General features: G+C 38.3%; 5 protein-coding genes across 13 annotated transcripts; 1 reads left to right on the forward strand and 4 right to left on the reverse strand.

Annotated features, from left to right (window-relative positions):
* Positions 1 to 22,416: 22,416 nt before the first annotated feature.
* Positions 22,417 to 154,655, forward strand: MIDEAS (mitotic deacetylase associated SANT domain protein). Of its 5 annotated transcripts, XM_074290062.1 has the most exons (15): positions 22,417 to 23,035; positions 85,183 to 85,284; positions 124,910 to 126,594; positions 128,999 to 129,307; positions 132,217 to 132,562; positions 135,643 to 135,709; positions 136,207 to 136,269; positions 136,490 to 136,632; positions 136,790 to 136,893; positions 137,873 to 137,948; positions 138,624 to 138,712; positions 144,243 to 144,392; positions 146,184 to 146,378; positions 147,582 to 147,775; positions 150,506 to 154,655. In XM_074290062.1, the coding sequence occupies exons 3-15, from the start codon at positions 125,182 to 125,184 to the stop codon at positions 150,738 to 150,740; spliced, it is 3,384 nt and encodes a 1,127-aa protein (XP_074146163.1). In that variant the 5' UTR covers positions 22,417 to 23,035; positions 85,183 to 85,284; positions 124,910 to 125,181; the 3' UTR covers positions 150,741 to 154,655. The 5 variants fall into 5 exon arrangements, with proteins under 5 accessions (XP_074146163.1, XP_074146160.1, XP_074146164.1 ...); XM_074290059.1 differs by lacking the exon at positions 85,183 to 85,284; XM_074290060.1 differs by lacking the exons at positions 22,417 to 23,035; positions 85,183 to 85,284 and adding an exon at positions 85,440 to 85,706.
* A 675-nt stretch (positions 154,656 to 155,330) lies between these two features.
* Positions 155,331 to 207,956, reverse strand: DNAL1 (dynein axonemal light chain 1). Of its 3 annotated transcripts, XM_074290069.1 has the most exons (10): positions 207,828 to 207,939; positions 206,279 to 206,469; positions 202,852 to 202,890; positions 188,041 to 188,150; positions 176,188 to 176,243; positions 172,047 to 172,102; positions 162,706 to 162,832; positions 161,610 to 161,750; positions 160,487 to 160,565; positions 155,331 to 156,168 (listed from the first exon to the last, which is right to left on the reverse strand). In XM_074290069.1, the coding sequence occupies exons 4-9, from the start codon at positions 188,073 to 188,075 to the stop codon at positions 160,525 to 160,527; spliced, it is 456 nt and encodes a 151-aa protein (XP_074146170.1). In that variant the 5' UTR covers positions 188,076 to 188,150; positions 202,852 to 202,890; positions 206,279 to 206,469; positions 207,828 to 207,939; the 3' UTR covers positions 155,331 to 156,168; positions 160,487 to 160,524. The 3 variants fall into 3 exon arrangements, with proteins under 3 accessions (XP_074146170.1, XP_074146169.1, XP_074146171.1); XM_074290068.1 differs by lacking the exon at positions 206,279 to 206,469 and having other exon boundaries at positions 207,828 to 207,956; XM_074290070.1 differs by lacking the exons at positions 206,279 to 206,469; positions 207,828 to 207,939 and adding an exon at positions 206,652 to 206,937.
* Positions 207,957 to 211,130: 3,174 nt separating this feature from the next.
* On the reverse strand, positions 211,131 to 224,640 carry LOC141556247 (acyl-coenzyme A thioesterase 1-like). Its single transcript, XM_074290065.1, has 3 exons — positions 223,880 to 224,640; positions 213,886 to 214,088; positions 211,131 to 213,698 (listed from the first exon to the last, which is right to left on the reverse strand). Exons 1-3 carry the CDS (start codon positions 224,445 to 224,447, stop codon positions 213,123 to 213,125), a joined length of 1,347 nt encoding a protein of 448 aa, XP_074146166.1. The 5' UTR covers positions 224,448 to 224,640; the 3' UTR covers positions 211,131 to 213,122.
* A 10,415-nt stretch (positions 224,641 to 235,055) lies between these two features.
* On the reverse strand, positions 235,056 to 256,229 carry LOC141556248 (acyl-coenzyme A thioesterase 6-like). Of its 2 annotated transcripts, none has more exons than XM_074290066.1 (3): positions 255,028 to 255,907; positions 252,310 to 252,512; positions 235,056 to 236,491 (listed from the first exon to the last, which is right to left on the reverse strand). In XM_074290066.1, exons 1-3 carry the CDS (start codon positions 255,482 to 255,484, stop codon positions 235,886 to 235,888), a joined length of 1,266 nt encoding a protein of 421 aa, XP_074146167.1. In that variant the 5' UTR covers positions 255,485 to 255,907; the 3' UTR covers positions 235,056 to 235,885. The 2 variants fall into 2 exon arrangements, with proteins under 2 accessions (XP_074146167.1, XP_074146168.1); XM_074290067.1 differs by lacking the exon at positions 235,056 to 236,491 and adding an exon at positions 243,826 to 243,932 and having other exon boundaries at positions 255,028 to 256,229.
* A 15,000-nt stretch (positions 256,230 to 271,229) lies between these two features.
* On the reverse strand, positions 271,230 to 284,707 carry LOC141556250 (acyl-coenzyme A thioesterase 1-like). Of its 2 annotated transcripts, none has more exons than XM_074290072.1 (4): positions 284,560 to 284,707; positions 283,790 to 284,447; positions 274,037 to 274,239; positions 271,230 to 272,846 (listed from the first exon to the last, which is right to left on the reverse strand). In XM_074290072.1, the coding sequence occupies exons 2-4, from the start codon at positions 284,421 to 284,423 to the stop codon at positions 272,241 to 272,243; spliced, it is 1,443 nt and encodes a 480-aa protein (XP_074146173.1). In that variant the 5' UTR covers positions 284,424 to 284,447; positions 284,560 to 284,707; the 3' UTR covers positions 271,230 to 272,240. The 2 variants fall into 2 exon arrangements, with proteins under 2 accessions (XP_074146173.1, XP_074146172.1); XM_074290071.1 differs by having other exon boundaries at positions 283,790 to 284,476.
* Between the last annotated feature and the right edge of the window lie 3,651 nt (positions 284,708 to 288,358).

A 288,358-nucleotide genomic window follows, 5' to 3' on the forward strand; every position in this document is an offset into this window, starting at 1 on the left:
TGTGTGTGTGTGTGTGTGTGTGTGTGTGTGTGTGTGTGTGAATTATCATGGTATTACAGTATTCCTTCCACCTACAAATCTAAGTGGAAGACAAACCTTCCACATTGAACCAACATCTAAAAGTAGCAAGAAGAATGTGAAAGAACCCTTCCACTACTGTGTAGTTAATTCTGCTCTCAGGGAATTTAACTTCAACAAATTTTTGTGTGAATCAATAGAAATTAGCAATTTGTGTAGCATAATTGAAGATTCTTCAGACTCCCCTAATATTTACAAATCTGGCAGTGAAGAAAGTTGAGTCAAGAGAAAATAGGCTAGATAGATATTACTTACCATAATTAGGTGTGACTGATTTATTCCTGACTTTTAATTATTTTTAAAAGCACAAAATGGTATCATATTTTATGAAAAGCTATTGCTGTAGTTGTATGATTTTTAAAAAGCTATTCTTGTTATTTATATAATCTATTTTCTTTTTAATTTTCCTAATACTAAATCCCACATTTCATTCCTAGTATAAATCCAACCTTGTTACAGTGTATAATTTTTTCAATATTTTGCTATAGCTTTTTTGATAATATTCATTCGTTTTGCAGAGATATTCATTAGAGATATTGGTCTAAGCAGGGCATTTAAACATTTTCCACTCACATCACCTTTTGGTCTGGGAATTTTTTTGTGTGTATAAGTATATAAAATAGGTACATAGATCAAACTTTGCTGAAAATAAATTATAATTTTGTGGTCCCCACATTCAGTTACAAGATCTCCTATGAAGTTATGCATTATAGTTTAAGAAACTGAGGTTTATATGATGAGGTTAAGGTCGGGCATCAAATAATGAGATTGGATACCAAATGATGGCCTCTGGAAGCAATTCCCTGTTCAAATATGAGATGCAAGGCACATGTGAAGAATTCACAATGGCATTTCTTTTTGCCAAAAGGTATTTATGAGAAAAGGTTGCAGACAAATACAAAGGTAAAATAGATACCAAGAGTGTCAAATATGAAAAACTATTGGGAAAGCATATCATTTCCAATTTCCAATTCCATTTAATGATTAGCAATAGAATAGACAAGTTCTCTAGTGGAACTCACAATTAACCAGGAAAAAGGGATATACCATGAAGGAGGAATATGCCATTGACCAGTAGGCTAAATCCATAAAGCAGTTTAGCACCCTGAAAGAGTTTGTTAGGTATAACAAGGAGAAAGAAATCTTGAGGCATGGTGGGAAAGAGGGAATAGGAAGGAATATACAATGAGGAAGAATATTGTGGCAGGTTAACCCAAAAGGGATTTAGCAAAGATGGCATAGGCCATGAGATAGATTTACAGGGGAAATTTAACTTCAAGGATTTGACATCATAATTTGGCTTATTGAGTATAATAAAGTGGGGTTTCCCAAGACCTCCATGATAGTGGGACTGTAAGGCTGAGGTGATGCCCATCAGTGACTTTTCCTGCTTGCCTTAGGGAGTATTAAAATTGGTATTTCAGGCTTTCTCTGCCAACCCCACTTAGTTACCTAGAACCTCATCATATAAATTTCTTTAACTTCTGATTTAGGTATTAGGACCATATTTTTCTCAGAGAACTTCTCTTTCATTTTCTATTTTTTCCAAATAATTTATGCCATATTGGAATTAATTATTTTCTGAAAGTTTGTTAGAATTCACTTATAAATCCATCTGGTTCTGTTTTGTTTTGTTTTTCCTTAGAAAATGTATTTGTGACTTATTCAAATTATTTTTTCTGGGACTGTGCTATTTAAATTCTTTATTTTTTGTTCTGTTAATCTGGGTATTATGTAATTTTGTAAATATTCATCCATTTCATTTTGGTCATCAGGCTTATTTACATGTGCTTAGGCAAAAAAAAATTCTAAAAAGTTTTTTTTTTTAATTCCTTCTAGCTAGTATTGGATAGAAAATGCTGCTTCAAGTCAGAAAGATTTGATTTAAAATCTGCTGGCTCTGTGATGTTGGGCAAGTCACTTAACCTTTTTCTACCTTAGTTTTCTCAACTATAAAGTGGAGATAATAATAATACTTGCCTTATAGTGTTGTTTTGAATATTAAATGAGGTAACATTTGTAAATTGCTTGGTCTGATTCTTGATATATAGTAGGTACTTAAGAAATGCTTGTTCCCTCTCCTACCTCCATCTTTATTGTGTATCCTCCTTTTTATTTCTAATATCATCAGTTTGTTTTTTATACTTTTATTTTATAAGTTAGTAGTAATTTCTTTTTCAAAAAACTAGATGCTACTTTTAACATAAATTCATTTTTTTCAGTTTTATACATTTATTTATTTTCAGAATTTCTATTTTTTATGTTTAGATGACATTTTTTGCTTTTAATTTTTAGGATTTTTTCTGTTGTCGTATGCCCAATTCATTAATCAGTTCTTCTTTTCTGCTGTTGAAAATTTTAGAATTATAAAATTTACCCTAATTTTAAGTGCATCTCAAAAGTTCTGGTATATTTTCTCAGGGTTGTTATTTTCTTTGTGAAATTATCTATTGTTTCTATGATTTATTCTTTGATAAACCAATTCTTTAGGATAAAATTGTGTGGTACCTCTTTAAGTTTGAATACTTTTTTCAGATAATTTTTATGAACTAAAATGAAAGGCTAGAACAAATTATGCTACAGTTGAACTCAAAAAATCAGGGGTAGCAATTATGGTCTCAGATAACACTACAGTAGCTATGGAAAAGATAAAAAGAGATAAGCAGAAAAATTACATTGTGCTAAAAAGGACCAGAGATAATAAATTAATATCAACATTAATACATGCATTTAATAATATAGGATCTTAAGGATTAATTTAAGGAAAAATTAATCATATTGGAGAGGAAATAAATAGTAAAATGATAACAATGAAGGACTTTAATAGACTCTTTTCAGACCTTGACAAATCTAACTAAAAGATAAACTAAAAAGAAGATAAGGAACTAAAAGAATTTTAGAAAAATTAGAGATGACAGATTTCTGATGGTTTTCAAATAGGCACAAAAAGAAATTTACACCCTACAAAGCTGAACATGGTACCTTAATAAAAATTGATCATGTATTGAAGCATAAAAACTTCATGCAATAATATAGAAAGATAGAAATGCTAAACAAATCATTTGTGTATGTTAATTGAAATAAAAGTTATATCAACAAATGTCTTTAAAGAACTTAAAAGTAATTAAAGATTAAATAACATAATTATAAAGATTTGGTTGATCAAAGAACAAAATGTAGAAACAATTGAAAATGTAATCAAAGAAAAAACAAAAGTATCGCTTTTGTAGATAACATGATAGTATACTTAGAGAACCCAAGAAAGCCAATTAAAAATTTAACTGAATAATTAATAACTTCAGCAAAATTGGTAGGCTATAAGGTAAATCCATATAAATCATTAGCATTCCTATATGTAACCAACAAAGCTTAGTAAAAGGAGTTAGAAAGAACAATTCTATTTAAAATATCTACAAAAGCTATAAAATTTTATAAAGCATAACTTCAAAGATTCAGACAGATATCTGAATGTAAGTATAATAGACTCTTTGCAGAAATAAAGACCAATCTAAATAATTGGAGAAACATTAATTACGCATGCAACATTCAAGCCAATATAATAAAAATAGCAATACTACTTAAAGTAATTATTCAAGACTGTTTCAAACTCCCAATGGAATATTTTATACAGAGAAAAAACAAATAAAAACAAGATTCCTATAGAGAAACAAAAAAGTGGGAAGGATGAAAGTGTATTAATGCCAACACTCAATACTACAAAGCAGTAATCATTGCAATGATTTGATACTGCTTAAAAAGAAAAGACTGATTAATAGAATAGATCAGACACATAGCAAATAGAAGCAAAGGAACACAGTAGCACAGTATTTAACAAACTCAAAGATCTCTGTTGTTGGGGAAACAATTCACTATTTGAGGAAAAACTTCTGGAAAAACTAGATGGTAGTTTGGCAAAAATTAGGTTTAAACTAACATCTCACACCATATGCCAAAATAAGTTTCAAATGTATACATGACTTAGATATAAGAAATCACATCATAAACAAAGAAATAGAACAAGGAGGAATTATTTTTCAGCTCTATGAATGTGAAAAATGTTCATGATAAATGATAGAGAGGATTATATAAAATAAAGTGGACAATTTCAATTATATAAAATTAAAAGTTTTGTATCAATAAATATAATGTAGTAAAAATGAGAAGGGAAATAGGTAAGTGAAGAAAGATCTTTGAAAGAAGGTTCTCTAATAAAAGTCTCATTTTTGAAATATATGAGAATTTGGTTCAAATTTATAAGGACAAGAGCAATTCTCTTATAGAAATGGCCAAAGAATATGAACAGATAGTTTTCAAAGGAAGAAATTCAAGCCAAGAACAAACATGTGAAAAAATGCACTAAATTATTCATTATTGGATAAATCTAACTTAAAGTAAAATTTTGAATTTCCACTTCATACATATGAGACTGACAAAAATGATGAAAGAGGAAAAATGGTAAAAACTGCAGAAGCTTTGGGGAAACTGGAAGACAGTGTGCTTTTGTGGAGTTGTGGATGAGTTTAGCCATTCTGGAAAGCAATTTGGGTTTATGTCCAGAAAATCAATAAATTGTCAATGCCTTTTTGACTAATGGGCCTATAAACCCTCAATGAAGAGGGAAAATAAGTCTATGTGTAAAAATATTTAGAGTCATTAGCTAATTAACAAAATGCTACCTTTTGATAGTTTTAAGGAGAGAAGCTCATGAGCCTATTCTACAAGTATCACGTATGCCATACTACCATTTCATGCTATAGTTCCACACTTGTTTTAGTTCCTAAAGCTATTAGTTTTGCATAATTACTCATTAGATCTTCTTTCCCAAATTACCTATCTCACTGATAGCCCCTATTCCTCATGGTATCACAAACCCAGGAATCCTTTTTTTCCCCCTCTGTCTCTCTTACAAACATCATGTCTATTACATTTTAAGAAAAAGGTCACAAACCCAAAGACCCCAACTTTTGTGATAATAACTCACTATTTGATAAAAACTTCTGGGAAAATTGGAAACTAATATGGAAGAAATTAAGGCTCGATCCACACTTAATTCTACATACAGAGATAAGATCTAAATGGGTTCATGATTTAGACATAAAGAGTGATATTATAAGCAAATTAGAGGAATATAAGATAGTTTACCTCTAAGATCTGTGGAGAAGGAAGGAATTTGTGTCCAAAGAAGAACTGGAACTGATAATTGAACACCAGATAGATAATTTTTATTACATTAAATTAAAAAGGTTTTGTAGAAACAAAACTAATGCAGACAAGATCAGAAGGGAAGCAATAAATTGGGAAATCATTTTTACATTTAAGAGTTCTGATAAAGGCCTCATTTCTAAAATATATAGAAAATTGACTTAAATTTATAAGAATTCAAGACATTCTACAATTGATAAATTTTCAGATTAAGAAATTTAAACTATTTCTAATCATATGAGAAGGTGCTCTAAATCACTATTGATCAGAGAAATGCAAATTAAGACAACTCTGAGATACCACTACATACCTGTCAGATTGGCGAGGATGACAGGAAAAGACAAGGATGAATGTTGCGGAGGATGTGGGAAAACTGGGACACTGAGGCATTGTTGGTGGAACTGTAAATGGATCCCAACCATTATGGAGAGCAATTTGGAACTAAGTTCAAAAAGTTATCAAACTGTGCATATTCTTTGACCCAGCAGTATTTCTATTGGGCTTATATCCCAAAAAGATCTTAAAGGAGGGAAAGGGATCCACATGTGCAAAAATGTTATGGCAGCCCTCTTTGTAGTGGCAAGAAACTAGGAAACTTATTTCCCATCAGTTGGAGAATGACTGAATAAGTTATGGTATATGAATGCTATGGAATATTATTGTTCTGTAAGAAAAAACCAGGAAGATGATTTCAGAGAGGCCTGGAGAGACTTAGATAAACTGATGCTGAGTGAAATGAGCAGAACCAGGAGATCATTGTATACAGCAACAAGATTATACAATGATCAATTCAGATGCACGTGGCTCTTTTTCCAATGATGAGATGATTGATGCCAGTTTCAATGATCTTGTGATGAAGAGAGCCATCTATACCCAGAGAGAGGACTATGGGAACTGAATGTGGATCACAACATGGCATTCTCACTCTTTTTGTTGTTGTTTGCTTGAATTTTGTTTTCTTACTCATTTACTTTCTTTTTTTAAAATCTGATTTCTCTTGTGCAACAAGATAATTGTATGAATATGTTTATACATATTGGATTTAACATATATTTTAACATGTTTAACATATATTGAATTGTTTGCCATCTAGGGGAGGAGTTGGGGAGGAGAAGAAAAATCTGAAACACAAGACTATGCAAGGGTCAATGTTGTCAAATTATCCTTGCATGTATTTTGAAAATAAAAAGCTTTATTAAAAAAAAAAAAGATCACTTAACTTCTTTTGGAGTTGCTTGGATCCCTTCCACTTTGGGCCCATGGAATCATAAGAATTACTTGATTTCTTTCAGAGCAACTCACTATATTAATTTTCTCCTATACTGACCAGCTCACTTAGCCAGTCATTAAATTAATAGAGATTTATTAAGTGCCTATGTGCCAGTCACTGTACTAGGTGTGCTAGGATATGATCAGAGGCAAAAGACAATCCCTGCCCTCAAACAGATTACAGCCTAATAGAAAAGACAACATATAAACAAATATATACAATATTTTTACATATATGCATAAATATGTATATATACACATATATAAATACTATAGAAACTCTCCAGTCTATCCTAATAATTACTATAACATTATTATCTCATAGATTAATCCCTCCAATTGTGCAGATTTCAGCTTCTTTACACCTTATGAGAGACACTTTATCCATTCTGTATGTGAATTAAAATTCATCAGCTGGTATCATGTTCTGGTGATGAGTCCATCTGAGCATAAGCTAGTTCTTAAAAAGCAAACATATAGTTGGTCAAATGGGTCTTTACTCAAAACTTTCACAGCCTAGTAACATCTCCTATTAACATAGTCTTTAAGAAATCTCACTACCTTCCATCCCCCAAAAGAGATTTATAGTGGATAAATAACATTGGTAACAGAATAAAAGATAAGTCATTTGGATATGTAAACCCAGTTCTCAGAAAAGGTCTTAGTTACAAAGATATTTGACTCAATTTAGGTCTAAAAGTGAATGACCTAACGAGGAATGTATGTACCAAGCAGCCTAGTTATTGTTAAAATTATAGATACTTGTACTAGCACATCCAAAAGCCCCTCAAGTCATGGCAACAAAGATGACGGCATGGCAACAACAGCTGTTGCTGTGCACATGGAAAAATAGAGCAGAAAAAGGCAATTATTGCTGGAGGAGTTCAGGTCATGAGCTACTGAGGAGAAGGGGGGCAGAAAAACAAGCAAGGTAAGAGCCTCAAAGAGAAGATTGCAGAGAAGGCTTAAAACTATTAGAATTAGTAGAGTATTCTTCCTCCTTTTATCACTAAACTGTTGCATATTTTTTAAATTAATATTTTGATATCATTAGGAGAAGGAAAAATTTGGAGAGTAGATGCTAGCATTATCTCATCATTCTCTATACCTGGGAAGCAGCAAAAAAAAAAAAAAAATGGTGCTTATTGAAGAAGTTAGATGGCCTACTAGGTAGAATGCTACACTTGGAATTAGGAAGACCCACATTCAAATTCAGCCTCAGATATTTATCAGCTGTGTGACTCTGGGCAAATCATTTAACCTCTCTCAGTCTCAGTTACCTCATCAGTAAGATTAGAATAATAATAATACCTATCTCCCAGAGTTGTTGTGAGGATTAAAAGAAATAATATATGTAAAGTGCTACAAATTTTAAAGTACTATATTATCAAGAGCTTTTATTATCAAAAGAAGCTATAGGGAACAAATTGATTTTTAAAGTCAACTATTTGTATTTGGACAAATAAAATACTATTAAAAATAAGAAAAAAAATAAACTATTCACAAAATGAAAAACTTGATGCAGATTGGACATGTGATTTCATTAGGGTAGTGTGTTCACTCACGGACAATCAATAACTTCCATTAATGGAGGTCTGTTACTCATGGATAACTTGTGATCATAGAATCTTAGATTTAGAGTTGGGTCATCTAGCTCAACGGTATCATTTACCTTTTTAAAAAATCCTTCCAGTTTTTCCTTCCTTTTTCCATCAGATTAGGAGCCCAGTGTTAAAAGTTATTCTGCCAGGTATTTGTTCTGCTCCATCAACCTCTGATATGAAGTGGAGCCTCAGTGATGTGGTTAAGCAAGTGCCAGGAACATAAGCACCTCAGGAGAATAAATATGTGTGGATAATAGCAGACATTTATGGCTCTCTTGTGATTATCCTAATCGATTCAGTTGTTTTCAGTCATGTCCATGTTTCAACCCCATTTGGGTTTTCTTGGCACAGACATTGGACTGGCTTGCCATTTTCTTTTCCAATTCATTTTTCAGATGAGGAAATTGAAGTAAATAAGTGACTGGTCCAGGACCACACAGGTAGGAAGTGAATAGCTGAATTTGAACATTCCTTCTGCTGTCCCATAATAATAGCTAACATTAGCCATTATTAAAACATTTTAAGGTTAACAAAGTTTTTGACATATCTTATTTGATCATCACAAGCATCTTGGAATACAGATTCTATTATTGTACATGATTTTCAATTGGGAAAAGAGAAATTGATTTGTTCAGGATCACAGAGCTAGTAAGTGTCTAAGGCATCAATCAAACAAAGGTGTTTGTGACTCCCAAGCCCATATACTACACTTTCCACCATACCAAGTTGCTTCTTCTGGTAAGCTGCTATCAATGAATGGTCTCTACTGGGTGATACTTGGTGCCAAGTATTCTCCAAGAAGCTCCATGATTGTCCACTCTCTCCAGCTACTGAGATGACAACTACATATAGAAGATGATAATCATCAACATTTATAAGATACTTTAAAATTAGCAAAGCATTTTAAATGCAATGGGACCATAGAGATAGAACTGAAAGGCACTTTCAACCTTGTTTTACAGAAAATGAAAATGAAGACAAAGGTTATGTGACTTGTACAAATTGCAGACACATAATTTCAAACTGTCTTTGGTTGTTAAAACTCAGGATTCTTTTTACTACACAAAATTGGCAGAAGCTTCTATTTTTTAGAAGAGATGAGGGGTACGCAAGCTATATCTTTTTTTAATAGTTTTTATTTCTAGATATATGCATGTGTAATTTCACAACATTGACAATTGCCAAACCTTTTGTTCTCATTTTTCTCCTCCTCTCCCCCCACCCCGAGATGGCAGGTTGACCAATACATATGCAAGCCATATCTTACTGATTTAACAAGGGATTTGGGCAGGTCAGATGTCCAGTCTTATATTTGGTGCAATGATCACTCAGACACTGAGGGTTCAAATGAACAGTATCCTTTTTAAAAAAACATTCCAGTTCCCTAACGTAAAAGTGATTGCTAAGACATTAAAAGTAGCTCAGGAAGATACAAATAAAAGGAGGTTCTCTGGAGAGTTTAGAAATCCTCTGCCAAAATCCTAAAAACTTCTTTAAAATCTTTCTTACCCAAAGAATCCACAGTTGGGATCTAGATCTATCCAAGGTGAAGTCAAGCCTACTATCCAAGTCTATTGCTTCTTTGTTAGCAATTACCTTGTCTGGGAGATTGTAGGAGTGTGAGGGGTTAACTCAGGCCTCTTAGCTTCCACCAGCAGCCTGGACCACAGTAACAGGACTCAGCATGATCCTAGAAATCTGTTTTACATTCCATTTCCCTGGTAAAGTCCTGGGTGGGGTGTGTTTTGAGTATGTGACTAGCTCATTGGTCTTCACAATCAGGACATCATTGTTTCCTAGTTTATTGCTATATAGAAGGTTGAGAAAACTTGAATTTGAATTCCAGGTCACTTCATCAAATGCCACATTATGTATAAAGAAGGCAACATGTACAGACAAGTAGAATTTTAAAAAGTGACTTTTTTTCTGTCTTTAACATTCTATTGCTACTTTTGGGCATGTTGATGATTCTTTCATAAAGTATTGAAACATTCTGATTTTATCTCCAAAAACAATGGGCTACCACATAACATTTGGGAGATTAATTCTTCCTAATGACACCATTGGTTGACTAAACAGAATAGCTTTTATATTGTAGAGTTTTTAAAAATCTATTTGAAAATACTAATGGGGACAGTCTAGCTCCTCCCAACTATGCAAATATATGAAAAGTTTGGGGAAACAAAATTATCGAAAGTCAATATTCATCTACATGGCACACTTTATATGTAATAGTGTCTTATTAAATCAGAAGAAATTGTAACTATTGCAATAGTACAATATGAATGGTTAAATGTGGTAAGAAAAAAACAGAAGAAAAAAGAAAAGGAAAATAAGCAAATAATCATGCAGAAATTTGCCATAACCTTCAAAGTCATATTATCCCAACAGCATATATGAAAAAATAGAAGGAAAACAAATAAATACAAAAAGGAACAAATTCTCCAGCATCTCTAAAAAAATACTATTCTCATTTTGTATAATAATTAAACTACTAATTTTGGACTCTATTACCACTAAAATCTCTCTTGCTATTGACTGAACTTTTTTTTCCTAGTGCTACATTTTTTATGACATCCTTTACAATTTTTGGCATGTGAAGTTCCTTAATTTAAATGTATTGCAACCTTTTCATGGGCAGATAGGTGCTTATTATGATAAAACATCTGGTTTAGAGTCAGAAAGATCTTAGTTCAAATCCTGTCTGAGACATTAACTAGCTAAGTCTAGAGCAATTTACATTTATCTTTGTCTACCTCCATTTCTTAAACTGTAAAATGGGATAATAGTACTTGACACATTTCTTGTGACAATCAAATGATATATTTGTAAAGTGCTTAGCATAGTTCCTGACACACAATAAGCACCTAATAAATGTTTGATCTTTTCTTTTTCCATTTGTAATGTGTCTAAGATACATGTATTGATAGTTGAATTCTTTGGGTTATTTATTCACTTTCATATCCAAACTTGAACAAAAGACATTCTTTATTCATTTGGCTTTTCCTGTGTAGATGATTAGGCCAAATTGTTTTGAGTGATAATTGATCTCATTTAGGAAATGTCAAGGGTTTGGTGCAATAAGTACAATATTATCCACAAACAGGAAGATCTGGAAGACATCATTGTCTATAAGGAATTCCACTTCCATATAACATCCTTTAATGATAATGTCAAACACTTTGGCTAAATGTTTATTGCCTTGTTTTATGCCACACTGAATAATAATCAGAGAGTAATTAAAGTTATTTCTATTGTTACTTTTTTCAAGGAATTTTGTGTAATTTTGACATATACATGTCAAAATCTTGTTGGATGAGCATACAAAATAGTATTTTGTTCTACTGAAACAAATGATTTTTTAATAATCAACATCAGCACAGAGGGATCTTGGGGTCTCTACACTTTTTAATCAATTGTATGATCCCTAAGATGTATTCTGCTATAGAATATAATTTGCAAGATCTTTACCTGTTCCCTTATTATGCTTTTATCAAAGACATTCTCAATGTATGTGTAGATTAATTGTATCAAATTTTCACAGAGCTAGGAAAGTAGGTAGAGCAATCATTCACCAACTGAGGAGGGATAATAATGGAGTCCAAAAGATTTTGCCCATATCTTTAGCATTCTCCCCTTTTTAGATACTTTGATAATTTTAGAGTGATAAAAATTATGTCTATATGCTTTGTCTACCCTAACTGATCTTCTGATCTTTATTTTCTTTAGTACTTTTTCTACATGCCTCTTCTCTTCCCAGTTTCCCTGTTTCTATTGAGAGCATCTTCCAGTCCTCCAAGTTCACATTCTCAAAGCTATCCTCAACTCTTTCCCTTCTCTTGCCTTTTACATTCAATCATTTTCCAAGTTATATCAATTCGATGTATCTGATATAGCTAATATTTGCCCTCTTCTCATTCTTTATATGGTCAGTATTCCAGTTGAGGCCTTCATCTTTTTTTCAATAGTGTTTTAGACCTTGGTTCCTCTTTCTGCCAAAGAGAAATGTATGCTGGACAATACCATTATTAGGTCCACATTCCAAAGAGATCATAAAAAGGGGGTAAGTCCCTATATGTGTAAAAATATTTATAGCAGCCCTTTTCATAGTGGCAAAATATGAAAAATTGAGAGGATACCCACCAACTGGGAAATGCCTGAAACAAGCTAAGGTACATGAATATAAAGGAATAGTATTATGCTATAAGAAATGAGGAGCAGACAGATTTCAGAAAAACCTGGACTTATATGAACTGATGCAAAGTCAAATGAGCAGAATCAGGGAAACAATGAACACAATATCAGTAACATTATGTAATGATCAACTATGGAAGACTCAGCTCTTCTCAGTAATACAGTGATCCAGGACAAGTACAAAGGGACTCATGAAAGAAATTGCTATTCACATCCAGATAAAGAACTGATGGATTCGGAATGCAGATTGAAGTATTTTTTAACCTACCTTATTCGCTCATATATTCCCCCTTTTGATCTGTTTTTTTTTCTTTCACAACTGTGACAAATATGGAAATATGTTTTACATAACACATGTATAACCTATATCAAACTTTTGACTATCTTCAAAAGATGGGAAGGAAGGGAAAACATTTTGGAACTTAAAAATCTTTGAAAATGAATGTTAAAGATTTTCTTGACATGTAATTGGGGAGGGGAAAATAAAATATTATTCCAAAGCAAAAGAAAAGAAATACATGCATACTGGGAAGATACAATTCTGTTAGCCAGAAAATAATTCTTTGATTTGATATGATTTATGGATAGAAGAGGAACCGTAGTTCTTAAAGAGATAGGATGTTTCTCCTTGGTTAGAAGTATAAAAATATCTTAGACTATGAAAAGTAAGCAAACACATGAAGATTTGGACTAGGTGCCTCTGTGACAATATTGGAATTCAGTTTTGTTTTTTTTTTTTTTTTGTTTGTTTGTTTGTTTGTTTTTGTTTTTTGTTTTTGTTTTTGTTTTATGAAAGAGAACAATGGAAGGAGAGGGAGAATCGCTGATACATTAGCTGCTACTATTAAAAGGACTAGGGGCATCAAACCATAGGGATACAACTTGGGGCTGAGATGAGAGAGCCTGCTGAGAAGGATATAGTTTTCCTTCCTCCTGTCCCTACATCTTCTTTTCTCTCCCCCTCATCCTCCCCCTTTTCTCTCCCTTTCCCCTTATCTTTCTTTCTTTTCCGTCTGTCTCTCTCCTTCCAGTGAAATTGAGTCTGCATTCTAAACTATAAATTATATATTATCTCTTTATATTTCTACTTTCTCTTTAATTAGTTGAATGTCAGTTATATAAAATTCGATCAGTTCTAGCTGCTTCTGATCTGGATATCTGAATGTTTCATTATTTGTTGGTAGGAGGCTGTAAAAAGAGACAGCAAGACTCATAATAAAAAAATGGATCAAGTGACAGAGAACAAATGCTCTACCTGAATCACCAGAAGTTTGTCTTAAGTAGTGAGCTAGTAAAGAGAAAATGTTATTGATTTTTAAAAATATTTTCTATATATGTGTGAAAGCAGGGTACAAACTGAAAATAAGATTAACTTTAGGTGAACATGAGTTAATTGTGATTTCCGCCTTCGAGAGAAAAGCTGTTGATTTGAATCATGGTGTTTTCCTCTTTATTTTCCCCCTCCAGTGTTAACCAAAGGAACATTTCTGAAAAGATGAAGTGAAAAGCAGTGAGTAAAGAATAGGACATAGGCAGAAGGAGAAAATGAAAAGTGGCTGGAGAGGATTGGCAATGCTTACATTCCAAAAGTAGAAGCTAGAGAAGAGGGACAGAATATTTCCCTGGCCTTCTGCCACCTGGTAGGTGAGTTTTTCCACCTTATACTAATAACCCTCACAGACAGGGGTTACAATTCATGATTGGTCTTCTTTTTTGTCTTCCCTTAGCTGTTAAGAAGATATTCTTAGAGCATGAGTCCTATTATGTCACTCTCCTGCTTAAGACACTCCACTCCCATAGTTCCCTTCAGCTTCTAGGATAAAATACAAACTCCTCTTCTCGGCTTTTCAAAGTTTGATGGTCTGACTCCAGATTTCACATTATTCTCCTTCACTTACCCTATCCTCCAGCTAACATGATGTATTTGAATTACAAAATTTCAACTCTTCTCTCCAAGTCCATATCTGGAATGCATTTCTTTATCTCTCTGCTTTTCAGAATCTCTAAGTTTAACTCAAATGTCACTTTTTATAAATGGATTTATTATTATAGCTTTTTTATTTACAAAATATATGCATGGATAATTTTTCAACATTGACCCTTGCAAACACTTTTGTTCCAAATTTTCCCCTGCTTTCCCCCATCTCCTCTCCTAGATGACAGGTCATCTAATACATGTTAAATATGTTAAATATATGTTCAATATATTTGTATATGCATACATATTTATACAATTATCTTGCTGCACAAGAAAAATCGGATCTAGAAAAAAGAAAAAACCTGAGAAGGAAAACAAAAAATGCAAACAATAACAGAAAGAGTGAGAATGCTATGTTGTGGTCCATACTCATTTCCCATAGACCTCTCTCTGGGACTGATTCTCTTCATTACTGAAAAATAGGAACTGGTTTGGTTCATCTCATTGTTGAAGAGAGTCACGTCCATCAGAATTGATCATCATATAATTTTGTTATTGCTGTGTATAATGATCTCCTGGTTCTGCTCATTTCACTCATCATCAGTTCATGTAAATCTTTCCAGGTCTTTCTAAAATCATCCTGTTGGTCATTTCTTACAGAACAATAATATTCATAACATTCATATACCACAGTTTATTCAGCCATTCTCTAATTGATGGACATCCATACAATTTTCAGTTTCTAGCCACTACAAAAAAGGGCTGCCACAAATATCAACTGTCACTTCTTACAGGAAGCCCATCTTGATTCCTGGTTGTTAATGTCTTCTCTCTGGAAATTTCTTTCTATACATGTTCTTTATTCCCAATAAGATTGTAAGCTCCTAAAGAGCAAGGACTATAGAAGGAGTCATGTATGAAAAAATATTTGTGGCAGCCCTTTTTGTAGTGGCTAGAAACTGGAAACTGAATGGACGCCCATCAGATTGGAATGGCTGAATAAATTATGGTACATGAATGTTATGGAATATTATTGTCAGCAGGATGATTTCAGAGACGCTTGGAGAGACCTACATGAACTGATGCTGAGTGAAATAAGCAGAACCAGGAGATCATTATACATATTTTCACTCTTTTTATTGTTGATTTGCTTGTTTTTTGTTTTCTTATTTTTTTTTCTTTTTGGATCTGATTTTTCCTGTTCAGCAAGATATTTGTGTATGTATAGAGGAATTGCACATGTTTAACATATATTGGATCACTTGCAGACTGTGAGAGGGGGAAAAAGGGAGGGGGAAAAATTAGAACACAGGGTTTTGTAGGGGTGAATGTCAAAAATTATCCTTGTATTTATTTTGAAAATAAAAAGCTATAAATTTTTTCAAAAAACACAAGGACTATTTTGGCTTTTTGTCTTTGTATACTCAGTATTTAGCACAAAATAAAAACTTAATCCATGCTTCTTAAATGGACATAACACATTTGGAAAGGTGAGAAAGTCAAAATACACCCACTATACTTTCATTGACATAAAAAAAAAAGAATTTTTGATAGAAATATTTATAGATTTTTTTTTCCATTTGTAATGTTTTCTTTGTTCCAGTTTCATCCTTAAATGCTTGCAAGCAGACTTTGGCTAATTGGAAATCTTTCGAAGCTGTCTTTAAACTTGCTTTGTCTTCATCCTATTCCTCTTTTTCCTTCTCCTCTTCTTCTGTCAATAAGGCAACAGTTTTTAACTTTCTATCCTCCTCACTGTAATATTTAATAACTTTATATTCTAAATTGTTGTTGCTGCCATATATTTCTCCTTGGCAACGAGATCAAGTTTTGATGGCTGTAACAGTTTCTATTGCCTTTTGATTTCCTCATTATGGCAATTCATTTATATTGGTTAAATTATAATTTGTGTTAATTTTTCTTCCCCCATTTCTCATTTTTTGACATCCACAGTTCTCTGGGTAGATCAGGATGGAGGAGGTGTCTTAATTAAACTCTAAACATTTCTCTTACTTTTATTCTTTCTTCTAGATTGTATTAATTATGATCTTTGTTCTAACACAGCAGTAGTTTGTAAAAAGTGCCACATTGGGAAATTACTCCTACATTGGTATTAAATCATTGATTAACTACAAGACATAATCAACTTCATTTTTTGTTTTTACATAGTGCTTGTCATGTCAAGTACCTCAACTCTTTTCTTGAAGAAATGAATCTATGATTTGTAGGTGGTAAGCTTTAGTACACTCTTAAGTTTTTCTTTCTTTCAGACTCTTAAATCATTTTGTACCAGTTCCCTGTCCCCTATTCTCACCTTTGCATTGAAGTCACTGAGCTAAAGTTAAATTTTCATTTGTTGATTTCATTTGGAGATTTATATTAAGTTTTTTGAAGAATTTTTCTACTTTCTAATCCTCTGCAGCAGATGTTGGCACATAAGCTGTGATTATCTTCCAGATAACCTTTTTTTAAATACTTAGCAGCATTGCAACAGATGACAATATGTCCTTTGAAACTATATTTCTTTTTTCTGTAAGCAGAATAAAACCAACACTTTCTTTGCCTCTGAAGATAACCTGTGAGCCATCCTTCCCTTTATCTGCAACTACCTTTTGTTTTCTATGTTACAGGTCTAACAATAGAATCAATTCATTGACCAAAGGGATCAAGAGCTGTGCCTTCTTCTCTACTAAAGAGGCTCTAGCTTTGGATCCATTCACATGTGAACAGAACATGTTCCAACTTTGGGAAACTTGAAATCCAAAGTGAGAGTCTCATTAGAAGGGGACAGATGTTGGGTTTATTGTAGCAAACTTTACCAACTGATTGAATATGAAAGGTTAGGGGACATGTGGAGACAAGGATTTATAGGACACAGACATAGTTAACTGGAAGGCCCCAGATAAATAGAAATTTAGGAAGAGGAATGAGTGTGAGGGAGGGAGAAGATGCTGAATTCTATCTATTGATTTTGTGATTTTTTTAGAGGACATCCATTTTGAAATGTACAATATATAATATGCATTGCAGGATAAGAGCTCAGCAGAGAGATTAGTGATAAGTATGTAGCCCCTGGGCAGTCATGCATATAGATGGAAATTCAACTGTGATGGTTTGCCATCACCAAAGAATTTGTCACCAAATGGTCAGTCTATTATTGATAAGCCTCTCTTGTACTTAGCCTAGAATTCAGAAAAAGACATGGGCCTGTTCTTGAAGCCTTTCCAATAAAGTATAACTTAGTAGAGTTGTTCTCCATTACCATAGACTGGTAAAAGTTGGAGGTCACCTCCAAAGTGTTTTGAGGCACTGCAGTAGGATTTTCAGCAGGTTATTAGGATTACTAACCATCAATAAATGCTAATAGCCAAATATATGTATATGTACATATATATACCTTTGTTGTTCAGTCATTTTTACCCGTGTCTGACTCTTCAAGTCCAACTTATCTGATGTTTTCTTGGCAAAGACACTGGAATGGTTTGCTATTTCCTTCTCCAGATCAATTTTACAAATGAGGAAATTGAGACAAACAGGGTTAAGCTACTTGGCCCAAATCAAACAGTTAGTAAATTTCTGAGGTCAAATTTGAATTCAAAAAGATGAATTTCCTGATTCCAGACTAAGTGCTCTATTCACAATACCATCTAATGGCCCATATTATTATTGATGACCATCAATAAATACATCTACTGGTCTCCATCTGTATCACTTTACATTACACCTTCCATATTTTCCTGTGTTCCTCATGTTTATTGCTTTTATGACACTGTAATATTTAATTATATCAGTGCATACTAATTTAACCGTTCTCTAATGGCTGGACATAAATGTCACTTTTAGTTAGTTGCTATTATAAATAAAATAGCTATGAATATTTTTAAAATAGGTCCTTTTATTCTTCTACATTTTTCTAAGGATAAAGTTTAAGGATAAAAACCTAGCAATGAAATCACTAAGCCAAAGAACATCATTCATGACTCCTAGATGTTGCCAAGATGCCCTTGAAAATGCGATTTAACTTCTAGGTAGCATTTCCAACTTGAACTCATTGACAGAACCTAGCAGGGGGATTTTTATGCTCATTGAGGAGGTAGGGGTCTGGGGGGGGGGGGGGGTAAGTGAGTAATACATGCCCCTCAACACAAGAGGGAGCTATGGGGAAGTCCCAAACTTTCTGTGGTTCTCAGAGAGCAATTTAACTTCAAATTCACTGAATTCTGTACGTTGGAGAGCACACATACACATACACAGAGTATTACTACATAATCAAGGGTTGTCACCAAACTACACACCATGTAGTCATTTATAAACATTTTTTGATCTCATAATCAGGAATAAATTTCTTGAGCACCAAATTCCTTACATGTATGTAGAGGGGAAGGAACTATCCCCATGGCTACCTTAGCAATTATTGCTGGAGGTGTCCAGTTGAGGTTAGTTTATAACGGACTTGAAGGGCCAACTGCTAAAACAGAAATGGAAAGGATATGGGAATGTTGGGGGAAATAATGGATAAAAGGTGGCGTGGCTATATTGGAAACAAATCTCATGATTGGCTACTGTAGAGAGGGTGGGGTTAACCCATTTTCCCAACCTCCTATTGGCTGATCACATATTTCTTAGGGTTATGCTCCATTTTGGTCTCTGCTAGTCTAATCTAGACTATGAGAAGCAGTTAAATGAGTGCTCTTGAGTCAATGAGAACATATATTTTACTTTATGTGTTTTTAAAACATATTTTAGACAGGCACTTTGGATGGACCATGTCTGGGGACACAGTTGAAAAGAAGGAAGAAATAGTCTGGGTCACATTGTAAATTGAGCAATGTTTTCAATGAATCCAGACTATTCTCACATCATGCCATCTCTGACTTTTCAGGAGGGGAGATGAAAGCACTAAAAAGGCCATAATCCCCTTTACACATGTGTATGTGTTTTATATGTACACACACATACACATATTTTACATATTTGTTCTTGAGGTCTTCTGTTTTTACATTAGAGTTGTTTCTGGATATACTCCCCTATTTTCTCCTTCATTACTGAAACCTCCCTTCAAAGAAAAACAAAAAATAACTAATGCAGTGACATGCACTGAATTTATAGTAAATGGAGAGCTAGACTTTTAGTCAGGAAGACCTGGGTTCAATTGAGCTTTGCCTTTGACAGCTATATCTGACTGTTGATACTTTTGTATAAGTTATTTAACTTAATATCTTTGGACTTGTCAGATAATTTACTTTGAGTATGAATTGTAAAAACACTGAAGAATTTGCATTGGTAGAGGGAGGTTGCTTTTTTTGTTTGTTTATTTTTTGATGAGGTAATTGGGTTAAGTGACTTGCCCAGGGTCACACAGATAGGAAGTGTTTGAACTCAGGTCCTCCTGACTTAAGGACTGGTGCTCTGTCCACTATGCCACCTAGCTGCCCAGAGTGAGTTTTCTCAATAGAAACTTCCTATAGCAATATAATCATGGCAATGATCAAATGCAAGCCACCACCCATAGTCACCTAACTCTCTTCCAAGAGGAAGCCTTCAGGACCAAATTTGGTCATCATGGTTACTCAGAGTTTGTTCTTCTTTTAATATTCTTTCATTTTCATTACTGTAGTCATAATGTATCTCTTTTCATATGCTTCTGTTTTAATCCAAATTCTGTCAGAAAATCAATATTTTTCAATGCCAATTTTTTTTTGAAGGATGCCACATTTCTGAATCATTGAGTACCTCAGAAGAATAAAAATTGCAGGTGATCCTAGACATATGGTGGGTGACTAATAGGTTGCTGTGAATTGCCAGTGATGATGTGAATATGAAAAGTTATGTGAAATTCATATATCAAAGTCATCTATGAGTTTGGAAAAGGCCAGTAATGAGACAAAAAATGGCAGAGTATTGCATCAGCAACCACAAAATACAGGGTATCCTTAAAATCTTAGTGTAGATTTAAGTGACTAAATTTCACTAGCTTGAAATTACACTAAGATTTTTGGAATACACTGGATGAAAAGAAACAGAAAGATTTCCAGTGTATGAATTACAAAGAAGGACATGGAATAGAATCAAATAGAATGACATAAGGAAACTTGCACTGGTGAAGGATTTCACTAGATTACAAATCTAGAGTTTAATCTAGTGTTTCACTAGATTACAAATCCATGAGGGATCTGTTTATTCTTTTTCTCTCTTTTATTTTTTTCCTGCCTTTGTATCCTTAGGACCCAGAATAGTACCTTGTTCATAGTAATGCTTAATAAATTCTTGTTGAAATTATAATTTAAAAAACCAAAATGTATGTGACATTTCAAAGTTTACAAAGAGAACAAAATCTCATCGAATTCTCATAATCATATGAGATCTGTGTTATTATCCTTATTTTACAGAGGAGAAAACTAAGTTTAGAAATGTGAAGTGATTTGTTTATGGAAGTGTAAGAAGACAATTCAAATTCTTTCCTGACTCTAGTATTTATACTAAATGGAAAGAGCCTGGGCTTGGAGTCAAATCCAACCCCAGATACATATTAGCTTTTTTGGTCCTAGGCAAATCACTTAACCTCTGCCTTAGTTTCCTCAGATGAAAATGGAGACAATAATATCACCCATCTTTCAGAGTTGCTGTGAGGATAAAATATTTTTAAAAGCCATAAGCATAGAGCCAAGCACGAAATAGGTATTTAAAAATATTTGTAACTTCTCTCTTCTTTCCCTCCCCCAACTACTTCTCATGAATGCATTGTGATATGGAACTATGAAATCATATTTTATTAGCCAATTTTTGAGGCAATTGAATATCAATAACCTGAGTTCAAATAGTCCTGCCTCAGATTTTTAACTAGCCTGTATGATCCCAAGCAGTCACTTAACTTCAGTATCAGTTTCCTTATCCATAAAATGGGCCATCTACCAACCTGGGTGGTAAGAAGATAAAATGAAATATTTATAAAGTTCTTCTCTAACCACAATGGAAGTGCTATTATTATGTCAATTATGCATTTGTTTTCATATGGAAAGGGAAGAGCCACAGACTTATATGGTAACAGCTTAATTAAAGAGATTTTAGCTCAGGAATAGGGGATTCATTGGCTGGGGTTATTTTTTATTTTTTTATTTTTTCCCTGAGGCTGGGGATAAGTGACTTGCCCAGGGTCACACAGCTAGGAAGTGTCAAGTGTATGAGACCAAATTTGAACTCAGGTCCTCCTGAATTCAGGGCTGGTGCTCTGTCCACTGCGCCACCTAGTTGCCTCTACTGGGGTTATTTTAACAGACCATTGTTTTGTAGAAAAAAATAAATATTGCAAAAAAAAAAAAAAAAAAAATCTGATATGGAACCATCTTTTAAAATTGCCCCTTCTTTCCAGAGCAAATTACAAGAAAGCCAGTGTTTCAGTCCTTCCAAGATTTTTCTAACGTATGCAACTTTCCTACAAAACTCAAAGTAAACTTCTTTCTCCCTAACCTATTAAATAAGAACTTTTTTTTGCCACAAAAGTCTATGATTTCAGTATTTTGTAGTTATTTATGGGACTAAAATATTCGGAAGGACAGTAAGAAAAGTTATTTGGCTTCACTTGTCCAATTTCAGACTTATGATAAAAACAAAAATCTTCTTAAAGACCCTGTTCCCTTTCCCTATTCTCACTAGCCAGTTACCTTTGATCCATCCCCAGAAATGGAAAATTTCAGGCCCAAAGAAAGATTTTTCTGTAAATTCCAGGCTTTATGGAAAAACAGAGAGGGAAAGAATTTTGCAACAGAAATAATTTTGCAGCTTTAACGTTTGCACTAAAATACAAAAATAACCCAGTGGATGGGTTTGGTAACAAAGTCATAATTTACAAGCCTATTTGAGGGGATTTGAGGATAATCGAGAAGGACTCTGAGAAGCGAAGAGAAAGTTATTTTAAAATAAATGAAGCTAAGATATATTTAGTTTAAAAAAAAAAAAAACACTCAGAACACCACTGACTGACTTTACTGAGCCGGGTTAGGGATCTGGCAAAGACTAAAGTTTTGGGTTTGGATTTTTTTTTTTTTTTTTTTATGTCTCTTCTCTCTCCACCATTGCTTTATCACTGTGTGCATGAGTGACGTTTCGGTGTTACCAGGGACTTCATTTCTTCTAGGTCACTTCAGAATAAATTGATAGTTGCAGAAACCCCGAGAAGCACCTCCCCAAACTTAGAATCGAGCTCCACATGCAAAGCAACGGAGAATGGAGCTGTAGCAGCACGGAAGCTGTAGCAACTCTTTGAAGGCTTGAAAATATCCCCAGAACAAGCCTTTCCCAGGGAGGCCGTGTCGTTGCAAAGCTGTACCAGGAGGCTCTCACTTCCTCCTTCCAGCCCGCAGAACTGCGCCGAGCACGTAAGGTCCACAGAGATGCTATTTGGACAAAGGGACAGCGGAGGGCTCTGGAGAGAAAGCACGGATCTGCAGCTGCCCGGGTGTCCCCGGCCCTGAAACTCCAGGGGCTCGGGCGGGGGACGAGCTGCTCGCTCACATCTGCAGCTTGGCCCGGAACGGGAGCTGGAGCCGCAGCAGCAGCTGCGGGGGGCGGCGGCGGCGGCAGGACGAGAAGCAGCAGGAGTTGTCGGGTTAAAGGGATCCAGACTGAGAGTCTCCCCTTGCACCACTAGGAAGTGACGACTTAGCCCGAGTCCCAGGGAAAAGAAACAAAGTTTGTGTTTGTGAATTGTTTCCCTTCTCGCCGCTCTTCCACAACCTTGGGATAGCCTACACGCAGATTTTCACCCACCAAGGTGAGTAGTCCGCAGGGGAAGGGCCCCCCACTCACTCCAGCCCCCCGGAGCTTCCGTCCTCCCTCCTTCCCCTCCTCCCCCCGTGGAAAAGACTCTTCCCTTAAAAAATGGATTTATGCAACCGGTTTCTCGGCTACCTTCGGGAGGGGCGTGCGTTTTGAGGCGGTTTGTGGCGCTTGCCTAGCCGGACTAGACTTGTTGTAGGGCTGGGTGTTGGGGAAGAAGAAAAACAATCGGCGGCTGCACTTTTGGGGGGTGCTCGCTGCCCTCGGAGGGCTCCCCTTCCCCCAGCCTTCTGCCCGCAGCCACCGCTCCCCAAGTGACAGGCACAGCTGACTGCTCTGGCCCAGGGCTCCCGGCCGGGCGGGCTGAGGCTCCAGCCTTGGGAGAGACCCGGCTCCGGCTCGCGCTCCCCCTCCACCAGCTATGCCAGGGATCCCTCCGAAAGGGGCCCCTCGGCCAGCGTCTGCGCCCCGGCCGATCGGTCTATGGGAGGGAACAGCCTGCGCGGAGTTCCGCAGGTTTATTTCCCCCTTCACCGAAGAGAGAGAAAGAAAAGTTCGGTGTTTTCCAGAGAGCCAGACTGTTTTGTTTACCCCTTAACTCCGAGCTCTCCCCACCCCCACTCCTCTGTTTTTCTTGCAAGGACGTCTTCCTCTTCTTCGCTACTTAAATAATCTTTGGAAGAAAGTTAAAAGGAACTCCTTTTCATTCTCCACCCCTTTTAATCTACTTGGCTCTTAAATGACTAAGATCAATCAAACTTTTCAGTTTGGATAAACACACACAATCTGGCCTCCCATCACAGCAAAACTTGAAAACGTTTGAATAAATTCATTATCACTTCTCTCTGACCCCCACCCCACCCTCCCCTCCCCCGCCACCCCATTCGGAGAGTTCTCTAGCAGACTACTAGCTAAGGACTGTTGCTTTTGCAGTTTATCCGTAAAACTGCCAGCACGCCCACATGCATATGTGAGTGTTTTATATATAAAACTCACAATTTCTTCCTTCTGATGGGTTCTGGCATAACATCGTTTTTATGAAGTTCTTGGGGCTATAGAAGTACTCTGGGAGATTTTTTTTTGAGGGGGGGAGGCGATCCTTGTATAAAGTAGCCTTTTAAAAATAACAGCTGAGAGATTTCTGACCCTGGCAAAGCAACCCGAGGGTAGTCCAGCTCTGGCCGGTGGTGCAGAGGTTCCCTTGCACATAGAGTCCGCCGGGGACTGGGAGACTGGGGGGCGTGCATGAATGCGTCCCTTCTAGAAGGAAGGTCACTAAATGCAGAGATGTGGGGATCAGTTGTCTCAAGGGCGAAATGTTGCAGCAGTTTCATGATGGCGGCGTGTAATTACTGTGGGATGGCAGACTGGCTTTGTTGGAATGGATGTTGATACTCTGGAACCAGGCTTTGGCTGTGGGGCTGGAGTGGGGGGCTGGTGGGGGTGGGCCGGAGCCAAAACGCGGATTTGCATTGCAAATAAAAGGATGAATTCGACCTGGATTGTGTTGCCATGTTCCAGTCTGCCCCTTAACTTCCAGCAGGTGATTTATTTCCTTTCTGGCCCCCAATTCTCTCTCCTTAGACTACGTGCCAAACATCTAAGTAGGCAAGTCAGGAGGAGAGATTGAAGCATTCTAGTGCCTTGTTTACCTGCTTAGGACTGGGACTTCTTGTTAAGAAAAAAAAAAAAAAAAAAAGTTTTGGAAAATAGACCCTCCCTTTGAAAAAGTCTCGAAGGGAGGTCCCAAAGGAATTCCCAAGCCAAGGCCAGGCCTACCTTCTGTAGGAGGCCTTTCTCTGTCTCTCCCACCTCCAAAAGCTACTGCCTCTCCATTTACATTACTTTCTGTCTACTTATATGTATTTAGTTATTTCTTATTTCTCACATTATCTTTTATAAATCTAATTCTATGATGTTTCCCCTGTTAGAATCCAGGCTTTTTGAAGTCAAAGATTATTTTTGTTTTGTTTTTAGTTTTTATTTGTATTCCTAGCATGTTAGCACGGTGCTTAGCATATAGTAAGTACATAATAATTGCTTGTTGACTGGCTGACCGAACCTTGCCTGACAGGGGACACAGGGTGTGGCTGTATTTCTGAGAACTGTGTTATAAATCAATGACAGCCTTTTAGACTTTGAGCTCTGGCCTTCGTGGCCAGCTACAAAAACTGATGGGGCCTAATTTCTTTATTGTGTTTTGAGCAAAAAGGGGGAGGGGGGGACAAGACACACTATATGTGTCCAGGAGAAGGAAGAATGTGCCATGAATATAGCACCTTTTACCCAGAGGCCCTCTTCTGAAGTATTAACTACCCCCTGCCAGAAAAGACTTGGACCTCAGCCTGGTTCATTTCTTTGATAAACCTGAGAATCCCACAAGACTGGAAGTGAGATCCATAGCTGGAAGTTTTCTTCAATTAAATCTAATAAGCAGTATGTGTGCATAAATCTGTATATACATATGCATTTTTATATATATGCACATTACAGATATACAGTATAACTACAGTCAAGTATTTTAAAACAAAAAAAAAAAATGAAGAGGCATTAAAGGCAGGAACAATCATTCTTGTGTGATTGTGAAGCTCAAGCTCTGGGTACTGGAAGACTGATGTTAATGGACACTCTTTTGAATGTTGCTTTACAAGTGTTCTTAAGTCTGCTTCCCTCAGTTGTGAGGACTGTGACTTCTGGCTCTCTGGAATCCTCCCCACCCATTCTGGCAACCAGTCCAGCCTTCTGGAGGTGGTAACAACTGTTAACTGACATGAATGAGCTTCCTCTGTTGTGATCATGCTGGGCATTCTTCTGATCTCACCTGGGAGGTCTTGGAAAACCAGGCTACATTTCCACATAAATTGCAGATAGCTTTGGACAGAGAAAAATCTATGTATAACCACAAACACTCATCTCCAGTGATTACAAGAAGAATCAGTATTTTGTGTAAAATATCAGAAGTCATTTTTAGTTGAAAGAGAAGACTGGATCTGGAGTTAGGAAGATTGGTTCAAAATCTGTCTTTGATCCTTAACTGATTATATGACCATGGACAAATGACTTAATCTCTCAGCCTGCTGTTTTATCTCTAAAATGAGAATAGTACCCTTGGCATTCACCTTACAGAATTGTCCAGAATTGAATATTTTAAAGTCTTGTGTAAATAACAGTTGTTATTTTTATTATCAGTAACAATCTAGATCATAGTTTTTGCCTTTTCCCACAGGATGGCCCTTTCTGGATGTTCTTTCCTCTTCAAAATCAACCCACTTTATTATATCTTGCCTAAGTTTCAAGGTGTTTGGTTCAGTAGACAAACACTATATTTACTGTGCCTGAGCATTGTGCTTAATAATAGGTATGAAATAACATGCTGACCTCAAAGGTCATGTTTTGTGCATTTTAAGAGTCTAACCTAGGTGGATCAGATTTTTTTTTTTTTTTTTTTTTTTGGCCTCTAACTGGTATTTCATTAAGTGTAGCAAACCCCCTGGCGTAGTAGAAAGTGGAGGCAGAGGATCTGGCTTCATTGCCTGCCTCTGGTGCTTACCACCTGTGGGATCTATGAACACTTTTTTCCCCCATAGAGCTGGTTGTAAAGATTATCAGCATGCTACTGGCCTGGGCTATTATTGCATTTTCTGGAGCTGCTAAAAGCAGCTTTTAATATTCTGCATTTTAGGGAAGCTTTCAGGAAAAGATAGAAGCCCAAATAACTATGCTGGAGTTTAGAGCCAGGAATGTCAGGGAAAGGGCTGATTGCCAAGGGCTAGAGGGAGAGAAGGGGATCAGCTGGTAAGTCTAATTGGGAACCACCCAGCAGCTGGTAAGCAAACTTGAATGGTTGCAGGACTGTGAGCCTAACTCTGGTTGGTAGTTCTTCATAATTCATGCTCTCCACTTTGCTCCCTTCCCTCCACCCCACCCTTTCTGCTGCTCCATGATACCAGAATCTGCACAGTAGTTGTACTCAGCTTTGCTTAAGACCGGAAACTTAATCCTTACTTCCTCTCCCACCTTATATAAAATGCTGATTTATTAGCCGGGCTTGCTGCTGAGTTCATGGGACCTAGCACTACTTTATAGCATTTGCCTATTGGGAGCCTGTAAAAACTGTGAATAAAAACTGAATATAGATTTTTTTTTTTTTTTAAGCCATTTACCTGTACTGTGGGATGTGGGAACATGCTGCACATAGGAGTTCCTGGAAGTTGATTATGGAGCTTAATATTGCTTAGAGATTACTTTAAAATGCTGCCCTCTGTGCCAGATGGAGCAGCTTCTCTCCCCCCCCCCCCCTTTCCTGGGATGTAATGAGGAAGCTCCATTATGCTCTCTCTGCCCCACATCTGCATTTCCATTCATCTGGTGGCCTCCTGACATACTCTCTCCTAAAACTATAATCCTCTGTTTTGACATCACTGTTAGTTTCCTGAAAGAGAGGCTGAAACACCCCCCATTGATCTGAATTCCTCCATATAACAACCCTTTGCAAATTTCCTGATACTGTGTGTACTGATGCTTGGTCCTTCAACCTCTCTTCCTCCATGAAAAGAACTTTTCTTCCTCCATTTCATTTCTCTTTCTCACTGAAAAAGCCTTCTGTGAAGATAATTAGCAACAACAAAAGCAGAAAAATAAATAGATTAATAGATAAAGTGCCTAATATGTATTAGGGTTAGGAAGAGTATAAAGGAATTAGAAAAGAAGCTGATATTGACTGACTGTGTGACTCTGGACCAGTCACTTAACTTTTCAGTGCCCCTAGACAACTCTGGCTATAATTTATAACACTAATTGCCTATCTGCATGAGTGGGTGTAGTTTCCTTACTAGGACTTTCCATATCTTTGAAGTCACAGATCAACAACTGTGATAGACTTGGCTCTTTTCAACAATGAGGTGATTCAAGGCACTTCCAATAGACTTGTAATGGAAAGTGCCATCAGCATCCAGAAAGAGAACTATAGAGACAGAATATGGATCAAAGCGTAGTATTTTTACTTTGTTGTTGTTTGCTTGCTTGATGTTTTCTTTCTTGTGTTTTTTTTTTTCTCTTTTGATCTGGTTTTTTTTTTTTTTTTTTGTGCAGCATGATGAATATGGAAATATGTTTAAAAGAATGATTGTTTGCTGTCTAGGGGAGGGAAGGGACAGAAAGTGAGAAAAATTGAGAACTTAAGGTTTACAAAGGTGAATGGTGAAAAACATATTTGCATGAATTTGGAAAAATAAAATAAATATTAAAAAAAAAAAAAAAAAAGAAATCACATATCAAGACCCAAAAAACTTAACAGGTGCACAGTGTAATGCATTGAGAAATATACCAAGAAGAAATGATACAGCTCCTCCTCCCAAGAAAGTCATAGTCTGATAAGAAAGATATCACAGTGACACAAGGTTCCTTTTAGGAGAATGTGATGTTGATAGGGTGAAGGAGAGGTCCAGACTATGTATTCCAAGAAAATTTAAGAAGTCACTGATCACTTCCAGCTGTGCATGATGTGGGGCTTGGGCACTTCTGGAGCAGAGGCAGCATCTGAGATAAGTCTGGAAAGAAAATAAAGGATCATAATTTAGAGTTTTAGCAACACCCTAGAGACCATCAAATCCATCTCCCTTCTTTCATAGATGAGCAAACTAAGACCCAAAGAGTTTAATTGTTTTGCCTAAGGTCCCACTTGATAATAGGTGACAGCATCAAGATTTGAACCCAATTTCTCTTCCTCTATAGCTGATATTCTTTCTACTGTACTATAATGAACTAGAAGTTCAACAAGTAGACGTGAGGTTGTGATCTACAGGAATGAATGGAGGCAGAAAAGCATATGGAACAGTTTGTAGCTCAATTTGTAGCTCAATTGTAGCTCAACTGACAGTGTCAGTGGGAAGTTAAAGGGCAGCTAAATGGCTCAGTGGATAGGGCCTGGAGTCTGAAAGACCTGAGTTCAAATACAGTCAGGCATTTATTATCCGTGTGATTCTCAGCAAGTCACTTAATCTCAAATTTGCCCTAATCCACTGTTGAAGGAAATCACAAACCACTTCTGGATCATTTGCTAAGAAAACCCATAGACAGGGCTGTAAAGAGTGAGACATGAACAACGATGTGAAATAAAACTAGCAAAGTAAATTAGAAGTACAATGGAGAATATAGCAATGACAAACTGAGGAATGTGTACTGTATCCTGGAAACAATAGGGAGCCATAGAAAGCTTTTGACCAGGAGAGAAGTGTGATCACTAATATGATTACTGGCAATATGCAGATCCCTCAATGAGAATTTATTCAGCTTCTCTATGCCAGGTAGCATGCAAGGTAATGGGAAGACAAAGACAAAATTTGAACAATTCTGACTTCATTAAAATTACAGGAGGTTTCATGTATGCATCTAGCTATGCACATGAACTGTAGTTATCCCTTCCACATTCTGGGTTTAAGGATGCAATACACCAAAACCCGGAATATTCTTATAAAAATTTTTGGCCCTGCCTTCATACCAGAAAAGAAGTCTGAATTATTATGGTACTAAAAGATAAAATATATTAATATTTTATAATACTACACATACATTTTCTGCATTTCTGAGTTTCTAGACTTTCTGGTCATCTGTTGGCCTTCAAATTGGTCTGTGGCTTCCACAAAACTCCCAAAAAATTCCCCTTTAATTTTTTATGCCAACTTGTAATTATATTGAAACTGTGTTGGGGAAAGTCATGATGTGGAAGGGATAACTATATATGTGAAAAGAATATAAGACAACTTTTGTGGGGAGGGGAAAGCATGAGTAGTTTGGGAGAGATAGGTAAGACTTCATCTAAGAAGTACTCCTAGATTTTTAACTTTGAAGGAAACTAGGGAGTGAAGTCCAGCCTCAAAAATCAGATTGTGCAAAAGGTGTGGAAATTAGAGATGGAATAATAATAGTTAAAATTTATCTCACTCTTTAGGGTTTGCAAAGTGCTTTATAAATGTCATCTCATTTTCATTCTCATAAGAATCCTGAGATATAGTGTTGTTATTATTCCCATTATACAGATAAAAAAACTGAAGTCACTTAACCCAAATTACCTCAGCAAAAAAAGAAAAGAAAAGGGGGAAAAAAAAAAAAAAACCAACTGAGACAGGTAGGTTGCAGAGAGTTAGTGATGTGAATGTAGGTTTTTCTGACTCCAGATCTAACTCTCTGTCCACTGGATCATTTAGCTGTCTGATATATGGGAGAAAGTGCAACAAAGCCAGTTTGACTTGGACCATAGAGTTTCAGGGGAACGGTTTTAACAAACTTGGAAGGATAGATTGAGTCTGTATTTGATTCTCAAAGTTATAGGGAACAACTTGACTTTATTTTACCTAGATTAGACCCATTCTTTAGCAGCTATATCAAGGGTGATATTACTACTATAGACTTGGGTCTAAGGTGAAAGGAAATAATGGGTTTCATTCAGGCTGATAGCCCCATGAATGGAGAGAAGGGGCTAATTTCAAGAAATGTTATGGAGACAGAATCGATGAGACTTAGCAAACTTGATCAGACTTAAACCTTTATAGCCAAAGGAACACAAGGAAAATACCCTCCAACATCTTATTTTCCTGAAGTGGTTCTGGAAGTTCATGGAAACCTTTTAATGCAGAGCAATCAATATAAGGGTAAGGGACTATAGGATTGATCTGATTAGGTAGGAATGGTTTGATTAGAAGAATATTGAGTATAGCAATAAGAATGGTGCCTTGAATTTTTTTTTCAACTACATCTATTGCAATATTTCTCTGGTGGCACCTTTTTAATGTATCACTTTTTTCTTCAAAAACTCTGTAGGCTATAAAGACATTTGAGAAAGTGAATCTAAGGTATTCCACAAAGTAGCCCTCTACTTACCTTTCCATGTGTGTTTCCCACTATTCCCCAGCCATTGGATGGGGACTTTGTATTTCAGTCAAAATATTTTCTCCATTGTTCTGCTAAAAGTTCATGTACATTCTTCCTGTCCACCTCAGTGCTTTATGCTCCTAGGCTTCCCCATGCCTGGACTTCTTCCCCACTTATTTACTAGTCCATCAAGATTTAGCTCAAATCTCTTCCATAAAGTTTTCCCCAATTACCCTAAGCCATTAAGCCCACTCCTCTGAACTCCAGTAGCCAGGAGTTTGCTGGTAAAAGTTGTAACAACTACCTCTCAGGGTGGAGGGAATGTGCATGCAATGTACTTTTAAATTTAATCAGCATTTAAAATTTATTCTTTGATACTTTATTAAGTCTAGACAAGAAGAAAACAATAAATCCTGTTTTGTGGCATTTGCAGATTTCTGAAATGTAAATGCTCACATTGAAAATATAACAAATAGCTATTAGGAGTCATTATAGTTGATTCCAGCATACTCCTGCTTATAGTACAGAACAGAAGAGGAGGCCTAAAAGGAATCTTTGAGGTCATCTAGTCCTATTCCTCCTTTTAACAATGAGGAAAGAGATTTTATTAATAGTTTGAACTAAAATATAGATGGCAGGTTTTAAAATTTTACAGATGACTGTAAACTGGGAGGAATAGCAGCTAACATACTAGATGACAAAGTCAGGATCCAAAAAGATCTTAATAAAAAAGAGCATTGCACTGAAATAAGATTCATTTCAATGAAGATAAATGTAAAGTCTTAATATAATTATCCTTTATACAATGAGGGGAGGGGATTAGGGGCACACGCTTTTCTCTTCCCCTCCTCCCCCATGATCTAAAAAGTCCATGTAAAAATATTTGGCCCTCCTTTCTTGCCGGGGAACAAGTTTATTTTTTTTTCTTTTTCTTTTATGGGGTGTTTACAGTACCATATTGTGAAATTTGGGTTAAGTATTTGGTCATAGGATCTGTGTCATCTGCTAGCCTTTAAATGTTATCTGTAGTTCCCACAAAATTCTCCCAAGATTACCATTTAATTTCTTATGCCAACCAGTAATATATCAAAACAGTGATGGAGAAAAATCAAGATGTAGAAGGAATAATTGTATTTGGCTTAAAAAATTAACTTCATGAGATAGAGGAATCATGGTTAGATAACCTTTTGCCTTAAAAAATTCTGGATCTTTGGATAGATTGCAAACTCAATATGAATGTATAGTTTAAAAACAAAAACTATACATTCATATTGAGTTTGCATTGAAATGTGTTACTTACAGAAATAAAATGTCTTATTAGACCACATCTAGAATATTCGTCTTTGGGCACTATAGTTTAGGAAGGACATCTTAGTGTGCTAAAGAATGTGTAGAAAAAGGTAATTATGATTGTGAAGGGTCTTGGGTTCATGTTACATGATGAAAGTAGATTCAAAGATAGAAATTGAGAAGAGAAGACTGGGGGGATGATATTTAGGTTCAAGTGTTGGGAGAGGTAATTTAGGGTTGAGTGATTTTGTCCAGGATCACAGGGTCAATATATATCTGAAACTGGATTTGAACTCAAGTCCTCCTGACTCCAGGGCTGGTCCTCTATCCACTGCACCATGTGACTACCTCTATGTTCCAGTGTTTCAAAAGCTGTCATGTGAAGGAAGGATTGGATTGTTTTGGTTTGTTCCCAGAGAGCAGAGCCAGGAATGATGGGTAGAAGTTGCAAAGAATGCAGATTTAGGCTTGCTATCTGGAAAATATTTCTTAATAATTAGAATTGTCCAAGTGTATCATTGTTGAATGGGCTGTCCCAGAGGTAAAAGTTTCCCTCTCATTGGAGGTTTTCAAGCAAAGTTGGTCCAGTATGTTATAGTGGGCAAGGGCTAATGTAGGTGACTGCTAATCTCCCCTGAAATGATACAATTTTATAATATTAAGCCAGAATTTATCTGGCTCATTATCTAATTTGAACTTCACAATTCTATGTGGTAGGTACCACAACTATTCATATTCTCATTTTACAGATGAAAAAATAGATTCAGAGGAATTGTGACATGGTCCAGCCTAGAACCCAGATCGTTTATTGTACTTATTTCTCAAGTGGCATTTATCATATACTGCCTTAAGTTACCATCAGTTACCTTTTTATATATCTTCTTTCTCCTCAGTTAAACTATAGACCCCTTCATTGAGAGTGACCTTTTTGCTTCCTTTTGAGAGTCAGCTTGGCATAGCAGATAGAGTGCTATACCTCGAATCTGATGCAAAGGGCAGTGTGCTGAATCTGGAGTCAGGAAGATCTGAGTTCAGTTCTGACATCAAACACTGGGCAAATCACTTAACCTCTGTCTGCCTCAAGCAGCTCAATTGTAAAATGGGCATAATAATAGCACCTATCTTGAAGTTTTGTTGTATCAGTCAAATGGGATGATAGTTGCAAAAAAAGTTTAACACCATGTTTAAGATAATAGGCTATAATATAAATGTGTATTTTCTTCCCTCCTCCATAAAATTCTACAGATAATAGTGGAGAAGATGTCTGTAAACATCATTTATGTCATGTGTCAGGCAAAGGGGGGAGTTCTGGTGAGAAAAGATAAATTCTCCTGCTATTCTCCTTCAAAACTCCTACACCCCACCCTCAACCAGAAGCCTTAGTTTGTTATATAATTACTGTATCTTTGAAAATAAAAGGCATCAGGTCAGATTTGAGGAGATCTTCTCCAAGATAAACCCTATCATCAGATTTGCTCCCAGGAATTCAGAGGCCATCACCTGGTACAAATGGTGTCAATTACAGCTTCCTCTTGCAAGATAGATTCCTTTTTGAATGCAAGATATCCTTGCGTGTACATAAACAGATCTGGAGTTAACTTGGTGATTTCTTCCTGAAGTTATGAGTAAATTGAATTTTTGCAATTCAGAGCACATCTACTTTCACTAAGAGAGCTTGTCACTTCTCATCTAGTACTTTTTTCCTTTCATGCTGACTTAATTATAACTGATATGGACTTAATTATAACTAATGAGAATAAAACTATTTTTGTCTCTTTTGTAAACATTGATTTTCATATACCTGGTTACATCAAATGGGACAAACTTTTTTTTTTCCCCCTGAGGCTGGGGTTAAGTGACTTGCCCAGGGTCACATAGCCAGGAAGTGTTACGTGTCTTCGCGTCTTCCAGAATTCAGGGCTGGTGCTCTATCCACTGCACCACCTAGCAGCCCTGGCAAACTTACTCTTTAAAAACTTAAAACCCCAGAGCTTCTCCCCACAATAGTTTGGGTTATATAATAGGTTAAAGTGCTGGCATTTGATTGCATAATTAATTACTTTAGTGTTGTTGGTTTCTAAGACTTCTGTTCAATGCCAGATATCTAAAAATATTTATTGAGCATTTACTACCTTCAGAACACTGTACTGGGCAACATGCCAAGGAGACCAAGACAGAGATCCTGGCCTAAAAATTCTTGCACTCTGATCAGGAAGCCAGGATAAACATGTGTGAAAAGAATATGTGAACAATTACAAAATAATATTTGAACTACCAGTTCTTAGAAAACTTCCGAGCTCAGCTCTTATCAAATATTAATTCATTCTCTTATTTCAGTGAATTCAATTCAGTTCACCTAGCTTTTTACATTTAAAAAAAAAAAACTTATTGATATTTTTTGATTCTTTTGTTGTCATGTCTGATTCTTCATGACCCCATTTGGGGTTTTCTTGGCAAAGATACTGGAGCAATTTGCCATTTCCTTTTCGAGCTTCTTTTACAGATGAGAAAACTGAGGCAAACAGTTAAGTGACTTCCTCAGAGTCACACAATTCTCTGAGGACAGACTTGAACTCTTACTAGTTGCCTCTTACTGATTCCAAGTCTGGTGATCTAGCCATTGCACCACCAAGCTGCCCCCTTTGTTTTGATTAATTTCTAGATATTTTCTTCCCAACTCTCCTGCCTACCCAGATATTTTGCCTAACCAACACTTTATCTGAATCTGACAGTATAGATAATGCTCCATACTCACAGCCCTTCACCTCTACAAAGAAGGGAAGGAGGTGCTTTTGCTTGTCTTTTCTACCCTAGGACCAAGCTTCCCTGGGACTGTATTTGTACAATCTTCAATCTTGTTACAGATTCTTTCCTTTTATAGTTCTTTCCATTTGTACTTACTCAACAATCAAAAGTGCTTACTATGTTTCAGACACTGGACTATGTGTGAAGTATCCAAAAACAAGTACCAGTAACAGTATAAGTAACCAGTACTTATATTTGACACAGTACTTTTGTTGCATTGTTTTGGATGCTTGAAGGGATACTGAGATCTGTGATGTGATTTTTCTGTGAAAGCAGCACTCAGATCTCTTTACAAAGGCAAGACATGCCTGGAAAGTTATATATAACAATACAGATAAGAGAGAGTATGGTGAATGGAAGAGTAAAGGATTTGCAGTCAGAGGTTCTGGCTTCAAATCCCATTTCTGTCATTTACTACTTGTATAATCATGGGAAAACTACAGTTCTGGGTAGGTTTCCCCATTCATCAAAAGAGAGGTTTGGACTTGATGGCATATAAAATCCTTTTTAACTTTAAATTTATAATACAATGTTGCAATAATGTATGCTATTCATTGGCATATGAATAGCCCCTGAGTGCTGAATTTCACAGTAACAGAAGATTTGTAAGTTTGTCAAACGTTAAACATTTTTAAAGTGCTTACTGTATTATTGCTGTTCATCCTTTTTTTTTTTTTTTTTTTTTTTTTTTTTCTTGATTCAGTTGGGTTAAGTGACTTGCCCAGGATCACGCAGCTAGGAAGTGTGAAGTGTTAAGTGTCTGAGGTTAAATTCGAACTCAGGTCCTTCTGACTTCAGGGCTGGTGCTCTATCCACTGCTCTATCCACTGCAATGACATCATGGAAGAAGTCTTGTCTTGACTTGCTTTTGTATTGGATATAAAAGAAGCAGAATTGTGCAAAGTTGCCAGTTTTATTCTCTCTTCAAAGAAGTTCAATGGCAAGCCAAAAGTCAGGAAAACTGCTTTTGGTCTGGGATGCAGTAGATGACCTTGGCATCTTTGATGTCTGGCCAAGCTTTTAGTACTCCACGGCACCTGCTTCAGTCACTTTCATGCTATTTTTCTCATCTGCCCATTCCCACTGAAGAAATATCTGCTTAGTGTACTTTATGTCAGATATAGCTTCAGGCACAAGGGAAGCAAATATAATAAATCAAACAATATCTGCCTGAAAGTACTTTATTTTCTAACAGGAAGACAAGGATATTTGCAAGTATATGAAAGTATTAAGAAAATTAATGGAAAAAAATACAAAGTTGTTAAATACAATGCAGTTTGAGATAGAGTAGATTCATAGGTTAAGGAAGTCATGAGAAGGTGGTGCTTAATCTGCATCTTGAATGAAGAGAAGGACTTTGAGAACTAGAGATGAACGAGGGCATTTCAGTTATAGGAAATGACCACTGCAAAGGCTAGGAGGTAGGAAATGAGTCATGGGTGCAGAACAAAAAAGGTGGTCTGTTTGTTTGGATCACAGAATTTGAGAGAGAGAGCAGTGAGTAATAAAGCTAGAAACATAGCTTGGGGCCAAGTTATGAAAGGGTGTTCAAGGAACATAAAAAGTGTTTATATTTGAAATTTGAGATAGAAAGAGCCTTTGACATCCAGATAGAACCATGAAGACTGAATGTGGATCAAAGCATAGTATTTTCACTGTTTTTTGTTGTTATTGTTAACTTTTTTTTTCCTTTCGATCCGATTTTCCTCATGCAGAATAACAAATATGGAAATATGTTTAGAAGAATTGCATGTTTAACCTTTTAAAAAAGTTTATATTTGATTAGGGAAGCCACTACAGTTTGTTGAGAAGGAGAATAACATTGTCAAATGTTCACTTAACTAATAGTAGCCATTTTTACAAGGTAAAAAAAAAAAAATTACATCATTTTATTGTAAAAGAATAACAATTTGTACATAATAGATTTGAAGTATTGTGTGTGATTTTAAAAAAAAATTATGACATTGAAATGCTTGTTTTATTCCATAAATTAAAAATAAAAATTTTAAAAAGAAAATCACTTTGCTAGTGGTATGGAGAATGGACTAAAGTGAGGTTTGGGTTAATCCATTAACACTTCCTGGAAGAGGTGAACTTTAAAAGAGAAGAAATCTTGTTTCAGGATTGCATACAAGATCACTATGCTCATGGTGGTTGGCATGGTGGTAGAAAGCACAGGAGGTAGATGGGAGAATCAGTGGATGATATCCTTCCTTTAAGAAGAAGTGTTGATTTTGGAATCAGAAAACTTGCCTTCAGTTTGTGGCTCTAATATTGCCTATAGATTTATGACTCTCTATATTTATACTACTTCCATATCAGGGTTATTGGGAAGAAAGCATTTGCATTTGTGAATTTTAACATGCCAACAAATATGAGTTATTAATTATTCCTTTTCTAGTGTCTTGAATCATCTCTGGGAAAGATGGCACTTCTCCCTCACCCTAAATACTAAGAAATTCAATCAGGTATTCGAGGATTTGGCTTTTTATATGTGAAGCAAAAAAAAAAAAAAAAAAAAAAAAAATACCAGTTAAGTGGGAAAATAAAAATAGTTTAAAAGAACAATGGCTTTGATTTCAGATTATTCTTTCCCCACCCTGGATTACCTTCTTCTCTTCTTCCTTCCCAACTCCACATTAGAAAAAGTCAACATTCAATATAGATATATATGTGGAACCTTACAATACATACTTATAATGTATTTGGAGTTGGACAGCATCATCCTTCATAAGTTTTTTCATAGCTAATTCGAGTAATCAAAATAGCTTAGTCATGCATAATTATTCTTTGAACAATATTGCTACTGCTCTATACAATGTTCTCTTGGTTTTGCTCATTTCTCTTTGCATTATTTCCTGCAAGTCTTTCCATGTTTTACAAAATGAATTTGTTCATCATCTTATAGCATGATAGTATTCCATGTTTCAATTTATTCTATAATATTTTAGACCTTATTATAAACTACATTGGTGTGTGTATATATGTAAACAAAATTTTATTGATGTTTTGTTTTTATATGACCTTCATTTCCATACATATCTACTTTTTCTACCTAGCAAACCAACCCTTCTAACAAAAAAAAAATTTTTTTAAACAAGAGGGAAAGCAGGAAAACCAACCAACATAACAACCGTACTTAAGATTCAGTGTTCCATACCCATAGTCTGAACCCCTGAAAAGGAAGATGGGAATAAGTTTCCTTTTCCAGCTTTCTCTGAGATCAACCTTTCCATTATAGATTTTAGAGGCAGAAGAGACCATAAAAGATATTTAGTCTAATCTTCTTGTTATATGCTAAGGATACTTGAGGCCTGAAGTTTAAGTCAGTTTAAGCAGTGTTTAATACCCAAGATTACACAGGTAGACCATAGCAGAGAAGGGATTTGATTCTAGGTTCCCTGAAATCATATCCAGCTTATTTTCATATGGCTAGAAATAGTTTGTTTCTTCATCTGAAAATTGTCTGTTCATGTCTTTTGACTATTTATCAATTGGAGAATGGCTTGATTTCTTATAAATTAAGAGTCAATTCTCTATATGTTTTGGAAATGAGGCCTTTATCAGAACCTTTGACTGTAAAAATGTTTTCCTAGTTTATTGCTTCCCTTCTAATCTTGTCTGCATTAGTTTTGTTTGTATAAAAGCTTTTTAATTTGATATAATCAAAATTTTTAATTTTGTGATCAAAAATGATCTCTAGTTCTTCTTTGGACATAAATTCATTCCTCTTCTACAGGTCTGAGAGGTAAACTATCCTATGTTCTTCTAATTTATTTAGAATCTCATTCTTTATGCCTATGTCATGAACCCATTTTGACATTATCTTGGTGTACGGTGTTAGGTGTGGGTCAATACCTAGTTTCTGCCATACTAATTTCCAATTTTCCCAGCAGTTTTTGTCAAACAATAAATTCTTATCCCAAAAGTTGGAGTCTTTGGGTTTGTCAAACACTAGATTATTATAGTTATTGACTATTTTGTGAATCTAACCTATTCCACTGATCAACTAGTCTATTTCTTAGCCAATACCAAATGGTTTTGGTAACTGCTGCTTTATAATATAATTGTAGATCTGGTACAGCTATCATCCAGCTTATTTTCCACTGCATCATACTACATCTAAATTTTACTTTGGACATTTACTAGTTGTGTAGCCATGAACAAATTCACTTATTTAGCTTCTCTGAGCTTCAGGGTCCGTATCTATAAAATAGATAATAATACCCTATATTAACTATCTCACAGAGTTATTTGAGGACCAAATGAGATATACTGTATTAAACCTATTTTAAGCCATAGGGTGCTATGTGAATGTCACCTCTTATGTTTTTATTTCTCTTTGGGGGAGAATTTGGGACATATATTATAGAGGCTGGTTTGGGATGATAGATTCACAATTTGTTTTCTGGGGAAACACAATCCTCTTATCTTTCCTTTAGCCCCATAAAAGTTCTTTTCACATCTGTAATGTGTGTGGTGATATGAGTGGACATCTCTGAAGCTTTCCAGGATGTCAGGCCTAGAGCCCTCAAGGTTTACAGTGTTTCAGTTGGGATATCCTGTCTGACATCTTTTCTGATAGCTGAGGGCATGACTTATCTGTGGTTTGTGCAAAAGCCATAACGCCTTGAGTCAAAAAGTTGTCTTAGCTTAATTTTAGACCTTTGAAGTTCCAAAGATGACATCCTGAACCCCACCCTATCCCCCAAAAAAGTAGATTCACCTTCAATACACTTTATTTTATTTTTTAAAATCAGTTTTATTTTATTTTCAATTCTAAGTCATGTCCCATCTTCTTTCCCTTTAGGTGAGAAAAATAAAATCCATTACAAATAGGTGTTGTCATGCAAAACCTTTTTTTTTTTTTAAATCTTTTCATCTCTTCCCTTTTGGGGGAGGGAATGGGCCTGGACATGTGCTTGCATTATTGTAAGAAACTCCTTTTGTGAAAGCCCTTTCCAATGATGCTAGTTGGTCCCTGGTCAGTAAGGCACCAAGAGATTAAGTGACATCACATGACCACAAAGCTAGCATCCTCTGCTAGGATTTTTATCCTAAAAAATGTTTAAAAGGCCAGACTCAAAAGGCAGGCTGTATTATGGTGAAGAATAGGGTATTCCAAAATTGGCTTCCTCTTCACTATGACACAATACTTCTTGCCTTTCACTTGTTGCTGTTGAGTCCTGTCTGACTCTTCATAACCCCATTTGGGTTTTTTCTGGCAGAGATACTGAATGGTTTGCCATTTTCTTTTCCAGCTCATTTGACAGAAGAGGAAACTGAGGCAAACAGGGTTAAGTGATTTGCCCAGGATCACATAGCTAAACTATGCCCTATACCACCAGCTGCCTTTATATAATAGCAATTAAAAATAGTTGAATCAAATTGAACCCAACATAGTTTACAGATGAGGAGACTGAGACCCCAGAAAGTGATGTGCTTGATGTTCACACAGTTCATTAATAGCAGAGACAAATTAGAATGAAGTTGTTTTGGCTGTAACCACATCAGGTTCTTCTTTGTTCTTTAACCACAATGAAGGTTGCATGTTCCTTGATGCTTTTTGTTAAGCATAAGTTACAGTGGAAGCTAGAGATGGGTTTCTACTGGGTCAGATTTATATCTCATTTTTATTCTTTTTATATGAGACCTCTTTGAGGCTTTAGGGTGGGTGTTTTCCAACTCACTGAGGTCACATCCAGCTCTTTTTTCCATTGCATCATACTATATCGGAATCCTACTTTGAACATTTACTAGTTATGTGACCATGGCTAAAGAGTAGTTACTTGGTGCCTGGTTCTCAAATCTGATATGTAGCAAATCATGTTATGCTTACCTACTCCCTTCTCCCCAACTCTGAGAGATGGACAGTACAAGCAGTATAAGCAAGTCAATTTTACTTACCCAGAGTCACATAGCTAGGGCTTGAATTTTTGTTGTTGTTCAATTGATTCAGTTGATTTTCTTGGTTTGTCATTTCCTTTTTCAAAGGATCCAGTGGGTCCACTTTGTCAGGTTATCAGAGCTTAGGATCACAGACTTAGGAAGTATCTGAGTCTGGATTTGTACTTGGGTCTTCCTGACTCCAGGTTCAGCACTCTATTCATTGAGCCCCTAGCTACCTCCATTTTGTGGGGTTTATTGGCAATGATACTGGAGTGGTTTGCAATTTTTTTTCTCCCACTCATTTAAGAAATGAGGAACTGAGGTAAACAAAGTTGCGCAGATTCATCTAACTGTAAATCTCTGAGGCTGGATTTGAATTTAGAAGATGAGTCTTCCTGGTTTCAAACTCAGTGCTCTATCTTGTGGGTAAATAAACCAGGACTAAAACCCAAGTTCAATCTCTACAAACCTCTATGCTTATAATGCATGGCCTTTGCAGGCATTTCTACCCATATTTTCACAAATTATATGTTGACTATGATAAAAAGTATAATAATGGTTTGATAGATATAAATAGTATAATGTGGCACAAACTATAATGATATTGTAAGATAGGTGATCATTTATTTAGGCATGAAGAACATTACATGTTTAAGGTAAAAGATGTATTCATACCTGTGTATTCATAGATCTATTTAAGTAGAAACAGAATTAATATTAATAAGCTTGAATCTAAAATGATTCTACTATTCAGAATGTCTTTGGGTCAAGAATGAGATTCTTTCTAACCCAGGTATACTCAAGAGAAGCATTCCTGAAATGTTAAGTCATAAATTATCCTTCCCCACCTGGACCCTGAGTATTAAGGAAGCAAACCAAGCAAATGTAATTGGAATAGAAAGAACAAATCATTTATTCTTTCTGTGTTTCAGTTTCTTCAGCTGTTAGATGAAAGGGTTAGCACTATAATGTTAGAGCAAGGAAATGATAAAATTCAACATTAAAGGAGCTGAAGGGAAATAGGCACACTGTCATTGTTGGTGGAATTGCAGACTGGTACAAGCATTTTACACAATTACCTGGTAACATAATAAACATCACAAAACTAATCATGCCTTTTAAAAAAATTTTTTAAATAATAGCTTTTTAATATTTAAAATATATGCAGATAGTTTTCAACATTCACCCTTGCAAAAGCTTGTGTTCCAAATTTTTCTTCCTCCTTTTTTCCTACCCACTCCCCTAGACAACAAGTAATCCAATATATGTTAAACATGTGCAATTCTTCTATACATATTTCCACATTTATCATGCTGCACAAGAAAAATCAGATCAAAAAGGAAAAAAATGAGAAAAAAAAAAAAGGTGAAAATACTATGTCACGCTCCATATTCAGTCCCCATAGTCCTCTTTTTGGATGCAGAGGGCTCTCTCCATCACAAATCTATTAGAATTGGCCTGACTCATCTTATTGATGAAAAAGAGCCATGGCCATCAGAATTGATCATCACATAATCTTGTTGTTGCTGTGTACATTGTTCTCTTGGTTCTACTCACTTCACTTAGCATTAATTCATAAAAATTTCTCCAGGCCTTCCTGAAATCATCTGATCATGCCTTTTAATTTAGCTAATCCTTTGCTAAATTTTTTTTAAATATTCGAAAAATGAAAACAAAAGAAGGAATTTTACCAAAAAAAATCATAAGTAACTTACTTGGCAATAACAACAACAAAAAAGGAAATAACATATTTCAATGATAGGAGATTAGCTGGATATATTATAATATAGTAATGGAATAGAATATGGTAGTGCAATAAAAATGTGATGTAGTCAAGGAATGATAAAAAGTGAATCAATTAATCCACAAACTTCTTAAGCATCTACTATGTGTTAGGGATATAATGAAAAAGTGAAACAGTCCCTGCCCTCAGGAACTTTCATTCCATTGGGTAGGGAGAAAGAAACTACATGTTTAGGAATAAGATTATATAAAATAAATAACAAGGTAATTTGTGAAGGATGGTGTGCATCCCAGGAATGGCAAATAGATGTGTAAAGGTATGGAAATGAGAGAAGAAATGCTATCTGAAGTGATATATGTCAAGCTCAAAGTAGTGCCAGAGCTAGTCAATGTTTTTACCAGGTAAATTAAGAGGCGCGAATGTCTTACTGTCTCATTTCTTACCTAGCCTTGATTACTGATTGGGCATGGCCTTAGTCAACCTGAGACCTGTTAAAGATTCTTAGCTTAAATTAGGCAATGTCTCCCACTGCTTCCAAGATAGTCCTGATCTATATCTTGCCCCTGGATCCTGATAACTCCAGAGGAGAAAGTGAGGCAGGTGACTTTGCAGAGCCCTGTCTCACTTCAATCCAATTCACCTGCATGTCACAGCATGACCTCCCTGATGTCTTGGTCCTCTTTAAGAATGAAGGATAAACAACCCACACTGAATTATTTTCTATTTTGTTCTAAAACACCTGGAGTATACCCCAGGGCTAGTCTGAGCTTGTCTGAAAACTAGAGACAAAAGTACTGCTGATTTATCTCTCTCTTTTCTTCAGAATAAGAATCAGGAAAGTTTTCTTCTCCAGCTCAACAGCTGGTTTGGTTGAGTGGCTGACTGATGGAATTTCTGAGCTGGACTAGTTATGCCTAAATTTCAACTACTTAAGACTAGCCAGTCCTGTCTTAAAGGGCCACGGTGTTATCTGTGCTGAACTGTTTGATCAGAGTAGTAGTCAGAGCTCTACTTAACAGGGGGGTGAAAAAGTTTTGTTCTAGGGGGCCAGCACTGGAGTACATTTTCTTCTTGGTAAACATTCTTTTTAAAAAAAAATTATTTTAATTAATACAAATCTATTTCCTTTCCTTTCCATTTCCCCCTCATTGTTGGGGAAAAGAAAAAGAAAATTCTTGTATGCATGGTCAAACAAAACTAATTCCCACATTGCTATTTCTTGTTGTTCAGTCTTTTGTTTTTCTATTGTGTCTAACTTTTTGCCTCTTTACAACTCTATTTGAAGTTTTACTAGAGTGATTTGCCATTTCCTTCTCCAGCTCATTTAATAGATGAGGAAAACTAGGCAAACAATTAAATAGCTTGTCCAGGATCATACAACTAAGCTAATAAGTATCTGAAGCCAGATTTGAACTAATGAGATTTTCTGACTTTAGGCCCAGCAGTCTATTTGTTGATCCACCTAGTTGCCATAATTCCTGGCTTATCTGTGTCCAAAAACCATATCTCAATCTATACCCTTTCTATCACCTCTCTATCAGGAAATGGGTAGCACATTTTACCTTGAGTTTTCTGGAAGAGTGATTGGTCATTATATTGATCAGAATTTCTCAAATCTTTTAAAGTTGTTTGCCTTTACAGTATTGGTATTTTATAAATTGTTTTCCTGAATTTGCTGAATTCATTTTACATAAGTTCATACAAGTGTCCCCAGATTTCCCTGAAATTGTTCCCTTTGCCATTTCTTACAGCAAAATAGTATTCCATTACATTCATGTAACATTTGTCTATTCATAACCTAATTGATGAATACTTCCTTAGTTTCTATTTCTTTGACACAAAAAAAGTATTAATAAATATATAAATATATATATATATATATATATATATATATATATATATATATATATATATATATATATATATATATATATATATATTTACATATGGGTCCTTTTCTTCTTCTTTTGATATGCTTAGGGATATAGACCTTGTGGTATCCCTGTATCAAAGGAGATGTCCAGTTAGTAAATTTTAAACACTATTCCAAATTGCTTTCTTCAGCCTTTGTCCTGCCTTGCCAACAAAGGTATTCACTGTCCTGTTTTCTCAAAGCCCTTCCAAGGCCCTTCCAATAAGTCACTTTTTCCTTTTTTGTCAACTTTGTCAATCTAATGAAGTCAGGTAAAGTGTCAGAGTTACTCTAATTTACATTTTCTAATCATTAATTATCTGGAGTATTTTATGCTGTTATTGATAATTTATATTTCTTAGATTTCTTCCCCTGAAAACTGTTCAAATCCTTTAATACCCTGGGAGGAATTGTCAACACCCAGTCTTTGGGTACCCTAAGGGTGCTGTCTCTATGTCATCTTTCTAGAGTTTATCTTCTTCCAACCCTCTCCCTGGGAAGGGCATGGGAATAGACCATGCCCTAACTATATATCTATAGTTAGATTGTCCTCCCTTAACTTTAGTTGTTGTTGTTGTTGTTTTTTTATTCTGATGAAAATATCCATTGTTGTAACTTGGAGGGTAATCACCTCATTGCCAAAGAGATAAATCATAAAGGCAAGGAGTCAGAAAAAAGGCAGAAAAAGAAAAAGGAATGCTATTAGAAAATAATCAGATGTGGTCTTTCTCTTTGTAGAGATGGTTGCTGGAAGCTCCAGATTGTTCCTTATGCATTCAACAAGTATCTTTTATGATCTAGGTTAATCCTGGTAGAAATTACTTCCTTCTAGGAACTTCACAGCCCATTGATGGCTCTGTATATCTGTGTTCATTTGAGAAGCTTCTTTGGAAAGATGCTTGACTTACAAACTTTTGTATCAAGTTGAAAAGATGAGCAATTAAGAAAATATGGACTCATGGCATGTGGGTATTGCATAGCTTTATTTTAAATTTTTCTTTTTTTATAATGACCAAAAAAATTAAACTTGAATATTTCCTTATCTAAAGAAAAGAAAAAGGAGACAATGTATGATATCATGAGTCTCTATTATGTATAATTTTATTTAAAGTACAAACATGAGATAACCTGTAACCACAACAGTGATCTAATTATCTCTTTACTCTTTGTTTTCTTCTATGTATTTTTAAAAAAATTTTGATGAAATGAGGGTGGAGTCTGAGTTGCTTTAATTTACATTTTCTAATTATTAATTGCCTGGAGTATTTTTATGTGGTTTTTGATAACTTAGATTTCTTTTTCTGAAAACTGTTCAAATTCCTTAATCCCCTGGGAGGAATTGTCAATACGCAGTTTTTGGATGCCCTGAAGATTCTATCCTTCTTTTGGAGTTTAGATTTCTCTAACTCACACAGGCTAGAAGTACAGCAGTCATTCGTGGGCCCATTCCCACTGCTGATTGTCATGGAAGCTTTCAATTCTTCTGTTTTCAACCTGGGCCTGTTCACTGTTTTTTTGACAGTATAAAGATCTTGGTCCCTGATCCTGGAAATTGGATCCTTGGATCTCGGCCAGATTGGTGTCAAATTTAGTGCAGATACTCTTTTAATTTTTTAAAATAAATTTTCTTTTTCTTGGAGGCAATAGGAGTTATGTGATTTGCTCAGGTTCAAGCCAGATTTGAACGGTGGTCTTTTTGACTCCAGGGTCAGTATTCTGTTCACTTTGCCACCTTAGCTGCCCATTTAACTTTATTTTTCATTTTCAAATTCACTTCTGTCCCTACCTCATTCATTGAGAAGGCAAAAAATATATATCCATTATACATATGAAGTCATGCAAAACATATTGTTTTTTAATTAATTAATATTCAATTGGCTCTAACGGTACCATCACTCAAAACTCTAGAACTTGTTGTCCATCAAGCTTAGCCTTTTTGGGAGCAAAGATTATAAGGTTTATAACACCATATCTTGTTTTTCTGTGTATTTTAAAAGTTTCCTTGACAGATCTTTTCTTTTTTTTTTTTTTGTTTTTAGTATTACCATCACTCTGCCTATAACAACTATAGTCCTATCAAAACTTGCATTAAAGCCTTCCCTTTAAACATATAAATATAGTCAAGCAAAACAAATATGCTCACTGACCATGTCCAAAAATGTTTATCTCATTTTGTACCTTTTGTCTGTGACCTGCATGTCTAGATATGGAAAGAATGAATCATCATAAGTCATCTGGAACTGTGGGTGTTTGCCCTGACCAGAATTCTTAAGCTTTTTAAAGTTATCTTTCTTTAGAGTATTATAATATTATATTGTATTGAAAATAAATTATCATTGATTTTACTGGTTCTGATTATTTCATTCTGCATTCATTCAATCTTCAGAGTCAGAGATACTTGGGAAGACTGACATTGGTTAATACTGTCTTCCCAAGTATCTCTGAATCTATCTCTTTCATCATTTTTTACAGTCCAATAATATTTTATTACATTCATAGACCATCATTTATCCAGCATTTCCCATTTCCCATTTGGTGGGTATCCATTTTGTTTCCAGTTATGTATTACAAAAAGTTCTGCTATAAATAACTTTGTATGTATGATTTATTTTCTGTTGATTTCTTTAGGGTACATGCTTATGTTATGGCTGAACTAAAAGATCTTCACAGCTTATGAATTTGGGGAATATAGTTTTCCAATTCTCCCAACTTCAGTCTAAATGTTATTTCCTTTCTTGGACTTCCTACCACTTCCCCATAGCCTTTTGTGCTTCTTATGCACACTTAACTTGTTATCTTTGTTATTATAGATACTTGTATATATCTCATATACACATAAAAACATATCCCTAATAACTTTGTAAGTTAAAAGAGGACTGGGACATCATACTAATAGTAATAGTTTAAACAATACATATTGTTTCATTTATGTGAGTATTCTTTTTTTTTTTAATTCATTTTATTTATTAATTTATTTTTATTTTAAAAGTTTAAATCCCAAGTTCTTTTTTCCACCACCCCCATCCAATCCACTGAGAAGGCAAGAAAAGCCTTCTCATATGAAGTCATGCAAATATATTTCTGGAATTGGATAGCATTTTACATGATGAATAAGTAGTTTATAGCTGTATGTAGAAGTTATACCTTTTTTAGTTGATGGATCACTATGTTAATCAGTTGCCAACTCTTTTACAGCGGATTATTGTTGCACTAGTGCTGTTACTATGTAGATTGTTCTCCTGGTTCTACTTACTTCACTTTGCATCAGTTTATTTAAGCTTTATCAGGTTTTCCGAATCATCCCCTTCATGATTTCTTGCAGCCCAATAGTATTCCATTACAATAATATGCTGTAATTTATTCAGCTGTTTCCTAGTTAATGGGCATCCCTTCAGTTTCCAACTTTTTGTCACCTCAGAAAGAGCTGCTATAAATATTTTTGTACATGTGGGTCATTTCCCTTTTTAAAAAATCTCCTTGGGATATAAATCTGATAGAAATATTTCTGGCTCAAAGGGTATGTACAGTTTTATAGCCTTTTAGGCAGTTCAAATTGTTCTTCAGAATAATTAGACTATTCTGCAGCCTCACCAATGCTGCATTATAGCCAAACAAATAAGTCTTTGGGAGCTGTTGTGACTAAAAATTTCATTATTTTGTTTGTGACAACTTGGTGTTGTACTTTTCAAAGTTAGTATTTATATCCCCTCAACTTCTCAAAAATTGAATATTTCTATTTCTTCAAATAAATTGAGTAACTGGAAATCTCTTCAGTTTAATCTCTACTAACTATATTGACCTCTACTTCACTGTAGCTACACACAGAGATGATCATACCTTGGTTTTGCCATCACCCACAAGTGCTTCACTTTCATGTTTATGAAGTTTGAAATTCCTTTATCTGATCGTAATTTGATATTTCAACTTTCCATTCACCTTAAGACCTCCAAACATATTCTTCATCTTCCCTATGATTTTTAATTCTTTCCCAACTTATCATCTCTGCATTGACTACATTCTCTTCCCTTCCCTATCTCAACCTCTTGATGAACAAGTTTAAATCTACACTGTTATCTACACTTGAGGACCTTTCCCTTTTATTTTATTGTAAGTTCCAACTTTTGATTATTCCTATCAGCTGCTTTCACTTATCATTTACTGGGTAAAACAATCTTTTTACCCCTCCCCCCCAGAATTCACGATTTCACTCATCACAGTGAATTTTTTATCCTTCCTCTAATCTCTCATGGTACCTCTTCTCCTCTGAGAACTTTGCCACTTATTTCAACAAAAAATTGAGGTAATTCACAGAGAGCTCTTTAATTCTTGGGAAGAAGTGGCCCTTCTTTCTAAGACTAATCCTTCTACATATACTCTTGTGCATCCCCTTTTCTCCATCAGATTGCTTCCTTTCAATCATTTACACTGCTTCTAATTGTTAACCTCTTCCTATCTACTGACTCCTGCTCTACTTCCTATAACCATGCCCATTTCTCCCTTGAACTTAAGGAAAAGCCAGGAGATAGAGGCAACATGGCAGGGAAAAGGCAGTGACCAGCCTCACCTCTCCCCAAAACCTCTCTGAATAGATGAGATTTCCTTTTCTTTAAGTGGCAATTGGAGAAAGCCTCTTTGAATACCTTTAAATGTCATAAAACAATTCCTGGAGCTGCAGAACCCACAAAAGGATGGTGTGAATAATTTTCTGGGCAAACGCAATTTAGGTCAACAGGAAAGACTTTTTGCATCTGATTGATAGTAGATCACAATTCAACATGCCAGCACCCACCCAGCTTTAGCAAACCAGGAGCAGACCTTTGGACCACTGAATCAACAGCAGTAGCAGTTGCTTTCAGAGCTTTCAGCCCACAGATAGTAAAGAGGTAGAACAACTGATCAGGAGATTACAGGGCTATCACTGAGGAAGGATTCTGTTGCTTCATGCATACTCAGATCTGAGTTGAAGTCTTGGATAGCAGTCCCATGATAAGAAGAAGCCCACCAGAGCTTGTGGTTACAGTGGAGCAGAGATCCTTCTCACAATTCAGGGCAGAAAAGAGTGCTTATAGTCACTCACAGACCAAAGCACAGGCCAAGGAGAGTAGTAAACACACCTCTCCTTAGATCATACCATCCTGGAAAAGCTGAAAATTTATAGGTTCCCAGAAGTATCTTTGAAAACAGCTGAACAAAACTCTTGAAGCTTTGGACAATGTGCCCTCTACCCTGGAAGCAGAACCCTTCTTTAACAGAATTAAAAGTCAAGAAATAGGCTGAGAAAATGAGCAAAGAACAGAAAAAAAATTCTGACCATAGAAAGTTACTATGTAATAAGGATGATTAAAAAAACACTCTCAGAAGAAGATAACAAAATCAAAGTTTCTATATTCAAAGCTACAAAGAAAAATTTGAATTGATTTTAGGCCATGGAAGGGCTCAAACAGGATTTTGAAAATCAATCAAGTAAGAGAGGTAAAGGGAAAATTGGGAAGAGAAATGCAAGAAAAGTCAATAGCTTGATAAAGGAGACACAAAAAAAACTCCTTAAAAAGTTGAGTTGGTCAAATGAAGGAAGGTATAAAAACTCACTGAAGAAAATAATTCCTTAAAAAATTGAGCAAATGGAAGCCAATGACTTTATGAGAAATCAAGAAACAATAAAATAAAAGCAAAAGAATGAAAAAATAGAAGACAATGTGAGATATCTCCTTGGAAAAACAACAAACCTGAAAAACAGATCCAGAAGACATAACTTTAAAAATATTGAACTTCCTGAAAGTCATAATTTAAAAAAAAAAAAGTGCCTACACATCACCTTTTGAGAAATTATCAAGGAATACTAACATGATAGTCTAGAACTAGAGGATAAAATAGAAATTGAAAAAATCTTTCCATCACCTCCTGAAAGAAAACTCAAAATTAACTTCCAGGAATGTTATAGTCAAATTCTAGAATTCCCACGTTATGGAGAAAACAGCCAGAGAGAAACAATTCAAGTATCTTGGAGCCACAGTCATAATGACAAGAGTTAGCAGCTTCTATATTAAAGGATTTTAGGTTTTGGAATATGATGTTCTCTGGGACAAAGGAGCCAGAACTAAAACCAAGAATCATCTAACCAACAAAACTGAATCGAAAACTTCAGGGGGGGGGGGAAAGGATATTGAATGAAATAGAGGACTTTTAAGTATTCTTGATGAAAAGATCAGAACTGAATAAAAAATTTGACTTTCAAGTATAAGATACAAGAGAAGCATAAAAAGGGAAACAGGAAAGGGAAACCATAAAGGTTTTAATAAGGTTGAATTGTTGACATTTACATTATGGGAAGATGATACTTGTATCTCACAAGAAGTTTCTCATTATTGGGGCAATTAGAAGGAGTATATATTGACAGAGGGCACAAGTGTGAGTTGAATCTGAACACATGATATCTAGAAAAGTGAAACTAAGGCATAAGAGAAGAATGTACTGGGAGAAAGAGAGAGAGCATGGAGTAAATTGTCTCACATAAAAGAGACAAGAAAAAGCTTTTACAGTAGAGGAGTAGATGGGTGGAAGTGGAGGGAGGGAGTGAATTTTACTTCCATCAGAATTGACTGAAAGAGGAAATAACATCATACACTCAATTGGGTAGAAAAATCTATCTTATTCTACAAGAAAGTATGAGGAGGAAAGGGTAAATGATAGAAAGGAGAGCAGAGTAGGGGAAAGGATAGTCAGAAGCTTTTGAGGAGGGACAGAATGAAAGAAGAGAAAATTTAATGAACAGGGAAATAAGTAATGGAGGAAAATATATGGGGAAATAGGGAAATAGGGGAGGAAAATAGAAACTATGAGCAATAGTAATTGTGAAAAAAAAAATTGAAGTTTCTCTGATAATGGCCTCCTTTCCCAAACATATATAGAACTCAGTCAAATATATAAAAATGAGAGCCATTCCCAAATTTATAAATAATTTTAAAATATGACCAGTTTTTGGGTGAAATAACCAAATCTATCTGTAGCCATATAATGTCCTAAATTACTACTAATTGGAGAAATGCAAATTGAAATAAATCTGAGGTACTACTTCATTCGTATTAGATTGGCTAATAGGACAGAAAAGGAAAATGGCAAATGCTGGAGGGAATGTGGGGAAAATGAGGCATTAGCACACTCCTAGTGGAGCTTTGAGCTGATTCAACCATTTTGAAGAACAATTTGGAACTTATGCTCTAAGGACTATAAGGACTCTAAAAATCATGCATATTATTTGACCTAGCAATACCATTACTAGATCTGTATCCTAAAGATAAAAAACAAAAAGGAAAAAAAACCTACATGTACAAAAACATTTGTAGCAGCTCTTTTCTGGTGGCAAAAAAAATTGGAAATTGGCAAATGGCTGAATAAATTATAGTATATGATTATGATGGAATACTATTGTTGCAGGAGAATCTCAAACCTGGAAAAACTTTCATGAACTGATGCAAAATGAAATGTACTGTGCATAAAGTAACAGCAATATTACATATAAAATGATTGGTTGTGAATTACTTAAGTTATTCTCAGCAGTACAATGACATTAGACAACTTAGAAAAACTTATGATTAAAAATGCTATTCATCTCCAGAGAAGGAATTGATGGTGTGAATACAGATTAAAGTATAATTTTTGAACTTTATTTTTCTTGAGGTTTTTTTATGGGGGAGATGGGGACGGGCTCTGTTTTCTTTTACAACATAATTAATATAGAAATGTTTTGCCTGACTGAATTTATATAATCTATATCTAAATGCTTGCTTTCTAAATGGGGGAGGGGTGGTAAGGGAAAAAAGGAAAGAATTTGGAACACAAAGATTTAAAAATGAATGTTTAAAATTGTTTTCATGTATAAGTGAGGAAAAATAAAATACCAAACAAAATTTAAATAAAGAAAATAAAATAAAAACCTAGCCCCTAAGTGACTTGTTCAGGGTCAGACAGCTAATAAGTGTCTGAAGCTGGTTTTGAACTCAGGTTCTTCAAATTGCTCTATGTACTGCACTATTAACTGCAAAATCTCAGCATTTTTTTTCAATCTTCATCTTTCTTTCTAAGTGTTTGTCACACTACCCTATCCTGGTTCTCCTCGTGTCTTCATTTCCTTTGAAGGATCTTTATCTAGGTCCTACTTAATAAAAATAAGTGTTCCCCTTGGCTCTGTCCTAGACCCTCTGCTTTTCTCCATCTATACCATTTTTCTTGTTGATTTCATCAGATCCCGCAGTTTCATTGATCAGTCTCTATGCAGATAATTCTCAAGGCTATTTAACCAGCCCTCTCTTTCTGATTTCCAGTATTATTGTTCTAAATACTATTAGATGTTTCAAAATATATATTCCAAAAAAAATGTATATTCCATAGACATCTTAAGCTCAGATTTAAATGTCTAAAATTGAACTCTTTTTCTAAATTCTCTTCTGAGTTTCCCTTTTACAATTTGCTAGACTCTCAATCTAAGAGTCATTTGACTCTTCATTCTCTCACCTCTCCATATATCCAATATGTTGTCAAGTTGGGTCAATTATTCTTTTAGAATATATCTCCTTCTCCCCCCTTCTCCTTTGTTATTGCCAACATCTTGGTGCAGAGACCCTTCACTTTACTTCTAGGCTATTGTAATAGTCTGCTAGCCTCTCTCTACCTTGTATCTTTCCACTCCAATTCATCCTCCATTTAGTTGTCAATTTTTTTCTTAAAGTACAAGTCTGATCATGTCAATCCCTACTCCCTTACTCAATAAACTTTACTGACTCTCCACTACCTCCAGGATTAAATATAAAATCCCCTGTCTCATTTTTAAAGCTTTTCATAGCCTGGGCTCTTCCTTTCTAAGCTTCTTATACTTGATTCTGTTCTATATACACTGGCCTCCTTATTGTTCCTCAAATACTACATTGTAACCCTAGGCATTTTCTTTCCTTTTTCTTTTTAAATAGTATTTTATCACACACATGCCCAATTATATGTAAGATAATTTTTAACATTCATTTTTACAAAATTTTGACTTCCAATTATTCTCTCTCCCCCCCTTTTCCTTTCCTAAAATGGTAAGCAATTTGATATGTCATATATGTATAGTCATGTGGAACATATTTTCATATTAGTCACGTTTGTGAAGGAAGAAAGAGACCAAGCAGAAAAAAAAAAAAACCTATGAAAAAAAGTGAAAATAATATGTTTTGATTTAGACACTATCACTCTGGATGTGGATAGCATTTTTTATCTTGAGTCCTTTGTAATTGTCTTGGATCATTGTATTGTTGAGAACAGCTAAGTCACTCAGAATTGATCATCACATAGTATATTGCTGCTACTGTGTACAACATTTTTCGGGTTCTGCCTATTTCATTTTGAATCAGTTTGTATGTCTTTCCATATTTTTCTAAAATACTTCTCATCATTTCTTATTGCACCATAGTATTTTATTATATTCATATATCACAGCTTGTTTGGACATTGCCCAATAGATGCTGCATCCCCTCAATTTTCAGTTCTTTGTTACCACAAAAAGCTGTTATTAATAAGTGTACATACATGTAGGTTATTTTCCATTTTTAATGATATCTTTGGGATACAGAGCTAAGTAGTAGTATTGTTTGATCAAAGGTAATCTATAGTTCAGTTGCCATTTAGCCATAGTTCTAAATTTCTCTCCAGAATGTTTGGATCAAGTCATACCATCAACAATACATTAGTGTTCTAATTTTCTCATATGCTCTCCAACATTTATTATTTTCCTTTTTTGTCGTATTAGCTAATGAGGTGGTATCTCAGAGTTATTTTAATTTGTTGAATTTGTTAATTTATTTTTAATTTGCATTTCTCTAATCAAAAGTAATTTAAAGCCTGTCTTCATATGATTACAGATAGCATTGCTCTCTTCATCTTAAAACTCCCTGTTCATATTTTTTACTATCAATTTGGGAATAACTTGTATTCTTATAAATTTGATGCAGTTCTCTAAATATGTGAGAAATGTAACTCTAGACATTTTCAATGGCTGTTCTTCGTGCTTGGAATTCTCTTTCTCCTCATCTCTGCCTCTAGGCTTCCCTGGCTTTACTTTTATCTCTGCCCAAATCTTATCTTCTATAAGAAGTCTTTCCCAGTTCTCTTCACTGTGATGTCTTCCTTCTGAGATTGCTTCTAATTTATCCTATATATGTCTTGTATGTGTAGTCATTCCTCAATATAACCTTGCCTATGTGCAATAGAGAAATAAAATGAGAGGCATAATGCATGCAAGTTTGTGAAGTGATTGGTATCCTAACAGGCACTTCATTAGTTGTGTTCATCCTATTGTTATAAAATATTCTTCTTGTATTGGTTGCATATTTTTATTGTTTGCCTCTAAAACTCAAATTTTGTGTTTCAATTCTAGCTCCAAAGTGTAATGCAAGTCTTTTGGGCAGTAAATTCAAGTGGGTAAAGTCATGTGGCTTAGTGAGAAAATAAAAAAAACTATCAGACAAACTTTATGTCTAAATGTTTGCAACCACTCATTTTTGCATGAGTTTGGTGTTAGCAAATCATTTGCTATAGTCATAAAAAGAACATAGTTGTAAGTATTTGAGAATTTTCCACAATTGTATTTTCAGCAATCTCTAGTAAAAGATTATCATTTTTGATGATCTAGGGAACCTAAACTATTTCCCATAAGTTGAATATATTGACATTATTTTTTTTTTACTTTCTTATCATTTTTGTGAAAGTTGAAGACTACATATAATTATGTTGACTCTTTCATGGCAGATTCCTTTTTAATTTTTTTAGTCTTTTTTGTATCCCCAAAGCTTAGCACAGAGCCTGACACATAGTAGGCATTTAATAAATTGCTATTAGTGACTCAACTTGTTTTTTGTTAATTCCATGATAGTCTTTGTGTGTATTGTTCTTTACTCTGTATCAGTTTATTCAGATCTCATGTTCCTTCGAATTCTGCATATTTGTCTGGTCTTATGTTCTTATCCTTTTTTCTGCCATGCTCCCACCATCATTTTGGAAGTGGAAATATTTGGACCATCCTTTGGGCTATTCTATGTTTTTGTCCATTATATGTGTCACTGTGTCCAAAAAAAAAAAAAAAATTCCACTGCAATGGCCAACCCCTGGTGTTTGGTCTTTCCAAACTCAGGCATCCTGGGTTTCAGTCATGCTATTACTCAAAGTTTTCCCAAATAAATAGAACCTACAAGAGTTGTCAGGCTCCTGACATAGGTTTTTTTGTTTTGTTTTGTTTTGTTTTGTTTTGTTTTGTTTTGTTTTGTTTTTAACTAAAGTTCAATTCTACACCATGATAATCAATATAAAAATTTTAATAGGAGTCATAGCATATAGTAGATTCTTAATAAATGGTTGCTCAATTAAATTGAAGGTTTGTGGAATGGAAGAAGGCAGTATCATCTTAGGTTCTCTTTCATAGGCAGTGAGAGAAAAGAAAAGGAAACTAAAGAACCTATTATGTCCTTTTGTGTTTTCACCCTTTATAATGTTCCTTGTCTCAGTCAGACCCTTTATGGCTAACAGATGCCACTTGGAGCTTTAAGATCAGAAAAAGATTTCTTGAGCTTTAAGGAGTGGTGGGATTTTTGTAGTTGATATTTTCCTGAAATCATAGGGATTGAATTTTTTCTTTTAAACAACAATGGTTTAAGAAGATCACTATATTAAAGCTAAGAATAGGCTTGGAAATGTTAGCTGTCAGGGCTAGCAAGGATAATTTTTCTCTTCTCCTTGAACAGATTTTTGGTTTTTTGTTGTTTTTTTTCTTTTTTTTTTTTTCCAGCCAGTGCTGATGGGATAGCACAGTATTTCAGTTGTCTTCTTTAGGAAATTAAAGAGCAACCAAGGGAAAGTTTATCCAGCAGTTGGATTAATTGGAGGAACATAAGCTGTGGCTCTCCCAGTGCTTCCCCAGGTACCTGACTTTTCTTCTCCTATCTTTTTTCTTTATCATAAAATCCTAGAGTTTTGTATTCTGGGTTCTTCTCTTTCTCCCTTTTTGTTGTTCAGCCATTTTCAATATTGCTTTCCATGACCCCATTTGGCAAACATACTAGAGTGGTTGGCCATTTTCCTCTCCAGCTCATTTTAGAGATGAGAATATTGAAGCAAATAAGGGTTAAGTGACTTGCCCAGGGTCACACAGCTAGGTAAGATTTGAAATCAGGAAGATGAGTCCTTTTGATTCTAGATCTGGTACTCTACCCAATTTGTACCACGGAGTTATCCAGTATTATCAATAGGAAGGAAGGATTGTGGGAATTAGGGGGAAAAAAGGAAGAGAGGGAGGAAGGAAAAGAGAAAGGAAGAATGGAGAGAAGGAGAAAGGAAAGAGGAAAAGGAAGGAAGGAAGGAAAAAGTTAGTGAAATCCAAGAAAAAGGGATGCACTGCAAAGCATTTTTTCCTGCTTTTTTTGTTAATTTGTTTAATTCTAACTTGTGAAATGATCAGAGTCTAACATTCAAAGAAACTGGACTATCCAGGGAGCTTATGTGACTTGCCCAAAGTCAAACAGATATGACATCAAGAAGCAGAATCCTCTGACTTCAAAGCCAATACTCTTTCCACTGAAGCATACCGAGTTTACAAGGTCAATGACACAATGAAATTATACTTTTCCCTTTAAAAAGTGTAATACAGGGGCAACTAGGTGGCCCAGTGGATAGAGCACCAACCTTGAACTCAGGAGGACCCGAGTTCAAATCTGGTCTCAGACACTTAATACTTCCTAGCTGTGTGACCCTGGGCCAGTCACTTAACCCCAGCCTCAGAAATAAATAAATAAATAAAATAAAAAATAAAAAGTGTAATACATAGTATAGTCAAAGCCTAGGACAAAATGGCCTCACCAGTTGTAACTGAGTAGGGCTCCATGAAGGATAATCTTGTCCTCAAGTTGCAGTGTATTGCAGTCCCTGTTTCTGAGCAGGTACTTGGCTTCAGGAACAATGGATTTCTTCTTACTGTAATTGAGATGTGTTATATGATGGGCACAACAGAATGGCAACCTCCAAACTAATCTTAGCAGTCACATGTCATCACATCATCTTTCTAGAGAGCCAAATGTGTACCTTCTTACAAGACTGTGATGTCAGTTGAGGGGGACCAGTTTCAGGAACAAGCATAAGGCAGATAAAACCCCGGGGGGTTAAAGGGGAAGATAGATTAGTTGTGTTCAACTCTAAATGACCCCTTTGGGGGTTTTCTTGACAAAGATAATGGAATGATTTCCATTTTTCTCATCAGCTCATTTTACAGATGAGGAAACTGAGGCAAAAGGGTTAAGTGACTTGCCCAGGGTCAGTGTCTGAGGCCAGATTTGAACCCAAGAGATGTCTTCCTGACTCTAAGCCTGTCACACTATTTGCTGTGCCACCTAGTTGCCTACCCAAAAGATATATATCTTTCTACAAATGTAGTTAAACCTCTTGTTTACAGGAAGATCAAGCTAACCAGTCTAAATTCTCCAGTCCCTAGAAAGAGGGTTCCCAACTTTCAGTATACACATCCTCAAGGAGTACAAGGAATTTGGCAAAGATATTTGGGGAATATTTGATAAATTGCTACTTTATTCTATCGAAATTCATTCATCTCTTTCATTTACTTCTTACATGAATGTACATGATAAATACTAAATTCATATTTCGGTTTGCATTGACTGGGAAGTATCAGAAAATTTACTAAAAGCAAAAGGGTATGGGGACTGAAGAGGGATGGGGAACCCCTGCCCTCCAGTGTTGGTGGTAGATAAGCCTCTACCAGGTCTGCTCTGTAATATCAGGCCCTGAATGGCTGGGTGCCTTTAATATTTCACCTTGGGTGGAGTGAGAGCCTCAATGAACTAGCCTGGTTTTCTTCCAACTCATGTTGAAAGGCTTTGTTATAGTAAAGCTTATTTTGAAAGCTGTTTTCCTTCAAGACTCAGGTCAGATCCTACTTTCTACAAGAGGTTTTGTTTTCTTTCCTTTCTCCCTCTGCCTTTGTCCTCCCCTCTATTAGTATCTTCCTTATGACATAACTTCCAATTTATACTATATAATAATACATATTTTTGTATCTTGTAGTTATTTGCATATGTTTGCATACTGCATAGATATTTGCATATTTACTCCCTCATTTCCAGTGTGACCTCTTTAAGGTGAGGACTATAAATAAAAATTTCTGCCTTTCTTTATGTCCCAAAGGATACGGGGATAAGATAATCGGTGGCATTAGTGGGTAGAATAGTAGCCCTCAAGTCAAACCTAAGTTTAAATCCAGTCTCATAAACTATTTGCTGTGTGAGTCTTAATCACTTAACTTCTGTTTCCCCCAGCTTTCTCATTTATAAATGGGCATAATAAGAATACCTTTCTCCTATGATTATGAGAATCAAATGAAATAATATATGTTAAGCACTTAGCAAAGGGCATGGTACATAGTAGGTACTATATAAATGTTAGCTTTGGATTCAAAGTACCTTGCACATAGTAGGTGATTTAAAAATGCTTTGCTGATTAGACTGACTGTTCTTTGCCATTATCAGAGATAAGAACCACAATGAATACTATATGCAACAAATTTAAGTTGGAGTCTGAATGTACAACAGACAGAGCCTACATAAAAAATGAGAGTTGAGTTAGCTAACTTCTAACTTGAGCTTGAACCAAAGCAGAATTTAACTTCCCTGAATCATTCCTACTTTTAAATCCATCCATGAATATAATATATATAATATGTAATATATATGCATATATAAATATAATTTAATAACCATAATAATTTAATATCCACTATTTTGCAATAATATTTCATCCATTATGACCAAACAAAATAATACTAAAAAGCAGACACATTCTTAATAACTATAATTGACCATGCTCACTTTCACTGAAAAGATAATTAATTTCCTATTTCTCTTAGGAGAAAGGGAATTCTGAGGGCAGAATGTGGAATATACAGTATTAAATACCACATCAACTGATTTTATGTAACTTCCAGGTTTTTTTTGAAGGGAAGATTCAGTGGGAGTTGAATGACCATATTGTGAAATGATAATAGAATGGAAATAAGTAAAATTTTAAAATAAAAAAGGGAAAATACATTAAAGCAAATTTCATTGTAGCATCATGATATTCCATTAATCATTTTTACTAATAATGGTCAACAAAAACACAATAGCTAGATAAGCATTAAAAATAAGATGTAAAATCTTAATAAGATCCTTAGCATTTAACAAGTTTAAAATCAAATGAATTAATAAGCAAGCAAAAAAGCAAATGAAGTAATAAACAACAAATAAGAAAAAAAATGCTCCCTTATGGAAACATTTTCCAGGTCTTATCTAAAAATTCTCTTTCTTCCCTCATTTTCTCCCTCCCTCTTCTTCTCCTTCCCTCCCCTCCCTCTCTTTTTTCTTCCTATTCTTTCTTCCCCTCCCTCCCTTCCTTTCTTCCCTCCCTCCCTCCCTCCCTCCCTTCCCTCCCTCCCTCCCTCCCTTCCCTTCCTTCCTTCCTTCCTTCCTTCCTTCCTTCCTTCCCTCCCTCCCTCCCTCCCTCCCTCCTTCCTTCCTTCCTTCCTTCCTTCCTTCCTTCCTTCCTTCCTTCCTTCCTTCCTTCCTTCTTTCTCTCCCTCCCTTCTTTCCTTCCCTCCCTTCCTTCCTTCCCTCCCTCCCTCCCTCCCTTCCTTCCTTCCTTCCTTCCTTCCTTCCTTCCTTCCTTCCTTCCTTCCTTCCTTCCTTCCTTCCTTCCTTCCTTCCTTCCTTCCTTCCTTCCTTCCTTCCTTCCTTCCTTCTTTCTCTCCCTCCCTTCTTTCCTTCCCTCCCTTCCTTCCTTCCCTCCCTCCCTTCCTTCCTTCCTTCCTTCCTTCTTTCCTTCCTTCCTTCCTTCCTTCCTTCCTTCCTTCCTTCCTTCCTTCCTTCCTTCCTTCCTTCCTTCCTTCCTTCCTTCCTTCCTTCCTTCCTTCCTTCCTTCCTTCCTTCCTTCCTTCCTTCCTTCTTTCCTTCTTAGCAAGCATTGTCCTTGGTCACTTTTCTTCATCTTGTCTTTGATCTTGTCACAGATTCAGGACTACAAATTCGATGCTTCAATTTTTGATCTACGGTTTCTTCTCTTCTAACTACCTTCAAGAATTCTATTGGGCTGTTTAGGGATCCTTCTAGAAGAGGGAGACCCAATACTATGCTTCATTATGGCTGCCCCAGCCAGAAAGAGGCTGTCACAGTGCATGATGTTGAGACAAGCATAAAGACTTTCTATTTAAGGATTTATTTCTGATATGGTCTGTCTGATGGAATAACAATCACTCATTTGGACAGAATGGTAGGTTTAATGTGGGAGGTGAAGGTGGAGAAAATGGAAATGGAAATAGTGATTTCATCTGGAATGATAGCACAGGACTTAGAGAGCCCCTGGGATTTTCCTTGGAATGTACAGGTTAAATCCTGTTATAACAAATACCATTACAGCAACCTCTGTAAAAATCTAAGGCCAAGTCAATGATCTCCTTATTTAAAACAACATTCAGTAGTACAAGCAGATTTCAGCACAAAGAAAGAATGTAAATTTTGCTATAATTTAATTTAATAATTATGTGTTGATAATGCCTCCTTTTCCTCTTAAGGACACTGGACTCACACAAACCCATTTTTGACCCTGAGAGGTTTTTTTTTTCAGTGGGTGGTCATTTTCTCACTTTGGCTCCTGCCCCTAGCTCAGAGTTCTATTCTGGGAAAACTTCCTGAGTAAACCTTAGATATGGCTCATATCTAGGTTTTCCCCAAAGTTATTAAAAGGATCCCCAGCTTCTGCAAGGCATTCAGAGTATAGTATGTATATCCAGTATATGATAGATAGCTTTTCCCCCTCTTTCCCTTCTCGAAAATGCACAAGATAATATGGATTCACAGGAATCCATGAACAAATATAGAAACAGAAAGCACTCACTAGCTCATTAGACTACCCTCTAGAAGGTAAAGATACTTTGAGAAAACAAATATTTTCCATTCTCCCTAGAGCTCTACCATCTGAGCAATTATGGCAATAGCAAGGTTTACAACGTCCAGATGTCTTGCCATGGCATTACAGGTCAATTCTCTGTTGAGAATTCTTCTCTTCCTGTTGAGTATATCTTCAGTGAGGCCTCGTGTCTGCCTTTTGAGGTCAGAAACTCTTGCTCTATTTGAAAGTCTACATGGAAAGTTCTTTCTTAACACTGCTCCCTAACTTGTGCTTAGAAAAAGAAAGAGAGGCAGAAGGCATTCAGGAACAGACAGGAACAGAACAGGCTCATGGATATCCTTCTCAAGCCCTCTGAGAAAACACAAACAATTTACCATGTGTTTCTCCTCTTGGTATGGCAAGGGAAGCTGTCATCCCTCTCACTTGCATTCTAGTTTAGAAGTCCAAGAAAAAGAAAGCTCTTTTAAAAATAATCTATATTCTCCCAACTCTTCTTTGTCCATCAGTTTGGGAGGAGGTCCAGTTACTGGGAACCAGTCAAGAGTTCCTATGGTTTTTCAACAAGATACAAGTATGTATTAAACTTTCATGATAGGTGCTCTCCTAACAAAAGTTCTTGCCCTGTAATCACATGAAATTGATTGGCAGACTGGTCAAATTGATCAGAGGCTCCCATTTCCATTTTACTTGTAAATGTCTGATACAGAATTGAAATTCAGATCTTCCTGACTTAAATCCAGCAATTTCTATACCTTATCTCCTATCCACCTTTGTTCATCTTACCCATTAGCTTTGTAGTTTGTGCTCTAGGACAAAGGCCTTGCTTGAGACATCGAGCTCATAGAGTCAGAAGAAACTCCAGAGAAGAGCAATGGGAGAAATATTCTATTAGGAGTTGATGGGAATTTTTCTAATGGGAGAATATTTCTATTGCCTTTTTAAAAAATAAAGCATGGCAAACCAATATGCCATAACAATTTTGCCAACCTCCTATTTCTCCTTTTAACCAAATTCCTTGAAAAGGCTATCCCATCCCGCCCCCCTCCCTTTTTTTTTTTAACTTTTCATAGTCTTCCAAGCCCTCTGAAACCTGGTTTCCAACCTCATTACTCGGAAGCTATTCTCGCCAAATTATAAATGATTACTTTATTGTCAAATCTAATGACCTCATCTCACATCCCTTTTTACTTATTTGCAGAATTTGTAATTGTTGTCCATCAAGAGTATTTCTTCCAGTTACTTTCTCCCTTTTGATTTTATGAGATTGTCTGATTGGTTCTTCTCAATGTCTTTTGCTTGACCATCATCCCTCATGCTGTATCCTAGGCCTTCTTTTTTCTCTATGTATTCTGTCTTTCGGTGACTCCATTAACTCCCATGAATTCAATTATCATTTCTGTGCAGATGATTGCCTGTATCTATATCCTTATCTTCATATTTCCCTATCTCTGCATCCAGCCCTAGTCTTTACCCTTTGATCTACTCTTTCATCATGAACTGCCCATTGGACGTTTCAAACTGGATGTCCTATAGGGATAGCAAAGCCAACATATCCAAAACAAAACTTGCCTTTTAAAAAAAAAGTGTTTAAAGATTTTTTCACTTTGAATTAAACAAACAGTCCCATAAACATAGTAGAACAGAATGTATATATGTATACAAAACTACAAATTTCAGCTTTGTGCAGCTCACTTTTAAATATGCATACATATATAAATTCAACATGTAACTTCCAAGGCTGCCCTGCTTGCCTGTACTTTCTGGCCTTCTGATTATTGTTAGTGAATTAAAAAAAAAAATGCTTCAGTGACCCAGTCATTCTCCTACTTCTTTCTCCCAAAAAATGAGAGAATCTATTATAACATTCACAGAATCAAAAAAAATAAATTCCTACATTTACTATGTTCAAAAATGCGTATTTTATTTTGCATTTTGAGTTTATCATCTCTCAGGACGTAAGTAGTATGATTCATTATCAATTTTTTGGAATTGTAGTTAACTCATTATCTACCCCCTCCACTTCCCCAAAAAATATCTCTTCTAAATTTCTTCTAAATTATTATTGCTGAGGGCATCATTCTTCTTCTTGATTCTTAGTTCACAATTTTTTTTGGTAATCTTTCATTCATAAATCTCGCTCATTCCAAATTTAGTCAGTTGCCAACTTTTATCTCCACAACAGGCAGGCCTTCGTCATTTCTCTCCTAAACTATTATAACTGCCTTCTTTTTGACATCCCTGCCTCCAGGCTCTTACTACTTCTTTCCATCTTCCACACACCCAAACTGATTTTCCTAGAACATGTGTGACTTCATCATGCCTTTCTCCCATATACAACTGATCCCACTTTCCACTCCATTCCCCAAACTTCAGTAGTTCCTAATTACCTCTAGGGTAAAATATAATCTCCTCTTTCAGGCCTTTGAAGCTCTTCCTTACCTGGTCCTTTCTTATCAGTCTAGTGTTCTCTAAGCACTTTTCCTCTTAACTATACTTATCTCCCTTCTTTTCTTCACTCAAGATGCTCCAACTCTGTGCCTCTGCATAGACTGTCTGCCATGTTAGAATGCATCTCAGCTTTTTGGAATTCTTGGTTTTCTTCAGAACTCAGCCCTACCTTTCCATATTCCCTCCACTGCCAGCTTCTTGTGCCTGTCTGTCAGCCTTCCTTCCTTCCCTCTCCCTCTCTGCTTTTCCCTCTCTCTGTTTCATTCTCTCTCTACATATACATACATATATGTGTATAGTATTGATTTTATATAGATTCTTCCCCCCCACCCCCACCTCCCGTGGCTGGGGTTAAGTGACTTGTCCAGGGTCACACAGCTAGGACGTGTTAAGTGTCTGAGACAGATTTGAACTCGGGTCCTCCTGAATTCAGGGCTGCTGCTCTATCCATTGCGCCACCTAGCTGCCCCCTTATATAGATTCTTTATGTCCCTAACATATGTATCTATAGTGGGACTCCCCAGTTTATAGATAAGCTTCTTGAGAACAAGGACTATTTCACAATCTTTAGATATCCATTGGTAGTAATAATAAGTAATAATAAATGCTTGTGGATGATTGGCAAAATTGTGAGCATCTGCCATCCTCTCCTCATGACCCCAAACTGTCATGGCAAAAAGTCATTTTGCTCTATAGATATTCTGATTCTTCCTTGACTGATGTCAGTGGCAGTTACTCTGGGTAGCATTGTCGCTATTTCCTTTCTTCCCTCAAAATCCCAACAAATTCATCCAGACTGTGTTATTCAAAGCAACAGCAGTAACTGGGTATCTGGGCAGAAGCTTCTAGTATTTGTCTGTTTAAAAAAAAAAATCCCCGGATTCTGGTGAAAGTATGATGGGAGTAGGGGAGAAGACAGAAATCAGCACTTGGAAGAGCTTAGGAGGACTCAGAATGTGTCAGAGTATGTGGCCAAAAGCCCTTGATCAAAGCCTGGGAATGTCTATGAGGGTGTCTCTCTGTATGTGTGATAAGGACAGTGAGAGTAATACTAACTCTGTAGTGAAGGGAAGATACGTGCCACTATGAACGGAATGTTAGGCCTGGAGTCAGGAGGAAGTAAATTCAAATTCGACCTAGCTGTGTGACCCTAGGCAGTCACTTAACCCTGCTTGCCTCAGTGTCCTCATATGTAAAATTAACTGGAGAAAGAGAACTATGGGCACTGAATATGGATCTCAACATCGGATTTTCACCTTTTTTATTGTTGTTCACTTTTTCTTGCTTTCTCGTTTTTTTTTTTTTCCTTTTTGATCTGATTTTTCTTTTGCAGCATGATAAATGTAGAAATATATTTTGAAGAATTGCACATGTTTAACCTATGTTGGATTACTTGTTATCTAGGGCTTCCCCTAGGTGGGGAGAAGGGAAGGAGAAAAATTTGGAACACAAGAATTTGCAAGGGTGAATGTTGAAAATGTGCATTTTGAAAATAAAAAGCTATTATTAAAATATATAAATAAAATAAAATGAACTGCAGGAGGAAATGCAAATTACTTTAATATCTTTGCCAAGAAAACCCCAAATGGGGTCACAAGAGTCCCCCTCCACTGAACAACAATAGTGAAGTTCTACTCAGGGCTTCTATGATTTTGGGGCTTTTGAATATAATCAAATTCAATATATTTCACATGATTCCAGTTCTAGACTATTCAGTTTCATTTTTTTTTCTATGATCTCTAAAGTTATTCAAACTCTTGAACCTTGTATCTTTTAAAATAAAATAATGTAACTTTAGTTTATTTCTGGTTGTCTACATTTGACCAAAAAAAAAAATTAATTTTTTTTTAACTGGTAAGAAAATTGCAAGTGAAAACCATCCCTAGATACATGAAGAGAATCGGTATATCATAGTGGAAAGAGTGTAGCCTGTGAGTCAGGAAGCCCTGGGTTCAAATATAGACTCTGATACTAGCTAGTAGATGATCAAAGTTGGCTTAACCTCCCAGTGGCCCCAGGCAACTCTCTAAGACTGTTTCAGAGAAGTTGCAGATTTGCATGGGTGGAGGAGATTTTTCTTACATGCATAAAAACCACAGCAGGCCTAGACCAAAACAAAACTTGTGGGGAAGAAACTTGCTGACACGGTGAGTTGAAAGCCAAATGCATTTGAGACCTTTGGATAATAATACTTAGCATTTTTTTTTAGATTTGGTGTTCAGGATAACATAACCTCCCATTTATACAAATGAATAAGGCAAGAGTTGATGTGAATGAGAATCACCTAATCCATATAAAAGTCTGTTTATATTAACTACCCTTCCCATAATTTCTCATCCAATTAAATATTCTCTCTTTAACATTACGGAATTCCATGTAGGATTTTGGTTAAGATAACTTTCTAAATGTCCAGGTCTAAGCTGTTTGAATAGGTTGTCAAGCTTGAAAATTAATATTCCATAGCATTTTTGCATCTAGTTTTTGCACATAGCAACAACAAACAACTGGAAGCGTAAATAGATCTCTGAGCCACAGATATTTTAAAAAACAAACAAAAGATCACTATAAATTCCATATTTAAGTGCCTTTTGTGATGAAGAGCTCATTCTAGAACATTTAATTTGCTAGATATATAATGAGCACATATTACAGATTGAGGTTATACCCTACCCACAAGTATTAGAAAGAGGAAAAGACAAGTTCATAAATTTAAAGGAAAGGGAATAAAAGTGTAGAGATTAAAGTTCTAAGAGAAATGTAAAGAATAAAAGATCACTTCTAGAGACAGAACAGTTAGAGAAAGCTTCTAGGAGGAAGTGATTATTAATGTAATAGATTAGTAAACTATACTTAAATCAAAGCTTCTTAAACTGTGGAGACCTCATATGGGCAGTGGCTGAAGGTGGGAGTTGCAAAATTATGATTTGTTATCTATAAATGTTGTATTTTTATACTTGTTTTATATGTAGCCAGGCTTGTGTAAAACTCAGGCGAAAAGGGGTCATAAGTGGAAAAAATTTAAGAAGCCCTGACCTAGATCACTGAATGCAGAAATATAGTGTATCATAAAAACAGAGACACTGACTAGTGAAATAGAGACTGCTATTTGATAAAATTTGCTGGGAAAACTAGAGACTAAAGTGGTAGAAATCAAATTTAGATGGACCTTATGCCATATACCACATTAAATTCCAAATGTATGCAAGATATCAGAGCTTAAAATGATGGCAAGACAAAGGAAGGAAATATCTTTCAAGTCTATGTCAAGAGGGTGGAATTTTTACTTAAGGAAGAAGACAATTTTTTTTTTTAAAGAACAATTTTTAATTATATAAAATTGAAACACTTCTGTAGAAGAAACTTATATGTAGTTTAATTTTAAGAAAAACAACTTGAAGAAAAAAAAGATCACCCTTTATGTTATATTTAGATAAAGGTCCATTATCCAAGTTACATTAAAAAAAAAATTGATATAAATATATATATGAGCTGTTCCCCCATTAAATAAGTGGTCATAGTTTATGAAGAGGTAATTTTCATTTAAAAAAAAAATGCCACAAGTCACTAATAATAAGAGAAATACTGATCAAAACAACCCAGATTTTACCCATCAGATTGGCAAAGATAATAACAGAGGAAGATAGCAATTGTTGGAGTATTTATGGGGAGGGGACAGACACACTAATCCAACTATTGCTAGAGTTTTGAATTGATTCAATCATCCTGGAAATCAGTGTGGAACTATATATTCCAAAGGTCATTAAATTGTACATTCCTTTGACCCAGTGATACTATTATTAGGCATGCACTCCAACAAGTTCAGGAACATTGAGAAAGAACTTCTATGCATGCAAATACTTATTAGAGAAGTTTTTGTTGTGATAAAGAATTGCAGATAGAATTAGTGTCCAGCATTTGGGGAATGGCTAAATGAATTCTAGTTTATGAATATAAAGGAATTCTATCGTGCAATAAGACAAGATTTGGAGAAATAAGGAAAGAAATGTGAACTGATTCAGAGTGAAGTGAGAAAAAAAAAAGGATCAATGACCTTGGAGAGAACTAAATAGAAAAATGGTAGAAGCAGAAGCCAGATTATAAATTGGTATTGAGTGGGTAATGAAGAAGTTCCAGGAATTTAGTAATTATACAGTGAATAGAGTTAGATAGAATGGCCTACTCAAAGAAAAAACTGGGAGAGAAATAAAAGGTTGGCTGACCTGGAATCATTCTTCAAAATGAAAGTTCTGGGAAAAACTCTTTAATAGGAGAAAGGTGCCCCAGTTATAGGGGCATAAACTGAGGCATCATGCTGCTAAAGTGTGGAGGATCCATCCGAAGCAGAGCTAGGAGAGGAATGAATGGATGTAGTTGGCTCATCATTGAGATGCTGAAGATGACCAAGTGATCATTTTTTTTAAAACCACAGTGATTCATGATAGCCTAGTAGACTGGAGGTAGGGAGGAGAGGGGTGGTAGAATAGGAGGGTCAGTCTGCATCAGTAGGAGTAAATATACTGTGCTGAAATTGTAATTCTTTTGAAATATCAAAGTAATAATAATGTTCTTATGCTTGTAAAGTGATTTATGGTTTATAGATCATTTTTATGTATCTTATATCATAGTTTGAAGGAAAAAGGGTTTAGGACCTGAGTTCAGATCTTGACTTAATATTTGTATGATCTTGGACAAGACATTTGCCCATGGAACAACTTTTCTTATTTGTAAAATAAGAGGGTAAGACCAGATGACCATAAATTTCTTTCTAGTTCTAAATCTGTGATCCTATGCTCTCCATGTAAATGTTCCAAAAATTTCACAGAATATAGGTCTGGAAGGGATTTTGGAGCTCATCTAGTCTAATCCCCTCATTTTATTGAAAAGGGAACTGAGGCTAAGGAAAATAATTAGTCCAAGGTCTCAGAGCTAGCTACTAATAGAGCCAGGAAGGGACCTTAAATATTTTAAATGTTGTAAGAACAAATTGCAGGGACTTCCCAGAACAAGATCAGGATGTCGTTACTCACTAATGTGTATTTGAACTACCTGTCTTCCTATTTAAAAAATATGACATCATAATGGGTAGGTCTGAGTTATTAAGTGATCTAGTAATTTTGACTGGAAGAAAAGTTATGAAAGAACTGGAATTCTAGAATGGACAAGTGGACTTAAGATGGCAAGGAAACTGATAAGCAGAATTGGGGGAAGGAAACCCAGAATGTGCTGATGCAGATGGAAACCTACATAATGACTAAAATTTTTTTTCTGGAGGGAGATTCCATTTGACCCTCTAGTCGAATTGGTGGTCCGATGGGTGTCAGGAACACAGACTTGTTTGTTCTCCAATCTGATGCCTCCTTGTGGCATAGATGTGACCATAAGTTCTCAGATTTGATCCTACTAATGTGGAAGTTGTTTGATGAGGACCTGATGAAGGCCTATACATCTATCATCTGACTACCAAACTAGCAAAATTCAGAGAGGATCATTACTGGGTTACATGTTGGGGTTTTTGAACACAGCAACTCTCAAAGACAATAGTGACTGCTACGGATCATTAAATGACTATCACTGTGCAGTGATTACAAAACAAACAAAAAAACCCAAAGCGGTCCCTGGTCTCTTGGAGCTTACATTCTATTATAATATATACAAAATCTGCTAAATATTAGAGAATTTGTCTCTATTGTTTGTTTGGAGGGAATTTTCCATTAATGGAATCAGAGATTCTTAAAATGATGAAAAATGCTAATTTTGCAACTGGGGGTGGTGAGGAAGAAAAGGAAAATAGGAAAAGATTTTAGTCTTTTTTTTTTATGTTCAACTCTTTGTAACCCATTTGGGGTATTCTTGACAAATATACTAGAGTGATTTGCCATTTCCATCTCTAGCTCATTTGACAGATTAGGAAACTGAGGCAAACAGGGTTAAATGACTTGCTCAGAATCACAGAGTCAGTGAATGTCTGGACCTGGATGTGAACTCTTAGTCTTTCTGATTCAAAGCTCAGTGTTCTATCCACTGCCCCTCCCTGCCTCTTTCCCCCACCTACCCCTAAAAAAATTTTTTTTACTCAAAAAAGACTTATGAGAGACCAAGCTCAGCTTTGAGATAGATTGGCCCAAAACAAATTCAAATTTTGGTTTTAGTAGAATAGCAATTCTTTTACTGCAAAGAATGATAGCAATGACTATATTAAGGGGCTGCTTGATCCTTTAAATTGTTACCTGACTAGTTGACCAACATGGAACTGCATTTGTATACAGTTAGCTTTCTCTCAGCTGTACATAGCTTATGCTCTACAACTCTCTACACTGTAGGTTGGTTGTATACTACTGTGTAGAGTAAATTGTATATTAATGTATCTAGTAAGGCTAATAAATTCTGATTGTGTTGTGTTATGGTGGGAACAATGCTGGATCTAGAGAAGGTCTAGGTTTGGGCTCACCACTTTGAACCTCCTTCTTTATAAACCAAAGGAGTTGAACTTGAGGAGTCTAAGGTTCCTTCAACTCTTAAGTCCTATAAACTCTATATCTATAAACATACACATATGTAGATATAAATACATGCACATATAGACACAAACATACAAGTATATACAGAAACAGAGGTTACCTAGAGAAGGGTATGTTATTCTGGTCAAGGTCATAGTACTAGCCTTTTAAAGCTTTCTTTTCTGCAGCTTGAGTTATCTATACAAGCATTGAATGCCTTTTCACTGACTGCTCACGCCTGGAATTCTCTCCCTGCTTACTTTAGTGTCTGCCTTCCCTGGTTTCCTTAGCTAAAAATCTTTCCCTTTTCAAGAAATCTTTTATGGTCTCCCTTCATGCTAGTGGCTTCCCTCTGAGATTATGCCCAACATCCTTTACATATGCTATTTGTAAGCAGTTGTTTGCTTGTAGGGTTCACTATTAAAATGTAAACTCCTTGTGGGCAGGGGTTGTTTTTGCCCTTTTGGGATTTTGTTTAGTTTGATAGAGTTTAGTTTTGCTTGTTGTGATCAGATTTGACTATTAGAGCTGTTGAAATGAAATGCCCATTCCAGAAACAAACTTTCATTTTAGGCTTCAGTAACTCTCTAATGTCAATCTGCCCTAAATTTTATTTCTGGGACCTTTCCCAAGTTAAAAGATAAAGTTGGAAAAGAAAGCTTCCTTTTAATTTCTTGATCCCTTCTATTTATTCCATTGAGTCTGTTGAACTAAATAAATCCAATGGGGATCCTAGTGGAACTGACCAATTGGGCAACCTAACTTCTGTGTGTGTCTCTATTTCTATCTCTTTCTTCTCTCTTCTTTTCTCTTGCCTCCCCTGTTCACATAGAATATCATACCCTTACCTGAGAGCCCTCTGCTTAAACATCACTAGATATCTTGGGGTTTACCAGCTAAATTTTTTTTTCTTAAGGACCTTGCCTTGAATCCAAATCACTCTAGCTCTCTAAGATTGGACAACAATAGGTCCCAGGTCAAGCCAAACTAGGTCTTTGTTTGGGCTCTGATTGCTCAGAGTGAATGTAAATAGTAGTTCTTTCTGTTTTGGTCAGAAACCCTGAGGGCCTTCCCCTCCCAGACTGAATGTTTTTTTAAACTAGGTAAAAAAGAACTTTTTCTTCCTCATTTCTATCCTACTTTTAATCACTGAATGTGTGTTGCTTCTGTCAAATTAAGACTTGTCAAAGACCTTAGTTTAAAAAGACCCTTTTCTCATTGCATCCAGGGCTATCTTTAATTGTCTTGTTCTATAACTCTTGTACTCAGCCCTCCCTTACTTCAGTTTATTTGCATGTCATGGCATTACCTTCCTGATGTCATGGTTCTCTTTAAGAACAAAAGACAAACTAGATCTTAGGAGTCAGCAGAAGTTCAAGGCCTGGTTCTATATAAGACCTTGGCCAAGTATTTTCACCACTTTGAATTGCAGATTCCTTATCTATAAAATGAAAGCTTGAAGAAAATATTGATAAGTTGCTTTCCCATCCTTGACATTCTACAGTAACTTATATTTCATCTAATTCATAGAACCAGGAATCTAAGTTCATCATAATCCTGCCCACCTAGATTTTTTTCTGAAAGTACCAGAATTTTACTGAATATCTCTAGAAGGACCCTCTGTTTCTATACAAGTTTCTATTTCAGCCCAACAAAATAGTAAATATAGGACAGGGTATTTTTTATTTTTTTTAAGCCAACAGAAAACATAGAAGATTCACATCTTAGCCTTTCAGTCATTAAGGTAACTTTCTCCTTTGGTCAGTCAGCCTCAGCTTCAGACTTTTAGAGATTTCTACTGTTAACAGATAGTACCACCTGGGGTTGAGGTCATCTTTGCAGGAAGAATTCAGGATTGCTAGGAAGTCAGGAAACTCTCCACTTGGTGAGCTCTGCCTTCCTTAGGGACCTACACAAACAGTCATTTTAGATTTATTGTGCTATACTAAGAGCCCTTCTAAAAAGTTCAATTTTCCCTTGTGGACTTTGTAGATCTTAATTCACAGGAATGATTAGGAGAGAAATCCAAGTAGTGCCTTCAGGCATGCTTTGGCTCCCTATTGTTGTTAATTCCTTTTGTTCCTTTGGAGAGCTATTCACACAGTAAATTGCTGTCTTGAGCTTTTCCTGCAGGTTTGAATTAAGGTTGGGCGGCTTCTCTAACACTTCTCTTACTACTTCTCTGTGAATGTGCTGCTTTTCTGTAGGCTCCTATGTGCATTTCTGTGTCCCCCATTGATTTTTTTTTTTTAATCTTAATTGGTTGGTAATTCCATTACATGTAGTTTCTTGAAGAACTATGGGGATGTGCAGACCTGCCTATAAGGAACCAAGTCTGTAGGGGTAAGTACAACTCTAACTTATCTAAGATTGTACTCAGGCACATGAACTAGACTAGAAATTCTAGGAAAAGGGACCACTTCTCCTAGAGTTTGTGATAGAAGACTAGAAAATTGCATAGTTTTACATATACCCTAGACTTGGGGAAAGCAGATTTCAAAAGGTTTATAGGAAGGATAGGTGTAATCCTATGAGATCTTCAAAGGAAATAAACCCAGGAGGGATATGGAATCCCAAAGGATGAAATTCTGAAACTTCAAAGGGAATGGCTGAAGAAATCAGGATGTGTGGATGTCCCCACATTTTCCCCAACATTTATTACTTTACTTTTTTTGTCATGTTGGCCAGCCTGACAGAGGTGACTCAGAGTTGTTTTAATTTGCTTTTCTTTGATCAAAAGTGATTTAGAGCACTACTTCATGTCTATAGATAACTTTGATTTCGTCATATGAAAACTGCCTGTTCATATCTTTTGATCATTTATCAACTAGGGATGTAACTACACTTTAAATTTTGGTGAAGAGGAGTAGACCCTGTCAAGACAAAAGCTACTCCAGGATGCTGAAAATTAAAAGAATATATCAGTATTTACACAATATCAGTAGGTAGAAAGAAACAACTGAGCTTTGCATTTAGCAAGAATAATTAGTTAAAATAGGTCGTAAATTGATGGCAACCTATCCAGATTAATTATTACCTTTGGCTTGCCCCCCCCCCCCCATGGCATTCCCAGGAATGGCTTCTGGGCATTTAAAGTTTGTAGGTTCTGAGCTTTGAATTCTCTTAAGGGCTCTTCCCTCATCACTCTCACCATCTGTGGCCAATTTATTGTCTGAAGTTGAGTTTAAGGAATACAATAAGCATTTAATAAATGCCTTTTGAATAGGCTTGACTTGCCAAGCCTAAAGCTAAGCCAATCTCCCAGATGCTTATATTCTAAAGGAGATCATCTCAAGCAAAGTGAGGCTGCAATTTAGTTTGGTAAAAGCTGCATCCCTACTTGTGAAACCGTAGATCCTGCCCTGAAGGAGCTCACATTTAAATGGATGCCATTTAAAGTAGAGATTCTAATTTTAGATAAAGTCCTAGATCCTGGATGTATTGAAATACTCAATCTTCAAATGGAAGTATAATCTTTTTTGTTGGGATGGGTGCAACTCTTGACTCTTTCTAAAAGTGCATCAAAGGAAAATCTACATAGTCTTTCAGGCCTTTCACACTTTCTGAATAAATACTCTGGAGAAATGGAATGCTTTACTTTTTGTCTTTATATTCCCAGCACTTAGCCTAGAGCTCTGCACAAAGTAGGTAAAATTGGGACACGACTGCATTATTGGTAGAATTGTGAATTACTCCAACCATTTTGGAGGACAATTTGGAATTATCCAAATGGCAACCAAATCGTTCATATCCTTTCCCCCAGCAATACTAGGTCTGTTTCCCAAAGAGATCTATAAAAAAAGGAAAAGGACCTACATGTACAAAAATATTTGTAACAACCCTTTCCGTGATGGCAAAATATTGAAAACTGAGGGGATGCCTATCAATTGGGAAATGATGAAACAAATGATGGCATTTGAATGAAATGCAATACTGTTATGCAATAAGAAATAATGAACAGGCAGATTTCAAAAAAAAAAAAAAAAAAAAAAAAAAAACTTGGAAGATTTGTATGATGAACTCATGCAAAGTGAAATGAGCAGAACCAGGAAAACATTCTATGCAGTATCAGTAATGCTGTGTGATGATCAGCTCTGAAGGACCAGCTCTTCTCAGTAACACAGTGATCTAAAACAAGTATAAAAGACTCATGAAGGAAAATGCTATCCACGTTCAGATAAAGAACTGTTGGACTGTGAATGCAAATTGAAACTTTTTTTTTCACTTGCTTTATTTGTTCTTTTTTTTTTTTTTTTTGATCTGTTTCTTCTTTCACAACTATGATAGCACATGTATAAACAATATCAAACTGCATCCCATCTTTAGAAGAGGAGAGGAGAGAAAAGAGAAGGGAAGAATATTTGGAATCCAAAAATCTTATTAACAAAAGAATGACAAAAATTTTCTTGACATTTAAGGAAGAGAAATAAAACACTATGTAATTAGGGGGAAAAAAGAAGAAAAAATATATACCAAATAAGTTTTTTGTTTGTTTGTTTTGTTGAAGCAATTGAACTTAAGTGACTTGCCCAGGGTCACACAGCTAGGAAATATTAAGTGTCTGAGATCATATTTGAACTCAAGTCCTTCCTGATTTCAGGGCTGGTACTCTGTCTATTGAGCCATCTAGCTGCCCCTAATAAGCTTTTAAGATTAATCTGTATTGTCTTTTCTCCATCACTTTCTTATGTCTAAAAATGAACAAAAGAATAAATCAAGCCCCAATTTGTAAAAATAAAATAAAGTACAAAAAAAGTTATGTGGATGTTATAGAATACAGTTTTCCTATAAGAAATGAAGTAATAGTTTCATTTATCTAGGAAGACTTATATGAACTGATGCAGTGAAGTGAGTAGAATCAGACAAATAATTTATACTTTTAACATCAATAGTATAAAAATAAATGATTCTGATGAATTCTGATCAGTGCAAGGAAGAATGATGGTAAAGAACTGACAACAAAAACATGGAAAAGTGGCTTAAGTCTTGTTTGCTTTTTGTTATCTGCCAAGAAGAATGATTTTTTCTGGGAATGAGAAAGGAAAATGACTGTCAGAAAGTAGATACTCTGGACAGATAAATAGATAGTAAGATAGCACCTACTTGCCTTTGATGAATTCAAGTCACCTGACCCAGATGAATGACATTCTGGGATGCAGAAAGAAGTTGATTGCTGAGCCACTGTTAGTAATGTTAGAAACTTTCATCAACACTAAGTCCTACCCACATGTGCAAAAATGTTTGTGGCAGCCTTTTCTGTAGTGGCAAGATAGCTGTATAACTATGTATACATATATTGGATTTAACATATGTTTTTACATGTCTAACATGTATTGGACTACCTGTCATCTAATGTAAGGGGTGGGGAGAAGGAGGGGAAATTTTGGAACAGAAGGTTTTGCAAGGGTCAATTGAAAAATTACCCAGCATATATTTTGTAAATAAATAGCTTTTAAAAAGAGAGAGAGAGAGACAGAGAGACAGAGAGATGAAAGAGTAGTTGCTTTAGTTTGTTGTTAGAGGCTAGACAGCACGCTGGATAGAAAACTGACAGTAGAGTCTGGAAGACCTTTTAGATACTTTCCAGGTATGTAACCCTAGCAAGTGACTTAGCTTATATCTTTCTTCATCTGTAAAAATGGGGATAATAATAACATCTATCTCTCAGAGTTGTTGGAGGATGGAATGAGATAAAATTTGTAAAGCACTGGGCATATAGTAAGTGCTTAAAACATGCTTATATCTTTTCTTAGTAGATCACTGGGCAACAGCTATCTCTTTTTAAAAAATCACAACTTTTATGTTAATGTGGAAAGAACTCTTCTATGTAGTATTCCAGAGATTTGTGCTTATTATCCCTATGAGGTTTAATGTCTTTAACAAAAGGCATAAAATGTATATTCAGCATATTTGAAAGGCACAAAAAATTTGAAGGAATAGCTTCACCCATTGGGATAATAGAATTAAGATCCAAAAAGATCATGAGAAGCTTGCCTAAATCTAACAAGATGAATTTTAGTAGGGATACGTGCAGACTTTTACATTAGGGTTCAAAAATTAGCTTCACAAAGACAAGATGCCAGCAGTAGCAGTTTAGTCCCCCAAAATGATAGACGTTTAGTGGCCAAAAGACTGCATATGGAATCAACAGTTTGAGGTGGCAACTAAAAAAGTTAAAGTCGACCTTGGGCTGCATTGGGAGATTCAAGGCTTCTAGCCATATCTTGAGTATTCAGTTTTGTGTACCACCACTGTTTAAGAAATTGGTTAACCAGAGAGTGTCTATAAGACACTCTAGTATAGGTTCAGATTCAGGAACTTGAGCTCATAACTAAGGTAAATTGAAGGAACTGGAGATACTTAGCCAAGACAAGAAGGCATTCAGGAGGAACAAGATAGCTGTGTTGAATGGAAATAGGATTAGACTTATTTTGCTTGGCCCAGAAGAACAGCACTGGGAACAATGTGTGGAAATTACAAAGAGGCAAATTTAGGATGGCTTGAGAGTCAGAAAAAAATAATAATTCTTTTCTCAACAATTAGAGATGTCTAAAAGTGGAACAGTCTGCCTTGAAATATTGTGGGTTCCTCCTTCCTGCAGGTTTCTACACAGAGATTGGGTGATCACTTGCCAGATTTGTTATAGTGGAACTTTCTTTCACATATGGGTAGGACTGTATGGTTGCTAAGCTCCCTTCCAACTCTTTAAATTCTGTGACTGTAATAACTTGAGTTCATGCCCAGAACAAAGGCATCATTACTGGAAAAATGAAGAATTTATACCTAGTCTGGGAACTAACAACAGGAGGCGGGGCTTACTAAATCTTCCTAGAATATGCCTGAGTACTCTGACTACATATGAATTCCATGAATTCCTCCTATTGAAATGCTATTCTTCCTTTAGAACCAGAGCATATGGTTCCATACCTATTGCATGGAATATCTTCTGATGACCTATCAGGTGTTTGATTTCCATTATCTGAACTCCTGTAGTACTTTGCATTTGTGATGTTCTAATTTGTGATGATTGCTACCATTGTATTTGTATTATAGTTTTAATTTTAATTCCCCCCCAATTTATTTTGGGGAAAGGTAGTCAGGTGTGGTGATTTCCTCCCAGATCACACAACTAGTAAGTATTTGACTCCAGAACTTGCCAACTATGTGAGCTTGGATAGGTCACTTACCCCCGCTGGCTTCCGTTTCCTCATCTGTAGAATGAGCTGAAGGAAATGGAAAACCATTCACTCCAGTATCTCTGTCAAGAAAACCCCAAACGATGTATTCTGATGGAAGTGGAAATCTTCAACATAAAGAAGAGCCAACTCACTTCCAGTTGATCAATGATGGACAGAAATAACTACACCCAGAGAAGTAACACTGGGAAGTGAATGTAAACTGTTAGCACTAATATCTGTCTGCCCAGGTTACATGTACCTTTGGAATCTAAAGTTTATTGTGCAACAAGAAAATGGTATTTACACACATGTATTGTATCTAGACTATATTGTAACACATGTAAAATGTATGGGACTGCCTGTCATGGGGGGAGGGAGTAGAGGGAGGGGAGGGGATAATTTGGAAAAATGAATACAAGGGATAATATTATAAAAAAAATAATAATAATAAAAAAAAGAAAACCCCAAACGGGGTCACAAAGAGTTGGACATGACTAAAAAATGACATAGCTGTGATCATTGGCAAGTCACTTAATCTATGTGGTCCTCAGTAAAATGAGATTGAATTTGATGAATTCTAAGATCCCATAATTCAACCACTTCTCTGTGGAAAGGAGAATTTATATTTGTTTTCTCTGTATGAAGAGCATTGTCACATAATAGGAGTGTCTAATAATAACTTGTTGATTGATTCCATTCTTGGGAACAGATATTGTTGCAACTGATCTGAGTTTAATTTCCTTTTAGTGCTGTTTTTTTTATCATTATGTGTTTTTATATATGTTGCACATGTTATGTCATACACACAAGTGTGCTATATATGAATGTACATGTGTCTACATATATGGTGCACATATTCTCTTTGTTTTACTTGTTGTAAAACCATTGTCCATTAACTGCTTGTTAAATGATTGAATTCCTTCAAGAAATGTTTTCTCTCCTTATAGAGGGACGTTGGCATAGGAGGTAGATAACTGGCCTGGAAGCCAGGAAGAGCTGGATTCAAATCCTTCAACTTAGGCAGTGCTCTAAAACTAACCTGCAGAGTTATTGGTGCAAGTAATTTCCTCACCAGGGAATTCCCTGCACCATTGAAACCACACATCCGGTCCCTATTTAGAGAAGTGTTCTCTTTTCCTACCAGCCAGTTTATTTCATTTCTGAACCTCTTGGATTTAATCTCATTTTACCACACCCACCCCACCCAAGTCCTTAATATGAATGCCTGGAATGGGAGGCTTTTGAATTGATTATAACTATATTACCTGCTAGATTGAGGTATCTCTGAGGGTCTTTGAATTCTCACTGCCATATTCACTTTGCCATTTTATATCCTCCCTTTGTATGTGCCCATTGATCTAAGCTTAGTGGTCCAGAATGGAAGAAATGGGAGGAAGGGAAGAAGAGCGAGAAATGATCCCTGAAGTAGCTTGTCAATCTTGTTCTTTGCAGTAGAAACACTTCCACAATATATTTCTGGAGCAGACTTTTCTAACTAGAAAAGTTGAGAATATATCATTTGAATTAGTTAGCACTGAATACCCAGGGTCATCAACCAGCATTAAGTCTAGGCTCCTTAGGAACTTGGCCTGTGAAGGAAAATTATGATGCAGCTGTTGTTTTGTTTTGCTTGGTAAATACAAGTCCTGACAATTTTATATTTTAATCCACAGTCAAGGAAAACAGCCTAAAATGAAAAATTGTCACTGATTTGTATATGCAATCTTACTTTTTAATCATTTTCCATTTGTTAAAAGAACGGAAAAAGTGTGTGCTTTATTTAACTATTAAGTAAGTACCACTGTTGTCAGCTGTATTTGATCTGAATTTTGTTGCTGTTTAAAATTGTCTTCATTTATAGAATTGGAGTCTTTATATGTCTATATTATTCTTTGGGTTTTGCTTTGTTCATTCTGTATCACTTCATCCAAGTCTTGCCATATCTCTGTGAATTCTTCATATTTGTCATCTTGTATGTACAGTATTTTCCATGATATTCGTGTAATTACACAATTTGAGAATTGTAAGGGTCTTCATCTACCATCTAGTCCAGGTCAGTTCTCCAAAGGAACCCCAAGAATGGTATACCTCAGAAACTGTCATCTTCTCTTTGGAAACCTCCACAAAGAGCACCTTCTAAGACAGCCCATTCATTTCACTTTTGGCCCAATCTAATCATTAGCAAGTTTCCTCCCCCCCCCCACCCCATATTCTCCCTCCCTTATCCCGCCCTCCCTTTTCTTCCTTCCTTTCTTCCTTCCTCAAGCCCATATTTGCCTCTTTACATCTCCCACAGATTGCTCTTGGTTGTACCCTCTGGGGTCAAAATCTAGTCTCCCCTCTGTAGAATAGTCCTTCAAATACTTGAAGAGAGCTCTCATATCATTTTCAAGTCTTCTCCCAGCTAGACATTTCCAGTGCCTCCAACACATTCATGCTCTTCAATTTAGTCATTCCCTAGCAGTTGTGCATCATTTATTTCCAATGTTTTGCTCTTATAGATAGTGCTGTAAGATGGCACATACCTATAATCTCTGCTATTAAGGAACCTGAGGGTGATAGAGCATTTGAGCCTGCCTATCTGTCTTCTGTCTGTCTATCTATCTATCTATAGTAAGCTCTTTGGAGGGAAGGGAACAAGACTGTTAAAGAAGGACAAATTGGTGCAAGAAATGGAACAGATCAAAGTTTCTCTGTTGTTCAGTAGTGGAATTGGGCCTGTGATCAGCCCCTGCATTCCCAGCCTGGATGAAATAGGAAGACCCAGTCTTAAAAAAAAAAAAAAAAAAAGCTGGATACCCTTAAGAATATTTTTGTCCTGAATTCTTGCTGCAAAAAAACTTTGGAAAATTAACCCTATAGGGATATTGTTGTTCAAAAGGTATGAAAAATTCTGTAACTTTTGTTGTAATTGGTTTTTTTTGGAAGAGGAAAAAATAACAGCTGTGTACTGTTAACCACTTGGTTTCATTTAATCTAATTCACTTTGAAGAATTAGATTAGACAAAAGAAGCAAAACTAACGGTGAAAAACTTAACTGCTTTATACTGAGCCATAACCAGGCAGGCCAATGGTAATCATAAGTCACATTTATATAGTTAATATCTTAAAATATAGAGAGCATTTTACATACACCATCATCTCATTTGGACCTTCTAGCAATCTAAAGAGGTAGATGCTAAAGTAGTAGTTAATGTTCTTGTCAGGATGCTTCAGTAGCGACAGACTTTCTAAGGTTCCATTTGGAGTTTGCTTGACAAAGATACTGGAATGTCTTGCCATTTCCATCTCTAGTTCATTTTACAGATGAGGAAACTGCAGTAAATAGGGTTAAATGACTTGCTCTGTGTCACCCAGTAGGGAAGTGTCTGAAGACAAATTTGATCTCAGGACAAGAAGACTCCAGGATTGGTACTCTATCTGGTGTACAGCTACCCCAGAAAAGAAAACTGAAATGACTTCTCCAATGTTTTGCTAGTAAAGGTGAGAAATAGGATTTTATCACAGATTTTTCTAATTTCAAGTCTATCATTCAGGTCAAAGAGAATATCTCTTTAATGATGAATGTTGGAGGGGATGTGGGAAAATAGACACTAATGCATTGTTGGTAGAGCTATAAAAATGATCTAACCATTCTGGAAAGCAATTTGGAATTATGCCCAAAGGGCTATAAAACTGTACTTTGATCTGGCAGTGTCTCTACTGAGTCTGTATTCCAAGGAGATCATAAAAGAGGGAAAAAGGACCAACATGTGCAAAAATGTTTGTTGGCAGCCCTTTTTGTAGTGGCAAGGGAATGGTTGAATAAGTTACGGTATATGAAGGTAATGGAATATTATGGTTCTCTAAGAATAATGGACAAGCTGATTTCAAAAAAGCTTGGAAAGACTTATTTGAACTGATGCCGAGTGAAGTAAGCAGAACCTGGAAGGCATTGTACACAGTAACAACAAGATTATGTTATGATCAACTGTGATAGACTTGGCTTTTTTCAACAATGAAGTGGTTCAAGTGGTTCAAGAATGAAGTCAATAGACTTATGATGGAAAGTGCCATCTGTATCCAGAGAGACAATTATGGAGACAAAATGTGGATCAAAGATAGCGTTTTCATCTTTTGCTGTTGTTTGCTTGCTTTTTTCCCCTCCTTTCCTAGGTTTTTTCCTTTTTATCTGACTTCTTGTGCAGCATGATGAACATGGAAATATATTTAGAAGAATTGCACATGTTAACCTATAATAGATTGCTTCCTGTTTGGGGAAGCGAGAAAGGGGAAAGAGAGGGAGAAAGATTTGGAACACAGATTTTGCAAAGGTGTATGTTGAAAACTATCTGCATGTTTTGGAAAAATAAAATACTATTTTAAAAATGGGAGGGGGGTGAGTAAAAGAAAGAGTGAACATCTCTTTATAGTCAAGATTCATTCATTTATTTTCCAAACAATATATGTGACTGAATTCTTTGGCAGCTATATTTAGATCCCCAGCATGAAAATTCAGTGTTGAAGAGTTGACCTATATCTTTTTTGCTATATTTTTTTCTTCCTTGTTTCCCTGATCCTTAGGAAGAAAAGAAAGAAATGATAGGCCTGAGATCCATAGGTTAGCTTTCTACATCTATTTTTATAATAACAAGTTGTTTATAGTCATGTCTGACTCTGTTTCCCCATTTGGAGTTTTCTTGGCAAAGATACAGGAGTGGTCTGTCATTTCTTTCTGTAGCTTATTATCCACATGTGAACACTGAGTCACAAGATTAAGTGACTTGCACAGATTCACACAGCTAGTAAGTATCTGAGGCCAGAATGAACTCAGGGAGATGAGTCTTCTAGACTTTAGGCTGGGCACTCCATTCACTGTACACCTTGCTACCCATCATAAAAACAATAACTAGCATTTATATAGTGCTTGGAAGTTTGCAAGGTACTTGAAAAGTATGATCTCATTAGATTCTCATAACAAATCTGCAACATGGTGCTGCTATTTTACATTTCAAAGATGAGGAAACTAAAGCTAAATTACTTGCCCATGGTCACAGGATAAGCATCTGAGGCAGGATTTGAACCCAGTTGTTCCTGACTTGAGGCCCTGTGTCATAGTTTTCATCTATAAGACTGGTTTAATTGTTCTACTCACTAACATTGATTGGCTTAGAGATGGAAGAGACCATCAAAATCATGGAGTTCAATTCCTTCAATAGGGTTAGAACGGAGGCTGAGAGAAACTAAGCAATCTGTGCAAGGTCTTACCAAGTAGTGCCAACACTTGAATCTCTGCCAACAAATCTGGTTTTCTGCATTTGATCATAATCCCTACCAGAGCTTCCTGATTCACAGAGACATTTCATAGAATCATAAAACTTTCAAATCAGGAGGTACTAATGAAGTATACCAGGAGTTTACAGATGAGGCCAGTCTGACTGTGATGAGTTTTAAGTCATGGGGGAGTTATTTTGAGGATCAAATGAGATAAGAGACATAAATGTAATATGGGAAAGTGCTGTGTAAATTGTAAGTCACTTCAAATGTAATATATTGTTCAGCCATTTTTTATTTTTATTTTTATTTATTTATTTATTTTGGAGGCTGGGGTTAAGTGACTTGCCCAGGGTCACACAGCTAGGAAGTGTTAAGTGTCTGAGACCAAATTTGAACTCAGGTCCTCCTGAATTCAAGGCTGGTGCTCTGTCCACTGCGCCACCTAGCTGCCCCCATTTTTTATTTTTTTTAATACTGTCTAACTCCTCATGGGTCTACACATGGGTCAGATATAGGGTTTTCTTGGCAAAGATGCTAGAGTTGTTTGCCATTTCCTTCAACTCACTTTACAGATGAGGAAACTGAGGCAAGCAGGGTGAAATGACTTGCTCAGGATCACAAAACTAGTAATTGAGGACAAATTTGAATGAGGATTTTCCTGATTCCAAGCCCAGTGCATTATTCATTGTGCCGCATCTAGCTGCCTCAGTAGATATGCAATAAATACTTATTGATTTCCTCTTCCAGAAAGCATTTAAAGTCCAGATTGCACACTTCAAAGTTGCCACCTAGCAGAAATAATAACTACCTTTGATCTAAAGCAGGTGCTGCAAAGACTTGGAACCTGACTTCCCAGCTAAAGTATTTCCAGGGAAGAGGTTTCAGGTGGAGGTAATCTCTCCACACCTGCTTTACCTCCTCAAAGAGGTCAGGTTTATATAATCCTAGAATGTTAGAGCTGGAAAGAAACCTGGAGATGGAGAGATAAATTTAGAGCTGATAAAACAGGTCTGTGGAATATATTTACCCAAAGTGACAGAATTGATATTTCTGACTTCAAGTCTACTATGCCATAAAGAAAAGCAACTAGCTTTGGCCGGTTCATCCTCTGCCCGTGTTGCTTCCCCAGGACTACACTTCTGAAGTTGCTTTTTCCTTCTTGTGAATGCTGCAGGATACTGGGTGAAGATCAGAGGATAGATATTTCTTTTGCTTGGGTTGTAAAAAAGGAAGGAAAAACAGGTGAGGGACGACTGGCCTAGTTTATTTTATCAAGTGTCATTCTCTACCTCCTCCACCCCTAGAAAATCTTTTACCCCCAAATCCTCTTTGTTGCAAATAGTCTGCATTAGCCAAAGGAAAGGAAGAAAACAAGCATCTATTAATTTTAACTTTAAAAAATTTACAAAATATTTTCTCATTTGATCCTCCCAAGAATCTTGGGATTATTATTATCCCGTTTTATAGTTGAGGAAACTGAGGTAAAAGTCATGCAGCTAGTAACTGAGACAGGATTCAAACTCATGTCTTTCACACTCCAGGCCCTGTGCAGCTGCCCTTGCAAATGCTGTCACTTTGGCTCTCCCAAAAACCCCACAGGCGTGGGACATCCCTTCCTTTTCTTCCCGCTTCCGTCCCACATCCAGCTTGCTGCAAAGGTAGTGCTTAGGAGTAACGAGCTTACCGGACCTTTACGGGTGGTTCAGTACGGCCCCCTCCTCCCTTCTCTATATTAGCATAGCGGGGAGGGCGGGGAGGACAGGAAAGGGCACATTGCCTCCCTGGGCATGCACGCAGAGGGATTGGAGACGGGGACCAGTGGGTAGATTGTGGGTATGGAGGGAGCCCGGTCTACTTCCTTCAAATCCAACCAGACCTCTTTAGAAAGGAAAACACAGAAACTTTTACTTTTTTTTTTTTTTTCTCCCCCAAAGGCCTTGGTCCTTCCAGGAGGGTTCTAGGAAGTTTTGCAGTAGTAAAAACACACAAACTTACGCCTCCCTTCCCTCCCTTTCCAGGCACTTAGTCCCTTTTTCTATCAAGTGGAGGATACGGTGCTGTGCTAAGGCCGTGCGGGGCTGGGGACGGAGGAGAACTTTGCCTTTTCGTGGCATCCAAACAGATCGGGGATCCTCACGGGAGAGATCCTCGCTCCCTCCTCTCGCCGCGTTTGTTTCTGCCGCCCAGCTCTCCCCACCCCCACTTCCCAGGCCGGGACACTTTCCTGGCAGGCCGACGGGTTTCCAAACATTTCGTCAGCATCTCCTCCTGACCTTGGGTTTGCAGGGAAAGCAATGCACAGGCCAGCTGGATGCTGGCGGACCCAGCGATGGCCGAGCAGGAGGAGATTTGAAAGGAGAGCAGATGGAAGTCCTGCGCGGAGCTGAGGTACGCTGGAAATCCCCACCTCGCTGGGGAGGCTGTGGTTTTTAAAAACGCCTTTCGCAGCCTTATTTGGTCACAGGAAGTGGGCGGGGAGCGGCCTGCTCCGGGGAGGGCGAGATCATAAGACAGTAGTGCTGATGAAGTGGAAGAGCTGGTTTCAGTTCGCCGTAGTGCATGTGTGTGCGGCTGAAGGGTGTCCCTGGGCTGTGCCGTGGAAGGCTTGGGTTGTGCAATCCTCTCCGAGCGCCGGAGCAGAAGTCCTCCTCTGCTGTTGCATGCTCCCCCCGCCTTTTTTTTTTTTTTTTTTTCAAGCTGTGAGCTCAACCGATGAGTCAGAGCCATGCAATCCTGACACTGCATCGCAGGGCTGGGGGTGACACGGAGGGAGAGAGCGAGGGAGAAAACACGGGCTCTGTGCGAACCAGGTACTCGGAGCAGGACTTAGCCCCTGCAGGGCGGACCTGGGGCGACGGGACGCCGGGGATTTGCAAGCGAACTTCTCCCTCGCTCCGGGACCCGGGCACCGAGGGCCCTCCGTCCAGGAAGGAGGGGGTGGGTGGGCTAGCCAGCGTCGGTTTGTTTTTAAATTTGGGGAGGTGCGTGCAAGCTGCTGGAGGTTCCCCGGGAGATCGAAACCAGCTCACTGCAGCTGGAAGGGACGCCGATGCCGGAGTCCTGGGGCAGGCACTTGGTAAGTGTGACACCGCCGGGCCCCTGCAGGATCCCGGAGGCCTGGCTGCCGCCACCGCCGCGCGCTGCCGGCTTCCACCCCAGGCGGCTCGGGATCGGCTGCATGCAAGCAGTGGCTGCCGCGGGGATGGGGCCGGCCCGGAACGATCCGGCTGCAGACGTGCGGCCGGGCCTGGGGCCGGTGGGCGCGCAGCCTCGGAGCGGTGATGGTTCTGGGAGATTTCGGTGCCCGATAACTTTTGTGGATCGTAGTGCGTGTGAGTGTGTGCGCGCGCGTGTTTCCCCTCGCCCCCTCCCCCTCCCCCTCCCCCTGCTCTGTGTGCGTGCAAGCGGACTATTTGTGCAGCTACGCAGCTCGGTCCCTCCTGTCTCCGCCAGCCGGGGCGCGGTCACCGGCGGAAAATCCTTCCGACCCGGGCATTGGGCGCCCGCCGCTTTTAGCCTCGGTGGAACGTGGTGGCCTGGGCGGCGCTCCGGCCTTGGAGGGGAGGGAGCGTCGGCGGCCGAGGGCAGGAGCCGCACTTACTAGTTGCGGGGGCTTGGCCCTGGCTGGCTGGGACGGGACGGCTGTCCTGGAGTTGGGAAGGGAGGGGAATGCTGCGAGAAAGCCATTTCCGTGCCGGCATTTCACTGCCCGGGTCTTCTGGGAGCGAGGCAGAGACCGCGAGGGCTCGGGCAGGCGGCTCCGTGCCGCCCCCGTGCACCGACTCTGCTGGCGCATCGCAGACCTGTCAGCCGGGCGCCCCCAGGACCAAAGGCCGGGCCGGTCCCACGGCGAGGCGTCTGCTCCACAGCCCGGAGGCCCGCGGGGAGCTGAGCTCGGGGTTGTTTCTCTCTCTCCTGTAACACGGGACGAGGAGGCCAGGCCGGTCCTTGCACGCTGCCCCGATTGCCTTCTGCACCTTCTGGGAGCAGCGCGCCTGGGCCCCCCCCCCCCCCCCCCCGTGCAGCTGCAGCGGCCGTGTGGTCTCTGCCCCTCCCGGTAACCCCAAGTTCCGCCGGCACCGGCCCGGCTTTCCGAGCGTTCTTCCTCTCCTCGCCCCGCTTGGGGAACGGGATACTGCAGCGGGGGGGATAAGGTGTGGACCTGTTGCAGCTTTGGGGGTGCTTCCAACAAGCAGTCTGCGGGAGGCGCCTCAAGATCCCACTGGTGCAAACAGTCATGCTTGAGAGTCTACTTCTAACATTGCCTTGTAAAAGCGAAAAGTGTTTCCCCTTAAAACTTGGTGCGCTCTGGGCTCGCTGATTCCTAGTCGGCCTTGTCTGCGGACCTTAACTGAAGAAGGTGGGGTGCGGTAGGGGAGCAGAGGCCCAGGTCTGGCAGTGTCTGTCATAGAAGCGGCTGTGCAGGGAGGGCGAGGGCAGGAGGCAGACGTGGGAGCAGAAGGGCCGGCCCAGGGAAAGGGCGCCACAAAAATGCCTTCTCCTTGAGGGGAAGAGGAGGCTTTTGCACAGGGCTCTTGGGCCTTACGAGCCTTGGCTGGAAGACTAGAGCGGAACCTGCATTACATCTGCTTGGCTACTTTGGGCGCTCTCCTATGAGGAAGGTGGGCTCATTAGAGTAGTACAAGGATGTGGTGCAGCTGCGGAGCTCTCTTTCTAGGCTTAGGTAGGTAAGGGCGGACGGTACCGCAGCCCACACAAGTGTGAGTGCTAGCCAGCCACCCCAGGCCTCCAGAGCTTGCTAAAAGGTGGCCCTACAGAAGTGATAGTCCAGATGTAGGTCACAATAAGAGCTAGTATTTACATAACATTTCAAAGTTAGCAATGCACTTTGCAAATATCGGCCTCCCAATGACCCCAGGAGATAGAGATTTACTGATTTTACAGATGAAACTGAAGTAGATGAGATTAAGTGACGCTCTACTCTCCATGCCAGTTAATTAATGAATTGCCTGCATCTCACTTGTGGTCCTTATTTTTATGTGGTCAGTTTTATTTTAGTGTTCAATGAGCAGAAAGGAAGGGTTAGATTTCCCCTTCTGAAAAATGACTGAACAATTTCAGGTTCCTTTTCTGCCCCCTTTTTCCATGATCGGTGAAGAAAACATAAGTAAAAATTAAATGGCAACAATAAATTGTTAACCCAACTTGCTGTTAACATCTCAGGCTATGCTACGTTCCATTGTATGGTTGGGCTATAAATAATAAAATTGGTTTTAGGAGCCCAAGCCTTCTCTTTCTTGGTATCAGAGGTTTTCCCCCAAATCCCAGGAGGAGTTGACCACTTGACATCCTTTAAGCTCCACAAGTGTCATGTTGAGCATGCTGCCCCCTCCAACTTGCATACCATGCCCCCTTTACTTCTGGAGCAAGGGGAGAAGGGGCTTTCTGAGTTGGCTTACTGGAACACAGTAGGAGGCAGTTTAACTTTTAAGCATAGGATATAAAAATAACTCAGCATTTGGTGCTGTGGGCTGCTTCTTTTAATAAGTGGAGGGGAAAAGACAACATGCTTCCCACAGACTAAGGAGAAGCCTCTCAGAGCCTCTGGACTGGAGCATGGTTTGCTGAGTCCTGACTAGGCAAGTCTGCTGTGAGAACCTTTGCATGCAAGGCACAGAGAAGCTCCTTTGGTTAAGGACTTTCTATTTGAATTTCCCAGCTACTTCTGGCTACCCCCAGCTTATTTAGCAGTTGAATAGGCAGAATTTCTGGCCATAGGAGCCCTTCTAGGCTTTAGGGAAAAAAGATAAGCCCTGAGCCAAGTAAGTCCCAATAGAGTGTTTAGGTCTGGTAGGGTAGGGCTAATCAAGACAAGGGCTTTTCCTTCCCCTTGCTCATGTTAACTTGTAAGAGACTCTAGAGGTAATCTAGTCTAATCCTCTCATTTTTCAGATGAGGAAACTAAGGCCCACAAAAGTTTCCAAATGATAGTCAATGCAGAGGTGGTAAAAGGGACTTCCGTTCTATCCTAAATTTTTCACTCCTAGGAAGTGACTTCCCCTCTGGATTAATTGTGATGTTGCTCTGAGGTAAATGAAGGTATACCTGTATCCTAGAAGGATCTTGTTCTGTTGGGCTTTTGTCAAGCTGGATGACCCTGTTTCTGGAATTTGTCCTTTCCCTTCAGTCCTGGAAAAACACCCGTTCACTCCCAGCTTTCCATCCTTTAAGACTTAAAAAGTACAGTTCCTTACAATTGAACCCTTTCCTAGTCTCTCAGCTAGAAGTAGTTGATCTCAAATAATGTTTCCTTCCTAGGTTCTGTCAAAGCATTTTTGTTTGTATTTTTTCTATATATTTATCACTTTTGACTTTGCATTGGACTTATTGGCATTTTCTTATCTCCTGTGTGATGTTGTAAGCTGCTTGCCTAGATAAGGAATGTGCAGTGACAGAATTAAGAGGACAAATCCCACCTAAGATGCTCTGTGAGACCTTAATCAAGTCACTTATAAAATCTGTGTAATGAGATGATTGGTGTATGTATTGGTGTATATTCTTTCCAGTTCTCTGATTGTATTATTATGAACTCCTTTGAGGATAGGGTAAGAGTCATTTGTGTTCTGGGCACCTAGCAACTAGTTACATTGACCTTTTACACAGCAGGTGCTTAATAAGTGTTCAGATTGTGATTGTACCTTAGGGAAATGAGGATAAAATCAGTTGAGCTTTCAGAGACAAACCAACCTGTCAAACTGAGTGGATGGATATTGGATTACATTACCGATCTAACCAAACATTTGCCAGCTTCTTGGAAACAATATGAAAAACATAGAGAGAGAGGGTTAAAATATGGCCAACATTTATATAGTGCTTTAAAATTTGTAAAATGGTATACAATCTTAAAGGGAGTGGGGGAGAAGAGTGTGGAAAACACATTATTAACATCCCATTTTACAGCTGAGGAAAATGAGACTGAGGATAAATGAATTAAGTGACTTACAAGATTTATTGCGTCTAAGCCAGGATTTGAACTTGGCTCTTCTGACTCCAGAGTCTAAAACTCAGTCATCTGTAGAGTTTAGCTGCTTGTGAATGCAACTATAAATGATAAATGGAAGAATGTACCATTTATGTGAGTAAAAGATCAAAATTCGGGGCAGTGAATTATGAGAAGGTTGCTGTGAATACAGTAATTGGTAGGAGCTGAAAATTGAAAAGAACTTATAGGAAACCAGATCCAAATCCACATGTTATAACTTGAGCTCCTAAGGCTCAGGAAAGAGGTGAGGGAGAGGAAAGTTTTTGGGAGGAAGAATTGGAAGGGAAGTTCAGGAATTGAAATATAGGAATATATTCTACTGAAATTTGTAGACTAGATCTTGTGAGCAAGTCATTGATTGTAGAATTTCAGATTTAGAGAGAACCTCAACTATTATCTAGATCTATGCATTCCTTTTTTGTTTGTTTGTTTGTTTTTCCTTTTATACCTGTACATTCTTTAAAAAAAACAACAACAACACTTTCCCTATGAATCATGCTGGGAGAGAAAAATCAGAACAAAAGGGGAAAAGGTTTAATAAGAGGAAAAGAAAAAAAAAAAGAAGAAGAAGGGGAAAAAAAGTGATCATAGCATGTGCTGATTTACATTCAATCTCCATAGTCCTCTCTCTGGATGCAGGTGGCATTTTCCATCCAAAGTTTATTGAAATTGCCTTGGATCACTGAGAAGAGCCAAATCTTTCATAATTGATCATCACACTTTCTGTTACTATATATGACGTATTCTTGGTTCTGCTTGTTTCACTCAGCATAAGTTCATGTAAAATTTTCCAGGCTTTTCTAAAGTCAGCTTGCTCATTTTATAGAACAATAATATTCCATTACCTTCCTATACCACAGCTTGTTCAGCCATTCTCCAGTTGATGGGATCCACTCCTTTTCCAATTCTTTGCCACCACAAAAAGAGCTGCTACAAACATTTTTGCACATGTGGATCCTTTTGTCCTCTATGATTTCCTTGAGATACAGGCCCAGTAGAGACACTGCTGGATCAAAGGGTATGCACAGTTTTGTAGCCCTTTGGGCATAGTTCCAAATTGCTCTCCAGAATTAAACCTTTGCATTCTTGAAAGAAACCTACCTGACATATGGCAATCTACCCTTTGCTTGGGAGACTGGAGGAACTTATCACCCTCTGAGTAAGGCAATTCTACTCTTGGATAGTTCTAATCTATTCTCTCTAGCCTAAAATTGCATTCTTTCCTCTCATCCATCATTCTTCATCCAAATCAAATTCTTGTTCTACCTGACAAGCCTTTGAATATAGTTGACTCCCAACCTTTACCTTTTTAAGGTTGCACATCTCTAGTTCCTTCAACCAAAACTCCTAATACTTGGATTTAAGGCTGTGATCATCATGTAAATATTTCCTGAATATCACTGTTGTGCATAAGTGGTCCAGTTTCCAGGGAACAATAATAATAGCAAACGTTTATATAGCTTTACTATGTGCCAACCCCTTATCTCATTTGATCCTCCCATCAATCTTCAGAAGTAGAGGCCATTATCCCCATTTTACAGATGAGGAAATCACGGTAAACAGGGGTGAAATGACTTGCAAGGTCCTAGTGTTTGAAGTTGAATTTGAGGGTCTTCTTGACTTTAGCCCCAACACTATCCATTGTACCTTGGCTGTCTAGGGAAGACAAAGGTCTTCTGAATGTACCTACTTCAGAGTTGGATTTGACCTGGCTTTTGAAGAGGGTTGACTCTTGATCATAGGTTTAGAATTGGAAGGGATCTTTAGAGGCCATTGGGTCTATCATCTTTATTTTACAGATGATGAAACTGAGACCCAAAGAAGTGACTTGACCAAAACTCTCAGTCCTTAAATACAAAGCTGATTCGATCTAAAACTAATGATATTTCCACTGTGCCTTCCAGTTCCTGCCTTGAGGAACTTTGTATCCTTGTGGGAGCTGTCTGAAACAAGAGAGCAGAGAGCCATTGTCATAGATGTTCCTTTTGGTGATGTAGCCAGTGGTATATAGGGACAGACTCAAGTTCTTGGTGGTATTGGGGCTTCTTAGGGGAGGGTCTCTGAAGACTTGTCCAGGACCCTTTGTTTGAGAAACATTAGGACTTTGGCCTCCTGTGAATTCAACGGATTGTTGTGCATTAAACTCTAGCCAGTGGGAGTGGGATGAGGCAATGAACATCTTGGAATCATAATCTTTATTAAAATCATTTGCATCGGAAGTGACATGCAGCTGGAGAAGGTGAACTTTTTTGTGGACAGAACTTTATGTACAAATGAGCTTTAACATTTAAATCAGTACTCAACAAAGACATATCATGTGCTAAGTTAAGGGAGACAGCCAAAAATCAGAATTTCTGCCCTTCAGAAGCTTCTATTCTGAATGGGCAGAGAAATCTCCTTTATGGTTTTTAGAGCCAGTGACAGGAAGTCAAATTTTCTTACATAACTGCCCCTCTCTGCTTTGATACCTTAATATAGTAAAGGACTTACAGCAGAGTTTTACTGGACTCTCCCTCTTGCAAAACCTTTGCTATGCAGGGACAGCTGCATTTTGCTTAGGAGGGTTAATGTTAGAGGTTACAGACCTGGTTTTCAGATCTCACCTTTGACATTTCCTAGTTGCTTTTTTCCTTAGATAGCAAGTCTCTGAGCCTCAGTTTGCTTATTTGTAAAATGGGGATAATAATAATCTGTACCGAGAGAAAACTTCTTAGTGGACAGAAAACTGGCCTCAGAATTGGGAAAACCTAACTCATGGTTCAGGTTCCATCTCTGGACACATCTGGAGTGAGTAACCTCTGGCAAGTCCCAACTTCTCATTACTTCTCTAAGATTACAAATGGCAGAAAAGGTGCTAGTCTTGTTTTGTTAGCTTCTCGGTGAAAGCTCCCTACACTGAAATCATAGGTTAAATCAAAAAAAATAAACTCAGCAGTCACAGAAAGTATCTACCTCATGGGAAGTCATGAGCCCGAAATAAGATAATATTTGGAAAGTGTCATTTGGGTGCCCTTTGTCACTGTAATACTCTGTTAATGTATGGTAGGACCTATGTCCTCAAATGCTGCATGTGGCTTCTGGAAGCAATCCCCTGTGATGAAAGGAATATTTTTTCTTCTCTCTGTTAATTGTCCCCTATTTATGCTGTATGTGTCCATACGGAAGTGTACAATTCTGTGACCCCATTTGGGGTTTTCTTGGCAGAGATACTGGAGTAGTTTACCATTTCCTTCTCATTTTATGGATGAGCAAACCGAAGCAGATGAGGTTAAATGACTTGTCCAGGATCCCGGCGGCTGAGGTAGAATCTGCATCCAGCATTCCTGACTCCAGGCCGGGCACTCCATGCACTGCCACCTAACTGTCCCTGTGTTTAGCTTTTTTGTATATATTTGTTTTCTCTTTTCCCCTCCCCATCCCTGGTTGATTATAAACTCCTTGAGGGTAAGGGACTTTTTGCCCTTTTTTGAGGTATTCCCGGCTGTTAGCATTTTGCCTGGCACATTTAATGTTAATGATTGCTAGAATGTATTTTGTACTTTTGTCTTCCTCTGGCTTTGTAATATTTCCGGAACCTAATAGGTGTATCTGTGAACCTGAAATGACCTTTCTACCAACTTCCAGCTCATCTAGCACTTGACTGTGCTTGCTTCCAGCATGGAAGGGAAATTCTGCCTCTCCGAGGCTTTTCTGCAGGAGCCATTGGGGCTGTCAGGGTGATTATTCCTGGGTGATTAAAACTAAATGGGCCCATTCAACCTCCTTGGATTCTGTGCCAGGAAAACCTTTTGCCTGAAAAATATGTAGGATTTTTAGGTAAAAGTGGGGGTAGACCTAGAACTTCCCCTTACCTAATCACTAGGGAATGTAAACTGTAAGCTGCATGAGGGTAAGAACTGTTTGGTTTTGGCTCTGTATTCCCAGCACCATTTCAGAGGTACAACAAATACTGGTCAAATAATTCATTTTCTGGAGAAAGGATCGCTTTGGTATCTCAGACATACAATTTTTAGCTGCGGTTGGGAGAGCAGGGCAAGGGGTCTCGGGAATTCTCTGTCCCGGTACCATTGGGCGAGTGTAGGAAAAATAGGGTAGCCTTTCAGTGACATCAGGTTGTTCTAGCTGGCCCAGATCTTAGAACACACCCAAGACCTTGCATTCAACTAGTGAAGTGTCATCTGGGAGGGTCAATCCGGATGTTTAGATTGATAAAACTCCCTCAAATTCCCCCTTCTTTTGGCTCCGCCTACATAGTCATTGAACTCTGGAGGAACAGTTCTGAGCAGGTTTGAGTGCAGCTGAAGCTTTAGAACTTGAAGCTTTCCCTTTGACAAACAGAAAGAGGGAAGCTTCATTACATAAGAAAGTTACCACAGTTTGGAAGCCAGCTGTTTTTTCTTTTTCTGGGCTTCTTGGGGCCCAGTGGTATGTGACTGGGTTGTGGGGAGAACCGGGAGCATGGAAGATTTTTGCACTTTCCCAGGGACTGGTTAAAAACTTCTCCCCAGATAGGTCTTTTTGTCAGCTGGCTGCCTTCCTGGGCCCGACGAAGGTGCTCTCTGTCCTGTTCTCCTTTCCCCTTTGGCCTCAGGGACTTTGGTGATCACATTTTTTCCAGGCTGTTTCTCTGTTCCCTTTTGCTTTGGCTGGAGTTTGGGGCCAGAATTGAGGTCGGGGAGGGGCGTGGCATCTATCCAGACCTTGGCTCGGAGGGGAAGCACAGGCCCATATTAAGCCAAAATGGGGTTTTCCCTGGATGCTGCTCTTTTCCCTCCCAATCTATGGTGGAAAATGAGATCTCTGGAGAGGAAAATAAACAATTAAAATTGGCTTTCCTTCAAGTAAACAAGCATTTATTTAATACTTAAAATGCACCAGGCACCGTGGACTCACATTCTTATGAGGGGGACAGTATGCAAGCGGCTGTAAACTAGATAAACTGGAGGTAATCCACTGAGAGAAGGCATTAGCGTTAAGGAAGGGGAAGTGGGAAAGCTTTTTGTAGTGGAGGGCTTTAGCTGGGACTTGAAGGAAGCCAGTGAAGCACCTGTGTGCCAGAGCTGATAGATAATTTGTGTGATCATCTGATGCCTGGAAAAAGACAAATACCATACATTAGGCCTTGATTTATTGTTCTCTTGGTTGTTTTGACCTGAGAAAGCTTTAGAGAAGTGTTAATAAAATTTGAATACCTTTTCCCCCCAGAGAGCCAGCTCTCTGATGCTCATGAAAGCTTGAGAGAATTCCATAACCTCTCTGAGCGAAAATACCATCTAATTTGAGAAACTTTTAGTTTTAATTGTCAATTTTAATTGTTGAACCATTTAGCTTTAATTGTCAATGAATGATTTGTCCCATTATCTTCGGTTTGCTTATAGGTTTCAAAGTTGTATACCCTTCACCATTCCCCCATAGTCTTTTTTTTTTTTTTAATTAATTTTTTTACAAAAAATTTATGCATAAGTAATTTTTCAGCATCGACAATTGCAAAACCTTTTGTTCAGCTTTTCTCCTCCTTCTCCCCACCCCCCCCATAGTCTTTTAAGTTTTTCTAGGAACATTGAGGACATTCACTTTGTAAGTACTTATTTCTGATCTGTGAGTTCATTTGTATGAGGGAAATTCCAGTGTGAAAACTTCTTCCACTGATGCACCCAAGACTTGCACATAGTAGGTACTTGAGACAATCTTGTTGAATCTAATTGAATTTCAATCTTCTGCTGTGTCCAACTTTGTTCCAAAAACCTGACCCTGTCTTCAGCTGCCCCTATTGAGAGAGAGTTCAGCTGCTCCAATCTGGGCTTAGAGTGTTTTCAACCTTTTGCAATAAAACTTTGCAATCCTACTTTTGAGTCCACACCCATACCTCACCCCTTAAAGAATCAGTCTCCTTGTGGCTTTTGCCAACTTTTTGGAAGTCCTAACTCTGTGCTGGATCAAGACTTGCACTTGGGCTCATACTCCCCCAGGCTCTTAGATCATGTTATATAATGTTATAGTGTCAGAGCTGGCAGGGTTTAAAAAAAAAAATAAAAAAAAATTCTGTGGTCCAGCCTCCTCCTTTTACAAATGAAGAAGTCTAGACTCAGAAGCCACTTACCCCTAGCTCCTCTGGTGATAAGTGGCAGAGCTTGGGGCCCTTTGGGAATGGAAGATTGTGTAACAACTGCCTTTCAGTCCAGCTCCTAAAGGGGTAACCCTCAGTGCTCTGGTGCACTATTTCCTGTTTAAACAGGGGACCAGAGGGAATCTGTTTGCCTGGAAGCCCTGGTTTCCGAGTGTATGGTCATATCATAACTTGGCTTTTTAATTTTTCCACATTTATATGTGTTTGTTAATAGTGAGAAAGGAGGCAGCACAACTCCGTGAAAGCAGAAGTGCTGGTGCTTCATCTTATACTAGAACAGTAGCTTTGCAGTGCAGAGCCTAGGAGGGAGAGGAAGAGGAGAAGGGCCTTTTACTCTGCTTGAGGCTTCTCCTGTCCCAGTGGTAGTTCCTCACAGAGTTGAAAATAAACGTCCCACTCTGTTGCTAGCAACTGCCTTTCCCTGTTGGCTGCCGACAGAAGAGGCGCCAAAAATAACCAGCTGTGCTCTTATAATTAGCAGAACATTAAGCACTAACCCCACCACTCTTGGGGAGAATGGAGCTCCTGGGGTCTGGGGTCTCCCAAGTGGAAACAGAGGTTCCCAACAGACCTCTCAGAGGCCTCTGGGGCCTGGTCTCAAAGCTCCACTTCTTTATGTCCAGTGCTTTTCCATCTTCTGGCAACGATTTCTTTCATTGAAAAAAAAATTTTTTTTTTTTTTTTTTCCTTCTCACTCCTCCCTGAATGCTACTTTAGTTATATGGGCTCTCATCCCTGTCCCACTCATCTGGATTCTGGGTAGCTGAGGAAAGTGGAGAATCACTTTTCCTCTCTTCCTGTTCTTTCCTTCTGCAGTTTCCATGGTCTTACTTCTGAAATATTTCCCAGGCTATGAAATCTACCTTGGCAAACTCTGAAGTTCCATCATTCCTTTATTCATTCAACAAACACTTGAGAGTTCCTCTCCCTTCCCAAGTCCTACTATAAAGAGGAATAATAGAATCTCTGAGCCATTTAGAAGTGGGGGCAATCTCAGTTATACAGGATAAAACAAACAAATCTCATATATATACAAAAAGAACAGTCTGTTTCAGTGAAAAGGATGTTGTTTTGGGAGTCCCAAGGATCTGAATTTAATTCCTATTTCTATCTCTTGGATTACCTCACTAGATGCAGTCACTGGATGATTTTGTAATATCATATAATTCTGAAAATCTATGTTCTGACACAAAAGTTTACTAGGACATGCAAAATGTTATTGGAGATATGGAGGAGAGAGTTCATTTAGATTGGGGGAAATCAAGGACCCCATCCTGGAGAAGGGATTTGAGCTGGGCTTTGAAGAATGGGTAGGATTTTAAAAGGCATAGTAGTAGGGAGAGGAGCAGTTTGAACAAAGGCAGTTTTCTGGAGGCACCCTCTCATGTTTACATTTCTGGACTTCTTTCTCATTGCTTCCCCATGTCCTCATACTGCCCTCAAGTTCCCATTCCAGACTGTGTTTTGTTTTAGATTGATTCTCCCCTCTCCTCCTCCTCTTTCACTCTCCTTTTCCCTTCCTCTTTCCTTCTCTCCCCCTTTCCTGTGCCCCTCCCCTCTCCCTTTTTCTTCCCATTCTCCCTTCCTTTTCTGCCTTTCCCCTCTCCTCTTTTTTTCCCTTTCTTTTTCCCTTCTCCTTCCCTCCTTCCAACCTCTTTCCCTTGCACCTTCCCCCAAGTTAAAAAGGTTATCAGGAATAATGTGTCAGTGATGGATAACAAGATTCACGTGTTATCATCTTTCCTAGGGGCCTTTGAATTTAGTAGGGATAATACTTTACCTCAGGAATTATTACAATTTGGGGCAGGTGTAAAGGCAGTCTCTTTTTAAATCCCTTTATTTAAACAATTGCATTAATATGGAACCTAAGGCAAGTTTATCAAAGAGCTAGAATTATTCTGGTTTCTTGGACCAAGTTGCAGTTAATTGCTCAGAGCCATAGGGTACTAGTGAGGTACTAGCCTGAGCAGGGCTGCAAATAGTAATTGCTAAAATATTGAATGCAACTATAGATTTGTGGGGGCTTTGGGGGAAAAAAGCATTTTAAAGCACTGACTCAATGTGCAGCCTCTGTGCTAAGCCCTTTACATATATTCTTCTATTTGATTCTTACAAACAACTCTGAGGAAAATAAGGTTGGATCTGGTTAGATCTCGTTCCTCCCCAAACATTCTTCCAGCCTCTGCTAAGAGTTTGGAGCATGGCAGAGCATGTAACCTCTGGTTCTAAAATTTCCTTCTCCTTCACCTTGGTAGAAGCTTTAGGGCCCTGGGGCCCAATTGTCTGACTTGGCCCCTGCTGGGACAGCTTTATTAACATGTATTCCAGGTTTGGATTATTTGTGAAGACCCATTGCCAAAGGTCTCTGGGTGTATTTCAGGAACGTTAAAAAATAAATCAACTCAGGAGTAAGGAGCCCTGCAGCTGCTGTCTCAGAAATAAAAGCAATTCAAAGAATTTCTATTCTTTTGGCTTAGGCTATGTTTCCCATCTCCTTATCTGGTAGCTATGGATGAACCCTCAAAAGGAGCAATTTTCAGTAGCCACTTGATAGCCTGATCACCTAGAAGGGTTTCCTTGGAAACCAGGGCAAATAAAGCTCTACATACTTGGCCAGCCAGGCCAGTTCTTTGGTCTTTACTTCCTTAGGGAAGTAGGTTACTGCTGTTCCAGCCCCTCACCTAAAAACAGGTCATCCTTTAGACAACAGGGCAAAGGGTAATGAGTTGAAAGTCCTGCCACCTTCCTTCCCGTGTTTTCTGTTCCTCCCCCAGGAATTTTTCTCCAAGTGTGTCAGTCTGCTATTTTATTATTTTTTTTTAATCTAAGGCTGATGGGTAAAGTAGTTAGATGAATTAAACCCATAGTTTGGTTTCCAAATCCATTAGTTGTTTGGTATTTAACATTGGTAACTCGGTTTCCTCAGCTGCACAAATAGGCTCAAACCAGAATTCTTTGAAAGAAAGGTGGTCTGGAGAACCTGAATATAGTTGTTTTGATCAATCAGCTAGCATTTGTTAAGCACTTACAATGTGCCAGACTTTGTCTTAAGATCTGGAGATAGAAAGAAAGATAAAACCAGTCCCTGCCCTAAAGGAGTTTACATTCTAGTGAAAAATTCCATGAACAGATTATTGGGGGAAGGGGACGTAGAGGAGGGCGGTCTGTGAACTTTGATGAGAAAAAAAATCACCTTTCCTTTGTAATCCTTTATTTTGTGCATTCAAAAGCATTCTGAGAAGGGATGCATGCGTTTCACCAGACTGTCAAAAGGGGTCCCTGACACAAAAAAGTTGATTCCTGTTCATTCCAATGGAAGAGAAAATATGTAAACAATTACGCATATCCAAAATACATATTGGGTAGATGCAAAGTAACTTTGGAGAGGAATGAATTGGTAGCTTTTGAGTTGGAGAAAGTTTTTTTAAAAGTAGAATCTGAGCTGAATTTTGGAGGAAGCTAGGGAAACTTGAGAGACTGAGGTGAAGAAGGAGAATATTCTGGGTATGTAGAACAGCCCTGTAGCTGGGAAATTAAATGGCCACTGCAGTAAATGTGGAATCCTAGACAGGATTCAAATATTAGAGAATGTCCTAATGGATTCCAGGTTTGCAGGGAGGAAAAATGGAATTGAGTGGCAGGGATTAGAGCAAGGTATGATCAAATTGACTTTGCATGTATCACCTGTTCTCCAACCTCAGTTTTCTCTTTGTACAATTAGTTTAGTTGTGGCTGAGTGTTTGACCCCATTTGAGGTTTTCTTGGCAAAGATACTGGAGCAATTTGCCATTTCCTTTTCCTTTTATTTTACAAATGAGGAAACTGAAGCAAACAAGGTTAAGTGACTTACTCAGTGTCACACAGTTAGTGAGACCAGATTGGAACACAGAGAAATCGACCTTCCTGACACAGGGCCATGAACTCTATTTTCTGTATGTACCACCTAGCTCTATAATCAAATGAATGGACTGTTATCATGAAGATCCTTTTCAGTTTCAAGATCCTGTTATCCTAAGCATCATCAAGATTGGGGGTTTTTTTGTTTGTTTTTTTTGTTTTTTTAATTTTTTCTTCCTACTAAGGGAAAAGTCAGATACTTGCTCTAAAACTGTGCCATAAACCTTTTTGCCAGTCTATGGACTCTTTCTCAGAAAAAGGATTTTAATTAAACAAAATACTCAACCACCCACAGAGAATTACAATGGAAGCCCATTAAATTGAAATATTTATTGAATTTTTTTCTTTTTAGTTCAAGAATCCCAAGGTAAGAACCTTGGTTCTTTGCAAAGCATCTGGCTTTCTTTTCATGTTCCATCCTCACTCTGCAGTTGAGATAGAAAGAAAAACAAAGTCCTTATTAAAACGTGTAAAAACATGTAGTCAAACAAATCAATTTCCCCTAGTGTCCACATCCAAAAAAAAAGTCTGACTATTACTCTGAATTCATGTTTTCTCTCCTAGGAAGTAGGAAGCATATTTCTGCATGAGTCCTCTGAACCTGTGGTTGTCCAGTGATCAAAGTTCCCAAGCCTTCCTAAATTTGTCTTTATGAAACCTGTCACTGTATAAACCTTTCTTCATTTTCTGATCACCTTCTCCGTTTCTCTGAAACGACACCCTTCATCATTTCTTACAGTATAGCACTTATTCCATCCTATTTATATACCACGACTTTTTCAACCATTCAATTCAGCTGATGGACATTCTCCCTTACTTTCCAGTCCTCCAGTATTACAAAAAACCAACCAAGCTGCTTTAAATATTTTTGTACATTTTTAGAAGTGCTTTTGTTTTGGAATACTCTCCCTTAACCAGTCGTTTTGACTTTGTTTTAATCTTTCTGTGGTCAGAATCACACAGCTGCTGCTTATTCCGTGGAATTTGCTCCTTACTTGGTACATAATCTAGGACCAAGTCTCTTTCTTATTACTGTTACTACATCTTTTATTTTGCCCTCTTTCTGTAAAAGATTGGGCCTCTCTCTGCTGGATTTGAAACCTCTTTTTGCTTTGGGGCACAGCTTCTCCTTGCATACACCTTTGTTCCCCATCATCCATAGACTTCTCTCTGTCTCCCTGTGCTGACCAGGGCTGAAAATGATTCACTCTGACTTTTCTTCTTGGATGTCCTGAGCAGAACTCTGTCTGGGGCATTTTTTAGATCTGTTTAGATGTGTTAGAGGTGTGTGGGTGTGGGTGAGTTCCACTGTACTTCCTGTTCCTCTGCCATCTTGGCTCTGCCTTAAGAACCTCCCTTCTAAAAGAAAGCTATTGGTAAAAGAATGAAAGAGATGGGAGTGGCTGTGGGGTTTGGAGGAAAAGGGAGGGAAGGAGTAAAAAGTAAGCTCTTTGAGGACAGGGACTGTTTCCACTTTGTTTTTGTCCCTTCATGTATGCCAGTAGGCATTCAAGAAATGTTTGCTGAATTACGTCGTTTGCTTGTTCAGAAGAAATTGTGGGAGACATGCATCTTGAAGAACCAGGTTAATTAAATGACCCATAACTACTCATAGCCCTTTGACTTCAAAGCTGTGTCTGTATGTGGCCATCCACCTTCTCTTCCCAGCTCACCACAATACAGTGAGGTAGACAGTAGAGTTACACCCATTTCCCAGGAGGAGGCTGGGCAGGGCTCCGGAGCAGGGAATCCTGAGCAAGCAAGGGATGCCCACAGTCATGGAGTGAGTGGGTGGCAGGGCTACTGGGACTCTAGTGCTGAGGATTCTCAGGTCCCCATCCCAACCTTCTGACTCTCTTCAGTAGTGTACAGGAATAAAGTCTTAATTGGATCCGCTTTTAAGAAAGGACAACCTGGGATTAAGGGGAATGAATGACATTTGGAGAGAGGGAGATGTTCAGACCTGTTTCATGTGTTACCTAAGTCCATATAGTGAGCGGCTGTTGAGTCTAGGTAAGCCTAGTACACTGCAGGTAGGGTGTGAGGGAGCCTGCACATGTGTACTGGTGGGAGCATTTCCACCTCAGAAATCAGTAGATGTTACAAATCTGGGCTTGATTTCTGTTGATTGTCTAGACTTAAGTGAGAGAAAATGTTAATGCAGATTAAATTTAAAAGTATATGTTTGTAGCTAGTTGGTGTGGCAGGTAGAGCACCAGCCCTGAAGTCAGGAGGACCTAAGCTTAAATCTGGCCTTAGACAACTTAACACTTCCTAGCTGTGTGACCCTGGGCAAGCCTCAGGGGGGAAAAAAGTGGGTACTTTGGGTACATCTTTTTCTATATTTTTACTAGCACAAAGCAAGACACCTGGGTTAATCATATCAGCTTAGAAATTCGTTACTGGAGACCACTTTATCTGTCTGGGCCTCTGTTTCCTCATCTGTAAAGCAAGGAGGTTTAATGAGATGACCTCTAATGTTTTAAGGACAAAATTTGTCTTCTATTTCTATGATTCAATGACCCAGGAAGTCTGGGCTTCCTCTCAGTTCCACTTTTGATTTGCTCTATGCTTTTGCAAGGTACATTTTCTCTCTGTGGTTGAATTTCCCCATCTTTAAAGAGAGCCAGTTAGTATCTGTTCCTTTACTTACCCAACAAGGATGTCATGAGATTAAAAATTTCTGAACTATACTTTGAGATTCTTGGAGAATCTCTTACCTACTCTTAGCCTTAGTTTCCTTATCTATAAAATGAAGATAGTAATGTAACCTAGCTTCCAGAGTTGTTGTGAAGATCAAATGAGATAACATGCTAAAGGTGCTTTGCAAACATTAGAGTCCTATATAAATGTTTATTATTATGCTAGCTATTATTGGGGAAAATATCTCATAAAACAGTAAAAATCCTATGATTTAGAGCCAAGAAGGATGCTAGAGATCATTTAGTCCAACCTCCTAATTTTATCGATGAAAAAACTGAAGCTAAAAAAGGTTTTGCTCAAGATTACACTGTCAGTAAATGGAAGAGATTAGATTTTAACACAATCCTTTGATCCCAAAGTCCAGGCTTTTCCCCATTATACTATGCTATTCATTCTCTAGCTTGACTTTGAATGATGTTTTATCCTTTTGAAAACATTTTCACTTGTATCATCTTATTTGAATAGATGTTCTGCTCTTTATTACTTTCCTTGAAAAGGTTTAAGAATATAGGTAGATGGTTGAGGATCTTTTTTGTTGTTGTTGTTGTTGTTGTTGTTGCTGAGGCAATTGGGGTTAAGTGACTTGCCCTGGGTCACACAGCTAGAAAGTGTTAAGTGTCTGAGACCAGATTTGAACTGGGGTCCTCCTGACTTCAGGGCTGGTGCTCTATCCACTGCGCCACCTAGCTGCCCCAGATGCTATGTTGTTTTAAGGAGGGAGCTTGACTGAATGAATGCTAAAGTTCTTTCTGATCCCAAAGAAAATCTGAGTTCAAATCCAGCCTCAGACACTTATTAGCTACATGACCCTATAAGTTACTTAATTTCTAACTTCCTTTTTTTCTCATCTATAAAATGGGGATAATAATAGTACCTACTTCCTTCACATGGTTGTTCTTTGTTTTGGGGGTTTTTTTAATAAAGCTTTTTATTTTTAAAACATATGCATGGATAATTTGACAACACTGACCCTTGCATAGCCTTGTGTTTCAGATTTTCTCCTCCCCTAGATGGCAAACAACTCAATATATGTTAAACATATTAAAATATACAACATAATATTTGTAAAGTATTTAACACAGTGGCTGGCAATTAGGCACTTAACATCATCTTTTCCTTCCTCTTTCCCTTTTCCTCTCTCCCTTCTTCCTTCTTTCTTTCCTTTTTTCCTTCCCTCCTTACTTCTTTTCTCTTTCCCTCCTTCCCTCTCTGACCCACAGAGTCATACATGTTGAGCAGTAAGTGATTAAGGCCTAGCTACCATCCTATTAGCATTGGAAGTGGATCCTGAGGCAGGATGATGTCCCTTCTCAATTTTTGAGACAACTTCAGGAATGGTACTTACTCTTTAATACAACTATCTCTGACAGACTTTTGTACTAGAAAGTACCGGACCAAATAGTCTGCGATCCGAATGTCTATGTCATGTCTTGTATTCTTGTATCCTGAGAGAGATGGGAATATTCTCTGCTTGCCTGCTGGGAGGTAAAGAATTGATTCCCTGTCGAGGTAGAAAGGGAGACACATGAAGACTACCTAGGACAGATAGGTAAATGTACTGGATAGAATTGGCTTCTTTGGAATCTCGCTTTATGGGTGCCCCAAGACTGTATGGCAAGCCCTTCCTGTTGGCAAGGATGGCTTCGGGATTAAAAGAGTCGCTTCTGTGGTGCCCATTCCTGTTGGATTTGCCTTCTCGATTCCAGTGCTTCCTTCTTCCTTCCTTTTCTCTGCCTCTCATGTAAATTTACCATAAATGGTTCCTCATGGCCTGGAATTAAATGCTTTCTCACCGCCACCTCTTAAAATCCCTACCTTCCTTCAAAGCATAATGAAGTGTAACAGGAGAGTTTCCTGATCCTCTCCCCATACACACAAAGTACTTATTAACACTCTCTTCCTCTTGAAATTACTGTGTCTATACATGCTTTGTATCTACTTGTTTGGCCATTTTTTTCAGTCATATCTGACTCTTCATGACGCTGTTGGAGGTTTTCTTGGCAGAGGTATTTGGAGTGGTTTGCCGGTTCCTTCTCCATTGTTTTAATTTAGGTGTACATATTGTTTCAAGCAGAATGAAAGCTCCTTGAGGAAAAGGATTATTTTAACTTCTTTATCCCAAGGGTCTGGCATATTTGTACATGGTAGGAATTTAATAAATATTTGTCGAATTGAAGGATAATAATAATAGCTAGTTCTATAACACTTTAAAGTTTGCAAAATGTTTAACATATATTGCCTCCATTGATCCTCACAAAAATGCGATGAATTAGAGGCCAGCTATTATTATCCCTAGTTTTCAGATTAGGGAACTGAGTCAGGAAGAGGCTAAATAACTTGCCCAGATCCACTCAGCTGATGTTCTAAGGCAAGATTTGTGTTGTGGTCTGCTGTTTCTCAGCGCTACCTCAGTGTCTGGCCATACTTTCCCTACCCCCATCCAACCTTCAACTTTATTTGTTTGTAAGGATAGTGGAAAAGTCTCTGGATTTGGAGATTAAGAGACTTAAATATTCTAGCTCTGGATTTGCCACTAACAAAGCTAGATGTGTGACCCTGGACAGGTCTTTCCCCTGCAACATGAGGATTTAATCTCCCTTGCAGCTCTAATACTGCATAGTGTTCATGATATTTCTTTACTCTAACGTCAAACTTCAACCTGTCTCTTTACAGACACTGATAGAAGAAGATGAGGTCCTGGTTCTCTCCACTTTCTCTGTTTCCTGAGTGAAATACTGTTTACTGTTTCTGCAGTCCTGGTTTCAGTAACAGGAATAGCAAGCTTTTCCTAGGTTGCTACAGTTGCAGTGTTTTCTCTCTCTCTCTCTCTCTGTCATACACACATCTCAGCCTCTCTACCAACACCCACCACAAGCTTTGTTGCCTTCCTGGGGCCTTCCTTCACAACTTCCCTTCGTCTGGCAGGAAAACTTGTGCCTCTGCCAGGCAGGGGGGTTGGCTTATTTCTCCTGGGGTTTAGCTAACACCCACAGGAGAAAGCAGAAGCACAGCCCCCCACGATAGTTAGCTTACTAGAGAAGGTGGGGAAAGACTGACTGGGGAGGAACAGAGGGAAAGAATGTGTTTGTGTTCTCTTTAGCCAGGAAGGGAGCATCTGCTCTGAACTGTGGAGCAAACATGGATTTTTACAATTTTTATTTTATTTTATTTTATTTTAACTTGGCGTGTCTGTCTTGCCTTTGAAACAGGGACCGTGATTGCTTTCTGTTTCTCCTAGCTGTGCTGGACACATAGTAGGTGCTTGATAAATGCTAAATGAATGCATGAATGGCCTCCCCCCCCCCCCCATTGGACTTGATGGTGGTCATTCATTTTCAAAGTAATTTTCACCAGTAAGTGAGGTCTGAAATGAGATACGACAGCAGCAGGGTGATGGCTTCACTTACATGTGATTTAGATTTAAGTGAGGCAGAGCTGTGCAAAGTTACTCCACTCTCTCCTCTGTCCGGGTCCAGCTGTGAGACAGCTCAGGACTGCTGTCCATGGCCCTGAATGCTTGACCTTTGTAAGCTAAGGTTTTTCCCAGGTCTCAGTTTGTCTGAGACAACACCCACTCAGTGACCAAGATGGCCTGGTTTTCCTTCTCAGGTGAGGCAGACTGGGCCCTCACTTACCCCATGAAGTCTGGACCGAGTCAGAGAAGGCCCTCGTGGGCCAAAGCCAGGAAGTGAGGGTACGGAGAACGTGCCGTTGTTTCAGATAATTCTGCCATCGGCTGCCGTCACTGGGATCATGAATATGCAGGTGGGGGGTATTTAACAGAGACTTTGGCACTGGCAGAGGGGTGGGTAGGGGGGGAAGTGTTCCCGATTTAAGAGAGTATTGAATGGAGGAGGGAATATCTGTGCCCCACCAAGGCAGAGCCTCCTGAGACCTAAGCAGTTCAAACCCCCAGTAATCCTCCATGACTTGGTTGCTTTCTACTAGATAATTTGGGACTACACTTTGTGACTGAGTTTACCTGGGACTTGCCGTGGCCTTTTTCCCTCACTATTACAGCTTCTGGATTTGGAGCAAACCACTTAACTTCGGATCCTCTATTTTCCTTATCAATAAAATGGGAGTAACAATAGCATCTGCATCCCAGAATTGTTGTGATGACCAAATGAGATAATACCAGGAAGTGGCTTCTCAAACCTATATAAACGTTAAAACTATTATTAGAACATTCCATCAGTCTCCCAGCACCAGACCCTATCGCTAGTGGAGCTGTATTTAGAATTGTAGGCTGATTAAAGACTTCATCCTGAAAATGATCTTCTGTCATTGTAGTCCAACATTCCCAATGTGTGTATTGGTTTACTGAGGCTCGTGAAGCTGGAGCCTAGTTGGGATGTGAACAGAAGTCTAACTTGTGTGTATAGTTTCCATTAATAAAACCGTAGAGGGGCAGTTAGCTGGCACAGTGGTTAGAGCCCTGGAGTCAGGAGGACCTGAGTTCAAATCTGGTGTCAGACACTTAACACTTCCTGCTGGGTGACCCTGGGCAATCACTTAACCCCAATGGTCTCGGACCAAAAAAAAAAATCAATTTCTAATGTTGGCCCATTCAATGGGACTAAAGACTGGTTGGGAGAACTGAGGGGGTGGGGACTTTAGTATCTGCAGAGGTAATTACATCATAGTTGCTTCCCTGGAGGACAACCCTGTGAAACAAGTGCTATTATTATCCCCATTCTGTAATTACACACACACTACCGTTGAGAAGACTGAGCATCAGGCTGTGACATGGGTCATCCAATCATAAGTTACTGAAATGAGACGTGGCCCCACGCTCCTAAATGGCCTTTTTTCCGTAGGGCTCTCTCGGCGGAGATACTGGAGTGCTTTCGGGCCTCTATTGTACAGCCCAGGAACTGACTCAAATAGGGATTAGGTCTGAGTCACAGCTAGTGTTTGAAGCCAGATTTGAACTAGGATCTTCCTGACTCCAGGCTTAGTGCTCTAACCCTGTACCCTGCAGCTGCCTGCTGTGCTTTAGATTAGGCAGCTTCTTCTCCCTTAGGAAAAGAACCCCACCTACTCCTTCCATCAGCCAACAAGACTTTATTTCTCATCTGCTTCTATGTGCCCAGGACTGTGCTGGCCATTTTGGAAGATAAATAAATTATTCACTTATGTTGTCTTCCAGCTGCTGGCAACAAAAAGACAAGCCCTCAAGCAGTTTGTTCTCTAGATCTGGGGTTCTTAACTTTTTGGGGACCGTGAACCCCTTTGTCAGCTTGGGGAAAGCTATGTTTGCCGTGCTTTCCCCCCCTAGTCACAAAGGAAGTCCTGGAAGTTTTTAAATCTTGGATGGGGGGAGGATGGCGTGACCTAGAGGGACCCATTAGTTGCCTAATACTTGATACCTGAGTAAGGCATTGATTGCATGACAGGGGTAAGGGCATGGGAGGTTGGGGACGGAGCCATGCCTTCAAATCCCTGATCAGGGAGATCACTTGTCTTGACTCTGTAATATTTTTAAATGCATAAAACAAAGTACATGGCATTCCAAAAACAAGCACAAGTATATTGTCATATACTTACTAAAATACAAAAGAGAAGTTCCCGGACAGGTGTAAGAACTCCCGCTTGGAGAGCAGTATGACATGTAATCCCTGGGTGCTGACTCTAGCCGTGGAGATGCCGTGGTAGAGAACAAGTCCCTGCTGTACTGAGCGTGGCCCTGATGGCACAGCCCTGAAGGGAGGGGCGTTTTAGGCCAGGGAAGCAACGTGAGCACTGGCACGCGGGGACAGTGAGTAACTCGCTTGACTGGAGTAGAGGTTGCATGTTGGGGAGTAGTGGAAGATAAGGTTGACTAGGCAGGGAGAGGCTAGGTGATGGGAGGGCCTTGAAAGCCTCGGACGTTGCTATTTCCCCACTGTGGGCAAGTGTTATCGGCCGAGTTTGCTCTTCAAATTCCACAGACAAGTCTCCAGAGGGCTTCCGCCAGTACATTATAAACGCTCCCACCGATTTCCAGAAGGGAAGGGAGAAATACAATCAGGCAGCTCGGAAACACGGATTTGCCTGTCTCCTGTGACATCATACAGGAAGTCTCCCATCCCTAGGAACCTCTTTCTCTAGAAGCTCAGAAAATCAAAGCACGGATATTTTCCTGGTCAGCTCGGTCTCACCTTGGCCACGGACACTTTGTTTCCTATCCACGTTAGACAATTGATTCTTTGATGTTTTATTGATTTTTTTTTTTTTTTAATCAATCATTTCCCAAAATCTACCCTACGTAGCTTTTTATAGATATAAATATTCTGCATCTCCATACAGTTTGCTTCCCTTCTCTGGCCTCGGTTACTTACTAGCTGTGTGATCCCAGTGCAAGTCACTTAACCCCTATGTGATTCATCTCCTCAGTGAAGGGACTGCAATTTTTTTTAATATAGATCTTTGAATTATGTATCTGTGTATATTTATATCCCCCTCCTTGAGGACAGAGACTGACTCACTTTTTGCATCTAGCACAGTGCCTGGAATTAAATATCTGTAGTAGGCAATTAATAATATTTACTTTATACACATGGATGTACAAATGGAGAGGTAGGTAGTATATTGGCTAGAACACTGGGCTTGGAATCAAGAAGACTCATCTTCTTGTGTTCAACTGTTTGCTTCAGTTCCTCATCTAAAAATGAGTTGGAGAAGGAAATGGCAAAACACTCCAGTATTCTTCTCAAGAAAACCCTAAATGGGGTCATGAAAATTCAGACATGACCGAAAATGACTAACACAATCAAAACAAAAAATACTGTATACCAGGTTTGTTGATTGAATGACTGATATGAAATTCAGTGCTCTGCACCAGAAATGGGCTGGTAAACAGTTAATAATGTATGTTTATAACCTTTTAAATTTAATATTAACATTCTCTATCTTAAATTTGGATAAAAAGATAAATCCTGATTTGCAGCATTTGCTGTATTTTGAGATGCAAATGCATAAACTGAAGATTTAATTGACCCTCCTGAGGCTCTTCTGGGTCCATGGCACAGTCATGGGGTTTTCCTGGAATGACCCAAGAGCCTTAGAATTTGTAAAAGCTTGGTTCTAAATTCATATATGTTTGCAGCTCCCTGATGCTTGGTTAGTGCTTAGGAGATAGTATCTAATATGTACTGCCTGAGAAGGACCAGTCCAGGTTGGGGAGAAGCTAAGCTAGAAAAACTTTATTAGGGCAGAACATATTTCCAGTATTTCAGGAGGTAACTTAACTGCCAGTGGCAATCTTGGAAGCCTAGAAATGTGAGGTCTTTTTTTTTTTTTTTTTTTTTTTCTTGACTCATTATTGTTTTTTTCTCTATGCTTCAGTTTTTCCATCTATAAAGTGGGAATAAATATCCTCATTTCCCATCTACTTCTGGTGTGTTGCTCTGAGGGAAAAAGTAGAAGTTTGAATAGAAAAATTTGATTTCCGTTTTAACAGAGATTTATAATTGGAGAAGATATCCTCTTACTTCTCCTCCTTCCCATCCTGTCCCAACTTCCAGGATAAATAATTTGATAGCCAAAGTACGAACCATATCCAGGTCTGACCCCTGACCCTGGCTGTGACAGAATTTGCTGATGTAAAAAGTTCACCAGATTCCTGACCAAGTTTTCAGTTTAGTCAGTTGGTCTAATATCAGAGTTGTTCACTTAAGCAAAGGCTCAGTAAGTCTTCTTAAAGCAAGTTAGGGAAATGCTGTGGAGATTTGGGAGTTAGACCTTGTTATTTGTCCTTTGTTCTCCAAGAGGACCCCGACATCAGGAGCTGGTGCTATGACATGCAAGTGAATTGGATTGAAGTGGGGGGGGGGCAAGGTCACTGCCTCAGTTTCCCCTCCAGAGCCATCTGGGACCAGTGGCCAGGTATAGGTCAGGATGACTGAGGATGGCCCTGGAGGCAGTGGGAGACCTTGTGAGCATTGGAATCCCTCCTCTATCCCTGGGGAAGTGGGGCTTGTGGAGGTTATGACCGTTTCTCCTTACATTGCCATGTTCTTTTCCCCTTGTTAGATTGGAAACTGCTTGAAGACGACAAGGAGAGTGTTTCTAATTTATCTTGAAGAAATTACCTCCCCGGGTCTTTTGTGGGAAACTCTTCAATGTCAATGATGGAACAGGGAGTGGAGAGAGTTGAGCTGGTTACAGCTAGTCATTATCCACAATGGAAACTTATTTAGGCACTTGGACAATCCTGCTTGCCCATTCTGAGGATTTTAGACAGTGTACAGTCTGGCTACTGTTTGGTCTATAATGGTGTCACATGAGATTCTTGCCCTTTTCTTATTTCCCTGCCCCAAGAGGGGATGCTAAATGTTTGGGCTTGGATGTGTCACCAGTTCAGAAGCTGTCTGACTTCTTCAAGACCTCTGCTTGTGTCCAGTGTCAGACCCTCTATCTAGTAGAGTATTGGGCAGACGTTCTGTTCAGTTACGTTTCTGGTTAATTGTTTTTTTCCTCCCAGTTATGCTTTATTTTTAAAATTCTAAATTTGACAAGCACTAAATAAAATTAGCATTTCCATATACAGAGTTGGAAAGAAAAAGAGGTTATATATGAAACCCTGCATCTCAACTACATATAGTTTAATTTCCTTTCAAGCATATATAATAAATTCAGCAAGAAGCTTCCAAACCTGTCCAACTTGTCTGTTTATCCTTCTAGCCTTCCTTGTGTATTTTACTATTCATTTTTTTTAAATTCCTTTAATTATTTTCTTTGCTTTGCTTTTATTTATTTTTTTAATTCTACCCTATTGGATCTCCAACCCATTCCCATGGCGGGGGTGGGAGTGGGGGGGAGAAATCTTTGTAATAAGAATACATAATAAAGCACAACAAATTCTTACATCGACCATTGGCTGTGACTGAAGATGCATGTCTTATTCTGGAGCTTTAGTCCACCATCTTTCTATTAGGAAGTAAGTATCTATGCTTTCTCAAAGGTCCTCTGACATCATTGTTGATCATTGCAAAGAATACAATTCTTAGTCTTTCAGAAATTCTTTGTGGTATTGTTAGGCAAGCAAGGTGGAAAGGTGGATAGCTCTAGAGTTAGGAAGACGTTAATTCAAATCCATCTTCAGTAAGGCATCTAACCTGTTTACCTGTTTCCTCAACTGTAAAATGAGAATGATAATACTTCTGTTCTCACCCCCTCCCCCCAGTTGTTGGGAAGATTGAGTTAATATTTGAAAATTTACAAATACTAAAGTACTTAGCATAGTGTCTGTCATATAAATGCTAGCTGTTGTTATCATTATTGTAGTTCTTGTATAAATTGTTCTCTGAATTCTCTTTATTTTACTCTGCATCAGTTCATAAAAGTCTAAGCAAATTTCTCTAAAACCTTCCTTCTATCATTTCCTATGATGCAATACTATTGTTGTGTAAAAATATTCCATTGCATTAATAAACCACTTTTTTAGCCCTTCCCAATTTATAGGCACTTCTTAGTTTCTGATTCTTTGTTATAATGCAAAGTGCCTTATAAATATTCTTGTTCATGTTGTTCTTTGATCTCCTTAGAATATAGTGATGCACCTGGGTCAAAGGATGTACACAATTTATAATTTGCCAACAATATTTCAAATTGCATCTACCAACAATCTATAAGTTTGCCTTTTCCCTGCCTCCCTTCCAACAATTGTCATTTCATTTTTTCCATAATGTCTGTTTGTTGAAATGTGAGATGGAACCTTAAAAGATGTTTTCTTTTGTATTTCTCTAATAAGTGAATTACTAGTCAAGCATTTTTTTTTTTATAAGACTATTGGTACTTTTTATTTCTCATAGCACTAGACTATTTATCATTGATTTTGTTTTTGCAAAACCATTTTGATACATTTAATTTAAGTTGTGCATTTTATCTTCTGAGAGATATTTTTCTTCCTCGCTCCCTGATTTGGTCTATAAGGTGATCTTTTCCATGTAAGTCGCGTATACTTTGAGAGCTTGTCTTGCTCTGTGGTATGAGATGTTTTTCTCCCGTGTTATTTTCCAGTTTTCCCTGCAGTTTTGGTTGAATAGTAAATCCCAATGTCTTTGGGTTTATCAAATGGTAGGTAGGCCACTATGTTTAATGCTTCATTATGTTGTTTACCTAGTCTGTTCCACTTAATGACTTTTATCTTTTTAAACCAGTGTTAAATAGATTTGATAATGACTACTTTATAGTATAGCTCAACCATTAATGTTGGTTGTTTCTTCTGTGGATCTAGCATGGAAGAGCCAGAGAGACAGTGGAGAAAGAAAAGATGGAACATCTCATTCTTCTCTCCCCCTCCCTCCTTCCTGTAGGAAAATACTAAGGTGTTGGGGATACACACGACAGAGTTCCTATACTTTAGATTGCGCTTAGGATGATGTAGTATGTTCACAGATTAGTGAAATGCAAAATGTAAACAAGATAATTTCGAGGGGGAGAATTGCTAGGTATCAAGGAAAGTCTGTGTGTGCAGCAAATACTGAAACCGCTTTCCCACTCCCACTTAACACTTTCAGGATAACTTTTGTTTCTGCTTATCAGCTCAGTGCTATAAGTTATCCCTGAAGTTAGATTAAAGGCCAGCTTTCTAATGGCAGATCACATGAACCCCTGGTGTGCTTCCTCCCATCATTATTATTAAAGACAGATTGAATTAGATTTTTAAGGGGGGCATTTATTGAAGTGACATAATTTTTAAAAGAAGCACCTGTTGGTATAAAATACTCTCTCCAGAGCCTGACACACTCAAGTAGAGAGCTAGGGAAGGTGGATTCAAGCTTAGACCACAGCAAAGGGGTGACTCATACCTCCTAGACATTCTTTTGTTTCACTGGTTCCCTTTTTGTTGTTTGAATGTGACTCTTCTGTCCTTGGCTCCAGAAGCTAATGGTGCCATTAGCTTTTCTTTTTTCCAGTTCTAAATTCAAATTTTTCCAAATTTTTGAAGCTCACAAGGTCTTCCTCCAACCAAGGAATCACTTCCAGACCTGATGGTAATTTCTTTCTTTCTTTTTTTTTTTTTTTTTCTTTTTTTTTTTTAATTAATTTTTTTCAACATTCATTTTTTATTATTATAGGTTTTTATTGACAAACCATATGCATGAATAATTTTTTTTTATTATATATATATTTTATAATATTATCCCTTGTATTCATTTTTCCAAATTACCCCCCCTCCCTCTATTCCCTCCCCCCGACGACAGGCAATCCCATACATTTTACATGTGTTACAATATAGTCTAGGTACAATACATGTGTGTGATTAAATTCATTTTTCCAAATTATCCCCTCCCTCCCTCCTTCTACTCCCTCCCCCTGATGACAGGCAATCCCATACATTTTACATATGTTACAATATAACCTAGATACAATACATGTGTGTAAATACCATTTTCTTGTTGCACATTAATACCGAAGGTATAAGTAACCTGGGCAGACAGACATTAGTGCTAACGATTTACATTCGCTTCCCAGTGTTTCTTCTCTGGGTGCAGCTACCTCTGTCCATCATTGATCAACTGGAAGTGAGTTGGATCTTCTTTATGTTGAAGATTTCCACTTCCATCAGAATACATCCTCATACAGTATTGTTGTTGAAGTGTATAGTGATCTTCTGGTTCTGCTCATTTCACTCAGCATCAGTTGATGTAAGTCTCTCCAAGCCTCTCTGTATTCCTCCTGCTGGTCATTTCTTACAGAACAATAATATTCCATAACCTTCATATACCACAATTTACCCAACCATTCTCCAACTGATGGACATCTGATGGTAATTTCTTAATAAATGTCTATTAAACCTAAACAGTGCTAGGGATCCGAATGTGAAAAATAAACAGTCCCTGCCCTCAGGGGTTTTACAATCCAATGGTGGAAGGTAATACACACTGAAAGCTCCAAAGTACTGGTGGTGAGCTATAAAGCCTAAGGGGGTGGGGAGAAGTCTAAGTGACCTCCCCCACTGAAGTCTAAGTGACCTCCCCCACTCCCTGTTGTGATAAGATAATGGAGTTTCTAGTTTCGCTGTCCGAGAGGTAGAGAATTCTAATGAGGTGTGAATACCAATGTTGATTGGATCTTTGGAGCAGATGAGATTTTCCAGTGATGAGTTTAGTGGGGACAAAGTAGTTAAAAAAATAAATAAAGTGGAGACCAAGGAAACCTCTTCAGAGGATCCAGATTTCTTGAACCAAGGCTGAAAAATTCCTGGATTTGCTAAAGTAGAGTAAGTTTTTCATGGCTGTCCAGATCTGTACCATCCTCTGAGAACAAGTCGAGACTTACATACTTAGAGTCTCATGGGCATTCAGAGATTTATTTAGGGAAATCATGGAGCTTTAGACTAAAAACATAATCTGAAAAACCAGTTTTTATTCCTCTATATGAGGAACGGGGTGAAAGGAACTAGTTTTAGTCCTAGTTGTGCATACAGGATACCAAAGAATAGATCCAGTGTCTTTCAACTCTTGCTTTAGTCTGCTCTCAGTCCAGGAGCCCGCTGGCCGGGCTGGAACTGCAGTTAGGAGTGCTTTTCCCTCAGGGCTATGGGAGGATACTGTTTTCAGCATGGTGCTGGTTTTGAGCAGCGCCCACTGGTACCACCGTGGCACTCTGGATCGGGCCGTCATTGTGTTCGGGCGGTATCTCTGACGAAGCTCTAGACGAATAAGGCACTGGATGCCCCAGCCCTTGTAGTTGTATGCTTTGGAAACATTGGTGGGGCAGTCAGCGTAGGAAAGGAGGAGCCATAGGCGGCAGAAACTAGAGCACCCTGGGTAATAATGCCTTTAGCCTATTCCTGAGTAAAATAGCCTTACACTTAGATGCTGAGCACAGGTGTGAGCATGGCATTGTTTAGAGGGGGGAGGCCAGAAGCAGCAGTGAATTGCTAGAGAACACTGTCTTCCTGGCATCCTGAGCAAACGGAGCTGCAAATTAGGCCTCCTGTTCCAAAATAGGTCAAGCTGCCAAGGCCTTGGTTAATGGGGCCAGAGCCATGCATGGATTGAGTGTAGGGAATTGGGGATAGGTGAGTCATTCTTGGCCTGGAGTTTTATTGTTATTATCCCCCTCCCCCCCAGAAATGATTGATTGATAGAGACTTTATTGTGCACTTATTGTGTGCTAGGTACCATGCTAAGATCTGAAGATAAAAATATTAGCAGTATAACCACAGTTGTGGTTGTCCGTTTTGAAAGCAAAGAAACTGTGTGATGTAGAAAAGTGCACAGTCCTCTGCTCAGAAACATTCTGTGGAGTGGTGCAGGTAATGGCGGGGCAGAGGCGGCTGTATGGGAGGGCACGGCACTTGAGTACAGAGCCTGAGAATTGACCCTTTCTCTCTTTGATCTGAATGATACTACCGTTGGAGGAATGGGGTGGGGATGGGACATCTCTTGTTTTGGAGGGTTTCATCCAGGTTCTTATCAGCATAGTCTTGGAAGCAGAAAATAGTTGTGTGACTATAAACAGGTCACTTAACCTTTGTGTTCCCTCCCTACTCACTGAGCTCCTGTGAAGATTACATGACATAACTTAAGGACTTGTAGTCAGAAGCCCTGATTTCAAGTTTTTCCTTTGAGACACAGGCGTGAAAATACTAAGTGATTGTTGGGGTGCTGGGAATGGCTCTTGGAGGTCTGAGCCCTCATTAGCCCATCACCCAATGATACTGTTCTCCTCAGTAGCTGTCCCTTAGTACCAGGCTGAGCGAACTGAGCATGCCCCAAGGATGAGCAGGCTCCTTGAAGTTCCCCCTCCTGGAAAGTTACATATCACAAAAATGACCACTTCTTGTCTTCCTCACACAGGTTCTCTCCTCACCTTAACCTTTTCAGTGGTCATACCGCCATCTCCCAAAATCTCCGGTTGTCTTTAGAGATCCACTCAAGGTTCACCTTGATTTCTAAACTGCTAATGTCTTCCCAAACTATCTTGTATCTATTTTGTGTGTATCTGTTCACTGCTTTTCTCGGATAGATTGTAAATGTCTTAATGGTAGGGGTTGTTTTCATTTTTATTTTTGTATCTGCAGCACTTAGCCCAATTCCTGACACACAACTAAGCCTACTAAATGCTTATTGATTGATTAATTGGAGTGGAGGCAAATTGTGACAGAGCAGAATATTGAATTTGATGTCTGAAGACACAAGCCCAAATCTCATTTCTGCCATTGATGCTATCTTAAGCAAATAAATAGCAATCAGATCACATTTCCCCACTTCAGGGTCTCAGTTTCCTTATTTCTATAATGAAGGGGTCACACTGGATGACTGCAAGGTGTCCTCTGGCTCCAAATTCTATGATCAGTCACGTAATTTGTAAAATGGAGTTAACTATAGCTGTTCCATCATCTGGTAAGGAGAGGGGGTTTTGTTTGGGGGTGTGTGTGTGTGTGTGTGTGTGTGTGTGTGTGTTATGTAACTCAAACATGAGCTGTTGTTACTAATAATTTCCTGGGCTGGGGATGGGAGCTGTGGCAAAGGTGCTGGATGCTCAGGCGGCTGGGGACTTAGTTTAAAAAATAGATACTTTCAGTGCATCTGTTTAGGTCTTGTAGTCTGGAGCACGCTGTAGAAGGGGAGTAGGTCGTCGGTGGGAGGGTGGCACTTGGGGATAGAGCATGAGAATTGATTCTAGGTTTGCCTTTTCTCTTAATCTGAAATGAAATTACTTTGGTGCCGTGAGGGACCAGAAAGCTGGTGCTGAGTTATCTCAATGAGCTTCCCACTAAGAGAGTCTAGGAATCGGGAAACAGGCAAATGAGACTAGGATGTACCTGTAGAAATTTGAATGTTCACCCCTGTGATCATTAGAAAGCAAATCTCTTCTTACTCTTTCTCTCCCTCCCCCCCCCCCCCCCCCCCACTGTCTGGTTCTTTTTTTGTTCTCAGTGAATTTATCGTATGTAGAGAAAGCGCTCACAGTCCTGGTTAGCTCTGCAGAACTTCTATGTGCTTGAGGTCCTGGCTCCTTCTGGGGCCTGGAGGAAAGGCCTTGGGTCAGAGTTGGACAGCAGCCTAGAGGGGAAACACAAAGGGGAAGCGGAGACTGAAAAGAGGAGTTGATTGAAGAAAAAGTATGGAGAAGGTTGTATTATTTTCTAGGCGGTCCACATAAGCTGGAGGTTTCCTTTACCCATGAACCCACAGCAGCTGTCCCTGAAAATTTGAGGCCCAGAGACATTCTTGACAACTCTTAATTCCTTATTAAATCCCTTTTCTTCCAAAGGGAACTAGAACATCCCAGTGGGGCTTCTTTAGTCTTTGGGAACATAAATTAAGAGCTCTGGAGAGGAAGAGCCAGCCCTCACTTTTTCCCCTTTCCCCCAGTCTGAGGAGGGGTAAATCCCTGAAGAGCGGTGTGATTGGGGAGGGGAGGGGGAGGGTCTGGCCAGCCAGCTTCTACTCTGGCGGATCAGTGGGGTTAGGGAGCAGGGCTGGGGGAGTGACTCACATGCAGAAAGTGTCTTTGCCCGGACATACATGAGAATTGAGCTCCGTCTGAGAGGTGGACACAGCAGACCCCAGGGCCTGTGACCCTAGGACTTCTCGAAATCCGAGGGATTGCGCTGCATGTGACTTCTGCAGAAATCTTGAGGAGTAAATACTCTGGGAGACTGGAGACGGCGGGCCCCTGGAGAGGGTGAAGTACACTGGGAGAGAGTGGAGTGGTGGAACCAAGGAAATGAAGCAACGGCTCGGCAGCATCCAGCCCCTTCTCCTCCACCCCCTCCCTGCCTGTGAGACCGCCGGGCCCCACAGCTGTTTCCTCGGGAGGGTGGCAGGGACTCGCCTTCCAAAGGCACACAGATGCCCTACCACTGATGGAGAGAAATCTGTGCTGGGGAAACCCTTCCCAGCAGAAGCTGCCTCAGACAACAGGTGGTCGTGGCGGGAGGAGAAAAGGCGAGGGGGAGGACGGGAGAGACGCGGCACACTGGTGGTGTCTCAGCTGTTGAGCAAGCCAGCCCCGAGCTTCCCGCTGACTCCATGGCTCCCTCCCTGAGAGGCTCCCAGTGCATAATCCACACCCTTCCCTGGAGACAAAGGGCATTCCTGACTTGGGAAGAGAACAGTCCTTTTTTCCTGTCCCTGATAATGGAAGCTCCAATACCATAGAATCTTAGCCTTCTTTTACTCTCCCTTAGGAGGATTTTGTAACAGGAAGCATTGCAAGAAAGGGGAGGGGGAGCCCTGCCAAGAGACCCAGGCAGATTCTTGGGTCAGTAGCTAGCCGGGGTAGCAGTAGTCTGAAAGGTCCAAGGGTCCTTAGGGCAGGAAAGAAATATTGAGTGGAGACTCATTTCTGCTTCATGCAGTAATGCTGGACTTGAGTCAGGAAGTGTTTCAGTACTGTCTCCTTCATTTGCTAGTTGTGTCATCCTCTTTAACTACTTCTCAGCCTCAGTTTCCTCATCTGTCGAATGGAAATAATGCCTTTCTCCTTCCCTCCCTCCCACGCTCCCAAGCTTCAGTGACTTGCCCAGGGTCACACAGCTGGTAATTGTTGAAGAATGAATTTGAACTCGGTTCCTCCCAGCTCCAGGGCCAATGCTCTATCCACTGTGCCATCTAGCTACCCTGCCCTTTCATTTCAAAATCATGAGGAAAAAACTATTTTTTCCCAGGTCCCCAGATAGAGTGCCCTGATTTAAAAAGCCTACCCAGCTCTCTACCCTAAAATAAGGAGTCGTGGCTCACCCAGGAACCCGGGGCTTAGCACGTTGGCCTTTCCTCAGCATTTTGGGGTCTTCCTCCTGGAATCTCTTTATACTGTGAGCCAAGCCCGGAGGTGGCTTTTACAGACTGGAAGTTCTGGGTAATTTCCTGAGGCGGATCTTGGGAAGTTAAGTTTGTATGTCGAGAGGAGCATCGGGGTTGGGTCAGTGGTATCCATGAGCACCTTCCCTCAGAAGCCTGGATCCCATTGGGTTGTGAAGAAACCCAAAGCCAGAGAAATTTAGCTCTAACAACGGGTACACAGGTCTCACAGAGCTGCAGGCCAGAACCTTTCTCCCACTTTGCCATCTCCAAAAGAGGAGGATGTAAAGGAGAAATTTCAGCTGCAGCGATTTCAGCTATAGCTTAGGTGTCAGACACCCAGGTCTCGGGGGGCCAGGAGGCCTGTGGGTTTTAGAACCCCTCGTGTCTCCCCAGTGCTGCGGGACTCCAGTCACACAATAGGCTGCTGCTGTCTGCCTCTTGGACTGGCTGCTTCTTACATGCCAAGTATCTCTGGCATCTCTTTAGTCGCCAGGCCCCATTGCTGTGGTTTGTATGGGGCTTGTCAGGAAGGTCTGTGGTCACAGGGGGAGGGGGCAGCCAGGGAGAGTAAGGGGACAGCAGGGGAGGCTTAGAGTTTCTTTGCAGTCACATGGACTAATAATCCTTAGCAACTCTGCCTTCCTCCCCCATTCTTCCCCTCCCAGAGCTCCAGCTGCCTGAGCTGGTCTGGTGCCGTTGGCTGAGGGCAGAGCTTGCTCAGGTTGTTGCCAGGTTGGAAAGGATGCTTCCACTGCTGACAAACAATGGGCATGATGTTTCAGGGCACTTCTGTGGGTGGTTGTTTTCCTGAGTGGGATTTGGTTGCTTCATTCCCTTCAGTGACGCTGGGGCTGGTTGCAAAAGTATTTAAATGCAAGAGAGGGTTTTGTTGAGAAGTCTAGTCCTGCCAGTTTCTCCTCAGTCTCTCCTTTTCTTGCCCCTTTTCTCTATTCGTTGCTTCTGGGGGTCCGGATCTCTGCACATTTGCCCCCTGTGCTCGTCTTTTCTTATACAGGAGAAAAAAAAGTTCAGCCTTCGGACGAGCTAGAACTTTGTGCAGTGACTGAGGCCTGAGGAAGCCAGGGGGAGAAGGTTATTAAGGGAGGAAACCCAGAGAATCTGGTGGGTCACGTGGTGGGGGGGAGCCGAGGAAGGAAATAGAGGAGGAGGAAGTTCCTACCCTCCTGTGATGTAGGGTGAAAGTGAAAGATGAGAGGAAGAGAGAGCCGGAGCAGTGAGTCACCATGGGTCATGCAGTAAGAGGGAGTGAGGGAATAGGTGGTCAGATGAGTTCTAGGAGCCAGGTGGGCCTCTTGGCGGGTTAATTGCTCCCTGCAAACTCTCCTTTCGGGAGTAGGGAGGCTGGAAGGGCCAGGCACGGGAAGCGCGGCGGGGGGGCTGTCCCACTTGGACAAAGTAGGAGCCAAGATTTTTCAGGCCCGACATTCTAGTATCTGATCCTTCCACGGGAGCTCTTCTAAAAGTGCTACACGAATGTGAGTCGCTGTTATTATTATTGTTTCCTTCTTGGGTTTTTATCACATTTTTGTGGTATCCTCCTCTCAGCAGAAATAACTTCCCCATCTCAGACTTTCCCTAACATAAACGAGATCTTTCATCTGAACTCTTCCCCCTTTCTCATGGTCCGCCCTCCCACTTCATCACTGACTGCCTCAAGTCTCTCCCCACTTCTGTCAGTCCGTTGTCCACTCCGCTAAAGAGCCTTCTAAAGCCTAGGCCCGGCTTACCTCTAATCCCCTCAAACAGCCCCATTGCTTCCCCGATCAAACATAAAATTCTCTCTTTGCGTTCGAAAGCCCTTTCCTACTAGAACACCTGGCTCCTCCCTACTTTTCAGTTACACCTTACTGTCACCCGCACAACACTGCCAGCCTCTGCATCTCCTGGTCCTCCATGCCTGCAGAGCTTTCCTGCTTCGTCTCCATGCTCCTGCTTCCTTCAGACTTTAGCACAAATCCCACCTTCTACGAGCAGCCCTTTTCATTCCTCCTGACTTAATTTCTGTCCCTTTGAGGTCATCTCCAATTTATCTTGTATATATCTTTGTTCAGTTGTTTGTGTGCTCTTTCTTCCTTGACCATCTTTCTTTGATTCCCCAGCACTTAGCATGGTGTCTGAAACATCCTAGTGCTTGATGAAGACTTGTTGGCTGACTACTACCTGCCTCCCATCCTCTTGTCCCTCCTGAAGATGGAGGGACAGCCACTAGCTGTTGCCCCGAGCCACCAGCACACTTCACAGGGCACCAGCAGCCTGACTTAGTACAATTTTAGTAAGACTTGACGTTTCGTACTACAAAGTTTACTTTTCGGGCTTCCCTTTAGGTATGTGCTCTATGTACAAGCAGGCCGGACTAGTCTGCTTGCTTTCCTTCGGTCTTGGATCTTTGTATAGGTTGTACCCTTGGCAGGAATGTGTATACGTTACTGATGTCCAGTCTTGGAAGCCATGACTTTATTTGAGGCTCTCAATTCAAGTGTTTCCTCCAATGAGAAGCTAGGAGACACTTTAATTAAACTTTGTCAAGTGAATGAGTCTTTTTTCAGATTTTGCTCTTTTCCCTCCCTCCACTCTCCTGGAGGCTTTAGCTGCCGGTGTCCTTTGGGGATGGAAGCAGGATGAAGCTTTGAGCTTTAGACGGGCTCTCTCCAGATTTGTCCGTGCTTGGAGCCTCCTACATCTGTAAGAGGCCTTTTCCAGGACTGCTGCTAGTGCCTTCCCTTCTCAGATTATATTCCATGTACTTTACATTTTGTGTGTACCTAGCTATTTATATTAAACTGGGAGCTCCTTGAGGGGAGGGACTGTTTTTGCCTTTCTTTGTACTTCCAGTGTTTACACAGTCCCTGGACCTGTAGTAAATGCTGCAGAAATAATTATAGACCAACTTTGCAATTAAATAGAGTAAAAAACTGGGTAACTGGTGGAGCTTCCTCTTGGGGCATTCATAATCCATTGCACACTCTGTATTGTAGATCTGCCTCTGGGCCCAGATGTTGGGAGGTCCTGTACAACTACCAGGCTCTTCTCAGAACTTCTCCCAGGGGGCTACGTTTGCTGCCAATGCTGGGTCAGGAATGTGCCAAGAAGCCCAGGGCCTTGTTCAGCTGGCCCGGTGATGCCTTTGGCAGCTGTTTCCTTTCCTGGTGGGGATACTCCCCCTCCCAAGCATTATCTGGACCTTGGCATGGCTCTCTCTCCCTTGCTCCCGTGGTCCCTTCCTCCCCCCACCTCTCTCTCAGGAGAAAGGTGTAAGGGATTGTTTGTTACATGTTTCCAAATTGTAGAACAGACTAAAATTGATCAAAAAGATGCTTATGGGTAGTGCAAAGCCCCAGGTAGATTTCTTAAGGGCCATGGAAGTGCCAAATTGAGCACATATTTATTACGTGAACGTGAAAAGTTAAAATGACTAATTCAAACAAGACATAGCTGTTCTTTTCTAGGAGCTTACATATATAGTCTTAAAGGGGAACGAGATACCTACATAAACTAATTATAGGAAGTAGCTAGCATTTATATATCTCTAAGATTTACAAAGCAATTTACAGATATCTAATTTTATCCTCAAAATAACTTGGGAGATAAATACTTATTAACCTCATTTTACAAATAAGGAAACTGAGGCAGACAACAGTTTCAGTATTCTCAACTTCTGTGCTCACTGTGTCGAAGCTTCATCTGAACCCAAGTCTGCCTGTCTACAAATTTAGTAGTCTATCTGATGTGTCAGTATCTTTTAGTAATGTAGAAGGTACCGTGGTGGATGGAGCATTGGCCCTGGAGTCGGAGTATGGAAATCCAGCCTCTGACACTTACTAGCTGTGTGGCCCCAGGCAAGTCATCTGACCCCATTTATCTCCCCCAAAAGTGAGATACACAAAATTATGTGATAAGTGCATTGGAATTGTGTTTAGTCATCCAGCTCTTAGTCACTCCATTTAGAATTTTTTTTTTAGCACAGCTGTTGGAGTGATTTGCTCTTTCCTTCAGCTTGTTTGACAAGTGAGGAAACTGAGGCACACAGGGTTAGGTGACTTGCCCAGCTAGGAGGTGCCTGAGGCAAGATTTAAACATTTGGAAAATGAGTCTTCCTGACTTCAGGCTCTGCAGTCTATCCACTGAATCACCTAGCTGCTCCATTAAAGAATTAGTATGGTAGACATGAGGTAGAAGGTTGTTATTTACTGAGCGGATCAAGGAAGATCATGGAAGAGGCAGCATTTCAGTTGGTTTTTTAAAAGCAGGTAGAAAAATCATAGATTTTTGAGGTGGGAAGGAACCACTGAAGTCACTTTACCCTCATCTTTTGTTGGTGGGGAAGCAAAAACGCTATCTATCTATCTATCTATCTATATCTATATCTCTATATCTATCTCTATATCTATATCTATCTCTATCTCTATATATAGATATAGAGATAGAGATAGATATAGATATAGATCTATATATATATATACATATATATATATATATATATATATATAGGTTACAGCAGTAAATGACAGAATCAAGTCTGAAATCCAGGTCCTTTACCCACTGAGCGTTCACCCCATTGAAACCGTTTGAGGAGAGCTTTAAAAGGAAGTCTAATGGTATAATTTGCTTGGAAAGTGAATAGGGACAAATAACATGAGAAGGGATTGGGAAGGTAGAGTTATAGGTTCATAGATTGAGAACTAAAAGGAATGTCGGAAGCCGTTGGGTCCAAGTCCCTCATTTTAAGATGTGGAAACAGACCCAGAGAGGTTGTGATCTACCTGTGGCTCATGTCTGTAAGTGTGCATGTGAAGTGGGGATTTGAACTCCAGCTACAAAATCCTATTCACTGCTACACCACCTAAGTTATAAAGGGCCTTCCTTTGCTGCCCAGACTCACATCTGGGTCCCTGGTACAGGAATTTCAAACCTCTTTTATGTTCTTTTGTGTCTTGGATGCAGAAAGCATCGTTTCTGTAGCTTCCTAGGAAGGGCAGCCGCTGGTGTGGGCAGCTGTTTTTCTGCTTTCCCGTCCCCCTTCTCTCCCCAGTATACCCAGTGCCTCTGCTGCAGATGTCAGCATTAAGAATGTGCCAGGAGGCCTTGAGGGCTTGGACTGGGGAAGGACCGGGTCTGAGGAAACTCAAATAGATGATAGATATATGGACAGTGCTGAAGGGAGTTCAGGGCTGATAATATTGCAAAAGTCGTAGGTTCATGGAGAGATTTACTCATTCACTCAGGGGCAAAAGGGTTTGTTTTTGTTTTGTTTTTATTTATTTTTAAAATTTAATTTAATTATTTTTTTTATTTACAAAGCATATGCATGGGTAATTTTTTCAACACTGACCCTTGCAAAACTTTTCTGTTCCAAGTTTTTCCCTCTTCCCCCCACCCCCTCCCCCAGATGGCAGGTAGTTCCATCCATGTTAAATCCAATATGACATAATGTTTGAGAGAGTGTTTCCCCTACTCCCTTTTCCTTGGTTATTCTTTTCCTCAGTACTGACTTGTTTCCTTTTTCTTTTGTAGACTCTGAAAATTCTGGCACCATGAATTGGGGGAGGATAAAAGAGATGATACACGGGGTTTGAGAGACCCTTTAGAAGAACCAGAAGGAATCTTGAGTGACTGACCAAGCCTTCCCTTTTCCTGCTCCCCACTTTTCTTCCTTTGTTGACTGGACATTAGCCTCGGTAACCACTGGGCGGGGAGGGGGGAGCCCATGCTCCAAGGGGCTTTTCCCTGGGGGATGGGCAGCTGGTGAGCGGGTATCTCTTGGCCCCGGCATTGCAAACCACACGATGAACCTCCAGGCCCAACCCAAGGCCCAGAACAAAAGGAAACGGGTTCCGTATTTCAGTGACCCAGAAACGGCAACAAAGGAACAGCAGCCGCTCAAGGAGGGGCAGTATTATGGTCACGGAGGACCAGTTAGCAGCGTCCCTAGCTCCCAGCCCACTGACCTGCCCCCTCACAACCCCCTGCCGCTACTGAACTCAGTAGTGTACAGAACGGAGCGGGGTAACCCTCCCATGCTCTCTCAACCAGTGGCAGCTGTAAAGTGGTCAAACTCGGTGATGGGCCGGGTGCCCGAACGGGGCGGGGATGCGGGCTGGCAGCAGCAGTCCCAGCCCTCCCCCCACCCACTCTGGAACCATGCGCTCACTATGTACGGTGGCCAGAAAGGGGCCCCTCACCCCGGGGTCGGGGTTTCGGGGTTTTATGGCCACCCCGAGGCCTTGAAGCGAAGCCAGGAGAAAGGGATCCTGCCACTGGATCCCTACAATGATGCCATACAGCAGATGATGTCCCAGAAGGCACAGCTGGAGCTTGGGAGGGCCCAGGCCCCGGTGAACTCCTTCCACACGCCCAAGAAACCCCCAGGCCAGCTGCCCCTGCAGCCTTTCCAGTTGGCATTCGGGAACCAGGTGAACCGTCACGTTTTCCGACAGGCCCCTCCCGGCGGCAACCCGAGCGCCTTTCCCCCGCAGCAGAAGCAGCAGGCCCTCCCCCAGATGCAGCTCTTTGAGAATTTCTATCCTGGCCAGCAGCAGCCTCCGCCTCCCCCCCACTCCCAGCAGCCCCAGGACTTCAGCCTGCAGCCCGCCGGCCCCATGGGCCAGGCTCACCTCGGAGCCCATCACGGTATGGTGCCCTGCCCCTTCCCCCCCAATCCCGAGATGAACCCAGAGCTCCTGAAGGCCCTCATGCAGGACCAGCCTACGCAACCTGTGCTACCTCAGGCCCAGATCTCCTTCCCCCGGCGCTCCCGACGGCTCTCCAAGGAAGGGATCCTCCCGCCCCCCTCGTCCACCGCTGCCCTGGACGGTCCTGTTCCCCATTCCCGGGAAGAGATGTCCAGCAACCTGTTCTTGCACCACTGGTCCCAGCAGCAGCATCACCTGGCCCCGGGGACCGCGGGGCAGCCGCACCCCGACACTCACGACAAGGGCATTCACCTCGGGCCCCCGTCGGAGCAGTCTGGAGCGGCTCTTGGCGGTCAGCAGCACGCGCCCGAGGGGGAGCGGCTGGCCCACAACGGGCGGGAGCGGGAGGCCCCTGAAGGCGGCGACGCCTGGGCAGCCAACGACTTTGGGGTGGTTCGAGGAGGGGTGATTCAGAGCACGAGGCGGCGGCGGCGGGCTTCCCAGGAGGCCAATTTGCTGACTTTGGCTCAAAAAGCTGTGGAACTGGCCTCACTCCAGAATTCAATGGTGAGAGCTGAGGGTCCCAAAAAGGGGCTTGGGGGGCATTGAAAGACTAGCCAGCCTTGTGGGGTGTGAAGGGCTGAAGGTTGTGTCAGTCAAGAAGCATTTATCGAGCACCAGTTGTATGCTAGGGTACAAGAACCTTCATGAGCTTGCCTATTATCAGAAATCATGTATGCCCAAAGTAGGGCAGGGAGATAGAAGGCAGTGCTACAACTTATTATTATTATTATTATTATTATTTTTGCTGAGGCAGTTGGGGTTAAGGGACTTGCCCAGCTCACACAGCTAGGATGTGTCTGAGGCCAGATTTGAACTCGGGTCCTCCTGACTTCAGGACTGGTGCTCTATCCACTGCACCACCTGGCTGCCCCTAGAACTGATTCTTGAAGGAAACTAGTTACTCTGAGATGCGGAGGAGAGGAAATGAGTGCATTTATTCCACATCCCATCCTATGTTGTTGTAACGCAGGACTTCTTAAACTTTTTCTGCTTGCAACCTATTTTTACCTGAAAAATTTTTACTTGGCCTTGGGTATGTAGGTATATAAAATATAAAATCAAACATTTACTGATAACAAATTGTAAAGTTATTTTAAAACAATTCATTTGTTTACATATTTTACCATTTATTAAAGATGAAAGCAAATTTGCATACTAATGAAATCAGATATGCTTGTTTAAATTTACGTAAAGAATTAGATCTTGGCTGAATATTTGCTACCTCTTGCCGGGCCACATTTTTTCCCCCACATTCAGTTATGGGACCCACAGTTTAAGAAGTTTTGTATTAGAGTACCTGTTTCCCCCATGTGGGTCCTCTTGCCAAACAGAGGCATTTTCCCTTTTGGGGAATCTCTATGATAAGAAAGGAAAGCTGTTTCAGTTAATGACTAGAGATAGAGAGTACAACAGAAAGTATTACCAGTGTGCCAGGCTCAAATTCAAACACTGCCAACAGGGCTTTCCTGAGGGCAACCACCTGTGCTGGGCACCCAGAGACAAAGCAGATAGGCCAGAGCCTTTCCCTCAGAGAAAATATAAAGGGGAAACATTAAGAATGGGCGGTGTTAATTAGGCTAAGCAGATGGGAGGTCCTGACGGAGTTTAAAGAATGCAGAAGATAGTGTAGACTGGAAAAGAAGGCCTCAAGCTGAGACCTGAGATAAGGTCTTGAATGTAAGATTTGAACTTTCTCCGTTGAGAAGGAGAGAAAGTGGACTTTACAAAAAATTATAAAAGAATGAAAAAAGAGATAAATCTGGAAGGAGGCCAATTGACCTTCCTGGCCGGGAAGAAGAGAAGGAGGAAATCATTCAAGAAAAAGATTAGAAATTAAGAATGATTAATTCATGTACTTTGGGGAGATCTTGAGGATACCATTGCCCTGACTGCAGCTAGTATGCCTTCTGGGAAATAGTAGGAGATAATAATAACTCAATTTTTTATTGTTATTAATATTAATTATACTGCTATTACTGCTATAAGAAGTATCATGGCTAGAGAGCCACCTCACAACGGAAGACTTCCTGGCCAGGGAACTCTATCACGCTAAGGTTTGCATTTTACAAAATGTTTAAGCCAGACTTCAGACTGATACTATTTGTGTGTCCCTCAGTAACTCTCAGTATCATAGACTACTCTCTAAGACCATAGCTTGCTAGGGGCTTCGAGGTAGTTCAGTAGAGCACTGGCTCTCCAGTCAGAAGGGATTGAGTTCAGATACTGCCTCAGACACTTACATGAACAAGTCATTTCACCTTGATTGCCTCCCAGCGAGAAAAAAAGAAGGAAGGAAGGAAGGGGGAGGGAAGAAAGGAAGAAGAAATAGAAGGAAGGAAGATATTAAAACCTGCAGAGATGGTGCCAGCCTGCATTGGTAGAGGGAGTTCTCTTACTTGAGAATCCCCAACATGAGTGAAATCATCTATCCAGTTTTCATCCCTGTCCATAATAGCAACAACAATAATAACAGAAGTTCACATTTTAAGGTTTGGCTCTTGGTTTTTATCGCTTTAATTTTAACCCACATTATTCACAACAGCCTCTTTTCTTCTTCCTTTCCTTCTCCCTCTTTCCTTTTCCCTCATATGTGTGGGGAGTAATAATAGCATATATTTCCTAAGGTTGTTTGAGAAAAGATAATATTTATAAAGAAAGACTTTTTTAAGCCTTAAAATATTATGTTTAAGTGCTAGCTATCATCATCCCTCCTACTCCAGATGAGATTGCACATATGCAGAGTTCAGCCAGATCCTAATCTTAATAAGATGTCAAGGGATCTGACTGTACTAAATGATGCATTAAAAAGGTGACGTGATAGCTAGAGGAATGAGCAAATCAACCAGAAAATGAGGGAAGCGTGTCTGAGTCTTCAGGTCCTAACTCCTCTCTCCCTTTCCCATTTCAGGAGGGTGAAGGCCTCGAGGAGAGGCGGAAGACAGTGGTAGCATCTGCAGCCAAGAGTGTGGTGGAGTTCGCCGGGCCCTCGCCCCCCTCCAAACGAGCCCGAGAAGACATGGTCCCTCTTATCATCCCCGTGTCAGTCCCTGTGTGCAGGGTAGATTTGCCAGAGGTAGCCCAGCTGGGGTATTCAGATGAGGAAGGGAAGGTCCCTTTGGCCTCGGCACCTGATCGGAGCCCCACAGAACACAAGCCCTCGGTCATTGTCACACGAAGGAGATCCAACCGGAATCCCGTGGCCGATGCGCCAGCCCAGGTAGGAACAACATTCCAAAAACAAAATACTGTTTTCCTCCCCTTTACTTCTCCTTCTCTCCCCCATATATATATATATATATATATATATATATATATATATATATATAGCTATCCTAAGCTCTAAAATAGATTAAAATTTCTGGGAAAAAGATGAATACTGATGGTCTCAAATTTATTGGGAGAGAACACCATTTGTCAACTGAAGACAGGACTGAAGACTTTGTTCTTCATTCCTATTTACTAGGCTTAATCTCACCCCCTGGTGACTAGTCCTAGAGTAAGCTGTTAAATAGTGTTCCAGAATCTGTAGGGAAAGAGGTAGGCCATGTTTCTGCACCTTGCATCAAGAGAATTTTGCAATAGGCCCTCAGCCCATCTAGTCCAATTCCCCTCACTGGATCACTTAAAATGCTGCCCACAAGTCTTTCCCTTATGCTATGCTGCCCTCCAGTGTTCTTAGTGCAAAAGTGAAACTCAGTGGTCTTTAAACTTATCTCAAGATCTTAACATTGAAAAATCCTACTTTTATAGGTATTGCTCTATTCAAATTTATAGTGAGGAAGGCAGAAATGGGTGCCTGAGTTACTGTCCCCATTTTACAGAAGTTGTTACACATACAACATTGCTCAGAGACAGGTCATCATTGGAAGTTTCGTTTTTATCAGTGAGGCCGCCAGCTTGGCAGAGAGGAAAAACTAATTTTAAGAACAACCGCTGATCAGTTGCTGAATCATTTGGGTCAAGAATCTGTTTTGACTTTCTTTTCTGTGTGCACAGTGATAAAGTAGTAGACCCAGGAAGAGACAGTAAAAGGAAAAGAAAAGGTATTAGATAAGTTCCCTTTTTTAGTTCTTTTGGGGGTGGTAGAGAAGAAATAAGTTCAAGCTTTCTTCCAGAAGGGAAGAGTCTTAATAAGAATTTTTAATCAACAGACTTCTAAATTATGACACCAGACTAAACACTTTCTCTAGATCCTGTTTTAAAAAAAACAAACAAACTCTGGGAGGGGGGAGATGAGGGAGACAGGGAAAAGGAGGGAGGGAGGAAGAGAGACAACCTCCTAATAAAATTAAAATCCTCATGAATTAATGTGAAATAATGGTAGTCCTTGAATTGTTCACTGAGCATTTATCCCCTTTTCTACCTGTCTTCATGCCCTACAGAAATTGTCCCATGGCTTGTGCCTGGAGCCCTTATTGGAAGCCTGTACTGCTCCAGAGTCTGCCTCCCCACCTACCTTATAACAATATAGGTTAGGCATCTCCTACAGAACACAGACCCACCTTGCTTGAAACTTGCCAAAAAAAAACCCCCAAAAACAGCAAAAACATCCTAATTCAGTCCAGCCAGAGAATGAAGACAGACAGAGGAAGAACTAGGGGGAATGAGGAGGAGGTGTGTGTTACTGTTGTAAAAGACCTTAAAGAAAGGGGATTGAAACTCAGATGGGCCATTTCTGTTCCTCCTTCCAATTCCTCAAAGCTACTCAGACCAGCAAACCTAAATCCCCCAATTTGGCAAAAAGTGAAGGCCTCTTTCCCATCTAAACTAGGAGTCTATATGCTAGCAAAGATGGAGAGTGAGAAAGTGAAGAATCGGGTGATAAAAGGGGGAAAAAAAGACTCAAAAAACAAAAATATACAGAGGAAGGAAACTCAATTAAAATCTAGAGCACAAAGTGATAAATCAATAGAGAGAATCCCAAAACTGGAAGGAAAAATTAAGTATTAACTCCTCAAAGAGATTACAAATCTTTCTTAATAAATATTACAAGAGAACCAATTCTTCATGAAACATAGGATAACATAAGCTCCCAAGAAAGCAAATCAGCTTAAGCAACATTTAAAATTATATATTCTATAAACTTGCAAGCCAATTTAAAAAGATGGATATTTAGTAGAAGAGACATTTAGGGCATTTTTTTCCCCCCCTGAGGCTGGGGTTAAGTGACTTGCCCAGGGTCACACAGCTAGGAAGTGTTAAGTGTCTGAGGCCAGATTTGAACTCGGGTCCTCCTGCATTCAGGGCTGGTGCGCTGTCCACTGCGCCACCTAGCTGCCTCTTAATGTTATTTTCTTTTTAAGAGCTAGACAAAAAATTTGACCACGATATGCAGGCAACAACAAATAAACCTAAAATAAGAACTAAAAAAGGAAACTGGAAATTAGAGGAAAAATATTTTGGAATACTGAAGGGGCATTAAACTGATCACCAAAACTAAAGGCGAGATGAATTGACGTTATTAAAAGGAGGATGAAATGAACCTAAAACCTCCAAAGCAAACCCAGGTTAAAAAAAAAAAAACCAAAGAAAGAAGAAATAAAAAGAATCATCAGAACTTGATATATGTGTATATATAACACAATTGAGAACTCAAAAGAAATAGAGCGTTATTTATAGAAATTCAAAGAGAGTTCTTTACAGGAAAAAGAATTTAAACTAAATAAAAAAGAACTAGTAAAGAAAAAAAAAACTCCTGGTCCAGATGGATTTATAGGAGGATTCCGTCAAACTATTTAAAAATCTATAGTACTCAAATCATTCTCAAAAATTGAGAAAAATGCACTTTGTAAATCAAATTTTGAGATTCAGTCCCAGTACCTATACATGGAAAAAGTGAGACTCCTGGAAATTGAATGCTGATGATAATGATGGAATTTCGCCCCACAGAGTGGGATGGTGAACCGTAGACGGAGCATGCACACGCTCGCTTAGTCTGTCTGTGTGTGTGTACACATGTATGTGGGTGGGTTTTTAACCTTTTCTTCTCCCCCCATCTCGTGACAGGAGGGGGGCAGCGGGCCGAGTCGGGAGCACGACTTGTGTCCGCAGAAGATTCCCTTTAGCAGACACGAGCCGAGCTTTCCTCGCAAGACGGTGACTTGTGCCTTCTCTGCCCCCCTGCAGGCCGACGACGCGGACCCCAAGGGGGACGGCGAGGGCTCGGTCCGGAAGCCCAAGCAGAGGCCTCGGCCGGAGCCCCTGATCATCCCCACCAAGGCGGGCACCTTCATTGCCCCCCCCGCCTACTCCAGCGTCACCCCGTACCAGAGTCACCTGCGCTCCCCTGTGCGCCTGGCCGAGCACCCGCCCGACAGGAACTTTGAGCTGCCCCCCTACACGCCCCCGCCCATCCTGAGCCCCGTGCGGGAGGGCTCCGGCCTCTACTTCAATGCCATCATGTCGGCCACGGGCCTCGTCGCCCCTCCCCCCATCACGCCAAAGAGCGCCCACCGCACGCTGCTCCGATCCAGTGAGTGTTCTGTTATTGGGGAGCGAGGCTGGGGGGGCGGCGCGGGGAGCCCCGACTTGGGGGGCTTCCTGGGACCGGGCTGAGGGGAGCACTCCCGAGCCACTAGTTAGGACAAGGGCGTGCTCCTCTCCTGGAGAGCGGCTCCCTGGCTCCTTCAGCCACCTCTGAGTGGGTGCAGGGTTGTCTTGTTTTATTTAAAAATTTTTATTAATTTTTTAAAAAAATATTTTCTCCGATCCTAGCAAAACCAGTTCAGGCCAGGCGGTGGAACATTCTAGTGGCTGAGTTTCTTAGCCTGGTAGTTTAAATGCTTCTCCCGCGGGGCCTAGGCCCGGGCGAAGCCCTCAGAACCCAGGGGAAAAAGTTGACATGGAGGGATGGAGTTGGTGACTTTACACCCCCCCCCCCCAGGACACTGCTCTCTGGCTCCCTCTAGTGGTTGCCCAGAAGGACAATTGCGTTGTCATGGATTTCCCCTCTCCCACACTGCCTTCCCCTGACAGAGCTGCCTACCACCCCGGGTCCTTCGTTCTGTCCTGAGCTCGAGGCAGTCCGAGGAGCGGCTCCCTGGGCCAGAGTCCAGCCGCCGGTCAGTCGTTTGTCCGCGCGCCCGGCCCCGGCGGTCACTGAGGGGGCCGTTCCCCGCTCCGCGGGTCCATCTTGTCAGGCGCTCGCGTGCCGCGGGCTGCCCGGCGCCCTCACCACTTAGCACCCGGACCTGTCGCTTGTCTGCAGGGCGCGCGGTCCGTGCCGAAGGGCCCCGCCGAGGCGGGGGTGACACCCCGGGCAGCCTGGGACAAGTAAGGCGTGTGCAGGGCGAGAGCCGCCCGGCCTGTGAGCTCGGGGAGAGAGCCGACATCCTCGGGCTGTGGCCCCGCAGGGTCCGCGGCGCTCGCCCCCCGGGGGCCCCCGCTTTCACCTCAGGGACTAACACAAGCAGGGCCGCGTGACCCCCCGCAGCCCCCGCAAGGAGGTGCTCGCCGTCCCAGACGGGCCCTGAGCTCGGGCCCGGCGCTGCCCGCCTAGCCGCCGCGTTGTCAGGGCTAGTGGTTGGGGAGAGAAGAGCCTCGTCTCGGAGGGAGAGAAGAGTGTGGTCAGAAGCAGCGGAGGTGCGGCTGAGTGTCAGGGAGGCGGGGGAGGCGGGGGAGCCGGCCGCTCGGAGGCCCGCTCGGAGTTAGGCTTTACGCTCTGAGAACCAGACTCTGCTCTGGGAGCGGTTTTCTCTTTTAAGCCTCGAAGAGAACAGTCTGTGCAAAGACAGGTAAATCAGTAGAAGAACCAGGAATACGCTGTATACAGTGACAGCAAGATTGTGCAATGATCACTCTGAAAGACTGGTTCTTCTCAGTGGTTCAGTGAGCCAAGGCAGGCCCAGTAGACTTTGGACAGAAAATGCCATCTGCTTCCAGAAAGAGAACTATGGAGATAGAATGTAAATCAGGACTTGCTAAGTTCACTTATTTTTTTCTATGTTTTTCCCTCTCCCATGACTTTTCCCTTTTGTTCTGACTTTTCTCTCCCAACATGATTGAGAAAGAAATGTGTATTTAAAAAGTTAATATGCATGTGTAACCAGAAAAAAACCAAAACAACTATTAATAAAGAAAAAAACAGTAGCTGAGAGGCAGCTAGATAGTGCAGTGGATAGAGCACCAACCATGGAGTACTGAGGACTTGAGTTCAAATCCATCCTCAGACGTGTGCGACCCTCAGCGAGTCATTTAACCCCAATTGCCTCGCAAAAATATCAACCGATCAATCAGTAGTTGAGGTTGGAGAAGAACAGCCATGGGGATCTTCAGTTCTCACACTTCCTGGCTTGAACAAGTCTCTTAGCTTCACACAAGACTCTAAGCTCCTGGGGATTGTTCCTTTTCACTAATGGAGGGAGTTTTCCACCCTGATCACACTTCCTAGGCTTGGATCTCCTCCCCTCCAGAGTCCCCCCTCCTCCATCAGACTATTGTCTCTAAGGGATTGGATCTGAAGGAACCATTTAGGCCATCTTCAGCATTCCACCCAATCTCTTAGGGGTGTTAGAGTTTTTGGTGGCCAGTACTCTATACAGTTTGCAAAGCATTTTTGTTGTTTTGTTGATCAATTTTATTCAATTCTTCCTGACCTTATCAACCGTAGCACATCTACACTTTGCCATTTATTTTTCTAGTGAATTAAGGAAAGTACAGATTTGCACAGGGTCACACAGCTACTAAGTGTCTGAGACTGGACATCCAAGTCTTCCACACTCCAGGCCAGGTGCTCTGTCCACTGAGCTACTTTGCTGTCTCACAAAGCACTTCGCTATTGTAATTAGTCATTTGACCCTCAGCACAACCCTGTAAGGTAGGTGTTATTGCTATCTCCATGATAATAATTCCTCACTGAGGGTGCTTAGAGTAATTACACAGAGGCTAAACCTGCTTCAGTGGCTTGCCCGAAATCAGACCTAATAAGTATCTGAGACAGGATTTGAATTTAAGTTTGAGCACTTAAGCTTGGGCTGCAGCCTTCCTTTCTGTTGAAAAAGTCTTGGCTGTGGAGCCAGTGTTTCCTACCTGCCTCAACAGAATAGAAAGCTGAATTCTGAGCTTAATTAAAAGGTAGTAGAGTTAATAGCTGATGTTTAGTTGTCACTTTACAAACACTGTTTCACTTGATGTCATTTGCTGCTAGTAAAGCAGCAAGGCTGAGCCTAAAATTCTTAGCCCGGAAAGCCCCTGAGGTTTATCTGCAACAGTGTAGGTTGGAGATTGTTTTAGAATAACTGTGATTCAGCCTCTGTTTGGAATGCTGGGGAACACAGTGATCTTGGGATAGAATGCACCAGGCAAGGGTACAACTAGGAAGGAGCTTCCTTAGAAGCAAGTTTCCTGCAGGAAGCCAAAGGGCAGAGATACTATATCTCTTCTCTTTTCTCTCTCTGTGTGTGTTTGTCTCTCTCTCCTCTCTCTCTCTTTCTCTCTCTCTCTCTTTCTCTTTTCCTTTTTCTCTTTTTCTCTACCAGTTCTCCCTCCCTCTTTCCCTCCCCCCCAGCTCCCCATGTTTTAGACTACTTTATAAATGTGTTGTTTATCTCTCAGACAGTGCTGAAGTCACTCCACCTGTTCTTTCTGTGATGGGGGAAGTTACACCTGTCAGCATTGAGCCGTAAGTGTTTCAAAGAATACCACCTCTACCCCCTGGCTGCCCCAGTCCTTTGTGCAAAAATGATTATTTTGCCTTTCTTTTCAAGAAAGAAAAGGAAGTGAAAATGGGGATGATCCCTAAATGTGTTAGAATTCTACCATTTGCTTACTGTTGGGGTGGAGAGCTCCCCTCTGTTTGAGAAAAGTAACTGGCAGGTCCTCACAGATAATAGCAAGGGGTGGGTGGATAACACAGGAATGAACCTTAATCTCCATTAAGGACCGCTTTCTGCCTGGTGTAGAGTTACTTATTTCAGACCTGCCCCATCTTTGACTGTAGTGCAGGGTCTAGGGCCAGTTTCCACGTATTGGTCAATCAGTAAACATTTATTAAGTGCCTACTCTATGTCCAGGCAGCGCGCCAAGCTTATTTTTGATATATTGATGTCAATCTCTAAAACCTCTATTGAAGTTTCTTCTTTATCTCCTACCAACCTCCATTTTTTTTTCTTTGCCCAGAAGGCACAGGCCACCACTGACAACAGAAGACAAGTTTTCCCCTAGCGACCATTTGACCCATAGGTAGGGGCCCACTGAACTTCTGCCTCAAATGGAGCCATGTTTGTGGTTGTATTTCCGGCCCAATTTTGTGCGCTCTCAAATCACTTTCCTCTTCTACCTCTGGGGTCAGGACCTCAGGTCCTTATCTTGATGGGTAGGGCCAGGGCCCAGACTGAGAGGAACTACCATTTCCATTGAGAGAGCCCGGATGCCATACCACTTGTCCTTTCTTCTCCTGCAGTCGAATCAATGTGGGGACTAGGTTCCAAGCTGAAATCCCCCCAATCCGGGATAGGGCCCTGGCAGCTGTAGATGAACACAAAGCAGACCTGGTCTGGCAGCCGTGGGGAGACCTGGATGCTAGCAGGGAGACGCAAGGGCAAGGTGAGGAGGACCATGGGGGCTGGAGAGAAGGGTCCAACTTTCTGAATGCTTTTTAAAATTTTTTATTTTAAATCTTCTGAGTTTCTGAATCAGGCTTTCTTTTTTTTAATTCCCATCTTCCTTGGGGGCTTCTCTATGGACATCTTTCTGAAACCAGTGGAAGACCTTCTGACCGCTGCCTGCTCTAGTATCTTTCCTGGCGCTGGAACCAACCAGGAGCTAGCCTTGCATTGCCTGCATGAAGCCAAGGGAGACATCTTGGTGAGAGGGGGTCCTGGACAAGGGACATCATGTGTAAGGTGGGGAGGGAGGAGGGTGGTGCTGTTGTCAAAGGAGAGGTGGGTGTCTGAGTAGAGAGAGGCCAACACAAATTGCCCAGTCAAAAGGTAAGGTAGATATGGGCTACTGCTCTCTATTCCTAGGGCGGCACTCCACAGCAGAGAAAGACCTAGGGCCAGTGTGACCAAGGTTATACCAGCTGACTGCCTTTTTTGAGCGCCTGGTGTGGCAAGGGGCTATCCTAGGTATCTGGGAGGGCTTGGAGGTGAGAGAAGGGGAGACTGTGTCCCAGAGAGAGGGTAGCAAGTGGGAGTGCTTTCCTGTCTCTTGAAAGGAAGATTTGATTAGAAAGGGCCCTAGGAGATATTTCAGTCTGTTTCAACCCACTTGCCTAAGAGACTAATCCTAGGCATGTTGTCTTGTGGACAAGAATATGGTAAAGAGAACCTCAGAATAGAATTCAAGTGACTTGGGATCATAGGATTGTAGATTAGGTAATTGAAAAACATTTTCTAGGATCTTCTTGGCTCCTATTCCTCTCATTTTGCTCTTGAGAATGCTGAGATCCACTCAAGCTAAGTGAATTCCTTGATCAATCAATAGTGATCAATAGTGAGTAGCTTTGGACCCCAAGTCTGTTGCTTTTTCTACTATTTTCAATTACCTGAGTTCTGGTTCTGTGTCTGCTTCTTGTATCACTCTGGGTAGGCCACTTTATCTCAGTGGACTTTAATTTACACATAGGTCAAATAAAGCTAGACTAGACACTAAGGTCCCCTTCTGCTTGACATTCAATCACTCTGCAAAGGGAAATAATTTTTTCTTGGGGATAGTGAGAGAGCTCAAAGATGGTTGTCTCAGGGCCGCTAGGCCTTGACCTGGGTACTTGGGACACTTTGCACAGTACCAGGGCTCTCTCTAGCTCTGATTGGGATCATGAGCTTCCTCTCTCCTCCCTCAGGCAACCTTGACCAAACTGCTGCTCAAGAAGCCACTTCGACCTCCCGATCACCCACTGGCAAATTACCACTATACAGGTGAGTGGGTAAAGGTAGCGGGTTGTCTCCTCACTTGCTAACAGCATCTATGGAGCCCCTGCTGTGGATGGTGCATTCTATCCTAAATATTGGAAGAAGAGAAGAAAGTTTCATACTAAGCAAATGTGAATTGTTAGGAACAACAGCATAAGTATCATAACTGTAAGGAAATTAAATGTGTGAATGAGAGGTTGCTAGAGAAAATCGAAAGGGTTGGGGATGGGTGGGTGTTGTATGGGTGATGAATTCCAAGATGAGACTTGAAGATCAGGAAGGACAGAGATAGGATAGATCCTTTGCAAGCTACCCTCAGCAAAGTTATAACCCCTTTCATCCCATCCCTAACATTCTTAGCATTATGGAGAGACCTGGGGTAACCTGAACCAGGTTCCTCATGGCATCATGGGAAAATATACGAGACATAGTCCTTAACCTCATAAAGCTTACAGATTTACCCATAGCAAGTAAAAAGAGATGAATTTCAGAATGATAAGGTATCTTTTCCATCAATGTAGACTTAGATCCCCAAAATGATGGGGAATCACTTGGAATGGAAGTAAAGTTTCTCAGCCTAGTCTCCCATGTTCCTCTCTAAATGGCACTCCCAAAGAATTTCTTTTGAACTGAATTGTTTTTTTATTCTCTTTTCTTTCTACTCTTCCTACTTCATCACAGGGTCTGACCAGTGGAAAGTAGCTGAAAAAAAACTATTCAATAAGGGCATTGCCATCTACAAGAAAGATTTCTTCCTGGTGCAGAAGTTGGTGAGTTGGGAAACATTTTTCCATATGCGAAGAAATTAATTTTGATTCATTACTATATAGTATGTTCAAGGCATTAGTTTCTGGGAATAGGAAGACAAAATAAAAAACAGTCCCTACCTAAAGGAGCATATATTCCACTGGGAGGTTCAATTTTTTTTTATTTTTTTTTTTAATAGTAATAGCTTTTCATTTTTCAAAACATATGCAGATAATTTTCACCATTTACCCTTCCTAGACAAGCAAGTAATCCATTGTAGGTTGAAGATGTGCAATTCTTCTAAACACATTTATCATGCTGCACAAAACAACAACAACAAAAAACAAAAAAAAAGCCAGATCAAAAGTCTGAAATTTGAGAAAGAAAGCAAGCAAACAACAAAGGTAAAAATACTATGTTGTGATCCATATTCAGTCCCCATAATCTTCTCTCTGGAAGCAGATGGCTCTCTCTATCATAAGTCTATTGGAATTGGCCTGAATCACCTCATTGTTGAAGAGAGGCAAGTCCATCACAGTTGATCATCACATGATATTGTTGCTGTGTACAAATGTGCTCTTGGTTCTACTCAGTTTACTTAGTATTAGTAATCTTTAAGTCTCTCCAAGCTTTTCTGAAATCATTGCTTCTGATTGTTTTTTTTTATAAAATGGTAATATTCCATTATATTCATATATCATAACTTAGTCAGCCATTCCCTAGCTGGTGGACATTCACTTAGTTTCTAGTTCTTTGCCACTATGAAAAAGGCTGCTACAAACATTTTTGCACGTATGAGTCCTTTTCCCTTTTTTATGATCTCTTTAGGATACAAACCTAATAATTCTAAATTGTTCTCTGGAATGGTTTGATCCATTTACAACTCCACCAACAATGTATTAATGTTCCACTTTTTCCACATCCCCTCCAACATTAATCGTTATCTTTTCCTGTCATCTTAGCCAATCAGAGAGGTGTGCAGTGGTGAGGTTCAACCTTTAAACAAGTCACTCAATTCAATTTCTTTTAAGGAGAGAGAGAGATCATATAAACATCTTGGGAGTTGGGGATAAGAATCAGAAAAGACTTCCCCAAAGTGGGTAACATCTGAACTAAGCCATAAAGAATTCTAAGAGACAGAAATGATGAGAGAGTGCCTTACTCAGGGATAGCCTATGTGAAGAAAGAAAAGCTAGAGCAGCTAGGTGGTACAGTAGATAAAGCACCTGCCCCAGAGTCAGGAAAACCTGAGTTCAAATCCAGCCTCGTATATTAATTATATGACCCTGAAAAAGTCATGTAATTCTGATTGCCAAGATGGACGGATGGATGGATGGATGGATATGGAAGCTGAGGTTCAGAAAACAGCTTCCGGTGACTCAGTTTCATGGCTAGGCAGATTGTGTAAAGGATAAAAATCAGGCAAGAAATGCTGGAAATAGACTACATAAAGAGAAAGTGGTCTAGGGGAGAGTGTTAACCAGAGCCCCTTGGAACTTGGCTTCTGCCCATGACAAGCCTTTATATCTGCTTAAAGAGCAAACTTAAGAAGGGACAGCCAGGTTAGAGCGTCCCCTCCACTTTCATTCTAAAGAATAAGACATCTTCCCCCACTCCTCTCTTCTTTCTTCCTGCTTGCTTCCTATTCCCTTGAGAAGATGATGCACTGTTTGGTCTAGGCCTCTGCCTCAGACCAGTGAGAACCCTTTGGATTCAAAGCCAGGAAGAGCTGGGGAAGTAAAGGAGGGCAGTAGGCAGAAGTGATTCATTGCCACATGGGTCAGAGTGCTTGCTGCAAGATGGTAATTAGCAGCATCAGACAATGAGATCACTCTAGACTGAGGGGGAACAGGCAGATAAATGACTTCAGATCCAGCAGGTAGCCTGCGAATTAAAACTGGGGAGTATTTCTGTTCCCTCACTTTACATGTTGTTCTGCTACCATGAGTGCTAGCTGCTAGAGGTGTTGCTGGAGGAAGAGAACATCTCAGGCACTGTGCTAGGCACTAGGAAACACAAAAACAAAGATGAAACTAACTCTGTCCTCAAAGAATTTGTTATGTGCCCGTGAAATGATGTATGTCAGATTAGCACAAAGTAAATGTAAAAATACTTTGAAATAGCCCAGAAGACAGCAGTAGCAAAATGCCTACAGGTAAAGCCTCAAAGGGGCATATGAACTAGTCTCAAACTCAAAAGGTTCTCTTGGAAGAGCACAGAAAGGATCTTAAAAGACAGATAATAGAAAAATTGGGAAAAAAATGCTATGTAGAATATTATGAAAGTTTGGAGGGGAAAGCCAACAGTTTGGAAGAGGAAGCAAGGGATTGACTAAAGAAAACAACTCCTTAAAAAATAGAATTGGCAAAATGGGGGAGGGGGAAATCCACTGAATAAAACAAATTTCCTTTAGAAGTATATTTGGCCAAATGCAAAAGGAAGTAAAAAAGCAAACAGAAGAAAATAATTCATTAAAAATTAGAATTGGGCAAATGGAAATGAATAATTCAATGAGACATCAAGAATCAGTCAAATAAAACAAAAAAATTTTAATAGAAGAAATTGTAAAATACCTCTTTGGAAAAACAACTGATTTGGAGAAGTAAATTAATCCAAAAATTATTGGGCTACTTGAAAGCCATGATCAAAGAAAGAACATGGATAATATCTTTTTTTTTTTTTTTTTTTCTTTTTCTGAGGCTGGGATTAAGTGACTTGCCCAGGGTCACACAGCTAGGAAGTGTTAAGTGTCTGAGACCAAATTTGAACTGAATTCAAGGCTGGTGCTCTATCCACTGCACCACCTAGCTACCCCTGGATAATATCTTTCAAGAAATTATGAAGGAAAACTGCCCCGATCCTAGAACCAGAGAATAAAATAGTCATTGAAAGTGTTCACCCATTTTTCAACAATGAGGTGTGATTCAGACCAATTCCAAAAAACTTGTGATGGAGAGAGACATCTGCATCCAGAAAGAAGACTATGAGAACTGAGCATGGATCACAATATAGTATTTTCATCTTATTTGTTGTTGTTTGCTTTTTTTTTTTTTTAATTTCTTTCTCATTTTTTCCCTTTTTGATCTTTTTTGTTGATTTTCTTGTGCAACATGATGAATGTGGAAATATTTTTAGAAGAATTACACATGTTTAACATATATTGGATTTCTTGCTGTCTAGGGGAGAAGGTGGGCAGAAGGGAGGGAGAAAATTTTGGAACACATGGTTTTGCAAGATTAAATGTTGAAAACTATATTTGCCTGTATTTTGAAAATAAAAGGCTATTATTTTTTTTAAAGTGTCCCCCAATCACCTCCTGAAAGAAACCCCCAAAACAAAAACTCCAAGGAATATTGTAGCTAATTTCCAAAATTATAAAATCAAGAAGAAAAAACTGCAAGCAACCCAAAAAATACTTTGAAATGCCACTGGATCTGTGATTTCATCAACATGGGTTTTCCCTCCAATCATGCATATTGCAGTCCGTCCATATCTGCCCATCTTCTAGGATTTTTCTCCATATCCTCCCATAGGTTTGTCACCAGGAAACTGGGACTCTTTCTGTTTCTCTTGTCATCTGAAGGAAAATGCTAATGGAATACAAAGGCTTTCCTTCAGTCATCCCTCATTCTAATCAAATACAACCCATAATCATAATAAATACAAAGTAATTTTAATGAGAGGGAGAAAGGATTAACAGCTGGGAGAGAGAAGGGCAGGAAGATCTTCATATAGGAGGTGCACCCAAGCTAAATGGGAAAACTTACTGTGAGTTTTCCTTGATCAAGCCCTAGACAGATTAATTTCTTGGTTTGGATACGTATTCTAAGAGACTAAGCCAGAAAAATTATTAATCATTGATTAGTATGTATTAGGTAGGGAGTGGGGTGTGCTCTTGAATGACTCGATGCAGTCTTGGGAAGGGAGCATGGAATACCAGGCTTCCCTTCTATAAAGAAAAAAAGGATGGGTAATAGCTCTAAAAACTGAAGAGGCCGCCAGAAAGTTTACAGATTTGCTTTGGCTTATACTATACTTGTGAAAAAAAAATCAATGTGTAGTTAGTAAAATCCTTGTACTCTTATATGAGAATATAAAAATATTGATTGTGGCTTTATATCATGTAGGGAGAGATCTAAAGTATTTAAATTTCTGAAGTAGTCAGACTGAAACCATGATATTTGTATTTCTAAGAGCAGGACTTCTCATCCCATAGCTAAAGAAAAGAAGGAAAGGAGGGAAGGAAGAAGGAGAGAGGGAAGTAAGAAAGGAAGGAGGGGGAAGTGAAGAAAGGAAAGAGAGAAATAAAGAAATGATCATTTCTCCTCCCTCCCCCTTCCTGTATAATTCTGGTTAGACTTAAAGATGACTATACTTTCTTACCTGAGACATAGGTCTTTAATTAATTAATCTTCTTAGGGACATTAGATTCTCTCATTTAATATATTAGTTTATTGGTGAACCAGTTGTAAGAGTGTTCAAAAATACAAAAACATGTGACGTATCCTTTTTATATTCATATACACATACCCCATATAGGTATAAATTAATATAAATGCCTATAGATATAGATGTAAAAATATAGAGATGTGTGGTCACAGGCAAGTGACTTAATCTCAGTGTTATAGTAATGTGTGTGTGAAGTATAGATGGATGGATGTAAAGAATCTCTAAAGTCTTAGTGCAGTATTAAGACATGAAAACTTTTGGGACTTGGTGGGGAGGAGAAAGATAGAAAGACATACACACACACACACACACACACACAGAGAATGAATATGAGAAGAGAACTTGGAACCTGTTCATTTGCACTTCCCTAACTCCAAATTCCTTAGTTTGGGATTTTAGGCCCTCCACAATTAGCTTTCCATCTTCCTTTAATATTATGTCAGACTATGCCCCTTCATGACCTCTACATACTATCCACGCTAGACTAGCTGTTGCCCAAGAGCAGCTCCGTGCATTTGTACTCACTCCGAATTTTCCTTTAAAATTCAGCTCAGATGTCATTCCTCCTGTGAGATCTTTCTCGATAATTTCAGGTGTTACTGATCTCTCTCTGTCCTCAATTTTCTTTTGCATAAGTAGTATATTGGCATAATAGATCAGATTTTGAGTTTGGAGCCAGGAAAACCTGGGTTCAAATCCTGTCCTTGATACTTGCAATCTGTGGAATCCTAGAGCTCTCTGGTCCACAGGAAATGCCTTAGGGTTTTTCTATATCACAGTTGGGGTGAGGAAGTTCTTGTATTCAGAGTTCTCTGTGCTGAGTAAAAAACAGTACTATTTTGTATCTATTCCCCTGTTATTAGGTCAATAGAACATAAGCTCCTTGAGGTCAGGGACTGTTCCATTTATGTCATTTTATGTTCAGTGCCTACCATAGGGCCCTACATGTAGAAGACACTTAATAAGTGTTTATTGAATTAATTAATAGCTAATTGTATTGTTTGGAGATGGGTATTGGAGAGGGTAGAGGGAGAAAGGGGAATCGGACAAATGAAGCTAAAAGATCTAGGGAACTCTCCGCCTTTATTTTTTTCCCCAAATCAGATTCAGACCAAAACAGTGGCCCAGTGTGTGGAGTTCTACTATACCTACAAGAAGCAGGTGAAAATTGGGCGAAACGGGACCCTAACCTTCGGGGATATTGATACCACAGATGAGAAGCTGGGTCAGGAGGAAGTAGAAGTGGACATTAAGGTAATTCCCTCTCCTCTCTTGGAATTTGGTTGCTTACCAGGCCTTCGGGGGTGTTGAAGTGGAGGGAAAGGAGACAGAATGCTAGAGTGCCCATTCTTGAGGAGTTATCTTGAGTCAATTTCATGAAATGCAGTTTTTGAGTCCCTTTTCCTGCAAAGCAGATTGGTGGGGAGAGGGAAGAAGGGAAGGAAAAGACATATAGGGAAAGAAAATTGATTAGGCATCTGCTAACTTTCAGGTGATGGACAATTTGGTGGCACAGTGGATAGAGCACTGAGCCTGGAGCCAATTTCCTCTGGCCTCAGATATTTCTATGGCCTGGGCAAGTCACTTCACCCCATTTCCTTCTCTGTAAAATGAGCTGGAGAAGAACATGTCAAACCACTCCTATATCTTTGCCAAGAAAATCCCAGATGGGGTCACAAAAAGTTTAACAAGACAAAGCAATAACAATACATTTTCCAGGTTCTGTTAAATGTTTTTTTAATTAAAAAAAAATAATAATAATAGCTTTTCATTCTCAAAATACATGCAAAGATAAGTTTTCAACATTCACCCATGTAAAACCTTGTGTTCCAAGTTTTTCTCCATCCCCCAGATAGCAAGTAATATATTTTAACCACATGCAGTTCTTCTAAACATATTAAATGTTTTTAATTGTATTATTACATAACATTAATATGTTGTTAACAATGATAATATATTATTATATTATTTCATTTTTTTTTCTCCCAACAATCCTGGGCTATAGGTGCTATTGATATCCCCATTTTACAGTTGAAGAAGCTAAAGCAGACAGTTGAAGTGACTTACCCAGCCCAGAGTCACACAGCTAGGAAACATCTGAGGATGGATTTGAATTCAGGTCTTCCTGACTCTAGACCCAGTGTTCTATCCACTGTGCTACCTAGCTGCCTAGTGTTAATAATTGTAGTAACAGTAGAAGTGGTAGAAGTATGTCATGTTTGTGGAACGTTTTGGGAAAGTTTTCAGAGGGATTTCATGCGTTTTATCTCATCATATCATGACATCTCTGTTAAGAAGAAGCGATGTTATCCCTATTTCACTGATGGGAAAATGGAGGTGGGGTCAGGGCTGGAAGAAAGAGACATCTCTTAACCCTGAAGAGGGTAGAGATATGGATGTCTCCTTTGAAACTCTTAAGGATGACCAGTGTCTTCAAGTGTTTGAAGGAAGAGAGTTTAGACCAAGTGTCAGAAATAGGAATAGTGGGTGTACATTGAGGAGAGACAGATTTATAATTGAGATAAAGAAAACTTCCTCATACAGTCCTCTCCCAGTTGAATGGACCATCTTGGGAGATACTGAAGTCTCTTATCTCTTAAGGTCTTTAGGCACAGGCTGAATGACTGCTTGGTTAATGTATTTAGTGGGATTTGAATGCAGGTACAGATTAAATTAATGACTTTTGAAGTTCTTTCCAATTTGGAGTTTCTCCAAATCTAGGTAATCTGGCTGGGATGACTAACCAAAGATCCTGCAGCTAATTAATGGCAGGATTGGAGACTAGAGTTGAACCCCTAAATTCCCAGGTCAGAACTTTTTCCTGTGTGACCACATTAGAGTCCCACTGTCAGGTTTCTTTTGTGATGAGCAACCCGTGGAGAAGGGCTGGATCCAGACTAACAAGGGTATAATTGTGTGGTCTTTCTTCTCAGTGCTACACCAGATCTAAAATAGGAGTCTCTTTCTAAAAAGAGTCCTCCAAGTAATAAAGTAGAAGAGGATTAACTGAGACCTGGCTTACTCTTTTATTTTTACAATTTTAAGAGTTCCCAGAGGTTGACAAGAGCCCAGCCTCCCAGAAGGGAGGCCCCCCCTGAAGAATGTGCAGTAGCCAAGAAGGAGGTCAAGAAGGAGGATGGGGAGGAGGAAGGGAAGCAGGAAGAGCAAGAAGAGGTGCGAGAGAGGAGCCGGAGGGCAGCTGCTGTCAAAGCTGCCCAGACGATACAAGCCAATGAGGCGGTGAGTGTGTCCTTCCCTCTCTGGGACCATCTGGGAGCTTAGAGTATCCCTCAGGTGTCACACTTGGTATGTAGAGGGGTCTCTAACACAAAGCTCTTAAACTGAGTTAGGACTCCATATAGGGTTTCATAACTGAATGTGGGGGGTCTTGAAATTATGATTTATTATCAGTAAATGTTTGATGTGTATGCCTATTTTATATACTTACATATCTGAGATTGTGTAAAAATTTCTTGGGTGAAAAGGAGTCACAAGTGGAAAAAGTTTAAGAAGCCCTGATCATACACAAAATTAATGGCTATTAGCCCCAACCAACTGGCTCCCTAAAATGTCGCAGGTTTAAACTGGTTTGTGCACATAGGGCTCAGGTGCAAGTTAGCTAGTATGGTAAGAGATGACTAAAACAGAGAGCTTTGCTTTCAGGTGAGCACAAAGACATTTGAAGCAATACTGCAGTGATGGTGATAAGACCAGGTCCAAGCAACATGGACCTTGAGTTTAAAGTCCAGAGGAGGATGGTTAAAATTGGCCTTTGGAACAGCAAAGGGAAAATTTCTGGGGATGGGACTTACCTGGGAAGAATTTCATTTGGAGGAAGAGTATTTAGGAGGTGGGCTTCAAGCTGTGACTCCTTAGAAAAAGGGCTGTTGTTAGCTTTTATTTGGGGAGGAGTGAATCTAAAAATAAAAAAGCCAGAAAGAAAGAAAAGCATCAAGGAAGTTTATAAAGAGATAACAGACCAGGGTAACACTATCCATGTCAATTTTTTTTTTTTTTTTTTTTAATTTTTGCTGAGGCAATTGAGGTGAAGTGACTTCCCAGGGTCACACAGCTAGGAAGTGTTAAGTGTCTGAGACCAGATTTGAACTCGGGTCCTCCTGAATTCAGGGCTGGTGCTCTGTCCACTGCGCCACCTAGCTGCCCTATCATATCAGCTATATATGGTGGATTCATGATCTGATATTATAATTTTTGTTTTCTGCCCTTTTATGTATCTAGATGAATTCATAACTGTAATTCAGGTATATGAAAAATTTATTAAGAAACAGGAGCTCTGAACAGATAGCTTCTAGGGCTTCCTGGGAAAGCAGGTATTTAGGAAATCCCGCACTAAGCAGACAAAAACTAGGGCCGTTGTGCTCTTCTCCCACAAGAGCTCCTTTATAACAAACTGATGTCGTTGCCTCGTCTTCACCTGTCTAGATCAACGATGTCCTCATCCTCAGAAGCCACGAGTCCAGTGCTCCGGGGGTGGCCAGCAGCCGAGCCATAGAGAAGCCCAAGGAGAGCTCTGGGAAGTCTCGAAGATCTGGACCCATCCCCGAGAAGAAGACCACAGAGACCTTAAACAAAGCCCAGAACCAGGACAGCACGTTCCCTTGTAAAAAATGTGGCAGGTACGGAGGCACGACAGTCTTCCAACCAACTGGCAGTGGGGAGGGTGACTGGTACTGAGAACTGGAGAAAAAACAAAGGTTGGTTCTGGGTGGTTCAGTGGACAAGATGATGGTTCGGTGGGGTGATGGGCAGAGCGCTGGCTCAGGTGGTGATTCAGCAGCTGATGTCACTCTGCCCCCTTCTGGAAGACTGGGGGGAGCAAAGGCATCATGACATCATAATGATAGCTCGGGTTTGCATCCTGCCTCTGATATTTGTCCAGGGTCAACTGATCTCTCTGATCCTCAGTTTTCTCATCTACAAAATAGAGGTGACGTCAGTAGTGCTTGCCTTACCTCAAATGAGATGAAGTATCTAAAGCACATGTCCTGAACAGACATCATCTCTTAGCTTATTTCCCAGGCTGGTTTAGTATCCCCTCCTCCCTATCTCTTGTGATGTTTATATCCTCTCCTCTGGACATTGCTGCTGGGCTCTTGCCAAACCATATTTTGCAGGACAAGTGGGGAAATTTCATAGAAGACAATGGGTCTAGGTTGGAGCCTGGGCTGTTAGGCCTAGGGTCTGACATACTTCATTAGTTCAGTAAGATTCTTTATTATTTTATTTCTTTATTTTTAAAAAAATTTTTTTTCTTTCTTTCCCCCACCTACCCCTAGCTACTATGTTTATATGTAAAACAATTTTTAACATTTGTTTTTAAAATTTTTGAGTTCCAAATATTTTCCTTCCCTCCATTGAGAAGGCACATGTGAAGTTATAGGCAAAGCATTTCCATAAAAATTGTGTTGTAAAAGAAATATATTCCCTTCTCCCAATCCCCCTCCCCCCCAAAAAAAAAACTCAAGAAAAATAAAGTTAAGAAAAAAGATATTTCAGAAAGACTCCAATGAAATCTTTTGGAACTTGTTGCATCAAAATTATACCCTAAAGAGAAGCACTATGAAATGGTTTGGGTGCAGGACTGAGTGAGAATCAGTGACAATAGTAACTCAAAGGACTTAACACTGACTGATGATGATGGGGACTGCTTTACCCATTCTGCCTCTGGTGGAGTTGTTTACTCTGGCTCAGCTAGTTCAGTGTTTACTGCATGTCAAGCACCTTGCTAAGTATCAGGAATACCAAAGTGAGCTATTCCTGCCTTCCATGGAGCTTATGCTCTGATAGAGGGGTCACAACACAGGTAATTGGTTGCCAGAAAAGGAAGACTTTGGGTTTGGGAAGACTAAAAATGGTCAATATAGTCCTAGGGGGGAGTCTAACTGACCTACTCTTTTCAAAAGCAGTGGTGGAACTGATTTAATCATGATTCCCAGAGCAAGAAGTGGAAGGAGCTAATTACATAAGCTGAGGGCTAGATGATATGAACAGAAGGCAGGACTGTATGTGAAGCTTTGTCTAAGGGCAGCGGTGTTTGAGACATATGAATCTTCACTCACTCACCAATCATGGCAGCCCCATACCTGTTCTGGGGGGTGGGGGGGAGCTTCAAAATAGAGTTAAGTACCTTCTACCCCAAGGTCTTTGTAGATTAAGTAGTCTGTGTGGTGAAGGTGACCTGTGGGGTGAGTTAAATAAAAATGCTGCTGCAACCAACCACGTGACCCCTGGTTACCTTTCAGTTGTAGATATTATTCTCCTTACTTCATTTCATACAGGTCTTCCATTGCTTTTTTGAAACTATCTCATTATTTCATAACAGTATATAATAAATGGAATTCCATCACCTTTAGCCATTCCCCAATTAATAGGCATCAGGGGGGCATTAGGTTAAGTAATGAATGAATACATACAACTATAAAGAGTTAGGAGGAATAAGAATCTTAGAAGCCATTTAGTTTAATTCTCTCCTTTTGTAGTAAAGGAAGCTGAGACTGTGGGAGACTAAGTGTGACTAGCCAGATAAAAATGATCAGGATTGGGATTTAAATCTATATTTTGAATTTTTATACTGCATTTTGACACTAGTGACGCTTGCTCCAGACTTTTTTAAAGCATTTTTTTTTTGTACATTTATTTTTTAATATACATTGCTTTGTGAATCATGGTAGGAGAAAAATCAGAGCAAAAGGGAAAAACCATGGGGGAGATGGGGGGGAAAAACAAACAGAAAAAAGAAGTGAACATAGTATGTGTTGATTTACATTCAGTCTCCTTAGTTTTTTTTCTGGATGTAGATGGCATTTTCTATCCAAAATTTACTGGGATTGCCTTGGATCACTGAGAAGAGCCAAGTCTTTCATAGTTGATCCTTGCACATCCTTGTTGTTGTTACTGGTTCTGCTTGTTTCTCTCAGCATCGGTTCATGTAAATCTTTCCAGGCCTTTCTAAAATCAGTTTGTTCATCATTTTTTAATAGAACAATAATATTCCATTACACCACAATGTTCAGCCATTCCCCAATTGATGGGCATCTGCTCATTTTCCAATTCTTTACCACCACAAAAAGGAGCTACTACAATCATTTTTGCAAATGTGGGTCCTTTTCCCTCTTTTATGATGTCCTTGGGATACAGGCTCAGTAGAGACACTGCTGGGTCAAAGGGTATGGACAATTTGACAGCCCTCTGGGCACAGTTCCAAATCACTCTCCAGCATGGTTGGATCAGTTCACAACCCCACCGACGATTATAGTGGACATCCTCCCTGAGTGCCCAACTCTCAGGAGTTATGAAAGGAACCTGATTGTGACCCCGCTTTCTCACTCTGTCCTCCTTCTGTTCAGGGTCTTCTTCAAGGTAAAAAGCCGCAGCGCCCACATGAAAAGTCACGCGGAGCAGGAGAAGAAGGCGGCAGCGCTCAAGCAGAAGGAGAAGGAAGCCGCGGCTGCAGCAGCTGCTGCAGCCGCCGCCGCCACCCGCCTCCAGACCCGACGGGACAACAACAGCAGTAGCAATGGTGGTGGTGGGGGCGGCGGCAGCAGCAGTGGCGGGAGCTCGGATGAAGATGGCGAAATGTAAAGAGTAGGGGCCAGGGACTCGGCTGGGAAAGCAGTGAGGCTGGTTCTCCCTCACGCTCCCCATCTGCTCCCTCTCCTGCCTTGTGGCTGCAGCTGCCTGGCTCCATGGACACTCAGCAGGGAGTCAGAAGGGAATTGTGAAGACTGAAAAAACTATAACAAAAGACAAGCTTTTATTTAATTTATAAAGGCCCTGGGAACAGTGTTACCTGGGGCAGGACCCAGTTCTCCCTCTACTGAACCTTGTCCCTGTGCTTTTTCAGAATGTTAGGACTCTTCCTCTCATGCTACTTGGAGACTTCCAGCCTCGAGTCACCCATCTCCCCCCACCAAGCCTCAAGGCTATTATTGGTTGCTGCTGCTACTTCTGCTGCTTTTTGGACAACAAACTTGCTGCACAATTTTCCCCTTTTTTTCTTGCCCTTCCATCCCTCTCCTCCGAGTCACTTGGAAGACATTTTAGGAGATAGAAAGCTTAGCTCAAGTTTGCAAGATTTCACCCTGTTCTGGACACAGCCTACTGAGCGCCAACAGAAATCGAGCAACTCCGCCAGCAAGATGCGCTCGCTTGTCTCTCCTCCCTGGCTCAGGTGGGTGAGACGGGGTGGCCCCCTTCTGGGAGAGGAGTGTTCACTGTGCTCCTCGAACCTGCCATCTAGAATTGCCCAGGCGAGCCTCCAGCCAGGGCCAGGAAGGAGCAGGCAGGCACACTGACACCCAAACCAAAGTTACTCTTTTCCAGCATCTCTCCTTCCCCTGGAGGGAGGCTGCTGGGTATGCATTGTGTGCCTGGGCAGCTGTGGACAGAATGAAGAAGAAGTGGCAGGGATCCAGCTTTTTCCCCCTGCTATCCTTTTCAGGGTCTTAGCTTTTCTGTTTCCTGGTAATTCTACTTAGAGCTGAGATGAATTTCTCAAACCTTTGGAGATCCAAGCCAAAATTAATGGCATCTGTCTTTGCTAATAGACCTTCCTGGGAAAGGGATCTAGATGGCTGTTTCTGCCAGAGGGAAAGGACTGATGAAAAAGAAGGCTGCCTGTAGAGGGGAAAGTAGCCAAAGTTTTACTAAATTGGACTCATCCTTATCTCTCACCCCCTTGCCAGATGCCTTCCAGTCCTTAGCTACTGTGAAAGAGGACACTTAAGTGACTCGCTAAAAGTCATTCGGGACCTCTTCCTTGAGATTAAATTTGTTAATCTAGGGAGATGCCCAAGTTGACAGCCTTCAGCTTTCCCATTGGTGGTCCCCTACAGTTCTAAGGTCAGAACCAATCCACGTCCACCTCCTTGAATTGCCAAAACAGACCCCCAGATTTCTTCAGATTTGGGGGTCCTTTCATGTCAGAGCGGTCACTGAATTAGATAGGAAAGGATTATGATTTGGGAGTTATTTATTTTTCATATTTAATTTTTCATATCCTCTCAGGGAGAGGGGCCTCTTGCTTTCCAGAGGCCCAATTTGTTTATCCAAAAGTAAGATACCTGCCTGTCCTCAGAGGGAAATAATAACATGTACCTGCGGTATAGGACCTTTTCTATCAGTCAGTCACTGTGGGAACTGTCCCTCACAGTAGAGGAAGTGAAGTTTCCCCAAACCCATCACAGGATACTTGCTCAAAGCAATAGAGAGCCCAAGTCAGAAAATACTTCAGTGTTTGGAAAATGATTTTCTTTTAAAGAAACAAACTAGTCCTGCTTGCTCAGCTTCAGATAGGTTCTCCACTTTCAGATAGGTTCCATTCAATTCTGGTCCGAGTGTGGGGGGGGGGGGGAAACAACCCAAAAACTATTGTTAGTAGGATACAAGTTTACTAAAAGTAGTGGAATGAAAACTTAGAACAGGACTGATTCTAGGAACGGATTATTTTCTGCTCACAAACTTAACCTATAACTTTGTAAATTAGGTCTAAAGGAAGCAGCATTCCCAGTGAGGGCATGTAGGTAACTAGGTGCATCCGGCTAGTGATTTGGGGAAGGGGATTGCTTATAAACTATGTGTTATCAGGTATTCTTCAGCATCATTTATTCATTATTATGGGTCTCTGGGGCCTCCACAGAGGGAGCAACCGAATTCTTCTGCCTTGCCTCCTAGAGAATGGCCTAGATTTTCTAACTCCTCACCCACTGATCTATTTTGCTCCATACAATTGTACAAATTCAGTGTCCTACGATTTGTATAAAATCTTGTGTATGATCCAGAAGCAGGAAGTTAAGCTCAATATGAGTGCCTTCTCAGCTCAGCCCTGAAGTGCTACTTATGTGTCCCAAGATTTTTCTATTTAAAAATTCCTTTAATTTCAATCCTTGTTTAGATACACAACAGCTGCTCTTGTAACAGAAACCTTCAGCCAGATGAGACCCTTCCATTCACTCAAAACATGCTAGATAGAACTCACTCTCTTGGAATTCTTTCTTACTAGCTGCCCCCAGCTAGTAAGGACCTTCCCAGGAAGGGGTAGGAAAGGAAGGCAAAACAGTATCTATATCTTAATTTGGGAAGAGAAAGTTATCTACAGTAAAATGTGGGAAAAAAAATGTATCTTTAAAGAATTAAAGGCAATCATGGCTAATAAAATGCATATAAAACAATTTATAAACAAAGCTAAATATATTCTTCAATGGTGCTGTTCTCGATCTGTGATAGGTTCAATCACAATTTTTTTCTTTTATTTGCTTAGCCTAATCAAAAAGTCCATTGCTTTGGGAAGTTGGATAAATCAGCATCTCCAGCTTTAAGGATTCCTGCCTCCTCTCCCATCCCTATCATTCTATGTCCATTTTAATAGCTACCATCACCACTCCCCTAAGTAAGGGCACGAAACTCTGATATCAGAGCCTAGATGGGGTAGGGGAACCTATTGCCTCAAGGCCCTTTGTTAATAGTGCCATGTGATGTGATTTTGGTTAACTGTGGCTACTTGCTTTGCTCCCTTTTGATCTTTCATTGGGCTGACTTTTGTCCTTTGAAAGAAAAGGGGTTCCTCATCTCTGATCTGGATTGTAAATGTGGGCTTATTACCATACATTAAGGGAGCTGTGTAGTGCCATTTTATTTAAATTTTTTTTTTTTTTTTTTTTTACTGCCTTTAATCCCCATCCATGATTAAAATACATTCCCTCCTCTTCTGCCATTCACATACCTCCCACTGTACCAAATGGAGTTTAACCAGTGGTATAGGGGCTTTTTTATATGCTGCTTGGGTCAAAAGGGATTGTCTGCATTCAACTGCCTCTGTGAAGCCGCTTCTCATTCTCACACCACATGCTAGACTGAAGGGAGACTACAATGCATCTTCAAGCCTCAGCTGTTCCAAAGTTCTCTGTGGGGCGAGCTTCTGGGATGGTGTTTCACCAGCCTGCAAGGCCTGACTCTTTAGGTTTACAGAGAATATGCATGTTTGTAGAAAACATTTCTATATTTAAAACTAGATATTCTTCCTTCCCATTCTGTTGTGTTGCTATTGCTAACAACAATTTGCAGCTGTTTCAACCATTACTTGTTTAAATCTCTAAGTTGGAGGTCTTTTGGCAGGGGACAGAGCACAGGAACAGTCAGTCTGTAATTATTGTATAAATGCTTTCATAGCATATAAATAAGTATATTACTTTTATTTTGAAAAATGATCAGACACTGCCTTTTGTGTGTTTGCTGCCTGTGGCAACCTTTTTAAAGACTGTTACATATTAAAATAGTGTACATATATATTATATTATATATATTATTTACCTCTTTTGCTGTACAGTTGTGATAGACCAGACTGAAGATTTTATTTTTTGTGTGCTTTTTATAAAAAAATTAATACACTAAAGAAAATCTTGCTGATGTGATTGTAATGTACCCATGTAACTTATTTACTTTTGAATGTCGTCTTTCCATATCTCTAAACCTTTTATTAAATAAGGTTTTAAAAATTCAGAGTGGAAAGTTGTGTTTTGGGGGGAATTGTCACTCCCTGGGCTTTATCACATTGCATCGGGGAGCTTGAACACATTGGACAGAATACATAGGTCATTTCCTTATTTTATCGATGAGGAAATTCAGGGTTAGGTCAAGTGCCAATGGTGACAAAGTAGGAAGGGTCCATCCTAATAGAGTGAAATGCTCTACAATACAGTGCTGCCTCTAAGGGCAGAAAGGTCAAATCCTACAGTTTTCCCTGAATCAGTCCTTCCTTGGAAGCTCGGAGTCAGCTGAAACACCTGTTATGATCCCATAACAAATAGATGCACACACAGAGTCTGGAGTGGCAGATAATCCTTGAAGTAGATTAACAGGTGAAGAAACATTAGGGTAGGTCAAGTAGCAAGGATAATGAATTATGATAGATGACTCATTTGATTTGCAGGTTGGATTCCACAGCCCCACAAATATGGTGTTACATGTAGAAGGAGAAATAATAAAAACTGGATGATTAATTCTGGCTTTCGGTCATTCTGTACTTTCAACATCAAGTGAAAATTAGATTCAAAGGTATGAGTGAAAAAATTATGTTGTCTCAAAAGAAAGTTTCCCAAAAGTAATATGTTGGTAAATTAATAAGATTGGAATTGCTAGGGCTTCTTAATCCTGTGGGCATATGAAAAAAAGAGATTTTTTTTTTTTTATAAAATAACATCATTTATTACTATTTTAAAACAAGTTCCACAAAATAATATTTAAAAACCAAATAGGTCTAAATAATTTAAGGACAATATGTTTAGCCATAAAGTCATGCTACAAAACTTCTATATATAAAAGAGATTATTAACCAAAGTAGATGTTAAAATATCCTCCTACTTAGAGCCAGTCCTAGAAGCCAAGGATTCTAGTCAACAGAGTCAGGGGATGAGCTGCAGAGATCATGCTCTTCAGCTTATACCCATCATTCTTTTGATGGAATTAATCCCTTTGGGCATAGCACCCCAGAGGCAAGCACCTGGCCTGCCACACAAAGAAAGAAGTCTGACCTACCTCTGCACTATTTGCCACAACTCTGTTTAGCTAACATCTAAGTTAATAAAATATAGGTATACAGTATATGTGAGGGAACAATAACTCACAAAGCTTCTGTTCAGGATTCCACATGGTTTCAGCACTGTACATGGGATTCTAGTATGTCACATCACACAGATTCAACACCATGGATGCAGCAGAAATAAAAGATTGCACTAAATAACTAAGGAAATCCGTCTTATGGTTGGTGTTCTTAGGAAGCTACTATGCATGTATGCTTAGGCCAGGTTCACTAAGACATAGCTTATGTGAGGTCTAATTCAAAGATACTATTGTGCAGACTAGATCAATACCCATCTATCCTTTGGAAGTACTTCCTATCAATATCCAGTGCATCATTTTAAAGTGCAAATTTTCATCAAAATAGTAACTTCCCTCCCTGTTTAAATCTGCTATAACAAAATCTGGTTGGCTGGCTTCCTCTGACCTTCTTCACCTAGAAATAAAATAGAATCCAGTTACCACTTTCTCACAATCATCAAGTAAACAGTAGTGGGCAATAACTTATGTCAGATAAAGATAAAACTCAATTTGTTTTAGTTTACTTTTTTAGTCACTAGTTCATAAAAAGGCACCAGAAAATTTGAAGATTTAAACTTTTTCATATAAAGTTAAAAAATATTTCAGTTATTACCCTTAATTTTTGATTGTAATTAACATTACAACTTTACAAGAAGAAAACTGTGAAATACTGTGGCTGGGATTAGAAAGTGGGTTCAAGTGAGATGTGTCAGAAGCACCAATTCTGTGCAAGTGAAGTTTTGTTTTAGGCTTTAGTACTCTACAGATTAATGGGGGGGAAAAACCCAAATAATAAAAGTTTGTGTTAAATGAATAGGAATTCTAGCAAATAATAATTGTAATAACAATTGAAAAATGCGCCCTTACAAATTTTGTTTTTTAGTCCTGTCTCACTCTCTACCAGGGTTTTCTTGGCAAAGATACTGGAAGGGTTTGCTATTGCCTTTCCCTGCTTATTTTAAAGAATAGGAAACAGGCAAACAGGATTAAGTGACTTCTCCAGAGTCACACAGCCGGGAAGGGTCTGAGACTAGACTTAAACTCAGGAAGATGCATCTTCTGGACTCCAGGCCCAACACATTATCGACTGTGCTGATCTGAAATATCCTACTGAACTCTTAGCTGAACAATAGGGTCTTTGCCTTCTCTACTGGTGACAGTGCCTTTAATATTGTTTCAATCCTTTCGGCAAATAATTGAATCCTATCTTTCTCTATACAGCCTGTTTCTTTTTTAGTCCTTCAAGGAAGATAGGTGATTATAGTAAACCCCAGGACTAAATTAGCCTTGAAATCTAATCACACATTACAGGAATTAATACTGAGAACAAATCCTTGAAAGGGACTTGGATATCCTTAAAACCTCACTTCTCATCCCTCCTTACCATTTTATTTCACACTGCTAATGAGCTCTCTGTCAAATCAAAAGCTCTTTTTCCTTATGAGAGTAGCAACTATTTAAGCTCTGGATATCATCTCTGTTCAAACATCAATCCTCTTTCCCAGGCTGAAAGAGGAAGACTTAATTCCTCTGATCCCAGTTCTAGGCATGTAATCTCAAAGGAAGTGAATTAACATTAACTTAGTAATTTTTTTAAAAAGTGTCTTAAACCATATCTAGGAACAATGCCAATACCAAGTTATTTTCACATAACAAACCATATTTTAAGATCACTTCCAAACTAAATTTGAACTGTCAGATTTTGTAAACTGTACTTTTAAAAAAGTGAGTTACTAAGGCAAGATTTATATGGATGTCTACATTCATGAGAGTTGAATAACTCTCATGTATAATTCCCAAGTTCCATATAATAATTTGTAAAATTGTTATCACTGATTAATAAAATTCTGAATCGTGTATAAAATTTGACAATAAGTCAAGAACATGGACTTAGTTTTTAAAGCTTACTCAAAGTGCTGGGCCTTTTAGAAACTGAAGAGAGAAGTGTGGATATTTCCTATCAGAAAAGATGCTACTCAAAAGAGATAAGGCAAAAGTCAATGACAATCTTGAGAGAGTTGAAATAAAATAAAAATGGTAAATGCTAGGTGAGACACTTCTAGGAAAAGATGAGAGAGAAAATAACTATTAAAAGAGAATAAAGGCAAAATAGACATTTTGTATATGCTTTTTCTGATCATCCATCACACATACATCACATTAAGATGGACAGCAGATGACTGGAGAGTTATGTCAAAATGTATAGAGTCATAACTATATCAATATTGGATATGACGGAAGAATTCTTTGGATGACTAAAATAGAAGCTTTTCTAAATAATTAAAAGATATGACCAATGTGTACAAATTTTATCATTAGAGGGAAAAATAGATTCAGGAAAGTTAATTTAGCCATTTGAAATATATTATGTATAAAACATGTATGTAACAGTTATGTTTATACACACACACACACACACACACACACACATATATATATATGAATAATCTAGGAGCACAGAGACAACACATTCAAATTAGGCCAAATATCTTTCCTAGAAGCAATATGCTTAAAGGCATAAGTTAAATTGAGGCTCACAAAATAGATGAAATAAGATCCTGAACTACTTCTGGGTCCCTATATTTCTTTCCCATTGGCTAAGATTCTAGATTCACTCCATAAAAAGAACCATGCTAGGCACCACAACAGGCCCTCAAAATATCGGGCATAGTTACTAGTAATCAACACCTTCTGTTTCTCTGAATACTACATGTGATTTCAAGGTTATGAAAGAAAAGAAAAAAAGTCTCTTCTAATTTAAAAGTCAAAAACAAGCATCAAAAACCACTCAAGTCATGCGATGAGCAGACTCAACTGGCTCCCACTGTTATAAGTCACTCATTCATTTGGACCCTGACCTTTACAGGGAGACACACACTCATCCAATCTAAAGATTGCTGATTCAACCAAGACAGCAGAATGTATTACCAATCACAATAAAGGTCCAATGAGGATTCTTTGAGTTGTGATTCCCCCTGAATATCCACAAGCTTTAGATTCTTAAGATTGGGCAGTTTCCTAAATTAACTATACAGAATTTCTTCTCACTAAGAAAATGGCTAAAAGTTTAAAATGTTGCACCAATTATTTTTCTTTCATCATTAGAAACTGATTGTCAGAGCAATAACATCTTTCTAATAAATTTGCATACTCAAGGAAATCAAATGTTTCCTATCTTAGCAAGGGGACTCAATATTTCTGAAGCCAGGGGCCACTTCTTTAAATCACTGACTTACTTTTTCTCCTTTAACTATGAATTTATTGGAGGTACCTCACTTTAGAAATATTTAAAACAAGATGGCAGAGGGTTCCTGACCTCCCTGTGGGCCTGAATGAGTAAATTGGCCATTTCTCTCTGCAAAACTCCATTTAGGCACCTACTAAGCCACCTTATGCTTCCCAGAAAAGAACATACTATTTTGTTACACAATATTCCAAAATTCTGGGCTGTCTTGTTAACATCTTGATTTGAGAGTTTAAGTATATTGCAATGCTGCATGAAATTACTCTAAAAGATGTTATTTGCCTGTACATCCACATCAAAATATTTACCTTTTTTCTTCCTCTTATATGCACTATGTTAAATTGGTGCTTCTCAAACAAAAGTGAAACCAGAAATAGAAAATTTCATTTATCAGCAAGTTGCCAGATTCAATTCTTGATAATTTTTTATATCTACCACAATCACTTTCCTCACTAATTAGGTACAACAGATAAAAACCTAGGTGGATGTGAAGCAATGTTGCCTAGCAATCAGTTTGGGCTAAGCAAACCTAAAATATCTAGTCATTTCTTTACAATTTTTAAAACGCCCTTTACCATGGCCTATGACCAGATTTACATGTGCAAAATAACCAGATGATGGCGCAAAGAGTGATCATTACAGTCATCCTCATAAATGATACCAAATATAACATGACCAATAAAGCCCCAGTATACAGATAGATACAGAAGATCGAGATAATTGTAATCCCTGCACTGACCAGGTCATGATCGGACTCAGAGGCCCTAAGTAAAGATGATCTCAATTCCAGTTAACATGCACTCATTTTTTTAAAAAATCCCAATAAGCCATAATTTGGAATATGCCTCCTTGGATTTGAATTTTTCTCTCTTGTTTTCAGTTATTCCAACTGAACTTTGATCTGCTGGTCCTGAGTCTTGTTGGTGACAGAAGATCATTTCATACCATACATACGTTGTCTTTTTGAACCAAATAGATGATATTTGTGTAACTATGAAAAACAAGGAGATAGCTAGGCAAGAAGGAAGATAATAAAGATCCAAATATGTGGGTCTAAAACGTCTACCTTGAACAAATGCATATTTAAAAAAAAACAGACTAAGTGATATTTAAACAAACTGATCAAAGAACTAAAACATTCCTTTGTTATTTTAAATAATTAAAGTACCTAGGTTGAAGGGATATGAAAAATGTACTTCTATTCTAACTAGGAGAAAATTACTTTTATAAATTTTAAAAATTTGAGATATGCATTTTGTGAATAAAAAGTGAATACTGCTATCAGCAATTTCTTTAAGTTACAAAATAGGAGGCCAGTGTCCTTTTAAGTAAAGTTGCCATCACCACTGTGTTGTGAACTCACTCTTTTAGATGGGGTAAGACAGGGAGATTGGTGACAAGGAATTTGTCAAATGTTTCAAAAATATTTTTGCCCTCAATATACTCTTTTAAAACAGACATTATACAAAGCCTTATCTAATGTTCTTACTTAAATATCATAAGTTAAAACAAAGTGGAAATGTGGCATTAGCCTTCTTCTTCTTCTTCTTCTTTAATTACTGGGACTCCTAAAAATTTGAAAGAGAGAAAGAATTACTTCTGAAGATTCTTAGCATATTAATATTCTAAGTGACAAAAGCTTCCTTTTGACCTAAAAACTGAGATGCTCAGAACCATCCCTAACTTCCCAAATTATGCCCAAATGTTTTAAATGAGCTTATGGATACTAAAGAAAAAAAGACTTGGTAAAGATCTCTATTGCTTGCAAGAAACTTAAAATACCTCACCCTTACACTCAAAGTCTTTCATGATCTAGCAACTTTCTAAGCTAATCACCAACTATACACTTTCGGAAATCCTATAATCCAATCAAGTTACTCCACAAACCAGCCTACCAAAAGGTAGAGAAAGATTCTAGAAGAATGCCAGATTGGGAATTTAAAAAGACCTACGTTCAGATGCTGGCTCTTCCCTTTGTTTGGACAAGTCATTTAACATCTCTTCACCAATGTTTCCTCATGTGTAGAATGAAGTAATTAGACCAGATAACCCCTAAGATCTCTTGCAGCTTTAAATTTATGACTTTAGAGCTGGAACTTTGCCATTCCCATGCTTTTGACTTTACAATTCTGTACAAATGAAATCTTGTCTCACTGTAAAACCCCATTCCAGTCTTGTTATTACCACCCATTCTGTAGGACTGAGTTCAAATCCTCCTCTTCTAGGTGATGTCTTGTTTGTCTTCGTGTGGCTCGGTTATCTGCTCACAACTTAAACTAGCCACATTAGAGAAACACTGCTTGGAATGGCCTTGGAAATCCTGAATAAAACTGTACCCTCATGAAAAACAGACCCACACTCTTAAAAAGACCTGATCTTCTTGAATCTCTCAGGACAGAGATATAGACCAAGCATGCTGGGAAATCATAGGCAGACCTAATCTCAGTTCATCCTAGTTCAAACCTGACCAATCCAAATCAAAAAGTAACTAAGACAGGCTCTGAGGATTGAAAGGATGTGCTATTTTGCTTGCCTGGTTCTTTCCTTCATCATCACTAAATCAACAATTACCGCTCCAAAATATCACCAAAATGCCACCCCAAACAACTCACCATCCAGCTTCTTCAGTCTGGGTACTCGTCTGGTCGCTTCATCAATCCAGTTGCCCTCCGAAGAACATTTCTCTTCCAAGGGATTGCCCACAAACACCAGCTCTTCTAGGCATCCTAATTCAGCCAGCTTTACAAACTCCCCTACAATTACAAAGAAATAACTCAAAATTAAATGCTGTATTAACAGTACAATTTCTGGGGCTTAATCACAGGCTGATCCTCAATATCATAGAATACATTGGCAATTGTAATTTTGTGGCTCTTCTGCTTACTTTATAGCAACAGGTTGAAATTTAAAAAGCAGTTCAAGAAGCTGTGCCACATAAAATGACTCTTCTAAGAAATTAAAGGTAAATAAACAGAAGAACTCCTTTCTTTCAGCCAAGGAGTATGATCATTTTTAGCTGAATCTCAAAGAACCAATTTCCTTGTCTCAACTGAAATTTGAGGAACATGTAATGATGACAAATCATAATATGCAGCATGACCATGTCAAGAAGTGATTACATTCTAGCTTTGAAACTTTCTGTGATGCTTACCACATTTGTCAAGTGAAAAAACAAAGGGTGGAAAGAATGCCATCAAAGACCAGTGTCAGCAAGATCACTCCAGGACCAACAATGGCCCTGCATGACACTGCACTAGGAATTATGCAAGACACACAGTTCAGTTAAATGAGGCTCTTGCTCTTAAAGCAGCTTATATTCTGAAAGGGGATATATAGAAATTATTTTATAGTAAAAGGGGGCATGAGATGAATGCTCCTCAAAAGATACAAAGTATGACATAAGCTTAGAAAAAGGAAACTCAAAAGAGATACATTTAGTTTTCCTATGGCCTTTAAGTAAATAAGACAACTTTTGTTCATGATTAATCTTTGTTAAAGATTAGTAAAGTAAAAATTTATATATATATATATATATATATATATATATACACACATAGTTATAATAAGGATAACTAAACAGCTAAAATTGGCAAACTGCTGGCAAATCAGTCCACTGTTTGAAAAGTTAATTTCTCTTTTACATAGCCTTTGTTCCCCTACTGGATTAAATTGTGTAAGCAAGAAGACAGAATGAAAAACTTGGCTTACCCCACTCTCTTACTAGGTTATTAGACATATAGAGGATCTTTAGTCGCTTCATAACATGAATCCCTTTCAGCTTCTCAATGAAATTATAAGATATCCAGAGTTCCTCTAAAGTATCTCCAACTGCTTCCTGGAAAAAAAGATAACATGGATTCAAATACTTCAGATTTATAAGCATTTCCTTTTCCTATGTGTAATATGCTAGGCCAGAGGCAATTATTACGGGGTACTCACTGCCATGTGCCCTCTGCTGAAATGGTGTCTGAAAAGGTCAGATCACCTCAACATCACAATGAAGCATCTGGACCAGTCTTTGTAGAGGATGTCTGTTATAAAGTACTTGGGAAACTGAAAATCATCAATTATATTAGGTTGTTTTAAATATCCTCTCCCTTATTTGTACCACTTATTCATGGATAAAACTAACATTAAACCCAGTTCAATATAACTTACCTAAAGCCTCAAGGTCTAAATTAAAATATAAATGAATGAAATTTCACTTTATTAGGAAATCACCATACTTAGACTCAAAAAAGATTCAAATCTTTAAAAATTATCCCTTAAGCATATATGGTATGTATATCAAGTTTCTGTAAGTAAATAGCTTAACTTAAAAATTATTTTTTCCAATTACATGTAAAATTATTTTTAAAATTTTAAAATTCTCCCCCTTTATTAAAAATGCAAGCTATTTGATATAGGTCATACATGTGTAGTCATGTAAAACATTTCCAAACAAGTCATACTGTGAAACAAAACAGACAAAAAATTCCCCAAGAAAAATAAAGTTTTTAAAGAATATACTTCAATTTGCATTCAGATTCTATCAGTTCTTTCTCTGGGGATGGGAAGCATTTTTCATCATAAATCATTTGGAATTCTGTGGATCATTGTATTGTTGAGAACAGCTAAGTCACTCAAGGTTCATCATTGTACAATATTGCTATTACTGTGTACAATGTTTTGTTTCTGCTCACTTCACTTTTCATCCATTCATGTAAGTCTTTCAAGGTTATTTTGAAAGCATTCTGCTCATCATTTCTTACAGCACAAGAGAGACAGCTTGTTTGGCTCTTCCTCAATTGATGAGTATTCCCTAAATTTCCAATTCCTTGCCACCACAAAAAGAGCCATTATAAAAATGTTTTTGTACATGTAGGCCCTTTCTTTCCTTCCTTTTTTTTGCTGAGGCAATTGGGGTTAAGTGACTTGCCCAGGCTCACACAACCAGAAAGTGTTAAGTATCTTCGATCACATTTGAACTCAGATCCTCTTGATTTCAGGGCTGGTGCTCTATCCACTGCACCACCTAGCTGCCCCATCTTTTCCTTTCTTTAAAACAATCTCTTTGTGATACAGACCTAATGGTAGTATTGTTGAGTCAATGTTTTTAAAGCCCTTTGGGCATAGTTCCAAGTTGCTTTTCAGAATTGTTAGATCAGTTCACAACTCCATCAACAGTATTTTAGTATCACAATCTTCCCATATCCTCTCCAACATTTGTCATTTTTGTTTTCTATTATATAAGCCAATCTGAGAGGTGTGAGATGGTACCTCAAGAGTTGTTTAATTTGTATTTCTCTAAGCAATAGTGATTTAAAGCATTTTTTCTTTTGATTATAGATAGCTTTGATTTCTGAAAATTACCTGTTCGTATCCTTTGACCAGTTATCAATTGGGGACTATTTTGTATTCTCATAAATTGGAATCAGTTCTCTATTTATTTGAGAAATGAAGCCTTTATCAGAGAAACTTGATGTAAATTTTTTTTCACAGTGATTACTGTGTTATTTCTCTCCATTCCATTTCTCCCAGTTTATCCTTCTCTCCTTCACCTTTGACCCTGTCCCTTCGCAAAAATCTGATGATTATCTCCCCAATTTGTAAGACAGAACTATATCCAACTAAGTGTGTATATTATTTCCTCTTTGAGTCAATTCCAATTTCAATTTTCAAAGGTTCAAAACTCCCCATATTCCCCTCTACTGTCAAAGCTCTTTGTACCTTTCTTATGAGATAATTTACCCCATCCTATCTCTTTCCTCCTTCTCCCAATGCATTTCACTTTCTCAACACAATTTTTTAAAAATATCATTCCATATTGTTGTTCTGTAAGAAATGACCAGCAGGATGAATTCAGAAAGGCTTGGAGAAACTTACATGAACTGATGCTGAGTGAAATGAGCAGAACCAGGAGATCATTATACACTTCAACAATACTGTATGAGGATGTATTCTGATGGAAGTGGATATCTTTGACAAAGAGAAGATCTAATTCAGCTCCAATTGATCTGAATCTGGGAAATGAGTGTGACCTGTTTGCATTTTTGTTTTTCTTCCCAGGTCATTTTTACCTTCTAAATCCAATTCTTGTGCAACAAGAGAACTGTACGGTTGTGCACACATATATGGTATCTAGGATATACTATAACATAATTTACATGTATAAGACTGCCTGCCATCTGGGGGAGGGGATGGAGGGAAGGAAGGAAAAAGTCGGAACAGAAGTGAGCAAAAGGGATAATGTTGTAAAAAATTACCCAGGCATATGTTTTGTCAATAAAAAGTTATGATAAAAAAAGAATCTCAAAAAAAATTTCATTCCATTTAGCCAATTTACTCCAGTGCCTTCTATATAATTCCTTCTGTCCTAATGATAATAAAATTCTTAAGAGTTACAATATCATTTTCCCATGAAGGAATGTAAACAGTCTAATCTTATTGAATCCCTTAATGATTTCCCTTTCCTGCTTACCTTTTTATGCTTCTTTTGAGTCTTGTATTTGAAAGTAAAATTTCCTATTTTGCTCTGATCTTTTCATGAGGAATGCTTGAAAGTCCTCTATTTCATTAAATATCCATCCCCCCCCCCCTTGAAAGAATTATACTCAGTTTTGCTGGGTATGTGATTCTTGGTTATAATCCTATTTCTTTTTTCTCCAGAATATCATGACCCAGAGACAGCTAGATGGCCCTGTGGATAGAGTACCAGCCCTGGAGTCAGGAGGACCTGGGTTCAAATCTGGTCTCAGAGACTTAACCTGTACTATGTGACCCTGGGCAGGTCACTTACCCCCAACTGCCTCAACAAGCACAAAAAAAAAAAACAAAAAAAAAAAAAAAACCCAGAATATCATTCTTTAAAATAGAAGCTGCTAAATCTTGTGTTAGCCTGACAATGGTTCCACAATATTTGAATGGCTGCTTTCAATATTTTCTCCTTAATCTGGTAGCTCTGGAATTTGACTCTAATATTCCCGGGAGTTTTCATTTGGGGATTAGGAGGTGATCAGTAGATTTTTTTTTTGTCAATTTTTTAAATAATAGCTTTTATTTTCAAAATACATGCAAAGATAGTTTTCGATATTCACTCCCCACAAAACTTTTTTTCTCTCACCTCTTCCCTTTAGACAGCAAGTAATCCAATATAGATTAAACATATGCAATTCTTCTAAACATATTTCGATATTTATCATGCTAAACAAGAAAGATATCAAAAAAGAATGAAAAAAAAAAAGCAAGCAAACAACAGCAAAAAAGGTGAAAATACTACATTGTGATCTATATTCAGTCCCCATGGTCTTCTCTCTGGAAGCAGATGGCTCTCTCCATCACAAGTTGATTAGAAATCAGCCTGATTCACCTCACTGTTAAGAGCCAAGTCTATCACAGTTGATCATCACATAATCTTGTTGTCGCTATATACAATGTTCTCTTGGTTCTACTCCTTTCCTTAGCATCAGTTCATGTAAGTCTCTCCAGGACTTTCTGAAATCACCCTAATCATTTCTTTTTTTTTCCCTTTCCTTTTTCTTTTTTTAATTAAAGCTTTTTATTTTCAAAATATATATATGGATAATTTTTAACATTCACCCCTATAAAACCCTGTGTTCTAAATTTTTTTTTTACCTCCCTTTCCCCAACTCTCTCCCCCAATCGGCAAGTGATTCAATATATGTTAATCATATAGGATGATTTCTTAAAGGCAGATGACAAATTCTTGTAGTTTCTTTCAAAATGACAATGCTTTGAATATAACTGGAAACTAAGTCATTATTTCTTATAGAACAATAAGATTGCATTATATTCATATACTATAACTTATTCAGCCATTCCCCAACTAATGGGCATCAACTTAGTTTCCAGTTTCTTGTCAGTGGATTCTTTCAATTCCTATTTTATCTTCTGATTCTAGGATACTAGGATAGTTTTTCTAGACAATTTCTTGATATACATCTAGATTTTTCTTTTGATCATGATTTTCAAGTAGTCCTTCAATTTTACAATTCTCTCTCCTGGATCTATTTTTCCTGGTTAATTGTTTTTCCAATGAGATATTTCACATTTTCTTCTATTTTTACTTTTTTTATTTTGTTTTATTGCTTCTTGATGTCTCATGGAGTTATTAGCTTTCAGTTGTGAATTTCCAATTTTTGAGAAATTATTTTCTTCAGTGAGTATTTATATCCTTTTTCCATTTGTCCAATTCTAATTTTTAAGAAGTTCCTTTTCTTCAGTGAAATTTTTGTACATCTTTTTCCATGTGGCCAATTTTGCTTTTTAAGGAGTTTTCTTCGTTGCACATGTTTAACATATATTGGATTACCTGTTGTCTAGGGGAAGAGAATGGGTGAAAGGGAGGGAGAAAAATTTGGAACATAAGATTTTACAAGAGTGAATATTGAAAACTATCTTTGTATGTGTTTTGAAAATAAAAAGCTGTGTTTCTAAATAAAAAGGAGTTCTCTTCAATGGAATTACCAATTTTATTCTATTCTACTTTATTTTATTTCTATTTTAAGGTGTTCTTTTTCAGTATTCTCTGTGACTCCTTTACCAAGCTGTTGACTCTTTTATTTCACAATTTTCTTGACTCAAATTTCCTCAAATTTTCTTCTCTCCTATTTGATTTTTTTAAAATCCTTTGTGTGTGTGTGTGTGTGTGTGTGTGTGTGTGTATGTGAGAGAGAGAGAGAGAGAGAGAGAGAGAGAGAGAGAGAGAGAGAGAGAGAGAGAGAGAGAGAGAGAGAGAGAGAGAGAGAGAGAGAGAGAGAGAGAGAGAGGAGAGAGGGAAGAAGATGAGAGACGGACATGTGGGAACTAAGTGTGGTTCACAAGATAGAATTTTCATTCTTTTTGTTGTTTGCTTGCATTTTATTTTCTCATTTTTTTCCTGTTTGATTTAACTTTTCTTGTGCAGCAAGATAATCATATAAATATGTATGCATAATGTTGAAAAATTATCCATGCATGTTTGGAAAATAAAAAGCTTTAATTAAAAAAAAATCCTTTCTGAGATCTGTCAGGAATTCAGAGAGGGGTTGGGGAGGTGGGGGAATGCAGAGACTTAGACCAATTCAGATTTTTCTCTGAAGCTCTTCAGGTCTTCTTTTGAGTTTGTGTTTTGACCTTCTCTGTCACCATAGTAATTTTCTGTGGTCTTATTTTCTAGTCTATTTCTTGATCTTTATTTCTTTGTAAAAGCTGGGCTTGGCTCCTAGGATGAAGGAGACACTATCCCAAGCTTCAGATTTTTTCATGCTGCTGTTTTCAGAGCTAGTTCTGCATAGGTGGATAGGGGTGTCTATAAATTTTTGGTTCTTTCACGGTAGAATGAATCTAAGGAGACATGTGGTCATTGCTCCCCTGGGCCTCTGGTCTGCCAGTGACTATAACCACTCTTTTCTACTCTAACACTGTAACCAAGACCCCCACTTTAAAATGTTGGTGTTCCTCTTCAACCTGGCATTGTGACTGGGATCGGCAATGCAACAGTGTCCTGTATCTAACACAAGCAAAGGATGACCTGTAATCTCCTTCTGACTCATCCCATCCCCTCTTACTGTCTGGGGGTTAAGAGCTACAAAAGCTGCCATAATGAATTCAGTTGCCCAAGGGCCTGCTGCTGACTTTGTATAATCGTATTCTGGACTGCACTCTACTCTCACTCCAATGAGACAACTTTTCTGCTGAACTTCTAAGTTATCTTGAGCTAGAAAATAATTTCACACTGTCTTTTTATTGGTTCTTCTGCTCCAGAATTAATTTTGAATTATTTTTTTTAAAGTTGTTTGGTGGAAGTGAATTTGGGAGTATTCAGGTGAGTTTCTAACTTTACTCCACCATTTTGGTGCCACCTTTTGTAATGATCAAATAACTGACTTTTAAAAAGAATTTCTATCCTTCCTAGCTTTTATTTTATAAGAGCAAGAGAAGAAATGGCAATAGAACCCAGGGAGACTGTGGTATAGGAGAAACTGCATTAGATCTGAAGGCAGAGGCACCTCCGAGTTCATTTCTGGCTCTGCTATTTATTACTTCTGTGACCCTGGCTAAGAGACAATTCCCTCAAACAGAAATATCAAACACACATATGTCTTGCAATACTCTTAGAAAGACTGAACCACATTATAATGTAATTGGGAAACATTTAACAAAATAAATATAATGGGACACAGGTAATGTGAAGCTATGGTTTTCCAAGTCAATATGCTCCTTGCATATGGATCAGTGTCTATTTTTGTCTGAACGCCCTGATATGTGGATAGAGAACCAGACTGGGGATTAAGAATGGAGGGCTATTTAAGTTCTGTTTCTACACATACTTGCCAGAGGCACATGGCAAGTCAACTTTCTCGGCAGCTCAGGAAACTTTCTATGGCTATAAATAACAGCTACCATTTATAAAGCACTTTGATAATGCAAAGTATCTTACAGAGATTGTTTCTCTAGGCCCTCACAACCACCCTCTGAGGTAGCTGCTCCCATTATCCCCATTTTATATATGAAGAAAGTTAAGAAATGTTAACTGACTTGTCTAAGGTCAGAAAGCTCCTAAGGATATAAGGGAAGTTCTGGACTTGGTCAGGCTCCTTTGCTCTGCCACTTACCTGTCTCTGAAAATTGTACAAGGGTTGCTGATCTGCCTTAGCAAGAGGAATTTCCCCCATCCAGGGAAATCATCACAGGTCCACCCTGCCTCCCACCCACCCAGGGGTCACCATTTTTCTGAACCTCAGTTTCCTCATCTATAAAATGAAAGGGTTAGACTCTAATTGCTCAGGCTCCCCTTACTTATTTCATGCCATGGAAGGGCTTCAGATGCTGTCCCACGGAATCAGTGATGACAGCTGCTCCTCCAAGCATAGTGCCCAGTTTGCCAAAGGCCATTACGAGGTCTTAGGAGGCCATTTTCTCCAGATTCACCCTGAATGGGCTTCTGGGAGGCAAAAGTTGGGCTTCTGAAAAAGCTTTGAGGAAGTTCATGAAGTCTAACAGCCAATCCTTTTCTTTACTTCTTGGCCTTTCAATTTCACACCCTGAACATCTATAGCAATCTAATCTTTGACAAACCCAAAGATTCCAACATTAGGGATAAAAATTCATTATTCGGAAAAAACTGTTGGGAAAACTGGAAATTAGTATGGCAGAAATTAGATATGGATCCACACTTAACACCATATACCAAGATAAGATCAAAATGGGTCCATGATTTAGGCATAAAGAGGGAGATAATAAATAGATTAGAGGAACAGAGGATAATCTACCTCTCAGACTTGTGGAGGAGGAAGGAATTTATGACCAGAGGAGAACTAGAGATCATTATTGATCACAAAATAGAAGATTTTCATTACATCAAACTAAAAAGTTTCTGTACAAATAATACTAATGCAAACAAGATTAGAAGGGAAGTAACAAATTGGGAAAATATTTTTAAAAACAAAGGTTCTGACAAAGGCCTCATTTCCAAAATATATAGAGAACTGACCATAATTTATAAGAAACCGAACCATTCTCCAATTGATAAATGGTCAAAGGATATGAACAGACAATTCTCAGAGGAAGAAATTGAAACTATATCCACTCACATGAAAGAGTGTTCCAAATCACTACTGATCAGAGAAATGCAAATTAAGACCACTCTGAGATACCACTACACACCTGTCAGATTGGCTAAGATGACAGGAACAAATAATGATAAATGTTGGAGGGGATGTGGGGAAATTGGGACACTGATGCATTGTTGGTGGAGTTGTGAAAGAATCCAGCCATTCTGGAGAGCAATCTGGAATTATGCCCAAAAAGTTATCAAACTGTGCATACCCTTTGACCCAGCAGCGCTACTACTGGGATTATATCCCAAAGAAATATTAAAGAGCGGAAAGAGACATATACATGCCAAAATGTTTGTGGCAGCTCTTTTTGTTGTAGCTAGAAACTGGAAGATGAATGGATGTCCATCAGTTGGAGAATGGTTGGGTAAATTATGGTATATGAAGGTTATGGAATATTATTGCTCTGTAAGAAATGACCAGCAGGAGGAATACAGAGAGGCTTGGAGAGACTTACATCAACTGATGCTGAGTGAAATGAGCAGAACCAGAAGATCACTGTACACTTCAACAACAATACTGTATGAGGATGTATTCTGATGGAAGTGGAAATCTTCAACATAAAGAAGATCCAACTCACTTCCAGTTGATCAATGATGGACAGAGGTAGCTACACCCAGAGAAGAAACACTGGGAAGTGAATGTAAATTGTTAGCACTAATATCTGTCTGCCCAGGTTGCATGTACCTTCGGATTCTAATGTTTATTGTGTAACAAGAAAATGATATTCACACACATGTATTGTACCTAGACTATATTGTAACACATGTAAAATGTATGGGATTGCCTGTCATCGGGGGGAGGGAATAGAGGGAGGGGGGGGTAATTTGGAAAAATGAATACAAGGGATAATATTATAAAATATATATATATATATAATAAAAAAATTTTAAAAAAATTTCACACCCTGAATTTCTTATTATTTCAAGGAAAGGGGAGAAAATAGTCCTGACATTTCCAGGAGTTAACATCTGGTTCTGCAATAAGGTTATCTCACTTCAACTACTTTGCAACCCTTGTTTGAGCTGAACTGATTTCTCCAAATGTAGGCTCATCATCCATCACATTCAGTAAATACCTAATAGCTAATAGATTTAATTCTTATTTGTGGACTGGAGTCAGGAAGACCTGAAATCATATTTGACCTCAATCACTTAGTAGCTGTGTAATCTTGCACAAGTCACTCTGTTTGCCTCAGTTTCCTCATCTGTAAAAAGAAATTCTCTTTGCCGAGAAATCCCCAAATGGGACTAATGACTAAACAATATCAACAAATGTGAGTTATTACTATTATTATTATTATTAATTTCCTAAGAGATAGAAAAGCATATTGTCCATCTCTTTAAAGAAGAAAATTGGATTTTTTTGCTGTACAAAGAAAAGAGCAGTCTCAAATACCAAAAAGAGCCCTAAAGTTATATGCTTAAAAAAATGTTATGAAAGACAACCTACCAATCCATTTAGGTTCTTTATGTTATTCCTTCCCAGAGACAAGATCCGCAAGTTTTCTATAATAAAGAGAAAATGGTTTTGTTTATTCAGTTCAAAAACATTTTTAAATTTTATCTTCATAGTGCCCGACGTATGAGGCACTTAATACATCCTTTTTAATTCTTTTTAAAGTCTATTTACTAAGTGCAAGACAGTATAAAGATTAAAAAAAAAAAAAAAACTCCTCAAAAAACTAATCTTGGTGGAATGGGAGGAGGAAAGAACAGAGATGAAATATCTGTTTAAATTAGTAAATATACAATAATTTGAGAAGGGAAGGGCACTAACAACTATGGACAGGGATGTTGATTAGGAAAACCTTGGATAAGAAAACTGTGATACTCCTGAGATGAACCTTAAAAGAAATTAGGAATACTAAGAAGCATAAGAAAGCATTCCATGCATGCAAGATAGCCTGTGCTATGATGAAGGCAGGAGAAAGCCCAATTCAAGGATAGCAAGTGGCTAGATATATAATAAATAAGGAAGCAGATTCAACCTTTATAATGGATTCATTATACACATTGTTTAAAAGGTGATAACTTAAATTTACATAGCACTCTATAGTTTGCAAAATTTATAGAGCATTTTTAGATATAATCTCATCTGATAGTACAAATATACTCAGCATATGTACATAAAGTTCAGAAAGATTCTTATATTATGAATAAATGAATCAATCTGGATCCTGGAGTCCAAGTGATTAAAGGGAAGAAAGACAAATTTCTCAGTCTGGACCTATGTGAGAGCACAGGACCAAGGGGACAATGGGGAAAAGATAAGAAGGAGAATGTCAGAAATACAGTTACCAAAAAAAAAAAAAATCAAATGACAAATCAATAAAAATATTATGGTCTTTTTGATAAAATATCAGTCAAATATGTTGGCAACTCCAGGTAGAAATAACTCAATTTCAATCAAGCACTATTTATTAGAGTGCCTACATACTATTTACCAGCACTTCTGGTTTACCTGGGGGGAAATGGGATTCTTCCCAAATAATTGTTCACAACAGGTTTCCTGTCTCATCCTAGATGTGATCTGTAATTCATGGGGTTCCTAACTCCTTGAAAGAGAAGAATATCTGCACTTAAATAATTCAGAAGTGGTAGGGATAGATATTGGTGTTTCTGAGGCCATAGCAAGATTAATAATCCACAAACAGCATTATGATTAGGGTGGGGTAACTGGGATTTTGTTCCAGAGTTTGGTAGGTAACTGTAACTGAGGAGCACCCTTTCTCCCCACCAACAACAGTTTCTCTCAAACCAAGCTTTGGAGTCCCACATGGTGTAGCATCACTGCCCCTGCTCATTATTTGGGTGCTTCCATAATTGTTGTATCTTTCTTTGGAGGTTCCCCTACCCCCCCTCATTATCCCACTCATTTGCCTGCCCCTCTGAGGGCAGAAGGGGTTAATGAGTCGAGTTATAGACTGTAAGGCAGAGGGACAAGCTAGATTCTTTGGTAGATTACCTGTGTCTCTGCCAGCATGAATGCTGAATATCACGCTGGTCCATACTGAGATGCAGGTCCATACTGAGGTGCCCCAGTGCCAGAATGAGAACTCAAAGCCTTCTTTTGTCCCAGGTGAGCTTCCCACTATTGGGGCCCACTATTTTTCCTTCTCTGGCAGCAGGTTCATGGCATCTTAGGGTCTGCTTTCATGAGGGCTCATCCTGGCAGTTTTTGGTGCCCTGCCTTCAGGCCTTATGTTTCAAAGACTCCCACTTTTTCATTTGAAGCTCCCATGAAGACCCCCTACAGCTAAAGTTTAATATGTCAACTTTTTATATACATTTAAAAATTAAAAATGATTACCTAAACCTCACAACTTACAATTACACCTGCCCCCGGTGCTGGCAGTCACCAGGTACAATTCTCTTTATAAGCTCTCCTCCTTTAGAACTTATTTCCCAACTCCAGAGCTTAGTACTCCCCATCTGGGAAGCTCAGAGCTCCTGCTTTCAATTAAACAAGAGTTTACAACAACAACAAAAAAGCTCGAGTTAGTTGTAATAGAAAAAACCCAGAACTAGGAGAAGGGAACTTGTATTTTAGCCCCAAGCTTTGCCTCTAGCCAGCTGTGTGTCTTTGGGCAATCACTTTCTCACTCAAGGCTTCAACTCCAAAATTAAAGGGCTAGGCCAGGTAACCTCTGTAGTCCTTGAGAGGGAGGGACCGCTGTTAATTTATCAATTTGGGAATTAATGAAACTGATTGTCCTAGCAGAAAATAGCATCAATGATTCTACCACATAAAATAAATGTCAAAATTATTATTTTACACCATGACTGTATCTTATTAAAGCAATATTACTTATAGGCATAACTGACTTTCAAACTGATAAGGATGTTTAATTATTGGTTGTGAAAAGCAATCAAATAAGAGCCAAAGGGATGATGTTACAATTTAAGAAGCCATATTTTAAGCTTTTCAGATCATGAATTCAGACAAAATAAAAATAAAATAACTTTGTCTTTTTAAAAATTTAATACTGATTTCAATCTTTATAATGATATTGAAAAAGGATTATAAGCAAATAACTAACCATCCTCTCCTCAGGAATAAGTGTCATTACTTTGGATTCCACATTCTTTTTATCATAGTTTAAATATGCTTGTTCCCTGAAACCTTAGAATTAATCCACAATGCTTTCTGATTATAAGAATTAGTGAATTATTCTATGCAAAAGACTTTGACTTTTTAAGTCCTATATAAATAAAAGGTATTATAAAATATATATAAAAATCATTATCATTTGTAATCAAATAATCTTAATGTAGCTTCTTTTCCATAAAGAAAGATGTGATATTTAAAAAATAATAATCATCAAATTAGAATTTTAATTAATAATTAATATGTAAATTTATCAAGAAGAATCAAAAGCTTTGATAATTTCTACTTGAAAAAATACATGAGAAAATAGTGATTGCTGTCTTTCATTATTTACTGTCAAGAAATACATTTTATAATTGTATTAACACCAAAAAACTATTGAGTGTTTTAATATAAGGCATTGCAAATGTTTTCAAAACTTTATGTAAAGTAGCTAATTTTAGAGACAAGAAACTAATTTTTCACAGCAATTCCCAATGAAACCAAACCACTGCATCTTTGGGTTCCTATATTTTAGTGGTGAAAAATAGAAGCTGCAGACAAGGATTATTCTTTTAGACCTCCACACTACAAAGGATTTTTTGTTTAGATTATCATGTGAATTCTCCTGGTTTAGAATTTAGGATTAATGGGACCAAAGTTGAAAGCTCAATTCCCCTGAGGATTAGTGTGGGGCTATCACTCAGTTCCAATAGCCCCATAGTATACAGATTTGGCCCCAACATATTGCCTTGCAAATGTACAGGAAGGGACTGAAAAATGTGCACATTGGTGTTCATTTATCAAAACCCATTCCAAGCAAATGCTGCAAAACAATCTTTAAATTTAAAAACAAACAAACAAAAAACAAAAATCAGGTGCACTGATAGGAGTAGATTGGATAATTTCAAACATTCTTTTCAGCCCTACCAGTATCTTATGATCTTAGGATAAAAATTGCACTGTCTTTTGTGCCAGATTTACACAACTTTAAAACTAATCATTAAGTCCATTTTTATAGGATTATAAACTCAAATTTTGGAAAGGACCTCCTAGGTCATCTAGTCCAAATCATGACCTCATTTTACAGGTGAGGAAACTGACGGTCAGAGGTTAGTTAAGTAATTTATTTGCTCAAGGCACTAAAATGTCTAAAATGCTTACTAAGTCTGTAAAAAAAACAGGAATAGATCCCACCATTTTGGATATATGCTCTAGTAATTAGTAATTACTCCTTCAAAAGCAAGTAAACATTAAATTATATCTGCATTTCTCAAATCTACCTATGTTCCAACTCTAATTCATCTGAATGTAGGAAACATACAAAATCCTTATATTTCTGACAAGTCAAATTTAAGATTGTTCAGTAAAGTTCTCTTTTCAGTTCTCTTATGATATTGAGATCTGAAGAGTTTATTTTTCTAGGCAATCATCATCAAACTCATTAAACTTTGGAAAACAATTCAAGCAGTTAGAAAAATCAAAGAAGTAATAGATTACTTACTTAAACCATTCAGATTGGCAATTTTTTCAATGCAGTTTGTAGACAACGAAAGCTTCCTTAGAGAGAATAAAAACTTAAATTAGTCAGAGGGTTAAAAAATGCCAAAGCAAAAATTCCTGAACACTCATTACGAGAGTGCCACAAGTCTTTTATGCTCTCTGCTATATCTTAAAGTCTTATATCCAGAGCCCTTAAAATCTTCATAATGAGATCAACAATGGCTCACATTGATATATATTCAGTCATTTGGTCATGTCTGACTCTAAGTGAGCAAATGGAAAATGTCTGTGGAGTTTTCTTGGCAAAGAATTATCATTTCCTTCTCCAGAATATCCCCATTTTACACATGAGGAATTGAGGCAAATAGAGATTAAGTGATTTGCCTAGGATTACACAGCTAACTGGGGGTTACAGAGCTAGAAATTTCCTGAAGCCAGATTTAAACTCAGATATTTCTGACTTCAGGCCTGCTGCTTTAAGCTGCCCTCTCACTTATATATACTACTTTAAAGTTTAGAACTACTGAATTTGGGGATAATTCTTATCTTCTTTCACTAACTTAAAGTAATTTTAAATGTTTTTTTAAAAAAATAAAAATTCTTGGTAATTTCATCTATTTTCTAGTTGCCTAAAGAACTTCCAATCAATTAGAGAAGTAGAAGGCTCATTGAGTTGTGAATATGACCGATAACTAATTTTCCTGAGGGCTGGGAAAGAATAGCCTACTCAAAGTATCTATCACCACATAAATGAAACTTATAGATAACTGACAATTCTTTCCAAGCCCATTTCCAAGGACTCTGATCCTGGGCTAAAAGGCTTTTTGTCTTGGAAATGGTTCCACTGAAGGAATGTGTACAACTAAGGAAAAGAACATAAGTGCCACAATTAACAAAAAGCACTGTTCAAGGTGGCCTAGCTGTACCAGATCTAAAACTATACTATAAAGCAATGGTTACCAAAACCATTTAGTACTGGCTAAGAAATAGATTAGTTGATCAGTGGAATAGGTTAGGCTCACAGGACAAAATAGTCAATAACTATAATAATCTAGTATTTGGCAAATCCAAAGATCCCAACTTTTGGGATAAAAACTCACTATTTGACAAAAATTACTGGGAAAATTGGAAATTAGTATGGCAGAAACTAGGCATTGACCCACATGTAACACCCATACATCAAGATAAGGTCAAAATGGGTTCATGATCTAGGCATAAAGAATGAGATTGTAAATAAATTAGAAAAACATAGGATAGTTTACTTCTCAGACCTGTGGAGGAGGAAGGAATTTGTGACCAAAGAAATAGAAAATTTTGATTACATCAAATTACAAACAAAACTAATGCAGACAAGATTAAAAGGGGGAAAGCAATAAACTGGGAAAACATTTTTACATTCAAAGGTTCTGATAAAGGGCTTATTTCCAAAATATATAGAGAATTGACTCTAATTTATAAGAAATCAAGCCATTCTCCAATTGATAAATGGTCAAAGGATATGAACAATTTTCAGATGAAGAAATGCAAACTATTTCTAGCCATATGAAAAGATGTTCCAAATAATTATTAATCATAAAAATGCAAATTAAGACAATTCTGAAATACCATCACACACCTCTCAGATTGGCTAGAATGACAGGGAAAGATAATGCTAAATGTTGGAGGGGATGTGGGAAAACAGGAACACTGATACATTGTTGGTGGAATTGTGAATGCATCCAACCATTCTGGAAAGCAATTTGGAACTATGCTCAAAAAGTTATCAAACTGAGCATAACCTTTGACCCAGCAGTGTTACTACTGGGTTTATATCCCAAAGAGATCTTAAAGAAGGGAAAGGGATCTGTATGTGCAAGAATGTTTGTAGCAGCCCTCTTTGTAGTGGCCAGAAATTGGAAACCGAGTGGATGCCCATCAATTGGAGAATGGCTGAATAAATTGTGGTATATGAATGTTATGGAATGTTATTGTTCTGTAAGAAATGACCAGCAGGAGGAATACAGAGAGGCTTGGAGAGATTTACATGAACTGATGCTGAGTGAAATGAGCAGAACCAGGAGATAATTGTATACTTCAACAACAATATTATATGATGATCAATTCTGATGGGCGTGGGTCCTCTTCAACAATGAAATGAACCAAATCAGTTCCATTTGTTCAATAATGAAGAGAACCAGCTACACTCAGAGAAAGGACTATGGGAAATGAGTATGAACCACTACATAGCATTTCCACTCCTTCTGGTTTTGTTTGCTTGCATTTTTTATTTCCTTCTCAGGTTATTTTTACCTTATTTCAAAGTCTGATTCTTCTTGTGCAGCAAAATAACTGTATGGACATGTATACATATATTGTATTTAACATATACTTTAACATATTTAACATGTATTGGTCTACCTGCCATCTGGGGAAGGCAGTAGGGAGAAAGATGGGAAAAGTTGGAACAGAAGTTTTTGCAAGGGTCAATGCTGAAAAATTACTCATGCATATATCTTGTAAATAAAAAGCTGTAATGAAATTTTTTTAAAAAGCATAGTGTTCTCCAAATATATAACAACAACAATAATAATCTACACTAAGGGTGCTTTATGGTTACAATGTGAAAACATTACAGTTACCTCATTGGATCCTCACAATTCTGTAAAGTAAATGGGTCTTGGTTTCCCCATTTGTAAGCTAAGGGACGATTTCTAGTTGAAAGGCAATAGAATATAGTAGAAAGGGTTCTGAAATGGAAGTCAGGAGATCTGGATTCTACTCAAATTTTGGCTATTCTTCTTATTGGAACTTTCTTTTGCCCCTGAAGACTTCTCACCTTAGACCATTCCTCCATCATGCCAACCCCCCTTTCTATCTCTTTTAAAATAGCTTTTTATTTTTCAAAATACATGCAAAGACAGTTTTCAACATTCACCCTTGCAAAACCTTGGGTTCCAAATTTTTCTCTCTCCCTCCCCACTCTCCCAGGCAGCAAGTAATCCAACATAGGTTAAACGTGTGGAATTCTTCTATAACATATTCATCATGCTGTGCAAGAAAACTTAGGTCAAAAAGGGAAAAACAGGAGAAAAAAACAAACAAACAAGCAAATAACAACAAAAGGGAGGAAATACTATGTTTTGATTCCCATTGTCCCCAAAGTTTTCTTTCTGGATGAGGATAGCTCTTTTTTTTTTTTCTAGACATTTTTATTATTTAGAATTTTTTTTCACAGTATATATGCATGAGTAAATTTTTTTATAATATTATCCCTTGTCTTCATTTTTCCAAATTATCTCCCCCTCCCGCCACTCCCTCCCCCCCAATGACAGGCAATCCCATACATTTTACATGTGTTACAATATAACCTAGATACAATATATGTGTGTAAATACCATTTTCTTGTTGCACATTAAGTATTAGATTCCGAAGGTATAAGTAACCTGGGTAGATAGATAGTAGTGCTAACAATTTACATTCGCTTCCCAGTGTTACTTCTCTGGGTGTAGTTGTTTCTGTCCATCATTGATCAACTGGAAGTGAGTTGGATCTTCTTTATGTTGAAGATATCCACTTCCAAGGGGATAGCTCTTTCTATCAAAATACTACTGGTCCTTTGAATTATTATTTGTTGAAAAGAGTCAAGTCACATAATCTTCTTGTTGCCATGTACAATGATCTTTTGCTCCTGCTCAGTTCACTTAGCATCAGTTCATATAAGTCTCTCCAGGTCTCTCTCAGATCATCCTGCTGGTCCTTTCTTACAGAACAATAATATTCCATTACATTCATAAACCATAACTTATTTAGCCATTCTCTAACTGATGGGCATCCACTCAGTTTCCAGTTTATTGCCACTACAAAAAGGACTTGATTTGATTTGGTTTGGTTTTCTTCTTTTCTTTTTCTAATCAAAATGACCAAAATGGGAGAGTGGGGAGAGAGAAAAATTTGGAACCCAAGGTTTTGCAAGGGTGAATGTTGAAAACTGTCTTTGCATGTATTTTGAAAAATAATTATTTTGTTGGGTTTTTTTTCATAAAACATAATTTATTAGTTCAATAATTTTCTTACTTTCAATTTTATTAATCCTCTCCTTTGATTTTCAGACTTTCTAATTTAGTATTTAATTGGGGATTTTTAATTTGTTTTCTAACTTTTTTAGTTGTATGACCAATCCATTGATCTTTTCATTTTATTCACAGGAGCAGAGATCGAGCATCAAAGAAACCACTTCAACCAACCAAGATGAACCTTCACTTTTTACAAACTAGGAAACTAAGACCCAGAAAGGTTAAATGACTTGCTTTGAGTCACACAGCTAGCAAGTATCTGAGGCAGAATTTAAACTCATGCCATCTTGACTCTGAGTCTAACATTAGATGATCCTGTCTTCATCTTGTCATATGCTTGCTCTCTGTTAATGAGTCTAGATGCAAGATGTCCCAAAAATCTCAGTACAGTTTTAAGACAGTATAACACTGCCCTGCACTATGGCTTTTGGGACACCTTGAATCTAAGATGGCTTTGATACAAAAAGTTACTCCAAATGGACACCCTCATTTGGCCACATTAACCCTTCATAAATCAACTCTTTCTTACTTAGGATTTATAATTGAAAGTTACAATCTTTTCTGATATATTAACCTCCTCTCTATGGAGACACAAAAAATATAATTTTTGTAGTCCAAGTCATTAACCCCATTTACAAATAACTAATTTCTTAGTTATTTGCCACACAGACAGTGCAGGAGCCAGAACTTGAATTTGGATCTTTTGACTCTTTCCCATCCCCCAACATCTCAATATTATTTAAATAAAATTTTGATTTCCAGATTTTTCTTCCCTCCCTCTTCTCTTCCCCAAGATGGCAAGCAGTCTCATATAGATTATTCATGTGCAATCATATAAACATATTTTCATATTGGTCATATTGTAGAAAAAACAGAACAAAAGGGAAAATTCTACTCTTTGACTCATAGTTCTATCTCTGGATATGAGTCTTGGATTGTCTTGGAATTGCCTTGGATCACTATATTGCTGAGAAGAGCCAAGTCTATTATAGTTGATCATTGTACAATGTTGTTAGTGCATACAATGTTTTCCTGGTTCTACTCATTTGTCAGTTCATGTAGTCTTTTTTTTTTTTTTTTTTTTCATGTAGTCTTTCTGATTTGGAACAGCATATAGTTAGCAAGGAATGTTTTTTTGTTTGTTTGTTTGGTTTTTTTTGCTGAAGCAATTGGGTTATTAAGTGACTTGCCCAGGATCACACAGCTAGGAAGTGTTAAGTGTCTGAGGCCACATTTGAACTGAGATCCTCCTGACTTCAGATGCTGGTGTTCTATCCACTTCACCACCTAGCTGCCCCTCATTATTTTTTCTAGAACATTACCTTCATATACTACAATTTGTTCAGTCATTCTCCAATAAATGGGCATTTTGTCAATTTGAAATTCTTTGCCACCGTAAAAAGAACTGCTATCGCATGATAACTGTGGAAATATATTTAGAATAATTGCACATATTTAACATATGTTGGATTACTTGTCTAGGGAAGAGGGGAAGGAAGAGGGAGAACAATTTAGAACACAAGGTTTTATAAGGGTGAATGTTGAAAACTATCTTTGCGTGTATTTTGAAAATAAAAAGTTGTTATTTTAAAAAATAAAATTTAATTTTAAAAAGCTATATAAATAGTTTTGCTCTTTCCCCTTTTTTATGACCTCTTTGGGATACAGATGTATATAGTAGTATTATAGGATCAAAAGGTATGCAGAGTTTTATAGCTTTTTGGGCATAGTTCCAAATTGTTCTCCATAATGGTTGGATCAGTTCACAACTCCAACAAATATTGTATGAGTATTCCAATTTTCCCAAAACTTCAACATTTATCATTTTCCTTTTCTGTTATTTTAGTCAATCTGATAGGTGTGAGGTGTTATGTTGAGGTAATAATGATTTAAATTGTTTTTCATATGACTATTGATAGCTTTAATTTATTCATCTAAAAACTGTTCAAATGCTTTCATCATTTACTCATTGGGGAATTGTAACGTGCTCTCCTGGCAGTTACAATTACTAGTCTGTCCTAGGCCCAACAGAGTACCTTTGACCACTGACCTTTGCAGTGTGAACTCTACCCAGCTCGCCTCCTCTGAGGCCTTCAAAGGTTTCTGGCCACAATCTCTTGAATCTATAGTTTAATAACCAGTAGTACGCTCAAGAACAGCCACGTGTAATCTTAAAAGCCTTTATTATACCTACTCACATAATGCCCTGACTGATGCCCTGACTTGTTGGTTCCCGAGTGAACACCTGGTCAGAAGACCCACGTGTTCACTACCAAAATCTTTACCTCTTTTGGCTACCCATTTTGGCTTGGCCACCCAGGCTAGGGAGCCAGGGTAAAGAGTACCAGGTTAAAGAGAGCGACTGCTGCCTGCAGTGGGCTTATAAAGGGCCTGTGAGGTCACACACACAGCCAATCAGTGAGAGTGTCACCCATTACGAAGCTCTCTCATCGTGGCCTAGATCCCACCTACAAGGCAGTCCTAATATCCACAGAAATTACTTCTGGGCCTCAATCTCCCGATGCACCGTGTCCGCCCATTTAAAGGGCCCTTACAATTCCCTTCTCTTGTTTTGCGGGAACCGCATCCTTACAGGGAATGACTTACATTCTTATAAATTTGGTTCAGTTCTCTATATATTTGAGAAATGAGGCCTTTATGAGAAACACTGGTTATATAAAATGTTTCCTACCTTTCTCCTTTTCTTCTAATTTTGGTTGCATTGGTTTTGTTTGTACAAAACCTTTTTGACCCTTTTAATTTAATATAATCAAAATTATCCATTTTGCATTTCATAATGTTTTTTACCTCTTGTTTGGTCATAAATTCTTCCCTTCTCCATAAATCTGACAGGCAAACTATTCCTTGCTCTCTTTATTTAATTACAGTATTACCCTTTATGTCTAGTCATGTACCCATTTTGACCTTATGATATGAGATGATGATCTATGCCTAGGTTAAGAAATAGAAGGCTGAGACTCACAAGGACATCAAAGACTATAATCAAGGGCAGAGGTTTTAAATTTGAACAGATACCCCCTGGATCTTCACAGTTATCTTCCTGGACTTTGCCCCATTCCCCTTCACAGCTATATTCCCCCTACCCTGGGGGCAGGAATTGGCTATATATAATAAGGGATGGAGAGTCACATTATATAACTTCTGTAACACCCAATTAATGGAAAATCAGAAAAATAAAAGACTGCCTTTGTGGTTTCAAAATTTGTCACTAACCTAGGCACCCATTTATGTAAGAATGTAAAATAAAATCTTTCTTACATTCATCAGTGAATCAGTGAACTCTTGGTAGATATTTTGTTTCTTACACCTCCTTAATTTCTTTCTTGTTTATTTTGTGGTTATATTTATCAAGTCTAAGGGGGGAAGGTTGGGGTTCCCCACTAATGTAGCTTTGCTGTTTTATCATTTAACTTCTCTAAGAATGCTTTATCACTTGGTACATATGTTTAGTACTTCATTGTCTATAGTACCTTTTTGCAAGTCACAGCATCTTCTTCTTGATCTCAAGATCGTCTTTGAGAATGAGGGACAAATACTTGTTGTGAGCAGGAGGTGTGGACTCACTGGGAGCCACCTAGCCAGTTCCAGGCTCTTTCCCTTTTTCCTTCTCTCCTTCCACCTCTCCCTTTGCCCACATAGAGAATCATACTCTTCCCTGCTCTGCACAGAGGAATATACATTCTTATCACTGAAACCTTGCAAGATATCTAGAGGTTTACCAGCTGGATTTCTTTTCTAAGGACCACACCTTAAACCCATATCACCAGATGTGATGTAACTCTCACTGAATTACTAACAACAGATCCCAGCCGAAGCCTAACTTGGTTATTGTTTGAGCCCTGATGGCTGAGAATATATATTACAGCTGTTTTGGTTTTGGCCAGAAACTCTCAGAGGTTTCTCCCTGCTCCCTAGACTGATTTTTTTTTTTTTTTTTTTTTTTTTTTGCTTTTTGGACTAGGTAAAAGAGACCTCTCTCTGCCTCATTTCTAAACTTGATCACTGAGAGCATTGCTTTAATCAGGCTGAAACCAAGGAAAGACCTTAGTTTACAAAAGCCAAGATATCCCATTGCATCCAGGGCCATCTCTAGTTATCCTGTCTTCTGTCTTTATACAGATGGTTCCAAAGGAGCAGGTGAAGCAAGTGACTTTACCCAGCCTCTCTCACTTCAATTCAATTCACTTGCATGTCACAGCATCATCTTCTTGATGTCATGGTTCTCTTCAAGAATGAAGGGCAAAGAACCACCATCACCTTTTAGCAAGATTTCATTTCCTTCCTTGTCTCTTTAAAGTAATCTATTTTTGCTTTTGCTTTGTCTGAGATCAGGATCACTACCCTGATTTTTTACTTAAGCTGAAGCATAATAAATTCTCTTCTAGCCTTCTACCTTTACTCTGTCTCTCTCCTTCAAATGTATTTCTTGTAAACAACATATTGTAGAATTCTGGCTTTTAATCCATTTTGCTATTCACTTCCATTTTATGGGAGACTTTATATCCCATTCACATTCACAGTTATGATTACCAATTCTGTATTTCTCTCTAATTTCCCTCATTTATACCTCTCTCTCTCTCTTTCCTTTTACCCTGTCCCTCTTCACCAGTATTTTGCTTTTGACCACTGCCTCCTTCAATCTTCACTATCTTTTATCTGCTTCCCTTCCCTTCCCTTTTCCCCTCTTCTCTATTGGGCAAGATAAATTTCTATACCGACCTTGATGTGTATTATTCCCTCTTTAAGCCAAATCCAATGAGAGTAAGGTTCAAACAATGCTCACCCTCTTCCCTTTTTTATGTAATAGGTTTTTCATGCTGCTTCATGTGCTATATAACGTGTCCTGTTCTGCCTCTCCCTTTCCTCTTCTTCCAGTGCAATCCTTTTTGTCACCCTTTATTTTTCATCACATCAAAGTCAACTTATGCCCTAAGTATATTTCTTCTGCCCTTATAAAAATATAGTTCTTAAGAGTTACAAGTATCATTTTTTTCACATAATGTTGTAAACAATTTGACCTGATTTAATACCATGTTTTTTTCCTTTTTCTGGCTTACTTTCTTATGCTTGTCTTGAATCTTGTATTTGAAGATCAAGTTTTCTCTTCAGTTCTGATCTTTTCATCAAGTAAGCTTGAAAATGAGGCAGTGAGGTGATGCAGTAGATAGAGCACCAGCCTTTAAGTCAGGAGGACCTGAGTTCAAATCTAGCCTTCCTACCTGTGTGATCCTGGGCAAGTCACTTAATCTCAACAGTCTGGAAAAAAAAAAAAAAGTTTGAAAATCCCCTATTTCACTAAATATCCACTGAAAGATTACGCTGGTTGATTCTTGGTTGTAATCCAAGCTTCTTTGCCTTCTTTAATATCATCTTCCAAATCCTTTTTATCCTTTAATGAAAAGTTTAATATCTAAGTTCCACGTGATTCTGGTTGTAGCAATTTGATATTCGAATTCTTTCTGGTTGCTTATAGTATTTTCTCCCTGGCATGATAGTTATGGAATTTGGTCACAATATTCCTTGGAGTTTTCATTTTGACATCTCTTTCAGAGATGATTGGTAGATCATTTTTTAATTACTATTTTATCCTCTGTTTCTAGGCTATCAAAGAAGAGTGTTTTTTGATAATTTCTTGAAAAATACTTTTTTTTTTTTGATCATGACTTTCAAGTAGTTAAAAAATTCTTAAATTATCTCTTCTGCATCTATTTTCCAAGTCAATTGTTTTACCAATGCATTATTTTCCATTTTTTCCATTCTTCCATTCTTTTTTGTTTGATGGATTCTTGATGTCTCATAGAGTCCTTAGCTTCTATTTGTCCAATTTTAATATTTAAGGAATTATTTTCTCCAGTGAACATTTGGTTAATTCTACTTTTTTTTTTTTTTTTTTTTTGTCAGACACATATTTTATTTATTTTATTTTTTTACAATAGTTTTTATTTACCAGATATATGCATGGGTAATTTTACAATGGTTAATTCTACTTTTAAAGGAGTTATTTTTTTTCATTCAATTTTTAGGCTTCCTTTTCTAATCTATTGACATTCTGTATAACTCTTATTTCTTTCTCCCATTTTTCTTCTCTCTTGATTTTTAAAAATCCTTTTTAAAGTCTTCCAAGAGGATTTTTTGGGCTTGAACTACTTTATATTCCCCTTTGAGGCTATACAAATAAACATTTTGACACTATTGTCCTCTTGTGAGTTTGTATTTTGATCTTTCTTGTTACCATAGTAACTTTTTATGGTCAGGACTTTTTTTTTTTTTTTTTTTTTTTTTGGCTCACTTTTAAAAGTTGAGCTCTACTTTTGGGGCACCAGGGGCACTGTCCCAAGCACATTGTGCTGGGAACCAAGGACCTCTGCACCAAGGCCTCAGGTGCTGGTGGCTCACCTAATGCACTGGGGTAGGTAGCCTGGCCTTCTCATACCTGTAGTGCCAGGGACCCTGAGACTGGCAGTCTGCCTACTGCCCTGGAACTGGTGGCCTTACAACCGGCCTGCTGTGACCCTGGCTTGCTGAATCAGGATTGTAGGGCCTCAGTTGCTGACCTGTGCTGTAGCTAAGAGCCTCCTGCTGGCTTATTCAGACATTGCCTGCACTGGGCTGCATTTCCCTTTTACCCAAGTGAGGCAGACCTTTCCTAAAGTCCTTCTAAGTTATCTTGGGCTGGAAAATAGTTCCACTGCAAATTTTTGTGGATTTTGTTGCTTCAGAATTCTTTTAGAGGGACCTTTGACTTTTAAATTCAATGTTCCATGCCTAGACCCTGCTAACTAAATTGCTAATGTACAGCATTTAGGATAAAGAGCAGAATTTAGATCTGGATGGAATCTTAGAGTTGATCTAGCCCAATGACCTCATATTACAGTTGAAAAAAAAGTCTCTTGAGAATAATTAAACATAAAAGTAGATCAAAACTGGACAGGATAACAAGGTATAGTAGTTAGAAAGCCATCTCTGGAATCCAGGAGACACAGGTTCAAGTCCCTCTGACATCTATTGGCTCTGTGCCCCAGAAAACTCTCTAAAATTATAAATTCCAGAACAGGGATTTATTTGCATTGGTAGAGGGACTTATCTTAATGGGAACTCCTTCTATTAAGGAAATCATAAGTCTAGTCTTCTCCCCACAATTGGTCAGAAATTTACATTTAATTTTCTAGAATTAGATTAGTCTTTCTTCTGTTCCAAAACAATTCTCATTAATCTTATCTAAATGCTATTGATCTAATGTGATAGAATCATGAAAAATATAACATTTACTGTTGGCCTCAAATCTCTACGTGAAAGTCATTAATAATAATAATGTTATATAAGCGTGTCACAATTATAATACAAAGGAACCAAAGTGTTGATAAAATTATATTTAATAGTATTTTAATTTATTTTAATGTAGAACCAAAGAATAGCTATAACATAGCACCTTTTATCAGGATAAGTACAGTATAAATTTTGACTCATAACTTTGCCTGGGAAAGGGGTAATGCACAGATTTTATAGTAGGGAAGCACTTTTTGATCCCTCCATGTTCTCCATGATAATGATAATAGATACAATGAGGAAAGTATATCTTTGGATATCACCATATTAATGAACCAAGAAATTCCTAAATCAGTGGTAGTATCTGTGTTTGGCTCTATCAGAGCATAAATTATGTGAGGAAACATAGCACAAAGAAAAACAAAAATTTTAAAGTGTAAAAAAATTTTAAAGGAAATTGACAATTTTAGAAGAATTGGGAAGACAAAATAATTTATTTTATTTATAGAACTTACTCGCAATTAGCAAGCATGGACAAGGATGCATCCATCTTCTCTACAGGGGGAATCTGGGCATAAAGTTTTACTTCTTTGGCTTCTGATGGCTTCTGACCTGATTTTTCTTCCTGTAATGAAAAAAGGTGCTAAGTATAATACTGTTCTGATTGGACCATTTAACCAAAAATAGATAATAACTTTTAAGAAACCCTCGATTTCTACTCAAAAGAATTAAGAAAGGTCAATACCAATTATGTTCTCCTAATGAATGTTTTCATTAAATAATTACTGATCTTATACATTGTTGTGACATGCCTGAATCAGGTACTTTATTAGTCCACCTATACCAAATGAAGAAGGAAGAATAAAAGATGTTTCATATCTGGGATAGTCAAAATTTCTAAATTCCATCTATTTTTAAATGCTTTCCTAGGTGGGTGTTCTGGTCCTCCAATAAGTTTTCCTTACATTCAGGATTCCAGACTTTTTTTTCCCTCCCAGACTTCTAATATTAGCTGTTTTCTTTGTCAACTTTTCTTTCTTTCTTTTTTTTTTCTACCCTTAGTTCAATCTAAAGTAGGAATAAAACAACAACAACCCATCTCTACCAGTGAGCTAGAGCAGCAACTTGAAAAGCAATGTGATAAATGCTGATCAGAAATCAGAAATCCTAAGTTAAACACTTACTTACTTTGGACAGGTCATTTTCACATCTCTGGTGCTCACTTTACTATAACAGATTAGACCAGATGACCTCAAAGGCCTCCTTTAGCTCTACAACTGTGATTCTATTTTTTTTTCTTATATTGCCCAGACACACCGAGTGTTTTATTTTTAATGTTTAATACAACTACTTTGTTTAACCCTAAACACCTCTATGAATTAAATTTGGGGTCAAGTCTAAGAATCAGAGATTAAGTGACTTGTCCAAATTGTAGAGTTGAGATTTTAAATTTAGGTTTTCTTCTTTTTCATTCGGTTTCCTGATTGATCCAAGGATAAAATGTGGTCAGCCCTGTTTTGCAAAGGACAGGATTTGGGAAGGCAGAAGCCTCTTTCCTAAGTTTCCTTAATAGACAAGTTCTACTCCCTGGGTTTCTGTGTTGGACAAATCAACTATCATAACCTGGCAGGTCAGGGTAGTTGAGACCAGTGCCAACTTTTCTTTTTCTTTTTCTTTTTTTCCTGAGGCTGGGGTAAGTGACTTGCCCAGGGTCACACAGCTAGGAAGTGTTAAGTGTCTGAGATCAGATTTGAACTCAGGTCCTCCTGAATTCAGGGCTGGTGCTCTATCCACTGCGCCACCTAGCTGCCCCAAAAATATAATATTTCAATTCACATTCAGTTTCCATAAATTTCTCTCATTTTCCACTTCAAGTCTATTGGAACCGCCTTGAATCACTTCATTGATGAAAAGACCCAAGTCCATAACAGTTGATCATCACAGTCTTCTTGTTACTGTGTACAATGTTCTCTTGGTTCTGCTCACTTCCCTCAGCATCAGTTCATGTAAGTCTTTCCAGACTTTTCTGAAATCAGCCTGGTAATCATTTCTTATAGAACAATAATATTCCATTACATTCACATACAATAACTTATTTAGCTATTCCCCCCAATTGATGGGCGTCCACTCAATTTCCAATTCCTTGCTACTACAAAAAGAGCAGCTACAAACATTTTTGGAGCCTTTCCACGTTTTTATGATCTCTTTGGGATACAGGCCATTAGTAACACTGCTAGATCAAAGGGTATGCACAGTTCTATAGCCCTGTAAGCATAGCTCTAAATTATTCTCCAGAATGTTTGGATCACTTCACAGCTCCACCAACAATGCATTAGTGTCCCAGTTTCCCCCACATCCCCTTCAATGTTTACCGTTTTATTTTCCTGTTATCTTAGCTAATCTGAGAGGTATGAAGTGCTACCTCAGAGTTGACTTAATTTGAATTTCTCTAATTAATCATAATTTAGAGCACTTTTTCATATGACTAAAAATGCCTTTAATTTCTTTATCTGAAAATTGTTCATACCCTTTGATCATTTATCAATTGAGGAATGATTTGCATTCTTATAAATCTGAATCAGTTCTCCATATATTTTATAAATGAGACCTTATCAGAAACACTGGCTTATGCAAAAACTTTTTAATTCAATATAATCAAAATTATCCATTTTGTATTTCATAATGTTGTTTAGTTCTTTTTTGGGCATAAATTCCTCCCTTCTCCCTAATTCTGACAGGTAGACTATTCCTTACTCTACTAATTTGCTTATAATATGATCCTTTATGCCTAAATCATTAACTTATTTCTTAGCTTAGTATAGGATGTTAGATGTTGATCATACTATTCTCCAATTTTCCCAGTAATTTTTGTCAAATAGTGAGCTTTTATTGCAGACACTAGAGTCTTTGGGTTTACGAAACACTAAATTACTATAGTCATTGAATATTGTCTGTGTACTTATCCTATTCCATTGATCTACTACTCTTATTTCTTAGCTAGTACAAAACGGTTTTGATGACTGCCGCTTTATAATAGAGTTTTAGCTCTGATGTGGCTAGACTACCTTCCTTTGCATTTTTTCCATTAATTTCTTTGATATTCTTTATGTTTTATTCTTCCAAATGAATTTTATAATTTTTAATCTCTAAAAAGCAAATTTTGGCAGTTTGATTGATATGGCACCAAGTAGATTAATTTAGATAGAGTTATTATTTTTATAGATCTATTAAAATACAGTTTCTGATAATAGAGAAGTTCACACAGGATAAAAAGGACAATTTTGATTGCATAAAAAGTTTTTATAGATATAAATCTAATGTAACAAAAATTAAGGAAGGAAATAACTGTAAACAATCTTTGCAACAACTATTTTTGTTAAAGATTTAATATCCCAAGGCATATAAGAAACAGATTCATGTTTATAAGACTAAGAGCTATCTCTCCATTGGTAAATGGTTAAATGATATGAATGGACGATTTTCAAAGGAATAAATACAAGCTACCAATAGTGATGTAAAAATGTTCTAAATAAAAGTAATTAGGAAAATGCAAATTAAAGTTTCCATCTCACACTTTTGAACTGGCAGGGAGAATTAAAAAAAAAATGACAAAAGTCAGATGGGTTGTGGGAAAATAGGTATAGTACTAGTGTATTGTTGATAGAACTGGCATTCTAGAAAGCAATTTGGCACTATATACCGACAAATTACTAAAATTTGCAAAACCTTTTGATCCAGTTATAAAACTACTAGTTTTAAAACACACACACAAAAAATTGGGGCAGCTAGATGGCTCGTTGGATAGAGAACTGGACCTGAACTCAGAATCCAGCCTCAGACACTTGGTAATTACTAGCTGTGTGACCCTAGGCAAGTCACTTAACCCCAATTGCCTCAGCCAAAAAAAAAAAAAAAAGCACACACACATTTTTAAAAAATATTTATAACATCACTTTTCATGGTAATCAAAAATTGGAAACTAAAGGAACAATCTCATATTGGAGAATGGCTAAACAAATCATGGTGTATGAATGGAATGGAATACTGTGCCTTAAGAAATTATGAAACAGAAAATTTAGAGAGAATAATTTTTTTGATGATACCACCATTATAAAGAAAAATTATTCTGAAAGACTTTAGAATTCTATTAACAAAATAACAAACTAGTAATTCAGAAGAACAAAGACAAAGTGTACCATTTACCTAACAGAGATAATAAAGTTAAAATACAAAAAGAGATTCATTTTTAGACATGGCCAAGAGAGGAATTATCTTTTTATCATATTATGAACTACATATTGAAGGGTTTATTTTTTTCTTCTTCACATGCTCAATTTTGGGGAGAGGGGTAGTAGAAGCAGTAGATTTAAAAAAACAATAACAAAGGATAATCATGCCATGATATGCCAGTTATTTCAATATAATTTATTGTTGTACAGTGGTATTGCTCTTAATTAAAACTCAGACATTAAACCACACTATCAAAGAGAGATAGTGAAAACATACTGCATCATTTTATCCCCCAAAAATTGTACTTCAGAGCACTGCTTTAATTGGATAGGGTTGTTATTAATACTACTGTTATTGGGAATGAAAACAGAGTATTAATTATTTTAAATGTGCTAAGAGCACAGAATGAATATGATTTGTATGTTTAAATCACTATTGCTAAAACATATATACTATGTAAATTTAAAAAAAAATTTAACATAGAATTCATACTCTTTAATCATAGTTTTCAGAGAGTCCAGTGATTACTAAATTTTCTTTGTATCCCAGATGAGTTGCTTTCAGTACCGAAAATATTAACTCCACAATTTTTTCAAATTTTTTTTATTTGGTACAGATATTCCTTGTTGCCTCAAAGAGTCAGTGATTTCTGTTTGATCTATTATAGTCTTTAGGGATTTCATTTCTTGGGTAAGATTTACCACTTCTAAACTACTTATTCTCCTTTTAATTCTTTCTTCCAGGTTTTTAATTTCATTTTTTATCTCCTGCTTCATTCCTTTCAGAAATAACATCATTCTTATGGAGAATTCATTTTTTCCTTTGAGTCTCTGCTTAAAGTTAATGCCAAATTTTACAACTAGGCTGGATTTTAAGTTATCTTGGAATTTATTATAATCCTTTTATAGTAGCATATAATCTCCTTTCCAGTTTTAGTTCCTGAATCAGGATCTGCTTCCCACATGCTTTTTCAGGAAAGTGGTTGGTCCTACCTGGTCTTGACCTGGGTTTCTATACTGTCCTTTAATCCAGGAATCTGAGTCCTGCTGGAACTGGAGGCTCCCCACCTTGTTCACTGCTACTCATGGTCTCTAACCACCACGGGGCTTTCTCAGGAGAGTCCTCCATCCTAGGCCCTTCCAGATACTGAGCCGTGAAGACCTCCTATGTCTCCGGCTGATGTCAGGTATGGTGGGAAGCTACTGACTTGTTTGCTTGTATAAAGGCACTGGCTTTTCTAGTGGGGCCCCTTTCCTCTGGGGACCTCTTGAGCAGTAGATGATATTTGTGTGATTCTGAGTTGAAAGAAATCACTTCCTAATTTCTTGATTATTATTCAATTTGATGCTATTTAAAATTTTTGTTGGAATAGGAATATAGGAACTGAGTTTCCCATCACTGTTTAGGCAGCCATCTTGTCCAGAAGTACAATTTAAATCACAAAGTATTCCCAAGGTTCTTCCTTTACTAAAACCTCTGGAGGTAGATACTGGAAATATTACAACTTACATACTGGTATTATAACAAATCAGAACCTTACAATGCAAACAATGCAAATTTTCCCTGATAACAACCAGACAAAAATGAATTAAAAAATTAAATAAACTAGTAAAACTAGTAAGGAGCTTTAGAAAGTAAACAAGAATTGAAATATTTTATTCTTTTATCCAATGTAATCTGTCTTCTGTCAGGACCTACAATTCTGGAAAAACACTTATTACAAGGTTGTAAAAGTTGATGTGAAGACTGAATTAATAAGAATTGGCTACTGAATAAATGAAAGGGTGAAGAAGAAGGAAGTAAAGAGTGAAGAATGACCCCAAAATTGTGAACCTGGATGACTGGAAGAACCCTTAGCAGAAATAAGGAAGTTAGGGAGAGATATGGTTTATAAGGTAATGACAATGAATTCTGCTTTGAACATATTGAGTCTGAGGTGCTGATGGGCCATCTAGGTGGACACACATGCCCATCAGGTAGTTGGTAATATGAGACTAGAGGCTGGTGGATGGATAAGGACGGATAAGCAGATCTGGAAGTCACCTATTTAGAAATGATAATTGATGGCAGAAACTAGGCATGGACCCACATTTAACACCACATACTAAGATAAGCTCAAAATGGGTCCAAGATTTAGGCATAAAGAACAAGATCATAAATAAATTAGAGGAACATAAGATAGTTTATCTCTCAAACTTGTGGAGGAGGAAGAAATTTGTGTCCAAAGGAGAACTAGAGATCATTATTGATCACAAAATAGAAAATTTTGATTACATCAAATTAAAAAGTTTTTGCACAAACAAAACTAATGCAAACAAGATTAGAAGGGAAGTAACAAATTGGGAAGACATTTTTACAGTTAAAGGTTCTGATAAAGGGCTCATCTCCAAAATATACAGAGAATTGACTCTAATTTATAAGAAATCAAGCCATTCTCCAATTGAAAAATGGTCAAAGGATATGAACAGATAATTTTCAGATGATGAAATTGAAATTATATCCACTCATATGAAAGAGTGTTCCAAATCACTACTGGTCAGAAAAATACAACTCTGAGATATCATTACACACCTGTCAGATTGACTAAGATGACAGGAACAAATAATGATGAATGTTGGAGGGGATGTGGGAAAACTGGGACATTGATACATTGTTGGTGGAGTTGTGAAAGAATCCAACCATTTTGGAGAGCAATCTGGAATTATGCCCAAAAAGTTATCAAAATGTGCATACCCTTTGATCCAGCAGTGCTACTATTGGGCTTATATCCCAAAGAAATACTAAAGAAGGGAAAGGGACCTGTATGTGCCAAAATGTTTGTGGCAGCTCTTTTTGTAGTGGCTAGAAACTGGAAGATGAATGGATGTCCATCAGTTGGAGAATGATTGGGTAAATTATGGTATATGAATGTTATGGAATATTATTGTTCTGTAAGAAATGACCAGCAGGAGGAATACAGAGAGGCTTGGAGAGACTTACATCAACTGAAGCTGAGTGAAACGAGCAGAATTAGGAGATCATTATACACTTCAACAACAATACTATATGAGGATGTATTCTAATGGAAGTGGATATCTTTAACTTAGAGAAGAGCTAATCCAGTTCCAATTGATCAATGATGGACAGAATCAGCTACATCCAGAAAAGGAACACTGGGAAATGAGTGTAAACTGTGAGCATTTTTTTTTTCTTCCCAGATTAGTTTTACCTTCCAAATACAATTCTTCCTTTGCAACAACAACAACAAAATTCGGTTCTGCACATATATATTGTACCTAGGATATACTATAAGATATTTAATATGTATGGGAATGCCTGCCATCTAGGGGAGGGGGTGGAGGGAAGGAGGGGAAAAATTCGGAACAGAAGGGAGTACAAGGGATAATGTAAAAAATTACCTATGCATATGTACTGTCAAAAAAATGTTATAATTATAAAATTAATAAAAAAAAAAAGAAATGACAATTGAATCTATGGAACTTAATAACTTTACTAAGAGCAAGCGTATGATGAGAAATTGAATGAGATGAGGTGAGATCTTTCAAGACAGTTGTGAAAATTAAGTAAGGCTTCATCTACTTCAGAGTTTGAGTAGGACTGAAAGACTTTGAGCATTGATTCAAGGGCATAATTGAGTCCCCTTCCTGCTACCCTCCCATGACACAATTTCCTCCCTATTTCAGTCAAATATGGGCAACTATGTACTTATTGGCCAAGTTCAATTTCGTGGGTAGATCTCCAGTTTAGAATGTAAGACTCTCAGCCAATGAGGATGAGGGTCAGTGGTGGGAGGGGGTGTTTTGCGATACGGATTAAAGGTGCTGTCCTGCCCACAGGAGGCGCTTACTCTCTTCAATTGCCTGCTTGAAGGGTGGGGTACCCTTCCCTCGAGAATGTACAATAAACTTTGCTTTACTCTAGAGATCTCTCCAGCTTTTTTATTAAATGGTGACCCTTCACCATTTCCGTACCACACAGTTTGGGGGCTAGTCCGGATCCTTTACTCGGTGAGTAAGTGAACTCCTGGGTGTTAGTGGGGAGGCGCCCTGCCCTGATTTAGGCAGCCTGCCAGTGTCCAGGGCCTTCACCTTGCTCTCCAATGTAAAATGAGCCCGAAGTGGAGAACCTCAGAGAAAAGCAAAGAGAGAAACTCCGAGGTAAAAATCCCAACCGGAGTTCAAATCTGGTCTCAGAGACTTAACACTTCCTAGCTGTTGTGACCCTGTGCAAGTCACTTAACCCCAGCCTCAGAAAAAAAAGAAAATACTCGTAGAAATAAATTAAGTAATTGGAACAAACTGCCAAAATATGAGGGGGGAAAAAAAAAAGCAAGAAAAAGGTGATAAGGTATTTTGTTTTGTTGCAGACTGGGTATACCAAAAGGATTAAATGGTGTACCTGAGAGGATTTAATTCCATTAGCTTTCGGGGCTGGGAGGAGAAATGTCTATTTTGAATTCTCTCTTTTCACAAGAGGGGATTAATGAGGTGCAGCTATGAAGGTGTGGGTCAGGAGAAAACCCCCAGCTGCCGGGGGTAGTCTCCTATAAGCAGAAATATCCCTTAGTAGATCCCATTTGGGATCAATATCCCTGTACATCTGGGAAGTATGTGGGATTGAGCGAGTGAAGATGGTGGCTTCCTTCCTTTTCCTCCCAACGTGTCCTGACTTTAGCAGGGCCATGTGGGGCCAGGGGAAAGAAACTGCTATTTAGTGAAATTCATTGTTTTAAATATGATGGCAAAAGTAGTTAAAATATAGATTATTAAAACAAAATTCCCGTAGCTTACTTTGGGGAGGTTGTGGTTGTATCTCCCTCCTTAGATGGTATGTTGTTTTCTAGAGGTATTGGGCAATTTTTTTTCCCCTGAGGCTAGGGTTAAGTGACTTGCCCAGGGTCACACAGGAAGTGTGAAGTGTCTGAGATCGGATTGGGCTGGTGCTCTATCCACTGCGCCATCTAGCTACCCCGACATTGGGTAATTTGTAACTGAGCTATGCCTTAAGTATTTGTCAGCTCTGTTGGTCATGTATAAGTTTTATGGAGTTTGATTCAGTTATTTGCGAACCTTGAAGTGTAAAGTTTAAAATATATATATGTATGTATATATATATATATATATATATATATATATATATATATATATATATATATATATATATATATATATTTACTTAAAGACATGGGACAAGAAAGATTGATTTGCAAAAGCAATTAATAGTTTAAATGGAGCTATGATATATTGGGTCGGGAAGCATGGTGGTGTGGGGGAAGGGTGACCACATGGAGAGGGACCTGGTCAGGTATTCTAATCCCCCTCCCCCCATTAAGTATAGTGGGGTTTCTTTAATAACTGTAGTTCCTTGCTGGTTTAGATATTAATTACTTCTACTGTTTAAAGGAACAGCCTACATTTATATGGTGTTAATAACTGAATATTTTATTTTTATTTTTCAAGTCTATAGCTGTTCTAAGGAGTTTGTTTGAACTGTAAGTTTTCTGAAAGCAATTCATTTCTACTCAGATCTCATCTGATTAAAGAAATTATTTAATGTTTATTTACTTGCGTGATAGTCTCCTTGTTTAAGTAATATTTTAATCTGATCTGATAATTTGATAGGGTTATTTACAAAAATTTAATCTTTTTAAGAATGAAGAGAGTATTAATGTTAAATCTGAAAGATCTGAAAGTTTCTTTTATGTGGAAACGGGATGGACAACATGCAACTTAGAATTTTTATTTGTATTGAGTATTTTGAAGGCAAAATAATCTGTGTAATGTTAAACCTAGAACCATCTACTTAGATATGAAAGATAAGCTGTGTAATCTATGAACTTTCTAGGATGAATCTTTTACTGTGATTCTTGAGAACTAGATTCACCTGAAGCCTTGATTAATGATAATTGCTGTAGGAGATAAAATCTTTTGGGACTGTAGCTAATATTTACTTGGAGTTTTGAATTCAGGTATGACTGAATCAAACTCCACCATCTGAAGGTGGAATGGTTAAAAATCAGGCAGCTACCTGAAGTAAAACTGCCTTAAATAAATCATGCCCTTGATTTAACCTCTTATGTCTGTAATCAGAGCAAGTGGTCAGTGATATATACAGTACTGGGACCACTCCCACTTTGCCTTTCTTTTTGAGACAAAGCTGGCAATCTCGAACCCCAATCCTAGACTCCTGACTATAGATCTACATTGTCTTCAGATGCGTTTTTTCCATGTTTTGCAATGAAGGAGTATTCAAATTAGAACAATATTAAATCAGAGGGCTGGGAGATGGCTCACAGATTCCAGAATGTTGAAATATGAGGCAATACTATTAGAAAAAGATGATCTAGTAATCACCCAAGATCATAATCTTAATCCTGCTTCCTTTTTGTCCCCTGGAGAACAGAACCATCCCCCAGGGAGGAACATTGTTGTTTAGAGTTAATTGATTTTCAAACAAAAGTAAGAGAGGATTTACAAGAATCCCCAATACCTGGGGGAGTAAATTGATTTATAGATGGTTCTTCTAGGATGGTAAATGAGAAAAAGAAAAATGGTTTTGCTATTGTAGATGGAGATAGAACTTCCACTGTTACCAAAGGCAGTCTACCTGCCCATTGGTCGGCTCAAACTTGTAAATTGTATGCCTTAAATCAAGTGTTAAAATTATTGCAGGACCAAGATGGGAATATATATACCAATTCTAAATATGCCTGGGGTGTAGTGCATGTATTTGGAAGGATTTGGGAGGAAAGAGGGTTTGTAAATAGTAAAGGTAAAGAACTGGCCCATCATATACTAGTCAGAGAGACTCTGGAAAACATTCTGACTCCTAGGAATATAGCAGTAATACATGTAAAGGGACATCAGATGGGAAATTTGTTTGAGATAAGGGGAAATAGATTAGCAGATGAGGAGGCCAAGGGAGCTGGAGACCAGGATATTTCTCATATAATGGCCTTGATATCTGTATTTCCCCCTAGTCTACCCTCTCCCAGTTTTACTCAGAAGGAAAAGAGAAAGCCTCAACTCTCGGAGCAGTTGAGAACTCGGAAGGATGATGATGGCTCTTGCCTGATGGCAGAGAGGTCCTGACCAAGGCAAGTATGAGGCAGGTCCTTAAGCAACTGCACCAGAGCAGTCATTGGGATGTCCAAAACCTGTGTGATGCTGTACTGACAAGGTATGTTTCCCCCGGCCCATATACTATGGCCTGACACCTGGTGGACAACTGTCTCGTTTGTCGAAGGACTGACAAGGCTGCTCAACACCAGATCCAAAAGGGGGACTACCCCCAGGAATCAGACCATTCCAAAGCATCCAGGTGGACTTTTCTGAGCTGTCACCAGAGTCGCCTCAAATACTTGCTGGTCATAGTGGACCATCTGACCTCATGGGTGGAGGCATTCCCCTCAGGCCGAGCAACTGCCTCGACAGTAAGTAAGGTCTTATTAGAACAAATTATTCCCAGATATGGGATGGTGGAAAGGATAGACTCGGATCAGGGAACATATTTTTTTGCTCAGGTATTGCAGAATCTGATTGGGGCCTTAGAAATCACTTGGGATCTCCATAGCCCTTGGCATCCTCCCTCTTCTGGGAAAGTAGAAAGGATGAACCAAGAAATAAAATGGCAGCTGACTAAATTATTTTTAGAGGCCCAACTACGCGGGACTAAATGCTTTCCTCTCGCTCTGGTTAGAATCTGAACCAAGCCACGTGGAGATATTGGGCTTTCACTTTATGAATTATTATACAGTCATCCTTTCCAGGCTTATCATGAGGGAGACTGGGAGCCTATTTTAGAGACAAAGGATTTATTTGTTAAGAGATATGTTAAATCATTGCTAAAACATTTGCAAGAACTTCAACAAAAAGGGTTAATAGCTCAGACTCCTCCTCTAGGTTTCCCTGTTCATAGAATTCAGGCTGGAGGTTGGGTGTTGATCCGCTCCTGGAAGGACAGAAGCTGACTCCATGCTGGGAGGGACCCTACTAGGTGGCACTGACCTCAGACACTGTGATTCGCACCCAGGAGCGAGGCTGGACACACCACACCAGAACAAAAGAACCTGTGGCGCCACCTTGTGGTGGAGTGGACAGTTAAAGATAGGGGAGACCTCAAATTAAATAAGAGGAGGGGTGTTAGGTTTTTACTAAGTGCTAATGAAATAATGAGATAATAAGTTCTTACTAAGTGCTAAGTTGGTACTTAACAATTCTCTAGTTCTGACCTTTACTGATTGTTTTACTTCTGTGAACTCCTGGGGAGGAGCTTGCATGCTTAGGAGGAGCAAGTTCATTGGTTGAAATAATTTTTCCCAGAAGCCCTTGCGTTATCCCACTCCATTCTCTGGGAGGATAAAAGAGGGTTGCACTTGAGAGATAGTCTCTTGTCTGAACCAGACTTGAGGCGGCTCTCTGGAGGAAGAAGTCTTTCCTCTAGACCAGAGAGTGATAGGCAGTCTGGAGACAATAGCGCGTTACAGAGGGGACCTCCACTGAATGGGAACACTGATTCTGAATCCAGTGCATTGTAACTGTATGACTTTTCTTACTTTGGGTCTCTTTGCCTGTTTAGAAGCTGATATATTTGGGAATTTCACCTTAACTTCACAGTGTTATAAGTTGAACCTCATGGGGCTTTCCCTGAGCTTTGGGTTTACCTCATGATAGCCATAGAAACCAGACCTTTACTTTCCAGAGATGAGAACTAGCTCCTCCTGCTCATGCAGAATATAGGGAGAACTTTTAACTTATCAAATTGTTGGATCTGTGTTGGATCCCAATAATTAAACCAATGGCCATGGCTACCTGTCCCCTTAAGCCCAGCTTGGGTCCTCAGTAACCGATCCCAAAGGGAACATATACATTGGGTGCAGTTATCAATGGGGTTGGTATAATGTCACCCCACAGACACCCGGAAACATGGGACTCTATTTCCCACATTTTGGAGTATCTTTAACCTAACAGATCAGTGGCCAGTTGCCAATTGTAGTTGGAGGAAGGAGCAAGGTTTATGGAAATGTCAGTATGTCATCTTTGTGGGGGGGGGAGACCCCCTAGGGACAAGAAACCAACAATATTATCCTTTTACAAGGAATAGTTCAGACATATTTTCAAGGGAACAACCTGCTCTAAAGGGTCATTATTGGATCTGTGGTTTAACTGCCTATACTCACCTAGTTTTTAATTGGACAGGGATTTGTTACATTGGACTAAGGCCAAAATTTTCTTTCTTCCTGAACAGGCAAACCAATATTTAGGGATTCAGTCGTATGATGATTTGGGAAGAGGAAAATGGAGTTTAGATACCTCCATTACTCAGACTGGAGATGCAAATGGTTGGGGTGAAGCCTGGCCTCCAGAAAGAATAAATAGTTAAAGATTATGGGCCGGCCACCTGGGCTCAAGATGGAAGCTGGGGATATAGAACCCCAATATATATGTTGAATAGGATAATTAGGCTTCAAGCAGTTGTAGAGATTACCACCAATCATAGGGCTAAGGACTAGATCTTTTGGCTAATGAAGCTACTTGAACCAGAAAGGTTATTTTATTTAATTATTTATTTATTTATTTATTTTTACTTTAAAAATTTTTATTTTTAATTTATAAGATAAAATAAACATCTTATAATATTGTACAATAAAAAGATTGTATGAGCAACTACAAATCAACTATGCACAACTTGCAATTCCTCAGAAAGGTTATTTTAGAACACAGACTTGTGTTGGATTATTTGTTGGCTGAGGAAGGGGGAGTTTGTGCTAAACTAAATTTATCAACATGTTGTATAAAGATTGATGACATGGAAATTTAGTAAGAGAAATCCCTAAGAACATTAGGAAACTTGCTCATGTTCCTATACAGACTTGGACCTCACTGTTCAAAACTTCTTGGTAGTCCTGGTTTGGGAAAACTGGTGGAAGCAGCTCCTTTGATTTGGCCTTATAGCCCTTAGTGGCGTTATATTACTACTTATCTGCATCCCTTGTTTGATCAGATTAATAACCAGAATTGTCCAAAACTCATTATCTGGAATGATTAAGCTGGAAGAAAAAGCTGAAGGGTCTGTTAGATGGATGTTGTTAAAAGGGCAAGGGGTGGAGCCGGTGGCCCAAGGCCAACAGGAACCAGAAGGAAGTGAGGAATTCATAGGGAATGTGAAATTATGTTACAAAAATTTGAAGAGATCTCAGTGTACAAAATATGAGGAGGGACTGAATGAGATGAGGTGAGATCTTTCAAGACAGTTGTGAAAATCAAGTAAGGTTTCATCTACTTGAGTTTGAGTAGGCCTGAAGGACTTTGAGCATAATTGAGCATTAAGGGCATAATTGAGTCCCCTTCCTGCTACCCTCCCATGACACAATTTCCTCCCTATTTCAATCAAATATGGGCAACTATGTACTTATTGGTCAAGTTCAATTTCGTGGGTAGATCTCCAGTTTAGAATGTAAGACTCTCAGCCAATGAGGATGAGGGTCAGTGGTGGGAGGGGGTGTTTTGCGATACGGATTAAAGGTGCTGCCCTGCCCACAGGAGGCGCTTCCTTTCTTCAATTGTCTGCTTGAAGGGTGGGACACCCTTCTCCCGAGAATGTACAATAAACTGCTTTACTCTAGAGATCTCTCCAGCTTTTTTATTAAATGGTGACCCCTCACCATTTCCGTACCACATAAAATGATGACCTAAAAAAAGTTAACAAGCAAATAATGTCACAAAAATAAAAAAGAGAACATATACAGAGGATGTAGTCATCATCAGTGTGAAAAGCTACAGAAAGGTCAGGAAAGATAAAGTACAAGAAAAATTCAATGGATTTGACAAATCACTGGTAGAGAATAATATCAATTGAAAAGGGTTGGAAACTAGATATTAGGAACTGAAATGTGAATAGGGAGTGAATAAAAATAGAGACACTGAGTGTAGATGGTTTTTTCTAGCTGAATGGAAGCTTACTGAAAGAAGATTATTAATTACACATAATTACATTGACCAAATAATTACATTCTTAAAGATTAGTTTATAGGTTCCAAATTTCTAGTAGTCAAAAAGTATATTTTATATAATTTTAAAAAGAGCTCATATACGTACCCATCTGGCTAAGGCTTCTTTAATTGTTGTTGCTTTTGCCTAAAAAAGAAAAAAAAATTAAAATAAGATGCCTTTATTGTTTTCATTTTGTCTAAGCTAATATATGATAATTTTTTAAAAATCAACTTTTTAATCCCATTAAAATATTAACTTATTTTCAGTACTACACATTGATAGTGAGCTATTTACATTTTCTGAAGAGATATATCAGGGTGCTTCACTTAAGGATGTAGGGAAAAAAAATGGTCAAGAATTCAAGGCCATAAGCTGTTGAACACCACATGTGTAAGAAATTTATGGCAGAGCAAGTACAGATTTATATACTACTTTATAAATATTTATATATACTGGTTTTTATTTCTATTTTATTTTATATTCTAAAAATGCAAATTCAGCTATTTAGTTAGGCTTTTTAATTTAAAAAAAAAATGGTAGATACCCAGTGATTTTAAAAAATGAAATGTTTTTAAATGGCTGTTTTTCAGTTGTTTCAACCATGGTGAGTTTGTATGTGTGTGTTTTTTTGTTTGTTTCTGTTTTTTTGGCATAGTTCCAGAGTGATTTGCAATTTCCTTTTTCAACTCATTTTTATAGATGAGGAACTAAGGCAAACTTGCCTATGGTCACACAGCTAGTAAGTGTCTGAAGCCACATTTGAACTCAGGAAAAAGAGATTTCTTGATTGCAAGCCCAGGGCACTATCTCCTTTACTATTTTACTGTCCCAGTTTTTAAATAGAGGAGCTCCAAATTTTACACTCCCTCTATTCTGTTTCCTGAAGTAAAACAAAGAAAATTAAGCCGGAAAGAAGATGTAATTTTAAAACATTTCACACCACAATATGAGTATGTTTTTAATTGAACGAATGTTTTGAATCATTATTTGAATATATGATTAATCTGTCTATCCACAAATACTAAATGAACGATTTTTCTATGTAGCACCCAAACACACTTCATAGTTTTTAAGTCATAGTTAAAATCATTCTTTTAATTTAAGTGAATCCATTATATATGACCTGTCCTTTCCTTTCAAAGTCAAGAGGAGATAATAATACAATTTATACCAAAGGATCCTAAATCAATGCTCTCCTAGAACTTTTCATCATATTCAAGTAGTATGTACTTGAGTATAATAAAGCTACTTTTATGTAACATTATAGCATAGAAACTGAGTCATAAGGGATTTGAGAAGTCATCTAATTCAACTGAACAGAAATTCCTTCAATGACATACTCAACAAATAGTTGTCAACTTTATAACGAAAGACCTCCAACCTACTTTTAAACTCTAATTTTAGGAGCTAATTTAGCTCTAATTTTAAGAAAACACTTTTTTAAAAAAATGTATCCTGAGCTGAAATTTTTCTCTGTTCTCTTGTTCCTAGTGCAGATCTCTTGGGCCAAAGAGTCTAATCTATTTTCCACTTGACAGTACTTAAAACATTTGAAGGCAGCCATCATACCCGGGCTAAATACCTCCTTCTTCACCATCCTAGTGGCCTCTTCCGGATACAGCTTATCAAATGTCCTTCCTAAAATGTGGTACCCAGAACTAAACACAAAACTCCAGTTGTTGTTAGAGCAGGGCAAAGTACAATGGGACTATCATCTTCCCTAGTCCAAACACTATTCCTCTCAAAGTAGACCTAAGAGTGAACTCATTTTTACAGTATGTGGCATACTTAGATTTTCAGAAATTTCCATACAAACTGTTGCTAGGCATACCTCCCTTATCCTTTACTTGTAAAGTTTGAGTTTTGAGCTCAAGTACATGGCTTGCCATTTATCCCCATTACATCTTATTAGATTCAACACAGTGTTCTAGTCTTCAGATATGTCATTGGCCCTGAGGCTCCTATCTTTGCCTTGTTAGTTAACCCTCGTATACCATCTATGTCTCTATCCAAGTCATGATAAAAATGTTAAAACATTAAAGGGCCAAAGGAGGTCCCACTTGCTGAAAACCTCCCTCCAAGTAGTGAGCTTTATAGATTATGAGCACTTAATTGCACTGATCCATACTTTGTGAGAGGGGCAAATATTTTCTGTTATTTTATTGGTGTAGGAAATGCCTCCATTAGCATCCATAACTTAAATAAAACTAAATTGGCTGCCTTATATAAAAAAAAAAAGACTTTAATTCAATATTTATAAGATACCAACTTTGTATTTAGTTTAGCTTATAGTTTGATATGGAAGTAGGGCATATAGCTAAGAAATCATAATCATCATGAGTTCATCAGAGGGATATAAAACAAGGCATCATTTACTTTGCACTTATTCTGTTATATAGTGTGTATGTACATACTGTATCCCCTGAAAGAATCTAAGCTGCTTGAGGACAGGGACTGTTTCTTTGTTTTTGCATCTGGCATATATTATGTAAGTCTATAAAACGAGAAGAGTAACTAGATGATATCTAACATTTCCTTCAACTCTAAAATCTTATGCTTGAAAAGTGGAGTTGGATGTCAGGATAAAGAAAACTGAAATTAACTTGAAGCTCTTATTAGTTCAGATTTGATTTAGAAGTCCCACAAGTCATGTCACTATTACTAAGATATAGACTTTAGTTTAATTCAATCAATATTATGTACAAATGTTAAATTAACTTTCACGTTTGAACTTAAGTTCAAACTTAAGTTTGAACATGCAAATTTTGCCTTTCAAGTTAAAACTCTAGTAATAATTTTATACTTAAAGCAAGTCAAAATTTTATTTAGGTATATTAATCTCAATATTGATGTTTAAAAAGTCTTGAATAACGTTTCTCTAATTAGATTTTACATGTAAGATTACTTCATCAAAAAATTCATAATTTTGCCCTGCATTTTTCTAATACTTTATACATTAATTGGTCAATCAACATTTCCTGAATGCATGTTAAATTTTGTTTCGTTTTTAAGTCAAAATATATATCATTCTAACTGTGCATGAGATTAGCATTACTTTAAAAACTGATAGCAAAGAATTTTAGTTATTTTAATGTGTTGTCATTAACTCCCAAAAGCTGAGCCGATTAATATCTACCAAATAAAAAGGCTGTGAATAACTTCTGTGAATAAAGTTTCACTTACATTTTAAGGAGAAAAACTTAAAGAGTGAATGACAACAAATAATAAAAAGCTGTACAGCATTATTGGTACTTTCCCCACAAACTTAAAATTCATACATTTTTAACATCTCTAACCAAGAGGTTGCATGGATGAAATGGGATTGGATTTGGGATTCTGGGGCATTTCAATGGTACCTGGATGTGACGGTTGTTTAAATTTTATCCTACACCTTGTGACCTCATTTGGGGTATTCTTGGTAAAGATTAGTGGAGAAGTTTGTCATGTCCTTCTCCAGATCATTTTATAGATAAGGAAACTGAGGCAAACAGGGTGAAGAGACTTGCACAAGGGGCATACAGCTAATACCTGCCTGAGTTCACACTGAATTCAGAACCTGCAGACTCCAGGGCACTTTATCCACTGGATCCGTCAGCTGCCTGGGTATGCTCAAGTCATCTCCAATTTCTTAGGGCCAAATGTTAAATTTTCAGTGACAGGGGGTGTTAGAGATGGACTTAATTGCTGAGCAGACTGTTAAATTTTTCCTGCCAGTATTCATACCTTGGAAATAAGCAAATTACAAATTAGGGGGTGATTTAATCTTTCATGGATTGTCTAAACTGAATAAAGTGATGAAGAAAATGGTAATGCAAGTATAATTTTTAGGGGAGGGAACCATTTACCAGCACACCTGAAACTCCCTCAACCCACAGTGGTTAACATTAATTTCCTCCCTAACTTACAGCATTGGAGAGCTGCGGTCCCCACGAGGCACAGACCCCCGGGGCTTCGGGAGTGACCCAGCCAGTACTCTATCCACACAGCCAAAGTACTTCTGGACTCTAGGTTTTCTGGAGTTACAGATCATTGTCTTCTTCCGTTTGGCTTCCCGGACACACGCCTCGCCCCTCCGGGGGTTTCAGACTACCTACACGGTTACTGGATTCTCAGTTCAGTCAGCGGAGCAGTAGTGTGAAGTCACCGACCCCCCTCGGAGTCCGTCTGGCAGTTCAAAGGCATTACCTGCACCTGTTAATTAACTTTCATGACTCACACCCGAGGCGCGGTGTTAGGCCAGATGAAACATTTTGGCTAAAATGTAGCGCTTCCTCCAGAGCCTTTTACGTCCTTAGCTCTGACCACCTCATGCACAGGAATGGGGAGGAAGGCTCGTTTTCGGACAGAACAGTAGTCACCCTTCTTGCTGCGGGCTCCCTTGCCATTCTTACCCACCCACCTTGGACATAATTGCTATTTTGTCGCGCACTGAAATTTCCAGAAGAGAACTAGCCATGCCTTCTCCATACACAACTGGCCTGGAGGACGCTCACTTACTGTCCTAAATTTTCTCTTTGGCCAGAACAATCAGCCAACCAATCAATACCTGCTCTCCTCCGAGAAGCTGGGGGGAAGCAGAACGGCTCGCCGGAGGTCTTCCTTTACCCCGGCAGCCAGTGCCCTGTTGCTAGGCAAACCCGGGCTCCGCACCGCAGCGGCTAGCAAACCTACCGGAGAGTCGGGCTCGCAGCCTCACCGCCCCCGGATGATTCTCACCGTTAATTAGAGAGAACAAGTGTACGTTCACTGTGGCGCCAATCACAGTCGGCTCCCTCCCCATCTCTCTGGGGAAAAGAATTCCTCCAGGCCAAGAGGCTCCCTGCCCCTTCTTCTCCCCCACCTCTCCTTCACTTCCTCCCGCTCCTACCCCCTACTCCAGCTCGCGCTCCCCCAGCCCCCAGCCCCCAGCCCAAGCCGCAGCCGTCCGCCCCAGGCCCCTCTCCCCCCCTAAGGACCCTGCACTTCGTCTCAGACTCCCTCCTCCCAGCAATGAACCTCTACGCTCCTCACCAACACTTCTCCCTCCGCCCCCCGCTCCCCCAACCCCAAGTGAGCCTCCCCAAACCCTGGAGGTTACTCACCATTACGCTCCGTTGCTACTGTCACTGCGGCGGTTGCTAGGGCCCAGCTTGGGCCCGGGCGCATGCGTACTTCCAGGAGGTACACACAGGCGCGCGCGTGCAGCAGCACCACCTTCTCTCTCGGTCGCGCGCGTAGGGCGAGAGGAATTGTGGGATGACTAAAGGGGTCGACGGAATCCTTCCGCTCCAGCCCGCTAGCAGGAGGCGGGGGGAAGGCGGATCTCTGAGGTGCAGACGGCCGAACCAGCAGCACAGAGGAGCGAAGAATTGTTTCTGGGAAGGCTGGCGAGAAAACTGCGTAATTTCTCTCCAATTGTTTCCGCTCCGGGGAACCGCGGGGAATTAGCAGGTGGAGAAGAATGCTACTGATGCCCTATGCTTATGCATTTTGATCCTCATAAGTAACTGAAAGTCTATCTAACCAAGTTTGTCCAAAAGAATCCCCCCCCCCAAAAAAAGTATGTCAAAAACGATTAAAAAGATCGGAGACTCGAAATTGGGGGCGGGAAACAGAATACATACATAATAAGCATTACTATGCACTTATCAGATATTCACTTTCTCTAGTTTGTCTGACACTTCAGCGCCCTGATTTTTTAATGTGATACGCAGTTCCAGCTTACTGGGTTGGAGGCCTAGTGAACTAGAGTACAGCATGGGCCCAGAGAGGAAAATTATCTGGTAATTTAAAGATAAAAAATATTAACGATGGGAGGATTCTTATCCTTGAGTCCAGACTAATTTCAGGGAGTCCATACATTTGATAAGGGGAAAATGACATCTTAGAGTTCACTACACTTTGGTTTCCATGTATTTTATGCTATGATTTCTTCACGTTTCATGTATTTAAAAGCCTCATTTTAAATAGGAGTCCACAGGCACCACTAAGCGGGCAAAGGGGATTAGAAATTGAGAAAAGGATTCTTGTTGAGGCCCAGTTTGTGCAAAGGCAGGGTGGCCAGAAGTAAAACAGAACTGGAGGACAGTAAAAGTAGGTCAGTTTGACTGAAATGAAAGGTGGATGGAGGAGTAAGAAAGGAAGGCTGAAGCCAGATTCTGGAGAACTTTGAATGCTAAACTGAGGAGTTTGGAATTATATTCTGGAGTCAAGCAGCAGTGACATGGTCAGCAAGCCTGTGTTTGAAGAGATTAATTTGGAAGCTGTGTGAGGAATGGATTGAGAAATGAGAATAGGACTTTTGGAAAAGGGGAGTAAAACCTACTATGTGTCAGGCACTGTGCTCATCCCTGTTTACAAATAGCATCCCATTTGATCCTCAAAACACTTCTGTCAGGTTGGTGCTATTATTCAACCTATTTTACAGTTGAAGATCAGATTTTTATGACTACCGGCCCAGGGCTCTATCTGCCCTTCCGCTAGTTACTTCCCTGTGTCACTGGCTGCCCTTTGAAAGCACAAAGATTAATTATGAGACTGTTTCAATAGATGAAATGAGAGATAATAAAGTCCTCAACAAAGGGTGGTGGCAATGGAAGGGAAATAGATGAGACAGTGAGATTTTGTGGAGGCAGAATGAACAAGACAGTAACAAACCAGAGCTGGGGGATAAAGAGTTGAAAATAGTACTAGGGCTGAAGGATAATGGAGTCCTCAACAAAAATAATACAGTTTGGGGAGGTGGGTTGTGTTGTTTTCAACTTGTTGATTTCAAAGTATAACTGGGATGCCCAGGTGATGTATTTGGTAACATGAGACTGGAACTCAGTACACTGATAAGGGCTGTATACAGAGATTTGAGTCAGATATCTAATTGGAGATAACAATTAAGCCCATGGGAGTGGATGAAATCGATGAGTATACCAAGGAGTAGAGAGTGTCTGGACCCGTGAACCCAGAATGATACCCATGATTAGGGGGAAGGACACAGATGGTTTCTTAGCACATGAGAGTGAGAAGAAGGGGTGAAACACCAAGAGGGAGGGAGTAGCTTGTAGCAATAATAATAGTAGCTAGCACTGCAAAGTTAAATATGTTTAATTCACTTAAGCCTTACAACTTTGTGATATAAGTACTATTATCACCCCCATTTTACAGATGAAGAAACTGAGGCACAGTAAGTAATTTGCCCAATGTCATACAACCAGTAAGTATGTGAGGCAAGGTCCAGTTGTTTCTGAGGCAAATCCCATGCTCTAAGCACTGCACAACCTGCTTTTTACAGTTTTTCCTCATGTTAAGCTGAACCCTTCCTGTAGTTTACATTCCTTTAAAAGTCAAATAGAACTAATCTTCTATTTTCACATAATTTTTCAATTACTTGAAGCCAGCTATTATGTCACTCCTGAATCTTTTCTTTAGGCTAAATATTCTCAGTTCCCATCACAATGCATACTGCACATTTTCTTTTATCTACATGTACTAATAAAGAACTTACTAGATTTGGATTCAGGAGGCTTGCATTAGAATCCCAACTAGAACAGTACTGCCTCACTTTAGCTCTCTGCCTTAATTTCCTTATCTGTATTAGCTATCATTTAGGGTTATGAAGAAAGTACTTTGGAAGCAGGGTTGTCCTGATAAATGTTTAAAACCAGTTTCAGGGGGTAGTAAGGAATGTATATAGGATACATTTTTAAGTTTAATCAACATTAACAGTTTCCTTTTCACTTTATATCATTATAAAGCAAGCCCTGATTTGTAATGTTCATCAATTTCTGAGATGTAAATGCTCATTCCAAAAATTTAACAATAAGCTCTCCAGAGGTGCTTCCAGTACATACTACTGTTTGCTAACCACAAAACACAGTTTTTTAATCATTCAAACAATCTTGTTCACCCAAGTAGAACTGTTAGAATTCTTCCTTGCCCAAAAAACATTCTTCCACAGCTTTATGATTCTGTTTATAGCAGGAAATTAATTCTCAAGCAAATCTTCTAAACCGTGTAACATGTTCATGTAATTGAATAATACTTTTAACTGCACTATGGCAAGATCATTGGAATGGAGTAAAGAGATTTGAGTTTTAGATAGTTCTGGTTCACCCACAAGCAGATGGTATGAGCCTGGACAAATCATTTCAATTCTGAGACTCAGTTTCATTATATGTTAAAGAAAGGGATTTGGGTTAAATAACTCTTTAAATTCTTCATGATAACTTTCTATGATTCTAGGTAGTCATTTGTTCACAAATAAATGTTATTTTAAGGCTCAGAAATGAATACTGTTATCTTATTTTTAAGATCTCATTTTACTGTTATATATTCTTTTCTCATTTGGCACCACAAAGGCTTGTAGCTAAAAGTAATGACTGACCGCAAGTAAACTATATAAACTCAGCATATGTTCTTCAGAAATTTATTTGTTTTTGAAAATTAATTTAACAATATTCTGTACACACATTTTAGAGAAACATTTCTGATTTCAAAATTTAAGAACATTTATAAAAAAAAAAAGTGATGCTGTGTTCTTTATACCCTTAATATAAGTAAACAAATAATTCCACAACATGAAGCTAGATATTCTTGTGTCTCATTTTTTAAAACACCCTAACAAATAAAATTTAAAGTCAAAACACTTCTATTTCTACCTAAACAACCTTAAAAAAGGAAAATCAGTAGAGTGTAGCAAAGATTTACAATGCTAAAATAATCAAAATAATTTAAAAGGATTCCACAAATCAGAAAATTCAGAAAAAAAAATCTATCCATAGGAAATTTTTAAATACTGCACAAAGTAGTGTCCTATGACTGAAAACATACAAACAGTGAAAAAAATGGTAAATATAAATAAATACAATTTTTAAAATAAGTGCATAGTTTGGATGAGAGGGGAGAAAGAGGTATTTATGAGGTCCAATGGCCTGATTAGAGAAAAAATACTGATTTGACATGCTTTATTTAAAACACACAACTGAAAAACCTAGCTGTGTGATTAATACCCCTTTTTCAGAATACTTAAAAAACAGTCAAATTCATTCAAATTAAATTAGAATGAACAGTAAATCAAACTTCAAATGGCAACCTCAGATCATGGCTCTTAAATTTTTAAAGGCACATTTTCCTTTACTGTTGTTTTAGAAAAGAGATTTCAAAAAAAATCTGACTCGCCACATTTCTATTTCAAACATGAATGTAAGAAAGGGCAGTAATTATTCAATCTGCTGAAGTTTTGTTCTCTAATATCAAACATTTTGAAGTGTGGCTTTACTTAAGTAATGTTATAAAATGCATTATAACAATGACCCATACTGGGGATCTAAGGGTAGTTCAACTCACAGTCACAAATCCTCCCATCCCCTCTTCCCAATGAAATGTGTGGACATCAGGGAAAGGAGCCTAAATGAAAACAAAATCAAAGACTTAATATCCTCCAACCCAAAGCATCAATTCTCAAAAAACCATAAGCTCAATGGTGATTTAAAAGAGAATTCTTCCTCTACCAATAAATTTAACTTTAAATGTTAGGGGTTATGGGAAGAAAAATTCTGAACCATTAGAAAAGAACAATTTTTGTACTGAAATTGTTTATTTTGGAAGATAATTTAAATTCAATAAACTTTTGAAACTTCAAATACATATTAAGACAGAAATGGAGAAGAAAGATGCAATAAACACCGAGACCTGTTCTCAATATTGGACTGCTGTTTGCTGGAGAGACACTTAGATTTTCTAAGAACTTTTTAATGGTGAAATCTTTGCTGATCCTTAAAAAAGTGGGTTCCACAATACCTAAGGTCAGTGCAGCTGATCTTACAGCTTTATGTTGACAATTACATTGCCAAGTAAAGTTCTTTATCAAAAATCCCATTCAATAATAAGATCGCATTCAAGTACGTACTCTGGTCAAGAAAGTTTTTTACAAATATTTCTGTGGCAGATACAGTAGAATATTTTTCTGAGTAAAAAAGAAAATGGAAAAATAGAAAATAGATAAGCCACTGGTGTACAAATTGATTTTTAATGCCCAAAGGGGCCATGATGAAAACTATTTTTGCTCTTTCATTTAATAATTATCTCTCCCTTTGTAATTGAAACCTCTACTTCCCCTACATAAGTCAAACTAAAACCTTATTCAATAGATAACTTAAGAATAACAGGCTCTGGTAAACACAAAATTGAAATACTTCTGACCCTTGAATCAGTTTCCTTGAACTACCAAAAAAATACAATTTCCTTAATAATTTTATATCCCCCAAAAAAACATGTAGATGGATATGCGGCCTTAATTTTCATTTTACAAAGCTATACAGATTCAGGCCTTTAACTTCCTTTGAAATCAATTTGTTGTATTGTTTGGGGATTCACTTCAACCTAACTTTATGGTTTTATACTTTTCACTCTAGATGCATCTTCAGAAACTCTAAGATCTTCTTCCAAGATTCCTCCTGAGCAATGGCATGGGCTCTACACTGACCCCCACCCAGAATAGGGACTCCCAGCCACCGATCCAAGGCAACTGGAAAAAAGGGACTATTGGGTGGATCAATTCGATGACCTGCATTAGGGTAACTCAGAAGAGTGTAATTTTTTTTCCCATGCTCTTCTAGGCGCTTGATTGCCAAGTCAGCATACAAAGAGCTATTCCACTGTTTGTCATCTTCTCCAACCACAAAAAGAAAATGAGAGTTAGCCTTTTCTATGGGGATAAGGCTGTCACCATAAGCAGGATCCAAGGGGTCTACAAGGGCTTCTTTAACATCATACACTCCTGAGGAAGTGACAGTGATTTTATCCAGGTCAAAGGGAAGCCCTGGAAGGATCACTTGGCCACACTGAAGAGTGGTGCCCGTGTTGGAGATGCACCCATTGATACTGACCACAGCAGCTACATCAGGGAGGAAGGTGGCCATTGAGAAGGCCAGTTCTGCTCCTTTGCCTGATCCAATCACTCCAATTTTGGGACCTTTCACCTTTAAAGAGAAAGAGGGAAAGAGACATAGAGAAGGGGGTGGGAGAAAGGAACAAATGTTAATGAATTACAAAGACTACTGTGTATTGATCTTTACTGACTTGCTTAGTTACTGATTTATTATTCACACAGCATTCATTTATTTTCCTATTTGTGATTAGTGTATTTCCTTCTGCCATACCACTCACCTTTGGGTGATTCTGCACAAATTTAGCAGCCTGAGCAAAATAGTCAAGATTTAAATCTTTCATGATGGGAGGTAGATCTTCAAAAGCAAAATATGGCAAAGCTAGGGTAGCAAAGCCTCGACAAGCAAGAAGACTAGCTCGAAATTCATGTAGTCCCCCTTCGTCACCGAACATGTCAATCACACCAGGAAATGGACCATCCCCTACAAAAGCAAGGATAAAATGTAAGATGACAATGTTGTTTTTGATCTCATATAGAAGAATCTTTGAAACATTTAAAGGCCAATATTTTGCTAAATATGATATTTAAGTACAGCTTTAAGCTTTATTGCTTGTTCTTAATTTACATTTTGCTTTGACTTCCATTAACAAGTACAGGTATTCAAATACAAGAATAAAAACATGAGAAAAAAGGAACACATGATATAAAATGAAACCACTCTCCCCTAAAGAAATGATAAATTACTGCATTTGTCTATAATTTCTATTATTTATCCATCAAAAGAAACGTCTCTGTTTACTATATAGCAGCAACAAATGTAATGCTGGAGAAACTGAAGCAAGATAGAGATTAGAGAATTTTTAATATTTTATTTGAATTTCTGAGAGGGCAGATCAAAATCCATTTGTCCCCCCAGGGCTGAATTGGACTTTAGTCTCAAAAAAGTCAGCATCGAATGTGAGATCCCAATGATTTTTATATGGCTCTAATGATCAGGGGAGGCAAAGGCAAGGGGTGGACTCCAAATACTGGTGAGCTTGGGAATTTCCAGGAAGGGATGATCAATTTGGTTCTGATAGGTTGGGGATAGGATCACAAATTCTTGATAACTTAGGAGAACTTAGGAGCCAGGATGCCTGAAATAGAAGATCTTCCCCTTAGCTGAGATTAAGCATTTACAGAATAGCCAGGCCCAAGTTATATCAGTCCTAATAATCAGGAAAGGGGGGGGTTGCAACCTGGGGGACTGAGGCAAAATAATTCAGGGAAACTGAGGCAAGACAATTTGGGGAAACTGAGGCAGAACAATAAAAGGAAATTGTGGCATAACACAACCATACTTTTTTTGTTGTTTGCTCTAAGAATCTGTTGCTGTTTTGTCTCTATTTTTTGTCTTTTTATTTTATCTCTTTATTGTCTCTTTATTCTTTGGGTTCATTCCCCTCTGGGCTGAATTGACTTTCTAGACTTTCCCTATCAAGTCCCAAAAACCTCTTCACAGTGAAAGTTCACTGCATCTCTGCAGCTTCTGACTGGCTGGTTCCCCCCAGAACTTGCATTTTGAGGAAGGAGGTCTGCGCAAGTCACGTCTTTCTTCCTCTCTTGAACCGTACTAGTCTCCCTAGCGGTTCTCTCCTCTGCTCCTACATCAGTACCTTCCTTCATCTTTCACCTTTTCTTTTTTTCTCCCAATCCCTACCTTTTCAGTTTCTTTTAATATGCTGCCTTCCCCTATTAGTATGTAAACCTCTTTAAGGCAGGGACTATCTTTCTTTCATCTTGTATGTATATTCCCAAGCATTAGCACTGTACCAAGCACTTAGAAAGCACTTAATTGTTTGCTTATTGGACTTGATTCTGCTTGTTTCACTCCAGATAATTTTCTATAGCTATTTATATATGCCCTTTAAAATTCTTCATATTCATAATCTTGGGGGGAGGGGAAGAATAGGTGCTATAATTTTAATATTGTATACCAGAGGTGTCAAATACACAGTCCCCAGACTACATGTGACCTACAACTCTCCCAAGAGCAGCCCTAATGTAGTTTCTTTGTGATTTTATATATAAACATGTTGTTTTCTAAGTCACCGAAATCCTTATGGACAGTGTAGTATTTTCTATTTCTGAGTTTGACACTGCTTGTGTCCACTGAAACCCCTTCTATGCAAACCTGTGATTTCCAGTCTTGGAAAGCTGTTCTGAGGTACACTGATAGATTAAATAATTTGTCTAGGGTCACAGAGTCAGTATGTATCAGAAGCAGACCTTGAACCCAGCTCTCTTACTAGTACATTATAATGCCTCTCATAAGTTCTTATGATATAATATTTTATTGTATTCACATACCACCATCTGTTTAGCCTGATCTAATGTAAAATGTTTCTGAACTAAAAGCCAATTCTTTATTGATAAACACTTAGTGTATGTCCAATTTTTTGACATCACAAATATGTTAAACATGTCAAGAACATCTTTGGAAATTGATCTCTCCCCTGTCAATAATAACCTTGGGGGTATATTCTCTACAGCAGAACCACTGAATCAAAGGATATGCTCACTCCTAACTCTGTCATTCCATACTGCTTCTGATTTCCAAAGAGGACCAATTCACAATCCTACCAGCAGAGTAATATCAAGTCTGTTTTACCCCAGCATTACCAGTTGTCATCTTTTATCTTGTCAATTTGGGGCAGAGTTGCTTTAATTTGTATGTCTGATTAGAGATTTTGATTATTTTTTTCACTAGACTGTTGATAGCTTACATTCCTTTAGAGAATTGTGTACTTGTTCCTTTGACAACTTAACTATAAAATAGTTCATGCTGACAAGTGTCAGTTCTTTATATATTCTGAATGTCACATTTGTTTTCAATCATTTGATGCACTAATTTCCCCAATGTTTCATTCTTTGATTCTAGATTCATTGGTTTATTTTATACAAAAGCATTTTATTTTTATGCAATCAAATTCAAGTATTTCCTCCCATAATTTTCTGAGTCACAATTTAAAAATTTATCCCCTTCCCAGCATTGTGAAAGTTTTAATCATCTCCTGTTTTCTAGCTTTTTATGATGTTTTAAAAACTATGTTATTGGTATATGTGTGGGTGTGTAGGAGTGTGTTGATCAGGTCTCTTCTAAATGTTTGCTAATAATTTTTGCTGAATAGTGACTATTTCCTCCAGTGATTTGTGATTCAAGTATACTGAGTACTTTACCATCTAAATCTGGCTCTAACTCATTACTAGCTAATCTATTCATTGATCTGTTAATCTATTTTGTAAAAATCTAGTACAAGATAGTTGTAAAATAATTATTAATTTGTTGTGTAAATTGAAATCTAAGATGCAAAGTCCCAATTCTTCCTTTTTAACTGATTGATTTCCTCTGATATTTTGGACTTTTTGCTTGTCCATATGAATTATGATTTCATCTAATCCTTTGTCCAATGGGTATTTTAATAGAAATAACAATATGCCTGTAAATTATTTTGGTTTTATGATTCTGGCCCTCATTTAGTCTTTCAGAGTTCTAGGCAGCTCTCAGATTGTAGGTCACAGAGAAGATGCCAATCTGAATTAGTAGTTCTGTTATAGATGAAGAAAGAATTTTCTAAGGTTTCTCTGTTACGTGTAATTCTGGCTTCTGGGTTCAAATAAAGACTTCTATTGTAATGAAACTTCTATTCCTAATTATTTTAGTGTTTTGCCAAAAGTTCTTTTTCTGCATCAATCGATAAGATAGAATTTAAAATATATTGTTAATTCAACTTCTGCTGTTTTTTTGCTACTAAGCCATATTTACATTCCTGGCATAAGTCCTTCTTGGTCATATGAACAATTTAAAAAATATACCATTATGGAGCAGTAATGAATTGAATCAGCTATACCCAGCTAAAGAACTCTGGGAAATGAGTGTAAACCATTACATAGAATTCCCAATCCTTCTATTTTTGTCCGCCTGCATTTTTTATTTCCTTCACAGGTTAATTGTACATTATTTCAAAGTCAGATTCTTCTTGTGCAGCAAAATAACTGTACGGACATTTATACATATATTGTATTTAACATATACTTTAACATATTAAACATGTATTGGTCTATCTGCCATCTGGGGGAGAAGATGGGGGGGAGGAGGGGGAAAAATGGAATAAAAGGTTTGCAATTGTCAATGCTGAAAAATTACCCATGTATATACCTTGTAAATAAAAAGCTATAATAAAAAAAAAGTATATATATATATATATACATACTATTATATTTCCAGTGATATTTTTGCATTCAGTATTCATTAATAATATTGGTTTATAAGAGTTTTTTTTTAAATGATTCGAAGATCTACAAGGCTTAAAAATTTGGTAGAATGCCACCTTTTTTAGTCTTGAAAACAATTTATATAGTATCAGACTTATTTGGATTTTGATAGAATTTGTTTGGGAATCCATTTGCATGTGTGTATGTATGTGTATTTGCACTGTAATTCATTAATATGTGTGTTTGTGTGTGTGTGTGTGTGTGTGTGTGTGTGTGTGTATTTGCACTGTGATTCATTAATGTTTTTTTCTAATGACATTTCATTGGACTGATCAATTTGGGCAATTTATATTTTTATGAATACCATCTAATTTTTTTTTACATTCTCAGTTTTCATAGCATATGATTACATGTGCTATATGCTATTTTTCTTTTTACTATTCTTCACCATTCAATTAAGGGGTTTTTGCCCTCATTTTTTTTTTTAATTTCAGTAATTTGAATTTCTTTTCTCTTATTTAGCTAATTAGTTAAATCATTTGCCTAATGATTTGCCCTAGACTAAAAATTTTATTTATTTTAATTTAGTTGTATGTAGTTTGCTTTTAAGTCTTTTGTCTAAGTGATAACTTCTTTTAAGTTTATTTTAGTTGCATTAATGTTGATTTTCTCATTTTAAAAATTGAACTCATCTCATTAACCTTATCTTTTTTTCTATTGTTAGTATAAATATATAAATTTGCCTCTAAGAATTACTTTTGCTGCAACCCATAAACTTTGGAATGTTACATTATTATCTTATGAAGAAGAATCATGGATTATTATGAGCAGTATTGCCTCATAAAGGAGAAAGAAGCAGTAGAAGATAAAATAATCCTAAAGAAAACTTAGCAAGATAACTAAAGGAGCAAAGTCATCTCAAGGGCATTTAAGGAGAAAATCAGAAAAAGGGATACAAACAGAAGAAATATGGTAAATATTTGCAATATTTATCACAAGAAATTAAAGATTTACACCTTAAAATCATTGTCCTTAATATATTTATGGAGAAAGTAGAAATTACACAAGAGAACAAAAATGGGGGAGGGGAAATCTAAATTAAATGAAATATAGAGAGAACAGATCCCAAGCTGTAAATTTGTGGTGTCAAACTCAGAAATAGGGACCACAAAACTATATATAAGGATGCCTGTTGGACATATAATTCACTTAGAAAGCCACATATTAATATTATCTATGTATTATTGTATTTTTATTTGTTTTGTTAAATATTTCCCAATGATTATTTTTACTTAAGCAGCTCTCGGGAGTAGTAGAGGTTATAATGCTACCTGTTTGATGTGTACTAAAGATATGGACTGTGAGGGTCCAGAGGTACCAATTTGGAAGGTAACAGATGTGGACATTTTTGATATCAAAAAGATGACCAAGAAAACACCAACAACTACAAATCTTTCCCATTAAAATAAAATTCGTATGAAGATAATATGGTTATATAAATTTAAGGCATCTTGATGAGGGCATTTTGCAAATGCCTAATTTTGCAAATAATATTCAACAATGCACATTACCATCCAACAACTGCCTGAAAGATATAAATAACTGTTTGCTGCAGTTTTTCTTAAAGGTTTGCCTCTTCCCCTTTTTTGTTTTAGAGAATGAATATCCCAACAAGGGAAGAAATGTGGTGGCCACTCACTAAATTAATGTTGACTTGATGTTTTCCTATGATTTTTGGTTATTAGAAGTACAGCAGCAAAATATATATACTAAAATTCTAAGTATAAGGCAAATTTTTCTAGTTTGTCTTTCAAACATAGTTTCACTCAACTTTTCACATAATAATAATCCACAATAGCATATCCAATAATTTACACACATAATAATTGTCCATTTTAATTGACACAGCTGCAAATTGCAATAATCTTTCTGGGATTCTGTCTAGCTTGAGTTACACTGGTGATATTTCACCCCCACTCAGATAAAAAAAAATTCTTTTTAAACTAAATTACTCTTAGTTTACTTGTATAGAAAATTTCATGATCTGAATTATGACTCACTTTGACTTCCAGTAAATTATGTTCCAGCTCTCACCATTATTCCCCTCTCCCCAGTTAATAATTCTGGAAGAAATAAAATAGAGTACCTTATGGTAGGTGATGCTTTTTTTTTTGGGGGGGGGCTAACCTTTGGGATTCTCTCTTTACAAGTGAATCTCTGTAGTGGGATAACAATAAATATGGGTGAATTAAATGTGGCATTTCTCTTTAGGACATCTAGTGAATTCTATCGGTCTGATATGGGCAAATTTTCTTGATCAATTTCCTTCTTAATGGTGATTAGATTCTGTATTTTTCCCAGAAAACCCACAATTTTCTGAACTCTCTGAGCACCATCTTCCAGAGCTATTATCTTTACTTGTAGTGTCTTCTACTTTGTTCTACTATGTTCTTTGATCTGGTTTTGGTGCATTTTCCAACCTGAGATTTTTATTTCCCACTAATTCCATCCTTCATTCCAATTTTCCACCACCGTAACTTTTATAAGTTTGACTTATTCCCTCTTTATTGATATCATATCTCATTAGAGAAGCCAAATGTTATTTTATTGACAATAGATTATTCTTCATTTCCTTTAAAGCACTTACAATTCAGTCTGTTGTGTTTTAGGTTAGGTTCAGCTTCATATCTAGGGTAACTATTTTCTTCTGATGACTTATCTATAGATCTTTTAACTTATGTAATTTTTAATCATATTGTAGTTTCTTTCTGATGTTTAGTCATTCCTTAGTTCTCTGAAAAGATATTCTCTTTGCAGGCCTTTTACTCTCCATCTTTCCTCTCCTTTCTATTATGTATTGTCACTACTGGGGGTTAGGGGAAAGAATGGAGGAATGAAAAAATGAGTTCTATGACCTCTCTCTCCACCTTCTTGCTAGAACATCACAATCTTTAACTTTTTTCCCTATCTTTTCAATCTCTATTTGGATTGGAAGGAATCCTGACTGAAATAAATACTTTACTTAAGAGTTATTATGAAAAAGCATTTTAAAAGCAAATTTAAAATTCCTAGTTTTATACAAGATATGAAAGGCTAGGGACTGGACTGAGTTCAAATCTCTTCTCATACACTTAACACTTCCTAGCTGTGTTACTCTGGGCAAGTCACTTAACCCTAACTGCCTGGGGAGGGGGGGAAGATGTGAGAGGCTGTGTAAACAAATTATTTTTTTTAGAACACATCACTTAACTGTAATTTATCTTCATTTCTTCATCTAGCAAATGACATCTACCTAACAACATTGTTATGAAGATAAAATGAGATATTTGTAGTATATTATTATAGAACCACATAATTAAAAGAAAAAAAAAGACATAGTCCCCCAAATCAATGGGGTGAAAGATGTGCCAAAAATCTCTACACTTATTCTATTCACAGGATCACAGATTTAGAATTGAAAGGGATTTGGGGGGATCATCTAATCCAATAATTCTCTCTCTCTCTCTTTTTTTTTTTTTTTTTTTTTCTGAGGCTGGGGTTAAGTGACTTGCCCAGGGTCACATAGCTAGGAAGTGTTAAGTATCTGAGACCAAATTTGAACTCGGGTCCTCCTGAATTCAGGGCTGGTGCTCTATCCACTGTGCCACCTAGCTGCCCCCAATCCAGTAATTCTCAAAGGGTATGCCTCAAAACTTTCCTATACCCTGAGTCCTCCATATCCTCTAGCAGAGAAGAACTGCCTGTTCTTCTCAGTTTGGTTTCAAGAAAGTCACAATAACAGCTCTATCCATGCTTCTGATTAGAGGCCTGGAGAAGTAACAAAAAAGTAGAGTGAAGGAGAGGAGTTAATGATAGTAATAGCAGCTAGCATTTATATAGTAACTATCTGTGCAAATGTTATCTCATCTGATTCTCACAAGAGCCCTAGAAGGTTGTTACTATTATCATCTCCAGTTTACAGTTAAGGAAAGTGAGGAAAACAGAGATCAAGTGACTTGCCCAAAATCATACTGCTAAGGCTGAATTTGAGTTCGGGTCTTGCCTGCAGGCCCACAGTTCTATCCACCTTGCTGACTCTTAGGAGAGTCAGGGAATCCCAAGTTCTGGATAGCAGGTCTGGAACCCTTCCTTGTTGCCAACTTAAACATAGTGTGCCACAATTTCTCACAGCAAAGAATGTTGTGCTGTGAGCAGAAAAAAAGTCTGAGAATGGGATCTACTTCAATCCTTTCATTTTACAAATGTGAAAAGCAGCCCAGAGAGGTCCAGTGATTAGCAGGCATTATGGCACAAACTAGAATTTTCCACTTAGGTCCTTAAAACTCTAAATTTAATGGGTTTTTTTTTTGTTTGTTTTTTTAAGGAACTAAACTGCATACCAAAGAAAAAGACTTAATTATTTTCTGAACTGTTAGATTTAATGCTATGTAAATGTCACGTGCAGAAAGGTAGTGCTTGGAATGCATGATAGACCCGGTTTTAAAATAGCTGAGACAGAATCCTGGCTTTGACATTCATTCACTAACACTGTGACCTGGAATAAATAACTTAATTGCAATTTCCTTGTCTGTAAAATGAAGGAATTCAACCACATGATATCCTTTTCAACTCAATATACTTTTGACCAACTGGAGTGCAAGCCTCTCTTGCTTCCAAATTTGTATGGCTAATCCCTTTTCTGCCCTCTAGCCCTGGAGTCACAGGTTATTTAATAATTTAATCAGAGACCTATAGGCAAGCTCCCAAGTGACCACCTCCTCCTCCCCATTTTGATTTCAGTTCAGAATAAACAGGCTAAGAGAGAAGCCTCTATTTTGCCTTCAGTTCATTCTCCCCTCAGCCTCTTAGAATTCCTGGATTCTTTCAGGTTCAGTTTAGACACCATGTCCCTCTGGAAGCCTTTCCTCTTTCTTCCAATTCTCAGCCTGTTCTCCTCCTTAAATAACTGTGTAAATGGTGGTGTAGTGGATAGAGCACTGGACCTGCAATCAGCACTACCAGAGTTCAAATCTGACCTCAGCCAGCTCCAATTCTCAAAGTGTAAAGCAGGAATAAGAATAGCACCTATTTCCTAGGTAAGTGAATGGAGAAAATACCTAGGAGATAGGTGCTATTATTTACCCTTATTTTGTGAGGATCACCTGGAAGTCCCCTCTGAACTTTTCCTTGGCTCAAATCCCGACTTCCACCTGAAGCGTTCTCCACTCCTCTTAATTCCAGGGCTTTCCCTCTGCTAATTATTTCCCATTTATCCCAGATGTGTGTGTGTGTATACACATGAGTATGCTGTCTCCCTTTTTGGATTGTAAGCTTAAAACAGGAACAATCTTCTGCTTCTTGTATCCCTAACACTCAGCACAGTGCCTACCCTAATATTGCCCATAAATGTTTACTAATTGGTTTCCCTCTTTTATTTATTTCCTATTATTCCAGCAAATAGGTTGCTTTGCATACATTTGCATGTCTCCCCTCAGTAAGCAAGCACCTCGAGGACAGAGACCGGCTTTGGTTTCTTTGACTACCTCCAGAATTTAGTACGCAGTGCCTGGCCCTATAACCGGTGCATGGGATTTACTGATTTGCTTTCTCTTTCAATTACTTCCTATCTACCTTGCTTTGTATATATGCAAAGGTCGTCTCCTCCTTTAGACTATAAGCTCCACGGGTGCAAAGCTGTCCTTTTCTTTCGGTAGCACTTATCAGTATCTGCTTACGGACCCATTTTTCCATTTTTAATTATTTCTTATTTATCCAATATGTGGCCCAGCACAGAGCAGGCACTAATAAATATTGACTAATATTTGCAATATGCGCTTTGGAAACCTTAAAAGGTTCTATAACTATTCAAAGCCCCTCGAGGGCAGGAGTCCCTGCATCACCGCACCTAGAGAATGCCTGCGAAATCGGACTGCATCTCGGTGGGGTCTCCTAGCAAACCCCGCTGTGCATCCCCTACCGAAAGAAAGCGCTGCTTACTGCCGGAGCGAAAGGGGGCTACGGGAGCAAGGCCTCACGCACCTGGGGGCAGGAAGAAGGACCCTCGGACGGTGCCCTCGCGGACCCTGATGGCCCGTATCTCGGGGGTGGCGTACCAGCGCTCCACCCTGGCCGAGGCCAGCACCTGGCCCAGCAGCAGCCCGGTCTGGTTGTGCGCCTGGTGCACGGTCACCTCGAGCTTGAGAGGCTTCTTGAGCACACTGCGCTGCACCATGCGGATGTAGGGGTTTTCCATGCCGGCCGGGGTCAGGCTCCACATCAGCCCCATGGGCTCCACGCCCGTGTAGTCGCCGCCCTGAGAGGGGTCCTTGGTCAGGTCCAGCGCCCCGATGCTGTCGGCCTCGTAATGGGCGCACGACTGGAAGAGGCGGCCGTAGTAGCTGACGGCCAGTGCCCGCACCGTCACGGGCTCGCCGGGGCTCAAGCCCTGCACCTGGATGTGCAGCGGCTCGTCCGCCAGGCCCACCGGGGGCGACACGCTCAACGTCACGCCCTTCTGGGCGCCGCTGGGGGACGCCGAGAGGGTGCGCAGGGGCTGCCGGCCGAAGCCCGACAAGGCTCGGAACGCGGCCCCGGCCGACCGCCACATGCTGCCGCCGGCTGGTGACGGGCGCCTGGAACGGACACGACCCCGGCACGCTCCGAGGGACGACGCCGCCGCCGCAGTAGAGGAGGGGAGTCAGGCCCGGAGCGCAGGCCAGCTCTAACGCCGCCCCACCTGCGGGGCCGGGATGTGGTACTGCTGCACCGCCCACCACCCCGCCCCCCCGCCCTCGGCCCGTTCCCCGCGTCGGCGCGTGCGCCCCTTCCTTTCTCCAGGTCTGCTGCGCCGGCAGCCGAGCAGGGTCAGCCTGGGGAGAGGAGCTGAGGGAGGGAGCTCCCGGGTTGGGGGAAGGGCCTCCCAGCCTCCACGCCTGGACTTGGGAAAGCATCTCTTCCAGCCCCTTCCGTTTAACTTCGGTAGAAATCCGAAGCGGTAGCACGCTCAAGGTCAGAGGTGCCAGTATCGGCAGGAGGCACTTTTGTGGGGCCTTCATTTTCATGAAAAATGTTTAATGATAAAATTCTGGCGAAAACTACGGAAGACTTCCGATGGTCAATAGGAATTCAAGTCTCTTTTAAATTAGAAGCCGAGGTACCTTTACATTTTTGTATTCTACCTAGTAGGGATTAACTTTAGATTGGGACTTAAAAATGATTGTCCATATTGTCAGGGAATTGTCACCTTGCAAATAGGCTTTGGCTAAATCTAGTAAGAATTGTGCTCATTCTGTTTCAACAGATGGCCACATTCAGTATCTTCCCAACCAAAGCTATCATTGAACACTCCCTTCCTTCCAACACACGCAGACGCACAAAGAAAATGTCTCAGGACAAATTTTGAACTCGGGAAGATCGGCCTTCCTGACTTCCTGCCCTCTAACCACTACGGGCCTAGCTGCCTGTACACGGTCCGCATTCATGTATTCTTGTCTCCCCATCAGCTTGGGAGCTCGCGAGGTGAGGGATTGCCTTTTACCTCTGTCTCGGGCCAGCTAGCACCGAAGGCACTTACATGTTTGAGTGTTGTCTCCAGAGGTATCTTTTGCAGCTTTTTCGATCCCCAGCACTTAGGACAGAGCCTGGCACATTGTAGGAGCTTAATGAATGATTGATTGATTGATTGATGGAGGTTGGGAATGAAAAGCAAGAAGAGAAGCAAGTTGCACAGTGGGCTTCTCTTGAAGAAGGCAGAAATTTAGCTGTGTGGCTTCCCCTCCATTCCTGTGGAAGTAAAAGGAATCTGTGATTTGGGGATGTAAAAATTTTTTTGGATGTAAGTGGGGCCTTCGGTAAAGCTCCAGGGTGTCCATGAGGGGACACTTTTCCAGTTCTGGTTATATCAAACTCAGGAGGTTACATGAAGGTTGCTCCCTTCATGGCTCTTCAAGAGCTGATTCTGTTATGCTCCTTCAACTACATAATTAATTTCATCCCCAGCTCCAGAAATGCTCCTAGGGGTCAAGTCCTCAATATTTTTCACTGAAAGTACTTTTTTTTGCTGCTGACTCCACTGTCTTGTGTTTGTTTAGAAGGCAACTGAGTGGAAGGTGACCCTAAGGTCATCACACTCTCCAGAGAAAAAGAAAGTGCTAGGGCTGCAACCATAGGGCCCTCAAGCAATTCAGCCCTTTGTTCAGCAACCAACAGGTTTATTTAAAAATTAAACTTTACAATTTGCACAAAGGTTTACTCTTCCTTCAATGCCCAGCTAGAGAGATTGATGAGGCAGGGGCTCTAAAATGAAGTCATGTAAAAGATATTTGCTGTTGCTGATGTCAGTGCGAATTGAAAAAATACAAAAAGGCAGCCTAAAAGGGAAGTATGATTTTATCAAATGTAAAAATAATTTTCATATTCAATATTTGTTTTTTCTTTCTTATTAATGACATTCTGATTAAAACAAAGGGAAAAATAGAAGGAAACAAAGGAGGTAGTAAAAGTGAGACCAAGGAGAGAATAACACTCTTCAAACTTTGGATTACTTACCCCAATATCTGTATATTGTTGTGGCTCTTGTTTGTCCTTCCTTTTCAAAGATGACCATCTTGGATGATGTCTTCACTCACTTGTAAATTGGATTTAAATGAGGCAGAGCTGCCCAGTCATCTGCTTCACTCTCTCTTTCTGAATGATCAAACAATGGCAAGACTCAAGTCAAGAAATCTAGTAATGGCCCTGGGGATATATCCTGGATAACTTTTGCCTTCTTCAATACTCTAAGCACTGCACAATGCCTATTTCAGCACTCTTCATGGCAGTTGGAACAAAGTGTTTTCATCTGCCTATTCCACTGGGGAAAAGTCTTCACATGCTTGGGGTAGACACCCCACTAACTCACTATGGGTTTGAGAACTGTTGGTTACCCTAAACTAATTTAGATTAATAACATAGATAAAATATCCGAATCTGCTGAGATTTTTTTACTGCTTCTTGCTACAGCTTCTTGGAGTTACAAGTGAGTTGAGTGCCAAGTAGAGACCAAAAGAGTAGCTCTGAAAAGGGCTGAACAAGCCCTCACACCAGAGGTGGTCCTCTCTAAACATCCTGAGGTGTATATGTGTGTGTGTGTGTGTCTCTGTGTGTGTATATATGTGTGTATATATATATGTATATATGCATTTATATGCATATACATAATTTCCTTATTTGTTGCATATATACAGGTATTACTGAACCAATCTAATTCATTGCTAGAGAGTGACTGCTCAATCCTCTCTACCAGAATGAAGGCAAAGTTATCAAGAGTTTGTAAGAACCAACAAAAAAAAAGAGATTTTTAAAAGATGAGATAAAGATGAAATAATACTTGATTTTTTAGTTGTTAAGGAACCATATAGGAAGTCATTGAAAAAGGGGAATGATGGCCAGAACTTGTCTTGTGACAGCAGTGAGGTGAGATTGGAGTAGGAAGAGACTAGAGGAGACCAATTAGGAGATTATTGTTAGCCTCACCAAGATGGTATAAGGGCCTGAATGGTGGCTTATCCAAGTGGAGCAGATAGATGTTGTAAAAGCAAAATAAGCAAAGCTTGGCAACTAATTGAATATGTGGAGCAAAGGGAATAGGAGTCAAGGACAATACAGAGTTTTCAGAACTGGATAAGCCAAAGGAGAACATAGTTCCCTGTTTTAGGAAAGTTTGTAAGAGGGGTGGATTTTGAGGTAGCGAATAAGATTGGTGAGGCAGATTACAATCCATCCATACCTGCTCAAGTAGCTTGTGCTGCTTGCTCTGTGGGATCAAACACCGACAGTGGAGCAGGGTTCTTGGTCACCTAGATTGTGGGGCATATGCCTGGAAGAGAATTTGCACAGCCATTGTAAAGGTACATTGGGAAAAGTGTTAGGTCGCTGCAATAGGTAAAGGGCAGGGGTTGAGTTAAAAACAAACCTTCCTACCTCACAGAGAGAAATTTTGGCCAGCTCAGCCCTCTATTTGGCTATCTCTTGGCTTTATTCCCCCACTATTTGGATGGAGAAGGTTTGCTTTGGAGACCACTAAAATAGCAGTTAGAAATGGGAAGAAGGGAAGGAAGGAAAAGAGAGCACGAGTGAAAACGTTAAGAAAACAGTTACATCCTTCCCCCCCCAAAAAAAAGGGGAATGTGGGATCTAGGCCAAGGCTGAGTCTGTCACAGACACTAATAGGTTACTAAGAAACAGAAGGTTCAGAATTTTAATGATCCAAAAAAGAATGTGCTCTTTGACTTGAGTCGATAGACCGATAAATCACTTTCAAATTCCTGAAAGCTCTCATCTAAATTATTTATTATCAAATGTGAAAATTATAATAAATTGTTTTTTCCATAACCCTAGAATAATTACTTCATTGATTACAATTAAGTGAATTAATAAACTACAAACATTTTCTTTGTTCAGAACCCTATGCTTGGTGCTACATTTAAGAGACATATAAGCCAGAACAATCATAGGATATCAAACTGATCTTAAGGATTAGAGAGATTTTAATTTACTTCCAATCAAAGAGTCTGAGCTGGAGAAGACTTTATTGGCCATCAAGTTGAATTCCTTCATTTTATTAATGAGGAAACTGCAACCCCCAAAATTAAGTGATCTATCCAAAATAATAGAAATACTTAGGGTCAGTAAATTTAAGCTCTTCATTTTACTGATGAGGAAATGGGGCCCAGGTGGATCAAGTGGATCACCCAAAGTCACAATTATAACATAAGGTAATCCTCCAGGTCACATAACCAACAAGATGGCAGACCAAAAATACTCAAAAACTCTGCAAAAGAGATAGAACACAGAAACTGGAAACTGAGTGGATGCCCATTAATTGGAGAATGGCTGAATAAAGTATGGTATATGAATATTATGGAATGTTATTGTTCTGTTAGAAATTACCAACAGGATGATTTCAGAAAGGCCTGGAGAGACTTACATGAACTGATGCTGAGTGAAATGAGCAGGACCAGGAGATCATTATAGACTTCAACAACAATAGTATATGGCAATCAATTCTGATGGACGAGGCCCTCTCCAACAATGAGATGAACCAAATCAGTTCCAATAGAGCAGTAATGAACTGAACCAGCTACACCCAGTGAAAGAACTCTGGGAGATGACTATGAACCACTACATAGAATTTCCAATCCCTCTATTTTTGTCCGTCTGCATTTTTCATTTCCTTCACAGGCTAATTGTACACTATTTCAAAGTCCAATTCTTTTTGTACACCAAAATAACTGTTTGGACATGTATACATATATTGTATTTAATATATACTTTACATATGTAACATGTATTGGTAAACCTGCCATCTGGGGAAGGGGGGTGGAGGGAAAGAGGGGAAAAATTGGAACAAAAGGCTTGGCAATTTTCAGTGTTGTAAAATTACCCGTGCATATATCTTGTAAATAAAAAGCTATAATAATAATAAAAAAAAGAGATAGAACAAATAAATTGTTTCCATAAGCCAAAACACCAACGAGCCTAATAGATTAACAACCTTGTGAATTAATAGTAGAGAACACTAATTCCTAATGTGCACACTAAGTATCAGTACCCCTGTGCATGACTCCAGGACTAATCAAGCAATTTCCCTGCTATCATATCCTTCCCCTCTCTTTACCCTGCTAGTCTGTGACCACCACTTGTGGAAGAGGGGGTTTAAGAAGGCTTGGGGCAGAAGTGGTCATTCAAAGAATGAAATAAAGAAGAGAAATTGAGAAGGGCCAGCATATATCTGGGGACTGCACTAAGGATGAAGAAAAAAGTGAGAAATATTGAAAAGTTGGGTTTCCACAGAGTGGCACAAGCTCTGAGGTACTATAGGGTGTTGGGTACCATTGACCAAGAGGTTTTCACAATGTGAGAGGTTAAGATTCCACAGAATAATTAAGTTTCAATCTCTCAGAAGCCTTGAGCAAACAAGGAACTGGGGAGCTAGGAAAGTACAGTTCGATTCAGCCAATCAGAAAGTCTTGTGGATTTTGAGAAAATCACAAACTTAAAATAGCTGATCCAGCCCAAACTTGTTGGGGTCAGGGACCTGACTTGACCAAATCAGGATTGCACCTGCTTGATACAGGCTAATTGAATATTAAACAACATACCCAGTATGAAGAGTTTTCTGCCATTTTTGAATATGGGATATATGACAAGGGAGGGGGGACATGCTTACACATATTTAAGGGAAACATATAGTGAACATATTACAAAGATTGTAACCTGGAAGGGAATGGACCAATCCGTTCTCTGAAGGTGAGGCTGTGCTGAACTAACAAAATAAAACTTCTTCCACTTATGTACTCAGGGCTCCCTTTTCCTGAAGAGGAGCAGACCCCACTTCTAGCCAGAAATGTTAAGATGATTCCTCAAGATTCTTCTTTAATAAAATGTCCTCGATATCCGATTTTCAGTGTCGAGTATATTTCTAACAAAACCAAGAACCCTGTGGGTTCCTTAACAAACATAGAAACCCATCAAGTTATGTCTGAATGTCAAGAGAAAAATCAGAATCTTAAAACCGACTAAAAGGCTCCAAATGATAGAATTCATGGCCTGCACAGAAGAAATAATAAGCAGAATAAAAAAACTCAACTCTGTGATGACAAATCTCTGCAAAGTAGTGAAAGAGAAAATAGCTTATTGAAAAGACAAATATATGAAATGAAAACAGTTTAGAAAAAAAGTAGTGATAAAAGAACATGGGATATGGGCATGGGATATTCTTGAAGAAAGGATATATAGATAAATAAAAGCTAGAATTTAAACCAAGACCCAAGTTCGAATTTGAGCTCTGAAGTCAGCATGGAATAAATGAGAGCTATTTTCGTTGCTGTTTATTTCTAAAGGGGCCTTTAAAGGTAATATTCACTGGATCTCAAAACACAAAGCAATGAAAATAGAAAGGCAAAATGACAGTAGAAACGATTTGAATTGAGAATCAAGAGACTTTAAAATATTTCCTACTTTTTCTAGGCATTTGCTTCTTCAACATTAAAAGTTCAATTCAACAAATTAAATTCATTTGAATAAACATTGGGTATAAAGTGATCAAACAATACGCTTTTAGTGCTGAAAGAAACTATATAATTCATCTAACTAGACTGGTACTGGTATCAGTAAGTTGACATTTTATACTGTAACTTGCAAGTTAAAAAAAGCATTTGACTCTAGCTCACATATCATTGAGCTATTACCCTATTCATATGAGATACATTTTCCTTTTCTGAGGCCTTGTCAGATTACTATAGGAATTTGCTGATAAGTAAAAACAGTATTTTAATATTCTAGCATAATTTCTTATTCATTTTTAGAATACAAGGTGCTGATCTTTCTGATTAGAAGTTACTCAGATAGTAAAAATCAACTATTTGTTGTTATTTGTTGGCTGAAGGTGACTGCAAGCCCCTGCCTTCTCTTTCATTTCTGGATATAGAAGTGATTAGAAAATGCTTCTCCTTTTTCTGATTCCAAATGCAGGGCTTATTCTGTTTCACCACCCAGACTCTCAGATGCCTTAGCCTAGAGCAATCAGGTGATGTTATGTAAAATGGAAGACCAAAGAGGAAGACCATGATGTTAGTAACCTCAAGTATACAGAATGAGGTTATCAACAAAGAAAGGATGTGTGGATCCCTGGTAGGAGGGAAGGATGACTGGTAGACAAGCACCAGCTGTGCTGATGTCCTAGTAGTACCAGAAGCAATCAAGGCAGGCCCCCAGGGTAGATCCTTTGTGCATAATCTATAGAAAAACAAGACTTTTCAAGGGGATGGATGAATTGTGTTCTGAATCTCAAGTAGGGTCTACTTACATGAATGACATTAGAGAAGAATTTGAGAACATTTGAAGAAGGTGAAGACATCATATTGAAAGGCCAACTTTATTTTCCTCTGCCTATTTTGTTGATACAAATATCAAGAAAACATTGGATTGTTGTGATTTTTTTACACATTTATTTAATTTCATTAAATATTTCCCAATTACATATAAAAATTTTAACATTCATTTTAAAAATTATTGAATTTCAAATTCTTTCCATCCCTCCTAACCCTTACTTTATACATGTGAAGTCCTACAAAACATATTTTCACATAAGCCATATTATAAAAGAAAATACATACAAAAAAAAGTATGCTTCAATCTGCACTGTTAAGCAATTCTTTCTCTGTATGTAGATAGCATTTTTCAATTTGAATCCTTTGGAATTGTCTAAAATCAATGTTTTAATCAGAGTAGGTAAATCAATTATTTTTACAAATTACTTTAATGGCTCTCTCTTGAAATTACCTGGTATTTAGTTGATTTTTACACACACACACACACACACACACACACACACACACACACACACACACCACTGTTTTAGGGCAAGGACTATTTAATTTTGGTCTTCAGTGCCTCCCCCAATGTCTAGTACATAGTATCAGACCTTAATTTAAGAGTACATTGTTTAAAGTTCTCCATGGACATAAATTTAAAATAGTATTAAAAATTCTCATGTGAATAGGACACTAAAAAAACTCTGTTCCAAATATGGAATGGAGGTCTGATCTATAACTGCTATGTTAAATGTAATTTCTTTAAAATAAAAATATTCTGCCCTTAAGTACAAAAAATAATAATAATTAGCATTTCTGAATATATAGAATAATAAGACTCTTGTTGGTGGAAAATGATTACTCTGCGATCATTACATGCAGTAAGAAGTTGACAGAAGCTTGGGAAAAAATATCCTTATACTTGCCTCAGGAAAGGATACACTCAGTTCCAGGAACCTCTTCTGAAAAAGACCTTGAAGTCAGAGTATCTGGTCAAAAGCATGAGAACAAAAGTCTATCTTCTAAACTCTAGACCCGTTGCTTCACACAATGGCCAATCATTCACCACTAATGGGAAGAGCCTTATGCAAGTGAACTTGAACCCCAAATTACAAAAACAAAAAAAAGGTGAATGTATATAAATCCTCAAATCTCTATTATATACAGCTTGCTTTTTTTTTAAACAAACATTTATTTTTAATAATAAATTCCCCATGTTTCTTTGAAGGCTGCTCTGTTTCCTTCTGAATTTCCTTCTATTTGTCTCTGTGATTTTCTTTTAAAGATTTACATAACTTTTATTTTTAACAAAATATCAATATTCTTCCTTTCCAAAGCCCCTCCCATTTAAAAAGAGAAAAACAAAACCCTTTTTAATATGCATATTTATGAAAAACCAATTCATATATGTAGTCCATGCATTTGAATACAGCATTCACTTTTCTGCCTTGAAGTGCGTAGTTTGGTTCATTGTCAGTACACTCAAGTTACATTTAGTTATTGCTTTGATCATAGTCTTTATGTCTTTTGAAATCATTTTTATTTAAAGTCATTGTAGAAATTGTGTAGAAATTGTTCTCTTGACTTGTCATTTTCTCTGTAGAAGTTCATATAAGTCTTCTCCAGTTTTATGAGGCTTTTGTCATTTCTTACAGAGTAGTAATATCCCATTATATTGATATTCCATAATTTGTTCAATTATCACAGTAAATGATTATCTCCTTAATTTCTAGTTCTTTGCTATAACAAAAAAACTGCTTTTTAAAAATATTTTAAACATAGGGTCTTTTTTTCTTCATTCTTTAATTACTCTGGCATATGGGCCTAGTAGCTGTATTGCTATGCCAAAAGACATGCACAATTTAGTGCCTTTTTGGTTATGTTTCTAAATGGTTTGAAATTCTAGACCAATTCACAGTTCCACCAATTACATTACTATATTATATATATATATATATATATATATATATATATATATATATATATATATATATATATATGTATATGTGTGTGTGGATAAATATATATACACACATACTTATATAATCCTAATGTATAAAGTACATTACTATATGTCTTCCCCAAACCCTAACAACAATCATTTTCCTCTTTAAAAAAATGTTTTTGCAAAAAAAATTTTTTTGCCAACCTGATGGGTATGAGCTGTTTTAATTTGCATTTCTCTAATTATTTGTAATTGGGGGTACTTTTTCAAATGGCAATTTTTAGGTTGGATTGCTTTTTAAAACTGCTAAATCAAGTGTGCAGCGATAAGAAAAAATAACCTACAAGGAAGCAAAGATGAATACCCATGAATATAATTTCTTCTACTATTATATAATTTTTTTCTTGAACTAGTAATTTATTGTTACATATTTTGAATCTTCCCTGATGGGCACTTGACAATATTCTGCTTTGTTTTGTTTTTCTTTTGTTTTTTTCTTTTTTTCAATTCTGTTTCTTTTTAATAAACTTTAAAAAAAATAAAACTGCTAATTCATATATTTTGACTGCATATCTATTGCATAATAAGCCTTATTCTTATGTTAGAATCACTTACATATATGTACATATACATACATTTTATATTAGATCTTTATTAGAGAAAATTACTACAGAGTTTTTACTCAGATAACTTTCTCTTCTAATTTAAGCTATATTGATTCTGTTTGTGCAGGAACTTTTAAAATTATACCTAATTTTTTTGTATGGTGGCATAGGTGAATAGAGCACTGGACTTGGAGTTAGGGAGATCTGAGTTCAAGTCATCATTTAAATGTTTACTAGTTGCATGACCCTGGGCAAGTCACTTAATCTCTCAGCCTCAGTTTCCTCATCTATAATATGGAATTTTATGGCACCTATCTTACAGGACTGTTATAAGGATCAAATGAAATAATGTATTTAAAGCATTTTGTAAACTATAAAATATAACCTTAAATATTATGTATCATCCTGTATTACAGCTTAAATATGTATTTTAATGTGCCAATATATAAAATACACAATGCTAATACATTAATATGTGTAAAACATATATATTATATATAGCTACAAAAGCTATATAAATATTAGTTGATATTATTATATAATCCAAATTGTCCATTTTGTCTTCTATGATACTCTATCTCCATTAGTTATGATCTCTTCCTCTATCCATAGCTATAAAAGATCTTTCCTGCCTTGATCCTCTAATTTCTTTAGATCTTATATCTACTTTAAACTTATCTGGGCATATGGTGTGAGATGTTGGTCTAAGGTTTAGATTCTAGTTCTAATTTCTACAGGATCACTTTCCAGTTTCCCCAAAGATACAAAGTGCTTCATAACATGCGGCAAGAGATTAACATAGCAATATACTAAGGAAAAATACAAACATTTTATTTTGGAAGTGTAGTTATGGTGATACATAACTGGAACTCTTAGCTATTATATGTTGATGAAGAAAAGCTGCCAGTCAAATATTCTGAGGTCCAGAGAGGAATTCCCTTGGAGCTAAGCTCACCTGCTTATTAAATACTGTAACAAAAAAAAAAAAGCAAGACACATGAAACTTTCATTTCATATAAAAAGGATCCTTCTTGGTAGCATGGAGCCCTTGGTCATGAATTATGGTTATGGTGGGAACAATATTTTTACCCCTACCCCTATGCAAGTTAAGCCAGTTTTTTATTAAATGGTATTGAAACTATGTTCAGGATTTGACTGGCTCAGGAGATTAAAGGCTCAGGCTCTTAGCCCCATTTCCTAGGTTGCCAGATTGCTCCCTGATGCTGGTGCAAAAGATGTGCAACTCAGAAAAGTGTGTTTCATTTAGCTAAGTCAATGTAAGGTGACTCAGCACCTGTCCTTGATAAATATTATTCTGCTGCTATTCCTTAATAACTCTCCTTTTATTAACTGTTGATTGATGATCCACAAGTTCCAATTTTTGTAATCGTTCAAGTCATGTCTAACAATCCATGCCTTCATTTGGGGTTTTCTTGGCAAAGACACTAGAGCAGTTTGCCATGTCCTTCTCCAGCTCATTTTATAGATGAAGGAAACTGAAGCAAACAGGGTCACACACAGCTACTAAGTATCTGAAGCTGGATTTGAACTTATTTCTTTTTGCTCTAATATCCAACATAAATTATCAGAGGACTGTCTTGAAAAAAACCCAGCCCAGAAAAATGGGGCCCGGACCAAATTGTTATATTTTATTATGAAAGGTTGAGACTTGACTGTTGAGGTGTTTTTGGAAGAATGTTTGAATTTGTTTCCAACTCTCCACCTGTGCCATGGAATGAGCCTTTGACTCACCTCCCCAGAATACTCCTCGACCCACCATTCCATGCACAGACATTAAACATGGAGGAAAATAAGGGGGATCAATGCAGTGCCCGGTATTTGGATAGCAGATGATCTGAGGTTTTTCTTTACCATGAGACTGTAATTGTTCAGAGGCTATATATGCAAAGGATTCACTCTTCCAGTTGTGGTCATCTTGACCAACAATGAACAAGAAAGGCCCCTGGGCCTTTTCTATCGGGATGAGGCTCTGGCAGTTTTGCTTCTCTAATGGATGGCTCCAAATATCCACAAGGTCTACAAGGCCTGATTCAGTGATCTTGAGTCTCTCTAGGTCATTTCCAATATTAAGAAGAGTCATTCCCTTATAGTGCAGCGGGGTCATTGTGTTGGCCACACAGGCATTTATAAGCACTGTGGCTGTGACACCTTTCAGGAAGGAGGCCATGGAAAGACATAAGTCACCTCCTTTCGAGAATCCAAGTAGCCCAATGCCTGGGCTTTTCACCTGATGGAAGAGAGAAAGAGAAAGCCATTCTAGTAGCCCAAAATAGAAGAAATAACAAGGTGATTTTTTTTTTTTTTTTATTCAAATGTCCTAGGTCTGAATCTAACCTCCTACATTTACTAGCTGTTTCATCCTAGACTTAATCTTAAGATTCAGTTTCCTTATCTGGACTATGGAGATAAAAAATGTTTGCATTACCTACCTCACAGTATGCTTAAATAATGCTTCCATCCTCTCCCTTGAATCTTTTATTCCCTTAGACTACTATAGCTTATGCTTTGCTAATTCTGACCATAGAATAGTCACACCTGTCTTCTTCATTAAAACTCTTGTGATGCTGAAAGGAGCTAAAGACCGTCACACATATGGGATACCATATAAGTCAAGTCAGTAAACAACTTATTATGGCAGTGTACAGTCTTTGGTTTTAGGCCCTGGCCCCAGGCAAAGAAACCCTAGAAAAGTTTGTAAACTATAGTTTATAGTAAACTATTACTGTAGTACACAAGACAGATTCCTTGGTATAGCAAAGTAGGATCTTTAACAAGAAGATAGATGGTAGATAGATAAATAGGAAGGATATGGTTCTTCATCTTCACTATATATAAGCTAATAGATGAAATAAGACAGAAAATATAAAAATTTAATACTTTTTAAAAAAATCTGTTATTTCACATGTATAAGACTGCCTGCCATCTAGGAGAGGGGGGTGGAGGGAGGGAAGGGAAAAGTCAGAACAGAAGTGAGTGCAAGGGATAATGTTGTAAAAAGTTACCCATACATATGTTCTGTCAATAAAAAGTTATAATTTTTTTTAAAAATTAAAATCTCAAAAGAAAAATCTGTTATTTCACTTTTGTGGCTATTTCTTCTGCCAATATATAGTACATTAAGAGACTGTTTGAGCTTCTCTAAATTTATCAAAATAGGACTTTCACCTAGCCATCTCATTATGGTATTGTATTAGGTAAAGAATGATATGATTGAGGAAACAATGGTTTGAGCTTCTAAGCATATTGATTTATGTAAGCAGTGCATATTAATTACCTAGCAACTTGGAACCAGGCCCCTCAGCTATAGCACTGGGCTCTCAATACAGGAGATAGACTTTTATGTGTAAAAATTAATAAAATCAAATTAAGCCAATAGATTAAAAAATTAATCATGATATGAAATTGGAGGAATGATTCCACATTGGGAGAGAGATCAGGTACAGAAATAGAGGTGTCCTACTCCCCACAAATGTCTCTATTCAATCAAAGAAATATGGAAACAATAACTGATTGACCAGCACAAGGTCATTTTTCAGATAAAACATATGGGTTGTTTGAAATGTAATAATTGTGAGGAAACTTCTTGCATCAGTGTTCGGATCTGACTGGGTTTAGGGTCAGCATAACCTAAATCCTTAGTTAAGGTCTTTAAGTAGGAGGTAGAAGTAGTCCAGTTTCCCAGCCATATGAGAAGAGGTTCAAACAATGCAAAAAAGTTTTCTCACAAGACAGAAATTGGACTAGACCCATAACTGATTAGAAAGGGAACTGAACTAGCTCCAGAATTGAGTCACAAGATAGAGTTAGTGTGGTTTCTGACTTGTTCTCATCTCCTCAATTCCTTCAGTATGGAGGAGATCCTGGGACTACAAAAACTATGCCAAAAGAGTACTTGCTCTGTAGGTCTCAACTCACCTAGCAAGGTTTCCAGGAGTTCAGTAATAGCCTGCACCAGCTAGAGAGCCAGCGCATGAACACACAGATATACATCCTGCTATGTATCATATCTGACAGCAAATGACCATAATCATGTAATGGAAAATAACATTAGAAGACATCAGACTGATAGATTTCAGAGGGATGATAATAACTATATATACCTCTTTCCTATCCTTAGAGAAGTGGTGTTCTACAAGTAAAGAATTTTCAAACATATATAATATGTTAGATTATTTTGCTGTTTAACTATGCTTCCTTGTTAAAAGGGAGGATGATTTTGGAAAATGTTCAAAAAAGAACCAAAACTTTTTTTTTTTAAAGAACATAATAGGAAAATCCTATTCATACCCAGAGAAAGAACTGATTGTGTCTGAATACAAATTGAAGCATTTTCTCTCTTCTCTCTCTCTCTCTCTCTCTCTCTCTCTCTCTCTCTCTCTCTCTCTCTCTCTCTCTCTCTCTCTCATTTTTTAAAATTTGTTTTTTCTTGAGGGTTTTCATTTTTATTAGGGTCGGAAATCTGTTTTCTTTCACAACTTGACTTTTATAGAAATGTTTTGTATAACTTCACATGTGATTTCTTAATTGTGGGTGGGGATAAGGGAAAAAACCTAGAACTTTAAAATTTTAAAAACAATTGTTAAAAAAATTGTTTTAAATGTAACAGGAAAAATATTAAATAAATAAAATTTTTTAAAAGTATAAGATTAGGAGCAAAGTGCTATGAGGGTTTAGAGAAAGAGATGTTTAAAAGAATTGCACATATTTAACCTATATGGAATTACTTGCTTTCTAGGGGAGGGGGATGGAGAAAAGGAGGGAGAAAATTTTGGAACACAAGGTTTTACAAGGATAAATGTTGAAAATTATCTTTGCATGCATTTTTGAAAATAAAAAGTTATTAAATTGTTTTTAAAAGAAAGATATTTCAGAAGGAGAGCCATTTATGTAATTCATCTTGCTGAAGAAGGTCTTTGTTGAAACAAAAACAATGTTGCTGAAATTAGACCTGTTAACTGGGAAAAAATATTTGCAGGAAGTTTCTCTGATAAAGGCCTAATTTCTAAAATATATAGAGAATTGAGTTAAATTTAAAAAAACAAGAGTTTTTCCCCATTTGATAAGTGGTTAAAGAATCTAAATAGGCAAGAGGAAGAAATTAAAGCTATCAACAATCATGTGAAAAAATTTGCTTTAAATTACTAATAAATTAGAGATGTAAGTTAAAAGACTGAGGTATCACTTTACACCTATTAGACTAGCTAGCTTGACAACAACTGGCTAAAATGGCAAACGCTGGAGAGACTCCGGGGAAATACTAATGGCCTGTTGGTGATGCTAGGAACTGGTTAAATTATTCTTGAGAACAATTTGGAACTATGTAAATCCTCTTGGCACAGCAATACTGCTAGTAGAGTTTTATCCCAAAGAGATTAAAAAAAAAAAAGGAAGTGGAATCACATGAACAAAAAAACATTTATAACAGCTTTTTTCATGGTGGCAAAGAGTTAGAAACTAATCTGTGATAGAATATGATGAACTACTATTATGCTACAAGAAATGATGAAGAGTATGGCTTTAGAAAAACCTGGAAAGATATGTATAAACTGGTGGAAAATGAAATAAGCAGAACTAAGAAAACAATCTATATTTTAAAGAAAATAAACCTGTAAAGACTTAGGAACTAATCAACATGATGACTCACCATAATTCCAAAGGATTCCTGATGAAATACCATCTACCTCCAGATAGAAAGTTGATAGATTCAGATTGCAGATTGAAGCATACTTTTTTCTTGTTTTGGGGGGAGAAGAAAAGGAGGACATGGCTAGTACAAAAATTTGTTTTACATTACTATACATATATGTAATGGTTTTTATTTTTCTTGCATTCTCAGTGTGTAAGGGAGGAGGTAGGAAGAGAGAATTTGGAACTAATTTTTTTTTAAATTTTATTTATAAATTTTTTTGACAGTATATATGCATGAGTAATTTTTTAAATAACATTATCCCTTTTTACATTTACAAAAAATGTAATTTTACATTTACAAAAAAAAAATAAATAACATTATCCCTTGTATTCATTTTTCCAAATTATCCCCTCCCTCCCTCTACTCCCTCCCCTAGATGACAGGCAATCCCATACATTTTACAGGTGTTACAATATAACCTAGATACAATATATGTATGTAAATCCCATTTTCTTGTTGCACAATAAGCATTAGATTCCGAAGGTACAAGTAACCTGAGTAGATAGAAAGTAGTGCTAACAATGTACATTCACTTCCCAGTGTTCCTTCTCTGGGTGTAGTTGTTTCTGTCCATCATTGATCAACTGGAAGTGAGTTGGATCTTCTTTATGTTGAAGATATCCACTTCCATCAGAATACATCTTCATACAGCACTGAAGTGTACAGCGATCTTCTGGTTCTATTCATTTCACTCAGCATCAGTTGATCTAAGTCTCTCCAAGCCTCTCTGTATTCCTCCTGCTGGTCATTTCTTACAGAATAATAATATTCCATAACCTTCATATACCATAATTTACCCAACCATTCTCCAATTGATGGACATCCATTCATCTTCCAGTTTCTAGCCACTACAAAAAGAGCTGCCACAAACATTTTGGCACACACAGGTCCCTTTCCCCTTCTCAGTATTTCTTTGGGATATAAGCCCAATAGCAGCAATGCTGGATCAAAGGGTATGCACAGTTTGATAACTTTTTGGGTATAGTTCCAAATTGCTCTCCAGAATGGCTGGATTCTTTCACAACTCCACCAACAATGTATCAGTGTCCCAGTTTTCCCACATCCCCTCCAACATTCATCATTATTTGTTCCTGTCATCTTAGCCAATCTGACAGGTGTGTAGTGGTATCTCAGAGTTGTCTTAATTTGCATTTCTTTGATCAGTAGTGATTTGAGTAGATATAATTTCAATTTCATCATCTGAGAATTGTCTGTTCATATCCTTTGACCATTTATCAATTGGAGAATGGTTTGATTTCTTATAAATTAGGGTCAGTTCTCTATATATTTTGGAAATGAGACCTTTATCAGAACCTTTAACTTTAAAAATATTTCCCAATTTGTTACTTCCCTTCTAATCTTGTTTGCATTAGTATTGTTTGTACAGAAACTTTTTAGTTTGATGTAATCAAAATCTTCTATTTTGTGATCAATAATGATCTCTAGTTCTCCTCTGGTCATAAATTCCTTCCTCCTCCACAGGTCTCAGAGGTAGACTATTCTCTGTTCCTCTAATCTATTTATGATCTCATTCTTTATGCCTAATCATGGACCCATTTTGATCTTATCTGGGTATATGGTGTTAAGTGTGGATCCATATCTAATTTCTGCCATACTAATTTCCAGTTTTCCCAACAGTTTTTTCCAAATAATGAATTTTTATCCCTAATGTTGGTATCTTTGGGTTTGTCAAAGACTAGATTGATATAGATGTACCCTTTTTTGTCCTTTGTACCTAATCTGTTCCACTGATCGACTGGTCTATTTCTTAGCCAATACCAAATGGTTTTGGTGACTGCTGCTATATAATATAGCTTTAGATCAGGTACACCTAGACCACCTTCATCTGACTTTTTTTTCATTAGTTCCCTTGCAATTCTCAACTTTTTATTCTTCCATATGAATTTTGTTGTTATTTTTTCTAGATCATTTGGAACTAATTAAAAAAAAATCCCTATGCTGTAAGAAAATAAATATATTTATTTTAAAAATTAAGTTTTTCTGTACAAACAATACTAATGCAAACAAGATTAGAAGGGAAGTAACAAATTGGGAAAATATTTTTACAGTTAAAGGTTCTGATAAAGATCTCATTTCCAAAATATATAGAGAACTGACCCTAATTTATAAGAAATCAAACCATTCTCCAATTGATAAATGGTAGAAGGATATGAACAGACAATTCTCAGATGATGAAATTGAAATTATATCTACTCATATGAAAGAGTGTTCCAAAATCACTACTGATCAGAGAAATGCAAATTAAGACAACTCTGAGAAACCACTACACACCTGTCAGATTGGCTAAGATGACAGGAACAAATAATGATGAATGTTGGAGGGGATGTGGGAAAACTGGGATACTAATACATTGCTGGTGGAGTTGTGAAAGAATCCAACCATTCTGGAGAGCAATTTGGAACTATACCCAAAAAGTTATCAAACTGTGCATACCCTTTGACCCAGCAGTACTACTACTAGGCTTATATCCCAAAGAAATACTAAAGAGCGGAAAGAGACCTGTATGTGCCAAAATGTTTGTGGCAGCTCTTTTTGTTGTAGCTAGAAACTGGAAGATGAATGGATGTCCATCAGTTGGAGAATGGTTGGGTAAATTATGGTATATGAAGGTTATGGAATATTATTGCTCTGTAAGAAATGACCAGCAGGAGGAATACAGAGAGGCTTGGAGAGACTTACATCAACTGATGCTGAGTGAAATGAGCAGAACCAGAAGATCACTATACACTTCAACAACAATATTGTATGAGGATATATTCTGATGGAAGTGGAAATCTTCAACATAAAGAAGATCCAACTTACTTCTAGTTGATCAATGATGGACAGAGGTAGCTACACCCAGAGAAGGAACACTGGGAAGTGAATGTAAATTGTTAGCACTAATGTCTGTCTGCCCAGGTTACATGTACCTTCGGAATCTAATACTTAACGTGCAACAAGAAAATGGGATTTACACACATATATTGTATCTAGGTTATATTGTAACACATGTAAAATGTATGGGATTGCCTGTCATCTAGGGGAGGGAGTAGAGGGAGGGAGGGGATAATTTGGAAAAATGAATACAAGGGATAATGTTATTAAAAAAATTACTCATGCATATATACTGTCAAAAATTTATAATTAAAAAAAATTAAGTTTAACTTGAAAAATAAAAGGTCCTGATTGCTACTTTCTAAATCATCTTAGCCATTGTCTTCTCTAATTTCAACTTCTTTTTCTCAAGAAACTACAACCTTGGTTCTTTTACACTATTCAACTTGTTGCTTCAGGGAAGGGTCTTGGCTCCTGTCTTACTTTCTCCTAGCCCTTAACCTGTTCTAGATTCAAATTCCATTGAATTACGGGTGATATAATCACCTGGGACCTGTACCACAAGCCCATATAATCGGGTGTTAATTTACCTTCCCTCTTGCAGATCCCAATCTGATTTTGTACCCTATTCCAGGAACAAATCTTGCTTTATCTCTTGACTAAAATTTCTTTCTGACAGCCCAGTTCTAGTAATTAGATCTTTTTTCCTTTCCCTCTGCTAGAGTTCTTCCCAATTCCCCACATTTATCTAGGATTCAATTTTGCCTTGTTCTTTTTAGTTGTCCAAGAGATTAGAATCCTAACCCTGAACTATAGCCTAATGATGTTTTGTTTTTGTTAAGATTTGTTTTTCTAGGGGCAGCTAGGTGGCGCAGTGGATAGAGCACCAGCCTTGAATTCAGGAGGACCAGAGTTCAAATCTGATATCAGACACTTAACACTTCCTAGCTGTGTGACCCTGGGCAAGTCACTTAACCCCAGCCTCAAAAAAAAAAAAAAAAAAAAAATTTGTTTTTCTAGAGCAGAGTTTAAAATATAAGCAAGATTTATACTTGGAGATGAAGTATACTTAACAAGATCTGACAAAAATACATTTACCTGACATTAATACATGTTGGTGAAGTTGTGAATTGGTCCAACCATTCTGGAAAGCAATTTGAAAAAATGTTTGTTTTTTAAGTGACTAAAATGACTGTATTTTTAATGCAAAGAACCCACAGATAAAAATGTATTCCTAGGAGGTCAAAGACAGATAGTCATAAATATAATATAAATATACTTTAAGTAGGCCTTTTTTTTTGGTAGCAAAGAAGTAGAAACAATGTAGGTATCTACAATGGCTAAAAAAGAATGGTGACAAATGAATATAATTAGTTATTGCTGTGCATAAAAGTAGTGATGAATATGAAGAATTCAGAAAAGCATATGGAGACTTATAGAATTGGTAACAGGACAAAGAAACAAGACTAGGAAAACAATAATAAACAATAGAAATGGAAAAAATAAAAAGGAATTGAACAGTATGGATGACTTATAGACATCTTAAACTCACCATGTCCAAAACTGAACTCATCCTTTTTCCCCCACAAGCTCTTTATTCAAGACTTCCACCATCCAGTTACCCAGGCTTGCAATCTAGATCTTCCGCCGCTCACTTTCTTCTCATTTTCCCATATACAGTGTTACCAAGGCTGGTCCATGTTACCACAATAAAATCTCTTCATAGCCTCTCTTCTCCTGATACTGCTCTCCCTACCCCTGGTGCAGATTCTTAATCCTCCTTCACATTGGGATTATTTCTATAGCCTACAGGCTGGTCTCCTTGCCTTGTCTCTCCCTATTTAACTATCAAATTGATCTTCATAGAGCACAGGTTGAAGTATGTTACTCTCCTGATCAATAAAACTCCAGTGACTATCACCTCCTGGATGAAATGTAAAATCCTCAGTTTGGCATTCAAAATCTTTAATAATTATCTCCTCTCCCTACTTTTCTACTCTTTTTATATTTTAAACCCCACCAAATACTCTGAAGTTAAGTGACATTGGTCTCCTGGTTCTTCTTTCCACAAGATATCATCTTCTAATTGGAATTTGCAAAATAAAATCCCCGTCATCTACAAGAATCCTTTCACAATGCTCCTTTATGGTATGGAGAGAATTCTGGGATCTCAATAGTTATACCAAAAAAGTACTAGTTTCTGCAAGTCTCATTCACTTCTCCTTCTTTTTAAATGTATACCCTTTTAAACATATTTCCATATTTGTCATGTTGTGCAAGAAAAATCAAACCAAAAGGGAAAAAACAATGAGAAAGAAAAAAACAAAACCAAACAAAAATTGAAAATACTATGTAAGGGTTAAAAAGCCTCTAGAAGTAAGGAATGTGGCTCTAGGCATGTGGGAAGACCTGAGGGATGAGAGGTATCAAGGCACAGGTGAATCCTACCCGGATGTGGGGCATAGCCCTAGGAGGCGGTGTCTGACCCCAGGTCCCACGTCTCCTTCCTTAGGGCTCTCAAAGCCTAACACACCTCCCTCCTTCTTCTCCGGCCAATCCCATTATGCCAAGTTCCTAGAGGACCTCCCCCTTCCCCCAGATTCTGGGGGCATGGGGGGGGTATAAATATGTGCTATTTAACAGTAAAGTTCTCTTTCGCTTCACCCCTACCTCCTGGAGGTCTGTCTCTATGGTTGGTGCTGAAGACGGGTAAGTGTGTAGCCTAGCCGTGCCCTCTACGGACAGGCATTAAGAGTAGCTCTAAAGGGAGCTACAATGTTAGGGTAGCATTAAGAGATACTACAAAGGGCAGCTAGGTGGCGCAGTGGATAGAGCACCAGCCTTGAATTCAGGAGGACCCGAGTTCAAATTTGATCTCAGACACTTAAAACTTCCTAGCTGTGTGACCCTGGGCAAGTCACTTAACCCCAGCCTCAGGGGAAAAAAAAAAAAAGAGAGAGAGAGAGAGATGCTACAATACTATGCTTCAATCCTCATTCAGTCTCCATAGTTCTCTTTCTGGATTCAGATGACACTTTCCATCCAAAGTCTATTGGAATTGCCTTGAATCATCTCATTGTTGAGACAAGCCACTTCCCATCATGAGATTCTCTGACATTATCCTGTTGGTCATTTCTTACAGAACAATAATATTCCATAATACTCATATACCACAGTTTATTCAGCTATTCTCCAGTTGATGGACATTCACTCAGTTTCCAGTTTCTAGTCACCACAAAAAGGGCTGCCACATTTTTGCACATACAGGTTCCTGTCCCTCCTTTATGATTTCTTAGGGATACAAGCTCAGTAGAAACACTGCTGGATCAAAGGATATGCACAGTTCTATAGCCCTCTGGGCATAGTTCCAGATTATTGTTCAAAATGATTAGATCAATTCACAATTCCACCAACAATGTATCAGTGTCCTAGTTTTCTCACATCCCCTCCAACATTCATAGTTAACTTAGCCAATCTGAGATCACCTAGAAGTTTCTAGGAGGCGCTCAGCAACAGCTCAGAGGACCAGCCCAAATAAGACATATACACAAAAAACCATACAGTATATTAGAACTGAGAGCAAATGACCACAATGTAAGGAAAACAATATCAGAATTCAGTACAATGAACTTCAATTTATCTTTAATTTATTCTGTAAATATCTGGAGGGAAGAAAATACCTTTTGCCTTTTGTTGTAATCCTAGCACTTAGCCTAATATAAGTACTTAATTTAAATGCTTATTGACTGACTAGTTGATGTCCTAAAGAACATGTCCTGGAAAACACTGAAAAAATGCATCCCCTTCCCTACAAAGCAGAAGCACTATGGATTTAAAATAATGCATATACTCTTACACAATGTTATGTTTGATGTTTTTCCAAACTGTCTCTCCTTTTTCTTTCTTTACTTTTTAATCTTTGTTAAAAGGAATGAGTTACTCTCTGAAGAGAAAGTTGTAATATTGTTATGTGTGGCTTAGAATGGTGAGGGGGTCACCATTTTTTTTAAAAAGCTGGAGAGATTTCTAGGAGAAAAATAAAAGTTTATTGTACGTTCTCATGACTACAGCGTCCCACCCGTGGAGCAGGCAATTGAAGGGAGAAGACACCTTTTAGGACAGGTTTGACACTTAAATAATCCCTAAAGCTAATACTCCTCCCATCACTGACCCTCATCCTCATTGGCTGAGGGATTTACATTCTAAAAGAGGGAACTACCCAAAAAAACTGAATTTGACTAATAAGTACATAGTTGCCCATATTTGATTGAAATAGGGAGAAAATGATGTCATGGAAGTATAGCAGGAAAGGGACTTAAGTATGCCCTTGAATCAATGCTCAAAGTCTTTCAGGCCTACTCCAACTCTGAAGTAGATGAAGCCTTACTCGATTTTCACAACTTTCTTGAAAGATCTCACCTCATCTCATTCAGTTAGAAACAAATGGAACATAAAAATGAAATCAAAATATACTTGCTTGAAAATATAATCACAACAGCTTGAAGTTGAAAGGGAATAAAATGGAGAAAACTGCAAATGAATATTTAACAAGCTATATGGCGCAGGGAATAGCTAATATATAGGATAAATAGTACAGTTGATGTAAACTGTGTTCCTGATCTTTGCTGGGGGAAGGGTCAGAAAGGCCCTTTCTGTATCCCCTTTAAACAGTATCCCCTTTAATCTTTGGGGAAAGGGTAGTTCTGAGTCTCAAACCCTTCGGGCCTCTCCAGTTAGAGAAAACTCTCAGATATTAATCTCCTTCAGTTGAAGATCCTGGCCTGGTGCATGGTCACTACCCTCTATTGGAAGGTCCCCAGCTCCAGGCCAAGATCCATGAAACTGTGTGCCCAGACCTTTAGTAAAAGTCTTAACAGGATTTTGCCAACTGATAAAGATATTTTTCAGTATAATAAACACATTTCTTGCCACCAAGCTGTCCCCTGTATTCACTGGGGTTTGTGAATTCTTTTGCAAAGCCAATGACCAGTCAAGAGGTCCCCATTGCTGTCAGGGATCTCTCAACCCTCATTTCTCACATCTCAACAGAGTGATCCAGTAATTTGCAGTAGACAAAATTCAAGGAAGAAGAGAATAATAAAGCTCAAGGCCTCATGTATCTTTAGATAGATGTTAAAAATATGGGTAGTAAACAGGGTGAATAATTTGCTGATATCTGATTTCTAGCTCTTTGAGACTTTTAGATTGAAACTCCTGACTGAAACTGAGTAGTGACAATCCAGTGGTTGGAGGGCTGGGCCTGGAGTCAGTAGTTGGAGATGACTCTTTCTAAGTTCAAATCTGGCTTCTTCCTATGTGGGTGATCCTAAACAAGTTTGCTTCAGTATACTCATCTGTAAAAATGAGCTAGAAAAGGAAATGGCAAATCACTCCAGCATCTTTGACAAGAAAACCCCAAATGGGATCATGAAAACATGACTGAACAACAAATTGACTGATATATGGCTTGGGAAAGATAAAAAGAAGGAAAATGGAGAAAAAGCACCAATTTTATTTTAAAATGAACATTACTACATTTTTAATTATATTATGAAGTCATCATTATTTAAATTATGGAGCAACTAGGGGCACAGTAGATAGAACACTGGGGCTAGAAGCAGAAGACTTGAGTTCAACTCCATCCTCAGACACTTACTGTGTGATCTCATGCTAGTCATTTAACTTCTGTTTGCTTCAGTTTCTTTATATGCAACATGGGGATAATAATAGCACAGGGTTTTTGTGAAGATCAAATGGAATAATAATTGTAAAGTGCTTAGCTCAGTGCTTGGCACCTAAGAAGTACCACATAAAAGTTAGCTATTATTATATTATTAAGTGGATTCATGGAATAGATAAGATAAACAGTACCTAGAAGTAAATATATGACAACATATTGTTCAGTAAACCCAAGAAAACAAATTGCCTGGGAAAAGGACTCTTTATTCAATAAGAACTATTGAGAAAACTGAAAAACAGTTTGGTGGAAAACAGGTTTGGACTGACATTTTATATCAGAGTAAATGGATAAATGATCTAAGTTTTAAAAAGTTATATCACTAAAATTTAGCATTAAATAGAAGATTTTACAACTACAGTAAAAGGGGAAAATTCATAGCAGATACAGAATAGATAGAAGAGATTATAAAAAGCAAAATACACAACGTTCATTACATAAAATTAAAGAGTTTCTGGACAAATTAATATGGCCAGAAACAGAAGAAATATAAACAGAGGACAAAAAAACTTTGTGCATTAAACATGCCCAACAAAAGTCAGAGAGCTAAAAAAGTTATAGAAAATTAACCCAAATTTATAAAATTTATAGATAAGTTATGAAAGAATGTGAAGTTTTAAAAAGAAATATAAATTATCCATTATCTTTGAAAAAAAATATTCCAAATCAATAGCCATCAGAGAAATGCAAATGAAAACAAGTCAGAGGTATCTATCTATTCCTACCCATCATCAAAATGACAAAGATATTAAAATATGGGAATAATCAATGTTGGAGGGACTGTGGGGAAAAAACACACTGAAGTTATGTTGATTATGACTATGAACCAGTGTGCCAAACAATATGAAATTATGAGAAAAAAATTACAAAAAATGTTCATTCATTTTGATTCAGTAATTGCTGAAGGATTGAGGCCAATGACAGAAAGACAAGTTCCATATGTACCAAAATATTTACAGAAGGAATATTTGTAATAGTAAAATATAAAAAAAATAAAAGTTGTAAAAATAGAAACAAATTATATGCCTAATAATCGGGGAGTTGTTAAACTATAGTAAATGTTGTAATGAAATATAATTGGACCATATGGAATGACAAATATGAAGAATTCAGAGAAACAATAGAAGAAATCTATGAACTGTTGAAGACAGCAGAACCCCAAAAACAATATATACAATGTTGTTTGGTCAATTTTTTTAGGCAAGTTCATCTCTTCTTGTGGGATTTTCTTGGCAAAGGTACTGGAATAATTTGCCATTTCCTTCTCCATTTTACAGATCAGGAAAGAGGCAAATAAAATTAAATGACTTATCCAGCTAGTAAGTGTCAGAGGCCCAATTTACATTCAGGAAGATGAGTCTTCCTGACTCCAGGTCCAGTGCTTTATTCATTGTACTATATAGCTGCCCTTATATATAATAATCATGTTAATATAATTGAATGCAACATTAAAGGCTACGGAATTCTTGTCAAATAAAATGATAAATATTGGTTTCAAATTAATGAGATTAAATTACCAGCTGATAATTTCTTGGCCTGTCTTAATGTTAATTTTATTCTGCAAAAATAGAAGAAATGACAAGGGGAAATGCTATTCTGGAGCAGATTCTCACAAACAGGGGAAAATCAATTGCTAAAACAGAAATGATAGGAACTTCATGGGGCCTTTCACTCTTTCTTAGAAGAAAAGAAAGCACTCCAGATTATGGGAAAGAAGATTTCAAAAAGTTCAGGGAAAGGCTAAACAGAGTCTCATGTCCTAAAATTCTACAAAGTCCAGTAAACGGTTATGGAGTGATCAAGGATGACATTTTGAATATGTATAATGATGGATTGGGAAGCATGAGCAGTATGTTTAGTTAATATAATCCCCATGTGGAAGAAGAAGGGGCCCTGGTTCCAGAAAGGCATGATCACATGTAATAGAAGGGCCTTATTTCCCTCCCCAATGTGTCCTGCTAACTATGTGATGAAGAATTTTTTTGATTAACTGTGGAGATGGAACTGGATGCATTCAAAAGGTATTACCCAGCAAAAGGGAATACTTTGCTCCTTCTTTTCTCAGCGTGGTTGGAATTTTAACAAAAGTGAAGGAATAATGGAAATAACTATGACTCAGTGAGCTGAAAAAGGTCAGAATGGTGAGGAAAGAAGAGAAAAGATGGAGAGTAGAACGCCTTTCAGAGAACTAAGGAATGACTAAACATAGGGAAGAAACTCCAATATGATTAAAAATTATGTGGTAAGAGATCTAAAGAGAAGTCATTGAAAGAAAATAATTAGTCTCACTAGTAACCCTAGATATGAAGCTGAACTTAACCCAAGACACAACAGACTGAATAAATGCTTTAAAGGAAATGAAGAATAATCTATTGTCAGTAAAGTAACATCTCGCTTCTCTAATGAGATATCTGTCATCAGTAAAAAGTCAAACTTATAAAAGTTAAGATGGTTGAAAATTTGAATGAAGTATAGAATCAGTGGGAAATAAAATTCTCAGATTGGAAAATGTACCAAAACAAGATCAAAAAGCAACTAATTTAATTTGAAAGTAGAAAACACTACAAGTAAAGATAATAGCTCTGGAAGATGGAGGTCAGAGAATTCTGAAAATTCTGGAATTACTGGGGAAAAATACAAAATCTAATCACCATTAGGAAGGAAATTAATCAAGAAAATTTGCCCCAATCAAACCAATTCACCAGATGTCCTAAAAAGAAATGCCACATTTAGTTCACCCATATTTGTGGCAGCTAGGATCCATGTTGGGTTTTACTATCTTGTAGCCCACCAGTGAGATTGAGGCTGGAGAAATGAGGCTGAAAGGTATAGTCTGAAATGAGGACACAATCAGTATCTGGGCTGCATTTGGAAGAGAGCACAGTGAAAGGAGCAGTATTTAGAACCTGATTTGAATAGGAGCACAATCTTCAGGGACCAATATAAAGGAGAATGTGCCTCAAAATATTGGGGGGGAGATGTTTGTATAGTTATCCCTTCTACATCTCAGGGAGGGAGTGGAATGAGGAGCAAGGTGTCCTCCAGATCTGGAAAACCCACATAAACTGCTTTGGTCCTTTTCATAGCAGAGAAGTCTGAGTTATTATGACATTAAAAAATATAAAATATGTTGATTTATAGAATACTTATACGTGACAAATATGGAAATGTGTTTAAAACAATTGCACATATTTAACCTATGAGAGATTGCTTGCTGTCTTGGGAAGGGGGATGGTAAGGAAGGGAGAGAAAAAAATGTGAAACAAGTCTTACAAAAATGAGTGTTGAAAAGTATCTTTACATGTATTTGAAAAAATAAAGTACCACTGAGGAAAAAAAAAACATTCAAGAGATGAAAGCAAGAATGGTTATAAAAGATAAATACAGAAATGTGGCATAGCTGCACAAGAATGATATCAGGAATGTTGAAGCTTAGAATGGGCTAAAAAAGGCTTCAGTTTGAAGATTAGGTTTGGTTCTGGTTTCTGTTATTGATTTTATTTTTTTCCCCCAGTTCTGTTGAAGTAAAAAGGATGATCAAAGAAGGGAAAGATATATAGTACTATAATCAAGAGTTCCAAAGGGAGATGATTAAATGATATCCCAAGGAATTGCAGATGTTAATGTGAATAATTACCTTAGGAATCTTCATTGTGTTACCATAATATAGCTCATCTGATGGAATTTCTGGATAATAAATCTTTATGTTCCCATATTTATCCTACCTTCTTCCCTCCCCCAATCTCATTTGGTCCACCCTAAGCATGTACATTCATACCCATACCTTTGGATGCTGCAACATGTAGTTCAGGGCCTCTTCAAAATATTCCAGATGTAGACTATTCAACTCTTTGGGGAGATCTTCAAATCTGAAATAAGCCAGAGCAAGCACAGCAAAACCATGTCCAGCCAGCAAGCTGGCTCTATATTCACAGAGACCACCTCCAGTTCCATATAAGTCAATGATCCCAGGGAAGGGCCCTGCTCCTGGAAGAGGTAACAAATTGAAAGGATTTTTGAGTCCCAAAAGACAAATTTAAATTACACTATTAGTACCTGAAAGTAAAAACAACAGATTTATACCATGTCTTTGATTCTTAAAATTAACTTCAATATGTATGAGGTTTTATAAATATGAGCAGTTGTCTCTTCTGGCCCAGACTAAAACTATTCCCCATTTCAATAAATGATCTCATGAGTTGTTCAGGTACCAGAAAGTATCCTCTGGTAGCCAACATTCTAGTGATGAATCTCTCTTAAATGAGGCTGGGTATTATTGGAGTCCTTACTTAAAATTTGACAAGCTTAATAAGAGCTGCCAGATTTTATAGCATACCAGCAAAATCTTAGAGAACCCAGGATCACTATGAGGCCCAAAGTCGGGCTTTAGTAAAAGATCTTTAAGACACCTTTCAGAACTAGGTGAACTGTTTCATTTGAATGTATTTTGCATTGTTTGTGTATTTATTACTTTACCTCATAGAGTGTAAGCTCCTTTAGGGCAGGGATGAGCATTTTTGTATCCCCAGCACCCAGTAGAGTGCCCGTCATACAACGCTTGTTGATTGATATTGCAGAAATATTGAAAGATTACTTAGATACTTGCTTATAAATTGCTGCACAGTCACATTTTATTAATCATGATTGTAGCAATAATATGTTAAAGAACATACAATGAAAAATCAAAATAATAATACGGATGAATTGGCTTTAGACATTGCCTTTTACCCTGCCCCATGGGAAACTTTGTTTAGCAACAAAGGCTGTTTTGGGGGGCAAACGTGACTAATCTTTTTTAATGAGATCTTTGAAACGTGTAGCACAACCCAAGCCCCCTTCACTTGACTGGGTGGGCAGGTGCATCATGTTTCTTTATTCTTTGAGGTTGGCTACCACTCCGAGAACTGACTCAGCCCAAGACACCTGGCCGGGAAATTTCTACAGATAAGGGATCCTTTCTCTAGTTTGATGCTTCTTCCTTAAAAACCAAGCCTGTCTCACTATTTGCAATAATCTTCCTTGACTGAGAACCAATTAACTTCCTGAAGTTCTTTTCCAGAGACCTCTACTGATCCTGAAGGATCTCATTCTCATCAATACCAGCTAATATTTATACTAAGTTCTGAAGTTTACAAAGTACTTCATAAATAGGATCTCATTTGATCCTCATTACAATGCCCGGAAGTGGGCACTATTATCCTCATTTTACATTTGGGGAAACTGAGGTAGACAGCTTAAGTGACTTGCCCAGAGTTATACAGCTATGTATCTGAATCTGGTTTGGAATCTTCCACTCTAAATCCAAAAAGATCCACTTTAGCTGCATTAATATTATAAATAGCAATAGAAATATCAAATACAAAGGCCCAAGAAAAAATATTTCTGCTGTCATCCTCCATTTGTTTAGAGCTAAATTGTGTAGTATTTGGAATACCAGGATGAGGAAATTGGACTTTAATCTATAAACAATATGTAAACCATTGAGGGTATATTGAACTGGGAATGGGCATGGACAAAAGATAAATATGTCTAGCAATGGTGTGCAGAAAGGATTATAAACTGAAAATTACTTTGATTTTCAAAAAATGAAAATTCACCAAAAAATTGGGAAAAAAAGTTTCCCTTTTATATTTTGTCTTTCTATTCCTGCCTGTCACTCACACACTTTCACAACACTACCTATGAATACTAAAGTGATAATTCTATGTATAAAATAATAAAAATAAATAAATGCCCCATACAGACAGCGCAATGTTATTTCTTCCTAATGAGGAGAAATATTTTCCTATTTCAGAATTTCCATTGAAAATAAACCTAATTTTTTCCACCTATAATTTTTAATTTTCCCTAAGTCTTAAATCTCTTAAGTATGATCAAAAACAGCAACTAATTTAACTTGTGAGGAGCAGAAGATCTGATAATCACCTCTTTTGAATGGATGTTAGGTGTATAATCGAATCCCTAATAAGTGTCCAATGTAGGAATTCTCTGAGCCCACGACCTTGTCAGTTTGGTCCTTACGGAAGCAAAAAGAGCAGGGCTGATTCAAACGGTCATAAGAACATAGATTTAAAATTGCAAAGATCCTCAAAGGCTATTGAGTCCAATTCCCCTTATTTTACAGATAAGAAATCTAAGGCCAAAGAGGGTGGATGAAATGACTTTCTAAAGTTGTCAGGGTTGTCAGTGGCAGAGACAGGATTTAAACGTACCCATAGAGAAAACGCTCTCTCTACCGGACCCTGTTATCTTTAAAGGAAAACAAACAAACCAACCAACTTGCTTCCCAGGACACCTAAGAAATCAATATAGTGTGGCTGAGATCAGTGAATGCTACCGAGCATAAGGATGAGTTACAAAATAGGATCCAGAAAATCCTGCTGGGAGAAATCAGGGAGCCTAGGGAATGCTTGGGGGAACACCTGCTACTATATTGCATTCCAAGAAAAAGAAACCGAGGAAGCTGGACATGCAAAAACGGAGGAGGGAGCCAGCAACGCACCGGGAGGCAGGAAGAGGGTGGCCCGCACGCTGCCCTCTCGCACCGGGATCCTCTTCACCCCCGGCCTCAGGAAGCCCCTCTCGTGCACCGCATGCGCCAGCAGCTTGGTGGGCTGGGGGTCGTGACCCTCGTACACCTCCAAATCCACGCGGAACGGGGTCTGCACGTCCCGCTTCAATAGTCGCTCAGAGGGTCTTTCAGGCCGCAGAGTCCGGAAGAGCCCCATGGGCTCTACGCCGCTGTAGCTGCCCCCCAGAGCGGGCTCCCGCGCCAGGTGCAGCTGCCCGCCGGCGTCCGCCCGGTAGTACGCGGAGGCCTGGAAGAGCTCCCCCTTCTCATCGCGGAGGGAGGCGCGCAGGGTGACCGGCTGGGCCGGGTCCAGACCGTGCACCGCGATCTCCACCGGCTCATCCCACAGGCAGCGGGGCCCGGGAGTCACACTTACCGTGACGGCCATTGAGACTAACCTGGGTGTCCCCGGAGTCCCCTTAACAAAGTAAAGGGGGCGGTCCTTTCGTTCCTATTGGCTCCCCCGTGGGCGGAAACGCTTGGAGGGAGGGGGGTCCAGTGGCTTCGGAAGAGGCGAGAAAGAGCCCGGAGGCGCGCGGAGAGCTGGGGCGGAGGGGGGGGGGAGCCTCGGATAGTTCAAAGTCCTTCCCTCCTTGCAGTTCTGTAACTTTTCGGGAAGCGCTGGGATCTAGAGCTTCGGAAATGGTTTCCTTTCAGTTGGGGTTTAAAGGCAGCCGGGGGAGGGAGCAGGAGGGAGAGCTCGCCAGCATTGCAGGCAGGCCGACAAAATGTCAGGAGCAGGGGATGGAGAGGAGGCTCGTCAAAGGAACGAATAGCGAGGAGCCCGGCGGTGTTCCTGGGTGTGAGAAGTGGGGGGAGGGAGGGTCATAAAGAACTGCGCTTGTAGTTTATCCTGCAGGCGTCTATGAAGAAGGGTTGGAGGCTGTGACGTGACCTGAGCCGAACTTCAAGGAAATCTCTTTGGCGGCTGAGTGTGGAATGGCTTGGACTGGGAGGGACTTCAGACACACCGACTCATCTGCAGTTTATTCTTCAGTCCCAGGCACTAGGTGTGAGGGCCGCACCAGAGTGGCCACGATGAATGAGGAGAGGAGGGAAAGGAAAGGGGGAACCCCATTTCTCGGGGCATAGATAATAAGATAATCCCATGAGGCGCACTGGCCCCTGTAAATGAATTTAGAGGCCTGAAAACCTAGATTGATTAAAAAGGATTTATTGTAGAAATTTGGAAGTAAAGTTCAGTTAGAAAGACCCCAGGGCCAGAGGTGGCCGCTGGGTGGGCAGGGACCCCTACATGGCTGGGAGGATACCATGTGTTGGGGGGAGGGCTCCTGCAAAGAGGGCGTTCTGGCTCCTTTCTTTTATACGTAGAAGATGATGGGAGGTACCCCTGAGTTCTTGGCTCAGATCAGGTGAGGGCTGGGGGAAGCTGAGCTGAGGGTGGGGGCTGGGCCCGGATATTCACAGGGTGCCTCTGACCAGGATTTGTGAATCAAAGTCAGCCATGGGTTGGGCAATTAGAAAGGAATCTTAAAGGGACCCCAACCCTCATCATGAGGAGAGGAGGGAATATATGAGACAGGCTCAAAAATGAAGTCCACAGGCCTTGGAGGTGGCCTTGTCAGGCAGGGGAGCAAGAAAGAATGAGCAGTCAAGCCTGAGGCTTAGGGTGCAAATCTGAGGGACTGAAAGCATGGTGGCGCCCTCTGCAGTCATAGAGAAGGGATGCACAGAGGAAGGTGTGGGGACAAAATGGGAGGCCCATTCCCAATGGAAACACCCAAGACCACAGGAATCAATGGCGTTTTCCTTAAAATGGTTTCTAAACCACCATCAAGCATTACATGCAATAGGGATAAACTAGAAGCCTTCCTAATAAGATCTGCGGTGAAGCAAGGACGCCCATTATCACCACCATATTCAGTGGTATACAAGAAACGTTGGCTTTAGAAATAAAAGAAGAAAAAGACATGAGATGCTAAGTGAAGGGACTAGAACCCAGAAAACACTGTATTACAGTGACAGCAAGATTAGGCGATGATCACCTGTGACGGACTAGACACTTTTCACCAAGAGAGATTCAAGGCAATTCTTTGAGGCTTGTGATGGAGAGAGCCATCTGCATCCAGAGAGAGAACTATGGAGACTGAATTTGGATCAGAGTATAGAATTTTCACCTTTTTGTTGTTATTTTGTTTGTTTACTGGCTTTTTTCTTTCTCCCTTATTTCCCCCTTTGATCTGATTTTTCTTGTACAGCATGAGGAATATGGAAATATGTTTAGAAGAGTTGCACATGTTTAACCTACATCGGATTGCTTGCTGACTAGGGTTGGGGAGAGCACAATTTGAAGTTCAAGGCTTTGCAAAGCTGAATGCTGAAAACTGTTTTTGCATGTATTTGGAAAAATAAAAAAAAACTATTATAAAAAAGAAAAAGAAATGAAGAATTAGAATAGGCAAAGAGGAAACAAAACTAGCACTTTTTACAGATGATGGGATGGTATATTTAAAGAAGCCTAGAATAATTAACAACTTTAGCAAAGTTGCAGGATTTAAAATAAGCCCACATGAATCATTGGTACTTCTACATATTCCCAATAAAGCGCAGCAGCAAGAGATAGAGAAATTCCATTCAAAATAACTATAGACAATATAAATTATTTGGGAGTCTATCTGACAAGACAAACCCAAAAACTATGTGAACACAATTATAAAACACTTCACACAAAAAAAGTCAGATCTAAACAAATGGGAAAATACCAATTGCTCATGGTTGGGCAGAGCTAATGTAATAAAAATTAACAGTTCTACCTAAAGTAATCTACGTATTCAGTGCCATACCAATAGGACTGCCAAAAAACTGTTGTATAGAGCTAGAAAAATGAATAACAAAATTCATCTGGAAGAACAAAAAGTCAAGACTATCAAAGGAATTAATGGGAGAAAATGCAAAGGAAAGTAACCTAGTCATCCCAGATCTAAAACTATATATAATAAAGTTGCAGTCATCAAAACCATTTAGTACTAGCTAAGAGATAGAGTGGTGAATTAGTGGAATAGGTTAGGTACACAAGACACAATAAATAGTCAATGACTATAGTAATCTACTGTTTGATAAGCCCAAAGACTCCAGCTTCTGGGATAAGACAAATTTTTGACAAAAATTGCTGGGAAAACTGGAAAACAGTATGACAGAAACTAGGCAATGGTCAACATCTAACACCCTATATGAGAATAAGGTTGAAAAGGGTTCATGATTTAGAAATATAGGTTGATACTACTTTAAGCAAATTAGGGAGAAAGGAACAGCTTACTTGTCAGATCTTTGGGAACAATTTATGACCAAAGAAGAACTAGAGAACATTATGAAATGCAAAATGGATAATTTTGATTACTTTAAATTAAAAAGGTTTTGCACAAGACCAATGCAGCCAAGAATAGAAAGGAAGCAACAAGCTAGGAAAAGTTTTTACAGCCAGTGTTTCTTATAAAGGCTTCATTTTTAAAATACATTGAATTGAGTCAAATTTACAAGAATACAGGTCATTCCCCAATTAATGGTCAAAGAATATAAACAGGCAGTTTTAAGATAAAGAAACTAAATCCATCTATATTCATATGAAAAATTAGAGAAATGCAAATTGAAACAACTTGGAGATACCACCTCATACCTATCAGATTGACTACAATGAAAGGAAAAGCTAATGACAAATGTAGGAGGGCTTGTTAGAAACTGAGACACAGATGTTTTATTAGTGAACTTTTGAACTGATTCAATCTTTCTGGAGAGCAATTTGGAACTATTCCCAAAAGGCTATTAAACTGTGCATTCCCTTTGACCCAGCAGTAACATTACTGGGTTGTATCCCAAAAAGATCATTAAAAAGGGAAAAGTATCTACAAGTGTAAAATTGTTTGTAGTAACTCTTTTTTGTGGTGGCAAGGAATTAAAAATTGAGTGGATGCCAATCAATTGGGAAATAAGTTGTGGCATATGAATGTAATGGAATACAATTTCCTATAAAAAATGATAAGCAAGCTGATTTCAGAAAAGCCTAGAAAGGCTTATATGAACTGATGTTGAGTAAAGAGAGCAGAACAAGGAGAATGTTATATACAGTAAGAGCAAGATTATGTGATAAGCATGTATGATAGACTTTGCTCTTCTCAGCATTACAGTGATCTAAGACAATTTTAATAGACTGGGGATGGAAAATGTCATCCATACCCAGAGAGAGAATTAAGGAGATTGAATGTGCATAGAAACATACATGTTCATCTTTTTTGTTTGTTTTTTCTTTCTCTTGGTTTTTCCCATTTATTTTTATTTTTGTTTCATAATTCAACTAATATGGAAATATGTTTGAAATGCTTGTATATGTTTAACCTATATCAGATTTCTGGCTGCCTTGTGGAGAGAGAGAGAAAAAAAATTTGGAATTCAAAATCTTACAAAAATGAATTTTGAAAACTATCTTTATATGTAATTGGAGAAAATAAAATACTATTGAGAGAAAAGATCATTGGATTTAGCAACTAAAAGATCTTTAATGACTTTGGAATGATCAGTTTCAGTACAAGGATAAGGCCAGAAGCCAGATTATAAGAGGTTAAAGAAGGAGTGAGAGGAGAGAAAGTAGAGTCATCTATGGTAGACTGCCTTTTTGAGGAATTTAGCAATAAAGGGCAGAAGATATATAGGACAATAGTTAATGGAGATAAAAGGATCAAGTGAGAACTTTTTCAGAATAAGACATGAAACTTTGTAGTCAATAAAGTCAATAGATAAGGAAAGACTGAATGTAAAGGATAGAGTGAGACTGACTCATCTGTAAAATGAATTGGAGAAGGAAACCACTTTAGTATCAGGGTCACAAAGAATGGGTTACAACAGAACAAATTTGTATATTTTTATTTTAAAGTCTGATTCTTCCTATCTTGCATAAAAATATTATAGGTGTCTAATAAATACTTGTTGACTTGATTTTGACTCCCTATCTCCCCTGATGTGGGCAGATTTGCTCTTTAGACAATTTGGTTACTCATTCTTCTTCTTCAAAATCCTGGTTCAAGACAGTGCAGACAGTAAAACATAAGTTCTTTCTATTCAGAAGAGCCACCAGCTTCTTGACTTCCTGGCAGCTAGATTTAGTGGCATGAAACATCATACCTACCTGTCTTTGATTTTTATATAGACAGTTCTGATTATATGGTTACATTTTTCTTGGGAGAGTTCCCCTTAAATTCTTTGTATTTCATTGTTGGTGGAGTTGTGAACTAATCCAAACATTCTGGAAAGCAATTTGGAATTATGCCCAAAGGGCTATCAAACTGTCCAGCAATACCTTTGCTAGGTCTATATCTCAAAGAGAACATAAAAAAGAGAAAAGGACACACATGTGCAAAACTGTTTGTGGCAGCCCTTTTCGTAGTGGCAAGAAACTGGAAACTGAGTGGATGTCAGTCAGTTGGGGAATGGCTGAATAAATTATGGTATATGGATGTTATGGAATTTTATTGTTCTGTAAGAAACGACCAGCAGAATGATTTTGGAGAGGCCTGGAGAGACTTACATGAACTGATGCTGAGTAAAATGAGCAGAACCAGGAGATCATTGGACAGAGCAACAGCAATATTATATGACAATCAATTCTGTCAGACATGGCTCATTTCAAATGAGGTGATTCAGACCAGTTCCAATGATCTTGTGATGAAGAGAGCCATCTATATGCAGAGAGAGGACTATGGGAACTGAATGTGGATTACAACATAACATTCTCACTCTTGCTGTTGTTGTTTACTTGCATTTTATTTTCTTCCTCACTTTTTTCCTGTTTGATTTTATTTTTATTATACAGATTGATAATTGTATAAATATGTATGCATATGATTTCACATATGTTTTAACTTTTTTTTTTTTTTTTTTTTTTTTTTACTGAGGCAATTAGGGTTAAGTGACTTGCCCAGACTCACACAGCTAGGAAGTGTTAAGTGTCTGAAGCCAGATTTAAACTCAGGTCCTCCTGACTTCAGAGCTGGTGCTCTATCCACTGTAATACCTAGCCGCCCCTATTTTAACATTTTTAACATGTATTGGACTACTTTCCATTTAGGGGAGGAGGAGGGAAGAGGGGAAATTGAAACATAAGGTTTTGCAAGGGTTAATGTTGAAAAATTATCCATGCATATGTTTTGAAAATAAAAATCTTTAATAAAAAAATTAATTCTTTGTATTTGTTGCAATTAAGTTTATTACAAAAATTAGCTAAACAAAATTATAAAGACCTAAAAGAAATATTTAATCAGTTCTGGCATGTTTATATATTTAATATATCTTGAATAATATATATTTAATATATTTCATGAGAATCTTTCCTTTCTTCTGTCTGTCTGTCTAGATAGATGCCTTGTTATCTTCCAGTTTACACATAAACTCTTTACATTTCAGAGACCATATGTCTGCAGCTACATCTCTATTTCATTGGTTTCCCAGCACTAGAATCTCTTAGGAGCTGCCCAATAGATAGCCTCTGTAGAGGTAAGAAACCTCCCAGAGTCTGGAAGGTCAGTTTGTAGAGGCCCCAATCATTTTCGAGAAACTCCAGGCCATGTAGTTATTTTAGAAATTTAGGAATATAGCTGTTGGGAGTGATGTAGCATATCTTTGTAAAATGTGTGTAAAAGGGAGTTGGGCCTAATATCTTTATTCCATTGGGCTGTCCTTCAAGGATGAGTGATTTGTCATGCAAAAGTCTGAGCTGCTCGCTTACACCTAGACTCAGAAATAAGCCCTTCTTAGTTACATGAGAGAAGAATAGGGTTTACTGTTAACCCCCATTACCAAACTTCCTACCAGTCTTTTGAAGTCCAATCCCATGATGTCACTTACCCATCTTTTTTCTTTATTCTGTTCTCCTCCAATGCCTATAAACTTACCTGCTTGTTCCTTATTCTTTACTTCTCTCCTCTCTTGGAATTTTAGCCCACTTTAATTTGTATTATAATTATAATAAAAATCTGCCTCTTGACTTGGAGATTATCTAAACCAGGGGTTCTCAAATTACGGCCTGCAGGCCAGATGCACCACTGTAGCCCTCTGGATTTCGGCAAATGGGCTGAGGGGAAGAGACAGTGTGAGGTTTTGTTTTTACTATAGTCCGGCCCTCCTACAGTCTGAAGGACAGTGAACTGGCCCCCTATTTAAAAAGTTTGAGGACCACTGATTAAGCTTCCAAATTCTTTTGGGATAACTGTGTCGTGGGCCCAGAATACCAATATTCTGGGGTCTCCCTAAATCCCCACAAAGTGATTTGTTACAGTTTTGTCTTCATGTAGGAAGAACTCTAGTCTTAAAGAATTGTCTTTTGTGACCCAGAGGTTTGTTAAGAAGACCACACCTCTTTCTTACTCCTACCTGTTGATCTTCAACACCCCTGCCCCCATCCTCATTTGGAATCTTAAAGACTCTATTTGGTGCAAATGAAGGTAGCTTAGCTGTGCCAGACCTAAAACTGTATTATGAAGTAGCAGTTATCAAAACCTTTTGGTACTGGCTAAGAAATAGGAGTAGTGAATCAGTGGAATAGATTAGGTTCACAAGACACAAAACTCAATGACTATAATAGTCTAGTGTTTGATAAACCCAAAGACTCCTGGGATAAGAACTCACTATTTGACAAAAATTTCTGGAAAAATTGGAAAACAGCATGTCAGAAACTAGACACTGACACCTAACAACACCTAATACCTCTATCAAGATAAGGTCGAAATGGGTTTATGATTTAGACATAAAGGATGATGCTGTGAGGGATAGAAAATCCTATCCAAAAATGACTACTCAGAGATCACTCATAGAAAAGCAGAATTATTTATTAGAATCTCGAGAAGCAGACCCCATCCTGATCTGTGAGCCAGATTCACAGCAGGAGAGAGCCACTCCCTTGAAGATGATCACGACTTTTATACATTTCAGACAAAGAACCTCCAAAATCCCACCCCCCCCATAGGTTGTGATTGGTCATATTTGGTCAGTGGAATGCAGCTGGCAATGTGATTTATAGCTTCTTCGGCCATGTATAGGTTAATACCTATTTGGGCAAAGGAATGCAGCCTAGGCCTTCACGTGACTGGGGCCTATAGGCCTGATTTTATGTTAGCTAGCAGTCTCTGATTAACATGTGCTTAATCTGTAAATTCTTCACCATATCTTACTCCACACAATGCTATAAGCAAATTAGGAGAGCAAGGGATAGAGTATCCCTCATATTGGGGAGAAGGAAGGAACTTATGGCCAAAGAAGAACTAGAGAACATCATGAAATGCAAAATGGATAATTTTGATTATATTAAATTTAAAAATTTTTGTACAAATAAAACCAATGCAGCCAAATTTAGAAGGGAAGACAGAAAACTGGGGGAAAAATTTTACATCTAGTGCTTCTGATAAAGGCCTCATTTCTAAAACATATAGAAATGACTCAAATTTATAAGAATACAAGCTATTCCCCAATTGATAGTCAAAGGATATGAACAGACAATTTTCAGATGAAGAAATTAAAGCCATTTCTAGTATGTGGAATAAAGAGATAAGGTGAAGAACTTACCGGAATGTGTGAATTCTTTTTCTGTATTTTATTTTCATTATTTCTGTGTTTCCCCTATGACCTGTATGATATGTGCAGGCCCATATTTATTTGAGCCTTGGCCAGCTATAAACATATTTACTTAACCTGAGCTAACGACATTTATCAGTATTTGACATTTATTGATATTTAACCTATTAGCTTGGCCATTGTCGGTTTAATTATCTAAAAGGCCTGATTTTCTGTTTTCTAGAAATCTGGAGATTTCCAGGAAACAGAAATCTTCCATTCCAATCTCTCCAGATAGCAACAACCAATTAGATGCCTCCCCCTCCTCTTCTCGATGCTCTCTTACTTGTGATGTAATCTCTTGTAAAAAAAAAAAAAGCTATGTATCTTTACTACTTCTTTAGCCCTCCTACCACAAGCTTTCTTTCTTATCTTGTGATAAGAACCTCCTCTGGAGGTTTAATAAACAACCTTTCTGCTTTTTACTGAGTGATCTCTGAGTAGTCATTTTGGGTAAGGGTCTTCTACATCCCACACACTAGTTATATAAAAATACCCTAAATCACTACTGATCAGAGAAATCCAAATTAAGACAAGTCTGAGGTATCACTTTATACCTCCCAGATTGGCTAAAATGACAGGAAAAAATAATGACAAATGTTGTAGGGGATGTGGGAAAACTGGGACACTGATACACTGTTAGTGGAGTTGTAAGCTGATCCAATAATTCTGGAGAGCAATTTGGAACTATACCCAAAAGGCTATCAAACTGTGCATACCCTTTGATCCAGCAGTGTCTCTCCTGGGTCTGTATCACAAAGAGAATAAAGGGAAAAGAACTCAATGTGCAAAAATGTTTGTAACAGCCCTTTCTTTTTGTAGTGACAAAGCATTGTGTGTGATTGTGTAACTCAAAATGACTACTCAAAGATTTCTCAAAGTGAAGAATCAGAAGTTTTACTAGAATCTCGCCAGAAGGGGACGGTCTACTCATTGGATTTCTCCAGAGAGAGGAAGCCGTGTTCATATAAATTAAGGGCAATTATATATTCATAACCCACAAGAATCCATGATCCCCCTCCCCCTTATCTGGTTAATTTTCACTGCTTTCTGTGATGGAAATAGCACAGGTTTGTTAAACTCCAGCCAAGCCAATGTAGTTGGCTTATTCCAGATATCTTTACCCAAGTTTATGATGCTCAGTTTCACAAGGTTTTCAAAAGCTTCAGGTGTGTTTGCCTAAGTTTTGGGGTTTACAATATGTATGAGCATTCTATTATAAAGTTTGTACAAAGAATTTCATTTTCCAAACCCATCAGATCTTCATAAACTAAATTTAGGTTGTAGGTTCAATTTACCTTAGTTAATAATTTTATGAGAAACCTTATAATCCCTCAAAACAAGGAGATTTATTTAGAGATAAGTAATCCAGTAAACTAGCCAAGGAGATTTAGTTTGCCTCAGGCTTTCTCAATCAACAAAATAGATAGCTAATTTGGAGACTTATTGAATATCTCCAGGCCATTAAATAATTATTAGTCGTGTTTTTCTCCAAGCAGTTAAGTAAAGGTTCAGGAGGGTATCTCAGGTATTTCTGCTAGAAGAGCAAATCTTTTGCTCTTCTTCCCAGAGCCTTAATGACTACCAGATCTTTGGTGCTGAGTCTTGAATTTCTTGCAGTTATTATTCTGAGAAGTCCTCAGTTTCCCATTTCACTCAATTGGAAACTGAGTGGATGACCATCAGAATGGGGAATGGTTGAAATGGGGAATGCCTATCAGAATGGGGAATGTTACGGCTGTTGTGGAATATTATTGTTCTATAAGAAATAATGAACAGGATTATTTCAGAAAGAACTGGAGAGACTTAGATGAACTGATGCTAAGTGAAGTAAGCAGAACCTAGAGAACATCATACACAGAAACAACAAAATTATGTGATGATCAACTATGAAGGACTTGGCTCTTTTCAAAAATAAGGTGATTCAGGCCAGTTCCAATAGACTTGTGATAAAGAAAGCCATCTGCATCCAGAGAAAGCATTGTAGAGATTGAATGTGGAGCACAACATAGTATTTTAACCTTTTTGTATTTGATGCGGGCAGAAGCCCCTTGATATTCCTTGTTTGATTTACAACTTCTTTTGGGACTTGGACTTTTGATACAAAATCTCGTCAAACTAGTTTGGGCTATCTGAGCTGGCCAGGGTTTTACAGCCCCCATTCTAATCTACTCAGATAGACCAAATGCCATCAGGAAATTCCTTTTCAGGAAGAGACTTCTGTCTGTCCCCAAAAGATAACAAGAGAATCCTTATCTTATTTACATCACTCTCCGGAACCTCCTTACATCACTGCATCTGAATGATTGTGCTCTTGTATAAAACAGAGTCCTCAAAAATCTATTCTTTGCAAAATTGGCTTTGTACCATGCAGCCATTTTGCCCACCGGCTCTCCAGTGTTTCCATTCTAATCAATAAAAATTTTGTTTCTACACAGCCTTGAGTAGCGAAATTCATTCGCTAAAGCACCCATCCATTGGGACTTTGGGAAGGAGAGAGATAATTAGACATCTTGAAAAGAACTGACCCATCTCGGTTTAGACCCTCAATTTACTCCTCATCATATTCTTTGCTTGTTTTTTTTTTTTTCCTCATTTTTTCCCCTTTTGATCTGATTTTTCTTTTGTAGCATGATAAATATGGAAATATGTTTGGAAGAATTGTACGTGTTTATCTTATATTACTTGCAGTATAGGGAAGGAGGGTAGGGAGGAGGGGAAAAATTTGGAACACAAGATTTTGCAAGGGTGAATGTTGAAAACACTCTTTGAATGTATTTTGAAAATAAAAAGGTACTATTAAAATTTAAAAAAAAATTGTAGGCTTGGATCTTCTCCAAATCAAGGGGAAAAGGTTTTATTATGCTGCTGAGGGGGTTAAATTTCAAAAGAAGTTAGCCAACTAACCCCCAAAAGAAGTTAGCTATAACAAGGAGTATTCATAAAGAAGTTAGCTATTATGATGTTTAGCAACAGACTAACCCCAAAAAGGAGTTAGCAAGGATCTATAGTATGGCTTTCTGATTGGATACAGTAAAAAGTCCACTTGAATAAAAGGCCTACTTAAGTCCGAGATGATCCTATCAGTGCTCCTCTCAGCTTTTTTTGGCCTTTAAGTGAAACAATGTTTGAGAACTCAGGTACTCAAATCCTGGTTTAGAATCACTGACAAATTGTTAGAACAGAAGCACCCCAAGGTCAGGGGACCTTACTGATGTCTTTCCTAGGGGAGATTCTTAATCTTCTGGCTTTGGCATCTATGATCTTGATCCTCTGATCTAAGAAGGCTATTGTTCAATCAATGATTATAAAAGAAGAGGCCTGGGAATATAATATTTCTTCCCTTAAACTTTAGGGAAGATATATTAGTGATCCTGAGACTCTCTAGCTATTGTTCTGACAGTCTCAATCTATCAATGATTCTAAAGTCTTCTGGCTTCAAGGATAGTCCTAGGTCTGTTGGTCAGTGATAACCAAATTCCTGAGACCTCTAGGCCATAAAATTAGCATATCGATAACATGAAGAACTAGATTAAAACGTATCCTTGCTTCAGGTTCCCTGCTTATTTTTTTTAAATTTAGCCCATTTCAATTGGTGTTACAATTATAATAAACTTTGCCCCTTGCCTGGACGTGGATTCAAGCCTGCAAATTCTTTTGAGACACCCTACTGGTCTGTGACCCCAAACTTTTGGGGTCCCTTCCCAATCTCAACAATCTCACTTTCTCTAACTTTGGGTTCCCTTTATTCTTATTTTACTACCTAACAGCCCCTTATGATTGCTCCTTTTAAAGGCTTATTGCTTGAAGCATCTTAGCTCAGATCTTCTAATGAACATCACAGATCTTTAAAAGACCAAATGCAAAGAACATTGAGAAAATTGGGATCAATCTGCAAGTCAGCCCCTTTACTTACCACTACTGTGTGAGATGCAAAAGAAAAAAGACACCTACCAAAAATGACTACTCAGAGTTCACTCACAGTAAAAAGCAGGAAAGGTTTATTATAGCCCTCAGGAGTGGGAGCAGTCCTGCCTAGAGAACAAACGGTGAAGATTCTCAAAGCAGGAGGGCTAAAGAGTTAGTACAGACTTAGCATTTTATAGGATTCCTTGCCAGACATTGCACCATAAATTAGAAAGCATTAAGAAGCACAGGGTCTCCTAATGGAATATCGCTGTCAAGAAAAATGGGAATGGAAGGTTTGTTTCCCTGAAATTACCTGCCTTGTAGGAAACCTTAAATCAGCAGATAACTGAGCTGACCGTGTTTAAACTAGTGGGTTAAACAATGTCAGACATTGATGAATGCCACCAATTTAGGTTAAGGAAATGTGTCTGCAACTGGCCAAAATTTAAGTAAATAGAGGATTACACATAGGTCGAAAGGAATCACGAATGACTAAGGGACACCCGGATACAAAGAAAGTTCCGTGGAAAGGCCTGAAAATGCATGTTGGGCAGGGAGTGGCAGAATTACTCCACGGGCCAGGGAGTCCACATGTGTTTTCACAGGAAATGGGGAGAGATGGGTGGGCGCTTGGAGAGAAGCAAGACCAAAGAACCTGTTAATGGACAAAAGAAAAAGAAGAAAAGGGGCAGTGGAGACAAAAAAAAAATCCTCCTCGTCTGGCAGCTTTACAGTTAACAGGAGCAGGGGCAACAACTTGTCAATCATTAAAGGACCCCACAAACTGCTGCACAGAGCGTTTTCATTCAGAATGCACTGAAGGACTGAGTATAACATGGGGTCAACCTACCCCGGAAGTGGTTCTGGTGGGAAATGCTTCTGTGAGTGTGTGTGTGTGTGTGTGTGTGTGTGTGTGTGTTGGGGGGGAGGGGGGGAGAGAACAGGGATGGAACATTACTTGTGTGAACAGCACAGTACCAGAAAGTACTGGGGCTAAGGTTCCTGAGGAAGGCATATTTTTTGATATAGCTAGATATAGATATGCTATTACACCTGTTCATTCCTCTGGGTGGTATCTGTCAGCAGCAGGCAAAACATTTCATAGTCTGACGGCCAAAATAAGACCAAAGAGATGCGTCAGTTATGTAATTTTAGGGGTGGTAATGATTGTGACATCATTTACATCTACTGCTTCATTAACTGTATCTTTATCAAATCTAAATCAAATATGCAAAATCAAATTGTAATTATGTAGAAGCTTTAGCAAAAAAAAAAAATGTTAGCATAGCCCTGCAAATGCAAAATCATATTAATGATTAATTTTTATCATTTGCTTAATGAATTATCAGAAATAGTCATACATATAGGAGATGAAGTTAATTAGGGGATAAGAACCAGATTGCAAATGAAATGTGATCATAGATAGATGTACTTCTGTATGTGTAACACCAATCCTATGTAATGATACAAAAAATGATTGGAAATGAATTAGGAACCACCTGAATGGGGTATGGAAAAATAATATTATAGCATTAGATTTTGAAGATTTAGAAAAGATAGTTCAGGATATTGATCACTCTACTAAAAAAGATCTGCAATCTAATATGATTGCGGATCAATTTTGGGACTGGTTTCATAGGAATCCATTTACTTCCTTAACACATTCCTTGTTCCACTGGAATGTATAATATGTGTTATACTTTGCTTTGGCCCAATACTGATCAAATATTTGATTAATAAAAGTAAGGAAATCAAAACTCAGATACATTGGCAGCAGTTACAACAAAAGAAAGAGGTAGGAGTAGAGGGTGGAGGTGATGTGTCAACTCTAATTCTGAACTAGAAGTCTGGAGAAACTCATACATCCTCTAAACACGACTCTCCATGACCCTAAAAATTTGATGTATGTGCAGACCTCATGACTGAGAAAAACAAGAAATTGGCTAGCAGTATGTGTTCATCCAGTAGGAACAAGAAGCATAATTTTCACAACTTTTTATACATCATTGTGGATTTGCTCTGTAAAAAATTTGTCCCTCCAACGACGAATAAACAGATTGCTTACTTGCATCCCTTCTAACTTGTGCAAAACTGAGCTAGGGATGGGTCTGCTGGGTGGACCCAACATGCAATGACCAACTATGAAAGACTTGGTTCTTCTCAGTGATTCAGTGATCCAAAGCAATCCCAATAGACTTTGGACAGAGAATGCCATCTGCAACCAGAAAAAGAACTGTGGAAATTGAATGTTAATCAATATATGCTGTGTTCGCTTCTTCTTCTTTTTTTTTTTTTCTTTTGTTGTTGTTGTTTTTTTTTCCATGGTTTTTCCCATTTGCTCTGATTTTTCTTTCCCAACATGATTCATAAACCAATGTGTATTAAAAAGAAATAATTTTTAATAATAAAAATAGTTAGAAAGATGGCAGAACAAAATCTCAAGCAACATAGATATTTCTTCTTCTAATTGGCTATTGATGACCTGGTCAAAATTGTGAACATATCATTTGTACCTCCCCTTCTGAAACCCTTTCAACCACGGCCAAGATACGACTCTGAATCACAAGATAAAAATTCTCAGGTAATGGGAGATGCTATAGGCATGGTAGTTCAGGAACATGTCTTCCTGAGTTCAAATCTGGCCTGAGACACTTAATGGCTAGGTGACCTGGACAAGTCACTTAATGCTGTTGACCTCATTTGGTGAGGAAAGGAACAGAGAGATTTAAAGGCAGGGGACAGGGTGTGAACAAGTAGAAAAAGGAGATGATGAGGCATCCCTCTCCCACACTGAAATTCCATCTTCTTTGGCTCATAAGTAGGGCAGAGCTGGGAAAAAAAATCTATTTTTCCACAGTCACATACATGTGAGGGCATATAACAGATCAGGCTTGATCCAGGCTGCTGTACTTCAAGTTTGGGTATGAAACAAAAAGTAGAAAAAGGATATTTGGTGAAGATACATCCTCATTGTGGATGAGCACAGCTTCCCTGCCATTGGTGGTACCCTTGTCCAGTCTAAGGAAGTGTCCAAACCTTCTCATACTCATCTGACACCAAATATACTTGGGTATCTTCACTCTTGGGGTCAGATGCCACATGTGGATCACCTCATAAACAAGCCAAGAGAAGACTTCTGCTTTGAGCAGTATATTATTAAGATATTAGGAGAAACTGTTCTAGAGCTAAGACCCAGCAAGAAACTGTGCCCTGAACAGTCCTTTGCATTCATTCTCTGGACAATGATCTTGCCCTCTGGCAAAACCACACAATTATTGTATTACTTTGTTCTCTTGAGCTTGGACAAACTAGGAAAAGTACTCATTTTCTAGTATGTAGCCCTGTTATGAATCAAACTGCCCCTCATTTTCAGGGGTACAGCTTACTGTGTAGCCATTGGTAAAAGAACTGAGATCTCACCACACTGCCTCTGGTCTTCAATTGTGGGTAGGGCCTTGGAACATGCCTCCTTCTTGCGAGTCAGTACTCCACTTTGAAATTAAATATCCATTTGATTCCTCACTCTCCTGTTTCTAGCCTGTTTGGATCTGGTCATCCACAGGTCAGAGTCCTGTTCTGTTTAGATGATATCAATTTTGGGACACTATACATAAAGTTTATTTAATATTTTATTTTTCCCCAATTAATGTAAAAACAATTTTAACATTCATTTTTAAAACTTTGAGTTCCAAATGCTCTCCCTTTCTCCTTCCCTAACCACCTCTTTGAGAATGCAATCAATTCAATATGGTATACATGTGTAGCCATATGAAACATTTTTTGTATTAGTCATGTTTTATTTATTTTTAAGCCCTGATAACTTTATTTTTTAATTAAAACTTTTTATTTTCAAAACATATGCATGGATAATTTTTCAACATTAACTCTTGCCAAACCTTGTGGTTCCAATTTCCCCTCCTTCCCCCTTCTTCCCTTGGATGGCAAATAATACAGTATATGTTAAATATCGTAGAAATATATGTTAAATCCAATATATGCATACATAGTTATACAATTATCTTGCTGCACAAGAAAAATCAAATCAAACAGAGAAAAAAATATAAAAATCCAAGCAAACAACAGCAAAAGGAGTGAACATGCTATGTTGTGATCCACACTCAGTTCCCAGAGTCCTCTTTCTGGGTGTAGATGGCTCTCTTCATCACAAGATCACTGGACCTGGTCTGAATCATCTCATTGTTGAAGAGAGCCATGACCATCAGAATTGATCATCATATAGTCTTGTTGTTACCATGTACAATGATCTCTTGGTTCTGCTCATTTCATTTAGCACTGATGACTTTCTTATGGCACAGAGAGAATATTTCTAGGAAATTTATAGACTTGTACAGACCTAGGAGGTCCCTACCAATTCTATGGGTTTACAGAATTTATATCCCAGGTAAGTTAAGTACACTGTCATTATTTTTATGTTTCAAAAAATGATACTCAATTCTTTTACTCAAAAAAAAAAAAAAAAAGTCAATAAACCCAACCAAATCAACTTTATCTTACTGGTGAGGAAAAAAAAATCCTATTCCAGTTATTCTAAAAACAATCTCTCTAGTTGTACCATTTTAACATACTCTTAGTCTACACCATTATAAATTTTAAATGGTGAGTTACAATTTGGAAGGGTTCTTTATATGATCATTTTCTAAATGCTTGTGAAAAAAGGCTTGGAGTTGTTTCCAAGCATCAACTTGGGCCATGGAGTGAGCCTTGACTTCTCCTCCAAAGATCACAAGTTTTCCTACCAAACTGTGAAAGCTAACCAGGCATACAGGGAAGTATGGGGGCTCAATATAGTGTCCTGTGGCAGGGTAACAGATAATCTCGGGCTTTTTCTTTCCATGGGCTTGTAACAATTTGGCAGCCTCGTTGGCAAAGAATTCACTTTTCCAGTTGCGGTCATCGAGACCAACGAGAAACAAGAAGCAGCTCTCGGCTCTCTCAATTGGAATTAAGCTTTTTCGGTTGGGCTCCTCCAAAGGGTTGTTGAGGGCTTCGATGATGTCGGCAAACCCGCTGTCAGTCATCTTGACACGTTTCATGTCAGACCCCAGCGGGGGCATGGTCATGCCCTTATAGTGCAGTGCAGCCCCTACATTTGCCACGGAGCCATTGATGGTGGCAGTGGCTGTGATGTCCTTCAGGTGGGAGGCCATGGAGATGCACAGATCACCCCCCTTGGAAAATCCCAGCAGCCCAACACCTGGACCCTTTACCTAAGAGTCAAAGAAGGATGAGAATAACGTTATGACTAACAAATAAAATAATAGCTTTACTTTTGCCCTAAAAGATATTTTTGGGCCTTACTGATTTTTGTACTAGTCCCCGCTCACATAAATACAGGACATGTAAAGCTCAATGGATACAGCATTTTCATTATGACCTTACATTAGAAATATTATGACATCCATTTTTCAGATAGGAAACTGAGGATCAAATACTTGCCCACAATCAGTCACTTGAAATTCAAGAAAGCTAGATGGTACAACAGTAGAGCACTGCTCCTAGAGTCAGGAAGACCTGACCCTTCTGAGACTCTTTAACACAACCAGTTTTCTCAGTTGTAAATGAGAGACAATTAAGAGCATCTACTGCAAAGAGTTATTGTGAGGATCAAGTCAGACAACATTTACAAAACACTTAGCAAAGTGCTCAGGATATAGTAGATACTTAATACATTTTTCCTTCCCTCCTTCCTCCCTTCCTTCTGGTGAGGCAGTTCACATATGTATCTAGGGGGGGAAATCATGCATTTTAATTAAGACCTTTTGGAGAAAATGTCTCTTTTCCAATCTATTAATGAGTCTACTGGTGAGACTAATATGCTGATAAATGAAATAATTTGAAACAGGGAAACACTGTGCATATATCAAGTCAAGTCCTCATCAATATTCTTCCTTGGATCTGGATGTGAGATGTCTAACTCACTCATTTTATAAATGAAGAAATGATAGCCCAGAGAAATTAAAAATGTATGAATTCCCTAGGTGACACAGATAATCATTATCAGAGGTGATTTACATTTATCTCAGTTTTCTCTTTCCAAACAGGAAAGGTATTGGTCAGAATTAAAATACTCTTTGGAAATAAGGGAAATTTTCAAAGCAAAACAGGCATTTATGTGGGAAAACTGATAAAGAGCTGGGCCTGGAGTTGTCTGGTCTCAGACACTTACCAGCTATATGACCCTGAGCAAGTCACTTAACCCTGTTTATCTCAGTTTCCTCATATGTAAAATGATCTAGAGAAGGAAATGGCAAACCAGACCCCTTCCCAGTAAACACTTATAATAGGAGTTTTCATTCCTGGTATAATTTCTAAAAATGAAGGGCAATCAGGGAAAACCATCGACCCCTAGAATCGAAGAAAATTAAAGAAGAGAAAAATCATAAAATAAGAAGACAACCTGGGGGTGGTTTTTCAGGTACTGGACAGCCTCTTCAAAATATTCCAGATGAAATTCCTTCATGGTTTTGGGAAGGTCCTCAAAGCCATAGTATGCCAGAGCCAGCACAGCAAAACCGTGTCCAGCCAACAGGCTTGCTTTGTATTCAAACAGGCCTCCTCCTGTTCCAGAGATGTCGATGATCCCAGGGAAGGGCCCTGAGCCTATAGGAAAGTTAAAGTCATAAAGCATTCCCTTTGAAGTGCTCCCTTCAAATTCTAAGGATGGTCAGGCTGTTTGCTCTTAGATGACATATTCTGAGACACAATAAGACTCCTTTGTTGATGTGCAGTACATCTGCACAATGGGATTTAAAAAACTCCTAAAATAACTGGAAAATAATAACTAATATTAATAACTAGCTAATCAGTAATGAACTGAACCAGCTACACTCAGTAAAAGAACTCTGGGAGATGACTTTGAACCACTACACAGAATTCCTAATCCCTCTAATTTTGTCCACCTGCATTTTTTATTTCCTTCACAGGTTAATTGTACACTATTTCAAAATCTGATTCTTTTTGTACAGCAAAACAACTGTTTGGACATGTATACATATATTGTATTTAACTTATACTTTAACATGTTTAACATGTATTGGTCAACCTGCCATCTGGGTGGGGGAAGGAGGGGAAAAATTAGAACAAAAGGTTTGGCAATTGTCAATGTTGTAAAATTACCCATGCATATATCTGATAAATAAAAACTATTAAAATATTTTTAAAAATAACTAGCTAATGTTTATATAGCATTTATATGCTACAGTTTATATGGTATAGTATATTCCGTATATATATTTATTTAGTATATATAATGTACATATATATGGTAACATATAGTATATACATATATAGTATAGTATATAGTAATATATTACAAAATATATATATAATATTATATAGTATATATGGGGCAGCCAGTGGATAGAGCACCAGTCCCGAGTTCAAATTTGGCCTCACACACTTAACCCTTCTTAGTGTTGTGGCCTTGGGCAAGTCATTTCACCCCAATTGCCTCAGCAAAAAAAAAAGAAAAAAAGAATATATGTAATATTATATAGTATATAGTATTTATTATGGACCAGGCAATGTTCTAAGCACTTTACAATTATCTCATTTGTGAGGTAGGTGCTATTACTATCATCCCCATTTTACAGTTGAGGAAACTGAGGCAACATAGACTAAATGACTTGCCCAGGGTCATATAAATAGTTATTTTCTTGAATTTAAAGAAAACTTAAAGAAAATTTTCACTGAAATTAATCAAAGGAGTAAATTGAGGCATATCTCTGTGCAAGATAATGTTTATTAACAGAGGTGTGCTACCTGTCCACATATGGATTTGGTACCATTCATTCCAAAGACCTTGAGCAAAAGGATATAATTCACCTTATATAGGTTTGGGGAAGTTATTTGTCCTTCTTTCTAAAAGACAACCAATGACATCAGTCAAGAGGGTAGTACCTTGATTTGCTGATGCAAAGGATGGATTTAAGCTGTGCAAAGTCATCAAACTCATGCTCTCCTCCAGAGTCATTGAAGTCTAATGACAAGACAAGAAGGAAGATACCTGGCAATAGCCTGGGATGGAGTCCAGCTTTACCAGGAAGAGATTTGGGGATTATAGAACAAAGAACAGAACACAGTGGATGATATGAAATTAAGGGCATCATGATTGGTTACAGAGCTGAGACATAGAGACATGATTGGTTGAACATTTGATAATGGGGACTAGCAATAACCTCCTCTTCTTCCCTCAGGAGTCTAAGTACTTTTTGTTGGAGTCTAGGTGTGAGATAGGAACCAGACTATTGGACAATAAACCAGACATCCTTGAGAATAATTTGGTGGAGTAAAGATATCATACCCAAACTCCCTTATTTTCTCACACATTCCCCAAGGTTAGCAAAATTCCCTTGATCAGGAAAGCTGGATTTTTTAAACGTAATCCATAATGGTCCAGTTTGTGAGAATTGTATAAACATTTATTTTTTCACAGTTATGAAACTTAAATCAGAGAAAACTGAAATTTAAGAAACAAAATGTAAAGACTACAAAACTTATAGAGGGAACCCATAAATTAGAATAGGAAACACACCATGAGATGTAATCAAGTGTGGGGACTCACACAAAAATCCAGAATTAGGCATTCTGGATAGACTGTAGCCTCTGTAGTATCCAGGCAATGGGGAATCAAAGGAGGGACTTGCATTTTGGGGACAAGATATAAAACAGCATGTCTTATTGATTTTAAGTGTGCCTATGAGGTTGGAAACCTACTCTCTCTCTCTCTTTTTTTTTAATAGCTTTTTACTTACAAGATATATGCATGGGTGATTTTACAGCATTGATAATTGCCAAGCCTTTTGTTCCAATTTTCCCCTCCCTCGCCTCTCCCCCAGATGGCAGGTTGACCAATACATGTTACATATGTTAAAGTATAAATTAAATACAATATATGTATACATTGAACAACTACTCTTGCAAGAAGTTAAAATAAAATCTTTTCCTGGATTCATTAGCAAATAAGTGTAGTTCTTGGTAAGGCATTTTGTTTCTGAACTAAATTCAGAGACAAAGAACCATAATTTAATCAGTTAGAGGACAAAAACAGTTAATGGGTAAAATCTATTTCTTACAAATAGAATCCAAAAGAAAATGCTCCAGGACCAATTCTTCATTTTTCAAAAAATTGGGCTAATTTACTTTTTTTTGTTCTATACCGTTTTCATTTTTGATTCTTAAAATATAGTTCTGAAAAGAGAGGTTTTTTTTTTAAAAGGTCATTGTCTTTTAAATGGAACTACATGACAATACCTTAAAAATCCAAATCACTCAGAAGATTAGTAAGTGTATCAAGCTGGAGATATGATTGGTCACTGCATTCATCAGGATTTCTAAGTCTTTTTAATCATTTCCCCTCTTTTCCCAGTAACAATAATGCTGTAACCCCTTCCTCTATATCCTCTGTATCTGTATATCTATATCTATAACTCCTCAGATTCCTCAACTGTAAGGAATAGCAAAATTTACCACTTCTTATTCTTCCTAAACACATTAGTATATTCCTTTTATTCTCTTCTCTTTCTTACAATCCTTATAATGTAATCAATTCATCTCCAGGATCTGTTTTTCTAATGTAATTCCCTCAAAACACTTTGACTACATTAAAGTTTTGAAAAGAAACTTGTTTCTTCTCTTCCATAAGCATGTCAGCACTATATCGCACTATAGCTCCTGCCAATTACTAAAATAAATTTACCTTGCCAGATTTTCCATGAGTCTTGTTTTGTATATCAAAGTTCTTACTCAGCTTTTTCCAATTTCATCAGAAATGCTTGGAAATCCTTTATTCAAGTAAAGATCTACCCTTGTTGCATTATACTTTGTTTGGCAGAGTTACTTTTGGTTGAAAGTTTATATATTTTATCTTTTGATGTATTATATTTATTTTGATGTAATGTATTTCTCATATTGACAGTAGAAGTTTATAAGTCTTGTGTGATCCTCACTGTGGTTCCTTGGAACTTGAATTGCTTCTGAATACTTGTAGTATTGTTTTCTTTTATGACAAACCTCTAAATCTGAGTTCTGATACTCTTAAGACTTCTCATTTCAGAGTTTCTTGTTCAAAATATGTTTTTTTGGCTTTACTCCTTTTTTTCCATCTCAGCACTACATGCAACTTTTACAAAAATTATCTAGAGCACAGCTATTTAATATACCATTTTTAGGCCAGAATGCAATAAAAACAGTAATTGTTTCACAACAAATAATACAAAAAATAACAAAAAATACAGACCAAAATGTTTATATAAAAATGAAATACTAAATAATGAGTGGGTCAGAAAACAAGTTATAGAAACAATAACTACATTACAAATCACTATTGATCAGAGAAATGCAAATTAAGACAACTCTGAGGTATCATTACACACCTGTCAGATTGGCTAAAATGACAGGAACAAATAACGATGAATGTTGGAGGGGCTGTGGGAAAACTGGGACACTGATGCATTGTTGGTGGAGTTGTGAAAGAATCCAACCATTCTGGAGAGCAATCTGGAATTATGCCCAAAAAGTTATCAAAATGTGCATACCCTTTGACCCAGCCATACTACTACTGGGCTTATACCCCAAGGAACTACTAGAGAAGGGAAAGGGTCCTGTATGTGCCAAAATGTTTGTGGCAGCCCTTTTCATAGTGGCTAGAAGCTGGAAGATGAATGGATGTCCATCAATTGGAGAATGGTTGGGTAAACTATGGTATATGAATGTTATGGAATATTACTGTTCTATAAGAAATGACCAACAGGAGAAATACAGAGAGGCTTGGAGAGACTTACATCAACTGATGCTGAGTGAAACGAGCAGAACCAGAAGATCATTATACACTTCAACAATGATACTGTACGAGGGTATATGCTGATGGAAGTGGATTTCTTCAACATAGAGAAGAGCTAATCCAATTCCAATTGATTAATGATGGACAGAACCAGCTACATCCAGAAAAGGACTGGGAAATGAATGTAAACTGTTATTTTTACCTTCTGAATCCAATTCTTCCTGTGCAACAAAAAATTCGGTTCTACACACATATATTGTATCTAAATTATACTGTAATATATTTAACATATATAAGACTGCTTGCCATCAGGGGGAGGGGGTTGGGGGAGGAAGGGAAAAAATCTGAATAGAAGTAAGTGCAAGGGATAATGTTGTAAAAAATTACCCATGCATATGTACTGTAAAAAAAGTTATAATTATAAAATAAAATAAAAAATTAAAAAAAAAAAAACAATAACTACATTAAATAAAATTATAATAATGAACAACACACCAAAATTTCTGGGTAATCTTCAGGGTGGAGGGAGAAATCATATCCATATATCAAAAATAGAAAAAAGGAGTGTAAGGGTTTAAAAAGCCTCTGGGAGCAAGGAATGTGGTTCACAGCATGTGGGAAACCTGAGGGATGAGAGGTTCTGAGACGCAGGAGAGTCCTACATGGAGGTGGGGCATAACCCCTTGAGGTGGTGTCTGATTCCAGGTACCACACCTCCCTCCTTAGGGCTCTCAAGGCCTAGCAGGCCTCCCTCCTTCTTCTCAGACCAATCCCATTATGCCAGGTTCCTAGAGGATCCCCCCTTCCTCCATATCATCAGTGGGGTATAAATATATGCTATCTAAGAATAAAGTTCTCTTTTGCTTCACCCGTACCTTCTGGTGATCTGTCTCTGTGGGATCCGGGTTGGTGCCCGAAGACGGGTAAGTGTGGCCTAGCCATGCCATCAATGGATGGGCATTAAGAGTAGCTACCAGGTTAGAGTAATCCATAGGGGCATAACAAAGGAGGATTTATGAATATGCATTTTGAAAAATTAGAAAGCCAACAAACAGACATGGGGAAAAAGCATAAAAGAAGAGGCATTAAAAATGAGAGGGAAAATAAAAAAGTTGGAAACAAACCCCCCCCCAAAAAAAACCCTCACAGAAATGATAAATAAAACTAAAAGCTGGCTCTTGAATCATTTTTCCAGCCTTATTTTCTGAATTAGAACTTAATGAAAGAACCAGACTCTGCCCCTTCCCACACTCAAGTGGAGTAGTCAGGCTATTTTATTTCTGAATTCAATCTCAATTATTCCTTCTACTGGCTTTCCTTTGCTGAATGTGTCTAGGCTTCAGTCTCCCTAGTCAGAACTCTATGGTCAGCTGAGCACTGGGGGATCTCCTGTCATCCTTGAGGATTCCTTGATTAGGACTCTGGATGTGAAAGAAGTCCTCCTTGATTGAGATGACCTTTTGTCCCTGGAATTCCATCATCAGGAGCCTTGTTGTCTCTATATTCCTTTGGGTTTCCTTCATCAGGGAGTCTGGTACTCTCTCTCTCTATTGGAGTGTTCCCTATCCCAGAGCTGGATGTCTTTTCTTTGGGCTTCCACAACTGGGGCATTGGTCCTCCATTCACGCTTGTTTGTCCTGTGATTCCTGTCCATGGCTTTCCAAACATTCAGCAGGAGGGGTCTAACACCATGGAGACCTTCCTCTTTTCCTCCCAACATTCCACCACAGAAACAATTAGGTGGTACAGTGAATAGAGCATTTCGTGTGAAGTCAGGAAAACTTCAGTTCAAATCCTGTCTCAGACACTCACTAGCTACATCATCTTGTTAAGTTTCCTTTACTGAAGCATGGGAATAATAATAGTATTGTTATGAGTTGTTGTGAGAACCAAATGAGATAATATTTATAAAGCACTCAATACAGTAAACATTTATGTGCACTTAGTACATAGCATTTGCTACATAAATTCTTGCTATTTCTTTTTATGGTAGCAAGGAGTTGGAAAATGAGTTGATGCCCCTCAATTGAGGAATGGCTGAACAAGTTGTGGTGTATGAAGAGAAAGGAATATTATTGTTCTATTAAGAAATGACAAGCTGATTTTAGGGAGGCCTAGAAAGATTTAGATGAACTAATGCTGAGCAAAACAAAGAGAACCAGGAATAAATACATTGTACAGAATAACAGCAAGGATGTGTGATGATCAAGTATGAGAGACTTGATTCTTCTCAGTGGTTCAGTGATCTAAAGAGGTCCCAATAATCTTTGGATAGAAAAATCCATCTACACCCAGAAAAATATCTAAGAAAACTGAATGTAAATCAGCACATGCTATGTTCACTTCTTTTTCCTGATTTTTTTTTTTCCCATCTCCCATGGTTTTTCCCTTTTGCTCTGATTTTCCTCTCCCAACATGATTCATAAAGCAATGTGTATTAAAAATAACAACAGAAAATGCCATCTGCATCCAGAAAAAGAACTAAGGAAACTAATGTAGATCAACACATGCTACAGTCACTTCTTTTTTCTGTTTTTTTTTCCTGTCCCATGATTTTTCCATTTGCTCTGATTTTTCTCTCCTAATATGATTCATAAAGCAATATATATTAAAAAATAAATAAATTTACTGAGAAAAGAAATTCCTGCTATTATTGAAAGTACTTATGGAGCACTTGCCATCTATCCGTCATTTCTCAATCTTCTTCTGTCTTCTCTTCCTATTGTGCAACTCCTTAATGGCATCATTTATTCCTGTGCTTCTTTAGAGTTCCTCACTGGTTATATATTGAGCCTCTCAATTGCCCCCCATGTGACACACATCTTTAAGTCTTCAAAGGTAGTGACATTTCATATCTCCCTGTAATGTAGAAACATTGGGAAAATATTACTATTGAAAAGATGGGCCTTTGCTTTTGTGGGAAATTTTGAATCAGTAAAAGAACTCTGCAAATTGCTGCCAGAAAAATCATTCCACTCTTCTCCTCCTGAGACCATTGCCCATTTGTATTATCTGTATGGTGTTTGGTTTCCTTCACCCTCAAAGAAGACTAAAATAACAACTACTATGTTAAAATCAAAGTACATTGTGTCCAGCTGTGGCTGATCAGACCAACAGGATCTTGAAACGTTAATAGTCAGTCCACATAAACATTTAGAGTGGAGATGTCTCTATATTTGCACAAATATAAATACATATTATGACATATAATAATAAATCACACACTACATTATTATACAACAAATATATACAAATGCACAAATACAAGCTCTATAGGGTATCCATCCAAATGCATGTTGACATCTGACCAATTGTCATTCGTCATCCAATTTTATCTTTCCTGTATGGAAAAACAAGCAAACTCCTTTGAGTGTTTATAGATGTTTTCTAAGAGATTTTGTAATGTTCAATGATTATCTGTGTTAACCAAAAGTGAAAGAAGCAAATTATGTCAGCTCAAAGGGATCTTCATCCTTGACTTATTCAGGGCCTCTTGTACATTCCAGTATTCCTGGAAAATAAGACAACTCAAGAAGAGAGTATCTGAAATCCCTATAACATCAGTCATGATGAGACAACATATTGGGACTCCATAGAGGTGTATAGGCAGTAACCAAAAGAACTCCCCTCAATGGTAGAATGGTCATTTACTCCCAGCCCTTTCTGGTACCCCACTGTGCTCTTTTTAAGGGAAGCACAAATTTGACCCAATCTCCCAGACCTTCTCCAGTGATGGGACTATGCTAATAATAATTTGTGGTGAAAACCAGCACTCCAAGGCATTGCAAGACTTCAATAATCAAATAAAAAAAAATAAATGAGGTTATTATGTTCTTCTTAGAAAAGTGATTGAATATGTCACAATGCAAGGTCAAGCAGGCCAAAGATCCGATTTACGAGAATATGTGGGTGCAAGTTTTGGACATATAACTCAGTTCCTCTCTGGATCTCAGTTTCTTCATCGCAAAATGAGAGCACTGGATCCAAAGATAACCAGAGAATATCTTTTCTAGACACTAGAGGTTCTCCAATCAGAATTGCTGACTTTTTTGGCTTGAATCTTCCTGTACAGAAGAGAAGCCACTTCTAATCCCATATTATAAGCACTTATTAAAGCAATAAGTGTAAAGGGAGGGAAAGGGAAGATAATAATAATTTTTTATAGCACCTACTACATCCAGGCTTTGTGCTAAGTGCCTTAAAAATAGCACTTACAAATTTACTTTAAACTTACTTTACAACTATTTAATTTAATTTCTAATGACTTAAACTTCTTTATTATTTGGTCTTCAACCACCCCACAGGAATAGATGCTATTATCATCTTCCTTTTACAGATGAACAAACTGAGGCAAACAAAGGTAAAGTGACTTGCTCAGTCATATAGTTAGTAGCTTTCTGAGGCTGAATTTCAACTCTTACTTTCTGACTTCAGAGCTAGCACTATAATCTACTGTATCACCAGCTGCCTTTACTATATATGAAACACTGTATTAGATTCCAGGATTAGAAATACAAGCCAAAAATAGTCCCTTTCTGTTGTAGAACTTATATTCTGTACATGATACATTTACTAGATAAGTATTGCATATTGCTTAGACTATTACAGTAGTTTTCCTGCCTCCAGAATCTCCCCTCACAGCTATCAGGTTTGACCATGGGTTTCACTTTCCTTCTCCAGAAGTCCCAGTGACTTCATTTTTTCTAAGATCGGTAACCCTTCACCACCTGGCCCCAGCCCACCTTTTTAAAAGGCTTATTACTACACGTGATTCAGCATTATGTACTCTCCAGTCCGCTCAAGTTGGTCTAACTAAGATCCCTCAAGCAAGAGATCCACCTCTCATCTCCTTATCTTTGCTGTTCCACCATGTCTGGAATGTATTCCCTCCTTTCCATTCACTAAGTATATAAATTTCTTCAAAACTCACTCTAAATACCAACTTCTACATACGGGCTTTTCTGATTTCCTGTAGCCACTGGTGCTTTCCCAAATATTTGCTGAATCAAACGAGGGTCAAGAGAGTTGGAAGGAAACTATGGAGGGGTTTAGTGGGGATTCCTGGGCTTGAGCCTTCCGGCTCCGGGTTAGAGCAGAAATCAGGGGTATGGGAAACTGGAAAGGACCTTACACTGACTTAGTCTAATCCAACTCCTTCGTGCTTCCCCTGCCCAAAAACCTCTCGGAAAAGGGCTTCCCTCGGACATCTCAAATTCTCTGAGTGCCGCGGGGACCTTAGACTTTCTCGGAACGCTCCGTAGAGCCTCCTGCTGTGGGGAAGTGCAAGGAAAGGGGGGGGGGGGAGGTCGGTGAGAAGACGAGGGTCAGAGAAAAAAGAGCATTGGAGGGGGGCAGTTAGAGGTTACTGACCGGGAGGCAGGAAGAGGGTGGCCCGCAAGCTGCCCTCTCGCACCGGGATCCTCTTCACCCCCGGCCTCAGGAAGCCCCGCTCGTGCACCGCCTGCGCCAGCAGCTTGGTGGGCTGGGGGTCGTGACCCTCGTACACCTCCAGATCCACGCGGAACGGGGTCTGCACGTCCCGCTTCACCAGGCGCCTATAGGACTTCTCCGGCCGCATGCTCCAGAAGAGCCCCATGGGCTCTACGCCGCTGTAGCTGCCCCCCAGAGCGGGCTCCCGCGCCAGGTGCAGCTGCCCGCCGGCGTCCGCCCGGTAGTGCGCGGAGGCCTGGAAGAGCTCCCCCTTCTCATCGCGGAGGGAGGCGCGCAGGGTGACCGGCTGGGCCGGGTCCAGACCGTGCACCGCGATCTCCACCGGCTCATCCCACAGGCAGCGGGGCCCGGGACTCACACTTACCGTGACGGCCATTGAGAAGGCAGCCCTTTGGGAGGAGAGCAGGAACCTGGAGCAGAAAGTTGAGGGCTCTTTGCTACTAATCATCTGCGGGATGTCCCGCGAGACTCCATGGCAAAAAGCGGGCGACCAGGGGAATTTTGCCAACTCTGCCAAGCATTTTCCAAACCGGGAGCTTCTCAGCAAAGACATTACGACATCAAAGAAAGTGCCAATCTGATTAAAACAACAACAACAACAACAAACTAAAAAAAAAGTTTTATAGTATGATCAGAACATCGGAATAAAGCCGAGCCCCGGGTCCCATAACAAAATGAACTTGACTAACCGTCCAGAGAAATCACAAGATGTAATTACCATACGTAATGTCATAAGTCTCTAATATCATCAAGGTCATCAGACCCTGGCACCGCGCGGGAGGTAGAGGTGAGCCTCCCCAAGATGCTGAAATTCTTAGGCACTGTTTCCAAAAATTGCAGAGGAGATAAGATCCTCTGGTTACACAAGGAGATGCTTCCCTCCCTCCGCCCCCACACACCCCAGCTTGAGGTTTGCTCCTGAGTCGAGTTTCCTAACCTGAACCCTGAACACGTTACTTTTACCTCTTCTCTCCCCCTACTACCCATTTCTCCCCTAAAAAAAAAAAAAAAAAAATCCATAGTCCAGTAAAAGGTAAAGTACTTAAGGAAAGAACATTTTTTCCGCCATTATTGCTTTAGGGCATTATAGTGGATGTTAGGAGAAAAAGTTCTACACTTAAATTACATTCTTAAAAGCAATCTGCAGAGACATCCGGGCCAAGAGCTAATAACAGTTCAGATTGAAAGAAGCTACAATTCTAGCCTTATGGGGAACGAAGACAAAAAGGTAAATAGCATGGCTTGGAAATGTTCTATATTATATTTTCAGGGAGTAAAACTCAGAAGGTTCAATAACTTCTCTCCCCAGACCCAGATTCCTCATACTTCAGGAGAACAAAAAAAGGGACTTTCGTGGTGGTCCCTTTAGGATGTGACTAAAATAGAACTGAACGTACAGAATCAGATTAGTTTGTAGACGCTCAAGTCTTCCGATACCAACTTTTCAGATTAAAGAAAGAGGGAAGAATTTGTAACCGGGAAAAGTGACCTTGAATAAATCATTTAATCTCTATCTGCCTCAGTTTGCTCACCCATAAGTGGATAATAAATAGTAACAGCACCTACTTCATGGGATTATTCTGAAGACTGAATCACATAATATATGTAAATGGGATATTAACATATTTGTGTATACAAATATGTTTATATATCTAGTATATAAATGTATATATTCAAGTTAATATTATCAATTAACAAATTAGAGATCAACCTTCTTTTGATCTAGTTACTGGTTCTGGTGAAGGGGGAAAGTGAGGCAGACTGAGATTAAGTGACTTGTCCACAGTTATGTAGATAATAAACTGAGTTAGGATTTGAATTCAAGTCTTCCTGCTCTGTCTTCTAAACCATCTAATTGCCTCTTAAGATACTAAGGGACATGTAAGCTTCATTCTTTTGCTTGTACCTAGTGACATCAAGGAGACAGTATCAAAATTGTTAATATGACATCATCTTTAAATCAAGTCAGCACTGTACTTTTTCACCAAGAGAGTTTGGGTTATTTGGGGAGTTCATTAGGAAATAATTGAATAAGGGAATTGATTTGATGCTTCTGTCCATATTATTTCCTATGTTTTAACAGCAATTACTCTTTAAATTAGAGCTTTTGTGATTTTTTTTTTTTAATGGCCATAGTCAGCCAGGCTACACAAAACTTATATATCCTAATAAGAGTTATTAAAAATTATTCTTTGCATCTAGAAGAAGTCTCAGAAAGGCTAGAGATAGGATGTATTAATCACTACAGTCCCTCTGGGTTTTGAGTTGATCCTCTATCAACATCTGGCTAATACAAGGGCATATGATCTCCAAAGACTTTATGGGGTAGGGGAATCACAGCTGCTAGTGTAATGCTGGAGAAACTGAACAAGATAGAGATTAGAGAGTATTCAATTTATTAAATGGAGAGATTTACTGGGACCAATGGGTCCATGCTTGGTCCCAGGGCTGAACTAGATTATCATCTCAAAGAATCCAGCCTTGAATGTCTTTTATAGGATAACAAGAACAATGATATAATGGGGGAGGCACCTGGATGGGGATCACCTAATAAGGGGAGGCACCTAGGATGACAAGATGGAGGGAGATACTGGAGAGGCTCCTGATATTCTAATGATGTCTAAAATTATGGATAAAGACCTTTATCCCATCAAACATTAAGAGGCAATGACTATAGCCAAGGTCTAAGATATAAGATCTTTATCCTAACATTAAGAGGGAACGGTTATAACCTGAGGCAGAGTAACTGAATTGGACAATTAGGGAAACTGGGTCAGGACTTTAAAAGAGAACTGTGGCACAACACTAAATGGAATTTGTAGCACCAAACAAAGAGTAGCAGCATCCCAAATTGGGGTATAAGTACTGAAGAGAGCTTCCCTGCTTTTCTTCTTTATACAGAGATATTTGGGGACCTAAATTTAGCAACATAGCTATATATAAATATTTATGAGCATAAAGCAAAATCAATTCATTCCAAAGATTAGCATTTACAATTTTAAAAGTCCTAAATATGATACAGCCTTATAGACATCAATACATGCTAGGTTCACTTTTTTTTCCCTTTTTCTTCTGCTTTTTTTTTTTTTCCTTTCATAGTTTTTCCTTTTTGTTCTGATTGTTCTCTTCCAACATAATTCATAAGGACATATGCAAAATAAAATGAATGTACATGTATGACCAAAAAATGTTGTTTCTACATGTAACTGGGGAAAATAAAAATTAAAAATAAAAAGATTATGTGATGATCAATTGTGATGACTTGGCTCTTTTCAAAAATGAGATGATTCAAGGCAATTGCAATAGATTTGGGATGGAAAATGCCAATCCCATCCAGAGAAAGAACTATAGAGACTGAATATAGATCGAAGCATACAATTTTCACTTTTTTTGGTTCTTTCTTTCTTGTGGTTTTTCTCTTTTGTTCTGATTCTTTTTTTTTTTTTTCCCACAACATGATTAATATGGAAATACAGTTAATATCCTTGTACATATATAGCCCATATCAGATTGCTTGTTCTCTTGGGAAGGGGAGGAAAGAAGGGAAAAAAATTATGGAACTCAAAATCTTATAAAGTGAATGTTGAATGAGGTGATTTAAGCCAATTTTAGTAGATTTGTGATGGAGAAAGCCATCTGACTCCAGAGAGAGGACTGTGGGAATTGAATGTGGCTCACAACATAGTATTTTCACATTTTTTTGTTTGCTTGCTTTTTTCTTTTTCATTTATTTTCCCTTTTTCATCTGATTTTTCTTGTGCAACATGATAAATATGGATATAGGTTTAGAATAATTGCATATGTTTAACGCTTATTGGATTGCTTTCTATCTAAGGGAGACAGGAGATGAGGAGAGAGAAAAATTTAGAACACAAGGTGTCACAGGAGTGAATGTTAAAAATTACCTTTGCATGGATTTTGAACAATAAAAATAAAATAATAATAAAAACAATAAAAGTAAAAAGAATTGAAAATAAAAAGAATAAAAGTGAATGTTGAAACTATCTTTATATGAAACTGAAAAAAATAAAATGCTATTTTAAAAAATAAAACTAACACATTGATATACAGGAGGAAAAAAAGTATGTATAGTTCATGAAACTTGGGATCCCAGACATGCTGTAGCCTTCATCAATAAGATGGCTGCTTTCTTTGCTCTCTCTGGTCATTGACTTCTACTGATTTTTAACTTCAGAGAATGTTGAGTAGACTCAACCGGCAATTTCATAAAAAATTCTTGCCTTCTCCCCATCTTTGCATCTCTGTCTCTCCCTTTACTTCCTATCACTGACCCCTCAGCCAAATTGCTTATGCTCAGATGGCCAGATGGGGAGGGGCAGCTAATGAAAGACCTGCTCCCAGATCATGAGAGCTCCCACTAGAGTAGTGAATGTATGAATGGTGTGGTGGAAACAGAATGAGGGGAGCACCAGAAAACTGGACCCCAAACCAAGCATCCAGTGGCCTTCTCTCAGTCCTCTCTACAGT

The sequence above is a fragment of the Sminthopsis crassicaudata genome, chromosome 2 (assembly GCF_048593235.1).
Source record: "Sminthopsis crassicaudata isolate SCR6 chromosome 2, ASM4859323v1, whole genome shotgun sequence".
Lineage (NCBI taxonomy): Eukaryota > Metazoa > Chordata > Mammalia > Dasyuromorphia > Dasyuridae > Sminthopsis > Sminthopsis crassicaudata.

Bases quoted from the DNA above. Each gene is read 5' to 3' on its own strand.
- MIDEAS (XM_074290062.1), top strand. From the start codon at position 125,182: ATGAACCTCCAGGCCCAACCCAAGGCCCAGAACAAAAGGAAACGGGTT. The intron at 137,949-138,623 runs GTGAGTGGGTAA...ACTTCATCACAG, and splicing joins GGCAAATTACCACTATACAG to GGTCTGACCAGTGGAAAGTA. The intron at 144,393-146,183 runs GTAATTCCCTCT...TACAATTTTAAG, and splicing joins AAGTAGAAGTGGACATTAAG to AGTTCCCAGAGGTTGACAAG.
- DNAL1 (XM_074290068.1), bottom strand. The intron at 162,833-172,046 runs GTAGGTTGTCTT...CTTTTTTTCCAG, and splicing joins TAAAGAACCTAAATGGATTG to GAAGCAGTTGGAGATACTTT. The intron at 160,566-161,609 runs GTGAGTTGTTTG...TCAAATTTTTAG, and splicing joins CAGACTGAAGAAGCTGGATG to GAGTCCCAGTAATTAAAGAA.
- LOC141556247 (XM_074290065.1), bottom strand. From the start codon at position 224,447: ATGTGGCGGTCGGCCGGGGCCGCGTTCCGAGCCTTGTCGGGCTTCGGC. The intron at 214,089-223,879 runs GTGCGTGAGGCC...TTGCTTTTGTAG, and splicing joins GTCCTTCTTCCTGCCCCCAG to GGGATGGTCCATTTCCTGGT. The intron at 213,699-213,885 runs GTGAGTGGTATG...TTCTCTTTAAAG, and splicing joins TTGTGCAGAATCACCCAAAG to GTGAAAGGTCCCAAAATTGG.
- LOC141556248 (XM_074290066.1), bottom strand. From the start codon at position 255,484: ATGGCCGTCACGGTAAGTGTGACTCCCGGGCCCCGCTGCCTGTGGGAT. The intron at 252,513-255,027 runs GTGCGTTGCTGG...TACCTCTTCCAG, and splicing joins CACCCTCTTCCTGCCTCCCG to GAGCAGGGCCCTTCCCTGGG. The intron at 236,492-252,309 runs GTATGGGTATGA...CTCTTCCATCAG, and splicing joins ACATGTTGCAGCATCCAAAG to GTGAAAAGCCCAGGCATTGG.
- LOC141556250 (XM_074290072.1), bottom strand. From the start codon at position 284,423: ATGTCTTTGCTGAGAAGCTCCCGGTTTGGAAAATGCTTGGCAGAGTTG. The intron at 274,240-283,789 runs GTCAGTAACCTC...ACTTTCCTATAG, and splicing joins CACCCTCTTCCTGCCTCCCG to GCTCAGGGCCCTTCCCTGGG. The intron at 272,847-274,036 runs GTTGTCTTCTTA...TTTGACTCTTAG, and splicing joins ACCTGAAAAACCACCCCCAG to GTAAAGGGTCCAGGTGTTGG.